This window comes from Cyrtonyx montezumae, unplaced genomic scaffold (genome assembly GCF_038088225.1).
Source record: "Cyrtonyx montezumae isolate F1298 unplaced genomic scaffold, pur_monq_1.0 scaffold_8, whole genome shotgun sequence".
NCBI lineage: Eukaryota > Metazoa > Chordata > Aves > Galliformes > Odontophoridae > Cyrtonyx > Cyrtonyx montezumae.
This window is the reverse complement of record NW_027072089.1, coordinates 55,372,911-55,661,268: the sequence shown is the minus strand read 5'-3', so window position 1 is coordinate 55,661,268 and position 288,358 is coordinate 55,372,911. Positions and strand designations below refer to the sequence as shown.

Sequence of the window (288,358 nt, the reverse complement as noted above, 5' to 3'; positions counted from 1 at the left end):
AATGTATCTGGCCTTAGGGAAAACCACCCACATCTATGGGAAGAGAAACAAATCATATATGAAAATGTTCAAAAGCAGAAGAGTGTCATATTTTCTATATTATGACCTCTGAGACTTTGCTGTGCTCACCTCCACTCAGGAACAGCCAAGCAACCTAGCATATCAGCTGCACATGCCAAGCCAAATGCATTGCTAGAGTAACTCCAGTGAAGTAATACACATATTTTACACTCTTTAAGCAATGTAAATCCATACAATACCACAGAACTTAGAGGTACTACTCCAAAACTAAAAAACTACAACTATGAACAGAATTATCTGACTGAATCAAGCTGTTTAGAAAGAATTCAAAGGCGTGCCAGAGAGAAAGTGACTTTTTTATATTTGTTCCGTGACAGATCTGACTACTCCATCTTTCACAGGCATTTTAGGTTTAAGCTAATGGCTTTTGGAAATACTTGCTTAGAGTCAAGTAACTTGTCCACATCATAGCTCATAGCAGCCAGTATATGTATTTTAACTGACTAGGGAATTGGTGTTGCATAGGTCATCATATACAGGGGCTTTCTGGCCTTGTGTTTGGTTGTTGGATGGCTTTTTTTTCAGACAGGATTTTCCCTAAGCTTTGGCTGCTATTATTTTTCAGTCTACTAGGCAAATGTAGTTACAATTTCCTAACTCCTGTTGCTCAAATTTACTTAAACTGCTTCATAAACAGAATTTAGACACGCTCCAGCTCGTGCTTGTGATAGATTAAACTTTTCCTCTACTATACTTCCAAAATCTCTGTTCCAGCTGAGGGCACTGACCTTACAAATAAATAAAACATGTTTTGTTTCCACGCTCTGTATCTATCGCAATGGTCTGTAATCTTTCAAACTTTCCTTCCCTCCCCCTCCTTCCCTTTGGGTCTGCTTCAGTTTCCCACTGACACCGATATGCAAGCTTCCTCATTGGGTAACACTTGGCAAGTCTCACTGTTGCTGTCCAGTAAAGGCAGATCTCTGTAATGACGTCGGCTGGGTTTTACAGCAGCAGAATGGGGAGCCTGAACTAGGCAGTCAACAGCTTGTGGGATTAAACAGGAAGAGGAAAAACAATAAAATAAAATTAAAAAAAAGCCCACCACCATCAACTGTTTCGGTCTTAATAAACTCTCATGATTTATGCCATCTTGAGTCACTGGGATATCAAGTCAGGTTGCTTTCTCCTAGTTCTAGTTTGCTACCTTTTAATATTTCAGTGTTCCATCCAGAGCTGATGTCACTGTGATTTTATCCTTAACTTTGAAGCATTTTTAAATGTTATGTGATATTTGTATGTTTCAGTTGGTGGGGGATACAGTGCGGGGGAATTTACGTGGTAACATAACTAATGGTGACTCCTTAGGGTCAAGCTGAGCTCACAGGCAGCGTGCTTGCTGCATACTCTCCCTGCCTAGAGTAAAATCCATTGACAATACAAACAATAAAACAGTGTCATTTTGACTTCACATCATTTGTTAATATACTTAGGACTACCTTTGTTTATTTCAATAACATCAATTAATACATTCTATTTTGGAATTACGTAGACTACCAGTAGTATGGGACCTGTGGTGATATTTGCATTAAAAAAAACCTTGTAAAGTATAACTGCACCCAAAAGTGCTTTGTATCCCAAGTGGCTGCTGGAGAACCTGAAGTCATCTATAGCCCGCTACGGGAGAAAAGAGATTAGCCAAATTTTAACTGAGTTTGCTTTCAGAAAGGGTGTTGTTTTCTTTGCCCAAGTGGCAATTGCAAATGGGAAGTTAAAGTGCACTAGATTAAGACAGGATGACATAAAATAGCCTTTCTCTAATCACCGTGTTACATTTGATATATCAACCACCCATATGAACACAGAATCTAAATTTTAAAGCCTTAGGATTCTGAATATAGACATTGTTAAGAGATGTAATTTCAGAGAGTGAAATAAACGTCCAGGTCAGAGACTGAATGTACTTAGCAATAACTTATCTTTAGAAATACACTCTCCCTCTGGTTTTGGCCATCCTCCAAAGTTCCACTTCTGAGAAATCCCAAACAATGGAGACATTATAACAAGAACCCACGGAGCAGTGTCCTGCGTTGTGCTGATGGTTTATAAAAGAGTGGTTTGTCTCAGCTAGCTATTCCACGTATATAAAATTAATGGTCTCAAAAGGCAAGTAAATGCTTACTGCACAGGGTGTTGCAGAAATCCACTTAGATGGTACTAAATTTCCATTAATTTTCTCTGCACCTTGCCAGAATAAGCAGGCAGACGGCAAGGTACTCCTGGATATGCCCAGATTTTGAAAGTGGTGATTCCTGCTGGCAGTTGCCTCACCCATATTTAAAGGGCTCACATGATAATGATCAGATTTTCAAAACTAGGGGGAATACACAGTTGCTGCTTCTATCAGGAAGATAGATTGACAAACTCATGGCAAGTTAGGTACCTAGCTGTGGTCTGCTGGCTGTAGGCCTAGTTACTCAGACATCTTGCTGTAGGGATGGATGTACAAGAGTTTGGACTGATTCAAGTATTTTGACTTGATTAATGATTTTTCCATATGATTGATGGAGGTGATGTATTTCTGAATTTTTTAGTTTTTGATTCATACTTCTTACTCTCTTGCACCCTGAAAATCTAAGAGGTGCTGGTGAGTGCCATATCATAGAATCATAGAATCAATTGAGTTGGAAGGGACCTTTAAGTGTCACCTAGTCCAACAACTCCCCTGCAATGAGCAGGGACACCTACAGTTGCATCAGGTTGCTCACAGCTCCATCTAGTCTGAGTGTCTCAGATACCTCCTTGACTGCAGTGGTGCCAAAGATATGTGAGTGTTCTGGGAGCTAAAAGGCCGATGTTTTTGCTGTGCTTAGTGCAAAAAACATGGGGAGTTGTGTGGTTGCCATCAGTGGATGAGGTTCTTTCCTGCCTCACCACTTTGGTGGGGGTGCTGTTATTTGCAGCTTGGGAAATGTTAGCACTCAATCAGCTAGACATGAACTGAAGACCACTGCCTGCACAGTTGATCCTCCTGAGGAAACGATTGCTCCTGTCTCCAACTGGCTTCCTCTTGCTTCTCCCCGGCCTTTATCTCTGCCTCCCTGTGCCTCTGAGGGCAGCGAAATGGCAGCCAGAAATATTTGCAGATTTGAGGAAATGGAAGATGGAGACAAACTACAAAGGGAAATTCCTACAAGGATGGGAATTTAGCAGCGAGGACTGGAGTATCCTGCCTTGGCTTCAGGGAATTAAGATGTGATCTCTGCTGAAGCTCTCACAGGTGCCCCTGTTGTCCTGGGTGCCTGGCACAGCTCTGCTCCTGTATCATTGGTGATTTCTCTCTTCTCATCAGTAGGTTCAATCTGAAAAGAAAGTTTCCTGAGCATTGCTTTCCATTAGCAGAGAATATGTACACAAGGATGTCTGTGCAATCCTAAATCAACCAGAAGACATTACATGACCGTGGCAGTAGGTCACCAAACGAAAGTGGCCTCTCAGAACTGTGGACATAAGTTTTATCAAACACAATCCACCACTGAAACTTGGTGTCTCAAGAAGCTGCTAGGATGACTAATTACATCTGTTTATAAGTCACACCCCATTAAATTTGATTGAAAGACTCTTTACTTACTTTCCAGTGCCATCGTATAAAATCAGTTAGCAGACGGCAATATCAGAACACATTTGGGTGAACAAGTTCTGGTTTCAGTTCTTATTTAAAGAACTTCTTGTTTAAAGAATTCCTCAGGTCTGTGGAAGAAATGGAAGGTGATAAAAAAGGAATTAAAATGATCAAACCTAATGTATACCAGATTAAGGTAAACTGAATGTGCACAGAATGTATCATCACTAATTGTTTGAAAGCAGATATTGTTCTACCTTTACAAAACCAAAATATTTTTAGAATTTGAGCAGGTATATTTAAAAGACATAACTCAGGAAAACACTTTGTCCACTAATCCACAGTTTCGGATATTATTTCAGGGACCTATCCATGTGAGATAACTACCTTCTTTTAAGGGACAGTCCAAAGACAAAGGATTCATCCACTTATACATCTATTAATTCAAAACACAAAAGCATGTTTACCTGTATCAACGTATTTTATTTCCTGTTGTGTCTTACTGACAAAGGAGAGCTTCACGATGTAATTGAAGCAAATGAAAAGCCCAGGTTTGATGAGAAGAGTCTGTGGTTTGACATGTGCAATTTGCAGCTTATGAGTTGAGAAAAGCAAATTTTATGCTAAATAATCATATGATGTTTTATGAAAAAAAATACAGTGTTTTTCTTCTGATTTGCACTTGTCCTGGGAGGACAAAATATGCATATAATAGCAATGCAGTGGGCTACCTTTGTGTTAAAAGATAGTGGCAGTGTGTGCCAAGTTCTGCCACTATTTTGTAATCGATTGCCATCGGGTACTGACAAACCTTGTCAAGCTATTTGTCATACACCCAAATTTGACAGCGCACAAAATTGATGGCATTTTCAAAGTGATTTGGCTTTTTCTGGTGTGAACGCTTCAAGAAGTTCAGAAATGGAGGGTAAACCTAGCTATGCCGACTTTATCCGGGTAGTTGTATAAATACCCTGTGAGAAGAAGAAAATATAACTTCCAGGGGCTTTCTATAAAGGGAGCTTGCAGTTTCTACAGTTCCCAGGAGATGGCACACATCTTTTGGAAAAAATGTCTGCTCGCTTCCTAAAAGAGCAGCGAGGCGTCAGAGGAAAGACTTCAATGCACCATTCAGTCCTACGATTTCCACTTGAAAATTGGAAGTCAGTTGGCAGTTGGGATTTAGGAGAGATGGAGTGGGGATTGCCATCTGCAGAAGAGAGTTTGTATGAATAGCTCACCAGGAGGAGGGTGAAGAATCCCCACCCAGCAACTGCAGTTTCTTTGTGGCATAATATATGTAGGGCTATAATACAATGCCCTCCTACTTTCATCTTTCTATATTGCCACTCATCAGCATTACAAAGAATGTAGCTATTAAAAGAACTGCCTCTTGGCACCCAAAAGCCATAGCACTGTATTTTCTACAACAAAAAACACAAGAATCTTTTATTTGTTTTGCTACATTTGCAGCAGTCTCCCCATTAAGCTTGCTTCTCACAGCTCCCTGATCTCATTCCCTGTTGGACCTAGATCAGACACACCGGAGGTCAGGCTGACTTTCAAACCTTCTTGTGGGCTGGCAGTGTAACAGTAATAAGGATTAAAAAGTTATCCGATGGGCCTACCAGTGTGGAAAACCCCTCCCTTCCCCAGCCTTGCCACCCATTGAAGCACTTGGCACAAACACCAGAGCCAGAGTTATCGAGGGAGTGCGTATTAATTCCTGGTTACTTGGGGCAATGGGGAACTATACTGGAGCTCCGATAAATACACCCTGAGGGACTTTGCTAAGGTTTTCAATGGACTTGCAGCTACTGCTAATGGGAGAGAGTTGCTACCAATTTCTTTTGGTGACCCCAAACCTTGGAAGTGTGATCTGAGGCCATGATGAGCCATCTGTTGTAGGTGTTGTTACTGGAACACCAGCATGGAGGTGTTTGTGGTAAATGTGAACTGCTCGTGAGCCACAATACTCTGACTGCGTACTCAGAGATATGTTAAGAAAATTGAGTTGAAAGAATCCTTGCTGAAAATGAAGCAGCATGTACCAGTAGCAATGGCTGCAGGAACCCAAACCCCATCTATTCGCAGTCACCTCCTACCAAGATTTAAGCTGCAGTGGAGGAAGCAGAGCATCACTGTGTTAGTCACTGATGAATTCTGAAGCCAGTACTAAAAAGCATAAATGCTAAAAAACTGTTGTGCCTCAGGGCTGCTATGACCAGCACCTTCACTGTACACTGCAGGCAAGGGATTCTCCTGACTACAGGAGGAGCCAGGCCTGATTTCATCATGGCTGCAGCATGAGGTTCTTCACCTGCATGTGCCTCACCAGAACAGCACACTGGGCTGGGCGCTGCTGGTACATCGGGCCCAGACTGTTATACTGCAGGCATGGCTCTGCAGCAATACTGTGAGGGGCACGAACCCTCAGTAGATGCTGCCAGGGTTGCACCTGCTCTTGAATATATGCCCAGTGATTGGGTAGGCCCGTGTGGCTGCGCCTCTCTATTCCTCCCAAGGCCCCAGAGCCATTCCCATGGTCACTTTATAAATGTCCTTTTATAAATGTCACTTATCTTGATTTTAGCTGATAGTTTTAAAAGAGCTACCTGGTTTTGCCACAGTTGGCTGTTTGCTTATTCTACCAGATAAGTATAATTCACTGCTCTACAAGAAATGAAAGGTTAAATTTGGATGCCATCCACAGGAAATGGGAGCGTAGGGGTGAGTATGCTTTTTGAAAATATGGATGTTACAATTCCCATTTCAGCTTGCAAAACAAACCCCAGGCCCGTCCCACATCACTTTAATGATTTATAAGCCCGTCTTTAAAAATCAGTTATTCTATTCCTTGCAACAACTCTCTGGTACAGATGAGGCTCGGCTGCCTGCTTGTTTCTCATGCTGCAAAGATTATTGCTTTTATCATGGCCAGACTATGGCTACCCAGGAGCAGGTGTGCGAGGTAGAGGAGGTTGGGAAGCATGAAGCCATCCTTTCCTTGGGCAGCCCTTCAACAAGCAGCAGTCGTGGTCGTGCTTGCTCAATATGACAGTAGTGATACCTACACAGGTCAAATAGGGTGAGTGCATTTCCTGCCAATGTTGCCCACTGGGTTGGGCTTTTGCTGCATCTTGAGGTGTGTTAGTGAGTAGCAGCTGCTCAAAGCATCAGGGCACACTCAGAAAAATCAGAATGCTCCTGGGAATTTCTGTCCCTCTTCCTTTATTCACAAGAAGAGAAATCCAAACTTTCTGTTCACATGAAACAGCTGAGTCTTTCTAAAATGTCCACAATAACTAGCCCATTGCTTAGGCCCCTGATGCCTGGATTTCAAATACCCAGCACTGCCCAGGGTATGGCTGGTTTCTGCTGCTTGGAAAATCCTATTTGTGAAGCATCAGAACAGTAGGCATTGGAAAATGCATCTGCAGGAGTTTTGCTGTCTTGGTTACTGAGAGCAGGAGCAGATTTAAATAAAGACATGCACATGCAGAAGCATGAGTGGAAGAAAAAGTGAAAATGAGATCAAGGACATACAGACATGGAATTATTGAAGTACCAATTAGTGATTTAAAATTTTCTCTGAAGAATACCAAGTGGAATGAACCAGAGGAAGGTGTTTCTCAGTTTTTTTAGGATTAAAATAGAGTATCATGATTTATTTGACCTATGTAAAATCTATACCACACTTAGTATCAGGCTTCAAAATAAACTTATCTGCCAGGATACTGTCTTCTTGTTTTTCCTGGCGAGATTCACTGTTCTTTAGAGCTGAAATATATGAAGGCGGATCTTTAGTTGGTTATGATAAATGGCTTATCTCTGACTTCACTGAAGCTACGATATATTGTTCCAGTTTTTGAATGTCTGACCTAAAGTGCTAGAAAAACCTTCAGGAGGCCAGCACTGAAATATGCTTCCATCTACAGATACTGCAGCAGTTTTTGAAGGATGAGGAAATATTCAAGGCTGTAAGACTGCAAAAGTGTGAGTACATTTGCAAAGACAGAATAGACTTCCTCCCCCCTCCAAAACCACTCCAACCTGAAACCTTTCTCATTGAAATGCATGTATAATTGCCATGACTTATCCCGATTCCTTTCTTTTAAGGAAGAAGTTGCTCAGTTTAGATGTCGAATGCTGGTCTTCCCCTTTAAATTCTGTGTGGAGTCATGTTACAGAGAATTAAAAACTTTCAGTGTCTTTGGAAAGGGCCTCAGTGCCTCTCAGGATTGAATTGACAATGATTAACATCATCATTTCAATGACTGCCACTTTACTCATCTCACAGATACCCTAAAGGTTTTGTTCCATCCTGTAACCACAGCTGAACACTAAAAATGCTTTCCACTGTAGAAGGAGCTATCTGAAGATCGTTTTCATTTCTCCTTTTCACGTGCAACTGTTCACGTCTTTCTCAGTGTCATGTTAAAAATGTTTGTAAAAGCAGAAATGAAAGAAGTTGCAAAAAAAAAGAAGGCCATTTCAATTTGGTTAAAATTGAGACTTTTAGAGTTGACTCTGGCTATGGTAAACAGCAACAGCCAATCTCAGGAGCAGAGAGGTGACTAAGAAGATGCACTTCTCTGTGTCACCAGGAGAGCAAGACTGGCTGCTTCTCCTAGGGGATGTCTGCCAAAGTGAGATGATCAGGGTAGAGGTGGCCTGACAGAATGCCAGTTCTATTAATCAATTGTTAAGGACCAAATGGGGAAGAGTTACTGTTTTGTTCTCGAACAATCCCTGTGCCATAGAATTTCCTTGAGAATTATTTTCTATTTCTTTAGCGGTGTAAATGTTTTGATTTCCAAGGCAGTGTTTTCCCATGAGGGGTATCTTAAAGAGATCTGGTGCCTGAACTGAGTGGGATGAGATGATAAAATATAAGAAACTGGAACATGAGAAGTTTGAAACTCAGCTGTGAAAATGTTTATTGGATAAATGTTTACTCTGCTACATACTCATATTTATTTTTCTTTTGAACCTTTGAGTCTCCTTACTGCTTCAATGAGACGATTAATTCTCTTTGGAAAACATGACATGGTTAATTAAACAGGTGAGAGAAACTAGTTTCTCAACTGTCTGGAGATTCAAAGATCCAATTGCAATTTACAGAGAATATATTACGGTTGTCAACATCATGTGAATCCCAGCTTGTCTGAGAATGATAAACACAAGGATATTGTAGAAGACACCATTTAGAAACTTGAGATCTTACTGAGGCCAGTCCTCTGCTGTGCTGAGTGGCTGCATCACACTCTTCACTTCCCATGAACTGATTATGCTTCATCCTAAAAACATGTAAAGAGCTTTCCCTTTTTCTGTCTGCTCTGAAACCACAATACACTCACGGACAAGAACCAGATTCTGAATGCTGTGATCATTTTGTAGGCATTTGTTCTTATGCCCAAATGACTTCAGTGACACCAATAGGGGCTTGGAGTTATGTTGAAGGAGAGGCAGCAAACCCAAGCAAGCTGTCACCAGAATGGCTTGAGAAAACAGAACTTTGGCAATGTTGGGACTGCATCATACAGAAGATACACTTAGAAAGAGTCACAGAAATTGCAGAATTAGGGCTGTAGAAATGAGTCCAACCTCTCTGAGGCACAGAATGCCACTTCCTCTGTATTCACCTTGCACCAACAGTTACATAGCCTTGACCAGCTGGCTTCGTGCTGCTCCTGTAATCTGAACATAGATTATTAATAGTTTTGAATAGCAGGGAGCAGTTAACTACAGAATGTGCTATCTGTTGTACTAAGAAAGTTAGTGCAGTTGGCTTTATTTATGGCATGAGAGACTTAAGCATGACGACAAGGCACTGATCTGAGTAGAGAGGAGCATGGGAATGCTCCGGCACTGACCTCTCTTTACTACATCAGGCGGTAAGATGTGCTCTCTTTTGCCTTTTATTAGTGTCTGCTCACTTTCTATCATGGCTTCGTACACACACAGATCAGGCAACTATGTGTACATTCTTTAAATTTGATCGTTGTTCTAATGCATGTTTTCTTTTACAGGTTTTAGAGTGGTATTTGTAAATAAGTGCTACTGTTTGGCCAACTATTACATTTTTTCTAAGGCTGCTTAAGTCTCAGTTATCTGTGGAATGCTCCTATATTCCTTTGGGCAGTCAGTGCATAACTTACAATTATCTAATTTTCTGGGAAAAACATTTCTCAGATCACTTTTACGCATCTATTACATAGCTGTTATGTATTATCAGACATAGATATTCACTTCAACCCCACCACATCTGCAATTATGGTTGAAAGTAAGAGGTTCTCTCTATACCAACCAGCGCATGTTCATTTTTTTTCCTTTTTTTTTTTTTTGCTTGTTGTTTTGAAATACCAAGAGCCAGATTTGTCTCTCAGATCAACAGTAGTTTTGTTTTTCTGATTGATTTTTTTCTTGAGAGTGGATAAAGACTTGCTATTTTTCCACTGCACGTGTTTCAAACCAATCTGATTTTAACAACTTTCTAAACAAATATTTGCCGATTCACCTCTTGATTAGAAATTATTACTGGATCTTCAGGAAGGAATAAGCTTCAAATGAATCTGGACAGAATTAATCACGATGAGATGTTTACTGCAGCAGTCTTTCTACGGAGTCTTTAGAACTAATTCCAAATGCTTACTCGACTCTTAATTGGATAATTCCTGCCTGTTGAATTTCTTCTGGCTTTATCCTGTAAGGCAATGTGTGTCAAGATTTCAGAGTCACTTGCGTATCTATGTATCCCTATTTTTCATCTATATGTGTAAACAGCTATTTGCCCATGCAAAAGGGATTCTTAGATGTGCAAATACCTGATGTTCTGCATATTTTTTCAAGGAGATCTGCTTACAAGAGTGACTACCTGAAGTACAGACATGTCTGAAATGAAATGAATTGAAATACAATTAAATACAGATTTGTATACATGAATGATTACATACAGAAAAAGAGAGCCTTTAACTCTGAAATCGGGGGTTTTGTTTTGTATCATCTCTTATGTTGATTGTATTTTTTAGTATTTGTAAAACTATCTCAATAATACAGTAGTTTTAGCAGTGAACATAGCAGATCTACCAACAAAGTGACCCCAGAAAATTTAAGCACAAACTTCAGTGCTTTTCTGAAATGGACTCACATTTAGATCCAGCAGTCTGTGCTTTTTCTGACTTCCCAATTCCAGCTCTGTAAGAGAAGCTTTAAGTGTTTTCAGGAAAGTTTTGTAGCCACATTTCTTTTGTAGTCCAAGCTAATCTGAGTAAGGACTGAGACATTCAAGCATGTACTGTGCACTGCAGATTACTGTTTCTGTAGTTAAGATGGTCATCCTGTTGATCTGCAAATTACTTTGCAGTTCTGCAAAAAATGAAGCCTGTGACATTTACTTCTCCAGGAAAATTTATAATTTGGGACTTTGAATGCTATTCAACAGCACAAATGCTTAAGTTTAATTTAACTTACCAACTTATTAACAGGAAATGACATTATTTGAGAATAATCAACTGCATCTATCCTCATTTCAGTCTGGGACAGATAGTTATGGTAGAGCAATACTGCACCCGATTAGTTATTGTTTTGTTAAAAGCCTTGTCAGCAAAGTTCTTGGGCCTAGCCCTGTGTGTAAGTCACGTCTCTCTGGTGTTGACGTGTCAGAAGGGGACTCACGCTCCTTGACAGATAGTCATTCCTGCAGGTTATTATTGCACAAAGCAACTGCTGGCTTCTAGAAGTCTTTTGGGAAATGTAGAATGTTGTACAGGGGGAGAGCTGCTGTCTATGCTTCCCATTTCCCATTCCTGCTGCTATCGGTATGAGATAATGCTTGGAAATCTGAGGCTTTGGGCCTGGAAACTGGAACTTATCAGGTGATGGCCCTACTGGACCAGGCAGGGCTGAGGATTCTGTTGTAAACTTGGAAGGAACCAAGAAACACCCAATGGGCTTGAAATTATGTAATGGTGACTTCATCAGCACTTGAAATTAGAAGTCAAGTCTCATAACACTTTTCCATGTGAAAACCAAAATGCTTCTGTTTAGAAATCTTTTAAATTTCCATTTACATGACAGTGTTGTGTCTATTTTTATACCACATTTTTCTCCATTTTGCTTCGCCCCATCTTTTTGCTGATTAATTGTGATAACTTCTTCATACTTTATTTGTACAGTGGGTACAGTTTTCATTTGCATGTTACAATACATACAGCAGGATCAGGCTTTAAAAGTATAACTTGTATAAGACTTCAGTTTTGGTCCATTTTGCACATATTTCTGCTTTGTTTAATTTTGACTTAGCAAAACATCTGTGCATTTGAGCCACTTTAAAAACAAGTGCAAAACTTTGTGTGATAAATGTTTTAATTCCTTGCATACTTTCAAAAACCTCCAGTACCCCTTAATGAAAATCAACCATGAAGATAAGCCCTGCTCAATGTGGACAGAGTCTTGAGATCAAGCAAGAAAGTGGATAAGAGATTGTACGACTGTGAACAGATGAAATCATGTGACGGGCTTTATTGCTGGTGAAATCTGTTTCCACTTGCTGCCACCCACTAATTTGACAATAGATTGCATCATGTGGTTGCAGCAACTGAGAAGGCTAGCAACCATCTTAAATTGCTTTCCTTAAAAGAAAAAAACACAGTAGAGAACAGAGAGACTTTTGGTGTTATGAACATATTTTAAATCTTAGATACATGCAGTAATTCCTACTGCATTATATTAAATTCAGTGTAAGCCAACTATGCAGTGAGTACCTAAGCATTAGCCAAAAATTGTTTATTGAGGGATTATTCTTAGTGGACAAAAACAACTAGGAGGTTTGTTAGAGTTAGCTCAGTGCAATTGCTACCTCAGTGTTGTATGGGAAATGCACAACATTTTCAAAGCAGAAAAATAAATAATAATGAACACTTAGCTTAAAAATGCAATTCTCTCCATGTTCTTCTCTTGTAAAGATAAATCTACATTTCAAAGGAATACTTTCTTACATATGGAAATGCTTATTTTCTAGCTACTGAAGATCTGCCAGGAAATATTAGAGAATATCATGTTCAGAGTTTTAGAAGGCAAATTGCTTCTGCATACTCCGTACCTAGCAGACGGCTTTATGGTGCTCTTTACCTGTCTGTCATAACATCACCAGTTTTTCCAAAGCACCTGAAGCCCTTGTGAGAATTATAGCAGTATACCTTTGCATGATGTATGTATTTAGCAATGCTAAGCTGATTAGCAAGCAAATACAAAATACAAATACAAATTTATGTGCATTAAACCCAATTATTAAAAGTTCTGTGATGGAGAAAAAAAACAACTTTGACATGAAATAGTTGTGTCAGCAAAGATGGATTTTAAAGAGCACTTATCAAAGCTCATATAACATGGCTATGCATCTTTAAAAATGAGCTGTACATTATTGTCTTAATTTATAACACAGGAAATCAGGGTAGGCCACTTCAGCTGTGGAAGGTTTGGCTTTTTAGATATAAACACTGATTTTCAAGCATCTCAGCAGTGTTTTCAAATTGTCATAGTGAGCATATATGTTGTTACCCAAATGGGAAATTTTGTATGTATTTCTTCAAACAGCTAGTCTTCCTTTTCAGGACAAGGAAACCAAAAACTAACGCTGAGATCTGGGGCAGAATTTTATGTTTGTTTGTTTTTATGTCAAATTCTATGTGCCCCAAAAGCCTTTTGCCTGTATCTATTTGTTTGGGGTTTTTTTAGAGAGAAATTAGTGCATTTGTGGCTACTTGTTCTTACTCTGGTCTAAACTCTTTTGGCGTTCTGACAGGAAAAAACAACAACAACAACAACAAAACCTTGAAACTTGCAGAATAATTTGCAAAGCTATTTTGGAGGTAAAAACTGAGTTCTCTTTATGTTTCCTACTGAGATGAATTTTAATAGATTGAGCAAGAGCTGTAGAAATGCCCCATGGTTTTATCTTTGAGGTAGTTCTCATCATGACTCTGCTTACTGCTTATTCTATGTCTACCCTTTATTTTAACAAGTAATAGAAAAAATGTATCTTTGTTTTTAGTTCCCAGTCAGATTCAACTTGAATCTGATTGACTCCAATTACAGTTTCAGGATCGACTTTATTTATTTGGTCAGCATAATGCAAATCAGTTGCTTCTGTTGTTTATTGCTAAATGCCTGCAAAGGGAAAAAAAAAACAAAAAAAACACCCTTCTTGACAGCGCTGTCTGTGAGCAAGGTGATTGCCAACCAGCAAGTGGTGCTAGGGAAACTCATTGCAGAGATACTGGAGAGAAGTGGAAAGGCAGAAAGGGATGAAGATTGTTTTTTAGAGGAGAAGAAAACTGTGTTCAAAAATTAAATGCATATATATATATATATGTTGAGTGCTGCAGTTGATACACTGGAGGGAAAGGATGCCATCCAGAGGGAACTTTATAGGCTTGAGGAGTGAGCCCATGTGAACTTCATGCAGTTCAATAAGACCAAGTGCAAGGTGCTGCACTTAACGTTTGTTCAGTCCACAATATCAGTATAAACTGAGTGATGAATTGATTGAGAGCAGCTCTGCAGAGAAATATGGGGGATACTGGTGGATGAAAAAGAAGACATGAGCCAGCAGTGTGCTCTTGCATCCCAGAAGGCCAACGGTATCCATGGTTGCATCAAAAAAGAGATGGCCAGCAGGGCAAGGGAGGTGATTGTCCCCCTCTGTGTGTTCCCACAGTGCTACCAGTTTTGACAGCAATGATTAGTACACCTGTAATTCAAAGTGTTACCAGCCAGCATTAACCATGCTCAGCTTGGTGTTCAGACAGTAGATTGAAATTGTAAATTTCAGTCTGATAAAAGGTGCGTGAAAAACTGGAGAACCAAATGATATACTTTCCTTGGCTAGAGCCTTCAAGTGACTATTTAAGAAACAAAGATTTTGCATATCCTATCGTGAGATCATTATATAGTGTGAGATCATTATATAGCAGGCTGAATGGTGCTGCTGATCAAGAGATAACTGTGACCTGGTTTTGTTACTGGTAGGCTAACCTCAAAAGAGTCAGAAGATCTTTTCAGTTCACAGAAGGATCAAAATACCTATGTGCTTATGCAATCTTTGGTCAATTCTGAAAGCCAAGAGAACTACTCATACTTTTGTAGAAGGATTTTTAGGATGAGGAACTAATGCTTTCCCCACTTCTTAAGCTGAAAATAATATGAATACTGTCCCAAGTTTGTGAAGTTCCTCCAGGATGGAGTGCTCTGGGGGCGTTGGAAAGAAGTTTGAAAGAAAGGTAATTATGTCTTCAAATCACTGTAAAGGTTCTTGAAAGAAAATTTTTAGAGATTCTTTTAAAGTGCAAAATTGGTTCCTTTTATTCCCTCACTTTTCTTCCATGATGAACACCGCCAAGTGCATCTGATGCCCGCTTCTTAGGTTTTCATCTTTTTTTTAGGCCTTTCTATTCAACAGTTCTTATGAGATACTGTGATTCAGCACTAATAATACAGTAGCTCAGTGATGTGGCTATAGCTTGAAAGTGTCAGTTTGAATTTCTTCTCTGACCTGTACTTTGCATATAGTCTTGCTGACTGTGTCTCTTTTGGAGGATTTTTTTCAGTTGCTAACAAAGCAGTTGTGTTTATTCGGGTTTGTACATTTTACTTTTTTGGGCACGTGAGTTATCAGACATGCCAGGTAGGTACTTCTCTCTCCCACCGACTGCATGGAGTGTCACAAGTCTATTGTGACACTAAGTCTCTGGAAGTGCTGCATGGCACTGCAAGGAGTCTTTGTTCCTAATGTTCCCCTAATCACTTAGGAGAATCTCTATAAATTTTTTCTTCCCCTTTCACCTTGTGAGCACATACACAGAAGTGGCACTGGTGAATCACCAGGGGGATTTTGCTACTACTTATGCTAATTAATCTGGGAAGCTGAATGACTGATGCTTCAATAATAGTTATTGGAAACCACAAAAAGTCATTTTATCCTAGTCAGTGTATATAGAGCTTAAGATGCTGTTGCAATGCTAACTGTGGTTTTAAGGACTTAGCCTACCTTTCCATTTCTCTGATTCATGTTTTGCATGAAAATGATTTAACTATTCTCTGTGCAGAACCTGTGTTGGTCAGACAAAAAAAAAAAAAGATGGTGGAAATGTCTTAATATTGGGTTAGATGTTAGTGGGCACAAAACCTTAACCTTGTGACTGCTGATTGTTGTTTATCTAAGTGGTTGAGAGTACTTATAAAGCAGAGAAATTCCATTAGGTGGAGGCAGAAGGGTATAAGAAATTTAAGCACAAAAGCACTTACCAAAATCTCCCCAAATCCCCTATGACTAATGGTGATGAGAAGAGCTTGCGTTAACTGTTTGCCCTGCTGGACAGAAGGCTGCACAGTGAATGTGCAGTATGGGACCAATAATAACTGTTATGAACTTTAAATAATCTTCACGAGGAGCTAAATATTCATGGAGGTGCTGGTTATTTGCTGCTTCTTGTTCGTTTTATCTCTTACTTATTCATTTAAGGAAAAAACATCTGGTGTGCATACCAAAATGAGTCTCTTCTGTTCAACAAAAAAGCAAAATAAAACAAATGACAAAACTCTAGTTGTTTTTCTTTGCATCAGAGATCATTGCAGAAGTACTATGGTATTCCTTATCATTCACTAGTGACATAAGAAAAGAACAGTGTTACAGCTTATTTTCAGTATAAAGGGAAAGATTCCAGAATGTAGAAGTTTCCTTTGGAAACCTGTTTTAATAGTATTCTGAAGAAATTCATCTTGGTATTGGACAAGCTGGGTGATATCTTAGTTCCCATACAGATGTTCAAATTCACTTTTTCTGCTTTTCTTCCCTTAAAAGCCCTCAGTATCCCACAAATTCTCTTGTAAACCCTGAATGCCATAGGCCTTGAACAGCAGCACTGAATGCATTTGCAGTAATAGTTCCACTCTCTTTTGCTTTCAAGTTTGCTTTCGCATTTTCCAATGTATTTTTTCTGAATGGACAAGTACCGGTTAGTGTAATTTTTATTTACTAGTTCAGGCAACTACTCAAGGTCAAGCTGTTTTGGACCATCACTCTGAAAGTTGAAAGGAAAGCATTTCTAACTTTCACTGGGGCTTTCAAAGGCAAAACTAATAATGGCTTTAGTCCCAAACCTCCACGCTGAGAAGTAGGTCTCGAGAAATTCTGCAAAAATAACTGTATAATTGTGGGATTGTTCAAGAAAAACTGCTTGTCAAGGGACAGATAATGTCTAGTGAGGAGTGCCTACACAAGTATGCTAGCAGCAGGCCTCTACTGTGCAGGCCTTGTGTTGCTGGAAGAACTGGTCTGACCTGACTGACAGAAGTTCAGGTTTTATCATCTGACTTCAAAATTAAGTGTGGTTGCATGCAGAGACTATAAAATCTTGTAGTATAAACACAAAAATTATATGTCTGTAAAGTCACGTACCTGTAAAATAGTTATATTTCCCTATTCTGAAGACTATCACACTGAAAGCCATGATTTGTTCAGAGAGCACTGTCGTGAGTCCAGAGAAGTACCATCCCTAAACAGAGGCTTACTTTTAAGAACACTTTTCTACTGAGAAGTAACAGCTTCTTAGTTTAGACTTTCCAGCAGCTCTCAACGGCTAGCATTGCTTCATTTATAGTAGGTAAGACTTCCTTCTCTTAAGATGCAAAGGACTCATCATATTACTCTGCAAAGAGGATGAACAGATTATTACTATAATTATTTTTAAGATTGTGGTTGGCAACTCTGCTCACAGCAGAGGGTTGGGACCACATGATCTTTAAGGTCCCTTCCAACTAAACCCATCCTGTGATTCTGTGGTTGTAGGAAGGGAGAGGTTAAACATTTTAAGATACTACAGATCTTACTCTTTATTTTCAAGGTTGCCTGCACAAAGCCTCATTCCAATCAATGGAAATGAAGGAATAAAATAACAGTAAATCTGGTCACATTTCGTACAGTGTTAAACAAAGCGTGTTAACAGCCTCGAGGATTAGGAAAACCATCAAGTCATCTTCCTGCTTGTGGTTCCTCAGCTGCTTTGAACCCATGCATGCCCTGCTTCAAGAATTAGAGTTGATAGAATTGGCCACCCACTTAGGAGGGATATGCAACCCATAACATAGGGGACATAGAGTACTGGAACCATTTGCTCTTCTGTCTCAGCGCGACCCTGTTCCTACCAATGCTGTGGGCTGTTACAACAGGAGCATCTACATTAGGCATAAAGCTGGCTGCAAAGCTGAGTATTTAAATACTTCTGTGGAAGAGATACATGCAAATGTTTCTTGTTTTTCCTCTCACTGAGAGAATTGTCCCAGCTGGGATCTTCCTCTTTACAGCTCCTGTGCCCTGTTTGGGCAGCACACAAGAGCCTTGTCCAGTCATATTATTTTGCCTATGAAATGTCATGGTTAGCTATAAATAACTGTAAAGACAATTGCATGTCTGTGTATCATGAATACTAATAACCAGCAAAAAGTGGGATTTCTTAATGTCAATAAACATCATCAGGAATCAAGTTGCGGATTTGTTATGTTTACTTGAACTTAATGTTTCAACTCAACAGTGGGTTCTTTTGATGAACAATAGATTAATCACCATGTTACAAAAAATAATGCTGTGAGAATCTCACAGAAAGCAACAATCTTTCCTTGCAGAATACTTTTCCTCTGACTCATTCTAGCATTTTTTCCTAATACATACCTGAAACCAAGCACTTCTCCATTACACACCTGAGAAGTGTCTATCTCCTATTGTCCCATTATTTAAAAATTAAGAATGTATTAATTGAAAGCAGTGTCTGAAACTAGAAATAACTTATGCACTGACAATTTACAAGAGGTTATCTCAACACCTATTTTTCTGTTACTAATAAAAAAAGTCTTGTTGTTACCATAGAAACTGTCATATCTCTACCTACACTTCTCAAAGAAGCACACCAATATTCTTGCTTGTTTTGTCTCTCCCCCCTCAACCCTTGCAACCCATCCTGTTCTTGAAGGTAATTCCAGATCCTGTTAACAAATGGTGGAAGAAATGAAGCATCCTTATGTGACAGTTTATTGTCATCAAGCCTGAAAATATGTAATCAAAATAACAAAGGGTTCTCAGTGGACAAAGTTGTTCTGAAGTTTATATAAAGGTCCCTATCCAGCCAGCTGCTTCATGGTTATCAAATTCCACTGCACCCATGAAGTTGCTTTAGATTGGGATCAGTTTATCCTTGCAATGAACATTTCAGTAAGATTTCTGGAAAGAAAAGAGGATTTTTTTTTTTCAGAAGTCTTGATTTGAAAGGAATTTATAGTTGCTATTAACATATGAGATCAATAATTCACAACACTGCTTTTAAATATGATGCTTAAATGTCACATTAGTCAATTTTTATTTATTTCCTTTCTGATATTGTTTCTACCTTCATTAGAGCAAAGTTCTCACATCACAACTGACAGAAACGAGGAACCTAAATCAGATTCCTGCTCTTTATTAATTCTTTAGTTTTTCTTGTCACTTAGATACCATGCTGAAGGAAGAAAAAATGCTTAGGTTTTTGCTATGTAAATGTAAAAGAAGACCCTTACAGGGGAACAATCAAGTAAATAAATAAAGTTGAAGCTTTAAACATGAGCTTTTTCCTTTTTTGGTTCTTACCTTTTAAGGTTCATGTAACCTCTCCCTCTTCTGGCTATCCATGAACTACTTTTTGTAATCCCTGGATTATGTCCTGTAATATGCTGGGTTGCTTATGCCAGTTTAAGTAGTTTTGGTGTGAGAAAAGGTACATAATTCTTATATATTTTTGAGGGCCCATTTCCCCGTATATTTAATCAGTGAGACATGATTAAAGCTAGAGTTTATAGTCAGGACTCAGTAAACTCCTAGGGAAGTTTACTGATCGGATAAGCTCTAACATTCAAGGCTAACTAAAAATGTTGTTACAGCTTAAAAACATTCACATCATACGTAGCTGAGCACTACAAATTGATTATTTTATTAATATATTAATATTAGCATATGAAGTTCATAAATATTTCTCCCCATTGACATACAAAAGGATTCCCTATACTGGTATGCAGTGAAGTGCAACCTTAAGCTAATAGAAACTAATAGAAACTTGATTGCCAGAGAAGAAAACATTATGGTATTTCTATAACAAAGTTTTGCATTTGGAGTTTTGAGGAGAACATTGGGGTGGAGATCTGAAAGGAGTCTTTCATCTCAACTCTCAATGACAGGGAAAAAAAGACCTCAGTGTATCTGTCCAGAAGTCTTCAGGGATCTAAAAGTACATATCATAGACCTTTGCAGCTTGAAAAAGGGGTTTATATGAGTTAACAAGGAAATTCAGTTGAGTTTGGTAGCTCCAATAACTTTTTGTTTCTTGCCAAGTCTTGGAGTCCTTGAGAACTGCAGGAAAGGGAAGGATGCAAGATGATGGAGCATACAGCTGCATGAGACTGATGAGCTCAGATGTCAGGATTTTGTTTTCCCTAGGGATTTGGTTGGCACAAGTAAATTATAGGCCAAATCCTTGATTCCTTATATAACCAGAACTCCAAATGAAGGCTCTGAAAGACTTGAAGCTTAAGTAAAGGCTGTGAGCAACCTGAGAATCAAGGCCCAAATTAACAGGCCCCAGTTATTACCGCAGTTAGCATTGCAGCACCTCACAGGGAGTACTGCCCTAGGATCTTTCTACAAATGGACTCCAGCTAGAGAGTGGAAAGGTTTTTATGCTGCAAAGTGCTCAATCCTTGCCTGTTTCTTGGATCTCAGACAGCTTGCAGACTGCAGTTTCATACTTCTGTATGAGCAGCTTTGAAAATCTCAAAGTCTCCAAGTTTCATGCACCTAAATTGGAGGACAAAGTGACAGGCTTTGGTACTAGGGATCATGGGCCAAAGGGAACAGATAAGTGGGTTTTAGGTCAGACAGTGCTTGAAGTCTCAACTCTCCCCACAATGAATGTTCCCTACCCATCTGGCTGCTGGCAATAACAAGACTGAGTTAGTTTCCATGTCACTATAGCTCAAGGAATGCAGGACTCCATGATCCAGAAGGAGTAGGCATGACTTCTGGAGTGTCCTGAGGAGAGAGGATCCTAACTCCTGGACCTAGCTGATGATAATTGGCAAGAAAATATATAAACAAACTGAGGTTGAGTGAATTGTTTTGCTTAATTTTAAATGGAAAAAGTGTGTTTGATTTCAATCCTCTCTGAAATAATATGACATTTTGAGCAAGAAAATTTAAAGTATTTCTTTAAGAAGCTTTTAAGACAAAATGCCTTTGACTTTTTCTTGCATTCCTTTTAGAATGTCCAATTATATATGAGTGGTATGAGTCTGTAAGCATTTTGATGTGACTGAGTTTGTAGCATTTGCAGAAAAGCATTAATTAGAACTTTTTTGCTAAGATCTCCCGCAAGTGTATGCTTCAGAATTTAACCACGTGGATGACATTTTGGGCTCTAAAACTCTCCCAAACTCAAACCTGCACCCAATGGAAACACTCAGGTTCCGCCTTATTTCATGCTTCAACCATGCAAAACCATTAAGTTTGCTATAGCATTTCAGCACAGAACCATAAATCACTCTGAGACTGCTTGAAGGGCTGCAGAATTAGTGACCCTATTCAAAGTTTTGAATTCACAACGAAGCAGCTAACCAAGTAGCTTTCATCCTATACATTTTGTGCTCTTTAGTGTTACCCAGGGTCTCCTGCTGTCTGCTTGCATCTTCCAATGTTTAAGGGAAAAAGCTTTCAGAAAACAAACGCCACAAATAGCATACGCTGTATGAAAGGGGCTGTTCATAATCTGTCAGAAGGCGATTAACTTAAAACTACTCTCACATAGTGATCTTGGGCTTGTACTGTAATTCATGACATCTTCATATGAGAAAAGAGAAAAAATCTGAAAGAGGAGCTTTAAAAACAAAACAACTATTTTCACTTTCAGAAAGTGTGTTGAATGATTTAATATGAGAGAAACACACGTTCTCTGGAAACACCAACTCTGCTCCATCGGTGGTGTCATAATGCAGTCAGGAGAGAGTCGCTCAGTCTGGTCTGGTGGGACATGTATTCCGAGCAGCTGAAGAGCTATTTCAGTATATTTGTCTCTGGGGATTGCATTTTTAGTACATTAAAATGCGTTACTCTGAGTGTACGTGCATTTCAAATATGAGTCACGTTTGTTTCAATACACGTATGGCATCTCCATGTAATGTGAGCATCGGCAGACGGGCAAAAAATTCATTTCTGAACGAACATGTGTTTGGACATTGTTTAGACACCTTCAGAAACAGAGTATCCAAGTCTCCAAAATATTCCGCTCTATCCTGCGAGGAACAGATTAGAACTGTTAGCTGAATCTGTTCACAGTGAAAACATACAGCGTGGATGCCCAGTTGTAAAGAGAGAAAGCCCGATTCATTCCTTTCAAACAGAGTTATGGAAGAAATCCACGTTGCCGTCCCTGTGTGGATAGCAACCATTCATATATCCCAGCCATCTTATGCTTTGACTGATGGGGAAAAAACATTTTAAGCATGCTGTAACTCCGTGTTGTTGCAGTGCAGACAGGCCTCTGAATTTCTTGCATGCAAATGTTCTGAGCTGCACACAGAAGACCCTGTTTGTGCAGCATCCTGATCAAACCAGGTGGAGAGAGATTCTTTCAGCCTAGCAGTATTTGCCTTAACAAGGAAAAATCACTTCTCTCTTGCTGTTTATTTTATTTTATTTGTCTAACCAAAGGCAAACTGTTGTTAACAGATGCTGGCTGGCTGTAGGAAGGCGGCTTGAAAACATGTTGGTAAATACTCTTGACAACAAACTTTTTAACATCGTCAAGAGAAGCCTTTAGCGCAGCCAAAATAGAATAGCTGTGGAATTCACTCTGTGTTCAGATGTGAGTTATCTTATGTTTCCTTAAAAGCAAAGGAACCACACAGTAAGAAAGCTAAGTAAACAGAACTGCAAGAATCTTCCACAGTGTGCCTTGGACTGAATAACACGCTTCTTTTGAAAAGGTTCAACAGCAGAAAACTCTTGCACAAGGTCTCATCATTGCTGTGTGTTTCATGCATTCAACTTAGTTGCACCAGATGAAACAAATGTATCAGTAATTCCTGTTAAAAAAACAGGTTCCTGGTTAACAAAAATATATGAACCAGGTATACGTTGGAAGGAACATACCCGCCTTTGTGCTGTACTGGTACAGCAGTTGCTTACATGTGGAATGATATTATTTGTGATCAGCGCTTAATCGGTGTCTGAACACTGCCCTACAGTCAGTGTCAGATACCATGACCTTGATCTGTGTCTGCACACACGCTTAATCTTGGGAGTAGTCCCCTAGAAACTGAGAAAAACAAGAGAAAAGATAGGCAAGTCCATACAGTCATCATGTAAATTGAATGAGATTTTGCAAAGTCTTTGAGAGGCTTCCCAAACCCTGTATTCCTACATTCTTCCAGGTTTAAGGGAAGAGACACTCCAAATTCACTACATTACCTGTTAAACTGCAGGCAAATTCAACACATCCAGCTTACCTACTCGACCCCAAGCACATGCTATGGAGGGTGCCTTCATCTTTTCCAAACGCGGTTGAGTAATCTCAAGTTTGTGATAAAGGAGAACTGCTGCATTGGGCTTCAAGAAAAAAATCTGCATTGTTAGTGCTTTTGAGACTGGGAAGCAGTGTCTGTAGCACTGTGCAAAGGCTCTCTGATTAGTGGGGGGTGCGTGACACTAAATGATTTCTCAAGAGGCTGATCCAAGGTAAAGGGAAGAAACAGCGCCGTGTGATGAGCCATTAACAAATGTTTGAGGAGAGGTGAACTGCACTCTGCCAGCGCTTTGCCACTGAGAGGGGTGCATCTTCATTTTGTGCTTATTCTGCAATGTTAGTGGAAAAAATATTTTCACTACAGGGGCAGTGAGCATATGTAATGCAAACATTTTGACAGTGAATGTAAACAGCTTTCCTGCATTTTAAACCATTAAATCAAGGACACGAATTTCCCTGGTTTGCAGATTGCAATCTCTGCTGACTATAGTGAAGATGGTGTTGCATCTGTTTTGTGTTTATAATCGCGTGTCATGTTGTGCCACTGTGACTGAATTTTAATAAACATGGTTTTTTTAATCATCATGGACAGTAGGGTCTCACATATAGCTACGATGCCAAGAACCAATACTATGTTCCATAGGAATGTTTTCAGAGAAATAAACAGTTGTTGGGATGACTTTAATATTGCTTTAGCTTGCTTGTGGGATGGCAAAGTCCAGCAGCCTGACTCCCCTTTGATTTGTGATTTTGTGCATTTCAATTTCAACCAATTGGCTTAAGCTGTATATTCTTGGCTCCGTTTCCGAGCAGGAGCCTCCAGGGAGCCCTCGCTGTAAGCCGGCCATAACGAGGTGCCTGCCGTGGACAGCACAGAGCTTCTCCTTCTCTCCTCCATTCCTCTGCCCTGTCCCCAAATAGTGCTGCATAGCAAATGAAAGCAAACATCGGGATGGCCCTGGGAGCACAGCAGTGGTGCCCCAGGGCAAGGAATCACCGCAGACCCCTGGGGCTCACTGTGGAGGAGGAGAAGCCAGAAAACAGTACCAGAGCCAATGATTTGTGAAAGAGGTAATGTGACTCTCTCGGCTTAGAGGAAAAGTTTTCTTTTCTAATAAATTATTTCTCCCCCTGGTTAGTAAATCATTTCCCCTTCCTAATGCATTTAATTTGCTATTCCCTTTAATTATTGCTTGTCCAGGTGGATCTTAAAGGCTATAACTTTGCAGGAGTCTTTCTTAAGCCTGGCAAAAAGCCACCCCAGCCACATCATTAACTGAAAGACAATCATGCTCTGCCTTGTGTTATAAAAGCACAGGTAGGGATCAAAATGCTGCAGTAGGTGTTTTTCTAAAGGTAAGATCTTGTACTAACAGGAAAGACTTCGGTGGGGTTTATATCAGGCCCATCAGATCCTTCTTGAATAAAATCACCACGTGTTAATTAAAGCTGGTGTCTCTTCCATAATGCAGTTTCCGGGAGATGCACGAGATGGTATTTGCTTTATCAAAGAATTATCTTTGCACTGTCATTGCCTGCTGGTCACTCTGACCTGTTACAATACAGTAGAGCATGCTTCCCAAGTTCCCGCAGAAAGGAATGAATTGGGAATAGTGGGCTGAGATGCAGTATCAAAGCTGAGACACCCTGAAGTCTCAGGATTGCCTGATCCTGGGTATTGGAGGCTGCAGAGCAGAACAAAAATTCTTTCAGCACAGAAAACAGCCATTTCGTGTTCTGGAATATGGTGGATCCATCCCTGAAGAGGCATTTCAGAGCCAGATCACTTCTGTGCCATGCCACTGGGTGAAATCAGTAGGGATGGAGCTCTCGTGCATACCTGATCATTGTAGGGCCAATCTTTCCATAAGTGCAGGCCTGCACTGCGTCTGCCCACCATGCCCAGCAAGCCCCTACGCTTTCTGAGTCTTCTGGCATTCTGGCATGGGAAGGATCTTGCTAGTCATTCACAGTGCAGGAGAATAGCTGTTTAAGCTTATGCTTTAGGTAGGAAAAGGAATACGTCATGTCTTTTCTTGCACTTTGGTGCACAGTTTTGAAAAGACAGCCTTTTGGTTAACTTATGTTAAAGACATAATTTTGTTCACTTGTCCTTGATAATTAGGATGTTCTTGAACTAGACAGTTAACAAGCCTCATATAGATTTCTTTAGTCACTAGATTTAGTGATGCCTTCTGCCCCTCTTCTTTATTATTTCAAATCACTCATGTGAATGAGATTGAAAATTGACTTAATGAATAATTTGACTCCCATGTTAAACAAAACTGCCTGAAAAATTAATAAGAGTAAATGCCATTTTGCAAAATGGAAATGAAAGAGAAAAGCAATTCCTAAGCATGGCTAAGTTCAGCAGCACTGGTACCTATATACATGAGTACACTTATCACAGAACATAGAATCATAGAATCATTTAAGTTGAAAGGGACTCTTAAAGGTCATCTCATCCAACTCCCCTGCAATAAACAGGGACTCCTGCAGCTACATCAGAGCCCTGTCCAGCCTGACCTTGAGTGTCTCCAGAGATGGGGCATCCACCACCTCTATGGGCAGCCTGTTCCGGTGCTTCACTACCCATACTGTAAAAACATTTTTTCTTACATCCAGTCTAAATCTCCCCTCTTTTAGTTTGTATCATTTCATCCACTTAGTGGTCCGACCTGAAGTGATAAGGCCAGGTAGCTGCATGTTCCAGCCATGCATATCCACAAAAGCAGATCTGGGAGGAGGACTGAGGCACCACCTCAGACCCAGGGAATGCACATAGTGTGGACGACGGACGGCCTACAGTTGCTTGCAGAAGCACAGAGTTTGGGCTAACGTTGTCAGTTGCAATTCCAGGGAATAAGAGGTAAAACAGAAGTAGTGAAAAACACCCTCTAGAGATTATTTCATTGGATGTAGCTAGGCTTTTTGGTGAATGGTTGGATCGGGTTGGATAACACTCAAAACAAAATGGACTTTATCACTGAAAAAATGCTCGCTGATAAAGAACTTGCTATCAAATGTTATGAATGTGGCAGGATGCTCCTGTCTGTGGAATTTGTTTGACTGTCTGCTGCATAAACGGTCCCTGTCACCACAATATAAGCAAGTCACAAGATTTAATGAATTTAAATACTGGTATGAAGTAAATCCCTCATTTTTGTGTGGGAAACTAATCTGTACCATAAGGGGATTACCCTGCTTGTGGCTCTCAAGGCAGGAATGCCTGGTCCACCCTCACAATGTGGCCTCTTAAGGTATCCCCACAGTCTGGTTGCACCCTCACATCTCCCGTTAATGCCATGGGCTCCCATCAGGACCATCCCAGCACCTGCTTACATGGGGCCTCTGTTTCCCATGCATCCCATTTTCCTCCAGAAGGAAATGCTGTGCCATTGTTCACAAGGCAGAAGAATAAAAGGGAAAGAGAAAGCGATTACACGGGTCAGGTTTGGGAGTATGCTCTCTCGGCCTCCTCTGTTGCTCCCTCCTTGGCTAATTGTTCTTCTATCTGGCAGCATTAACAGAGCAAGGCAGCAAGCATCTGGCATTACAACCTTGGCTGTCCTGAAAGCAGAAACCTTGGCAGTCCCTGTGAGTTCTTTTCATTTCCCTGGCAAATCATCTGGAGGCCTGGGTGCTCTGGACAAAGCCTACATGACCAGTGTGACCCAAAGCATCCAGATCCTGCCCTCAGGGTGATTAGACAGGGCTGTTCAGCCAGGATGAGATGCACAGCAATGAACAACATGATTTCAACCCCTGGGAGAACCACGCTGATTCAGTTCTCTACACCAAACTATCTCAGTTATCCACAAGGGCTGGGAAACAATCTGGGGACCCCATGGACCAATGGGCCTTCAATATTCCTGTGGAATATTCATGTGGAAGCCCTGAACGCTGGGCAGATAGGAAGGGAAGTGTCCCCTTGTCCATTATGCCGCACTAACATCAAACATCTCATTTTCCTACAGAAACAGTTGAAGAAACCTCTCCCCCAAAGCAGAGATAAGATCACAGTTCAGGTGAAATCAGGGAAGTGATCCTATCCCTCTACTCTGCACTGTTAAGGACTCACCTCCTGGATTACTGTGTCCAGACGTGGAGTACTCAGTGTGGGAGAGACATGGACCTGTTGGAGCACATCCAGAGGAGGGCCACAAACATGATCCAGGGGTTGGAGCACCTCCCCTACAAGTCAAGCTGAGAGAGCTGGGGCTGCTCAGCATGAAGAAGAGAAGGCTCTGGTGAGACCTGATGGTGGGCTTTCAGTATCTAAAGGGGGGCTGTAAGAAGGCAGGGGGCAGACTCTTTAGCAGGCTCTGTTGTGATAGGACGAGGGGAAATGGTTTCAAACTAAATGGGGAGATTTAGACTGGAAATAAGGAAAAAGTTTTTCACAATGAAGGTGGTAAGGCACAAGATGCCCAGAGAGGTGGTGGACGTCCCATTCTTGGAGACATTAAAGGTCAGGATGGATAGGGCTCTGAGCACTCTGATCTAGCTGTACATGTCCCCATTCACTGCAGGGGATTTGGACTTTTAAAAGTCTTTTCCAACTCAAAAAATTCCATGATTCTATGAAATACTTAGATAAATAAAAATTGAACAGAGAGATAGCAAGCTAAAATAATATGGAAAAATCTATGACCAAAACCATTAGGTGAATTCGAAGCATGGTTTGATGCTGTCTTTGCTGTGAGCAACCACCACAGCCACCTTGCTGAGGTCAAAAACCCAAATTTTCAGGCCTCCTTGAGGTCTGCCAACATCCAGCACTCAGCTGCTAGTATTATCCTTGCTTTGTATCTTTAAGGTACATTCTTACAAGAAAAAAGGGAGAAGTAAGAATGAAACTCAGCCTGGGGTTTTCCTGCTCTTAGGCTGCTGAGGATTTTTAAAGCTCACAGTTTCCTTGAGGGGAAAGAGGTTAATGTGTCAAAATATATCAGGCCTTCTGATTCTGGGCAGGACTTGCTGGGTTCACTTGATGGTTGTTTCAAGGTTTGTTTGCAAATTAAGCCTCTTCTAATGAGAAATATCACATTCATTAACTGGTAAACATCTGTTTAGAATATAGCGTCCTCCTTTGTTCCAAAAAGTGGCCTCACAAGAGAAGCTGTCTGTAATGCTGGTGATTGTTAGCTGCAGTAAAAGTCTCTATTCTTGCAGTACTTAAAAAGAATTAATGTTTGCATAACAAATTACAGAAATTCAGACTGTGAATGCACACATCTACAGTATGTCCTCGAGGCACTAACCTTACCCAAGAACACAAAGTCCTTGTTATGAAATGCAAACTAATGAATCAGCTGAAGGAAGCATTTATATTTTGACAGTGTTTTAACTTTCTCTGACTCAAATTAGCTGCAACTGGGGCAGTTGCTTGACAAGATTCTGTGAACTTTTGAGCTAAAATTAATCAGGATGTTATCACAGAAAAAGTAATTTTCTGGAAAAGGAATAACTGATCTGAAACTATCCCTTTCACATTGTGATATTCAGAGAAAACAAGCTGCAGATCACAACTATTATTTTCTTCCCTGTGACACTTTAAGACTATACTGGTTCAAGGACTTTTAAACATAAAATTAAACCAGGTTTAGTTAGCAGCACCGCCGGCTGTGTGTAGATAGGCTGCAATCTTGCACAGTGTGGATTTTATGTATTATCTCATGAACACTTAACAGAGCTCTCTGCCTAAAACCTTCCATATGTATCTTCTTTATTTACTTAACAGGATACAGTATTCATTGATACCGACCATCCTGTCAGAACAAACTCTTAAGAGCCCTGAAAGTCAATTTATCAACACTTTCAACTAACATTTATTAATCACTGTGTTTTATGTGGTGCTTCCTTAGCACTCTAAAATTCATCTTTACATTTCAATTTTTTTTCCTTTTGTAAAATTTTCTTTAAACTTGCAGCTTTAGAGGTCCTTCTTTCTTCTGCCTTGATGCCTGTCGCATTTATTTGGCTACAAGTGGCTTTTATTATTTATTTATTTATTTATTTATTTACTGACAGGATTATGTCTTTGTCATTGGTTTGGCATGCCTAAACTTTTTATTCTCTATCAGGTTTGATGAAAAAAAGTGTGAAGCAGTGGAGACTTTACTTCCACCTTTCATTACTTGAAAGGAGCTTACAAGCAGAAGGGGGACTGACTTTTTACACACGTAGACAGTGATAGGAAAAGGGGATATGAATTTAAACCGAAAGAGGGGAAATTCTGATTAGATATTAGGAGAAAATTCTTTACACAGAAGGCGGTGAGGCACAGCTGCCCAGAGAAGCCGTGGGTGCCCCATCCCTGGAGGCACTCAAGGACAGGTTGGATGGGGCCCTGGGCAGCTGAACTGGTGGGGGGCAGACCTGCTCATGGCACTGGGTTGGAAGTAGATGATCTTTGAGGTCCCTTCCAACTCAAGCCATTCTGTTTTTCTATGATTCTATGATAGTGATTGGAGAGCTGAGCAATGTGCTGCAGTGTTGCAGCCCACTGAAATGGAAGGTGCCTGTTTGCATCACAATATGAGCCCAAGGGGCTGGTATCCCTGTGTGGGAGGAGGACCATGCCCCACGTCCTTTGCATGTTTAATGCTCATGCAAAATTCTCCTCTAACTGTCCTGGAGATATTATTCACAAGAACAGTTTGTATTCTTCTGCAAAGATTACACAAGCACTGCTGACAAGGTCAGTGACAGGATGGATTAGCTGGCATGTAAAGGCCAACCATGTAAAAAAGAGTTCCCGAGGAGTGGCATTAACATGCCCAGTAATGCCTTTTTTTATTCATCAGCTTTTTTTCATCTCTTGATTTTATGAATCAGCCTTTTAATTTGTTTACACTGGTTGCTATTCCTTACTTTACTTTTCCTCTTGTTCCCTCTGCAGCATGCAGGCCAGTGCAGGTGGGAGGGATAGTTATTCTGCCTTGCTCAAATGTGCTTTCCTTCTACTCAATACTTGAGCGTGTTGTGAAAAAACCTAGAGAGACTGGGTGATGAGCGTGTTTACATGCATGCATGTGCGCACACATGCAGCCCTACAATTAAAAAAGTACCCCTACCCATAACACTATTTTTCTGTAATGTAGGAAGGCTGCTCCAAAAAGCAACACCTCCCATTTTATTATATTGGCTCACAATGTCAGAGGCAGTTGTTGGTGGTATGATAGTAATGTTGAACCTTCCCACTGATATCCTGTTACATGCTGCTGCCACGTGACAGATGGCAGCAGAGGGGCAGTCTGACACAATGGTGTATGACATAGAAGCGTGTATGGAGCAAAGGTGTGGAAGTGAATTTCTTCGTGTAGAAAATTTGCACTCACTGACATTCTCTGACACTTACTGAATGTTTATGGAGACCAAACAGTGGATGTGAGCACAGTGAGGCTGTGGGTGGTGCGTTTTAGTGACAGTGGGTCACCTCCACTCGTACAGATGTTTACAAGCATGGCATGCAGGCTCTTACTCATCACTTGTGAAAATGCTAATGCTGGTGACTACACTGAAAATCAGTATTTTGAAGCTGAGAATTTGTTCTATCAAATAATGTTATTGTGTTCTTTGTATTTGTTGTAGATTCCATCGAAATAAATAGGAGGCATTACTTTTGGAGTGACCTCTATTGCATGGCATTTCTGCTGGAAATCAGGATATGACTATGCTGTTAATCTCTTCACTGATCATTTCTTTGCTAAAATGGTTCAGCTCATAAAACCACAGCTCAAATCTCTGCAGTGGAAGCAAGCACAGTACATAAGTACATGCACATATGTAAAGTCACTTCTCGTCCATTAAAAAGGTCATTTTTTTCTGTGTTTTTCAAAGCTGATATTTCTTAACTTGGAGACTTTACAAACACTGCAGCTGGATGGCTCTGTTGTTGCAGGGCTGAGATAACAGCTCTCCTCTTCTTTCCCTCTGAGTGTTGCCTCACACCACTGTTTTGACTATGTAACCACCCATGTGAGCACCAACGCCACCTCTACTCCTCCATTTCTCACTTAGTCTAAGTCACCCCATGCACATAGGAGGCTCTCCTGGGCTGGCAGAGGCTGCCCTTACTCCCACCACTCCAACACTACTGCTGCTGCTGACATTGTTCATCCTCACTGGGGCTGGGGCAAGCTCCACTGCTGCTACACTCTCCTCTGTTGCTTTGATCTACGATGGTCTTCACAACCCAGAACTGTGTTTGCTCCTTACTTGCTTGTTTCTCCTTTTCTTTGTCTCTGAGTACCAGCCACACTGTGATAGGTGTACGAAACAGAAGATTTAAGTCCCAGACTCAGAGAACTTGTCATGCAACATTATTGTCATCTCCAGCTGTTTTGTTAACTCTAACTAGTTGCATTCATCACTGTCTTCCTCACCTCTATTTCACTGTGTAACATGCCCCCGTGGATTCTGTGACTGTATTTGAAAGAGATTATGTATGTCAAAAACAAAACGAATAACTCTCATACTAACAAAGTATGTATCAAAGGATGGTATAAAAACTCAGTTTTTCCTCATCTCACTGAGCTGTGCTGATTAAAACCAATATATTCACTTTAGTTGCCTTACATTCATTCTTGAAATGTATATTTTAGCATCAAAATAAATGGTGTGCCACAAAGGAAGCTCAATGTCTACACTTCTGTGGGTACTTGGAGCATCCTCAGATCCAATCTTAGTATGAGTTTTTTTGCAAGGTTTTGATGCCAAGCTAGGTGTTTCTGATCTAGTTGGTGGTAACCCTGCCTGCAGCAGGGGATTGGAACTACATGAACTTTGAAGTCCCTTCCAATCCAAGCCATTCTATGATTCTATGATTTCCAACCCCAGCTGTCCGAAATCTGTGGTTGGCCTAACAGTTTTGAGATTAAAAACAAATTGAAAATAGTCTGGCTCTGTGTTAAAATGCTGTGCTTGGTTTTCTAATGATGCAGACTTTGAAGTTTTATCTTCAATTTTTTTCATCACAAACAGGAGGGACAGCAAGTTGCCTTATTGTCAAATGAGCGCTTGTCCGTGTCACGTGGACTCGGGAGCTATGGCTTCTATTATTTTATCATGCTTGTTTGCAATAACTTCAAGCTCTTCCAAGAGTTAGTAACAAGGGAGTTAACTTCGAAAATTTTAGCATCTGCATCTGATTACATCTTTGTAGGACTTCTTCTTAAGGGGTCTGGTCTTTGAAATAGCTCTGTATTAACTAGAACCAGGATTCTTCTGAAACAGGGCTCTAGGTTTAATCCTTGCTATACAAGGCAAGTCTTGCATTTCACAAAAACAGCATCACAGAAATATGAGCTTGGAGGAGGCAGTCTTAGCCTACAAATTTGGTTCTTGGCTATAAGATTCCATCTTTATCTTGCTAGGTGAGACTTATTTGTTGTCAAGAAGGAGTACTTTCATTACTGTAGAATTTGGTTCTCTTCTGCTTTCTGGTGGGATTATCATTTTTTACTTTATTCTCTAGTATCTGAGACACTGTAGTTGTGGCACACAGTTTTAGCTGATAAATATGTGCAAATCAGCACAGTCTAAAAGTTTGTCTTCTTTAGCACATGAAACACCTTGGTGTGCAGTGTCATCTTCAAAGAAATGAATGGCTGCAACGTCTAAGCTGCTTTGCATTTGTTTTGCATTAAGACATTACCTCATTTCTGATCATGTAAATTCAGATGCTTCCTGAACAACTGAAGTAGTTTGGATGTTCATGTTTTGTAAAGGATATTTTCTTTAAACGTAAAACCCAAAGTGGTCTTTAAGGGATCTGCTTCCTCTCTTACAGCTATATCAGCTTCCCTCCTCTTATAATCCCTGTCCTTCCAGGACTTTATTGCAAAGGTTGCTAAATGCAAGAAGTCAACCAATATTTTAATATAATCAATATGAATTGTCGTCAATGGCTTTTATGAAGATGTATGTTTTACCAGTAATGCCAGCTTAGCCACTTCTGCATCCTCGTCTGTATTGCTTGCAATATCCCAGCAAAAAGAAAAACAAGAATGTTCAAGAGGGTACAGACTGTATAGAATCATAGAATCATTAAGGTTGGAAAAGACCACAAGATCATTTTGTCCATCTGTGCATCCATCACCTCCATGCCCACTGACCACATCCCTCAGGGCCACTTCCACACGTTTCCTGAACACCTCCAGGGACAGTGATTCCACCACCTGCCTGGGCAGCCTGTGCCAGCATCTCACCACTCTTTTTGACAATTTCTATTTTCCTAGTAACCAACTTGAATCTCTCCAGGTGCAACTTCAGGCCGTTCTCTTATTACAGTTTCCTGGGAGAAGAGGCCAACCCCCAGCTCGCTACCACCTCCTTTCAGGTTACTGTAGAGAGCAGTACGGTCTCCCCTATGCCTCCTCTTCTCCATACTGAACAATCTCAGCTTCCTCAGCCACTCCTCATAAGACTTGTGATTCAGACTCCTCACAGCTTCATTGCCCTTCTCTGGACACGCTCCAGGGTGTCTTTCTTGTAGTAAGAAGCCCAAAACTGAACCCATTATTCAAGGTGTGGCCATACCAGTGCCAAGTACAGAGGGAAAATGTATACTTATTCAGTGATATTTTGCTTACCTGTGATTTATTTTATAGCTTAGTTATCCATGTTTAAACACATATTTATTGTTTTTAAGCTGGGCCATCTTAAGTGACTCCAAAGCCTGACAAACTGAAGGGGAAGTGAGAAGCCATCATTAACATCTGGGCCCCCTGTAACGAGGTGCTGCTGGCAGAATGATGATGCACTCATAACTTCTGAGCATGCCTCCATGCACATTGTACTGCACTGGGAAGGTGACTATTGAAGTTACCTGTCTCGTTTTCCCCATTGGCTCCTGCTCCTCGGGTGCAATATGTCACTTTCTGATGTGCCAATAAAGCTGTGCTATAAAACAGTGAAGGAAATGAGAGAGCTTGAGGTTTTTGGAGGCTAATTTTAATGATGAGTTTACAGCACAGCTTCTCAGACCACTGCATCAACACAATGGTGTGGGGGATGCAGAGTGTGCAGGATATTATCCATGCACCTTCCTCAGAGTTGAAGAAAAGGTGTGCAGAACCACATCCATCTCCTGTTTCATTAGTGGTCGTCCTGTACCTTTAAAGTGTGAAATGCAGAAGTAATAAAAAAGCTCTTTTGCTTAAAGCAGTTATTTAAACTAGTCACATTTAGTCAGTTAGGTAGAATAGTTAATACTTTAAATTTCTGGTTGTGCATTCAAGGCACTGCTTTTGTAGGAGGTACAAAAAAATGCACTCAGGTAACACCAGCTGGTACTGCTAATTTTTTCAGAAGTGACGTAATTTAACATGCAGAAGTGCCATCATTTTCAATAGAGTTTAGACCTCCAAATCATGTAGGCTCTGTTGAAAATGTTTACCCATAATGATTTTCTTTGGGAAAGTTAAAAAGCCCACACTCCATGAGCAGTTGTATAAAGAGAATGCTTACTGTGCTGGATGCTTAGTCATAGGATTTAGCACTAGGGCTCTTCCTGTGTCTGCGTGTGTGTGGCTTTACCACACATAAATTATCCAGTTCTCCTTTTTCCTCTTACTTGTGGAAAAATGTACAGAAATTTCAAAGACGAGAGAATCATCTGAAAGGCAACCCCAATTCCTTTTACTCGTGTTTTTTATTCAGACTGGAAGATAGCCCCCGAACCAGCCCCAATAAAAGGGCTGCTTTATGCAAAGTCAAAGCGAAGCAAAGTAAAGCTATCGAGTTGTAAAAGCAGTGGAGCTGCACCTCCTTAGCATTCAAGCAACTATCTCTAGAAGGGAAGCAGATTATGCGGTATCATATTGCAAAAGGGCTGTTCAACCCTGTTGCACTTACTCAGAGCTCCATATTTACTTTTGTCACTGTATAGCAGCGATTGCATTATATCCTTCCTGCCAGGACACGGGAGAAACAGAAGGTTAAGTGTAAGAGGGGGAGGGGAAAAGAAGGAGGGAGAGGCAGCAGTAAAAAGGCTAAAAAGGGAGAAAAGAACAGCTGAAGAGAAAAGAAAAAGTTCCTCACCGAGGCAGGAAAAGCTCCTACAGAAACACAGCAAAGCAAGAGCCCAGGCACGGCGCATATGGGATTACTAACACAATTGTATTTCATCTCTGATACTGCTGAAAGCACGATGGTTTGGTCATAAGAAAATAGATGCATTTTATTAAGCGAACATAAAAGTGGGAGGCACAGAGTCTGGCACCAGCGTAGCCTGAAGGGATTTCCATGATTTGTGCCATGAATGCTGAATGGAAGACTTGTAAAAAGCACCTTTCTCTTAAGGATAGCCTGCTGGAATTTGTAAATATAGCAAAAAAAAAAAAAAAAAAAAAAAAAAACAACAAACTGAGCCTGAATCAAAATAGTACCAAGTGGTGGAAATACCAAAACCCTGTTCTCCAGATAGAGAAGCCTGCAAACAAGCACGTTTATCCCAGGGGCTCTCAGGCAGCCCAGAGGCCATGGGGGTCACTTGGAGCGATGGCTCTGAAAGTGATTAAAGTTTTGAGGGGGCACAGAGGTGGCCAGTTCCAAAAATGGCAGGGCCTGGGAGCAAAGAGTTCTGGTTTTACAACTTGGGGCTCCCCAAGCTCAAAGGTTCAAAGGTTCATTTCAGGGGGATTGGTGAGGGACGCAGCCCTGCTGGCAAGCCTCCTTGCCTCTCCCATCCTGTGAACTGCTGCCAGAGGTCTGGACAATGTGAAAACTTTCTTCCCTTTGCTGGAGAAAGAACTAGAAGGAATATTCAACCCATTAACAGAATGTCTTGGCTTGCGTAGAAGTGGCATTTTTCTCCAAGACGTGTTAGTTAACTCATTTAAACTACTATGTAATATATTCCGGTGCAGGCTGAGCAAGTGATGTTTTAATATGTGTTAGGTTGTGTACGTGAGCCCTAAGAGTGAGCCAACTAAATCATATTAAAGTACAATTTGTCCTGTCAGTAACAGGAGCTTAAAACCTGTTAGCTAACACACTTAAGGAAAGAGAAAGAAAACTCCTTTTATTCCTGTCTATCAGCATCCCTAGCACTGAGGGAGGCTTGTGAATCTCAAGATGGTCTCAACACGGGAAACAAGGAAAGGCAGCCAAGTGGATACACTGAGTTACAACTGTCTCTAAAAATATGGGTTTATAGCAGCACAGAAGCCTTTTGAGTCTGGCTCTTCCAAATGATCTGTATGAGAAGATCATGGATCTCTGCTAAATAGAGGGGACACAAAGAAAAGAAACTTTGCTCTTGCTTGCAAAGTGCGAGTTCATAGTTATTTGAAGAGTACTGACTTGTTGAGAAGGAGACAGACAGTGTGGCCTTGCCTTGGCACTGTGAAGATAGAAGTAACTTTGCTGAGTGCAGGCAGATTCAGTCTGGTGCAACAGAGAAGACCATCCCGGAGCTGCAGCATTATCATCAGATGGATAATCAGACTTTCCACTGTCTCTGCAAGATAAATATGAGCTGGAGAAAGAACTTCTGCCTGACTGTCCTGCTCTGACTTACTGTAGGGGTAATGTATTTGATGAGCATAGCAGGGGTGTGGACAGCCCTGTCTGAACCAGACCCTGCGAAGATGGGGTCACTGGCTGCAATCCTCTGAACCAGGGTCCTTCGAATTACTGCTTTCCATCACACAAAGACAGCACCCACTATTCACCAGTGTAGGCCTGGTCCATATGTTTATGAGCAAGCACAACATTTTATGACACACAAAGATCTCACAGCATAACCCAGACTGAACAAAGAAAAGAATCACAATAAACAAAGGGAGGAAAGAGAAAGAATGAAGGGAAGAATGAGAAACCACGATGAAATTATTCTACACACATCAACTTCTACTTCCTTTTATTATAAGCGCTTTATTTAAACAATGGTCAAATAGTGAATACTTATAGTTTTATGAGTAGTAACTTTGCCTGTAGAGTATCAGGAGGCTGAGGAATTGTCATAGGAATGGGTATGGAATAAAGCAGCAGAGCTTTCACTGAGAAAACCTCCTGACTCCCTTGCTTGTAATTTTCACCTGTGATAAATTCACCTTGTTCTCCTCTCCTATGCAGCAGACAAGCAGGGATTAAGTTCTTTGGCTTCATTCTTACTTGTTCTGAGTCTCAGGTGATTGTTTTCGAGTCCCACATGCACCACATTTGTATTGGAATAAAGTGATAGCAAAAGAGAGTGATTTCCAGTAAACAATGATTTAATGCAATAATACAGAAAGCAAATAATGGCTAAAGCTCAGCTAGGGAATGGAGAAGCTCAGCATGGCCAGGTGAGAGACAAGGTGCAGTGGATGCTGATGGCAGATCCTAAGTGGAAGGTGAACTAAGAAGTCAAGGAGGCAAGGAAAAGATGGACAAAGCATAGGATCAGAACCCATAGCTAAGGAGAGGCACAAAGGGAAGAGGTCATGGAAAAAAATTGCACTAGGAGGAGAGCGTTGGAAATTGTTTATAAGGTATAGACAAAGACCCTGTCTGGAGGTTCCCAGCCCCAAATCCTTTGCTTTCATGGCTGGCTGCCGTGACCAGACTGACAAAAAGTGGCCCTTTAAGAATGAATGGTGTTATCAAGACCTTACACGTAATCCTAGCGTTGCTAATGGGGGAGGGCGTGCAGGTCCTTCGATGCTGCTTCCTCCTCCTCCCTCCCTGGCTGATCACAATTAACATACTCTGCAGCTCATGTCAAAAGCTCATGAGAGACTGAAATGTGACATTTTTCTTGGAATTTATATGAAGTGGGAAACTGTTAAGAAACTCTTGCAGCAGGGAACTGCAATAAATCAGAGAACATGGAAGAGGTGGGTGACAGAGAGGAGAGCAGCAAGCAAGCTGTGCCTCAGCATTCCCAGTTATAGGAACAGACAGGGACTCAGTGCCATGAAGTCAGGATCTGGGCATGAGACCCCAGCTGGACCCCTGTGTACTCGTCCTGTCACTAGAGTAGGTGCTGGACAATGTAAATCAAAGTGTTTTGATTTGATTTTCTCTCCTCACTCAGGAACTTCTCACAAAGGAGCAAAACCTCTATGTCCCAATCCATTACATATTTGAATCACATCTGTATCTTAGGTAGAGGTCTGGCCACTAGGAATCATTGTGGTTATATGAAACACTTGGGCAGTACACTGAGAGAGGCTTCCTGTGCAGTCATCCCTGGACTTACTTTGCATTGTCCCATTGTTCAGTGGATGCAGCTTCACCTCCTGTGTAGTCAGTCATTGCACCCATGGGTCTTCCAAACATAACATTAGATCCAATAATTCCTCATTTCTACAGTGATTTTGATAAACATAGTGTCTTTGTCATTCTGTTCTGGAAAGCAGGGTTCCTGAGGAGGGTTTATCCTAAAGAAATAAAACCAAAGGTTGTTGTTGCCAGCACACTGATGACCATATACTATAATTATTATGGCAGGAACGTCCCAGGTGACTGTTGTACCAGCATCACCTCAGCAGACATCAATATCTGCTTTGGAAAGCTTCCACTTCCATGGCCCCATGCATTTATCTCCTCTCAGCTTTTCTGCCATCAGGTCTTGATCTCAGAGGAATCCAGAGGAATGTCAGACTCAGACTGGTTGCTGTCACTCACAACACACCCCATGTGCAGCATGTGCCCTGCAATTATAACGAGGCACTGGGCTGGCTCCAGATCAAGAGAGAGACTTAGCCTTGCTTCAGTGGGCAGCACTGGAGCCCTGGCAAACAGAATGACAGCAATGGCTCCTGAAGGTCACCTGTCCTCACTGCAGGTCACTACATACAGAGGTGGTTGGGAATCTGTGTATCTACCTAATATTGAAGAAGATTCAGACTCTGTCACAACAGAGTTTGTTCTCTCGATGTTCTGCTATTGTGAGCCAATAACTCATCAGAATGGCCAAGATAATTATCAACAGTCACAAAATTAGCTGCCACCAAGGTATCCTTAATGCAACTGAGAAGGGATGGAGCTTAAGTTGTCTTTTCATACCCTCTGCATTCTCAGGCTTTTTTCATCCTTGCATCATTTAAAGCAGCCTCAGAGCACTCACATTCTATCCCTGTGGATCAGGAGTAAAAAGAAAGTAGCTTGAAGCTCTTTAGGGGCAAAATTCCTTCCACTATCTGACTGAGAGGCCTCAAAACATCAGGAGATGTGGCTTGAAATACACTATGGCATATGCCATATCTCCTGCAACAGGAGACCTGTGCAGTGTGTTTTACTATACACTGTCTTGTCAAGCTAGTAGAAACACATTATGTAGAAGTATTGTGCAGTCATGCCATGACTCTTGTAGTCATCAGCCTAGACCGTTTTGGCCTGAGTCAGGCAAAATGGTGCAGAATCCCACCTGTGCCTCTGGGGCCTATTCCCTGGGCTCACCTCTGTTAGGTGAATTGGAGAATGAGGCTGGTTGCCTTCCTGTAGCTGACAAAGAGGAATTTGTAGTCGGGGCCCTCATTGCCAGAAGTCAGAGAAAATGGAAAGACCTACATGATGAGCTCAGAAGACTCAGTTGTATATCTCTCTCCTAGAGCCAGAAAAAGGGGCTGGGGTGAGAGTATGAGCGCAATGACATATGTGCTTCACAAACTGTTTCCTGCCAGCATCAAACTTATCCCTGGAAAATATACAGGTTGGGGCATAAGGATAAAACTACCAGGTGGGATCCTCTTTGACCTCGCTGTACTTCTGTTCTCAGGAGACTCCAAGTCTGCCTAATGTCACAATTGAAGTTCATCAAGTGTGTGGTCTGAACTCATCCTTCTCTCACATGGCAAACAGGTGACCTGGTACCACCATCTCAGTGTCAGCTACCTTTCATTTTGAGCCAGAAATTAGAAGGATCTGTATAGGTCTGATGTTGAGCTATGCATAAAAGATATCTTAAAAAAACTGGAGGGATTTTGGAAACTCTTGAGCACTGTTAGGAAAGTCCAAATCATTAACAGTCCGTCAGAGTCTAAGAGGGCTCCCGGGTCTCCTGGTGTTCCGTTCCGGTTGAGTTTTGCTTCTGCAGTTCTGCAGATTCTTTTCCAATTCTATGCATGAATTGTTGATGTCATATGATTGCTGCAAACATAGCAGCTGTGAAGAATTATGGGCAATATGGAAGTTTATGATGACATTTCACTATAACTGTCATTTTTTAGCTATAAATCTACATTATTTGAGCTGAAAGAATATATAACAGAAGGGCATTTTTCACTTCTTTTTGCTATTTTTTTTTCCACAAAGCTTGTCTGAAGAATAGGTGGTTGGACAGGCAATTAGCACCCTGAATGAATTAATTTAGGGTAATTTTTCTTCCATAATGCCATGTAAATAAGTTTTCTAGATGCCTCTTCTGCAAGAGGTATTATGAGTTTCTTGCAACATCCTTAAAGAGAAAGCATCATCCTCCAGGCCTCATTTAGAAAGATATGTAGGTTGGATGCATCTTAAGAAAAAGGATATGACAGAATCCCTCTGCTTCTAGCAAATTCTAGGGACAAAGTTCACTCCAAATTCTCTTTGGAAAAAAAAAGAATATTTGCAGCACTTCCTCTGCTCTTGGTTTGACAAAATGCCATATGCCTCCAGTCATCCCAAGGCTCATTAGAATGAGGACAAAAATACAACCCAGAACTTAGTTGATTAATCTGGCCTCTTATTTAGAAGTTTCTTTCACAATAAATCATTGTAAGATTTTTGTTTGTCTGTTTGTTTTAATAACACAGCAGTGCAATTACAATCTGCAGAAGTGCAAAGCCAAGTTAAAGAATTTTAGCACACAAATTTTAAAACATTGTTATTTTGCAGTTTTTTTAATATATTTTTATCTTCCATAATACTACTTAGACTCTTGTAGAAGGGACTAAGTTAAATCTGGGCCTTGAGTGGTTACAAAGTTGACCTATGACTCAACGTGAGGTTGTAATCATGTTTTATATCCCACTCAATCCAATTTATCACCTGTTACTGACAGAGATAAAGGATGGCTTACTGGTTAAGGTAGAAAAATGGATAAACTGAATTTAGTTCTCTGCTTGGTCCTTGTTTAGAGATTGCCACTGTGTCCAAAAGTCCTAGAGCGATGTCACTCCTCTTTTGGTACTCTAACCTTCACTGATTTCTAAACAGAAAGCTAGACATCTCAGTGGATTTGGATTTTGAGCTTTTAGCAGCAATTCATGTCCTTTGACAGAGAGGTTTGTAACTTCTTTATCTATCACAATGAGGACAAAGAATTCATCAGCCCCTGGAACACCTAAAGAGTGCAGTGATGGGCTCAGGGTAAACTGCTCTCTAGTTACAAAATTTGGTAGAAACTGTTACAAGTGAATAACCTGAGTACTATGTTGATCCTTTGTGGAAAAGTCTGGGAAATATAGATGAAATCTAAAAGTTCTACATGGACTGGAAAGACTGTATGGCAGATTTTTAGCCATAAGTAGTGCATTAGTATCTGTATAAAATTTTCTCACATCTGCATCAGCTTGTGTTCATTTTTGCATTTGTCATTGTGTTGCACTCAGGTACCCAGGAGGTAGCTACATTTCAGCAATGCTGAAGAGGCAACAGGATCAGACATCGCACACAGCTCATCAGCTAGTTTAAAGACAACTCTTCTAACCTGAACTATTCCCCAGTGTTCTGGGCTTCACACATAGGTACTTCAGCAGTACTAAAAACTGTACTATTTTCGAAAGAGCGTCATGGAAATACAGTAGGATTGATCTGCAGATACATATTTTCTAGTATTCTAATGATGCATGCCTTTCAAACAGACAGGGACAAGAACTCCCCCATTAAGAAGCCATTAAAGTTGTTTATTATATTTTCAGTGGTAACACATGTGTCTTCTCTGTGGTACTCTGATACAGAAAGTAGTCCTGAGCCCCGTGGGTTGCATTTTAAATATCTATTTCAAAAAGAAAAACTATTCAGACTTCCTTTGGTGACACATTGCATGAGTTAGATCTTGAGACTGCAATTATTCCTACATTTTCAATTTATAAGATAGACCCAGTGAAATGAGCTGCTTATGTGCAACTTCCTATGGGACATGAGTGCAGATAGGGAAACTCCTCCTGTTTCTAAAGGAAAAAAATAAAAGGGGGGGGTGCTTGTTACTGCTTTGCAGAGCAGCCATTAAGATAGGGACCTCACTCAGCACACAAGTGACAGGATATAGTACCTCTTCCTTCCAGACTACTGTATTGAATCAAGTTCAGGTTGTTGCCAAAAATCATGGTAGTACCATCCAACGTGTCTAAAAGTGGCCTTTAGGTGTTGTCACTCAGTTTCTTCTAAAACCAGAGCCATGCGAAGTGGCATCCTGGGGCTACGCCAGAAAAGACACCCACCTTTGGGTACACAGAATGAAATTCCCATCCAAAGTAACTAAATCCTTATCTTCAACCACAGCAGGCTGACACTGCTATAGGAAACATACTGCAGGAATGAAGAACACAATCTGGTCATTTTTATAGTTTATTTTAAGTAATACTGGGCTTGTAGCTGTTGAAATTCGTTATGCAATCCTTCTTCCAAGGTTAATAAATTCCCACATTCTGATGCCTTTCTTTTTTTGTCTTTTTGTGTGTTTGTTGTTGTTGTTGTTGTTTTGGTTTGGTTTGGTTTGGTTTGGTTTGGTTTGGTTTGGTTTGGTTTGGTTTGGTTTTTTTTCCAGGGCTTTCACACAAAGTTGGAGTCTCAGGTCCAGTGAGTGGCGAGTACCATGATCTCACCCCAAGGACCAGCACATTCACCATGTCAAAGAAGGCACTCAAAATAGCTGAGAAATAAATTACAATTACTCTCCTGCTTAACAAAGATATTCTTTTCATTTCCCAAGTTGCTCAATCTTTTGTGGTGACACATTATAATAGCGGAGCAAAGGTAAAACTTTTCAGAGTCTTCTTACTGATAAATCTGCCTGCCAAGATGCAGACTGACTGGAAAAGCTGCAAAAGCTAGTTTTTCCCCTCTTCATTTTTTTTTTCTTTTTTTTTCGCAGTGTCTTTTATAAGTTATCATTTTTATGGCTGAAGAAAAAATAGTTTCATGCCTCATTATCTCTCCTGTTTCCCTCTTATTCAAATCTATGAAACATCCTCTTAAGTAATCCAAAAATTCAGTGGTGATTTGAAATCTTACGATAGCCACAAATAATTAAAAATATCCATTCTGCCACTATTCAGGAATTTCATCTATTTTTTTTTTTTCAGTAAGGACTGTGTAGGCAGAAACTGAATAATACATAAAGTAAACAAAAGAGTCAAGGCTGATTAGGGAAGCAGGCATCAAGTTTCATTTCCCAAGGACATTACATCTGTAAAATTAGTATCTCACAAATATTTTGAAATGTCTTCAAACTGAGAAACTAATAAAATAAATTGTCTTTTTTTCATTATTTCTTTCCTAGAGTTAGTACTTCTGGATATGAATTATTCAACGTTTCTTTAATGCCTGAAAAGATAAAGAATATCCTTTTAGCTTTGCAGATATGGGACAGCAGAACATCTACTGCTATGAAAATAAAAACTTACCTGTTTTCTTTATGGTCTCAAAATTGGTGCAGTACTTGCACATATTTAGGATAAAAACCATTCAGATATCCATTTTGTTAATTCACATTGTAGGAGATACTATACCATTATGCAGAATATAATATTAAATACTAGACTTTATACAGCACTTTAAAACATCTGGGAAATATTATGGTGAAGTTAAATAGAATTTATTATCTAATTATTAAAACTCCATGGATAGGATTTAATTCTTCATTGATTTCTTTAATTTCTTACAGCAATTTTCTGTGGAGGATGTTTTCTGAGGGCTCATTTTTTATATTTCTACTATCTTTTATAATTTTGATGCCTAAGATAAAGTTGAGCTAAAATATGGTAGCTCAGTTTCTAATGATCGTTACTTCAGGCAGTGTAGTGAAGCAAATTTCATGCTAGTTCACTTTGGATTAAGTAGACAGACTTGGATCTCAGAGAACATGTGCAGCTGGTAACACAGAATTAAGGAGGCAACATAATCCAAAGGATGATGCAAGAAACACAGTCAGCAAAGGAACTAAATAGCGAGTGAGATTTTACTTCGCAAAGATTCATGCAAACAATGGCCATTGACTTTTACTTTGAATACCTGTTTTGGGTGTGTTTGAAGCTTTGCATGTTTCTCTAAAAATCAAAAAACAGAGCTTATGCTTTGCAGTTGGGGTATGGTCTTAGTTTCACTGTGAAAGGAGAATTATCAGGCATTATGCATCACTACAGAGTAAATAAGTATTGGCTGAGTGAACATTTTTGTACATGTAGTTATATATATATCTGTACTGAAAGAAACAAGCCAAGGTATATTGAAAAATTTGGACATCTCTAACCAAGGATCTCCTTGCCATTGGCAACAAATATACAAGTTGTAAATCTCTGTACATGTGCAGCAAATAGATAAACAAATGCAATGCTTTCTACTTCTTAGAAGCATGAACTTCGCTCTTCAAATGAAAGTCACTACAGGCATATTACAGAGTGAGTCAGTGAATGAAGTGCAGCAAACAGAAGTCTCTGGACTTCCGCTCCCAACACTGCCTCTGATTCCATTTCTGACCCCAAATCAGTCATTTTTGCACCCTCAAATATTTTTCTTGGCTGTTAAATGAGTGTTGCTAATACTCAGCTATGTGTTTCAGACCAAAAGATCTTGAGACAAAACACTGGGTTTTGCAGAAAGTGCAATTTATTAAATGATATATATCTTCTTGAACACTAAAGAAAACCTACAATCCACAGGGAAGAGCAATAAACATATTTTTACTATAGTAGAATCAAATGTTTGCTACAGATGTAAGTGTGCATTGAAAACGTATGGCTTCTGCAACATGCCAACTCACAAAAAATTTACTCTCCATATAAACTACAGTCTTGATGCATTTTGGCACAAAAGTCCTCTGAGATACAAGTGGTCCAGCATGTTCTCCACCCTTAACAAGTTAATTATAGTAACAGTAGTGAAAGCTTGCTTTCCAGTCTATGTGGGTTGTTGAGCTAAGTTTATGTGAAGTTCCCCATGTTGGTTTCAGAATTATGCTGAAAATATCATACAGTTAATTCACACTTGAGTTCAGGTAAAATGAGAGGGATGTCAAGGTTTGACATTCTGTATGAAGAAACTTACAAACTTAGTTTAGTTCATAAAAGATATGTATTTAGGACAGAGTTGTAACTCAAAAGGGTTTAAGGTTTTACTGGTTTCTCCAGAGTAGCTGTGGTTTCTGGAGAGCTGAGTGAGCTCTTGGTAGAACAGGGCAAGCGAGAAAGCCAGGAATGGGGACAGTGTGAACACTGAGCATATAGGATGGCTTAAGGGACAGTTTAGACTAAAACTGAAGTAGAGACAGAGGGGAAAAATGTAGAAGAGGCAGGAAAAGAACTGAGCTGAAAGGATGACGGAAGATACAAGTGTGAGGAGATGAGAAAAAGGAAAGGGGAAACGTCATTCTTGCAAAGGGTAATCAAATGCAGAATCGTGATACCCACACATTAGGTGATTATCATAGTCATTGTTGGAATTAAGGTAGTTCCTTAGGGTCAGCATCTATCTGAAAGAAACCTCAAGCACTGCCTCTTCTTGATGATGCTTTGCCATTACCTCCAGGAGATGACACACAGGTCAGATGACACACTAATGGTGATGGAAGTCCCGCTTAGAACAACAGAGAAAAGTTCACATTGGCATAAATTATTTCTGTGGATTGATGAAGATCTGAATTGTGACTGAAGAGAAGGAAAAAAAATTGGATTTCACATGGCTTCTTTGATAATCTTATGCATGCCTGCTGATGAGCATTATTTATACAGTTAGGCCCAGGTCCTTGTTTTAGGATACTGTTCCTGTCAATAAGATCAATGGCAACTAATTAGCATATAAAAATTCATGCAGATACCACAGAATTCTTGCCAGAGGGGAAAAAAATGTTATGCTTTGCTACAGTGTGAAACAAATGATTGCCTCCTAATCTATACAACTTATAGAGCTATCATTAAGATGGAGAAGTATACACAACTATGTAAACTGGCTATCAGGCGCAGAATAAACCATAATTTGTCCTCTAGTAATCACTTAAGCCTCAAACAGTCTGATTCTTGCTAACAAGCAAAAACGTCAAGTTCTTGACAAGGCAGTAAAAGCATCTGGCAGAGGACAGAGATTTTTATTATTTTTTCACTTAAAGATTAACTATCCTCACTAAAAACAATCCTCCCTTGAAACAATCGGGTGATCTTCGACACTCCAGATGGGTTACAATTTTCACTGAAAGCTAATACCAGCCTGCACTGTTCTGTCATGACTCTCTATTCAGTATGAATAGTGTGGCTGAAAAATGTGTCGTTTATTGGTTCATGTGTAAAATGTGTAAATAAGGGAGCAGAGAGGAATGTGTGTGTGTGTTTTTATAAAACTTCCTTTGTTCCACTCAGAAAGTTTCTGTTCTTGAACAGAACATGCATCCCTAGTGAAGTAAAATAATAAGAGAATAGAATCATAGAATCGACAAGGTTGGAAAAGATCTCCAAGACCATCCAGCCCAACCGTCCACCTATCACCAATATATACCACTAAACTATGTCCCTCAGTACATTTAAATGTTTCTTGATCGCCTCCAGGGATGGTGACTCCACCACCTCCCCTGGGCAGCATATTCCAGAGCCTCACCACTCTTCTGGAGAAAAAATTTTTCTAAATATACACCTTAATGGGAGTAAGCTAATATTCAATATTTCCAGAAATCTTGATTGTCGTTGCTCCTTGGGTTTTAACTACATATAAGTCAAGATTTGGTTTCATGTAGATAAGAGTGGCATAAGCAGGTCCTCAGTGATTTTTTTCTTAGTCTCTTATTTATTTCAACCTGTCTTTTGATTCTGTAGTCGAGCCTGTACACTTATGAACACCTAAGGTACACTTTTTTTGTCCTATCTATCTAGTCACTGCTTTTTTTCCATCACTTTGGACAGTTCTGAAATAAGTTCTTATCTCTACATTATTTTTACTGACAAATCATTAGAATGAAGGACATTAAGAAATAGGAACCAAGTATGTTTATAACTTAGCATATATATCAAGAACATTCCATACCTCAAGGAAATACTTTTCAGAGCACAGAGAGAATTCCTGAACCTAGTTTAGACACCAAAACATATATTTTAGCCTTGAATGCTGAACACCTGTATCTTCTGTTACTCGATTCAAGATAGTGAGCTCTACTGAGAGGTAGGATAATGTCATTCAAATGTCCAAAAGTTTGTTAAAGAGCCAAGCTTTCAGCATCCTGGGCCCAACCGCATTCGTAAGACCTACACAATAATTTATGAAGTGCTGTGCCTTCCCTTGGAGCTTTAGGGGAAAGGTGGTACACTGCACCCAGCAGCAGCCCATAGCATCAAGTAGACCTTGAAGGGCTGCATGTCAGCAGGAGAGACTGAACTTTATTGTGTCTAGGATAAAGATAATAAGCCTAGTGAAAATACAGGTTTTGGCTGGGTAAAAGGGATCATTTCTGCCTTAACAAGAGTGCTTCTTCATGATTATCAAGAGATGTTGTACAGCCTTGATCCAAAGGTAACTAATGTCTGTCCCTTGTGGATCAAGTTCTTAGGGGAGAGTAAATTCCTTATCTGCCTAAATATTTCACTCAAAGTCACGGGTGCTTAAGGGTATTTCTGTCCCTCCCAACTGCTCTCCTCTCTTCTTTCTCTGCATGCTCAGTTTAAGAACGTGAGTGCTTGCACCTTTTGGTTACAATAGTAGTTAGGCACTGACACACCTTTGTCTCCTGTGTGCTGTAATTTCCTGGGCACTGTTGAGGGCACTGCAAGTACCCTTCTCCGCAATGCCTGTGAAGGCAGGAGGGAGGTGTCAGCGTGGCTATGAGCCCAGAGCAGAGGAGCTGACGGGAGGCCTGCTGGCGGCTGCAGCTCTCCCAGGGAGCGGAGGGGCAGCGCTGAGCTGTGCTCTGTGTGACAGCGACAGGGCCCGAGGGAACGGCATGGAGCTGTGTCAGGGGAGGGGCGGCTGGGGGATAGGGACAGCTCTGCACCACAGGGCGGTGGGCGTGGAACAGGATGCCCAGGGCAGTGGGCACAGCCCCAAGAGCCTGAGTTCAAGGAGCATTTGGATGCTGCTCTCAGACATTGGGTTTGAATTTTGGGTGGTCCTGCGTGGAGCCAGGATACCCTTGTGGGTCTCTTTCATCTTGGAATCATCATAGAATACTATGATTCTATGATTCTATGAAACTATGACCTCCTAGGCTTCCCTTCCTAGCAAGGTGTAACATAACTTCAGTGACAGGTAGGCTTTTCCTCCACACAAAATTCTGAACATCCAGTCTCCTCTTAGCATGGAAGGACTACCGTACTTAGTTACTGAAGCACTGGAAAAGAAATATAATGAAGGGAAAGCAATCATAATGGCTCACTTGGATTTCAGATTTGAACTTTCCTAGGTTAGTTTGAAAATCCATACCAAAGACAATGGCAGAGAGTTAAAAACAGGCTTGTGTCTATAGCTGCTTGAAGAACGTGCCAGAACAACAGAAGCCTTCAATTTCCTATCTCTGTTTTTTAGTGACACTGACTACCACCTGTCTGTAGTTGCCAGGTCAAATCCCTAGGAATCCTACATGGAGTAAATCATAACTGACACAAGAGGGTGGAGGTGAAGAGAGACAGGAAATACAATAGTCAATGCCTAAGACCCCTGTCAGTGTAGAAGAAATCTCCACGTAAATCATGGCAAAAATCTAGGGAAACGTTTTCATTTGTTATCCCAAAGGGCTTGATATTTTGTTAAATAAATGGAAATTAAGTGCATCTATTTTTTTTAATATCCTAAGAATTCTGTATGTACTCTGCAATGACAATCACAGTGGGAATATTGGCAACTTCAACATGCTCCACCCACATTCAGGGCAATAGGAAGAGCAAGCCCTGGAACATCTGCTTTAGGATACCATAATAATGTTAGGAATTATGATGGGTTCCTGCCTGCTAAAGCCACACTAAAATCCACTTTATCCATGTTATGAGAAGGGGTCTACATAATGGACTGCATAATTTTTGCTATTTTTTGGTTCTATTATGGGCTAGTACATCTCTGGAAATTACCCTTGTTGCACATTATGCCAATCATAAATGTTGGCTGTATTGTATCATCAGCAAATATGAAATTAGAAGCCATACTCTCCTCACATTGAAGTTAGCAGTCAGTGTGTTAGCTCTTCGGGACAAGGATTCCCTCTATATTTAGTGTAAGTGTCTTCTACAAGGAGTTTAGAGATTGTAGCTGCAGGCTGTAGCTACTTCTATTTTAGAAATAACTGTAAATAATTATCCAGTGGCATTGCACTTGAGGAAGAACTGAAAATGAGTGCTTTACCATATAATATAATATAATATGATATGATATGATATAATATAATATAATTAATATAATTAATATAATATAATAAACATAATATAGTATAATATAAAATAACTAGTCAATTTTAAATAAATATAAAGATCTGGGTAATATTCTTGTCACTAGACAAGTGTATAAAAATATCTTCCTCTTTACTTTTCAGTTTTTCCTTTTTTATTATTATCAAATGAGAGACACTTTCCGAAACAGTTTTTTTACTTATTACAATAAAAACAAGCTGCATGGGGTCAGTGAATCTACTTCCTATTGCTACACCCATTTTCTTTAGATTCAGTCATATAGCAGAGGGAGTCCTTAGGAATGTACTTTGCTTGTGTGGATTTTTTCTCATAGTTGAGTTGATGGAACTAGTTAAAAAGCATGAAATTCTGCTGTATAAATTATCATTAACAATGTATTTCGTTTTTGTTTGGCAGCTGCAATTTTAATGAAATGTTCTGCTGAAATTCTGAGTTTCAGTCAAGTTTTAAGAAGCTATAGCTAGGAGATTGCATTATTTTTTATGTATTTGTTATTAAAATTTTTGATAAATGTTGCAAAGATTCTCCCTGTGAGCTGTTTTTCACTCTCTAGCTAATATTAAATAGTTGCCAACAGAGCTGCATTTTTTGATGGTGATTTGTCACATGGTATTATTTCTTCTCCTAGAGTGGATGAATGCAACCTTCATCAGGTTTCTTGTCTGAAGCCTCACAAGAAATACATTTCAAAATGAAAGTCTACAGTATGTATGTGCATAAAATTTTCCATAAATATGTGCTAGTACTATTTTCTTGCATGAATGTTTATGACACAGAATCATGAAGACTTCCAGTGTGGGAGAAAAGGATATGCATTTTAATACTGAGCAAAATTTAATAGAAAATATTGCGCTGTTCGCCCAACTGTGTATTATTTTAGTTTGCATTTATTCAGGAAAAGCTGTTTAGGAGTCCTACAAAAGCCTAGATTCCTGTGGCCAAGCCACCCAACCTAGGAAAGATGGAAACACTGTTTGAGTTGGAAGAGACCTTTAAAGGCTATCTAGTCCAACTGCCTTGTAATTAGTAGGCACATCTACAGCTACAGATCAGGTTGTTCAGAGCCCCAGCCAGGGTCAGGGCATCCACCACCTCTCTGGGCAATTTTGTTCCAGTGCCTCACCAGCCTTATTGTAAAAAATATATTTCTTGTATCTAATCTAAATCTCTCCTCTTTTAGTTTGAAACCATTTCCCCTTGTCCTGTCACCACAGACCCTGCTAAAGAATACGTCCCCTTCTTTCTCATAGCCTCCTTTAGATACTGACAGGCTGCTTACAGGTCTCACTGAAACCTTCTCTTTTCCAGGCTGAACAGCCCCAGCTCTCAGCCTGTGCTTGCAGTGGATGTCTTCCATCCCTTGGATCATGTTTGTGACCCTCCTCTGGACGTGCTCTAGCCTGTCTATGTCTCTCCTGTACTGAGAACTTCACGTCCATACACAGGTTTCCAGGTGAAGTCTCACCAGCACAACGCAGAGGGGCGGGATCACCTCCTTCAACATGCTGACCATGCTTCTACACACTGTACTTAACCCACAGTGGGACTCAGAAATATGAGGTAAGGTGTTTGGTAATAAAATCCATGGGAAGGGACAGCAAAGAACAGTAATGTTCCCAAGCAGCTCTTCCCCAATCACATAAATATTCACATAAAGATTAAGCATCCTGGGAGCCCAAGTGAAACATGCATGGTGCTCTTTGAGACTCCATCCACCCTCTCAGAACATAGTCTCAGTGAAAAATCAACACCTACCAGGATGCTTGTCCTAGGATGTGCCTGCAGTGTTGAAGAAGCAACTGCCCTGGAGTCATTTCTGCTGGCAGTTGCACCAGATACACCCAGAGGAGATTCCCAAGGCTGCCAGGGATCCTGAGCAACAGAAGACTGGGAAAAGACTGCAGCATCCCTTTGTATGAGGATCTGCAGATACTTTCTAACCCTTTTCTGTGAGCGGTATCAAAAGATGAGCGGAACTAAACTTTCATCTGTATGTTTTGTGTAGATGGCAGTCATCGGTTAAGAGGAAGAAAGCTAGATCTTTGGGGTTTTTTTGAGTTTGATTGAAGAGGGGGAGTGGGATCTTATTGAGGAGGGAGAGTGTGAATGTTATTTTAAAGCTTTTCTCCAGTAATGATGATAATGAATGACGTAAGACATTCCTTAAGATTGATGATTAATCCTAATGAATATGTTGCATACATATGTTTCACAGCTGTCGTTAGGCTCCCATTTTCACCACTCTTCCCCTATGCCCACTCCCACCTGTGCCTGCAATCTGCAACCTCTTATTTCCTGTAGGTATTTCCATAGAGAAACAGACAGGTAATACATGGTAATGATCCCAGTGTCAGACCGTAAGCCATGAAACTGTCAGTTCATATCGTGTCTGACAGTCATTGACAGCTTGCTTCTTCAATTTTACTAAGATTAATATTCCTCACATGTTTTATTAATATTTACTGATCTAGATACAGTGAATTTTTCAAGAGATATATTTGTGTAAAAAATTCCTGCTGAAAGTGAAGTCTACATTTTCTTTAAAATTTAGATTTACATTTCGTCAATATTGCTTGTTGAATTGTTACGCGTTGCTAATGTCCTGATCAGATGCAAAACACGTTATTCATACAGTGGTCAATACAGCTTATTCTCATAAACCCTCAGAATCATCATCTGGGGAACTCCTTCCTCCTTGGAAATATATCTACACGTGGTTAGCTGGACACAAGCAGTAGCTTCACAGAAGAGGACTACTCAGATGCATAAATTTATTCAACTGTGCAAGCATTTGAAAGATTCAATTTCTCCAAGAGTAATGCTGTCACTAGAGTTATACATTACTGTGTTTAAAGGTATTCACATGAGTAAATGATTGCAAGATTAGCCTTTGAACTCTCTGGTGGAACGCTTGTACTGTTCTGCCCATGTGAGCTGATATCTAGATGTTTGAGTTGAAATAGCACCACAGTGGGATGCTGGAATTGCAGATACTTGAGCTAAAAGGATTCAAAGGAAAAAGATAGATACATTGAGAAATCTGGGGACAACGTCAATTTTTTTGTACTATTTTATGTAAATAATATACAAATAGAAATTAGACTATTTAACTGTTTATATGAAAAGCATGCTCTTCAAAGTAAATATATATATGTAAATATATATACACGTAAATAAATTAAATACAAAGACAGATGCCATATCTTAACATCTCTACTGTGTCTGCTTAAAAACTGCTAGCTCAATTCTCTACCTCTTAGTCAAAAATTTTTATTGGACATCTTGTCTGAGTAAAGGCTGACTTATCTGACCCAATTTAGGATAATACAGATCCTCACGATGGGTACCTTTATATGCTTATGAATTGGAAATTTTCCACTTCAAGATTCCTTTTAACCTCTCTGATCCTTCAGATGGAATGTCTCTTAACTTCACAGATAAATTAGCCAATTCCGACCTCATCAAGCCTTGACATGACAGTGGTGTTCTATCTTTTTTCTTCCTTTCTTTCCAAATCTGCATCATCATGTTTTTTTCTCTATTGCCATGGCAATGCAGCTAAGTACATCGGGAAGTGCAACAAGCCAACTGCATGCTAAAAGTTTGAACAAAGGCAGAAATTGCAAACTAAACAGCTGGCATTGTTGATAGGGTTCCTGCCAGGATAGCAGGTTTTTTTCCCTTTTTATCTTCTGCTTTTACAGAACGACTACAGGTGAAAATGCAAACAGTGAGACGCAAGCTGACACATCAGCCTTTATAAAAACAGGTACAACTGGGAAATAAGCATCAAATAATATTACAGTAACGTGAAAATATGACATTTCCTTCAGATCATATGGAGCTTTGGCGGCTTCAAATTAAAACATGGGTGCTTTGTCACTTCTGAAATTAGCCCTGCCCTGGATGGACATCATCAAAGAGGCTTGCTGCTCATGAAGAATTGGTGACACAACCAACTGAGGGCACAGAACAAGCTGTGAATCAGTGTGGAGCTCAATCCATTCAGCCTCCGTATTACCATGTGTGAAATGAATAATAATTCGCCCCTCAGTGACACTTCAAGACAGTTTCTTAAAGGAGCGCTCTGTTTTGTTTTGTTTTGTTTTTCCTAATAATAATAAAGCTGTTAGACCACAGACCCCCATGATTGTTCCTAAAGAAATTACCCACTTTACCCATTGGTGTGGCAGATGAATGGGCAGTAGCTTTTTTACTTCTCTGGTTTAGTTTCATTTATATTTAATTCATTAATTATATTTTGGGAGAGAAAAGGTTTGTCTTGTTTTTGGCAAAAGAAATGCTGATGGTTCTCTTAGGGATATTATGAGAATGTCAGGGAAAGGCATACATATTTTATAAAGACAGATAATAGAGTTTTCTCTGCTAAGGAAAAGTCAATGATTTTTAAAAAGAGATACCTAATGATTTTCTGGCTAACAGCAGAAATGAGATGACAGTAATTTTGATATTAGTTAATAAATATCGACATTAGTATTTCAATGAGTGTAATCAGGCTTTGTTTGGATATTGGAAAATCCTGATTTGTTTAGCAGTATTATTAGAAAAGCTTGTCTATTTCCACTACGGCTATTATATAATCTCTGCAGAAAGCCTCAGTAACTCCTCAGGATAAATCCAGTAAGACTATGCAAGAATTACCACGTGACCTCTGCATCGTATTGTGATCTCATCTATTTTGCTATCTGACTTAAAAACAATACTGTGCAACAGGCTACGTATTTATGGCATTCTTATACAGAATCAGCCTTTATCGCAAGATGACTGCATCCAACATTAGGTATTAGGATGTCCTCAGCATGCTTTACCTTGTGGTAACCCATGGAAACTTACTGTTTGGAAAAAAATCATCCACTTGTCACCCAGATTCTTAAATGCCAGCTATTACTCATGCTGGTGGCTTATTGCAGAGGCTGTCAGAAGGCCATCATTGTGTGATGCATTTTAAGTTTTCAAATGCCTTTAGTCCCAAAGTTACTTCCCTCCCACCAAAGCCAAAACTGAAATTGGGCCACAGAACTGCTACGTTTCTGGTGAAGGACACGCTTGGGATACCTGATATTTGATGAACTAAAAATGACACTGTTCTTGTTGGAGAAGAAGATTAAAAATGACAACATTTGTGTTGTTTAGAGTTGATAATTACTGTCAGCTGAGCACACTAAGCACTGAATGATGGGTGAGGAACTGGAGTGAACCGAAACTAACCCTTTGGTTAGTTCATTTTTGCAACAAGCAGATTGGATTTAAGAATTGATTTTTTTTTCAGTACCAAACATTTTTATGAGAAAATACCTGACCAGGGATACTGCATCCTCACAAAGTAGTCTCTGTTCAAGCAATGCATTTTTTTTAGGGAGCCATGCACCCTTGTGTCTGAATACTTCTGCTCTTTGAAAGCCTCTGCTGTGCTGCCACAGCTGCCCACTGGGTAGGCAGCAAATCTGTCTGCACAGACTTCAGTTGGATCAGTTTCCCAGTCCAGATGAAATTATTGCAAATAAGTGGTGAGACTGGGAGAAACTGAAGGTGGCTGGTACAAGAAACACTGCCATCTTCACTTCATGGTACGTTTCCAGACTTTGACCTCTAGTTGGTCCCAGTTGTCTTCCCTATCTCTCATTTTTAAGTCTCAAACCAGCTGAAAAGCAAACCAGCAAAAAAATTCCAAATTGTTTAAATTGGCTCAGGAAGGAGTCAGATAAGCAGCAGTGTTAATGCACTCCTGTGCATCAGTAACATGTCCCAGGGAAGGGGTAGGACTGTAGCTTGCTCCATCACTTTTAACTGCCTGGAAACTGTCCCTGGCGTGTCATGATAGAAGCTATGTAATAGGAAGAGGAGTAGCTCCTGCAGCCCAATTTTTAGTCCTGGCTGATTTTAGAACCCAATGTAAAAGAGGCTTTATGTACCCAATGTAAAAGATCACAAAATACATTTGTGATCTTTTCTTTTATAAAAACATGTGCATACCCACACACTATAAATTCATATGGTAAATGTGTGGATGTATAAAGTAGGGAAGAGGAAAACTATGCTATCTCTTTTAGGTAATACCAATGTCAAGCCTGCTTTTCCTCTGCCTGGGGATGGGAAGGTTGGAGGTTTTTGACTGGGACATATTATGAGCTCTTTCTCAGTTTAAGTGAAAGGGATATTTGGATTTTAAGGCAGATTTTTTTTTATCCTACATGTGATTTTAAACACTGAAGTTTAACAGCTGTTACAAGGAAGAATAAAACATGCTTTTCCTACTACATCTTTTTATTCTGCCAGATGAACTGAGTTTCTTTAACGTTCTTTCTTAAAAAAAAAAAAAATCTGAAAAGCTAGTCAAATAAATTTATGTCAGATATAATTCTGCTGATTTAAAACTACATTAAAGCAGGTCAGATTTGGCCAAATCTTTTAGTTTTCATGACCCCATTGTTTTCTCTCTCCCTTTTTCTTCCCTCTCAACTATTTATCCCATTGTTACACCAGATTTAGTGTCTGTCAATGGAAAGGATTGCTTTTTTGCCCCTTTGCTCCTGTTTTAAAAATAACAAGGTGGAGGGACAAAAGGGAGAAGGAATCCCCAGGGGGGCTGTTTGTTTGTTTGTTTCCCAGTCTCCCTGCAGGTTATTGGTTTTATAGGGTGGTTTTTTTTTTCAGTAAGTGTGTAAATGAAAGCCCATCCATTCAGCTCCACAGAACTGCAGCACTTCCCAAAGCATCCAATTGCCCTGTCAGCTGTCCCATCTCACTTTATTAGATTTTCTTTTCTCTGTGCTGTTGGTTACAGTGGGTTTTCGTTATGGTAAATTCATCTACAATCTGATTTTCCACCCCAGGGGTACCCGTTCAGGGTTTATACTGCCAGAAGACAGAGCTGGCTGAATCTGAGTCTGATTTCATATTTATATCCAAAGAGCATATGAATGGGCAGGCAAACAGAAACAGCCCACTCTTGTGCACACACTGCTGTCCTGTGATCCTGGCCGGGCTGAAGCTGGGGCCTGGGCCACTTTAAAATCAAGTTGTATTGAAGTGACTCTATGAAATGTCAGCCTTTGCTGAACGTATTGGGGTTTGTGGCCCAAAGGGAAATTGTCCAAAAGATTTTGCATGGCCATAGAGGAGTTAGACAGGGTCAGAAAATACAAACAATACAAAGCAAAATCAAACAAGCAAACAAACAAAAAACCTAAGGAAAAGAATAGTGATACAAACAACAAAAAGAAGATCAAACAGAAGAGTAAATTAGGGGCTGCAGGACAAGGCAGCGGCCTAGTAGGCCTCACTTCAGCCATGCTGGTGCAGCCACTCAGTGTGGGGCAGCAGGAGTTGTCTGGGGCTGAGCAGGGGGTCCCACTCTCAACCCCAGGGGTTCAGACTCAAGTTTTCTGTGTGTTTCCAATCCTGACTTCATTTTAGGCTACTAGCTGAAATAAGGAGCACTGTAGTTCAAAAACAACCTCTGGGAAAAAGGAGGTGATGGGCCTTCAAACCAAAGGATGAATCCTCCTGTCACAGTCCCATCCCTATTTTTCTGCAAACATTAGCCACTAAAGCCAGGCTAAGCAAAACACCAAGCACAATCCAATTCATCCTCTTATGTGTTTATTTATTTATTTATTTATTTTAAATTTCAGTGCACTGAGAATAGCTGGGAGGGGCTTGCATTTCTAGGGTGCTTCAAATGGAAAAGCCTCCAGGGCTGCCTGCAGCTCCCCCTTTCTTACCTCCCAAAACACCCAAATTGGCCCTCTAGAATCAAGTGCACTCCCTGCTTTTCAGTGATGTTCCCCCTCCTTAGTTGATTTCTAAGCTCTGCTCAGCTCTGCTCCTGAGTTAGTGAGAACTTTTCAGTCTGGCTGTGAGTTGAGCCTCTGTAAATTCTGAGCAAGTGAATCGGAAACGAAATATTAAAGTTTACAGCAGAGAAATCAGATCAACTGCAAATAATTTAATGTTTTTATTGCAGAAACTAGATAAATGCAAAGTCTAAATTCTCCCTAAAATGTCCAGTTAAGTGTGCTCTAAGAAGGTTTGGAGAAAATCTAAAAAAAAAAAAAAGAAAAAAAAAATCTCTCTACCTAAAAATCTATCTCCAAAGAAAACTCTCTCAAAACACAAATAAACTCTCAAATAATTTAAAACCTGTGGGTTTAACTTTCATAGAGCACAACAACAACCATTTTGCAAGCTGAAGACCTTCAGCAACCATCCCAGACCATAAGCCCTGGGATGCTAAAAGCTAAAACTCGAGAACTGAGGAGTAAGTGACCTTACTGAGTGCATGCTGCAGCACAGGCAATACTTCATACTGGAAAAATGGCTCTACCCCAGGAATCTAGAACTGTGTGCTGGCAAAGGGGGCTAGAGCAGGAGCCGTAGCTTCCTTGCTGCCTCATGGAAGGCAGCTCCCTCAATCTGCCATATTCCCATTTCCTCTGGTTTGATTTGCTGAATAACTTCACAGCACTGCCGCCAGCAGCCTCCTCTCCTTCTTCCCTTGACAAAGTTTGTGTTGTCCTTGGCATTGTTTGCCCAACCAAACTGGGAGTGAGAACTGAACCCCTGGGAAAGCAATGATTTATTCTTATATTTCCTATTTACTTGTCTATTTTATCATTTCTGTCTTTCTTTCCCAGGGGATCAGAACCCTGCTCCATCTTACAGCACTGTGAGGACAGTACAGTGGGAGGGACCCAGCAGAGCAAGCTGCTGTCAGAGGCAGAAATCGCAGAGGACAGCTTGAGCAGTCTGTGGCCTATGGCATGTCAGATCACAATTTAGTCAATTTAGACACCCTCTGCCTGCAATGGCTATTAAGTATATATTAATTGGCATGTCTGCAACCACTGCTTCCTGGCTGAACTATCCCTAATTTACGCTGCTGTTTTGACTTTGCACAGCTGTGACTACAAGCTAAAGGCAGTGGAAAATGAGGCACAGAATAGCACAACATGTTATAAACAATGTTTGTGAGGTTGATTTAAATGTAGTTTATGTTTCTCAAGAGTTATTAACGATATTTTGCTTTGCTTTCTTAGAAATTAATAGTATCCAGTAGAGAACTTTTAGTAGCTGTTTGAACCAGTTTTTCCATATGCTGTAAGTGTATCCTTTCCTGTTTGTGTGTTGAAGCATGTACACAAAGATATAAGCAATCGTAACAGGACACATGAAGCCACACGTATGTGTCATGCTGCATGCTACTTGCTCCTCCTACTTGTCCAGGCACTCCAATGTGCCGGCTGTGCTTGCCTTCAAAGGAATCAGTGCAGACAACAGGCTTCATTCTGCTTTATTAGCAGTCTAAAGGACTCGAGTACTGCAGACATTAAGCCTCATGTTTTGAGGAGCACCTTTCTGTATCATGTGCTTGAGAAAAGCCGTTCTTATGCGAGATGTATGGACAGGTGTGTGACTGGTTTAAAGAAAATAAATGTTTTTTCAGAATGACTCAGTGTTCATTTTATTTTTGCATTGTTTGACTTGCATTTAACTCTCAGTGAAATCGGTTTTCTTCCAGATGCTCTAAGGAAGGTGCAAGGTTCACTAAACCTCCCTCTAATCCAATGTCCCCTTTCCATGCTCCAGTCTTCTGTTATAAGCACTGCCAGTCACTGCAGAGCATAGTGGACAAATGCTTCCTATTATACCATAGTTTAAGATGCATTTTCCAATTAGTATACAAAATTTTCAAAACAAATAGTGTAATTTTATGTAGATAGATAGCTTTTTATTAGGATGCCACAACTGAAAATTGCCATACAATTCTTAAGACGTAGTATCTCAAACACGTTATTAATTTCCTAATGAAAATGTATGAACTGCTCCATTCTTTTTTTACTTCTGTACTTTTTTTGCTTTTTACTAAGTGCGGGTAGTAGATTGTGTGGATCTATTGTGAACAATTAAATCAGAGCTTTTTACAGCTGCATTTAATAGAAAAGGACAGGCTCCTTCCTGCTGGTTAAACTGCTTGATGCAATGCATCGCTGTTATTTATTTTTGTGTGAAAGAGAGCCTTTGAAACCTTAAAAATAAATTGTGAGCTTGGCAGGGCAAAAAATACTTGGTTATAAGGCAGCCCAGTATTTACTCTGTGGTGTGTATCCGAATTTCTATTTTGATTCAGGAATTTACCCTGATAGATTAATCTGTGTTTAGTTAGAGAAGCAACTCAAGCTACCTGTTCCAACAGTGAATTTGCATTAACTAAGATGAGTAAAAGGGAAGCTGAATACCCCATTTGCACGTTAAAAGCTGATCATTAATCCTATATTTTAACTCTACAACTGTCAGGAGCTATTATTTCCCGGAGAGCCTGACAGTTCAAGGGATAAACCGGAGTGGGTCCCATTATAAGGGTCTATGAATAGACGTCAGAACAGTTTGTGCATCAAACCCCAAAGGCTATTAAATGTGATACTTTAAAAATCAATTTGTAGCTAAATTAGAGTGGAGGGATGTGAATTCTGGGATAGGTGTTAGTAAAGCAGAACATGTAACATACAGAGAGTTATCTCATATGCAGTAAGGCACATGTGAAGTCTTAAAACATATCTGTATTATTATCCATAAAAAATGCATTGATTTTCAGTCTAGTGCTTGGAAAATTGTTCCACAGTTCACCACGCAAACAGATCAAGCAAGGAGAGGTGCTGAAATGCTGCTTTCAAAATTACGTTTTCAAGTGACTCCAGTGCAGATCAATAAGAGAGCTGATAGTTACCAGCCTCTGAGACAAGTCAACAAATGCAATGAAAAAAAAAAAAAGAGGCCAAAGAGCTGTCTTTGCACAAAAAAAAAATTAGTTTCAAGCAGGACGTCCTGCTGAGTTTTATCTGAGTTCATTAGGCTTTAAGACTGAGCTCTGCTAATTCCACATGAAAACTTCCAGACATTTGCAAAACCAAATAAAATGTGAAGCCGTACTTAAGCTTGCTAAGAAATTTAAGTTAACGCTAAAGCCTGCTTAAATGGGCTATCGAGAAACTAGGCTGTACAAGTAGCACCACACTGCACCGTTCAGCATGTCAAGAGCAAATAACGTAAGCTCTGTGCCACTCCTGTGAGGCTTTTAAGCACCGAGTTACAGTGACCCTCCAAAAAATGAATCTTAGAGGAATAACATGTTTCTCTGTTACGTTACTTCTGTTTTTCCCCAAGAGGTCTCAAATGAAGTCAGGGAATCAGGCCCAGCATGCATAGTGACAAGTGCTGACAACCTCTCTGTGTCGAGAACAATTTTGTAGCTGTTATCCTCCATTTGTTTCTATAATTCCTTTCTCTTAAATGGTTTATATCCTGAAGTCCTTGAAACCTTGAAACAGGATGTGCTTTAAAAATTATATGCCTTTCTGTGTGCTCTGAGAGTTAATCGTTTATTATTCAAAGCAGGCTACTGAAATAAGACCTCATAAAACTGAAATCATGGCTCATTTCCATAGCTGAGAGTGAAACTCATCTCTTCCTACAGCTGGAAGAAGTGAGGGAAAAGAGGAGTTCACTGTAGAAAATCCTCTTTGGTTGTTCTGCTCGGAGCTAGCTGAGACGTAAGTGGAAACTCCTTAAAGCCCTGCTTGGCACTTCACCAATTATCCCAGATTGTAATATTCCGTGTGGGATAGCTGAAAGCTCCACACCAGGGGCTGACCACAACATCTAGTCAATGATTGTCTCCGATAACTTTAGATTAGTTATTCCTGACTCTTTCTTTATATTGTCAAATGCAATTAACTATTAACCACTGCACGGTCCATCGATATTTGATTATTCTGGACTGGAGGCAAACTGTCCATAGGCAATGTGTGCTTCCGCTTTTGTGTCCGTGCAAATGTACAAACTCACAGCACACATTAGAGCAGCCAAGTTTGTTACTGTGCTTTTTAACTCATGCAGATGTAATACTAGGGTAAGTGTCACTACTGAGGATGTCTGCTCACCCAGCCCCTCATAATGCATGCTTTATGGTATTGTCTTTACTTGCACAGACACATGCTAATTTTAAGTCAGTCGTTTAAGTTTCAGGAATCAGCAGTGATTGCATATTTTGCTGCCTGCAGATTTCAGTGTGAAATCCCCTGCCTTATTTGCTGTACACTAGTCAGACGTGACTCTCAAAAAAGAATAATTAAATTCCTTGTGAAATTTTCCATGGTGGCCAGTTCAGTGATATCAGAATGCTTCATGCATTGATGTGCCTCCTTCTCAGCAGTTGCTGTTGGAGCTCACCACAGCCTTTCTGCTGTGAGTTCTCACTTTAGTGAAATTTTGGCTTTGTCCCTGTAATCTATACTAGAATAATGTATTCTAGCATGCAACAGTGAGGACACTGTAACTGAGGACTCAGCATATGTGGTTCAGTCGGTGCTACCAGCTGTGTGAAACCTGAGCATCCTCAGCTACAGCAGAATCTTCTCAGAATTTAGCAACTAAAATTGAACAAGTAGTGATGGAGCATGTGCAAACTGTGATTTTTCACAGGCTTGTATACAGCCAAGTGCATAACGAGAATAGCAAAAGGCAAAGCCCTCGCACAGGGAGACTCTTTGGGTTTTTCAGGCTCTGGCTTCAAATGGTTGCAATGCTAAAACAACTCCATGATCCCAAATGTGTATAGATGGGCAAAACAACCTGGTTTTTGTTAACATCTCTCTCTCAGAAACAGCTAAATGCATTTGGCTGAAATTTTAACTAAAATTTTAGCCTGATTTGGACACTCTCCTTGCAAATTGCAGCAGAATGGCTAAACTCTGATAGAATGTAGCTGTCTGGCTTGGAAAGGCAGAGTGTCAGGCAATTTTGCCTTTTGGTATATACACAAATGCAAAAATCTCTTTACTCAGTGCACCATTTACCCATTTGCCCATTGTGGTAATGGATCTGTATGTGCCATGTGGTACAAAGGTGCCTGTGTAGATACAATTGAACATCAGAAGTGTTTCCGTGCTGAAGATGATTGCACATGGATAGTGTGTGTAACTGGGGATCAGCTGTGTGAGCACACCAGCTTCAGTAGGAATGGGGTGGTCGGGATAATTATCTTATTAGAGTAGAATAGATTCAGAAATCACATCCTACTTTTGTTAAATGCTGCACTGCTGGATAATTTGTGTGTTGGTTGCTTATGGTTGGAAAGGTTCTATGTGTATCTGGCTAGCAAAAATTGTTCGGTTCACTTGGGAAATTCTAAATATTCCCATTAATACATCATTCTTCGTTAGGTGGAGGTATATAAAACAAGGCTTGTGTTTATAACTCACAAACTTTGTTATCTCCTTTGCAAGAGATTCAGTCATGTGGGAGGAGACGACACAACCCAGCAGCAGTGCCTGCAGGAAAGCTGTGGTGTGCCCCAAGTGCAAGAATATCTGCGCTGGCTGCGTGTGCACAAAGGGCTGCATTTGCATAAAACCAGCGCCAAGCTGGAGTGAAAACAATGGGAGAGTGTGTAGGTAGGCACCTACCCAGCACCCGGGTCTGCCTGCTGGAGAGGGTTTGGTTTCACGGCAGGAGCACAAATAAAGCATGACGCTAAATAATTAAAGCTTGGCATTGTGGGCCGAGTATTGTTAATGGGAGGGTGTTTTTTCGTGCATAATGAGCAAAACCTAATTTGCAAAAATTGTAGATGTTTTCCTAAGAGAAAACACAATCTCTCCGAGCATTTGCAAAACTTACATTACCCCAGGAAAAAAAATACCAAACGACGCTGAGCCCATCGGCTTATCTGAAACCTAATACTATTATTGTAAGGTTTGGTATAGCTCACTTCCTGTCTTTATTCTTACACAACAGGATATTTAAATTACAAAGATGATGAAGAAACTCGGCAAAATACTCCTGATATTAAAAACATTCGAGTTGATTTAGCGCTCTAATTCCTGATGAAGCGATGTGCAGAACTAATTGGCACACACAGGGTCCCTCTGAGCAGCGCTGGCTGAGCACACTGCAGGTTTCTCAGGCAGCCAGCAGGCAGGTCCTCTCCTTGTCAGCCATCCCACAGTAGTGCAGAAGGCGTGCTGCTCACCCCAGCAGCGGCAGCCACTCACCCACTGCCGCTAGCAGCTTGTTCCTCTTTCCATTGCAAACTTGGTCAGCAGGGTTTAATGTCTCACCTGTCTCAAATTGCATCAGGGTGAAACTTGGCACACAAGCGTCTCTGGATGTTACTCTTTTTTCTTTTCTTTAACAACAAAATTGAATTGTATCAAACAGCGCTGAGGAATATGTATTTTTTCTTTACTGTTTATTCTGTCCATAGAATCACTGAGATTGGAAAGACCACGAAGTTCGTCTAGTTCAACCATCAACCCATGCCTGTCACCCCTCTAGACACTCGGTGCAACACTTATCCTTTTCTGGGACACCCCCAGGGATGGTGACTCCAGCTCCTCTCTGGGCACCCTGTTGATAATCTGAAGAGGAACAAAATGTATCTTTTCACTGTGTAAAACCCTAGATATACCATTTATTAAATCTTTTGTCTCCTCTTCAGTTTGTATTGATGGGGCTATTCCTATCTTAGAGCTCTTTACCTCAGTGAGCACTTCTCGGCTTGCACTTTGCCAGCTTGGAGTGGTAATGGAAACCAAACTAACTCACACCAGATCACCAGTAGGCCCTGACTTTCTCTGGTATGACATTAGGATCTTTTGTTCCATTCAAAGTATTTTTCTTTTCCTTTAGCTGTGTAGCTGTCTCTCTCTGACTGCACAGCCAACTCAAGGTGCAAAGATGTTTTGGTTGAGATTGCTGCATGGATATAAACCCTCCTATGCACCGTGACAGGTAAAATGCTAAAGCACTATCTCAAGCACAAGTGCAGTGCATGAAGCATGCCACTGTTTGCCTGGATCAAGAAAAGCCTCTGAGTATGCCTTTAAACAAATGCCAGTAGTGAGCGTAGCTCCCTAAAAGCCCTGACCCATTTTACAGCTGCAAAAAGTGAGGCACTTGGTGTATTCTGCCAAGTTTTATTCAGAAATTGAGCAGCTCCCAGTATGTATGGCTGCAGCCAGCATCAGGATCAGCACAGCACCTGGCTATCAAGGGCCAAGTTGAAGCTTCCCTTGAAGCCCCTTGCTAGGTCTCTGCGCTCTTCCCTCACCCTAGTCAGCGCTTCTCTCCCATCTCTTAACTATGGAGTATAGCAAGAGGGGTCAGCTGGGAGTGTTCTGAATCCAGATGAAATGTTCTGCATCCACAATGGCATGTACCCAGCAATTCTCCACCCATGCAGTAGAAACTAAGGCATGAAGGTGTGGCACAACCCAGACAATGCCTAGGGAAAGGAGAACCTCCAACACAGCATCCAATGGGCAGATGCAGTTGCCTTTTGTGGCCCATGTGTTCTTCCCTCTCTTCTTCTTCATCTGCTTTTCACTGGGTTCAGCTGGGCTTCTCCCTGTGCTGGACCTGAGCTGTGCAGACTGAAAAAAGAGAAAAGTCTTGCAAACACTTGGTAAAGGCTGAGCATCTGCTGCTGCACTGCTCGTGTGAAACTCAGCTCAGAGGAATAGTCAGTGTTCTAACCATGGTTTGCATTACCAGTAAAAAAATGGGCTAGTGTATGGATGAATGTAATTCATTCATGGGTTTATGGGCCCAAAGGTCAGGGAGTGAAGGACCCTGCAGTAGCTTTGATGGCTGCATTCTTCCATTCATATCTCTGAGTGTTGAAGCTGAAGTGTAAAACTCACAGAATTTCTTATTAACTACACATCTGAGAAAGCTGCTGAAGGCACTTTATGCGAGTCCAGATAAGCGGAAACTTTAGGTTCTATATGTCCACTTGTTTTTGATATAGCAGCAGAAGCACAGCAGGATTCTACGTGCATTTTGTGGCATTAGACAAACTAATGCCTTTTTTGGAGATTTTCCCACTTGGATCTTGAAAAACCACATTTTTCGAGAGCATGGTGGGAAACGATTAAATTAGAATGTTGCTTTCAGTCTCTTGCATGCAAATCTTACAGGATCTTTAAATCACAAGTGAACTTTGAAGAGAATCTTACCCTTTATATGGACTAAACACATTTGGTATTCAAGGAGAAAACGCTTGGCTAAAGACCAACAAATACTTCCTTTTAAAAAATGTTCTAGGGAGCAAGTGAAAAATGAGGTCATTCACGCAAATATCCCATTCACTGGCTTTTTTTTTTTTTATAACAAGATTATATCTACTACACCCGTCCTGCAGCAGAGCACTGTGGGCTCTGAGGAGAAAACTCTCAAGGGTGAAGCTCTGCTTCTAGTTGACCTCAGCTGGACCTCACAGCAGAGCCATCACAGTAGCTGGGGCCATTACAGTGGTTGAGGCTGCAAAGCAAGAGAGCATGGCCAGAGGGCTTCTCCCTTCATTCCACAGCTCCTTCATCCTTCTTTCCATCCCCATCTTCTCTTCTACAAAGGGCAAAATGTAAGGATTGGTTCAATTCTACCTCAAGGAGCCTTCCAGGAGCTAAACACCAAATAGTGTACCCACCTCACTTTAATTTTGTAAAATAAACAAGCAAAAGCTTGCTTCAGCTTTAGTGGCCACGCAGACAAACCAAATGGAGTTGCCAGTATGCTCTTCTATACGTCCTTCTCCTCGGCAGACACAAAACATTGGCTTAGACAGTACTAACAGCAGCATTCTGCAAACAATTTTGGCAGCCCTGTTACCTCGCTTATTTTGCAATGTATTATTTTTATTACACTAAATCACACTCAAGCAAATAGGATCTTGGATTCCTCCGTTGTTAGAGGGATTTGACGTGAAGTGTTCTGATGCGTTAGGGGGAAATGTCTGGGGTATCACATGGCAATATACTGTGGAGTAATAAAAGCATGGCTAGGGGTCCGGCTTGTGTTACAAGAGCACTGTTGTACTGGTGATGTGAAAAGCAGATCTGCCTACTTCATTGGACTTCATTAAGCATAACTCTTTTATGATATATACGAAGCTTCTAGGAGTGAAAAGGATGCTTGCACCATTAATGTTAATGGAGTCCTCTGCATTACAACCAGAACTCAGGAATCTTGTGCAGCAAAGGGAATCGAATGGATACTGGTGTACACAGTAACTGTTTTACGGGCATTGTGGCAGAGGAGCAAATGAAAGAGTAAAGAGAAGGAAAGGGCATTACTCCAGGAGAACAACATTCAGAATGAAGAAATATCTTCCAAATGCCTCATTCATCTCTATGGGAAGGGAGATAAGTAACCTGGAATCAAAGCGCTTCTTATTCCCAAACAAGAGCAGGGAACAGCTTTCAGAACAGGTTTGGTTCTTCTGCAAACAATTACGGTAGCAAAGGCACGGCAGTCAGCTTGCAAGGAGAGGATTGTGTGTGTGGGGGGGGGGAGGTTGTGCTGCACCAGGAGCCTTTTGTTGGCCCTCTCTGGCAGTGCTCCCTGCACACCGGTGTCCAGCAGGGTCCTGCCATGACATGGGAAAGCCAAACGGCGTTCACTATCCACTAAAACATTTGCTCTGATTCAAACAGAATTTCTGTACTCACTGGACAATTGTATATTGTAGTTTAACACTCAGCCTTTTCTGCGCTCGTTTGAAAACGTCGGGGAAAAGCAAAGGGGATTACGCTGTTGGAAACGGAGAAGCAAAAGTGCACGTTTGGATCCTGAGCATGCCACATATTACTAAAATATCTTCAAATCCTCGCCACAGAAGTTTCTAAAAACCGAGCAGCCTCTAAGTAAGGCCTTTGTTGACATGAGTGCCTCGCTTGTTACCAAATGCTCCGGGTTTATTAGCTTTGGAGTTTAACAGAGGAAAAAGGCAAATGCCTCCCAACGTCTGCAGCACGCTGGCTTCCATGGCTCACTGCTGCCTTTCTACCAAAGGGAAACGAGTTCAAACTCTTCTGCAATTTCTGTTAAATGCGAGGATAGTCCCGTGCTAATCATTATTTACTTATTTCTTTATTTATCGCTAATAATCTGGAGTGTTTGCTTCAGCCTCTTGCTCTCAGGGAAAAGAATTCGCCCGGTTCATTTGTGAAGCCAAATGTGGAAAAAGGAGTCGTGAGTTTCATGTGATTTATGGGTAAATTAGAAAAGTGGCCAATTTGGCATAAAATTGTACAGGCAAGAAAAATGGTCTATCAGCAATGAAAGAAATAGTGGAAAGGTTTTGGAAGAGTTCCCACTCTCAAAATAATTTTCCAAAGAATTGTATATCTTTATTGCAACTTATCCTGATGTAAACTACTGCATCTTCGGATGTAGGCATGGATCTTTTACTCCTTTTCAAGCTATGCTGTTTCAGAAATACAGGCTGCAACACACAGTTTAAAGAGCTCTGCAACGTCTGAACAACTCACTTTAATATCACACGATTTGACTTTAGGAGGTAGGCAATAGTACACCACAAACAGGTTAAAGCCACATGTTTCTGATCTGAAGGAGAACCAGAGCGTGGAAAAACAGTTTGGGAGCTTCTGAACCTGGAGTTTTTGTCTGCCTCGTTGAAACACTGAATGGCACCGGCAAACTTTTTCTCCAGCATATGAACAGACGTGTGTGGATGAACTTCTGTGCAGCGAGATAAAAAGCTGGGATTTAAACCAGAAAGGAACTCTATGTCTTTATTTACAGCTTTTTGTGTGATCGCAGCGAAGTAAACGTCTGATGGTGGTTATGTGTTACTGTTTCTTTTGCTGCTTGTCACTGCAGATCCACATCTTAGTGATTATGGCGTATTAAGTTACAGCCAACCAACTTACTTCCTCTTCAACATGTTACTTCTACTCTGTTGCTCACGATATTGATGGCTATTTTGACCTTTGCAGTTCTCTAATTACTGAAGCCTTAAAAGAGTGCATCAAGTAAAATATTCTCTTTCTGAAGTTGCTTTTTCCTTGTGCGCCTGAGGTGAAAAAACATATGAACTGGGATTATTCAAACACTTCGGGCACTGCACAGAATGGCTAGGGAAAATTTGTCAGCAAGAACAAGCAACGAGTTTGTCCCACTTTTACTACTGGGGGATGTTTTACCCAGCAGAGACAGTGCATCAACAAATTTGCCATGCTGCTCTACAAATTGTTTTGAGCATTTCCATTACTGAATGGTTGGGAAACTTTTTTTCTGTTTCTTTAATTCATGTTTGTGAAATCCCATCCGATAACGCTCTGCTTCATAGCTAGCAGCCAGTTTCTTTGGGTCTATTAAGCGGTTCGGTGTCCCAGAGGCCATGTATAGCTGCTGTGTCCCTTTGTCTGGTCCCGTCAGAGAAGCGCAGAGGCACGCCAGCGCTATCAGTTATGCTTGGAGGAGCATAAGAGGATCTGGGGGAGGGGATATGAGCTCCAAAACAGCCTGTTCCTGGGCTGGGAGGAGTGCAGCACGCTAACAGCCAGGTCCCGCCTGCCAGAAAATGGGGCACTACAGTTAGTGGATAGCATGAAAAAACCCAGGCCACCAAAATATGTGCTCCCAAAGATCCCTTAAAAATATCTGTGAAAGTGGCATCCTTGTTGAATTTGTCTTCCTCGAAATTAATTTGACGCCATGGCCTAGTTCTTTTTATTTCTGAACCTATTATGGGCCACATCTGTGGAATTCTGTATCAGCTATTTTGAAAGCAGCTGCTGCCGAGATTCTTTCAGTTAACTTGAAATTAGGAACAGGTTTGTGGGTTCCCTACCTGCTGTGAAGCCGTGATATAGTTTATGGAATTACATATGGGTGAGAAAATCTGACTGCCAGGGCTGAAAAAGTTGGTGCTATATGCAGCGTTCAGCAGGAACCCAAAATAACTGCACTCACCGGGGCTGTGCGCACTTCTGCTCTCCTCAGTGTCATTGTAACAGCAGTGTTGAATAACTTGATGTAAGGAAATGTGGTTTTGAGAGGATCAAAGCACAGAAATCAGAATCAGTCTATATCCTACCAACTGCGCTGATGGCAGGGGCAAATATGAAAGACATCAGAGTTTGAAATGTTGATTCTTCGAGAAGGTTCTCCAGATTGTTTCTGCCATTAGGAAAAGTTTGTTGTGAGCCATAAATAAGGCGATGGGGACAAACCCAGGCCATCTTTTATTGTTAAAGTAATTCCATTAACAGCAATGGGACAACTTGTACAATGAGTAAAAGAGGATGTGTCCTTGCACCCCATACCATTTGTCATCAGAAATGCCCAAGTCTTTTCTTGTGATGACGTGCTAATAACTCTTCAGATCCAGAAACAGGTGCAGTTCTTCCAATGGAAAACCGTTTTTCAGTCTGTTTGCTGAGTTAATGCGTGACTAAACCAGTGGGGCACAAGAGCTTGCCTTTATGGCATGCAGACACAGAGCACATCAGCGTGCATACCTGCGTTCCTGCAGGACCAACTTCACACCAGGGCATGGGGAAAACAGAGACACTTGGTTTTGACCAAGCAGACTTAGAAAGCAAAACCTCTGGTTTAGATTAGAAAATACATATATTGCTTTGTTGGTAGAACCAGGGAACTGTAGATGGGCTCAGCGTTCTTTTCCAGCCTTAGTGATTCAATGGTTCTGTGACAGCTGAAAGGTAAATATGAAAGGAGACACCAAGGACAGTGCTGGTCTGAGTCCTAAGGAGGTAGAACATAATCCTTAAGAGCCCCAAGAGCCCCAAGCCACCCTGGATTGGCATGACGTAGGTACATCCTCCACACTTCAGAGAGATCCGTGATAATAACAGCTATTCGTCAGCACAAAAAGCGAGCAATTGCAAGCAAGCACGCAGCAAAAGCTGAAGCTGAGGCTGGAGCTGACTCCTCCAGTTACACTTCACTGCAAGTAACTGTGCATGTGACACACACACACACACACACACACACACACACACACACACACACACACGTGTAAAATGTAATCTAAACTTGGTTTGTTTGCCTGCCTTGAAGTATTTATACATGCTTTCAATTTTGCTTTTAGAGACACGGCCTTTTTTCTTTTCCCCCTGCTCTTCTATCATGGTGTTTCCCAGGAACCTTCCTTATCTCAGCCTCCACCGCTCACTCCTCAGGCTAAGTTATGCAGACAAGTCATTGCACAGATTTTCATCAAAATGCCATTTTCTTTAACTTGAGCAAGCCCAAGTCCCAAACGACGAACAAATAATTTATTGGACTATTGCAAAAGTAAATAAATGCTTTCCTGCTCCACGTATTTCATTAGCCAGAATTATTATACATAGGAGTCTATAAATAGCAAAACACGGATTGAGCCATTAATATCGCTGACATTTTCCTGCAAAATACTGTAATTTAAGGGATTTCAAACAGGAGGACATCTCCTGGAAGATTTCTGGCAAAGATAAAGTGTGTAAACAGTGTCTGCAAAGAGATTCATCAGCTGAGGTGCGTGTGCTTTAGGAACGGGTTGGAAATGAGGAATCCACCACCTGAAATTTCAGACGGCACTGAGCACGCGGTGCAGAAATAACCCAAAGCTCAATGTTTTGCATATCTTTTAGGGATATGAATCCTGTTCCAGGCTCGGGATCGGCATGTGAGAAAATCTCCTACTTACAATTACACGGACGGAGGAACTCCGCTGGCGACTTTCATGACATTAATGTACCGCTGCATTGTTTGAAGGTTTCCGTGTCTTTTGCATTTTTAATTGCCTTGGAACTGAGGAAGAACACCCCCAGCGCTGGGCTTCAGCCCACAGCCTCAGCACCTCACTTCTGTGGGAACAAGGGGCACGATGCTGGGCCTATGGGGGCAGCATGGAAAATGCAAAGCGATGCAGGGACTTCGCTGAGCCATACTGCACTGTGCCGAGTGTATTTACTGCCTGAGGAGGAGAATCGACACGGAGAAAAGGGGAAGGTCACCGAAATCGCATTTTTATGTAGTTTGGAAGTCCCACGCACCTTTCATTGTTCGAACTTGTCAATGTTCGCCATATGGAAATTATTAACTTAATACTGGTGTTCTAAATACTGCCCAGGAATGCTTTCTTAGAATGGGATTTTTATTCCTTGTGTCGAGAAACGTCGAACTGATGCACAAACTTTGACTGTGGAACGTGGGGAACTGGGAGGAGCTCCTCACTGGTACACCCCAATGTGTCCGGAGTAACCCAGTGCAGGACGTGGCACTGACACCACATGTCGGGGAGATGCTGCTGTGTAGGGAACAGAAGGCAGATGTTCTGGATACCACTGGGGCATTGAGGCACAGTGTGTTTTCCCAAGCGTGCCCTCTCTGCCTGCACACCCCGGCGTTTTATCTCTGACTTAGAACGAAATTTGCCTGTCCCGAATCCATCCCACTCGGGCATTCATGCTGAAAGCAGCAACAATTGTCACTGACCTTTAACACGCCTGCTATTCAAATTAGTGCAGATCATTAATCACACATAGCTTACATTTTATGATTCGTGTATCCTTCATTACCAACTTTCCCCCTCGCTCGCTCCCGCCCCTTTCCTTTATCCCAAGGCTGCTGGCAGCCAGCCCGACCCCCCCGCGCCCCTCCGCCCTTGCGCTGCTCCTTGGCGAGCGGTGCCCGAGCGCTCCGTGGGACGGGGCCTTGGGGTGCGGGGGGGCACCCCGAGCTCCTGCCGAGCGCTCCGTGCCCCCGCGATTGCGAGACAAAGAAAGGGGAAAAAAAAGAAAAAAAGAGGAAAAAAAAAAGAACGGAAAATAAAATACAAAGGAGGGGGGAAAGGGAGGAAAAAAAGGAAAAGGGGGAGAAAAATGAGGAAAAACCCAAGGCTCCCACCCTCAGTGCCTAGGAGCGGGTTAAAGGAGGGCTGCCGGCCCCAGAGCGAGCCCGCATTTTGCTCGCCTGTGGCACACATCGGGGCGGCAGAGCCACGCGAGGCAGCGGAGGGTGGAACTTCTCGCGCGCAGCAGCAGCGAGTGGGCTCCGCGCGGTGGGTTTGTTGTGTTGTGCTTTTTTCCTTTCTTTCTTTTTTCTTTTTTTTTAAAGCCATGTGGCACATGGATTTGTCCGGAGGTCTTCCAACTTCCCCAGCGCGGCCGTTTGAGCGCCGTTCTCCCTTTGATCTCGACGGAGGACTCTTCATGTGGGTTCTCCTGCTCGTTTCAATAGGCGCGTACGGATTTTACCAGCGGAATTCGCGCACGAAAACAAGAACGATAAGAACGATAATAAAAGTTTCTAGCAGAAATGCGTCGGGGCCAAGCCCGCCTCGGGACGTGGGAACCGGGGCTTCCCCCCCCCCCCCAGCTACCACGGCCGCCCCCCCCGGTTGCCCACAGCCGCCGGTGCTCCGCGCCGCGCTCCGCCCGCACCACTGGGGACGCGAGGCGGCGGCGCGGGCGGGGCGCGGCGCGGGCGCGGCGCGGGGGCGGTGCGCGGGCGCGGGGCGCGGCGGGGCCGCCCCCGTGGAGCCGCTCGGCGGCTCATGTGCAGCTCGGCGCCGTGCGGAGCGGTGCCGCGGAGCGGGGGAGACTGCCGGGACAAACTTAGCGGTCGGAGGAGCGGCCTTCCCCCTCTCCCCCCACCCCCCTCCCGAACGGTAACTTTAGGGGATGGCGGAGGCGGTCGGGGGGGGTGAGGAGGAGGAGGAAGAGGAGGAGGTCTGCGGGAGGCTTTGTGCGGAGGGTGGGTGCGACGGTGGGTGCGGGAAGAGACAAAGAGCGGATCGCCCGAGTTTAAAGTGCGAGCATTGGGCTGAGGGAGGGGGTCCGCGGGTTCGGTCCCCGAGCTGCGGGGCGTAGGGTGCCCCTGCTTGGCGAGGGGGGGGAGGGGTTAAAGGGCACAAGGGGGGCAGCAAGGACGGCGCCGAGAGGGGTGGGGGGGCGGTTCGCTGTGTGCATGGCTATGTTAAAAACAAAAAACAACAACAAAAAAAAAAGGGGGGGTGGGGGGAGGAAAGAAAAAAGGGAAATAATGCGGCTCCAGGCATTTTGTGCTCTAAATCTGCCCTCCCCCCCCCCCCCCCCCCCCGCTATCTAATTAGCGTGGCGACGGCGGCGAAGGGTTCGGGCGAGTTGGAGGAAAAGTTTGCACGGGGGAAACTTTGCGCTCAGCGAGCGGGGAGGGGCGGGGTGTGTGTGTGTGTGTGTGTGTGTGTGTGTTGGGGGGGGGCACGGCTCGGGCACTACGTGTGCGGAGAGCTGTGCGGAATGACAGCCGGCGTCGGTCGGGTTGGCAGAGGGGCGAGCTCCGCGAGGAACCGCAACGCCGAGCGCTGCGGGAGCGGCCCCGGGCGCTGGGGGCGGCAGGGATGCGCGGTGCGGGCTGTGCCCCGCAGCCGCCTCATTCGATCCAGATGCGCGGCCCCCTCCCCCCGGACCGCCGCGCTGTGGGGTTTAGGCGTCCTGAAAAGGCGACCGGTGTAACCTGTGGAATTTGTAATGCAAATAAAAAGCCCGTGGGAGCTGGGGCAGAACAAATCGGCATTTATGGAGTGGGAAAGATTTAATGGCTTTGAAACCAGCGCAAGAGTTTTATTATTTAATTATTATTATTATTAACAATCGTGACGTCGCTTGGGAAAGGTTTGCTTATTATTATTATTATTTTTGTTTAATGTCTGAATCGCGGCGATGAGAAGCGCTTACAGGAAAAACAGATTACAAGATTAACATCTGTTAACACGATCGTTTATCTCCAGCCAAAAATAGGTCAGTCCTTTCTTAAGGAAACGCTCTCGCCGCCCGCACGATTCCATAACGAAATTAGGGCCGGGGAGCCCCGCAAAGAGACGCGGCCGAGCTCCGCTCTGCCTCGACCTGTGCCAAAAATCCGGAATTGGGGGAGCGCCGGGATGGGCGTAAGGTCACGGTCCCATTTTTGGGGACTCTCTGCTCCTCCTCCTCCTCCTCTTCGTCCCGCCCCCCGCTCGCCCTACTCCTGGCGGACTCTGGGGGCGAGCGGCGAAGTTTCCTCTACGGGGAGGGGCCCGCGGGCGGCCCGGCCGAGGCGGGGTTGGGGGGGGGGGGGACCGGGGTCCGGGTCTAGGGGTTGGGGGAATAGGGGCTGCACCGCTCGGCCCCGCCCGCATCCTACCCCGCCCCTCTGGGGCGGCCCCAGCGCCCGGTGCCCGCCCCCGGCCCCGCCCGGCCCCGCTACTCCTCGGGAGGGGGGGGCCGCGGTGAGGTGCGAGCCGGTGCCGGATGGAGGGGGGTGATTGGAAGAGAGAGGCATGCGGGCAGCAGCCCATTTAGGGTCCCCCCCCGCCCTCGCTGCCGTGCCGCCGGCTGTACGTCACGCTGCCTGCGCTGAACGAGTTAACAGCGAGAGGGTTTGTCATTAACTCGACGTGGCAACCGGTATTTGGTTGCTTAACCCCCCCCCCCCAAAAAAAAAAAAGAAAAAAGGCATAAATTTGTGCCGAGGCTGAATGGCAAAACGTGGGTTGCTTTTGAGGAGCGTGTTTTTCAAGCTGTGCTGTCGGATTTGTGCCCCCCTCCCCATGTAAGTGTGGGAGGGTTGATAGAAAGGAGTTTTATTTTGTGTGTGTCTCGATGCCTGACTGTCGTCCTGTGCTGGGGATGAGGCGCTGTGTACGTGGGGCAGGGGTGGGCATTGTGGGGGGGCAGGTTTGGGGGCTGCGCTGAGGCAGGGGCTGAGCCCCGTGGAGCAGTAGAGGGTGGGCTGCTCGGTGTGGAACGCTTTCAGATTGCATTGATGATTTGTGTTTGGGCATTGCTGGGAAACCTTCATCACCCAGTGATGGTGAAGAGATCCCCGTTGGTGATAAGGCATGAAGCCGGTGTGGATAAGGCGGCGTTACTCCCGTATGCTATGTAGGGATAATACAAATGGGAGGTGGGTAGGGGGAAGGCAGTGTTAAACATCATAAGAATAATGTTGTTTTAAAGCAAGGAATGATGTAACAGAAGGTTATTCACAACATGCCTGAAGAGGGGAGTGGTGTCTGCTAACTGCACTCCTACCTGACCTTCTGGGTTGCTGGACACAACCAAAACATTAGCATTTTTCCAGCGCTTTAGTGAGCTGGTGGATGCCCCATCCCTGGAGACACTCAAACTGGAGAGGGCTCTGAGCAACCTGATATAGCTGTAGGTGTCCCTGCTCCTTGCATGGGAGTCAGGTTAGGTGACCTTTAAAGTGCCCTTCCAACTCGAGCATTCTGTGAGATTCTGTGAAACCAGCCTGCACCAAGGGCTGCTCGCAGTCCCTCTGTGAATACGGGTGGCTGTTGCTCTACGTCACAGAAAGGAAAACAGTTTGCATCACCAACATGAAAGCTGCCTATTGTTATTTGCCGGTGACCTCAGGAGCAGTGTCGCTGGCTGAGATGGAGCAACAGTGGTGACATTTAACTTCTGTGGATTTAAAGTTTTCCTGTGTCAGTGACTAATGGCTCTGCTTTAAAAATGAGGTGCATCCCGTGTTTTCACAGATGGTCATAGTGTCGTGCTGTCACCAAGGTTTAATAGTGTCAGTTATCAGTGCTAAAGGCCTCATTGGAGAGGTGAAGAGGGTTATGCCATCGTCTTGAACCTCTGCCTGTTGGGGTGCCCTGCTTGATGTGGGTGCTTGCATAGTGATAGCGCAGGGAACAGCCTGCGAGGGGATAGTTGGGAGGGTGACGTAGTCACAAAGTGCTTTGAACCTTGAGCAGCTGGATTATTTTGTAAGGTCTTGGTGAGCTGATGACTTCTACAGTTACCTGTGGTTATCTGTGACACCGCCTGGTGAGTTACGTTGAGATCCCATTGAATGAAGGGGGTGGGAGGGGTGGGATCTGTATTTAGCGTGGCTTGAACCCATTAAAATTGGTAACATCTTTGGAAGCCCTCAGTTCTGTAAGTACTGAAATTCATGCTCTGCCAAGCGCTTCTTTGGGAATGCATACATGTCGTATGCAGAATGAGCAAATGGGTGAGCCTTGGTGAGATCAGTGAGTACTCAAACTGGAAAGCTGGGTTGGACTGTGCTATTTCTTAAAGTCATCAAAATAGAAAGCTGAAACTCAAAGTGATTGCGTTTTGCAGGAAGTGACTTGCCTCAGCTTGCTAATTTCACTGGGAAGATGTGCCTGCTTAAAGGTGTGAGACACACGTGGCTTTGTAGATGGACGCCTTTCCAGCCAGAGTGGGCATTAAATGTCTGCGCAGAAAGTTGAGGGAAGGGACAGCTGCTTTTCCTCAGTGTGCAGTGTTCCTCTGTTGGGTAGGGGCATGAACAGCCTTCCCAGGAATGGGCTTGTTGCTGGTTGCTGCCCCCAGTGAGCATGCTCGCCCTTCCCTGTGACTGCTGGGAGTTGTGTGAGGGCTCTCAGGGTGGAATGACAGTTCCTGTGTTTCAGTGACAGAGCCTGAAATCCTTCAGAATAGCGACAGCCAGCTACAACTTATTCCACAATTCTTTTAAAATTATTCTTCTTTTCTGTGGCCGTAAATGCCACCCAGATAACTAATCACTGCATTGCAAAAAATCAGCCAAAAGAAAAAAAATAGTCACGTTTATTTGGTTAGGTATCTGCAAGACAAATATTGGAACCTTGGAGCAACAGTGCTATTGGAAAGCAGACATCTTGCACGCTGCAAATGCTTATACATTTCAGAGTGAGGGTAAAGCTATTGCAACTCAGTCACTGAAGGCAGAATTCTGCTTTTCAGTTCCTCAGTGTAATTGTGGGCACGGTGCTTAGGAGTTGGGAGGACATAACAAGGAGTACCTCTCTTGTTTGTAACTCATATGTGAAAAGTAAGTGAGACTTCCTTTCCTCTTCCAGCAGAAGTGATTCTAGTAAATATTATGGTAGCAAGCCTGCATTAAAGCACGCTGCTGGCGTATGGTCCAGGTAGTTACATTACCTTAGCTTTCATTAGGGTGATGACTTCATTGCCTGTGTTTACTTTCATTACCCAACTGTTAGTCAGCGAATGTTCTGTCTCTTGATCTGCTGAACCTGCTTTGCTATTTGAAGCTGTTGAGCTTTGTTATTTTTTGATGCAATGGTTACTCAATGTTGCTTATTCACTTTTTGATGTTGTTTACGTCTTGGTTATCTATAGAGCCTCATCGGTGTAGTTAGATGCTTCATGTTCGCAGTTTCTCCTTGCATTCCAGAAACTGCATTACTGCAACTCTTCTTATGCAAACAGACTCAGGGAATTAAGGGTACATCCTGAGCTTGAATTAGTGTGTGGATGGTTGGTGCTTGTGGCTCTCAGGTTGCTGCTGAAGGGTGCATTGCCCAGTGGGTTAGCAGATATTGTACAACGGTAGCGTTTGGGTGCTGCGAGCTCATTCACTTGTTTGCTGCTCCTGTGGTGTGCATTAACGTTTTGAGTAGGAAACATGGCTGTTTGTGTGGTGCTGAGGGCAGTTGTTGGGGTTTGGTGATGAAGACGGTGCTTGGAGCTGCTGTGAGCCTGATGGAGGCACACAGCTTCTGCTGGGGAATCTCAATTGCTTAAGAACTGACGACTGCTTAAAAGCCCCTTCTGCTAACCGTTGGTTGAAACCATTGCTTATCGAAGAGAGTTCAGTTTGTAACAGCAGGATACTGTGTAGCTGAGTGCTGGTTGGACAAATCCCCACCCTGTTGTACGACCGGGGCAGAAGCCATAAGGCAGGCGTTGCAGTTGCCCAACCGCCATAGGTACCTTCCATAGAGCTCCTCTGCCTTTGCAGGGCTGCGTGTGAGGATGAATTTAGCACGCAGCACTTAGCTCCTAATTAAAGCTTATGGTATTACATCAGTAATCAGGGCACTCTCAGAATCTCTAAGAAATTACTTTTTTTTTTCTTTGTCTGCCCATCTCCATCTCGCTGTTGGGAGCTTGTCTCTCTGTGCCTCCGTGTTGCAGAGGAAATGTGTTCCAGCAGCCTACTCCAAATTGCAAAGCAGGGCGATTCTGTGGTTCCCCAAATCTTTAAGGACAGTTTTTAAAATGATCTGGCTTCTAATCTTCTTTCCAAAGCGAAATAGGAACTACAAAGCACGTGTAATTACAATTTGTGGTTATTTTTAGCATCCTGACATGTTCAGTTTATATTATGATGATAAAAAAAATAAAAAATAGGCAGACGGTTTTAAAACAGCAGCATTTGTGTTATTTCATATGTGATTGCTTTGGTTCTTTTTTTTTTTTTTTTGCTTGGGAGTCTAAAGAAAGCGTATGTTACAGTACATTATGGAGGGTTTGGAGTGTTTGCTGAAAATCAGATCAGGGAGTTTTAATGTATTCCAAACACACACATGCTTTTCTTTTCAGGCAGGTAAAAGAAAGGAAGAGCAGTGAGTGCCTTGCTGCTATTTTTATGCAGCACGGAAATGCTCGTGTTGCTTTGTTGCAGTGATAAAGCTGCCTTCGTAGTAATTTTTTCTTGGCTTTTTTAAGGAGCTTGTGAACAGCGAAGTGGCATTTGTTTTCAGGAAATAGAGGGAGATGGGTGGAAACAGAGGTGCTCACACGTGCTTTAGTCACAGTCATAGTCTGCTTTTACAATAACCATGTTTGCTTGTTAACAATAGATTTGGGGAAGAAATTACCCATGTTCTTTGTTTTTGAAAGGGCAGTGTGTGTTCATTGCCCATGTGGTAGCGTTTAACCCGTATTGTGTGAGCTGACACCGAGTCACATTTGTGTTCTGACTTGTTTTAGTGCTCAGGCTGTTCTTTTTCAGAGATCTAGGACAATAAGTGATGCATTTCATGTTGTGCAATGTATCTGTCTTGCGCTGTTCTAGCTCATTGTTATAATAATACCAGGTTCATGAGTAAGCAATTTCTTTTCCTCCTGAAATAATTTCCTTAAGAAACGGTTGAGCTCTGGATGTTGAAATGATTTGCGGGAAGATCTGCAAACAATAGCCTGTAACGGGACATGCTGTAAAGAACTGTGGGTGAGGTGTTACTGTCTTTGCTGTCTGAAATTAGAGTTGTCCTTCGATAGCTGAGGATATGCTTGGGAATACTTTTTCTTCTTCTTCTTCCCCCCTCCCCCTCTCTCCCCTCCCCTCCAGTCTTTGTACAGAGGTTGCTGAGTTGCCTGTTTTAATAGATGCCGTCTGGCTTCTCTTGGCTTTGAGGCATCCTCGCCAGGGTTGGCAGCCACAAGTATGATAAAGCCATGAATCAGGCAGCTGAAGGCTTGGCTTAAACCTTGCCATTATGGAAATGAGATGGTTTCTCTTCCCTTTGGGTTTGAAGCCCCTAGTGGCTCTGTTCTCAAGCTTGCTTTCTTTGTGGGGCTATGGGTAGGGCCATCTTGAAGGCTCCAGGAGGTGGGGCTGTCCTCGAGAGACATGCAGTTAGTCGAGTGCTCATGAGAACTCCCCAAGTCACCAGTGCTCCTTGGAGAGACACCAGTTGCTCGCTGTCTATCTCCTGCAGTCTTATATTTTAACCTCAGAATACAAAAATGTTTTCCTGAGATTATTCACTTTGATTGTGTGAAGTGTCTGTAGTAGTTCCCCAAAACTGTTACGTTTCCAGTTTCACTGTGGTGTTTGAATGCTAACTTACAGCAGTCAGAAATGTAATTTACTGAAGTTGAAAGGAGCGTTAAACGCTACCTTGGGTTGATTACCACAATACCTTCTTGATACTGTTTCTTACAACTCTAAGAATGCTTATTTTAAGACCATTTTAGAGAAGTGTTTCATCAGCGCTGAGCAGCGCTGCAAGAGATTTATGAATACATACTTTAATTGGGCTTACTCTGTTTGTCTTTTTCTTACTTTCCCCCCAGCTGAATTTTGCCACTGTAATGAATGCCGAGATCTTCAATGCATAATTTATGTTGACATTAATAATGATAGTTGGAGAATCTTTTAATGCCAGTTCGAGAAAACATTACAGTTTATGTTGTTAACCCCCATCCCATTAAGTTTGAGCTGATTTTAGTAGACAGAGCAATGACTGTCAACAATGGGAGGAAATAATTCTGTTCTTACTGTGGCAAGCGCGTTGGGAGTTGGTGCTGTGAGCAGTACATACAGGTGTCAGATGACACGCCAGACACAGGGCTTTGCTTCTGAATGGCTCCTTCCAATTAGAAAGTAATGACTTTAAGGGGATAAAGCAGGTAATCGGAGTCTTTCAGTTCCCCAGTGCCAGGAGGTGTGTATTTGCTGGTGTTATTTATTTATCTCCTTTTTCACCAGTTGCAAAATTGGCGATAACCTTGGGTAAATTTAGAGGGGGGAAAAAACCTTGTGTGGAAATTGCGGGATTAATGGTTTAGCAGTTGGGATTAAAAATAGTCTTAGCAAATTACCCTGTTGATACTGAAGCCAGAATCTGTTAATGAGGTTACAAGCAGATTGGTTTATCAGTCATTTATTTTCTAGGTTGATTAGGGATTATAGGTTGCCATGTATTTCTTTCACAAAAGCAAGCATTGTGAAGGGCTGGGGTTGCCAGTGTTTCCTTTCAAAGCTGGGCATCTGAGGCTCAAAAGTGTCTTCCAGACTGCCTCCCTCTAGTTCTTGTGTCCTGAAATGTAGTTTTCAAGGTGCCTGAAGACTCTAAAAGGGTGAGGGGGCTTTTTAAGGTCTGAAAAGCAGAGCTAAGGCAGTGAGGCAGTCAGCGACATTCATGCAGGACAATGAGTGCTGGATTTTGAACGCTGAATTGTTTGCCATTATATCTCTTACTGCTTCCCTGAAAAACTTAGTGCACTTTTGATGTCATGAGGATGTACATGATTTAGGAGGGAGAGGTGTGATAGATAAGCCATGGACACCTCGCAGTGTGACTGCTGCTCTTTCTTTTTCTGGCTTTTATTACTTAGGTGCCAGCTGGTAATGGGCCTGTGCCCCCTGCTCTGGGTGGCCCTGCTGGAGCTGGGTGGGACCTGGTGGGCCCTGCCTCCCTCAGCTGTGCTGGCATTGTACAGTGGACACTGATAGCACAGGAGCTGCGGTGCATTATAGATCGGTGACTTTTGCATGTCCTATTCTGAGCTCCAAACAAATTGCCTTCAGTTGTACCTCTGCGTAGCAAATCTTCTAACTGCCACCTGTATTTTGCAGGTCAACAAATCCATCCATGAGCTAGGCATAGAACTGCAAACCAGAGCGTCCCCTCAGAGCCTTCAGCAAGGCTGAGAGCTGTGCTGGAGTCCTTTAGATCTTATTCTTATCACTGCTATCTAGCTCAGAAGATGCTGTGGCTTTCATGCTCCTTTTGCTGCGTGTCCTGCTGTGCACCTTGAGATAACCTAGTGATGTTTGTTGGTTTTTCAATACTTGCCAAGGGAAATGCAGTCAAATGGCAGATGTAGACTTATAAACGATAAACATCCTATAGGTATAGGAGTATATGAGTGTGGAAAAAAATTATGAAAAGTAATTCTGTAGAGGAGCAGTAGAAGCACTCTTTACTTTCACCCCTGCTTTACTTCTGTGCTGTGAGTCTGGTGGGTTTTGTCTAGCATAACTCAGAGCTTTCTTGTGGAGAGTAAGAGCTGCTCTGGGAACTTTGCTGAAGAACAAATGCCCCACGTTACTTTTTGTGTAACTCCACCATGAGGTCACACCTTCCACATGGGATAGCTGAGCTGTGCAGACTTAGCTGGGTGAGTTGTGCACATCTCCGGGCCGTTCCCCAGCTGCCATCAGCTCTGTGCTTGCAGAGGCGCTGAGGAGCTGGCGTGGGCTGCAGCTGCTGTAAATGCTTGAGGAGAGGGAAACAGAAAATCAGGCTGTGAAGCTGAACACAGCTCTAAGGGGAAGGGGGAAGCAACAAGGCTGTACAGAAATATGGTGGGGGAAAGGGTTTTTTGGGAGGATCTGTGGGTGCCCAGGAAGACAGAAAGGATGGAAAGCCAGTTTCCCCATGCCTAGGAGCACTTGGTTCCTGTAGATGAGTGTCTTTATTTGTGTCATCAGGTGGGGAACACTGAGAGCTGTGCAGGAGCTGTCTGCTGTCTGTGCACTGCCTCACATGGGGCAGTCCGCTGTGTCACCAGGGGTCCTGGGAAAAGTTACAGTGTGAGAACTGCTGGGGGGGGGGGTGAGAAGAGGAGATTGGAAGGGGAGGAGGAGGAAACTGGCCAAGCACGTGTCTGCGTGTGCAAGAGTGGCTGGATTTTTCTTTTGTGAAGTTACTTTAAAGAACTGAGACTGGAGAGGGACAGTGTAGTGGTAACCAGCCCCTTCTTCTGCAGCTCTGTCCCCTTGCCTGCCTGGCTCCGTGTTCTCCATCTCCTGGCTGCTGTGCGCCTCTGAGCTGGTGTCAGCACTGACAGCCTGAGCGTGGGGAGCCTTGGGCTCAGTGGGTGGATGTGGCACGCAGAGCCTGTGGGGTTTTTGGAGGAGGAGTATGAAGAGGAGCAGGTTTGTGTTAGGGGTGAAGATGGGAGCAATGTGAGTGTTGCAAGGGGGCTGGGAGGAGAGTGGGGCTGTGCTTGGAAAGCAGGATGCTGGCAGCAGCGGGCAGAATGCTGATGGCACTCGGATCTGATCGCTACTCAAACTGCCTTGAGAAAGGAAACAAATTCCTGAGAACGGACGCAGTTTGTTAGAAGTAGCTAGGTTTGGGAAAGACGTGTGTCAGCAAAACCAGCCGTTAAAAAAACAGTAGTACGAACTGGGGGAGTCTGTTGTTCATGGCCCGTCTTTTCTGTGAATGCTCATGAATTTGATGAAAGTGCATTTTCTAGACGTGGCCTTTACCGCTCTGACCTCAACGCTGATGACTTTTACAAAGAATGCGCTGGGTATAACTTTTCTGCTCTTGTGGAGAAGAGTAATAACCTAATGTGCTAAGCATGTTAGGGGGGTTAAAATGAAGACACGCAGCAGTTTCTTCTTCCAAGCTTCTGTAGTTGTGATAGCTCTTTCTGCTAAGCCGTCATATAAATCAAACCACAACATGACGATCGGGTAAAGGTGTGTGGGAGCGCGCCAGGCATTTGTTTTCATCTGACACAAACTCAGTGGTTTAGGCTTACAAAAGATGATGATTTATCAGGGCAGCGCAGTTGTAACCATTGTCATAAGGTGGCACCCAGCAGCAATGATGATCTATTTCTGTTTTTCCCAGGATGTGTACAAACACATAGCAGGAATCAGTCCCTAGACTCGATTGTATCTTGTGTGTACATGTGGTTGTATGGATCCATTAATGGGTCATTAAAATTCCTCAAAGCGTATCTGCTGTCAAGTTAAATGCTCGTAAATGTCAGTTAATTATCATAACCCTCTTCACAATACTAAGTTATTAGAATTGAATTTACTGTGCATTTCGCTAGAGAAGGGGGAAGCCAACCTCAGTGTTTGATCCTCGGCTGGCATTTGAATGTCTGTCCACCACGCACAACAGTAATTTGCCAGCACTCTGTGGTAGGGAATGCTGCTGCCTGTCTGCTTGTGCTCTGGAAATACTTTCTTTATTTCTTCTCTCCTGTAAGTGCAGCTTGTGTCTGCATAGCTGTGGGCTCTGTCCAGTTCTTCAGGAGAATGGTGCCATGGGGCTCCTGCTCTGTGGGTACACAGGTATGTGGGTAATGACAGCGCACCAGGATTGTCCCATGAGTTAACGTGACAGCTGCCTCATCTGTATGTTGGCCCCCTTTGTATCTTGTACAGAGGGTGAGTAGCCAGAAAAGGTTCAGGCTGAGCAACAGGAAGAATTTCTTCTCATAATGAGTGGTGTGGCAGTGGCACAGGCTGCCCAGGTGGTGAGGGAGTCACCATCTCTGGAGTTCAGGAACTGTGTGAATGTGGCACTGAGGGACGTGGTCATTGGGGATGGTTGGATGATTCAACTACATGATCTTAGTGGTCTTTCCAGCCTTAATGATTTTATGGCTCATAGTACATGGGAGCAGCCAGGGAGGAATGAGTTCTGCATGGCGTATAGCATGGATATCTTCATCTGTAAAGTATTATTTCCCTCAGTGCGAAGATGCTCTGCTTTTCCAAAGAGCCCTGACATCATTCTGGTTTTGGTGATACAGCTTATTATTAAGAGCTCTATGGCATAGTGTATATGCACAGACACAAAGCTCACATTTATGTGTCATCTGAGCACTGCAGTGCAGCTGGAGAGAAGTAGTGCTGTATACCGTGAACGTATAAATGGCTTTGTAATTTTTTTTCAGTGCAATGGTTAGAAAATGATACAGATTCCCTTGCTTCAGGAGCTTGTGTCATTTTGATCCTGGGGACCAATACTTCGATTTTTGTTGGTGTTTATTCCCTAACTTGGGCCACATTAATAAACTTAGATCAGCATACGTGAGAGCAGAGGTTGATATTCTATGTGCTAAATATGCACTGTAGCATAGAAAGTGTAGCAGGATGGAAGGAATATCAGATAATAGAGGGAGATGCTGATGGCGTATCTCCCGTGTCCCTGCACTGTACATCAAGCACTGAAGTCCCCAAGACATGTGCTATCCTCTCACGGGTGGGCACAGCCTATGCTGGCTCCTCTGGTTCGTGTACTTGGCTCGTTTATCTCATCTTCTGACTGCTTTTTCCTGCAACCCAAATGGTTGTGTAGGTTCAAGATCAATTCATGGCTTTTATTTAGTCTCATTCACTCCTGTGTGTGCATGCACACGGTGACACGCGTGTGCTGCTGCAACATAAGATCTTCAGAGCCATTGTGGAATAACTTCCCCTGACATCAGTGAGCATTTACCACTCATCTGAGGAGTTTCTCTGACTTCAGAGATACTTTCTCATGAGTAAATATTCATCACATCAGCACTGGTTACCAGACTGGCCCCACTGACTAGTGTTATTACTCAGCCATCCTGAGTGTGGCATTTCTTGGAGATGGAGCCAAGTGTTGGCATTGCCAGGCCCTGGCTTGAAAAATGTGAAATTGTTGTTTGTACTTCTGTTCCTGATATTGGCAACCTATTTAAAACCAGGCAAAGACAGTGCCTATAGCCCGTAGGTAAAAATGCCTCTTCGGTAGTGCGGCTTCATGTAGAGCACTTCATCTGTGTGACAGCACTCTGTGGTGTGTTTTTGTCCCCTACTTCCCATTCATCCTGGTTCTCACTGTTCTGTGGTGGCTTGCTGTCGTTGCCCACCAAGGTGGGGATTTCAGGGATGCAGATCTGGCTAAGTTCCTCCTCTGCATATGTGGGACATATACATCTGAGTTTTGTGAGTGTCTGTTCAAACTACAGGTCCTCTGTTTAGAGAAGAGGGGTATGTGGCTTGCTAAGCAATGGGAAAATTAATGCAATATTGTTATGGCATCCACAGGTCAATACAAAGGTTCTGTTTTCTTTAGTTTCTCAAATATGGCAAAAGATGCCTAGCTAAGTATTGCTAAAAAAATAAACTTGCTTGCTAGAATGGCTGTGATGCAGTTAATGCCAAAGGCAAAAATGCAGTTTAACAGTGACTTAAGAGTCCTGTAGTTGTTCAGTATTCTCAGTATTCCTGCATTTCTTACCTTGGTAAAGAGCAAAACATTTCCTTATTCCATTCCATTTTATTTTTTAAATCATCTTCCTCTTCTAGTTTTTCAGAAGTAGGTTGTTCACAGTCCTCTATGCTTCTGAGGTTATATATTAGCAAGCACAGTCTTATTAACCCTTTCACATCAGAGTTCATGGTGTGTAACTTGGGCATGGTGTGTGCCTATGCATGGGGAAGAAAAAGTGGCAAGATTTATTTTAAAGCTGTAAAGGTGGATACGTGGTGCTGGCGAGAACCAGAGTGCCCCAAGGCATCCTTACATTGCCAATGAGGATTTGAGACTTTATTACAATAAATTTTATTGTCTAGGTTAAAAGCCAAATTCGTTGAACCAAATTAATCTCTGGTTCATTTCCAGCATTGGCAAAGCTTAACCAGGAGCAAATGTAGCCATTTAGCTAAGGATGTTATTTATTTCATATCTTTAAACTAATATCAGAGTGGGTTCAAAATGTAAATAGGTTTTGAAGCTTTTGTATGAGGTTGCCACTCTGCCGATATTAAAATGGATCTAACTTCTTGTTTAAAGTAAACATCCTTGCCTTGAGTACAAAGCCTGTCCTTGGACTGGCAAGCGGAGCTGTGCCAGCACATTCTGGTGGCCGCTTGGAAACTGACTGAACTGACAGCAAGGATTTGCTTGTGTGGGTCAGTCTGTACAGCTGGAGATTTCATTTCAGAGGTAATTAACCATGCACCGTTGCCTAATTTTAGAGTTCAAATGGTTTCTTAATTTATTTAAGAGAAGGAAGTTATCTCACTTTGAAATGTTCAGGACAAGGATGGAAACGCAGGTAATTCACCTTATGTGGCAGGAGAAGAGTTTTGCTTGATTACTGCTATGTTTATACATCAGTCTAACCCATCCCCTAGTTTATGGATTCAGACTCTTCGTGAAAATGTCAAAAGTCCACAGTGTCCTGAGTGCTTTGCTGAGCTCTGGGATATACTGAGCACTTGTATATAGCTTCCAGACCAAGCAGGTGTCTTGAGTTCTCGCAGCTTACCTCTGGCTGTGTTATTCCAAGACGCTTGGTGCTCCTCCCCAAGCCAGCTGTGATTTATTCTTCATTAGAAGGGTTGCAGGCAGCCCAAATGACAGTATGGAGATCGTCCTCAGAGGCACTTCAGCAGCTGCCCAATGCAAAAGCATGATACTGTACCTATGTACCTCTCTCCCCATTGCTCCGTGTGCCCTGTGTGACATCAGGGAAGCACCTCTCTGCTGGGCTGTGCTGGCTCCCCTCCCCAAGTAATCCTGCTGCAGACCCTATATGGATATCTTTTGGCCCCAAATTCCTCTCTGGCATCACTTTGGGAAGCGTGTTTTGACAGTGCTTTCTTACATATGCTTTTAGAGAGAGACACTGCAGGTGTCACTGCAGATAACTCTTCTCTGGTGTGCAGTTGGGAGATTCCAAGACAAAGGAATCAGGGGGAATTACTGGCTGCTTTTAAAAAATGCACTAAATCTTCTTGAAAACAGCATAAATGTTAGGAAATGATATATCGGTGTTGGGTTTACCTGGGAGAAGCTGTTTGTTTCAGTGTGACACATTTGTTTTAGACAGTTCCAAGTCAAGGAAGGAAAGCATATTAGCAACTACAAAAGGTTTAGGTTAATCCAAAATGGTGATTTAACATTTTCAAGGGAGTGTTCGCTGCAGTGTCAGGTATACTCATTTTACCCTAACTGCACTGCTTTTTCATTGATGAGGTGTTTTACATAGCTGTGTGGTCTCCCTGGGAGTGTAGACATACTAAACTCACAAGCAAGGCTGTTGTATTCAGTTGATCGTTTTTGCAATATCTAGAGACGTGGGGAAAAGGGAATATCTCCCTTTATGTGAAAGAAGAACTTCTGCGATGGAAAGAAGAGTTCAGACTCCAAGGGCATCTTCAGAGGATAACAGCTACAATCTCTTACCCGGACAAAAGTAGAAATGAGAACTGTTTGTTTGGCTTTTACTACCGTGATGCACCAGGACACAGAAATGACAGCTTACTGTGGCTGCTGACGGATAATCTCCACAGAGGTCCTGAGCTTGGGTTGGTACCACAGCATGTTCTACCTCTTCTTTGGGAAGAGGGTTGCTATAGGAAATGGCTGAATCAACAGGATGAGGTTTCTGTTTGTTGGTTTTTCTTAATTCATGCCCATTGTTTATTTTCTGGGTTTGACATCAATACCTGTGAAGACAGTGGAATCAAGTGTCCCATCATCAACTTTGTGGATGTTATTAAGCTGGGGCGCCTTTAACACACCCAAGGGACAGGATGACTCCTAGGGGGACCTAGTCAGGTTCTAGCAGTGGGCCCAGGAAAACTTCATGAAGCCAAGTGTGAGGTCTTGCACCTAGGTTGTGGCAACCCCTGCTATCAGTGCAAGCTGGGGGATGTAGGAATAGAGCACAGCCCTGCCAAAAAGGACTTTGGGGCACTGGTGGATGGACATAAGCAAGCGATGTGCCCTTGCAGCCCAGAAAGCCAACTGTATCCTGGGCTGCATCAGAAGAAGCGTGGCCTGCAGGATGAGGGAGGTGAGCCTGCTCCTCTGCTCTGTGCTGGTGAGGCCTCACCTGGACAACTGTGTCCAGATGTGGGGTCATTAGTACAGGAGAGACACGGACCTGTTGGAGTGTGTCCAGAAGAGGACCACAAAAATTATCCTGCCCCTACAAGGACAGACTGAGAGAGCTGGGGCTGCTCAGCCTGGAGAAGGCTCTGGTGGACCTGAGAGTGGCCATTCAAGGAGGGCTGTAAGAAGGAAGGGGACAGACTCTTTAGCAGGGTCTGTGGTGATTGAACTAGGGGAAATGGTTTCAAAGTTAAAGAGGGGAGATATAGATTGGATATATGAATTTTTTTTTTCAGTTGTTGTGTTTGGTTGTTTTTTTTCTCTAATGTGATAAGGGTAGTGAAGCACTGGAACAGATTGCCCAGAGAGGTGGTGGATGCCCCATCCCACTCAAGGTCAGGTTGCTCAGCCTGACGTAGCTGTAGGTGTCCCTGATCATTGCAGGGGGGTTGGATTGGATCACCTTTAAAGGTCTCTTCCAACTCAAACGATTCTGTGAAGACAGGAACTACTAATGCTAGCACACTAGATGTCTTATGTGATTTTGCAAGGGGGAGGAGGACAGGATTTGGCTGCGATGTAGCAATTTGGAAGTGTGTTCAAATGTGATAAGGCCAAGGTGGTGCAATTACTGGGGTGCAGTCAGCTTGGGATTGTCCCGTGCTTGCTGCTCTTCCTGTGGTTGCTAACACTGTGCCTGGTGGCAATTGATGGGTGAGGCATCCTGTAGTGGAGCAGGGTATCTGCATGCACGAGCTAGTTCATTACTGTACTGATGTAATAATTTGGAGAGGTATTACAGCAGAACAAAGAGTTTGCTTACTTCTTCAGATTAACGAGATCTCTCTCTTAAAGCAGGGGATTAAAAGGTAATTATTCTGTATTTATATAACAATCACTTGGAGTGGTGCATGCTAGATAGTTTATCTATCTTTTCCTTAGGATTGTTTCTTATTGCTTCATTTTTAAAAGCTGTTATGTTGCTGAGAAGTTTTTTTTTTTATTTAATTGAATATAAGATCAAGTTGTTTTGTACTCTGTATAGGAATTAACTATTATAGTTGAGCAAACACAAATGAAAGCCTTATTTGGTTTATTTTGACCCAGTAACCTGAAAGACATTTGAGGTAACTCAAAATCAGTATATTTTGGTTCAAGTCATCCTTAAATTGTGTCTGTCGCTTTTGTGCCTAGTGCTGTAATGATTTTGTACCCATCCTTGTAAGCCCAGCAGATCAGGCTTCTTTGGCAACCAAATCCCAAGTAAAAGAGCCACTGTCACATCTGTTGCCTTGTTTTGTCACAGCAACTCTCAGTGCAAGGCAGAGGTGGAGGTGTGGGGACCTTTTTGCTGTGGATTGTGGAAAGCAGAATAGGGCAGGGGTATGACATGGAAATGGTACTTACCTGGATGCTCTGAGATTTTTTTGTTTGAGTTGAGGAGGGCTTTGAAGTTTTCTGGTTGAACTACTTTCTCTTTACACACACACCCCCCATCATCTTCACTCTCAGGTGGGTGGATTTTTCTACCTACACTTAACCAGAAGCGTTGCTTTAGCTGCTGTCCTTTACGAGAAGAAGATGCTTCCTGTGAAAAGCTGTAGTTATATAAAGAAACCTGTGTTTGATTTCTCAATTCTGAGTCTCTGTTCCCTTTCAGGAAGAAAAATGTTTGATTTATTTTTTATGTTTTGTTGGGCTTTTTTTTTATTTTTATTTTTTTGTTCCACTATTTCTGTTTGAAAGAAAAAATATCCAAATAGTGCTATTCATGGCCCTATAAGACATTTTAACTACTTTTCTTGTTGAGCAGAGAGAATCTCAGGGAGTTGGGAAGTGGCAAAGGAAGAGGAAATAGAAGGGGACTTAACCTGTCCTCTTAGAAGTAACAGTGCAGTGAAGCTACAGACCTTTTGAGGTTCTTACAGCAAAACTTATTTTAGCTGTTGAAAGACAAAATGGTTGCTCCTGTTGTAACATTTGAATATCTGTGAGGAAACGCACGAGACTTGTGTTTGCTGACTTATGCAGTGACACACGTGTGTTCTCCTCTTCAGGCCCACACACCCTCAGCTGCCACTGCTTTCCTCCATCAGCAGGTAGTTATTTGTGTAAGATTATAAGGGAAGTGGTAACAGCTTTGTATTCCTTGGTGTTCTTGTTATGCCTGGTAGGAAGCTTCCAGGAAATGCACGGAGCTGTCAAGAATGTGAAAGATGCAGAGTCTTCTTGAAGAAGAGAGGCTCGGGTAGCAGCAGATATGGCAGCCTTTAGGTGCTGCGGAGAATGAACTGAAGTTGTTATGATATTATGGCAGGGATCTGCCAACCTGTCATCTTTTGATGGACATAGTAACTGGTGACAGGATGCTGCACGAACGCCAGCCAGTTTCTTGTTCTGTCAGCGCGGCATTGGCGCTGCCAGGGGATTGTTACTTAAACTATAGCACTCGGAGAGAGCTGCTGATCAATACTACAAACGGACTGTGTGTGTTTGGTACTATCAAACCTGTATTGGTCTTTCAGCTGCATGAGGAGAGGAATGGTTGAAGGGGCTGAAGTGTTGGTTGTGGGTAATTCTTTTAAATTAAAGCAGAAACATTCTCAGCACTTCACAACCTGCAAGATGTAAATAGCTTCCTGACAGCTTTCCAGCATCAGTTTCATTTGTGAGTTGGCTTGCTGATACCATGAAATAAAGGGGAAGAGAAACCAGAAGTACTGGGAAGTGTGGGTTTTTTTTTTATATATTTAGTGTGGCTTTATTTGTTTCTTTAACATAGCACTGAGTGAGCATCCCAAAGACATGATTTTACAGCCCTGCTGTGACTAAACACCTCCCAAGTGAGTCTGGAAGCAGGTTCGGGAAGTGGAGATGCAGCAAAAACAAAGGAAAGACTTGAAAGAAGGAACACCAACGTTATGCAAGATAGCAGATGAGAAATGATTCAATAATGGTTACAAGCGTTCATACAAAGGAAAAAAATAACACATTCCCTCTTAATCGTATTGATTGTGCATTGGAAAAATGAACCAGAGCTTATTGCATCCGAGTTGTAGAGAGTGCTATCTGCAGATGTGGGGAGGAGTGTGATGGAGAGCTTTTTGCCATGTGCTTAGGCAACAAGTAATGCAGGAAGGATTAAAGGACTTCTCAGGTGAGGTCATCCTCTGTTTAATGCCTGTTGAGAAAGCACAGGCATCTCGTAGCCTTTGTTGAATATATTTTGGAGGGTTAAGATGATTCCTGCCACTGTATCCACTGTGAGTGATTGTTTAAAAGGAAGATCAAAGCTCCGGTCTTCTGTTGGCAATTCTTTGAAAGGGAGCGTGCTTTTTATTTTACTGTGTCGTAATTCCTAGTTCTAAGTGTGTGATGGTTTACCATTGCTAGAACAATGCTCAAATTACTTATTCAGACAAAAAACTGTAAAGTCTGGGTGACCTAATTATAGATGTCTAAATTGGCAGTCCTGTGTCCTGGTATTAAGTATTCCCTTACTCAGAAGAGCTGAGTACTTAGAAATCCCATTGCAGTCAACGGGAATTGCAATAATAAGCACTTTGAAAGGCAGGCTCTCCTTGTTAAGCACTTAAACTTGATGGTTTATAGAGATACCTGAGACTTGAAAAGTGTTCACCTAAATTAGTAACCCAGTTAATATCTCCAGAGTTAATTAGCTGTTTGAAAAATATTTGCGGATCATTGTGAAGGCTTCACCTTTAATATTAAATATATTTTAAATACAATGTTTTTGCTTGGAGCAGATGACTAGAATTTGATCAAGTGTTTTAAGTACTGCCTTATGGAAAAAATCTTGAAGTCTCACATTGAAATCAGAGATTTCAGTTTTTGTTAAATCTACTGTGTCGTGATTCTGCTAACACTTAATATGTATGAGTAGCTTTGAAAATACGAGTGCTCCCACTGGACTTAATCAGATTATTTATGTGTGTGAAGTTACTCCGTTGCGTAAGTGTTTTCAGAATTGGGGCTTGTGTAAAGTTTCAGTTAATGACTTAGGTTTCTTTTTGTTCAGTTCTTAATAACTTCTTGAAAATTTCTGAAAAGCCACTATTTACAGCACAGCCCACTCTCTGCATTCCGTTTCAGAAGGGAGAACCATTTCAGGTCACATTCTGTTTCTGCAGAAGGGGGAAAAAAAAAAGTAAAGTAGAAAGGATTTTGGCTTTGTGTATTCTTTGTCGTTGGTACAATGGATTCATTCATAAAACCTTGCTAAGATGTGTTCTGGTATTTTTTTTTCCCCTCTTGTTGTAAAATGTAGGCACAAGTTTTCCTGGGGAGTAACAATACAAAAGCCTCAATTTAGAGCTGTAATTATGAAATGCTGACTGGACCGTTCAGAGCAGGTAATGGTTCTGTACGGAGTGAGGAGAGGGATGAAGCTTTTCACTAATGCAGGCCACTTCAGGACATTATGATGTGTGTGCATCAGGTATTTGTATTCAGGCAGTGTACAACAGAACATGTAAAAATGGTATGACAGCATCTTTTAGAAAAGCATATTCATAAAATAGTTTTAAATAGATTCCGTAATGCTGCCATACAGTATGAACAAACTGCATGGTTCAGAACATCCTTGCTTTCCTCAGACAGTATAAAATACTTCATTGCTATTAAATTTTAAACAGGATTCAGTGTGTGTCCTTTTAAATAGACATTCTAGGCAATACCTGGAAGTTTAATGGTTTCAGACACTTTTTGGCTCGCTCTGCAGACAAAATGGAGCATTTTCAAAGCAGCAATTGAAAATGTTACCAAACCCTTATGCACAAGAGATGGACAAAAAAACCACTTTGTTCAAAAACTTATTCTGTAACAGCCCTTTACTGTGTGTATATATTTTATATTTATATTGCATATATAATATATATACAATATATAGTGTATAGAGAATAATCTTGTAAATAGCGTATAATCTTGTGCTGAGAAGGAAAGAAAAAATATTATATATATATTATTATTTTTTCCTAGGTGTGTGTTTTTTGGTACATCATGCTAAATTATGTGATTACTCTTTAGATTAAAAAAAAAAAAAAAAAGCAAATGAGAAGACATTTAAAACACAGCTCAAGTTTCCAAGGGAACTTCAGAATTAGGTGCTTGATTCTCTTTGAGTGCTTGGAAAATTTCACATTGCTCTTCTCTGTGTAACTATTGTGCATGTGTGTAAGTGTATGAAATGTGCTGTATTATAAGCCTGGCAATATCTCTTTAACATCCAATGGGAAAAGAAAAGCAAGCTTTTATTACCAGAAAAGCTCAAGCTGTGGTCACATTCTATTTTACCAAATGTCTATGGTAATCTTGTATAACAGTCTGTGGAGTTGGAGTGATGCTTAAGTAAAAGGATGAGGTTGGCTCAGAAGCTGCGTGGAGGAGAGAGATGTCTTCATGTGGATGCAGGAATGAGCTGACCTCCCTGAGACATTTGATCTGGAGAACTCACTGTACCGAGATATTATCAAGCATTACAGACTAAGTAATTAAGAGGTTATGTCATGTGCCTTATGGTGTAAGAGAGCTACAAAGAACATTAAGTTAGAAAGACAACTTTTCAAACAAGGATGCTTCTGAATTACTTTGTGTCCTTCAATCTCGTGTGCCTGGCTGTTCTGATATTGAGCAGTGTGTTTCTCTGAAACTGCTCTAGATTACGTGACAATGAACTGGGTGACCTGGCAGTGCTACTGGCGTTTGGATACCTCTGCTCTTAGAACTGTTTCATTTATGAGACTCAGTTTGTATTAGAAACAAATATTATAGTATTGTGAAAGCAACTACTTTGCTGTCTTTGCTCTGCAATTTACATCTACTGTGCTTCATTGAAGAGTAGCTGTATTCAACCAGCAACTCAGCAATTCCTCGCAGACCTACTCCAGAGCTGAAATTTTGGTTGTTTATTTTTCTTTCCTCCCCCCCCCCAATGTTGAATCCAGCAGCAGCATGCAGATTTGCTGTATTTTGCATCTCCATTCACGAAAAAGCTGAATTCAGTGCTATCAAGCCAGTTTCCTGTTTAAATTGCTGTTCTTTGTTGCCCAGAACGGGAATTCAGATGAAGCAAGAACCAACTATTTCTTTCTGACCTTGACACTTGTTTGCTTTTCTTGGCCAGCTGAAAAAATGTTAGAACAAACTTGATGCTCAGACTCTAGCAGAATAATTAAAACTTTGTACACAGTTTCTTATCAGCTATTGGTTGCTTTCTCCAGATAAGTGATCCAGTAAAAAAGAATTATAACACTGTCAGGAAATCTGCCTGTGTGCGCTGGAATGGTTGGGTGAGGACCTCTACTCTGTGTGTGTGTGTGTGTGTGTGTGTGTGTGTGTGTGTGTGTGTTTGCATTTGATCGTTGTGGAGAATCTCTCTGGAAAGGTTTTATTGTGCTGAGTGAATGAGACCAACTTTTGGCTTCGGTCTTTGTTCTTCCATGTTTTGTGAGGTACTTTAAATGAGGAGTGCCTTCACTACCTGAACAGCTGCATTTCTTCCTTTAGGGCTTTCGCCAGTGGAGAACAATAACAGTAACGTGGAGATAACTTAATTATGAAATGCAGAGATGTTGTTTCACTGATTTGAACAATGGACTGGAGACATGGGAATATGAACCAGTGAAGCAATAAACATTCTTCTAATAAGGAAACATTTACTAATGAAGTAGCTTTTAATTTCTGTATTTCTGCACTGTGCTGAGTATGTGGTCTTGTGCCTTGGATTTCAGTATGTTTATGTCACAAAGGTCTATGGCAGTAGTTTAAATATTTTGGAGTTGCAAAGGCCTTATAAGGCAATGTAAGATGATACAAACTGTTCTTTCTCTCGCGCTTTCTGATTATTTAATGCGTACAGAAACATAGTTCACTTTGGGTTTGCGAAAGCCATTAATCTAGTAATGCCAAGAAGAAATGAGTCTTTTCTCGAAATCACCTGCTGTGCAGTTAAAAGTAAGCTGGAATATAAATGGATGTTTTTGCAATCCGGGGAGTTATAACGTAGTATCACATAGCCTAGCAACAGCTCAGTATCGGCATAACTCATTGCCGTAACGAGCTGTGAGCACATAGGTGTGGCAGGAAAGTGTATAAGCTATTGCAAGCAAATCCCCAAATTTGCATATGTTGTTTTCATTTACAATGCTAATATAGATGACAAACATTATGAACTTACGGCAATTAAAGTGCACGTCTAACTTTATGACATCTCTGCAGTTCGTTGTACTTTAGGTGGCAAGAAGCATGATGAGCTCCGAAAAAGCTGCGAAGAGGGGTTAATAGAAGCAGCTGAATGCAATTTGGGATTTAAATGTGGAAACCCTTAATAGCATTACTGTTACTCTTATTCGGAAATTTCCATATATTTCATGGTTTCTAAACTACTTTTTTGGGTATGTATGTATACGTAGCTTCATGGTGAGGACAAATGCTTGAAAATGAGCGTTCTGATGAATGTAGACAATAGATGGGTCTGACTCTTTTTAACGATTTTAAAGTTGTTGTTCTGTTGAATTAGACCTCGTGGCACTGATACACATCTGGTCATTACTTTCTTTTGGCAGGGTTTCCTTAGCAGTTTGCCTTCATTAACAGCTACCAAGTGACTCTTAGAAAATAATTAAAATTTCATTTGATCATATTTCTAATACGATGGCCGTATTGTTGCTGGTAAGTGAAATCAAATGCTTGTTAGCCACAAAATCTCTGCAGATGAGTTTTACTGTATCAAACAGAGAAAATGTTGGTCTAGCAGCGAAGGCTCTGGAGGCTGTTTATAAATACACTAATGGTGTCCTCCGTTTCTTCCTAGCTGTATACTGTTCACTACAGAAATTGAATGGTGTTGACTGTTGAAGCCCTTTAAAATTTACAGCATCTTTTTGAATTGCTTTGCTTAAGCAAGCAAAATCCCTGTGATCAATTGTGTATATATTTTTTTTCCTGGGGTTTCTTCTTCCCCTTCAGCTAGGAGGCACTTAGCTTGGTTTTGTCACTGGGATCTAACTGTCTGAGGCACAACTATTTGTGTAGTGTATTGGTGTCTGGCTTGAAGTGATGGGACACAGACGTGCACCAGGTTGCGGTGGGAGGAGATGTGTGTGCATTTTAGAGCAGGTTTTTTTTAACGTTCTAGGGAACCAGTGCCATTTGTCTTGCCAGCTTGGAAGTGATGGTGTCAGCTTTTCTTTAGACCGCTGACCTCTCATGTGTGTTCATAAAAAGGAGAGGATGGAGTCAGCCTCTCCTTGGGTAGGTGTGTTCCCACCAGAGATGCTCAGCGTACTGCAGCACTTGCTGTTTTGCAACTCACTGTAAAAGATAAGGCCTGGCCTGAAAATCTGCAGTCACATAAAAGCAACTTCCCCACCCTTAAACTGGAGGTGGCTGGGCTGTAAAAGCTGCTGTCCTTTTCCTGGACAGCAACTGCTGGCTTAATATTTGGTAGTAGTAGTCATGAGAACATCAGAGGGTCTGAACGGACTCAGAATGAAAGTTCGTGTTCTCCAGAATCCTTCCTTTGACTGTGCTTGATGTCATATACTGGTGGAATAAGCATGAGAAATGTGATGAGCCCGATTAGGATTAGGTGACTACCCCTCCTGGGACTTTCCCACTTTTGACCAGTTTTCAGCACTTTCTTACATTGCTGCATGCCTTGTTTTCCAGTTGATATACACATAGTGGGCTTCAGTCTGAGTTTGAAAAGAGGTCTTGCAATGTACTGGTGCAAAAGGAAGTAATTCCACTTGTGGGAGGAAGATAAGATGGCAGTCAGGTACTTAAAAATAAAGATGTCGCCCTTCTTGTGTGTGATGTCACACTTCACCTAAGTGTGTGGTGACTGCTGAAGTCTGTGTGGCAAGTCTGGATTGACATCCAGCTGACTCAGATTAGTTTTACTCATGGTTTGCAACAAAACCAACCGGCTTTGAGTGTGCCTGAACCTCCTGTGAGTCAGTGATCCCTCTGCTGGGCCTGGGATGGGAGGTCTTTGTGGAACAAAAGGGCTATGTAAACATCACCAGAAAGGGGTTACTGGAGAAGGCTTCCCTCGTGCATGGGTACCATGCTGCTCCAGGGCCACTGCTTGAATGTGCCCCTGTGTGAGGCCTTCTTTAGATGTGTTTGAATGAGAAGATGGCTGCAGCTGGGAAGCAGGCATGTATTGGGGTTAGATCTGCAGCAACTCGGTTGTTGCTAGCAGCTGCTGAAGGAGTAAGATAGTAAAATAGAAGATAAAGGCTCAGACTGGCATCCTAACACCAGTAGTGCATCTCAGCAAGTTGGCCTTCTGACTTGTCTTTTCACAGGATACCTAGTAATTCGGATCAAAGCAACCCAAAGACAAACTCACCGACTCTGTGGGGTTTGTCCATTCTCTGAGAGAAGTCCTGTCTTTTGATGGTTTTGTCACCATCCATTCTGCGTGAATTCTGAGTTGCAGTTTACAAGACAGATTCTGAGGAGAGGTATTTTTAGTACCATTCAGTTTTGCTGTGTTTGTGTCAAATTTGCACTGAAAGGCACCTGGCATATGTGTCAAAGGACTCATGTCCTGCAGGAGAAGTAATTGGGGCCAAGGAGAACATGGCACTGTGTGTCTGACATTGTGTACCTTGATTGTTGTTTTTTTTTTTAATTGGTTATACTTAACAAATTAAGATGCTTTTAACACAATACTGGAATATTCCTGATTTTGTTAAATCTAGTTAAAAGCATTGAGGAAAAATATTTATGAACTTAAAACTGAAATGCTCAATACCTAAATCAAGTACTTTTTTCCTCCTACCTTTAAAAAAGAATAGTTTTTCTCAGGCTTTTTCTTTTATGGCACATGAAGCCCATGAAATAAGTGGAGTCTGCTTATGCTTTGTATGTCTGACCTCCACTGAATGAGTATGTGGAAGGATTATTCTATCACCTGGCATTAGATGCTTATAGGTAAGCTGCCATAGTCTTCTGAGAAGTGTTTTAAGGGTGACTCAGAGGGAGGAAGGGATACCATATCTGTACAGTTCAATTGTGTTTCCTACTTAAGATTTTGGCAGTGGAGAAGATAAGCATCTTCTCTTAAAGCCTCCCTTTTTGTAGCTTGGATGTTAGCATCCAAAAACAGAAAGTAAATTCCTGTGCTTTGTGGTTGTTGGAAGAAGTTTGAGAATCAACTGAGTGTATTGTAAAGGCTCAAAAGGCAAATAAAAAGTCCTCAACTATGTTATGTTTAAAAACCTATCCTTTGGCTTTGGCTATCTTATGATATTGAGTGCTTGACCCATGAGATTTAGCGCTTTGAGTTGGCAGTACTATAATCGTAATTTTTTATTGTCTTATGTACGAGTTTTAAGTGTACTTGTTTCTTTTGGATAGTGTTTTCAAGTAACACCTTCTTGGCTTTATTTGTTAATTGAATTGATCACACGTGTTAAGTTTGGGAAGTACACAGAAACCTATCAGTGGAGAAGTGTAATGAAATGACAAATTAGCATTTAGTAATAAAGTTGTGATGTCATAAGGGATTGTCCTACTTGATTATGAGCCTGATAAATTATTTTTTTTTAATAAAATAAGCTTACTTATGATTGGAAAATATTTTATATTAGATAGGGTGCTGTACCTCTGACCGTATGCGTATAGTAGTATAGTATAGTAGCATATGCAATAGTAATAATGTTTTTTCATCAAAAATGTGTGAGGTTTTTTACCATTAGTTGAATTGAGAGTCTGTGACTTCTTTATGTAGCAAGTTTTTCTTGCAAGGAAATCTTCTCTTGAGATTAAAAGCAGTGACTTTGATCAAAGTACCCATTACCTAAGGAAGTAAACATGGGTGTGCTTTTCTAAACCTGCTGAAATCCAAAATCCTCTGAAGTATTGGCAAACATTGTAGCTGACTATTGTAAACTTGCCAAAACTAGATTACACCTGCCTAAAAATTTGGTTTTAGTCAGACATCTTCTGTTAGTTTTGATTGGTATTCTTACTGTAATATGACCCTCTTCATTTCAGTGGAAGTTGCTCCCTTTTTGTTTGTGCTGTGTGTTCAGCGCTGAAAATGAAGTAGGCATTGAGTACTAAAGATATTAGTTATAAATGGTTTGTTCTGGTATTAAGAAGTGCCAAGAAACTGTAGTGCAAGCAGACATTTATATACAGAGGAAATATAATACCATGCAGTTACATCATGATTATTTAGCACTCTCTAAGGTGTGTGAGTATATTGAAGAAGGAATAGCTGAGTAATAAATGGATGATGTGCAGGAAAGTGAAAGTGATAAAAAGATATGTAGCAGAAAATACGAGGCTGGTCTTCACCTACATGGATGAGACAAACTGCGTTTGTGTGTTAGGAATAATATCCCCAAACATCCCATAATTAGTCAGTCATGCAGTAATCCATACTTATTTGTTGTGTAACAGGTTTAAGGACTTAGCAGTGTGGCTCAAATTCTACTTTCAGAGTTAAAGAGTCACAGTTATGTCGTGCTTCTTGGGTGGAAAAATCTACTTGTCTAAGTGTTGCCCTAAGGAGCAAGGATGTTCTTGAATTTGCAGAATAGTAAAATGTGTTGATATCAAGCAGCAGGTACCTGCTGGAGTAAAGCTGGTTTGGAAAGCTTGTAGGTCATTCCCAGGAACAGAGGCTAACAGCTGCAAGAATACCTTGCTGATAGGAGACTCATCACTAGGTGCTTTAGGCATTAATTTGGTGTCCTGGAGAACTCACTTTTTTTTCCAAGTACTTGTGAATTGAAGAAGTGGGGAGAAACGCATTTCCTTTGGAGGTATGAAGCACTTGAAATGCATTTGGTGTGATGCTTCTTGCTTGTAATTGTTACTCTGTAAATGAGTGGAACTACCCGAATTTCAGAAGGGGAATGATGTGAGAGGTTTTAGCTCTGGAGAGAGCTGAGCAGTAGTGTTTTTCAGGAGCTTGTTTCACTGTGGCTTTTGCACATCAGCTGAGGTGCCTGAGGAAAGCCAAGAAGTTTGGCCAGGATGCCTCAGCAATCACAGAGAAGAGTTGAGCTCAGTGATGCTTCATTTATGCTTTGTTCATTTCGTCAGTACCTGGTGGTCAGTGGAGGCCTAATAAGAGGTGAGGTCTGGGCAGGCAACAGGGAGTATTAGTTTAGTTTGGGGGGTCACAGGGAAATAATGTTCTGTTTTTCTTATTTTAATTGTGCTTATTGATGAAAGAAGGACTATGGCTCTTTGAAAGGTGAAGATTCACTTTGTAGTGATAATTTGCTCTTAGAAATTATTTGGAGTCAGAACATTTGGCACTGTATAAAAGTGTATAAAAGATCTCAAGCCTCTGCCTTGAGGAGCACACACACCACTTAGAACATGTGTAATAAGTATTGTATGTATTAAGTATTTGAGTAAATAAACACAAGGTGATGGATTTCATTTTTTTTTAAATAATTATGAACCATTAATGGAAAATAGGGTTTTTTTTTAAGGATGAATAGCAACAATAATAAAAAAGATAAACTGGTTCTTAATGCAGTGTTAAATACAAGGTCACACATGGGAAATGGGATACACGAGATACTTTAGGGAGTGTGAATCATTGCCCACACAAAATAAAAGAGGATGGAACCGTGCAGGTCCCTGGAGGAGAAGAATGGCAGTTGAGCCTAACTCGCCAGGCATTTGACCTGGGTTTTAGCATCCTTTGATTTTTGGGAGACCAGGATGCTGTCAGTAGCAGTGCTGCTTGACTAGGCTGGAAGGGAGTAAGCTGTGAGCTAGGTGACTGGGGATGCTCAGTGAGTTTTTAAGTACTGAATCTGAAATAGCTGATGGGGCATGTGCTGAGGGGTGGCACCTACAGAGAGGGGTTTGTGAAAGGGGCAAAGAAAAGAGGCTGTGTGCCTCGAGGCCACAGCTGGTAAGCTGGTGCTGAAATGACCTTGTGAATGGGGAGCCAACAAGCCAGGGCCAAACTATGCAAAGGAGAGCCCACATGCAAGGATTAGTCAAAAAGGGCCCAAACAGGTTTGCAAGAGAGGGAGGAGGAGCAGAAGGCGCTCCTGGAAAAGCAGAGGCATTGAGGAGAATGGAGAAATGAAAGTCTGAAGGGTGAGCTGACAGACTGGGAGAGGTGGGGAAAAGTGGCCTTTAAACTGCCAGTGGGATGGGGAGGGCGTGGGAGAGGTGAGCAGCGTGGAGCTGCATGCTGGTGATCCAGGAGGGATGTGACATCCAGGGTGGGCAGCTGGGGCTGGGAGGCATGGCAGTGATGAAGGCAGGGAGGAGCCAGGGGGGAGCTGGGAATGGAGGAGGTCAGTGCCGTGCGGGTTGTGCGAGTGAGATGCTGTGGGCATATGCTGGAGCTGAAGCGTGTGTGTAGTGATAACGCTGGGCTCGACTTCTTCCTTATCACGAGAGGAGGGTGGCTGTGGGGCTGTGTTAGAGGCTTCGAAAGGATAAAGGCTAACTGTAATATCTAGTGATGCAAACAGATTTATGCTTTTTGTGTGTCTTGAGGTGTGTGTGGTTTGTGTTTGTTTTACACATTGATAGATCTGTCTTGGAAGTTGTAGTGTATGGAGAAATAAACAAACAGCAGCCTGTGCAGCCAGGCCTTGCTTCCCTGCAGACTTGTTTGCTTGCTGCGCTTCCAGAGGTTTATCTGTTTTCCATCTCCCTAATAGTTACTCAGTGATTGTGTGCCGGGGCTGTATGAGACTCTCTAAATTGGGTTCTGCTCCTTTCCTTCTTTCTGGTCTCATAGCAGCTTTCTGCCTTCCAGTTCCCATTGCTGTGGTGAAAGCTAGCCAGAGAAGGCCTGCAATGAGCTTAGGGTTGTTTTGGGCATAGGCTGCCCAGGGACAGGGTGGGTTCACCAGCCTTGGAGGTGTTCAGGGAGTGTGTGGATGTGGCACTGAGGACATGCTCAGTGGGCACGGTGGGGATGGGCTGGCGGTTGGATGAGATGGTCTTAGGGGTCTTTTCCAACCTGAATGATTCTGTGCTTCTGTGGTATTGTTTTACCACACCTGGGTGCGTGTCTGTGGATTTTGGGGGAAATTGTACACATGTTGTGTGTGATAGGCTGGCCCAACTGCTTAAAGTCTTTCATTTCAAAGTATTTGATTAAATGGCAAGATAAGGGGAGGGAGCATCTATACCTATTTATGTAAGGAAATTCAAATATCCCTGAACAGAGTTATCATGGAGTCATAGAATGGCCTGGGTTGAAATGGACCTCAAAGATGATCTAGTTTCAACCCACTGCCATGGGCAGGGCTGCCAGACACTAGCCCAGGCTGCCCAGAGCCACATCTAGCCTTGCCTTGAATGCCTCCAGGGGTGGGGCATCCACAACCTCTCTGGGCAACCTGTTCCAGTGCATCACCACCCTCTGAGTGAAAAACTTCCTCCTAACATCCAACCTAAATCTCCCCTGTCTGAGTTTAAAACCATTTCCCCTTGCCCTGTCACTGTCGACCCAGAAAAAGTCAGTGTGCTTTATACTCATTTGACATACAGGTATATCAAGTTTCTTTCCTTTGTGTTTTAAAGATATAATAATAAAAAGATAGGAAAAACAGTTATCCTAGTGTAGGGTAATTCATGCTTTATGGTAAGATGGATTTTGTTACACTGTCTATACCTGTTTTCTTTCCTGTGCTGACAGTGACAGGCCAGCACAAGACTCCATGTATTTCACATGTTGGCTTATCAGATCGATAATGGAATTATCTTTTAATAGTAAGAGCTACAGTAAGCTCTCAAATAAATTCTAGACAGATGAATCAACATCTAACATCTTCTGGTCAGTTTTAAACTGCTGATGAACTTTGAAACTCATGAGTGCTCCCTTTAACTACTAGCAGTCTTCTGGCTTATTACCAAGTACAAGGTAAGCTCATCATCACAAATTGTGCATTAAGTGATCTTCAGGGGCACTGTGGAAATAAGTGAAGAGAAAGTGAAAAGGAAACTATTTCCAAGGTGCTGGGTATCTGCAGATTGGCCTTCTGTGCTGTTCTTGTCTGTGTTGTGGCTGGTGTTGCTGAGCCAAAGCTGCCTGCGGTTTCAGTAATGTAGAGGGTCTCAGCTTTGCTGGTCTGGGATCTCTGATGTGCAGTGCCTGTGTGTTGGAGTGGGCACAGCATGTGTGCTTGACATTCAGAAATGTTGGGGAGAATGGAAAAGCTGTAATTGAATGTCTTAATTACCTACTTAAGTTCTTAAACAGTTAAGAAAGCTTCCTAAAATAGAGCTAGTCCATTCTGTTTAGTGCTTCGCAAGAGCTTACAGGAAAATACTACCTATAAAAAAAAGTAACCTAACAACTGAGAATGAGTTTTCAGTGCTGTGTTTTGTGAGCTCGGTGTTGCTTTACAGTGCTAAACCCTTCTACCTCAGAAAGTAATGTTTAACAGAATGCTTTTATGACTTACTGCATATAATGATCCCTCCTTGTATTTCAGGGCACAGTTCCTCTCTTTCCCCTGCACACCCCCTCCCTTCCTCTTTCACTCTTATTTTTGTGCATGTGTTTTGTTGTTCTTGGGTGTTTTTGTAGCTGTCTTGAAAAAGTGACTTTGAAAGGTGATAAGGAAGTAAGCTTGTTTCAGAGTTTTACAATTCTTTTATAATCAGGAGGAAAAAGTGAGCAAATAACTTGCTGGTGTTAGTTCAGAAATCTTTTTTATTACACTAAGGCTTTAGTAGTTAGTCAAACAACAGTGCTGCAATTCTGGATCTGTTAACAGGTTAACGCTTGGCAATGCTTGTATTTATAAGGTAATGATTTTACTGTAGCAATTGGAGCAGTAGGATATATTAGGTATAAGAAAAACCAATTTATTACCTTGAATTTCTTAATTCTCCACACAGCTTATTTCATAGCAATGTACCGTAGAAATAATCGTTACCTCCCATTGACCCGCTGAACACCTAGCTGTAGCTAGTAAATTTGCTCTATATTAAACACACAGCTTATTGCATACAGGGTCTGCTCTGCATAAGCTATTCCAATGCAGTGTGCATGTAGTACAGCACTCATGTTGGTCCCTCGCTGGCGTAATTGTGGGTTGTGGCAGCAGGAATCTGGGCACTTAGGACAGTGTTCTTCATGTAACTTTTGCTAGGGTAGGAAATCCATCGTTCAGAATGTTTGCTTTTAATCACATGCATGTTGTTCTTGTGTTCAAGACTTGATGCACGCAGCACAAAGGCGTTCCAAATTTAGCTAATGGTATGGCTTCCTGTTTGAGATTAATTGATCTCGTGGCAGCTGGGGACATGGTTTGTACGGATCCTGAACTGATGGGACAGATGTAAGAGAGAGAAAGAAGATGCGTGCGTGAGATGTGCTAGCGTGTTATGCCAGCTGATGAGCCAGTTCCCATTCTTCTGCAGAATATATAAAGACATTAAAAGTAAATAATTTCTTGTCATGATATGGAAAATAAAAGCAGGTAGATTTTTTTCTCCTCATTTTAAGATTAAAAACTGAGCAGAGCATAGTGAAGCACACTGGCAGGAAAATGCCCTGCCCACACAGTTTGCAGTCAGCCCCCATGCTGCAGATTTAAAATGGCCATGTTGCAGCTCCCTGCAAATTGGTTTGCAGTGGAAACCTTAACAAGATCATTAAATATAAAAGCCCTGTTGGATGCTGGGAAAATACTGTGCTGGACATACATGTGTACATCTCCATGGATGTGCATGAATGGGCAGCATCAATGCCATTGATTTGAATAAGGAGGTAATGTACAGTATTGAGGTGACTTTGCTTATATCTGGAAGTGACTTGTGTTTATGTGGCTGGAATGGTGAATGTTTCCTCAATTTTTAATTAGCATTTGAATGTTTTCAAGACACAAAAGTAGCTCATTTATGTAGGTGTGGCCAAATAAGAGTACATTATTGTTAAATTGAAGTAAAACAGAATCATTCATCGTGGGTTTTTTCCTTTTTTTTTTTTTTTTTATTTAAAGTGAGGCTTATACCCAGAATTAGTAATGTACAGCATGTCAAAGTAAGAGCTTTTGACTTCCCGGCATATATCATTAATGACCCTAGGAAAAAAAAAATCACATCTGCACTAGTTCAGTTCTTGGCTTTTCTAGGGCTGATCAATAATCACATTGTGTATTCATTCCCTCCAGCCCCCCACCCTGCAAGGTCAACTTTAACTACTAGTCTTTATATTTCAGAAGGACGTAGACTCTTTTTACGCATTAATAATATTGGTCTCAGTGTTTCGTTTGGATCTCATTTAATGTTACCCCATCAGAAATGAGTAACTTGTTTTCCTTTGTTTTTCTTTAACACTTTATCTTTTATTTTTTTTGTGAGAGCTTTTCACTTCTACCTTATGATGCAGTGTTGAGCGATCTAAGTATGAATTTGACTGAGGATGCTGAAGTTGGCTACGGTTTTGCTGTTTAAATGGATCCACTCTTTATTGTATTGTTGAATGTGAACATGACAATGGGAGAACAACAATTCCAGGGCTTCTTGTCTGGATGGCAACACAGCTGGTGCAATGAGGTCTGTCCAAATGTGACTGGTCAAGCATGGCAAGTTAGTTCTAATTAGAAGTTCTTGTTTGTGTTGCGTTAGAAAATAGTTTGAAGCAAACCGGTAGGCGTTTAAATGAAGTTGGTTCATTTTCTTCTTGCCTTATGAGATTAATGTTGTATTTTTGTTTTGTCCTGCAGCCAGAATAAGTAGTCTTGAAAGAATCTTGCCTTTAAAATAAGCTTTTTATTTTGGGCTATGATGTAGTAGCCTCCCGCAACTGCTTTAAAATAAAGGGTTATTGTGGGTGGTTGTGTCACTGTTACATATCACCACTAGATTAAGTCTTGTGATGGTGGCACTTTGTGATTTCTGCGTTGTCGTTTTCATTCCATGGGAGTACTAGTGATACTGGTTCCCTTTTATTCATTTCTTCATATTAGAGTGGAAATGTAGTTTGTTCATAATGGATTATTGATTGGACTGAGAACAGCAGAAGCCCCAAGGCCTTGTCATCAATGGTACTTACTTTCCCAATAGTGAATGCATCACTTCATGCAGCTATTCGCAACCCCGGTCTGTAGGATATAAGCCCGTAATTGTTAATCTTGTACAGCGCCGTTTTTAGGGAGAGGAACTCTTCATTGTCATTATAGGATTTTCCCCCTCAATTTGTTCAAAGAATGGTCTCTTTGTTTTGCTAGCAAGATAAAGCTTGTCTTGGATGTTAATGATATATTTTAATTCATTGCTCATAATACTACAGTGTAACCAATAGAGCGCACTGCTTTGTCTCCGGAAGACAAACACGCACAGTGCACTAAAACACAAAATATGTACTGAGTGGGTGACAGCTCCGTGTTTCTCGACAAACCCTGGAGCGTCGCAGAGCGAACTCCCCCCTCTGCGCTCCCACACCACTTCTTTAGGAACCACCAAAAACTGGGTTGCATTGTCCCCATTGTCCAGCTGGCTTGGTTTTGAGAGAGGTCACCTCGCTGCAGATGCCTACCTCGAGCTTTTTCAACCGTAGTGATTTTTATCTGGATTCCAGTGTCTTCTTCCCTCCCCTCCCCCCCTCAAACAACGTGGTTGCTTCAGAATAGACCTGACTCTGCTTTTGCAGCCCTGGCTGCTGGGCTGGAGCGTGCTGCAAAATGCTGTTAGCTCGTGGAGGGAGGAAGGTGCAAAACCTTCCCATGTAGTCATAGGAGCCCAAAATAGCGTTTCAGTGTTTGAAAGACAAACTTCCCAGATGGGAGCAGCTTCCTCAGCTGCAGGGGATGACTGGTTTAAAATGATTAAACAACAAGTATTGCAAAATGCTGCTTAAGGATTGTGTTTTCTACAGTGTAGCTGAAATAAACATAGGCTAATAGAAATGCCATGTTTTTCCAGGAGCTTTTTATGTTTTTCCTTTCCATTCATCGTGTCAATTTGGGCAGGCTTAAACAAACTTTTAAAACAGGCCTGTTGTTAAGAGTTGTTGGTAATGATTGAATACGTTTGAAAATTAGACAGTCTTCCATAACTGGCTCTGGATTCGCTGATAGCTTTTTACTGGATAAGTTTGGATTACTCTCAGAAAATCAATTCAGAACTATCTTGCCTTTACCTAATGGCAAATTTAGTCCCTAGGTTGGAGGATGTGAGGATTTCCTGTAAATTCAAGGGCGGACTTGACTGTTTAAAAGTACACTTGGTCCTACCCCGCCATAGAGTCTGATGTTAGGTCAGTCTGAGCCTTTGCAAACCTCTCTGGGCTGCCCTTCTTTGAAAGATACAACTTCCTTACATTCACCTATAGATGTTTGCCTGCAATGTCCTATTGATGCATCACATAGAAGAGTTTCCGTGAGATTTTTTTCACAAGATCACAACCCACAGTGTTGTGTGTTTTTTGTTTTTTTTTGCTGTTGCATTTGACAGAGGGGCATGATGGAGCGATTGCATTGCATATTCAAACCTCTTGGAGAGGAGAAGAACAATATTTCTACAGTGTATTTATCTTTTGGATGGGACTTGAAATACTGACACCCAAATGGAAAGCATTTGATTTTAAAATATACGTGTTGCTTTGTGAAAAGATTTGAGAGGCTTCCTAAAATGTATCTTCTTGTTTATTACCTGTTGAAGAGTCTTCTCATCCACTGCAGGAAAACAAGGAATTTATAGTTTTCTGTTATGTTGAAACACGGAAATTTTCTTTTTACTGTCTACACTGCTCAAGGTATTTGTATCTAAGTAAGTGACAGAAATGAATTTGCAATTTTTCGATGTGGTATCTCTCTTTACATTCTATTTTTTCCAACTTTCTTGACTTGTTTATTTTCTATTTCTGTCTGTCTTTCCCTTTTCAAGTAGCACAAAAAGGCCTTCAGAGGGCTATGTGGCCAGCTGCAGGGACTGTGTGTGTCTCGTCTTCTTTCAGAACATGCAGGTGGCATAAAAAGTAGAGTATCAGGTATTGCAGAGTGCTCCTGTTTTATTTAAAGCATTGTTCCTTGCCCTTTTACCCATGCCTCGCTTGTAAAGAAGCTGTGAGGACAGCGAAGCCATGTATATCTGCCGTGGTGCTGCCAGGACCCAGTGCTCTACTGGGGAATCATAGAATGGCTTGGGTTGGAAGTGACCTCAAAGATCAGCTGGTTCCAACCCCCTGCCACAGGCAAGGTTGCCGACTGCTAGATCAGGCTGCTCAGGGACCAATTCAGCCTGGCACTGGGAGCCTCCAGGGATGGTGTGCCCACAGCTTATCTGGGTAGCCTGTGCCAGGGCCTCACCACTCTCTCTGTGAAAAACTTCCCCTGACATCTAATCTATGTCTCCTTTCCCCTTTATCCTATCAAACCATTCTCCCTGTTCTATCAAAGCTATGGGTGATGCTGAAGCTCCGAGCTCCCTGGTGACTGCAGGTTGGCTTTGGCCAAATGCATTTTCCCTCAAGCCAAAAAATTATTCCAAACTCAGTTTTCATATTCGAGTCTGTTAGATGTTCTGGTGCCTAAATGTTTGAAATAGAGTCGACTTAACTTTTAATTCCCTCTGCTAGTAGGGCTCTTCCTGCCTTGAGCCTGGGAGGAATCTACAGGCTGGATGCAGTTCTGCTGTGAACTGTATGTGACAGCTGTGGAGGCTGAACTTTGACCGAAGAGATGAAAGGTTACTGGTTACCACCTGAATTACTTAGACTTCATACCTTGGAGTAGCTGGCCAGATACCATGCGTGCTCAAAGAGTACTGTTTCAGAATACTTTCAAATTTGTAATTTGGACAAAATGTTTTTATTGTTGCAGTCAGCCAGAAAAAAGAAAGCACACCTCTGTGACAGAATTTTACTTGCTGGAAAGGGGTAAATAGCGTGATTTGGCTTTCTACTTGACGTCTTCCATCTCTTGTGCTGTTTTTGATGCTGAAATTATTGTCTGATAATTAATGTGGAAGTTACTAAGCTAAAATTGGTAGAATTCTTGGTGTTACTTTCCTTGTTTTGTGTGTTTGGTTCTTGTGAATGGAAGCATTTTTCAAAGTTGTCGTTTTTATTTTGTATTTGCTGCTTCTTTCCTTTCTAATGAACACTAGCTCTGTTGTTCTGCAAAGAGCCCCTCGAAGAGAATTATGTATAAGAGGCACTTAGAGGATGCGAAGTGGGAGTTGAAAGCTGCTCCTCTATGTGTTTGCCAGTCCGTTTACTACAGCCTAGTGCAGACCTCCACGTACCGTGTAAAGAAGACTTAGTGAATGCCCATTCTCCCCTTGGAATTTCTGTTGGTGGGAGATCAGACCTGAAATTATGCAAGTTTTAAATGTGTGCTAATGCAAACAGTACAAAACCAAGAACACTTACTTCAACTTACACTATAAATTGCAGTGCACAGGCCAGGCTAAAGTAATAAAGCAGAACCAATTGTCTCACAATATTTTGATGATGATAATATACTTCCATTAATTATTTTAGATTAATAAAATCATTTTGCAATCTTTAAACTCTAGCTTGTTTTCCCCCCTCAGGTCTAATTGAATACAGGGCTTGGAGCATCTCCTCTGAGTGACTGTGTCTCTCTTATAAGTAATGCTTTCTTCATATCCTCATTTTTGTAACTAAGCTTCATTAATGAAAATGCTATAAATAATTAAAATGAAATATGTCATGGCTAAGCATAGGAAAGCTGTGGCCGAGTAAACAAAGGGACTCTGAAGCTTTGGATTTATATGTGCTTTAACTGCTGCTTGCAGCATTTGTGTCTGACTAATTTTGGCTCTTAAAACTCTTTTGAACTTTCAGACAAGAAACAATATAGGAAGTTGAATTAAAATTAAACCTACATTAAAAAGAAAAAAAAGGAAAGAAAAGGTTGCTTGTCTAAAAGCTTCTTATTAAGCAGTGTTCTTGCTGGTGTAAGGTGCAGAAAATGCGGAATGTAGAAGGCATCTAAAATACCCAGGACAGTCTGTCCCCAAGGCTTACTAGCTTCTTTTTTTTTCCTCCCTCTCTCCGCAGAGCGTTTCAGAAGCAGCTGCAGCTTATTCAAGTATACTGTAGTGTGAAAGGCGGAAAGTATTACCTTGCTGTTTCTTCTTCCCATTTAATGAATTTTAGGTCAAGTTTTTGGTTATGAGACAATACGGGTCGCTACTTGTCAGCCTTGTGTCAAGTAAATGAAAATACTACTCTGCATTGTTTCATCCCTCAGTATGCTGTGGAAACCATATTTTTATTTGTGATTTTGTATTTTTGTACCATCTGATACAGCAGTAACTCCCTGTGACTGCCATCCTTTATATACTCAGTTTGCTGTCAGGCTGCCCCCTGACTTGGTCTTAAACGACAAATTTCAGAGATTAATTCAGATATTCTTATTTGCACGCTTCCTGCCAGTATGGACTTCTGAATCTGTGATCTGATATGATTTCCACCCCCTGCCCCCCGGGGTAATATGTTACTTCCAAACTAGTCGTAATATAAAAATGCTTTGTTCAAAAAATGAAATTGCATTTGTGGTACATCTGTTTTAGATATTATTATCAGCTCTCTACAAAAAAAAGTGGCTTGAATGGATGCTGTTGATAGCTCATAACATGCTGTACAGATATGAGATGTAGAAAATCAAATCCAGAAACGAATGGTTTTGTAGCAAATAAGAGGGCTAAATTAACTTAAAACGTAATGAAGTTATTCTATACTGTGTAACTGAGATGAGCGTTGCATCAGCTTTACCTTGCTTTGTGTTAGGCTTGTGCTGGTGATGTGGTTCGACTGTATTTACTCATCAATGTACTGAAGAGGTTCAAAGGTGAATACAGTGAGAAACCTTTGTGACTTTAGATCTGCAGCTCTTTATTTTTTGAGTCACAGATCTCAAATGATGGATGCTTGAGTACGTAGTCTTGTTTTTGTTAGTTACGTTTTAAGATGCTGATGTTTTCTTAATAATAGTTTGGTGCTGTTCATTACAGAATGTTGTATCCTTTGATCTAGTCGTTTGGTGTTTGTAGTACTTAATGAGGACAGGAGGGGGAGAAGATCTTTGTTTTACAGTTGTAAGTGAAAAAGAAGCCATCTATTAAAATCTAACTATTGACTTTTTGCAATATGAAAGGAGGAGGGATGCTGGTGCATTGCATATTGTATTGCTGAGGCAGATAATGACCATCACGTTTAATTGTGGCAGAACACAAAAGCTTTCTGACTTTTATTAATCTGTTTTGTTAATCAAAGTTGCTTCTTCCTTTGTTTGTTTGTTTATGGTTAAGGCTCTTTGTCATTGAGATGGTTGCTCTTGTGGTTCCCAGTAGGTCTTGCTGACGTAAATCTCCCACTTTTAAGACAAGTTGATACCTAAGCACGTCATCCGTTCACTTTGTCAAACTGAAACTAAATATTACGTTTGGAGTTTTCTTCCTTATTGCCCATCAGGAAATAGCTATTAGTTATCTGGAATGCTTTGTCAGACTCTGCGTTGTCGTTTTCTCTTTAATCAAAGTACTGAACGTGCTCAGTTTCTGCGCCTGCTCCGTGCGTGCCACATCAAGCACAGCAGAACTGTCTGAGATGCAAAGTAATGCAGTTGCCAGCAGGAATATGATATTTGCTAAAGTCTCTAGGAAAGCCTTTTATCTTTGGCAAGTAAGTATTTTACATGAAATTACACGTGACGGTAAAGCCACGGATTTAAAGTGTAATGACCCCCTCAAGAAATGTTTTCCTTATTTAAGGTGCATTTTTTTAGCCATTTCTGCTTGGTTTCAAAACAAAAAATATTTTCTAAGTCTGCATTTCTATAAGGCAACGTGATGTAAGTTTTGGAGATATGATTCTTTTTTCATAGTTGCTTCTTTTTGGATTTTGTTTATTAATGATGCTTTGAATGTTTGCCATTGAAGTCCAGAGTATCAGAGAAGCTGCTGCTTTTTGGTGTAATAGATCGTAGCATAGTATGCTTTTGAGTGTGGCGCAAGTGTCAGAATCTGTTGAAATAAAAAATATTAACAGGTTGAAATATATTTAGGAGTCTACTTACATGATTTCTGTAAGTTCATGTGCTTTTCTTCTTGTTCCAGGTGATCTATGCCATCTGCGTACAGAATATGCAGAAATAAATCGGCGCTTTGAGCAGCTGCAAGGAGAAATGTTACTCCAAGAATGAAGCAATAAAACGTCTCTGCAGAACCGTATGATTGAGAACACAGTTCAGCCCTCCTCCGCTGCCGGACATGCTTTAATCCTCCTGCCCCGCTCACCTGCTGTTTCAGTAATACAGATGGATCGTAGCAGAGAGGCAGAAATGGCATTACGGAGATCCTCCAGCCCAGGCAAGCTGAGTAAGAATGACATGGATGCTGACAAGACCATGTGCCACAGCTGCTGTATCTGTGGTAAAAGTTTCCCTTTTCAGAGCTCCTTATCACAGCACATGAGGAAGCACACAGGTGAGAAGCCCTACAAATGCCCTTACTGTGATCACAGAGCTTCCCAGAAGGGCAACCTGAAGATCCACATCCGTAGCCACAGGACAGGCACTTTAAGTCAGGGACACGAGGTGGAGATGGGAGAGGCTCAGCTGGGCGAGATGGGAGTTTCAGAGGGCCTTGGTGGCTGCACCAGCCCCACCAAAAGCACGTCTGCCTGCAACAAGATCTTAAATGGTAGCGCTCAGTTAGACAGCAGCAAGATCTTGTTGAGAAGCAGCAAAAAGGACGTCACAGAGGTGACGCCTGCTGAGGAGGATGGCAAGCTGTCTGCTTATCCGTGCACCTTTTGCAAAAGCAAATTTGAAAGGAAGAAGGACCTGGAGCAGCACCTGCATCAGATCCACAAGCCGTTCAAGTGCAGGCTGTGTAGCTTCATGACCCTGAGAGAGGAGTCATTGTTAAGCCACGTGGAGAAGGACCACGTTACTGCTCAGGTCCCAAATGGGGAGGCCTATGCTGAGAACTGCAAGAGCGAGCTGAGTGCTGGTGAGTTTCCTTGTGAAGTCTGTGGCCAGGCCTTCAGCCAGACCTGGTTCCTGAAAGCTCACATGAAAAAGCATAGGGGTTCCTTTGATCACGGCTGCCACATTTGTGGCAGAAGATTCAAAGAGCCCTGGTTTCTCAAAAACCACATGAAGTCGCACGGCCCGAGATCTGGGAGCAAAAACAAACTGAAAAATGAGCTGGAACTCATAGCCACTATCAATGATGTGATACAGGAGGAGACGATTGTGACTGGCCTGTCCCTGTACGAAGTCTGCACCAAGTGTGGAAATCTGTTTACAAATATGGAAAGTCTAAAAGCGCATAATGCTGTGCACTATCGGGCTCAGCGTGGCAGCACTGGGGATAAAGCAGAGGGCTTAATCGATGGGAGCCTGAGCCCCTCTGTAACAAAGCAGTTTTTCTTGCAGTGTCTCAGTCTAAGGCCATCTGTGGGGCTGGATAGAGTTACAAGGGGACAGCCTGGAAAAAGAGTAGCTGAGCTGGATCCAGTCAGTAGCTACCAAGCTTGGCAGCTGGCCACCAAAGGAAAAGTAGCAGAGCCCTCTGAGTACGTGAAGTATTTGGGGTGGGACGAGGCCCTGGCGGACGCGGATGTGACCTACGACAAGGATAAGAGGGAGTACATCCTCGTCAACCAGGAGAAGCGCAAGCGGGAGCAGGATTCTCCCAGCTCCTCCAGCAACCCCAAGAAGAAGAGCTGTCCCAGTGGGCGCCTGGAGAAGGCTGGCAGTGTCCTGCCAGGGGAGAGCTGCCCGCCCACCCAGGGCAACGTGGACTACCGTCCCTCCTCACGGCAGGGCAGGCGGGCTGCCCAGAACAAGTCCACTGAGTGCTTCGAGTGCGGCAAGATCTTCCGCACTTACCACCAAATGGTGCTGCACTCACGGGTGCACCGCAAGGAGCGGAGGAGCTGCCGCGAAGGCGGGACGGCTGCCCAGCCAGACCGCTATGGCTCCAGCAGCGAAGAAGGGGACTTGGGTTCTGTCAGCGCGCCCAGCACGCCTGACTCCGTGTCTGCTTTGGAGGATTCAGCCACCTCCGGACTGGGGGAAGAGGGGGCCGAAGAGAGCTCGGAGGAGGGAGCAGCCGACCCCTCGCTAGGTAAGATGGCTGCTGGCTGGGCCATGTGGTGAGCAAACAGTATGGGCAGGAGGAGGTGCAAGCTGGATGGAGTCCTGCACCCAACAAACGTTGCTCTGTGTGGCAGTTATGTTGTTGCTGCGCTAAGTGATAGAAGTAAGGTCAGAGGAGGCCTTCAGAAGGTGCAAGTAAAGTTGTATTTCAGCGGGGGATACCTGAGAACTATGGTAATGACCTGCAGCAAGCTACCTCTACTGTTACGTTGTGCTACCCTCCCAGCACAAGAAACGTGTGGATGGGATACCTGGGGACATGGTTTAGTGGGCAGTATTGATGGTAGGTGGGTGGTTGGACTAGATATCTTAGAGATCTTTTCCAGCCTTTGTGATTTTGTGACATCCGAGGGGCTACTTTTCCCCAGTTTGTGGACACCCAGCTCCAGTCCTGCCTTCAGTGAGCTCGTTCGGAAAGGGTGCAGCTTGTGTTGCCCCTAAGCTTGTCAACTCATTAGTAGCCAGCATGAGAGGTGTTTCTCTCCTCTCCTTTCTGCTTTGCTTCTCAAACTTATGTTTATAACTCCAAGGGCTATAATTAATCTCTCTGGGTTAAAGCGGTCCTTTGAGCCCAACACTACTAAATGGAACAAATTATGCTCCAAATAACAGCAAAGTAAATATTTAAAAGAACACTATTAAACACTTTTGTAAAGTTTTTTTATTATTATTTTTTATTTTTTGTCTTCTGATTTTTTATTATTTACCTTGATTTGTTTTAGAATGCCCTCTTAGAAACATGAGATTAATCATTCTTTCCTTACTGGTCTTACTGAATGATTTTTTTCTGCTGGTTTTGTTTGTCAAACGTTAACATATCCCTCTTTTTTTTTTTTTTCTTGAAGAACAATGTTATCTGTAAATTAAACTCATTTTCAAGACCATCTCTGAAATAATCTGCACCATTGTGGAAGAAGGTCGATTTTTTTATTGGCTGTTCTTTTAGGATTTTATATAATGCAGCGCTTTCTCCAGTGGCGACAAGCCCCACAGTGAGCCCAGAGCAACAACTGCCAGAATTGTATATTAGTAACTGTGCATTTTTCCAAAAGTGGTAAGGCAGTCTGGCATATATTTTGTCTTTAAGCTTCTTTCATAAAATTCTGGGGGGTTTTAGGACAGCTAATGTTGTGGCCAGCACTGCTTGGCAATGTGGCTTTCAAAGTGTTCAGAGGGAAGAGGGGAACCAAAGGACCAAAACTGTTGGGCAGGAGGGTGGATGAAACCCCACCCATTTGTCTTTAATAATTACATGAAGTGTCCTAAACTTGATTTAACTACAGCTTGGGTCAAGACCCCTGTGTGCAAGTTGGGTGCTCAGTAGAACAGAAAAAATTGTTTATGGGACTGTAGTAGTTCTGTGTGAAAACCCACAGCTGCTGCTGCCTGAAGCACCTCTGTACAATTGACACAAAATCTGGTTCTAAAGCTGCAGCTTTGTCTGAAGTTAAATGAGGCTGCCATGTTTTACTGGTGTAATGTACAGTGCCCTTGTGGAAACTGCTGTGATGGAAAACCATCTCTCTGGAGACAGGCTGAAAACACTGGAACACTTTTCACATGATGTTCAAACAGTAAGGCTGTTCTGTGCTCTCCCTATTCAGCACTTTATTTTTAACAAGAGGAGCTGTCTCATCTCTTTCCCTGTCCCAGTTCTTACCTCAGTTCAAGCTCAGCCCTTGTCTCATGAGTGAAAGGTGAGAGTTTGAGTTGCACAGCAGTTTCTCTCACAGGAATTAAGGTGACTGGATTAACCACTGTCTAACCAACACCAGGAAACTCATTCCTTTTGGGTGCCAAATTGATTCTTATCTATTTTGCTGAATACTAAAGAAGAAGAAAACCGATAGGCCTGATGAAAGATACATCTTAGAAAAGGGATGCAGTTGCAACAATTATCTGTGAGGATAGCTGTTGCATTTTTGTATTTTAAAAGTTTACAAGTGACAAAGACTTTTTAATTAAAAAGGAAGGATTTTTTTTTTTCTCATTGTGGGTCAAATTTCAGGATTGAAGTTTCCTAGTTTTCTCTTTCTGGTATCAGATTTGCTGAGACCAGATTTCTGATTTCAGATTTGCTGAAACTTACATTGTTTGCTGGGGGACTGTGGTCCTTCTATCCAGCAAGCTGTGGGATTGGTTTTTACTCTTCTGCAAACGTCTGTTTTAACTGCAGAGGTTTTCTTTTCCTCCTCTACCAACATAGACATAAGGTCTACAGAATGAAGACCAAATTTCACTCTCATGCATGTCCTGTTAAAAATCAGATGATCTAGTGTGGCCTTCAGATGGGTTTTGTCCTAGAAGTGCTGTGGTTTGCTGTGCTCTGCTGTGGCTTGTTGTAGCCATTCTTGCTGGTGAACCTTTTCTGTCAAGGGCAGAGCTCCAGTGCCCCACACAGCAGCCACCACCAGCAGAGGCAGGCAAACCGTGCTCTGTGCTCTCAGTTCCTCTTCCTGATGTGCCTGCTACGGTAGTATTTTTACTCAGATTGTGGTCAGGAAAGTCTTGCATTAATCACAAGGTTATTTTAAATAATAAAAGTTTACTTTCATATATTTTCCCATTTGACGTGTTACCCTGTTATGCAGGGTCAGAAGAGGTTCTTGATACTGCCAGGTATTGAATGTTCTAGTTTTGATTCAGCTGAAGGTACCTCTGTGCATTTAACTCTTACTAATCTTAGTGGTCCTGTTGACACACAGGGTAGGAAGTAAGTGGTTTGTCCAGTATCTTGCAGCAGGGAAGCTGGTTATGTGCCTCCATGCTCTCACTTAGGGCCAACAGATGCTGGGCTGAGGGTGGTTGGAGCTGGGGAACAGTGATAGAGCTTATTGGGAGGAAAGCAAGAAATGCACTTTGCATGTGAAATGGGGTTGAGAGCCTCCAGGGTAGCCACTTCTTTGCTCTTAACACATCAGTAATTTGTCTCTGCTGTTTACGTAGAGTAACATAATGATTTCTCAGGCATGAGAGTGATGTGTGCAGACCCTGCTTATCAGCTGCCAGGGGGAAGCTGGCAGGTTACAAACTGCTTTCCCTCTTATTGGAAGGAGGGCAAAAATTAAACAATTCTCTTTTGTTACACGGACAGAATACCATGTGAAACCCGTCATACAAAGATGTTGGATGCATGATGTATGTGTGCTTTGTTGGAAAAAGCACCTGGAAAAAGGTGCACAAGAACACAGGCTGTTAAGAGCAGACTCAGATTGAGCTTTCCCTGCTCCAGATGAATCTTTGTTTTTGTTTGGCATTCAGGTCACTAGCAAAGTGTACCTGAATTTCCACTCATTTGAGTTTGATGTTGTTTGAGCCACTGGCAAGTGGTTGCTTAGCACTTAACAAAATCTGTCTTTAAGTTGGTTATTTTACCTTTGTAATTAAAAGAACCCCAGTGTTATGACTAAGTGAGTAGAAGGAAGTTGTACAGTGATAAAAGTGGAAGAAAAAATACTTTTTTTTTCCCCTTCAGTCTAACAGCTTCTCTTCTAAAATGTAGTGTCTAGTGTACAGAAGAAATTGTTCAGTCTGTGTGTATGTACATGTGTGCATTCAGTGGTTAGTATTTTTAAGGCTTAATACAGGCACTCATGTTGTCATGGTGTATTTAGTAATTGGGCTGTTGCATTTTGTTACAGTAGACACTATTTCAGTCCTGAAATGAAGAAGGAAGTATAATTTTAAAGATATGACTGCTTCTGACAGGTGGAAAGATGAAGAAAAGAAGTGAAAACAATTTAAATACCACTTGGTGCTCAGCAAACATGAAGTAAAAGAACAGGTCTTTGATATCCCAGTCTAGATCTTGGAAAAGGGAGAATGTCATAAAGTAGCTTTTTCTTTCTGCTAAATATGGTGTTTGAATGCAAAATACTAAAGTAAATCTGGAAGGGGGAGGAAACAGACACCAAACCCAGGATTGTTACTAGGAATAAAGGAGGTGAATGCTTCTTGTTCTAGCCTGACGTTATCAAGGAGGGAAGCAAGTGAAAGGGGAGAGTGCGTGTTGCATCTTAGAGGGGATGCTGCTTTCAGTGGGAATAATCTCCTCCATTTTGTTTTCTTTTTCTGCCTCTTACCTCTGTTTTCTTCACTTTTTTTTTTTTTTTCCTATGTCAGACTCCTCCAGATTTTCAAAGTGCTTTAAGGAGAAGCTGATTCATTCTTAGTCAATAGATGCTGGTTTTGTGATGCTGGCTAATGCAAGAAGGGACTGATTGCAAAGGAAAACTATTGTGCGACGCCCTGTACAAACACAGTGTGAGGCTTAAGGAGCTCCTAGTCTGACAAGATAAGATGGACACAAATGGCTGGAAAGTACAGAATACAATAAAAAAAAAAAAAGAAAAGAAAACCAAACGGCTGCATGTGGCTGTATTTTTGTTGCGTTGGAAAGTACCAGTGATTTGGTGGGACTTGCTTGATGAGCTCAATGGAAGGGCAAGAGGAGAGATGGCAATAAGGAAGAATGGAAGGAAATGTAGGACCGTACTGGGGTTTAAACCCTTTCAGGCAGAGCTAAGGTTCTGGGCATCTTGCACAGAAGCCAAAGGGCTTACAGCATATGGGCCTGAGGTGGGTGATGCCAGGAGGTTTTACTTGTTAACAAACAAGAGGTCAGGAACAGGGGCAGAGACAGGAGGGAGAGCTGCGGGAGCTCCTTGTGTTTGCACCTCCTAGAGCACCCACTGTCTTGTTATGGACCTGCTAAGTTGTATGAATTCACACCTCCTTCCTTGGTTTTAATTAAAAAAAAGTGTCTGGGTTCCTTTGCATTTGTTTAAAAACTCTTAGAATGCCAATGGATTTAGTGTCTTAGTGTCTTTGTTGATGAATTGAAGAGAGCTACCAATGAATTGTTACAGGTTATATTGTTACAGGGAGATGTAACAGATAGTATTTATCCCGGACACGTTATAAGAAAATCCTGTGTGTAAATTGCAATGCTAGCATAGAAAGATAATGATATTTGTAAGACTGGCAGAGGTTTACGAAGCATGGATTTGTATTTTGTTTTGTTCAGGTATCAACTCTAACAAATCCAAGAGCTGCTACCATAACAAAAAGTGGATAATCTTGTGGGGGTTTTGATTTAAAATAAATAAATAATTAAAAGGTAAGCATCTTCCAGAGTTGCTTTCATTTTCCAGTAGAATGGTGGGACTGACATCTGGAGAAGGAGAACAGTGGGCATAAATAAAGCGGTGTATCAAGTGAAAACAGAAAAATAAAAACGTAGTAACTCCAGAGTGAGATCAAAAAATAAATAAAGATGGTTCTGGTGAATATATTCTGTTGTGGAAAACTGAGTGTATGTGGTGTAGCTGCCAGCATCTAATGCCAGAACTTCCTTGTTTTGCTTATATGAAAATATGTTTCTCTGTATACAAGGGAAATCCTCTCCACTATTTATACATTTTTCTGTGTAGCTTAATCAAATAACTGTGCTTCAGGTACTTCTTATGCCAGACTCCCATTTAGTGCAAATCACTTCTGGTAGTTGGGCTCTATTCCCAGGTAGCTAGTGATAGAACAAGAGGTAATGGCTTTAAGTTGCATCAGGAATAAATTCATCTCATAAAGAGTGGTGAGACGGTGGCACAGGCTGCACAGGGAGTTGTGGGGTCACTGTCTCTGGGGGTGTTCAAGAACTGTGTGGATGTGGCACTGAGGGATGTGGTCAGTGGGCACAGTGGGGGTGGGCTGATATCTGGACTAGGTGGTCTTAGTGGTCTTTTCCAACCTCAGTGGTTCTGTAACTGTCACTTAAGGTGATGCTGTTCTGACATCATGCACCAAACGAGGATCTTGTTCTACACATGCTGAAGTTATTTAGCTTATTTATTTTGCAGAATAATAAGTGTATGACAAATTGGGGAATGTCTCCATGCTGGACAGCTGGTAACTGCTACCCCAGATTTCCTTGAAGTGGAGTTGTTTCAAGGCAGAACAGCATCAGTGGCTTCTGTTAGAACCCTACAATGAAAATAAAATTTTGCCAGGATTATGTGTTTCACACAGTCGTTAATTTTGGTATTGCCCAGGAGTGGTTTTTGGAATACAAAGCCTCCTCAACTTTATAACTCTGATTGTTTTTGTTGTTAATTCCGAGACTTTGAAATACAGCAGAGTGATGATTCAAGTAATCAGGGGAAACTGAGAGAGACAAGGACCCTGTGCTTGCAGAAGTGAAATCCGCTGGGCATCATTTGAACTTTGCCATGTTCAAATTGTTTCTCAAAACAAATTGAGCAGATGAGGACTGAATCAGCTACGTAGTTTTGATCAGTACCGGCCTGTGTACACCTCCACGGCAGTACTCCATTGCCTTTGCCCTCCCCTTTGGTCTCTAGTACAGTCCTCAGGGCCGCAGTAAAAATCTCTGGTGTGAGTATCTTCCTGTGGTGCTGTCATTCGCAGTAGCTTTTTGTTTTCATCTTCTTTAATGATGGGACAGTATGAATGGGAAGAACAACTGAGGGAACAAAATGAAATAGAAATCATGCTGACGATCTCAAGGAAATAGGTGACAAAAAGATTTCAGGAGGCCAGAATCTCTGAAGTGTGTACCAAGGAGAAAAAGAGATGCAGGACATACAGACGTATGGTTAAAAACCTTCTTTGGCACATGTACCTCATAAATGTGAAGTTGTTTAGCTCTTTATTTTAGGCTCCTGGAGGCTGTTCTCCAAGAAGCTCTCACAAAAATGATTGATTGGAACAGGGCAGCAATGCTGTGGGATAATGCAGTCTGTACCCTTTAATGCTATATATTACCCTGACATCATACTAACTAAGGAACATTTAATGATTGCCCTGTAGGCATCTTGGGTAATTTCCACTGTGTTCCTGATTACCAAGCTCCTTGTTACTAGGTCCTGTCTTATTCAGTCTGCTGTAGTGTGGGTGGCCAGCACAAGAGCTGAACGGGAGCTCCAGCTGCTCCTGCAGTGGGGCAGGGTGATGGGGAGCAGATAATGCACAGTCTGCTCAAGTCAGAACTAAGGCAGCAAATGCTGTCTGAGATGGAAATACCTCTGTGAATGCATGACTTCTGTCAGATACTGTCTTTGTTGTTGCTGGAGAGCGAACTTTCACAACATTTTGAAGTTATCGATGCAACTGTTGCACTCTACTCTGTGCCAGTGGTTCAGTGGGGGGTCCTGTTGTTTAAGGGCTACAGAATTCTGTACATCAAAGATACTTCCACTGTATTCAGTTTTAACTGTTAGTGTTTCTTCTGTGCGGGTTGGCATACGCAGTAACAAGTGACACAATTAGACCAGAGTATTGTTGAGGCAGTTTATTGTAGCTGTAGGTATGTGGTGTGAGCTCAGCTGGGAAGAAAACTTGTGCGGAGATACTGAGGGAGAGATAGGTTTCCTCAGTCTTTGTTTTATCTGTCAGGAAGCAAGGAGGAGAGTGTGGTTTCTGAAAGGGATGTGATAGCAAGATAAACTTTGCCCTGAAGCTTGAGTAAGATGCCCAAAGCAAGATTAAGTCTTCATACTTCTTCAGTGGATTTTGAAATTGTTGTCACACCGGGTTCTTTAAGGACTGTTTGTGTCGGTTTAATCCTTTCTGAAACACCAGTATCCATTTCATGTTTACAAATGCAACAAGCATGTAAAAAAAATACTATTTTTTGTCATGGATGTGGAAAATTATCAGCAGTGCTGGATTTACTTCATGCAGGAAGTAATGAAAAAATACCTCCTCTCATGTTTAATATATTTGCACAGTGGGTCCAGTTGGCTGACCCACTTACGTTGGAATTCAGCTTTCAGTAACTTTATCAGCTTCCTCAAAAACAGCGCTTGTTTATGCCTGCCTTAACCATACTCCCTTTTAAAAGCCACTATAGCAATTTACTGATGTTTCTGTTACATTAACATACAGCATGTGAAATATCACTCTGTGACATTTACAGGCATAAAATCACATTGTGTAATGCTTTTATTTTCTAGCAGTTTTTGATTAGTGAGCAGGGACCCCATCCCCCCAACTAGTAAAACAAGATTTGAGCAATGCAAATTGCAGTGCTAGTGGCTTTAATCTGATTTTCAAATATTTCTGTAGTACCATGGCTGTGTTGAGTGGGGATTCGGCTGATCTGTAAATGGCTGCTAACAGGGGATATGTGTGGGTGTCTTTGATGTTTGATCTTTTTGCTGTCCTTAACACTATGATTCACAGTTTGATTCCTCTTAAACTAAGAGTCAGGTTTGGCAGTGGATGCTCTCAGTGTGCCTCTGTGGGTGGGGTGGGCTGAGTTCTGCCTCAGTTGAAACCTGTTGGGATCCAGAGCTGCACAGGGTATAAAAGTAACACAGTTTGGATTGCTGTATGGGTAGCTGACTTGTTTTCTGCGGCTGCATTTTGCAAATGTGGGTTTCGCTAGGTCACCTGACTTCATTTTATTCTTGTATTTAATTACTTATTTCCTACACCAGTATTCTCATTCAGTCATTCAGCTTTAGCTTGAGTGGGCCTGGCTGTGGCACCAGTCAGGCTCCTAAAAGTCAAGAGCAGCTTAGCTGCAGTCAGGGGAACCCTTTACAGAAAGAGAGTGTCAACTTTTTTTTTCATCAAGTTTGCTCCTGATCACTTACAAGATTTATAATCAGTCAACATGGATTTTTGGGAGTCACTAAAAACGTATAGTGAATTTTATGAACTGGAGGAAAACTTCCTATGTTTCATCATATTATTATTTTCAGTGGCTTAGAACTAGTCTTTGAGACTTATTCTTTTTGTGCTTGCTCTGTGACTGCTGTTGTTCCACATTTGGTATCTATGAAATGGAATTGTAAAGGTGTAGTGAACTTATTTACATGGAGAATTTGTTTTTCATTGAATCATGGAATGGTTTGGATTGGAATGGACTTTTTAAGATCATGTAGTTCCAATCTCCTGCTATAGAAAGGGACACCTCCCTTTAACCATGTTATCAAAGCCCCCTTCAGCCTGGCCTTGAATGCCTTCAGGATGGGGGCACCCAAAACTTGCTGGGCAACCTGTTCTGTGTCTCACCACCCTCTCAGGAAAGAATTTCTTCCTGATATCTACTCTAAATCTACCCTCTTCCAGTTTCAGGCTGTTTCCCCTTATCCTGTCACTACATGCTCTTATAAAAAATACCTCCCGAGCCTTTCTTGTTTATAGACAGCGAGGGTTTGAACTGTTGTTGAATACTTTTGTGCCGATCCAGCAGAAGTTGTAACTGCTGGCTTGGTTTTCAGCTTCTGAGCAGTCAGGTTGGAGTCAACATTAATGGCTTTGTTGAACCACTTGCTACCTATTAGCTTGAGGTTAAAGGAAAAACAGAAATGTTTCTTTTCAATAATCAACTCCAGTGTAAATTACATATCTTGAAATCTACTGGGGCATTTTACTTCAGTCCTAAGAGATAAGACACTGTGAGGAGCAAGTCTCAAAATTCTCTTTTGTGGATATTCTGTTAATAGGTTCAATTAAGGTTTTAGTGATGCTAATACAAAAATCTAACACTTTATTCATTTAAGTGCAGATTCTCAACTAAGGTAGTGTTTAATGTGAGAAGTACAAGTACTTCTCAATTAATGGTTATTGTAACTTGAGTATGGGTGTTTACTTATCACAGATGTGGATACTCCTCTTTGTCAGGCTCAGATGTTCTTTACAGGAAATGCTTTTAGACACATTCTTACGTTCTTTTAGAACTTTATTTTCCAGATTGGCCATCTCAAACTTCAAATGTCACTTCCTTTTCTCTGTTACTTGAGGTAACAAAAGAATAAATAGCCGTTAAAATGATTTTGTTGTCACATCACAGTTGTAATTTTGGTTTTGTTTTGGCAGCCATAAGTTAAGGCTATTTACTCTAAGTGAGATCTCTTTTTTTTTCCCCTAAAGTGATAGGAAGAAAAACACTTTTTTTTTTCCTTTCAAATTTTAAGACTAAATTTGGATTTAGACTGTAATGCAAGACCCTCCCAAACCTTGTGTTTCTTTGAGATAACAAATTCATCAGGCAGTTGAAGGCATCAGCTACACCTAACGATACTTCAGAGGTGTGTGTTATCTCACAATAGCATATGTCTTGTGATGTCTTACTGCTTAAATAGCATTTGAGGCAAGCTGCTGTCAGCAAAAAAACTAAATTTTGGGGGGAAGAAACGCAGCCGCAAGGGAAATACATGGATTCTTTCAGAAATGCAAACCTCAGGTCTGAACAGCACTTTTGCCCTCCGTGAAACATTTTCTGCATGTTTTAATGGTAGTAATTGTGAGCAAGTGTCACGATGGTGAAAGACAGAGTGCAATGTGTTGTAAGAATAAGGGTTGTAGTGGGATGCAAAGGCTTCATCTCTTTCTGTATGCCAAGGTAGAGGAGCAGATGCTGCATTTGGACTTTGCCCATTGTGTGTTTTGGTAGCGTGGAACATCAGCGAGCCACATGACTGCTCAGATTTCTGTGATTAAGTATTTATTCAGTATGTAATGAAACTTCTTTTTTTACTAGATAATGAAGAGACCTTTCTCTTTCCATAAAAGAGCATTCAGGAAGTGGAGCTTATACTGCACATGGAACACATTAATCCTAAACTTCTTCTAATACTTTGCAGAAGTTTATTGTCCTTACACTTACTGTATCCACAAGCACACCAATCTCTCACAAATGTCTTGACCGTAAGTACTTCTGAAGCCTAGAGAAGCGTTAGGAAAAATCACTAAACACAGAACAGTGAGTAAAATTGTAACAGGAAAAAGTTATTGTTTACTTGGATTGCTCTGAGACAACAAATTGGTCTGCATGAGAATCACTTTGCTACTGTAGCACTGCATACCTTTGGCCAGGATGCCCAGTGCTGTTATTTGTGTGGGAAATGTGCAGTGTTGGGTTTTGTTTTTGTTAATTTATACACACAGGCATGACATTAGTTATAATTCAGAGATAATCACTTTATTTTACAAATAGAGTTGTTAGGTTTGTGTTGGTGGTGTTTTCTAAATCTCTGGAGTTGTCAGCATTTAAGTCCCTAATATTAACAGTCAGCAATTAGATTTTATTAATGCATAATGAAATTTTTTTTGCGGTAGTAAAATTTTCTGCTTCTGTGGTCATTTATACTAGAGCAAGAATTGAAATCTTTTAAACTTACTTAATATATCTTAAATATTTTATTCACCCACTGTGGAAAGTACTCTTCATAGAATATTCGCTCAAAGTCCAGCTTTGCAGGTTTCTTTTGAGATTTGCAGAAATCATAAGGAAAAAGAGATGGGAAATGATGTCTGCAATGGCTCCAGAACATTATATGAGTAAAAACTCCATCAGGCTGAAAAAGGTCTGAGAAAAGCTAGGCAGAATTTCAGAAAGTGTATTTGTGTATAAAAGAATATTTATGAACAGGTAAGGACTGATGTGTTGCTATTAGGGATGCATCCAAACAGTATAAATAACTTATTCCGGAAGCTTATTAATACTTCCAAACAGGCCTCTCATGCTGACAGTCCTCCAAGGATCTGGATGGTGGCAGATGACAGAGGGCATGCGAAGTACAAGCCAAAATGCAATCTTCTGCAATAATGGCCCTATTGAAGAATTTGCTTTCTAACATGAATCTATTTTGTCTAGTTTATGGTGGCAGAAGCATCACAAGTACCACACAACATACACATGGTGAGACAGTCAGTCTGTGTTTCTTCTGTCTTATGCTTCAAGTTGCCAACAAAAGTGCAGTTTCTCTCCATACCTCTGCAGCACCTCCTGTGCATGTTGGCTCCAAGATGGACTTTAGGGGCAAAGTCATGGTCATATTGTGACAAAGGAGGTGGGACCTGGCTGGGAACATTTTCCGTTATACAGAGGGATGTCTAGATCCAACTTGCTGTGATGATCATACAAAAAAGTCACAGAATTGGAGAAGTTGGAAAGGATCTCAAGACATCATTGAGTCCAATCCCCTGCTAAAGCAGACTCCCTAGACCAGGTTGCACAGGTAGGCATCCAGGTGGGTCAAGAATATCTCCACAGAAGGAGACTTCACTGTCACTTTGGGCAGCCTGTGCCAGTGCTCCATCACCCTTAACATAAAGAAGTAAGAGTGCTTTGGGGTTTCCCAGAAGAAGCAGTAGGAGAGTTTGTCTCAGACTTTGGTCTGGGTTTAGACTGAACAATGAATAGCTGAGGAATGCAGGAGACCTTGAGGGAATCACCTGGCTGATCCTACTGGGTTGAGGACACAGCTGAGCATTTATTTCCAAAAATCCCCTGTTAACCATTTCAGCTGCTCTTGTCGGCTACTAACCATAGGTGGTTTCTGTGGGAATTGTAGCAAATGTGAGCCTTAAATAGGGCCTTGAAAAAGGGGTGAATTAATGGCGTAAGGAAGTAAGCTGGAGGTAAGCGTTTTATGTTTGCGTAAGTGGTGTCATGGCATTAGCTTGCTGACAGGAGAAGAGCCACAAGGACTGCCCAGCCCTGGGCCAGCACGTGCTGGGAAGGCTGGCATGCTGTGAGGAATTAGGCTGTGAAGATGCAGTTGGCAGGGAAAAAAACAGCGTTGTTTGATGGAAGGAGATGAGTGAGTGTAGAGCATACACAGAGAAAGTGGAGTAGCGGGGAAGGAGAGGCCATAGCTGAGTGTAATCCTGTCTGCTCAGGGTGGGGGTTTGTCAGCACAGGAGATTTAGCAGAGCAGCTGCCACAGCCCTGCGGGAACAATCACACAGCTCAGGGCAGCGTAAGGAGGCAAAACAGGTGAAAGAAAAACAGATAGAAGTCTGTCTGAGATCCTTAGGGAAACTAAAAGAGAAAGGAAGTGTGTAAGGGAGGGAACACATTTCGATACACTCTATATCTTAGTGTTTTACACTGTGAATCATCAGGGTGACTCTTCCTTTGGGCCTTTGCATCGAAGTACTTCAGCATAGTGTGGTAGTCACTGGATTTGGGAAAACACTTTGGAAGATGACATCTGTGATGTCTATGCCTGTTTTTTCTTGGAGCGCGGGAAAGGACGATTAACTTTTTTAATTGGAAGTGTCATTGAGTGGGAAGATTCAGAATGATAAAGTCATGAACTTTTGGAACATGGCTGTTAAAAGTGGTGTGTCTGAACCTCTTGGCTTAAATGTAGCATGTCATTCCAAAGGCATGAAAGCCAGATACATAACTTGCCCCAGATGTTTAGATTCAGTCGAGCAATCCCACATGGGTCTTTGAACAGAATTGCCTTACCGTTAGTAGCGGATATTTTACAAAGAGCACTGTAAATCCAGGTACCATTCTTTACTTATATCTTAATGTGAGTAAGTTAGCGCCTATGGCAAGTGCCGTGTTTGTCAAATCTGCTTCAAAATCACAGTGTATCATCAGTGTTATTTTCTTGTTTCAGATACTTGAAAGTATTTGCTACGTTTCTTCAGTGAAATTGGCCGTTTATGGGAGAGCTAAGGTTGAGCACTGTGTTCATAACCAGTTTTGCTAATACAGAATATTTCATTCAATTCATTTTCTGGGGCATTTGTATAGCAACAGAATTTCCATTAACAACTGCTGTTCATACTTTACCCTTAAGCTATCGTCCTTTGTTGCAACATCACAGCATTGACCCTAGAACCAATTACTGTGTACAACAAGCAGAAGATGACGAGGCTTGTTCTGTAGCTATTGTTTTACAGTGGTCTCTATGTACATAAGTCTCTCTTAATACATACAGCAGCACAATAGATCTGTTCAAGAACTTTGTAATGCCACCTGGCCAAAAATAGCAGTGAAACCAATTTAATAGAAAATAGTCTGCTTTGTCAGCCTCCTGTTTCACTATCCTGAAAACACAGTGGGAAGGCTGCAGGATTCTTCCTGCATTTGGAGACTTGGGATGATCACCATTAGTTTTGAGTTCTGTCTCTTCACTGGAAGTGAGTACATGCACAAATGTCACACAGATGTTGTATGAAAGCTTAATGATGCTTGTCTGTACTTTCATGCTGTGCTGCTCTCCTGTTTTTCTTACTTCCCCACCCCTTACCTCCAAAATGCTTTTCCTAAGGGTAGAAGGGGAAACATTTTCCCACTGTTTACTTACTTTACGGTGTTTGAATTATGCACTGTGACTGTACCTCAGCGAAAACTGAGTGGAAAAGCAAGACTCTTTCAACAAAAGGCAGAGGATTTTAGAATAGCTTACATTTTGTCTTTTTTTTTTTCCTTTTTCCCCTAGGAATTAGAAGATCTTACAAATTTCTAACATAAGAATCCCCCCCAGAAAAGTTATATTTTGTCTTCTGAGACAGCTTAAATCTGTCTGCTGTTTCCTCACATTTGGTTGCTGGTCGTTGACAGCCAGCTCAGCTAAATTGTCACAGGTGCAACTGTAAGAGGCTAGTAGGAACTGAAAAAACACGGGTAATCCCATTTGGGAAATCCCCCAGTAGCTTGGCGTTCACTTGAACGAAGACCAGAATTACAGTTAGCAGCAGTTAGGAAAAAAAGAGGAAAAATATCTTAGCTCATGAATCAAAATGAAATGCTTGTTCTCTGCTCTGCTTTCCGGAGTTAGGTGTGTTGTCACAGCACTTCTGTGTATGCACTCCAGAATCCAACGAGAGAGAAATTACTTCATTGTGCCACTGAAACTGATGCTGTACTCTGGCTCTGTGTTGCCAGGTGTGCCTTCCGATTTGATAAATGCATTTATTTTTATTTTGCTTGATTTAATTCTATGTATGCTTTTGTGACCGTTTAATCTCCATGCTTTCAGAATCACCAGTATAAATTTTCTACCCTTTTATATTTAAGCATCCTCCTCCTGTACGACACGACAAACCAAGTCATTCTTTTTTCCAGTCACCAGAGTCGTTAAAGAATCAGATTGTCAAAATCAATTCTAAGCTAATATAGCTTGTAACTTTTATGCTTGTGAAAGAAGATGAATTGAGCACATCTGAGATGGTTTTATTTTTAAAAAATGCTTGTGGAGCTTCCTGACAGCTTTGGGGGTGGGGAGGGGGAGCTGTTCCTCAAGAAAATGAAGATTGAATTGCATTACTCCGCATGCTATTTAAAAGCAAAATGTAATAACCTCTCATTGTCCATTAGCTCTGTCAGTTAAAAATCTTACTTTTCTTTTTCCTTGATTTTTTTTAAGGAAACAGCTTACGTTTTCAAGGAATTGTCTCTGCTTTTCTTTTTTTTTTTCTGTTAGAAAGAAGCTGAGTGACAATGCCACAGAATTGTTTTTAAGTGGAATACTTGGTACAGCCCTCAAGAGAAAAGTAAAGACAAAGAATTTTGAGCAGTGATCAAAATAGAGACGTAAGGAGTAGATAATGGTATATCTGAGAACCACGAAAGTGTTTATGACAAAAATCTTCCAGCAGGATTTCCCACTGTGTTGCTATTTTCAAACATACAGCTGTGTCTAATTATCTAAAGCCGATGTACCATGCAATTAACTAATATTGTGTGCCTGAAGAGCTGGGTGATAGGGCATCTGACCACGTATGTGGACAAATAACCCCGTGTGGCTGCAGTGTGTGCAGATGAATATGTGAAGCGCAGACTTGGATGTTCATAAACCTTTGCCCACCAATCTCGTGGTCTGTTATCATCCACAGTGCTCGGTGTGCACAAAGGCACGTGGAGTTCTGGAGAAAGAGCTGTTAAATGGGGAACATAATGTATAAAGTTCAGTAGTATCTTAGTGAAAGCATATCTAAATTCAGTTTCAAGTCATAAGTAAAACAATCCTGCAAATGGTTACTGAAAAATTAGAGGCATGGTGACTTTGTAAAATTTCTCAACAGCTGATATCATGACCCTGTAATCTTTGTTATTTATGGAAACGTGTTACTTGCCAGATTGTGAAAATGGCTGCCTGCTTGTATATATATTAACTTTGAATTGCTTATAATTCAGCAGCTGCATTTTTACTGTCAGCTTAATAAAAACATAAAAGATGGAAAAGACAGCATCTCTTTATTAATACTTAGATATGAAAGTATTTAAATGCTATTAGGCATTCAAATCATTTGTGTGAAACAAGAAGGCTGGGAAAGCTTTCCCAAATAAATGACTGCCATCAAAGCTTCTTTCCATATAAGGCTCATATTTCAGTTCTAATCTTAACTAAAGAGAACAGAAGCATACAGTCTTTATGTATTAATAAATTACTGCCTTCTGATTGTGCAGTAATTTTACTAGGCTTTCTTTAAAGTGCAATTAGTTTTTTCTTACATGATGAAGTTCACTTGGGCTTTAGATCTAATGTTTTGCTCAGATGTAATCTTCCTAATTGATTTACTAAATGTTGCTGTTTGTATTTGCCTATCCACGTCAAATATTGTACTGGTCTTTTGACCTTATAGCTAGCTGAGGAATTATGTGGAAGCCACACAGTTACGTTAGTGATAAATTATATGTGTGCAATCAAATCTCTTTCCCTCTCTGTCTTCCCCATTGCCACTCTTCCACCTTACAAAGCACTTGGCCAATTCAGTGGTACATTTTCTGGTGAAAACTGCTCAGTCTCTTCAACTGTTGGCTCACCAAAATGGTGTCTCAACCCCTTGTTGTCCCCTTTCCTTGCTTTTTGTATCCCTAAGCCTCAGGAGTGGAATAAGTGAGGATTTGTCCCATCTAAAGTAACCACTGACTATACACGTGGAAGGTGTTGATGGTCACTGAGGAAGATGGAAGCAGAATTGGGTTTTGCTATTTACATGAAGCATAAGAGAAGAGATGCTGTTCTTTTCTTAAAGCAGGATGTTAATTAGTTTCTGGTCAAAAACATAACACTGCATTGTTGGTGGAAATGATGAGTGGGTGGTTGTAAGAAGTCAGATTTTGGAAGTCTGAAAGACCGAAGTGTGCAGCCTCCAAAACACAGTCAAAATATCTCCTGTTAGGAAGAAGTGAAGATCTGAGTGAAGCCTTCTTCAGGCCTGGGTTCCTAACAGGCTGAATTGGAGAGAGGATTTTCCTTTTGGCGTGGAAAATTTGAGTTTTTCAGAAAGATTGTAGCTTTTTTTTTTTTCCTGCTTCTGTTAGACTTTTACCTAGGAATTTTGTTGTCTACACAGTGTTTAATACTAATTTGCTAAAGCCCAAACAGTTTTTTTTTTGGACAATCTTACACTTCCAATGTAGTCTACCCTTCCACGTATGCAAAGAGAAGACCTTAAGGCTGGTGTCTAGACAGGGCCTTGTGTTTCAGCAAAGCAGGCTCTGATGTCCCTGAATTTGCAAAGGAATCTTTCTACTACCTGCTTTTCATATTTAGTGGGAAAATAAATAAATACATTTCTGCTGTGTTCTGGGAGGTATGAAGATAAGGAATTGTTTCAGGTGTTGCTTGTTGAAGGATGAACTACATCGTGGCTTGTTTGAACATTGCTGATCAGCTCCTGCTGTAAGTAAACAGAGCTGCTGTTTTTAGACAGTCCCATTCATCGTTTCAGGTTGTCATTGTAGTACAGGATTATTCTGACATTATAAACCATACAGAGGAGGCTCAGTGAGCTTGACTTTCTTAAATCTGAGATGAAATTATGATCTGCTTTGCACCCTGTAGCATGTACTTCAAATTCAAGATGGTGATTCTTCAGTTCAGTCATGGTGAGCTGTAGATTGTCCTATCTTACAGACTAATGGTTGTATTAGTGGTTAACAGATTCATGTTTGGTATATTTACCTTACTGTTCATTTTGAAGGTGTGATGTTGTTTGCCTGTGTTAGAATTAATGCCATCAGTGGAGTTATAGGTACTTGGATAACAGTTGTGTCAGAGTTAATACAGTGTAGGTCATTTTTACACATTTAAGTACCTCAGGCATCCAATGTAGTTCAGAAATATAGCTCTTAATTATTTATTTTAAAAGTATCATCAAAGCACTGCCCTGTTATGGTAAGCATAGAATATCCCAATTTGGAAGGGACCCACAAGGATTGTTCAGTCCAACTTCTGGCTCCACAAAGGACCACCCAAAATTCAAACCCTGTGTCTGAGAGTGGTATACAAGCACCCCCTGAACTCAGGCGCTTGGAGCTGTGCCCTCTGCTCTGGGCAGCCTGTTCCATGCCCTCTGGTGATGACCCTTTTCCCAGCTCCCAACCTGAGCCTTTCCTGACACAGCTCCATGCCATGACAGAGGAGGTTCAGATCAGATATTAAACTCTTTATTCTTTTATGGTGGGTCAAAGTCTCTTTTTCAGAAAGACACATACTGGTTGCCCAGTACAAAAACATGTAAGGGTATATGAGATATGAATGCACTTTTCACACTTTAACTCAGGCAGCCAAGCTTTTAAGAGATTTAGGTCTTGGAGCCACAAGTTCAGATTTCACTGGTATATTTTATCACGGAAAGTAAACTGTGCAAAATAGGTAGACATGAAGTGCTGCTTCACAGTATCACAAAGATTGGTGTCTCAGCTCTCAGAAAAATTCAGCTTTTGTTTTCAGATAACCTTCATTACCTCATCACTACTTGCATTGTTGAAAATAGTTCCCTACAGTACTCCTCTATCCTTCATACAAAGTGCTCTTTGCTGTTGGTGAACGGCAGGTTTAGAGTTTTGAATAATAGGCTGGGACTCAAATGGATAACCTCCATCAATTATTCACGATAGATCTCAGAGTAGCCAATGTGCAGCTCTGGCAACATTCGGACCTTTTTACTGTCGTATGAACTATAAACGATACAGTGATTGACAGGCTACAGGTGACCCTTGGTCATTTTTATTAATTCCTTTCACTGAGTTTTATAACCTGGTTTTCATTGCTTATGCCGTGGAGCCACTGGGTTTTTAAATACTCCAGCTGTTGTTTCATCAGTGACTGCAGCAAGGTCATGGCAGCTTTCTTGTTTAACGTATTTAGAATAATATTAGGTGAATAAAGTAAAATGTGGTTGGGGAATTCTGCACTGTGGCTAATGGTGAGTTAGTTATGGGGAGCTGTCTTCAAGAAAAGCAGAGAAAAGAAGGGGCACTTTCCTTTTGCTCGTGGCTTGTTTCTGTTTGTGTGGTAGATTAATGCAAAAAAAGCACTGAAACAATTGGAGGGTTGGGGTGCTTTGCTTTCTGCCTGTATGCTTTTAAAGAGCATTTAAATCTCTATACTTAGTGTCATACTGGAGAAGTATTTTCTGAAGTCCAGAATTAGAAAATGTTCAATTTTGCATTTGTTTTGCTTATGGTGCTTACAGGCATAGTACCTTGGGTATTAGCTAGTTTGTTTGAGTACTTGCAAGGTATAGGGAGACTTATGCATTTGACTATGCTGTTTACCAGGAGTTCACGCAAAGGACATGTGCAGAAGATGAGTAAAATTCAGATAGACTTGGGGGAAATTGACACTGGAGCCTGTACTGGGAGACAGAAGTGGTGGGGTAAGTTCCCAGCCCATGGCAACAGCCAGAAGTATCCCAGAGCAAGAGGATGAGCAGGAAACAACTCTCACAGGAGACTTAGTGGCAGCCTGCATGGCAGGCTCTACAAGCAGCATCATCTCTGTTATGTTTTATAGGGATGTCATCCCATGGCCAGTGTAGGTCTGGTGTAAAGGACCCCTAGTACAGAGACAGCTGTCAGTCAAGTGGCATTTTAGGTTGGCTTTATGCAAAAGAAGGAGCTAACAAGTGGTGGACTTGACAAGATATCTGCATCCCTACTAAGAGTCCTGTGGCTGTCTGATTTTTGGCTCCCAGCACACATGTGGCCTTGGGACTCTTGGCTTGAGGCACTGTGCAGTGAGCAATGGCTGTTCTCTCCATCTGATCCCCAACCAGCCAATGAGGCAGGGCTTCTCTGTGAGGGATGGATAATGGGAATGGTGATGGCTTGTGTTGTAGTAACAGCTATACTGCTGCTCTGTCGTGGGCGAGGGTGCTGTTGTGCTTGGCGTTTGAACAAACGGAACAAAAAGCATTTGGAAACCCTGCCTCGTGAACTTACAAGGTTGCTTTAGTCATAGGCATTAAACCAAGAAGTCTCTTCCCTCAGCTTCTGCTTTTATTCCAAGGAAAAATATGCAGCAGGGTTTTGCTGCACGCGCTGCAGATGCACAGGCTGCGAAGCCCACCATGCGGCCAAGCAGTTCAGCCAATACATCTTAGTCCTGCTCCAGCTACCTTCCCTGCTTGGGGAGCCCCATAGTGCAGTGAGCCTTAGTCCTCATGCTGCAGTCGTGATGAATCTTCAGAGTAAATTCAGGCCTGGTTGTTCTCCACTCACTGCTCCACCTTAACAGAGCCTTCCTGTCTAACATACTTTGTTGATCAGCGTGATTCCAGCTCTGCAGTAATATGTAGACTGACCAGATGGAGCTTTGTACCTCTTGCGATTGTAAAATTAACCAGAATCATTGATAGTTATGAGAGTGATGACGGAGACCCAGGCGCTGTCAGAACAATGTGCTTAAAATGTGATTAAATCTGTTAGTAAAATGTTTCGTGTTTGTGCATGCTCAGTGCACAATGCAAAAACATTGGGAAGTGCCTGTGTCTCTGCTGTAAAGGTGGATAGTGTACAAAGACTAATTGCTACTGCATTTGACTCAGCAAAGAAGGGCAGGTCTTGCCCCGTTCAAAGTCAAATTCAAGACATTTTAGTCACTGATCCAGGTGTCTGTATTTTGTTTGTTTACTTGCTCTGTCACTCATTTTGTTTCATTTTTAGTTAGTCAAAATAGGATTTTCTAGCCTTCTCAGTAAAACAGAACTTTTGAATAGAAACCTGGTGTGAGAACTTCCAGAGAATTGATGAGCAAAAAACAACTAGAAATAACAGTGGAGAAGGCAGTGCCATCTCTGCTCTATTCCCTCCACAAACCCACAGAGGTACTGTGGAACCCTGTTCATTTACATCAGTGACTAAAGGGCCTACTTAAATGAATGAACTTCATGAATTAATAAGCACAGGGAAAAAGAAAACTGCATTACAAAAGGTACTTTGTTCTTAGATGTTGAGACTAAGAGTCTGGTTTGATATTTCATAACGTAGTGCTGACTGCTGTTTGGTGTATTTCATAATATGCCCCTAGTAACATGAAATGGCATTACAGATGCCTGCTATTAAATGCTTATTCAGAAGTGTTGCACTACAAGCAGTTTTCTGCTTGTATGTGAATTATTAGGTGTTTGAATTAGCAAAGTGTGGATTAGCAAAGTTTTTGCTTTGCTAGTACAGCAGACACTTTAAACCATTTGGTCGTCAGCTACAGTCATTCTGTGCTTGACCTTATCAAAATAATGCCTGCGAGTGCCTCTGTAATTAAACATCTGCCAGGATTTTCAAAATGCCTTGCGGGTTTTCTTCTGGGGAGGGAACGGGGAGAACACCTCAGCTCTTAGGGGTAAAAGTGGTATGTGTAACAGCAAAATGCATTTTAGCCATTTTCGCAGGAAGGCAAACTTAGGGGATCAGCAGCTTTCTCCTCCATTTCGGCTGATGTAAATAAGCAGTAAATTTACTGAGACATCCGGCGCAGAACTGGTGTGAGAACAGAACTTTGGGCCTCCTGTGGCAGCTTGAGCAGATGGGTGCTTCTTACTATTTCTTAAAAACTGAAATGACAGGGAGATTAGGCTTTAAGAATCGCAGCTTCTGTTGCATGCATTAATTAAAGGGTTATAGTGTAATAATTTTCTCTTATTGTTCTAAAGCATACGGTCAACTACTTTCAATTTCTGAAAGTGCTCAGCCCTTCCCTGGGAGCTGTGGCTGTTTGTTCAGTTAAATTCCTCCTGATTAAAACTCCTTGAATAGTCGTTGGCATCATATTGCGAGTTCAAGTCTGCTTTCTCCATGCTGTGCTGATAACGGGGTCACCAGGAGATTTCTGAATTATAACTTCTAATCCAAGGTATAGTGCAGTGCTCCAGGGATGCTCCTCTGCTCGGCAGTCTGATGTGCCTCAAAGTACCACTGGTGCACTTGGGGCAGTGGCTCACACATTTCTCTCCCTGACTTATTTTGCTCACAGGGAGAAAAAAAAAAAACACAAAAACCCACAGTAATTTCAGTTGCTTCTTACCAGGTCCAAAGTATTATATTTTTTTAATACGAAAAGGGGTCAGAATACAGCCCCTGCAGTGGGTCTAGAGGCAATTTTCTTAAGAAATAAGGCAATAACAAATAAATAAATAAACAAAGGCCCATCGTTTATCACTTTTTCCCTGCAAAATATAATGTTACAAATCTGAAAATGAGGTGTATCAAGGGCTGTGATTTAGCAGCCCCTGACAGCAGAGGTGTGCCTTCTCAGGGGTCTTGTGTTAGTGGGCTGTAACAAGATGGTTTTAAGACAAAGGCCTTCTTTGTAACTGTCTTGCAAGTTGTATTTAAAAATGTCATTCCTATGGATACTGTGGATTTGGCACCATTTTGCCTCCTCTAACAGTACTTCAAGTTCCCTGGTAGAGCAGATGTTCCCCGGAATGAACTCCTTCTGAGGAATTAACTAATTAAGCAGGTCGAGCTTTTGCATTCTTCCAAACCATGTATCCTAAGGCTGTAGTCAGGGCTCTTCTTTGGCAGTGCTTGATAGGTACATAGGTTAAGGCTGGGTGAAGACAGTCTGCCAAGCAGGTGATCCAAAGCTGGAGTTCAGCAAGGGAAAGGGGAAGAGCTGTCAATCTAACAGCTTTTCTGTTTTTCCTTCAAACCGATGAAGAGATGTGGTGGAGCTGGCATTCATTTCTGGAAAATTGCTGGTGAGTCTGTTCAGGTACCAAGCTCAGCGACTGAGTAGGTAAAAAAGATATATCCTTTCCATTTCTGACAAGCATCAACTGCTAAACATGAGTTTTGCAGCCAGGCTATGCACATACTGTCATCAGCTCTGAGATTGGCTTAGCACCGAATAGTAAGATGATAACCACAAATTAGCTTCTTTTTTCTTTTTTCTTTTTTTGTCAGGCTAGGGAGTGCCACTCCCAGCAATTGGGAGCAGCACCTCACAGGAGTTGGGTTCTTGTTCTATTGTCTTATTAAAGTGCTGCAGCTCCCTGTAACAAGCTATTAAGTTGTTAGGGCTGGCTGATCTATCTTTAGACTGTATTGACCCATTATCACCCCCCAGCCTTCATGTCTTAGAGGGCAGACCACACCAAATAAGGGATTTCTTAGATCCTCTTAGATGCAGGAAGGAGCACAGTTTAGAGGCAGGTTGGTGCACCCACCCTCCACAGAACGCACTAATGAGCTGTTGATAGCCTGGGTCTGGGTTTGGGGGAATGGAAAACCTCCTTGGCTGATTCAAAGAGAGAAAGGGACTGCGGAAAACAAAACCAGCAAGGGTTGAGAAGACTGGCAGAAGAACAGAGACGCTCTTCACAACCCCTCTTGGATTATTAAACCTGTCAGCCTATAATTTAGAAGCAACTTTAAGTGAATTTATGCTGATACACGAGATTTCTCTTAATTTTCGAAATGATCAATTTCATGAAAAACAACTGAAAATTAGTCTTAAGAGTTAAAGATGTGTATTTTGAAATACTACTCATAGCAGTTTGATCCTATAGTGTTTAAACCACTACTTTCCACAGGAAAAAAATAATATAGATATATCTATGATATTGGTGATTCAGTAATGTTGTTGCACAAAGTATTGCTTTGTTTTTTTTCATGTTTTTTTTCCCCTTCAGCCTAGTAACAAGATGACTCAGATAGTAACCTGGATAATTACATTGCATAGAAATTACAATAGAAACAATTTCTATTAAAAAATAGGTATATATTAACACTGCAGCTTAAGTTTGCAACTAGTAGTGCATCAGACTGAAACAGAGTATGCACAAATAAATGAGTAATATTAGAAGTACTTTGTAGTCTTAAAGTTTTGTTTCTGCTGAGATTTCCAGGGTGCAACTTTACTTCTTGTTGAAGTTCAACACTTAAGCAGCAAGAAAATACTTAGCACAGTGCAAGTGCCAGTAAAATTCAGCTATGTAAAATTCCCGGTAGTTTAATTTAAATCTGAATTTTACATTTGGATAGAGTGGGGCTGAATTTTTTTAGGCAGGAATTATCGCCTGAAGAAAGTTTTCCTACGTTATGTAAGCACAAATATAAACCATTGAAAGTATAAAGAAGCTGAGGGAAAAAAAAAGTTGTTGAGAGGAGGAGAAAGGCGATAAGAATACAAAGTGCTGATTATTTATTTTGAATTTATGGCATATTTTTAATAATGACAGGGGCTCTTTCACGGTATGTATTTATCTAGAGCTTCACTGCAACTAGTTAACTTGTGTGAAAAGAAGGAGTAACCAGATTGGTCGGAATATCCAGTTGTAGTAAAGGAAGACTGGATTTGCTGAGTGTATGGCTGTTCTCACTGCATTCCATCGTTAAGAAATGGGCAGTGGACCAATTTCAGATTCTTGTTCTGACCAGGGTAGGAACGAGGCAAGGAACCACAAATGAAATTGATGGTAGAGACTTTTACATGGAGAGAGAGCTTAGTCAGGCAGAAGACAGATCTAAGTTAGCTAGAGCTAAGAGGTGCTCATACTTCTGAGTAATAGTACTCCTGTTCCAGAGGATAAATGACTTAAATCTCAGAGTGGTTGAAAAACTTTCGTGGTCAGTAATGGAACTGAAGTGTATGGTAAAGCTGAATATTGAAACTTGAAATGTCTTAGGATGCCTTTAACAGCAAGAATAACCATCCTCAGTGGTGCATTCGTTTTATTTTTTATTTTTTGTGGATCAGAGAATGGAACACAGCAAAATTTGCAGAGATTATAGATGTGTTACAAGAGGAATATATTCTCAAGTTGGTGGAAGGGTGTAGGAGAAAGAGCTCTGAAAGTCACCTTTATGGTTTTGACTAAGGCAAAACAAGCTGTAACAAGCTTTTCTGCTGGCTGGGTAATACCAAAAGATAGATAGGGAGATTGAAACAGGAAGGGAAAGGGAGAAAAGAATTAGAAGCAGCGTGTGGAAGTTGTGCTAAGGATTCTTTTCTCATGGGAAACTTGCTTGCAAACACCCAACAGGGTGGAAAGAGGTACCTCACAGTGTGGAGTTTCTTAATTGTGGACAAAAGAAAACTATAAAGGCTCTTAAAAAAGAGGGAGGAGACAGGAGAACTATAGACGGTGAGCTGGGAAAGCCAGTCTTTCAGTACTTCATGAACAAATATGAAAAATTAAGGCAGCCTTGGAAAGTCCCTGGTAAATTCTCTGCTCATTTATGCTCTTTATTTCTTTATTTTTTTATTTTTAGGAAGCCTTTATTCTGAAATAATGAAATAATCATTATATAAATTAAACCTACACCTTGAGAGTTTTATTTTTATTTTTTTATTATTTTATTTATTTATTCATTTATTTTTAAGAATTTAAAAATTGAAAGCACCAAGTACCTCCTGTTCTTAAATTTTCATCAAATGTCCTTAAAACCACGTGTTTTGGCTTTGCTACTGTTCTCAGTTCCTGAAGACTCAAGAGGAAGACTGTAGCATTAGGGAAGAGCCCTGAAATGGAAAATGGGTGCCAATCAAACACCAAATGCACTTGGGGGGCCTAGATAAAAATAGCATTTCCAAGTTTTCAGAATAAAATGAAGTGCCTGAAACCAATAACCTATTAATTATTTGATATATACTTTAGTGCTGCAACAATATTGATAAAAACATATGAGAACCCAAATCCTTAATTGCATTAACAAACCTAGGCCCTAAGTCCTTGGCCTGCCTGCCTCTCTATCTATCTGTCAATCTATCTATCTATCTAGATGGCTGCATTTGTCCTGTTCCTGGTCTGTGTTTTAGGCTTGAAGTATCATTTTTGTTTTCACCATTATATTTGTCAGAATCTGAAGGTGTTTCTTTTGTTTGCTTGTTTGCTTTCCCACGTGCCCTCTGCTCATTTTTTCAGTATAATAGTGTGTTACTGCGGCATCTTAGCTTGCCTTTCTCAGATCCTAAAACATCACTCCAGCATAGTTCAGAATTGACCTAGATGCGAGCGTTGGAGACCATCTTCAGTCACGTGACGCTGCACGTCAGCTACGTGGGAAAACCATTCCTGCCGTCCATTGATTACAGACATCGTTATGTGCCTGCGCGGGTCGGGCCGCGCTGAGGCGGCGGGGCTCATCCGCTGGGCGGCAGCGCCACCTGGCGGTAACGCGGGGAACAGCCGGGGCCGCCTCCGCCTCCTTCCTTTGCAGGCAGGAGCAACAGAGCCTTTAATAGCAAGGAAAACTCTGAATCATATTTATTTATTTGTGCGTTGTTTGGATATAAAAGCCTTATCTCGCCGTACTCTCTGGGGTGCGTGAGCTAGTGTATTATGATCGTAAGAGGTGAAGTATTGCAATAAATGCTTAGCACAGCGTTTTGACTTCACCACTGTGCTGTAGTGGCTTCATTGCATGTGTCTTAATTGCTTCAGGTCGGTGACTCCATTAACTGCATCACCTACCTCTCGTGATTACTTCAAGCCACTGTGGAAACTGTGGTTTTTTTATGGCTAAAGAAAAAATAATATATATATATATTCATATATATATGTGTTGACTGTGCCACATTTGTTGAATCCACTCCTCTTCAGGTGAGTTTTGGTTCTGTTGACTCAAGGCAGTTCCAAGGAGTGATGTGTTTGGGATGGGGAGTGCTTGGTCCATTCACGAAACCATAGAATCATTAAGGGTGGAAAAGACCATCTAGTTCAACCATCAGTCCATCACCATCATGCCCGCTCACCTGTTTCCCTCAAGTTGTAACAGGATATGGATAAATAGCAGGTAAGTGATGCAGGTAATCGAAAGAGTTTTTTTTTTTTGACAACTTAGACCTCTTTTTTTTTTTTTTTCCCTCTCTGTGTGTAACAGCAGAGCCCACAGCTGATGCACCCTCAATCAGTGGGGCTCGGAGGTGGTTTGGTGACCTTCGTTCCCCCCATCCCTCCCCCAGCACGCTGTTAAACCTTACTGAAGTTCTGTGAGCAGAGCCACCGTGTGTTGCTGGGAGAGCAGATGGTCTCCCTTAGGTTCCAAATATCATTTCCCTGCAAGAGCTGAGCACTGGGGAATAATTAACACTGAAGCTCCTGGGGAGGAGTAGTGTCAGTCCTGCTACTGCAAGGCTATGCCAGACCCCAGCCGTTGCCTAAGAAGTGACGCAGCTTTTTCCTTGTTCTCAGTGGGATGTTCCTGCATCCCACTAGTTTCTCAAGACTGAGGATAAGAGTTTTGCACTGAGATGGCAGGTGTCTTTCTGTTTAAAGACACCTAATTTCAGTCTCTCGATAATCCTCTGGCAGGTGCAGGGATTTTTCGTGTTGGTTTCTATGGGCTTGCTCTCCATATGGAGGCAAAAGGCAGCAGTGAGGTTATTGAGGCCTCTCGCCCAAAATGGTGTTTGCAGGCTGCTGCAAACGTGAATATAGAAGCTCTTCTCTATCAAACCGAGATTACAGGTGACCTTTAAACATGCTTTCCTGCTCTCTTGCAACGTATATGACAACAAGGACTGGGGAAAGGATGGAAATCAGAAGTACTTTCCAGCCCTTCTGCTTGTGTGTGTGTGTGTGTGTGTGTGTGTGCTTTAATCCTTCTGAAAAGGAGAAGTTCCAAGTGAAGCCAGCCTGTGGCAGTGTTTTTCAGCATTTCTTTTGCTTCTGCATTTAAGGCTGAAGCCATGGTACTAATTGGAAAAGTTGGGGAGCTTCCTATCTGCTATGTGCAATAGTTAATTTCACTTGTTAGTGTTTCAGCATTTTAACACAATCTTTTATTAAAATAAGTGTGTGTTATAAGTAGTCATGACTCACAGGTGCAGAATTACTAGTTCATTGTCTATGAAAATTATTTTAAATGTGATGTGCTGCTATTGCTTCTTTTTTTTTCCTAATGGATTTGATTTCTCTCCCTTTCTTCCTTTAGCTTAACAATGTTTCTATTATTTGAAAGATTCAATAAAACACATTTACAGGCGGTTCTCCTATTTTTTTCAATACATCTCTGAGACATCCCCCTGTCTCCTGACCTTTCTGATCTACATTATGCACCGTGGGATGATTCTCATCTGACTTCCTGTCCAAACAGACGGCTTCCTCTCTTTTTAAAAAGGGAAGCCTGCACAGTGCACGTGAATAAATGCTCAAATTTCTTAAAGCTTTTAAATTGCTCCTTAAAAAATTATGGTTTATTTGCTCATTTTGCAGCTTACAAAGGCTCTTAAAAGCAAGATTTTAAGTTGGGTTTTTGGTGCTCTCGTGAGCTCTAAAATATACCTCTCAGTATAAAAGAAAAAGCACCAGAATAAATAAATAAATAAAGCCCCCAAATCCCTTTAAGAGCAGAGTTTGGCCACAAACAGCTGCCTTTTCTGTTTCCTTGTTCCTGGCAGAGGGTTGCAGGATTCTTTGTGTCTGTTACCTCTTCAGGTGGATTGTGGAAGTTGCTGATGTCTTCACTGACCTCCACAAGGCTGTCAGAGAGTTGTTTCAAGCCTGGTCTGAAAGGCCGTTTACTTTGTTGGAAATGCCTCCCATAGTTTCCTCTGTTACTGCACAAAAGAGCAAGGGAGGATAGTGGATGAAAAGTGAATGGTACTTAGCTAGAAAGTAACTAACCTGTGAATGTTGCTGCCGTACAAGGTCAACTGGAGCAAATGCCACCATTGGAGTACTGGACACTCAGCAGAGGGACTAGCAGGAAGGGCATTCAGCCTTTTCTTGAGGCCTTTGGCTCAGCTCTGCAGGTTTGGCAGCACATCTACAACACGTTTGGTCATTTGAAGCCAGGTCCCAGTGAAGGCTGTTGCTGTCACTGCAGTAGGCACATCATTAGTGGCCTCAGTGTGGCCAAAGACTGCCTTTGTGGCCGTGTTCCCATCCTCTGTGGTAGCCCTGGTTCCCTTACAGTTCATCTTCAGTCCAGCCAGAACAGAGCTATTAAAATCAACTTCTAATCCATCAATAGCTTGGAGCCTTCGTGCCACCAAGCCTCACTTGAAGAAACTGCATCCCATGCTCATCTGTCACATCCTTTTCACAGTGGGGCAGAGATGTGAGATACCAGGTCTTGGAGAGCTGTTGTGTGTCAGGTCTAGGCTTCATGGCAGCTTGGTGCTTCCACCCCATATAATTGGGATAGTCGAGATGCTGCAGTCCTAGCCCCCACTGACTCCTTTTTTCCACCAATGATTGTACAGTCTGTCCAGCTGGCATCTTGGATTTTGACTTCCTTCTTATTCCAGTTCTATTTTCATCCATTCTCCTTCCTTTTTCCTCTGATAGTCTGAAAAAAAGAAGGTATCATAAGGAAAAAAAACTTCCTATCCAAATACTATACAACTAGAGCATCTTTGAATACCTGTAATACTTTCACAGTTGTAATCCAAGTTCACTTTTCAGTGATACGCCACTGCTTTTGACAAGACTAACATGCAGAGTAGAGATCTTTGACTGACTTTAAGGCTTTGAATATAGGAACCAGCCTTGGTGGCATGGCCTTTGGTAGGAGAAACAAGGTAAGTTAGATCATTCAGAGCTCTGTATTTCCATAGCTGTGCTGCCTGTGTTATCACACTGCGTTCATTGGCTGCAGCTGAGGTGTTTCAGCAGGAGGCTGGCCTACAGCACAGCTGTACCCTCTGTTTTCAGACTGAGCAGCTCTACTAAAGGGTGTTGTGATGTGTAGGAAAAAGCTGCCTGTGCTCAACAAATGCTAGGAGAAATGAAATATTGGCTGAGGAATGTTAAGCTGTGCGTTGTAGCTGGCAGCCCACGGTCCTGATCTGGAAAGCCTTTTTCTTTACTACACTTGAAGGAAGAAGAACAGGTGGTGGTCAAGAAGATGTTCTGGAGCAGACGTTGTGGCATGTCTGACTGTAGGAACGAAAGGGAAAATCTCTAAGATTTGCAGCTGTATCATTCTGTGTTTGGAGTGGCTATCCAGGCAAAGGCAGGCTGCCACTTGCTTCAAGAAAATATAATAATAATATACTTGACATAATTTTCCACCTTTTCTAGTAGTTTTGCATCAAAACCATTTGGATTTCTCTTTCTGTGCCTTAAATAATAGCAATGAAAAAGCACCACCCAAATCTAACCCTCTCAGATTTAATTGTGTGTCCTGCTGAGTTAATGGTATTTCCTTTCCCCCCTTTTACCTGTGCTGCAGCTAACAAGCAGGGCCACACACAGTGAAATGCCCAGCAGTGCACTGGAAGCACTGCGCTCAAGTTTTGGACTGGTTAATGCAGCGTTGCTGTTAAGTCTGGAATTATGGCAGAGCTGTTTTACAGTCAAATTGGTATCATCTGGCCTAATCACTTCCTAATTTTGCAAAGCATTCCAAGGGTTTTATACCCCATAATTTTCTTTAAATACTTTATGATCAGCAACATTAAGGCAATGCCAAATTATACAGTTTTCATTTTGGCAAGCCATGCCTGCAACCGTTTTGCACTGATCCTGTGCAGGTATTTGTCTCTCTTTCTCTGTATTCCCTGAAATGTGTAGATAAGCGCTTGCCATTCTCTCAGCATCCAGAAGGTGAAAGGACTGTGAAGGTACCTCTCAAACCCATATGGTGTTGACACTGCTTTGCTCAGGTTGCTTGATGAACTGGATGATCTTCGAGGTCCCCTCCAACCCAAGCCATTCTATGTTTTCCTGTGCTAAGCACAGGAATGTGTCTGGCTGGGCAGACCAGTCCCCAGCTCAGGGGCTTGGTGGCATCAGCAGCATGGTGCCAGCCTCCCCACTGTGCCCCTCACACTCATGGTGGCCAAGGGTGGTCACTGGCAGTTGGCACGTCTTGGGGGTCTCTGCAGGGGATGTGAGCAAGATGTGGCATTCCTTGTGAGGAATGCCGAGGCCAAAGGGTTGGTGAGTCAGCACTAGCTCTGCCCTTGTCCAAAATTCCTCTGTACCATGTGTCTAATGGCTTACCAAAGTCCCAGTGAGGAGGTGTTCAGTGACACAGTAGACACTGAAAATGTGGTGTCTGTTGGTGGCACGCTGCCAGCAGCAGCAGCCGTTTTGCCCACATGTGCACTTGCACTTTGTTCTGTGTTCTACTGCGGATGCTTCCCTCCCTCACTCTGAGGTTAAAAAAAACAACAGACAAGTCTTGTTGAATCTGCTTAGGCTGATAACCTGGGAGACAGGTCCCAGAAGAGTGCTTGAATTTGGGCATCACCCCTCTGAAGCTGAGGGTGATAGAAAGAGATGCAAAGGAAGAGTGGAGTCATTTGCTCATGGAGTAGCTCTTGCAATCAGTTGGCCTTTGAAAGGCTTGTAGCACTGGTACCCTAGACAACAAAGCCAAATATTCTTTGAGGAAAAAATACAAGCAGCTAGAAGGAAAAAAGTTCACTGTGAACTTTCATGCTTGTTTATTTTAATCAACACAAGGTTCAGCCAGGCTTTGCACGTGATACCCTTCCCCTCTTAATTCCTGTTACTTTGTTAGTGCGTATTCTCTGATAGTGCTTGGAATTCCAGTAAACCTGCAGGCGTTTGCAGCTGGAGCTGTGTGAGTGGAGGATGGTGTCAGGCCCCTTTAAAAAAAAAAAGCGATCCTTGAAATGTGACATAACTCTAAAGCATTTCTGCTGTGTAAAGGAATTTGTAATTTTACTGAGCTAGGGAATACCTCGTAGAAGAGGTCCTTTGTGTGCTTTACTGTAACTGTTCTCTGACTCAGGTTTCACTCGTATTAAAAGGTTAAGTTTCAAATTCAATCGACTAAAATTTTGGTATTTTTTTCTGATCAGTTCAGTGACCTTTCACATTCTTTCCCAAATGCAGAACTAAGGCAGTCAGTGTCTCTGATAATAATAATCCGAAATAATTAAAACAAAAAACAAAAAACCCAACAACAACCTGTAACATGTGCAGTCCAGCACTTGAACAAACTTTATTGAATTAGGCTGATGGTTGCCTATTCATGTTTTCCGCTGCCTGGATTGTAAGAGCTCAGTGGGTTTTGTTTCCACAAGCAGCAGGTGTCCTCCCAGACAATGCGGGAGAGATTAGTCAGATGGAGAACCGGGAGTGTTGGGATCACTGGTCTGGGCTGTCTTTTTTTTCCTCATTCATCTCGTGGGGTGTCTGCATTTCTGCTGTGAAGAAGTGTGCGATGTGATGGGATGGTTGGCTGTTTGCACACTGGGGATGTGATTCCTGAAGAATTAGGGCGGCATGAGAATGTAGGTGTTAAACAGCGAGGAGAAGCAGTAACTTGCGTGCAAAGTTAGGAGTTGCAGAGTGTAAAACTGATAAAATAAAACAAATGGAGATTTGATATAAGCCCATAAATTGTTTCAGGAGCAGAAAGGAAGAGGGAAGCCTGAAACAAATGTAGAAGAAAAAACAAAAAAAAATCAAGAATAACACTGTTACAATAAATGCTGAGGTGTAGGGCTCCAAGCATTAGTCATTTAATCACCATGGCATCCATGATAGCTCTGTTTGAGGAGAAAAGAGTAGAAAGAAATGAAATTTTGCTGCTGTGCGGTTCCTCAAATACTTAAAATTTGCCTTTTCCTTCCCTAGGCCCACTCCCCCAAAAAAGTGATACAAAGCCGCACTTCTTCCCTCTGTTCTTGTGAGACACTGCTTTTTGTGTGTTCCACATTCATTCTCAATAAATATTTGGTAGATATTTGACAGTGATCATCATGCATCCTTGTCTGGAAACTGAAAGACATGAGATTAAAAAAAACACCACAGTAATTGAGAATCATTTTAGGAACTCTTAAAGTTTATAAAAGGAGACTGGAGACCATGAACAGAGCTACACCAAAGGGCAGCTAGTGCGATCTGTGTACTAAAAATGGTGCATTGGTATCAAGAGAAGTCAAGCTCTCCCATGGCCTCTAGAGTTATTTGCTAAGGATGACAATATAGTGCTGTTACAAATACACAGCTCATAGCTTAGAAGGGAAAAGGTAAGTCCCCAGTATGTATTTGAGAAAAAAAAACAAACACTGCTGCTCATAACAGTAAGGAAAAGCAGTGTGATATAAAACAGAAACTTCTTGTTCGTGACCTGATGACTGGGAAAAGCAGGATGTCTTTGAGCATCTTGGACTTGTTTCTATGCACGCTGGCCTCTGGCTTTCCCTCCAGCATAGCTGCAATGAAGTCACTGTGGGGTGGGGAGAATTAGGAAACTGATAAATCTCCTGTGTTCGGCAGCATCTCAATCTCAAGAGGTATATTCGGTTTGCCTTGTTAAAAACCTCAAACTTCAGCCAAAAACACCCTTGTTCTAAAATTAGTTCACAAGGAAGCGGGGATATTAGTTGGTTGTGTACTTTCTATCCCTCAGTATTACCTACTCTCTTATCTGCTAGTGTCCCCTGTCACGCAGTATTGACTACTCCAGTCTAATCGTGTTCATCTGTTTTTGTGAATTATTGAGAAGCTGTTGCAGCTGCATCTAAAAATATCCAACAGCGTATAGAGGAAGGTGAGCTTTTCAGATGAGACGCTGGCTATAGCAAAACAAGGTAGCTTTTTTTCCTGGTACCTCACTGCAGCAAGCAGCTTTGTGCTATAAGGGAACCTAAGAGTGTGTGCTGGAGTTGTCTCTCACCTTTGCATACACTTTAGCACCATGTTGGGATTCTGTTGTGTAATGCAGCTGGAGCAGAAAACTGCTGGTTTAGGGGTTAAGAACCTTGGGACAGGACATTGTCACTGGGAGGCAAATCATCCTCAGCAGAGCAGGGAATGGGTCTCTTTGAACGGCATGAGCTGTGCCTGGAGGATCAGCACACTGCTAAGCAGGATCGAGGCTCATTGGTGAGTTCCCCAGGAGTCCTCTTGGCTAACTCTGTCGGGATAGAGTATGAAAAGGCTGTTTTTGGTGTGTGTGTACAACATAGCTCTACTGTGTAGATATTAGCTTAGGAGGGGATTTGGTTTGCTGTGTGAGTAGAGCAAAGGGAAGAGCTAAGTAGTGCTTTCTGTCTCCCTATGAAAATGATTGATTTCTATCCTATATAAGCAGTGTTTAATCTAAGTTTCACATTCCGTGTGGTGTTCCAACTCTTCCCTTGACATTTACTCTACAAATACACACAATTGGGAGGGTTTTTTTTTTCTGTTCATTGGAAGTTTTCCTGTTTGCAATTATATCTTATTGTTGTGATACACTCCAGTGCTCAGGATGACATAATTCTCGTTGGGAACCTGGTGATCCTCAGGAACCTGCAGGCACTGGCCTGTCACCTTGCTGCCTTCCACCAGTGAGGTTAGGGGCATCTAACTCTTCTTTATTTCATACTCTGTTACTTTTCTGTCTCAGTTCTTTGAAACTTCTCCAAACTTGTTAATATTTGTAGGTCTACACAGATATTCTGTGAGTATGGTATGTTTTTGATGGACCTTCCTTTCCCAGGGTAAAATGCCACGATTTTGTACTGCAGACTTGCTTTTTGCCTCTTCCCCATGCCATGTACTGTTCTCAATGCAAGCTCTCGTGTACTGCCCACGACTGCCGTGTATATATCATGTTTAATGCTTGTATAACAATGCAGCTGGTACTGCCATCATGTAAGTGTCCTTTTTAGGAGAGTAGTTTTAGTTTTATAGCATGCTTTTGTTTGTGAAAGTTTTGCTAAAGAACCTCACCTAGTACACTCACGTTTAACTTGTTGTCTGCTGTAACATCTGTTATTTTCAGTATTGCTCCATCCCAGATTTCGCCCTCCCACTGCATGGGGTTTTTGGATCGCTTCCCTTCACTTGTCTTGGCCTGTTTTCTTTCAGAATGAATCTCATTTGATTGTTTTCAGACCACATTTCTATTCTCTCCAAGTCCCTGTGAGTTACTTCCTTGTCCCCATTATTTCTGCAGTTCCTCCAAATGTGGTATTTCCTGGAAACTCAAGTTAGCATGCTGTCTAGGGTCTCTTCTGGATCATTAAGGAAAACATCAAGTGAAATAGGACCTAATACAGATCTTTGCAATATTGCATCTTTTTCCAGCGTTATCCTTTGCTTTTATCAGAATTTTATTTTCAGTTTCCATATCAAGTCATAGCATTCATATCAAAGTGCAAATCACAATCAAATGTTTACTGAAAATCAAACACATCACATCTGCTCCTTTCCCTCAACTCTGTTGTGTTGCTAGCCAGAAAAGGGGCCAATTTCTAGATGGTTCTGCTTTTCTGAATAGATTCTGAATCGAAATCACAGTTTCATTGTCCTCAGGCTTGTAGCCTGGTTTACTTTATAGGAAGCCTCATGAATTAAAACAGCTGTGCAGCCTGTTCTGAATTCTGGTTCTGAGGAGGTCAGAGTTGGGAAGGAGTAAGTGGAGTCTGTGCTTGTAAGAAGGAAGAAGAGAGGAAGGGGTTGTGTAGAGAGGAATTGGGTTCTCTTTGCCTGTGTAAGATACGTAACTAAGAAGTCAGATACGTGTTTCTGAAGAAGCAGTTGAATCCCCAAGTGTTCTTGTATTTCTGGACCTGTGCTTCCCATATAGTGTTTTAAGCAACTCTACTTTGTCCTGCTGTCGTCTGTTTTTATCTTAAGCTATGTCCAAAAAAATACTAAAAAGAAGCTTTAATATTTAATTTAAGAGCACCAATATCTGAAGCTGTGTCCAGACTGAAGGCATGAGATGGTATCAGCAGCCACCTCCTTCCCAAGCACTTGGCAAAATTCCTCTGCTCCAAGTGTTGGTCGAGTGTCTGCAACTCACAAAACCTGTAATGCTTTAGGGCTGTGGTAAAAGGACTTCTGTCACTCTCAAGCACAAGAGGGAAATTGCTGTATTGGGTAATAAGCAAAGGAATTAAGATGAAAACAAGAAGATGACAGACTGAATGGAAGAAAGTGAGAGAGTGCTTAGCCAAGAAATCCTTCAATGGGGAGCATGAGTTATAGTCCCTGGAGATTGTGCAAAAGGCATCCCATTCATGACTTTTTGCTTTGACCTGGCCATAATAAAATCTCAAAAGTTTCTGGTGACAGTAATGCCTGCACTACACTGGTTAGTGCAATATTTTATACCAGTGATTTAGAAGGATTGTTAGTACCCCTTTTCAGCTGGGGCAAGCGGCCAGGGGTGGGCAGAAATAAATTTCATCTATTTTTCTAAAAGTTGTGGTGCTATTACTGGGCCACATGCTGTCTCCCCTTCCTTCTGCCTGTAGCCCTCTTCCCCCAGCTCTTGCTGCCTGCTACTCTGACCCTACGCTTCCTGACACAGCGTGGGGATGGGGCAGCTCTGGCCCTGCTGCAGGTCTCAGGTCCCTGGGGCAGGTGGGAGAGCACCCAGAGATACTTAGGCTGTGTGTGAGTAGATGATGGTGGGCAGAGGTAGGAGTGTGTTTGTTTAGTGCTGATTTTACTTTTTTTCCTGTCATTTCATTGCTAGAAGCAATCATTGTCATGAGTTGCTCGAGTAATTAATACAAATACTGTTATTAAGGCTCCTCATCTGATCTTTAAAATTATTTCTGATATGTTTAGTGCTGCTTGTGTGAGCCGTTGGAGGAATTGAATGTACTGGGATGCTACTGCAAGGTGCTAGAAGATGTGTTGTATAATAACCTCACAAATTTCTGTGTTACCCTGGCAGTGTCTGACTTGAGCACTGTGGGAGTGCCCAGGTTTACCGTCACCGAGCATTTTCCTATTCTGTGCTACATTTTCCACCTGGAAAATCCTTTTTTCTTGTTAGCTGCACTAACCTGGGAGGGCCAAAAAGGGCCATAGCCCATCTCCCAGGCTTTTTACACAACTGTTAAGGCACCCAGGTCTGTGATCTGTCCATCTGTGTATCCTCCCTTCTCCTTAACCATAGACTTAAAGGTGTAGACCTTGCTACATCAGGCCGCCTCAGCCAGTTTGTCTGAAACAGCATGGTGTGTGGGTTTGGACAAAATCAGGAGGCACAAAGGAGCACCAGAGGCAGGCAGAACTCCCCACAGCTGCTGGCCTCTGTGATGGTGCTCCTTCACCACTGCCAAGTTGACCAAAAGGATGGGGTTACAGCCGTGAGGATCAAGGAATCATTGGTGCTCCTCAACCCTGGCAGCAGGTCTGGGGTGCTCTGCACCTCCCTGTGTCCCTGTGCTGGGCTCAGCTTAGCCTGGAAGCTGTTCAAGCCACTGCTGAATACTGCTGCGACTGAATGATTTGGTTTTGCTTTCCTTCATTATTTACTGCGCTGATCAAAGGACCCACTCCTTGTGATCGTAAAGGGAAGCCTTAAAATCTTATTTAAGAGCACAAATATTTTGGGCTTTGACAGATGTGCTTTGAAAGTAACGCAGATGTGCAGTGTCAGATTTCACTGCTGCATGCAGTGTCTTTGTTTCATACTGTAAACTTAGCCCATAGTGCCAGGCATGTGCTTTCCCAAAGCCCTGCCCCCTGCAACACAGGAAAAACAAGTTTGGGAGGTTATGGGTTTTTTTTCCTGACTTTATCCCCTTGGAGAGTTTGAAAGGAAAATGATCTTAGCAGAGCGAGCACTCAGCCCTGCAGGACTGGAAATCTTATGGGTTATTTTTAACCTAATTACCTTGAATTGAATGAAACCATAAGATTTTTAGTCTTTTTTCTCTTTTCTTTTCTTTTCTTTTCTTTTCTTTTCTTTTCTTTTCTTTTCTTTTCTTTTCTTTTCTTTTCTTTTCTTTTCTTTTCTTTTCTTTTCTTTTCTTTTCTTTTCTTTTCTTTTCTTTTCTTTTCTTTTCTTTTCTTTTCTTTTCTTTTCTTTTCTTTTCTTTTCTTCTTTTCTTTTTTCCCTTTTCCCCTTTTTCCCTTTTCCCTTTTCCCTTTTTTTTCCCTTTTCCCTTTTTTTCCCTTTTTTCCCTTTTTTTTCCCTTTTTTTCCCTTTTTTTTCCCTTTTTTTCCCTTTTCCCTTTTTTTCCCTTTTTTTTTCCTTTTTTCCCCTTTTTTTTCCCTTTTCCCTTTTTTTTTCCTTTTTTTTTTTGCTTGAATTGAAGATGAGGTTAAATAGACTTTATACGAAGTGAAACTCCAGCTGGAGACATGCCTCTTTCATTGTGCCATTTAGAATAATGCCAGTAGCACTGTGTCCTGCTAAGGAACAGCACTTAATTTTCTGAAGCGCTTTTATGAGTTGATGGGAGAGGATATGCTGCTACAGAGCAGTTCACTCCTTTCCCATTCCCATCACTCCTCTGGATACGATGATCTCTTTGGACTGGTGGCATTTTAGATAGAGCATAGTCTCCTTACACTTGCCTGGCAGTGGCTCATTAACTGCATGTTAATTGAAACTGAACGTTTGTCAGATGATTCAATTCAGTTACATGTTAAATGGATTCAGTGAAGTAAGCGTTACTGCTGTGATGAAAATCTCACTGGAATTGATTTGTGAACTGATTTGGAGGGATTCAACGACTTTATCAGCAGCTCTGAGAGATAAGTATTGTGAGAGCGGGTGGAGGTAGCTATGCTCCGAGCAAACAAATCACACTCTTCTGCTTCCCTCTAAACTGCTTTAATTACTGCCCAGTATGTTTCCTTTCCAGGACGTGTGTTAGATAAATTTGCACTGGAGAGCTGAGAAGCAAAGAAGAAACTGAGAAGAATTGAAAGCCTGGCTAGAATTCTATAATCTCAGTGGCTGACAATGAATGAATTCCATATCTTTCAGTAGATTGAGCTGTCCTAAAATTTACCTAAAGTTTGACTCAATACACAAACATATGTTAAAATAAAAAATGTGTCCGCTTTAAACTAACAGACAGAAAATCCAAAGTTTACGTTCTCAATGACTCATCTTTTATATTGGGCCACTGCTAAAGTCTCTCCTAAGTGAGCAGTTTATTCTGTACTCTGTATCTGCTTATATTCTTGGTTTCAGTGCGGAGCCAATTTTTATTGCTGAGTTATAAACCCTTTGAAAATAGGGGCTTGTAATGGAAATGCTGACAGACCTTTAACTAGGTCATTCTTATCTGACTCCATTATCTTTGCTTTTGTTAAAGCATTAAATGGCTGCATATTTGTTTATCTTTCTTAGAGAGTCCCAGAATTCTAACGTAGGTATATTATTGAATTGTTTTTTTCTTCCAAATGTCATGAACATCCAGCATTAGAGAGTTTATCCAGACTTCACAGTGATTGTTAAAAGGAAATTGAACAGTTGTGTCTTATTTCACAATTTTCTTGCTTACACAGTGCATTTAGTTTGCAGTATGTCATTACAATTCTAATTACAAAGTCGTTTTTTTATCCTTCTGTCTTACTTTGTTCTTGATTTTTTGCTTTGTCTGTCGTTTTTTGCTTTGTCTGTCTGTCTTTTTCCATCAAGTGACAGTTGTGTTTTTTGTTTGTCCCATTCAGATGAAAAGCCATACCACTGCAGTTTTTCTGAAGAGGAAACCCCTATGGTAACATCTCAGTTGGAGGAAATGACGAAGCTGGGAAGCCACAATGCCAGAGAAAACGAGGCCAGTGAATCTAAACCAGAGATTCCAGCGTTGGTGTCAGCAGCGGAGAGTGTCATCAAGGAGCCCTTTTCAAAATACCAGGATCTGAAAGGTTCTGCAGATACGAAGATGCCTGCATTTCAGCACAGCCAAGGGCTTCCTTGCTCCAGTCACTTTGCTGGCTTTGTTTCGAGGGTGGGCCAGACATCTTCAGACATGGTCATGGACTTGAAAACATCACTTGAAATGCAAGCTAGTCACTCTAGAGAAAATTTACTAGACTTACACAGGGAGCATCCTCTGACAGAAAAAGGTGCTGAAGCTCAAGAGGCAGCTCCACTTGACTTGAGTGAAAAATCAACAAGGGATAATTCATGCAATAAAAATTTGAATATATCCTTGCAGGCTGCTTTAATTATCTACCCATGTCCTTTCTGCAGTCACAAGACCTACTACCCTGAGGTTCTGTGGATGCACAAAAGAGTTTTGCACAAAATCAGCTGTAACTCAATGGTACCCCCGTGGGTTCAACAGAATGGATTCAAGAGTATTAAGAGCAACCTTGTTTTCCTGGCAAGGAGTGGGCGTACCGGCCCCCCTCCCGTTCTTGGTGGAAAGGAATGCCAGCCTTTGCCCGTTGCCAGATTTACACGTACTCAAGTGCCAAGTGTATTACCTGGGTCCAAAAGCAGTTCTCTTCCTGTTGGAATGACTGCTAAGTCTGGGAGTATGCATCAATCAAAGGACAGTCATGCATTTGGTCACTGTGGTCCTCGCTTATCAGGTCTGGATGGGTACAGACAGCCCAAAGTAAACCATTCACAGGAGCAATATAGCATAGCAGCACAACAGCCTCCGCTGAAAAGTAAATATGAAGCAAATTCCAAACTTATGCAAATGGGAGCCTATAGCGGAAGTGTAACGCCTACTCAGACAGTCATATCTAGGCCTAGCATGCAACCTACTAACAGTAAACAAGTGGAAAAGTACGTGGTTCCCCAGGGAAGTACTGGTTTTGTCCCTTCAGGTAAGCACTGTGCATCTGATTCCACGAAGGCCAAATACAACCCACCACCGCAGTATCATCCCCTTTGCAAAAGTGAGCAGTACACTAAACATGAAGAGCCATCGGTGCCTCAGAGGGAGTCTCACATAAAGGCTGGGAATGAGATGAGGACATTGGCAAACTGCACAGCTGTGGCACGAGCAAGTCCACTGATGCAGCCCCAGCCTGGTGCACCGGGAGTCTCCTCGGTTTTACACTCCAGCAAACAGGATCTGGGATCAGATGGGCATGAGAAACGTTTGGACATTTTAAATATCTTTAAAACATACATTCCAAAGGACCTTGCTTCGTTGTACCAAACCTGCGGTGCCAACAGCCCAGTCCTGGATCATGCAGGTAAGATTTCACAAGCCCTTCCAGAGCTGGGGACGTGGCTTGCTTTCTCCTTCTTTATTCTGAGCCACGACACGTTGTTTAACAGTTTCCTCCTCTCCTTTTAACTGCTGGGATTATAAATTCAGTGTTCTATCGTTTCTGGATAGGCTTGAATAGATTTGTTTACTGATCTCTAACATTGTAGCATCCCCCCTTGTGCACTGTGTGACATTTCTGTCACGGGTTAAATGTATTTGGTTCCACCTGGTGTGTTGCTGTTCCTTTGTCCCCTTGCTTCAAGCAGGCTGGAGTTACACAGATGTGCTGTCACACTACGATTCTAGTGATATGCTGGTGCTGGCAAACATCATAATCTTTTTGCTTCGGGCAAAATAAACATCCTCTGGGGCTTATCTGTGATGTTATTTTGGAGGTTTTGTTCAATTTTGTCTGCAAACAAGTCTTCCAACAACAGGAAGAGATAATCACTTGTCACTGTCCTTTGTCTTTCTTGACAAAAGTCTTAAGATCTTCCTTGTCTGTATCAAAGACTACTGTAGTATTTTTCAAACGATTCTTTTGATCTGTTTGTATGGTTATAATTAAAAAGGGGTGGAGCTGAATATGTGCCTTCTATCACATAAGCAGGAAAGACTGCTGTGCAAATAACCAGTTTAAAGTTCAGGGAGGAAAAAAGTAAGTACCACAGCTCTCCTTCTGTCTCTTGCCAGTCAACTGCCATGTAGAAAAAAAAAAAAAAAAGAAAGAAAAAAGATAATAAAAAAAGAAACCTGTGCATTTGCATTTGAAACCATACACTTGTGACTGTCTGCCAAAATTAGCTGGCCTCAGTGGAAACTTAAAATCACAGTGATTTATTACTCTAGGGATGGGCGCGTGGGGTTGGAGAATGGTAACTTGAGTCACAGCTTTTGCCATTTGTAAGTTGTCCAGGTTTCTTCGGCACTTCTGCTCTTAGTAGAGGCTGTGCAAGAACTGACTTCCACATACAAAAAGCACTTGTTTCACGCCTTTATTCCTACAACTGGAAGTGCCTAGTATCTTTGTGTGACATGATACTCTCTGTTTCATCAGAGGGGTGTGAGCTTGTGAGCTCATTTTACAGTGAGGGATGAAACATGGAACATTGAAAAGCTGGTGATCTAGGGCCAGTTGTGGCTTAGTTCCCAGAAGCTGTATGCAGGTTGACTGCTGTGGCAGCCATGAGGCAGGGAAAGACCCATGGTGTTCAGTCAGGTCTTTGTGAAAACCTTTTGGAGAAGACAGGGAGACCAAATAGTGTATGAGGTGTGCCTTTCAGCCACTCTGTTGTTGGTTTACTCAATCAGATAAAAAGCAATGCTGCGTAACAGCTGACTGTTATTTATTACTATCAAGTAAATCATTTAACAGGTGTTTAGAGGCCGTGTAATTATTGTAACTAACATCAAGGTGATAGTTTTTGTTAAGGAAAAGAGGAGAAGGATTTTACAGTGTTCCTGTGGAGATTTAGCTGAGTCCCCTTTTGGCATCACAGTGGCTGCAAATGTTACCCGAAGTTTCTTCCTGCTCTGAGTACCAGTTAATTGTTCCACCAGCACCTTGGGGTACCTTAGTGCAGGTCAACTTGCTGATGTTATTTAAAACTACATCCTGTCAACCTGCTCACAGAAATCTTATTGATCCAGAGAGCTTCCAGCCACGTTAAGAGAGGTGGAGAGAAATAATAAAAGACATGAACTGAAGCTGACTTGAGTGAATGCGGGCACCAGAAAACCCACAAGGGACAATTGGGGCACAGGAAAAATAGTGACGAGTTTTCCAAGGAGGTCTCCGTTTATCTGCTTTTAGAGAGAGGGATTTTATTATGTTTATTTTATGTTTCTGCTGGCATTGATTTCCAAAGACCCTTTAACTGGAAGTAATTTAGTGTGTATCTCTGCTTTGAAATTTCTTTTTTCTTTCCAAGTGTTTTACAGCTACAAAACATGATTTTTCAACATGGTTGCCACCATTAGCTATACATTTTCACTAGCAGTGAAGAAGAGCCCGTACACTGCACTTGTAAACATCTGCACCAGTGGAGGTGACCCACCGTTGCCATCACCACCGCTAAAACACACCACCCTCTGCCTCCCTGTGCTCATATCCACTGCTTGGTCTCCATAAATATTCAGCAGGCATCATGGAATGTCAATGGGTGCCATTTTTTCTGTATGGAATAATTCAATTCCACATCTTTGCTTTATATGCACTTCCATGTCAGATGCCATTGTGTCAGACCACCCCTCTGCTGCCATCTGTTGGACAGCAACAACATGTAACGGGGTGTTGGTGACAAGGGTCAGCCTCTACTGCCATACTATCAACGTTTGCCTATTACGTAGACCAACATAATAAAGTACAGGCATTGCTTTCAGAGCAGTCCTCATCAAAAATTGTTGCAGGCAAAAGGAACAAGAGCCTCCCAACTGCAAACAGAGGAGGCTAAATTAACCTTGTCTGAACTAACACATAGGACTAGGCTGAGCCTTTTGAGTCTCTGTCAGTATGCATCATACCCTTAAATCTTCATATGGCAGTGTGAATATGGCAATCATGACATAAGCAACAGTGAAAAATCTTACTTAGAAGTACTATTTGTCGCACTTTTTTTTTCCTGTTTAAATGTTCCTGATAGACTTTACTTGGGAGTTGGGCATTAATATGTCCTCATCTTTAAACATACTGGAATATTTTAGTGTGTGGTTGTGCAGGGTTTAACTTCCTCTGTGGAGCCTTGGTTTATTTCTGGGGTCCTTCCTTTTATGTTTGAGTTTATTCCAACATATCCTTGGAAAATTGTGTGTTCTGTAGTGATGCAGCTGTGGTCGCCAAGCTTCTGTGCTTGGAATAGGTTTGTTCCGTGCTGCCCAAACTTCCTGAATGCTCACAGAGAAATTCTTATTGTTACACGTAACAGCAGTTATTTATTTTGTTTGCAGTGTTTACATCAGTAGTGGTCCTTGGAAAGGAGGGGTTATGGCAGCAGGGACACTCTTTCCTTGGGGCTCCTTCGAGGACAGCTTTGAGAGCTGTTCTCGAGGGAGCTCCCATTCACACAGTCACCCTCGGCTTCATGAGTTCCCTGACACCTGCAGCCATCCAGCATCTTTTGTAGGGAGTGTGTCCTGTGTGGTGACTTGCAGGACTATTACTTGCAGCGGTGATGCCCAGAGCACAGAGCTCTGTAGTATCAAAAGACTTATGGTATCCTTAGGAAATACAGCAATGGCAAACATGCCTCAAAGCTATCTCCCTTTTTCCACCTGTGGTTTGAAGTAACTGCCATTAAGTAACTGCTAGGCAGGGGTTTGATAAAAGGGCTAAACCGTCCACCTCTGCATTTGGACTTAGCCTTCCCTCCTAAAAACATGAGATGGGAGCTGTGCTTCCATGAATACTGCTGGGACAACTCTTGGGCTGCTTCAGAGCCTGTTATTAACGCCTCATCTGCTCTGGGTCCTGGGTAGGGGAGCTGTGGTCACCAGCGTACATGCTATGTGTGCTGATGGAGGAGGAAATAAGCCTCACTGTTTCTGAACACAACTGGGTTATTGTGGTGGTTGCTCATATTTCTGGAAACAAGAAGATGGGACAGATTTTGCTGTACTTGATAGCAGAAAAAAACATTTTTCTGATTCAGAGTGTATGGCAATATAAAAAGAAGTTGGAGAAGAGCACATTTGTCTTTCAGTAGAACAGATTGCCCAGAGAGGTGGTGGAAGCTCCATCCCTGGAGATACTCAAGGTCAAGCTGGTTGGGGCTCTGAGCAACCTGATGGAGCTGTAGGTGTACCTGCTCATGGCAGGGGTGTTGGACCAGGTAACTTTTATGGGTCCCTTCCAACTCAAATGATTCTGTGATTCACAGAGGTCACAGGAAGCTGCCTGAGAAACCCAAGTCTCTTGGGCTTCAGTGAGCCATAGTGTTTGTGTGTGTGAGACAGAGGTCTGGATTTGTCCCTGAGTCATGAGCTGATTTTTGACAGCCGGGAACTTTTTGGAGATGTATCTGTTCAGTTACATTATATAGACTGTACTGCCATCTGCAGGAGGTGCTATTATAGAAGTAGAAAACAGCCATAGGATTTTTAGTTTGGATTGGCTGGTTTTGTTTTATTTTGTTTTGTTCTGTTTTGTTTTTTATTTTCCTTAGCCAGGACTGTTTCTGCATAATCTGTGTTATGGTAAAGCCATCATAGGATGCTTGGTGTTAAACAAGCACAGTAAGCAGCTGCCCATCTCCTTTTCCATTCACTCTGAGGTACAGCAGCCCATTTTGGATGGGCCCTCTGGCATCCTGAAGTTGATTTCAATATTTTGTTTGTTTGTTTGTTTTCTTCACCAGCACTGTTTATGTTCACAGTTTTACTCTCTTCAAATGCCGTAACAGGAGGGGAGTGAAAAAATAACAAACACAAAACAAAACAAACGAAAAGTTCGAACTGCATTTCCACTGACAACCCCCTGAGCATGTCTTTAAAAGCCAAAGTATTCCAGTGGCAAATGGAAACATCATCTCTTCCCTTCTGAGGAGGGTGCTTTACCAAAATAGAAAAGATGATGCTCAGCCATTTTTATTTTATTTTTTTTAAAAAAGCCCAATAAAAGTCAAATGTGTCTTTTTTGATCAGCAGCAAAAAGACAAAGACCAGCCCTTTAAGTCAGATACTGTAAACTGACCTTTGGAGAAAAAGGAGAGGTTTGAGCGGTTTTCCACAAATGCTAATGGCCTAGAAAACATGTTTACCGAGGGCCGGAGGAAGGCTGCTGTGCCCGACTAGCTCAAAATGTCCGGAATGACACTTTCATTCACAGATGTCTTTCGTCTGTGCCTCGGAGCTCTGGGGTCAAAGCAGCACCGGCAGGCAGGTAGGCAGGGGCTAAAGGTTTGATCAGTTTGTGATGGCTCCACTCACTCTGCATTTGTCTCTGAGGTATTGCCGCCCGGGGGGGACAGTCGGGCTCTGGTCCTACTCACTTCCTATTATCCATGTGACTTGTCTCCGCCACGCTGGAGTCACTTTGATTTGCCTGATGTACTGCTTGACAAAGCTGGGTGATAGCTGAAAAGTGGATCCAGCTGCTCTGAAAAGCACACACCTGACATGCCAGTCCTGGTGCGGGCACATCATGGGGAGCATTTTTTAATTCAATGTAATTTATGCATTCTTGCAGTCCTGTGTGTGCCTGGCCTGTCAGCCGGTGCCTAGATGAAGGCTGACAGTTGTCATCCAGGGCCTGAAGGTAGTCTCACATAATGACACATTAGACATACTAATGATGTTTTCTTCTGGCATAATGTTTTCTTCTCAACTTTCCTCTCTCCTCTCCCCCCGCCCCCTCTCTGTTTCCCTCCCTCCCTTCCTCCGTATCAACTACAGGGATGCTTAGGACACAAACACGCCAAGGAGACTGCGTCTGCAGGGAATGTGGAAAATGCTTTAACCAACCCAGTCACCTCAGAACTCATCAGAGGTCCCACACAGGTACATTTTCACGCTTGTTCTTGCTTTCTCCCTCTTCTCGCTTGCCTTCTTTCACATTCAGCTGACAGAATGCCAAGAATTACGTTTCACGTACCACGTTAACCTCGGTAATTCCGATAGCTAAATCTAATATACAGGGTTTTATTTTTACGACTACTGCTCTTGTTCTCTGGATATTGCTTACCTGATCCCCGCCCGAACTCCATAAAATTGCAATGCATTTAAGATAAGTCTGTTTGCAAATGTTTTATTTTAATTAGAGAGTAGGGTACTCAGAAATGAATATGCTAATGAATTCTGTTGCCACCAGCACAAATTGAAATCAAAGTACTCCTTTCAGCAGAACATAAGGCTTTGTTTTGCCTCATCATTGCTGTTGACAGGACCGTTTTTGTGGGAAATGAGATTTCCCTCAGATGGGTCAGTCCCAAAATCAGCAGCCCTCAGCAGTGGGTTTTAACCCGGCACAGCCTGCTGCTGAGCTGGGGGAGGCCAGAGCCAGCGGTGTCTTTGCCTCCTGAGCATCGCACAAGACAGTGAGAGTAGCGGGTTCTCTCTGAGAAGTGTGAATGATGCATACATAAGCCAGTCTGATGCAAAATGACAGAGGCCAAATGGTAAGTAATGCAAGAAGAGGGTCCCTTTACGCATACACCGATAATTAATGTTGTCAGTGATTGCTTTCTTCAGTGCTGAAGTCTGAATTAAAAAGGGCAGTGGCCCTAGGCTGCCATTAGCACACTCTCTTACAGTAAGTGTTACGGTAAATTGGTATTTTCCGGCCACAGGCTAGTAGCTGGTGTCTTTTTTTGAACGTGGTTAATCTGTAATGGTCTCAAATAATGTACACACACTAACGAAGCTTGAATGTTCATCTGTTAACAAGCCCCCTTGTTCCCACAGTGGTGTTTGAGTCTAATGGACTCCGAGGTACTGAAGTTCACACCACCTCCGCAGATGCCCCAAAACAAGTATGTTTTACAATTAATTGGATGTTTGGTTTTTAATGTGGTAGCTGGGAAAAAGTTGCACGGTGATACTCATCAGTAAAGCACTGACTGTTCTATAACATGTATAAATAATAATGGTGTTGCTTGATATTTAGCTCTTAAATTTTTTAAGCATTTTGTCAATGTCTGTTACATAGAGAGTCAGTTAATTGTAGATCAGGTAGTTAGTGTTTAAATAAACATATTACTGGCCTACTGGAGAGTGGGTGGGATAGCTAACTCTGTAATGTGCAGTGATATGAAATAGTGAGATGGTATTTAAATAATTCTGAGGAGTAATTTATTTTACAACTAATATGCTTTCTGCTGCAAGAATGCAGTTAACACTTAGCCTGTATTTTTCTGCAGAGTATTTGTACTATAACAACTAGTATCTAGACTCTCAAAGGCTCATCTCCCAATTTATGTGGACTTTATGAGGTGGTGTTGCTTTCCTGTTCTTTCCTGTTTTTAGAATACGCTTCCCGTCTTAACAAACACTTCTCAGCACACTGAATTATGCATAAGAAATCTATTACTTAGAAAATCATTAAACTGAATTTATTTCATAAATCCCATGTCTTTGAATAGCACTATTGTAATGTGAACCTTCCCACTCTGTCTTCAAGCTTGGCAGGTGGGTTTCAGGGCACACCTTCTCACGGGCAGTTTTCTTTCATTGTGGAGTTGCCTCCAACATCTCTCACTCCTTCAGTGTTTTTAATAAAATTTTACTACAGATGATTTTTTACGACTTTCCTCTAATCTCTTAGTAAGCAATTGCAGATTCATCGTGGCCATGCTTAGAGAATGGAGCTTGATACTAGCTCTACTTTCATGAAGATTAGAAGCTGTTTCAACCTATTCAATAAACATACTCACCAGACACCACCACGTTGCTTAGTTCACGTGCCTCACTCTTTGTGGAGATCTTTTATGTATTCCCTGTTATGTTTGTTTCTTCCTGCCCTGGGTGCTACTCTGGGAACTCAGCCTCTGCCACTGGAATACCTGACCTATCATAAGAGTGATCAGCAGCTCTCTTTATGAAGTTTTCAAGCAGTTGTTGTTTTGGGCAATGCTCATTTTGTTTATTTGGAGAGGACAGTAGCAGCTAAGTTCTGTTCTAATTGGAGAACTAGATGAAAATGCTGTCTTTACGGTGCAGCAAGCTGTGCAAGGACATCCCTCTTAGAAGAGAATATGCTGGGGGGGGGGAACACTGCAGTGCTGCAAACTAATTGAACCATTCTTTGGATCTCACCAGTTTAGTGAAGTAGATTTAGTAAACTTAAACATCTTGAAAATGCTCTTTTATCTTTTCATGCAGAAGGATCATCTCTTATATAGTTGAAATCAAATTCTGAATGCAGTGTCACAGTTTTTGGACATCTTGCTCTAAAAGACTATGTACGCTCACAGTTGGAAGTACATTTCCAATAACTTCTAAAATGGATGTATCTACCAAAAAGAAATGTGGCAGCTAAGTTGGACTCCTCTTAAAAATTATGTTGTGTTAATGCACAACAAATTTACTCACAACCTTGTCTTAGTAACTTCCTACACCAGAATTTATTGACTAACTTCTTCCATGGCAAATGTAGTTTGCTGTTGCAGACTCAGTCCATGTCAATCTGTCTTCAAAGCATTTGGTTAAATTCCAGCATCTTTTGATGCAGTAGAATACTAGGTAGAGGTTGGGCTCGTGAATCACTTTGTTTCTTCCCAGTCGGTATTTCTTCTACAGAAGCTGCAGTATGATCACTTTTCTGTGAAACGGTTTCCTTTCTTTTGTCTTGTTTGCTCTTCAGTATCAGCCTTTGTCTCAGATTGTCGGTGTCTTTGTCAGTTAGGATTATTCGGTTGTCTGCTGTTTTCCTTGTTCTCATTGCAAGCAGGCTTTGCACTACCCCAGACGCCTCCACCTGCACAGTCCCTGGGCTTCAGCAAGGGAATACACTTGTCTCTACCCGCAGCTGCAGGGACCTTTAGAAGCACGAGAAATAGTTTGCACCAGGAACAATGCCTGCAGCACTCTGGTAACATTACAATTTCCCACTTTAAAGATTGTCACTCCGTGTCTTCATTTCATTTCTTAATTGGGGACAGATCTATTCTTGAGAGTTTACAGTGTAAAGTCAGTTCAAGTTACAGACATGCCACGCACATGCTTCGAGCAAGAAACAATAGTTAGCACGTTCAGTAGCTTTAGAATGAGGGTGGGTTTTTTTTAATGTTAAGTGGAAATGATTCACTTTACATAATGTTTCCTCCTCACAGGTAAAATATCTTCCCTTGAGTAGTCAGCTAAGGAGAAAAAATATTAATATTAGTATTTCATAGCTTCCCATTGCCTTCAGTAGTCAGAGAAGATCATCTCTGAAGGTTTGCCTTATAAAAGAAAGTTAGGTAGGGCTGTTAAAATTCCCCGACACAGTAGATTACAACAATGCTGCATTATGTAGCAGTTTTCTCATGGAATAATTGTAATTCCATGTGTTAAAAATAGTCTACATTGAGACTTTCTCAAAAGTGAGCCGGCTAAATCTATATTTAGGTGTTTAAGTAGGAAACCTACTTTAGGGTAACGAACCACCCAGAGGAGATGCAGGTGTTCGGCAGCATTGAAAAGTAGGCCACCTATAGGGGTATGTGAAGACGACCATCCACACCTAACGTTGGTAATACCAGCATTAGTCTGCATTTCCCGTTTTAGCATTAGCACCAGTGAAATAAATACCCTATTTCCTATATTTTGTTCGTGTCTCGTAGCATTAGTTTGTGTTCTTTTTTTACCCAAATGCGTAACAAGAATTTCCACCAAATGAATTTATCTTGAAGTCTAGAATATTTCCTAGTCTTCTTTTTCTAAAGGACAAACATTGCTTATTATATACCTCAAGTCAATACAATCTGGGCAAAGTCTTGCAGATCCTCTTGAAATGCTGCCATACTAAACATACTGAATATTCTGAATATTTTTATAAATGCTAAATATCTCAATATATCCATAATTAAGCTTACTTATCCACTATGAATATGTATCTTAATTTGGAATACACTAAGCAACGTTGAAAGACCTGATTTAGTAAGCATGAATTCTGAGAGCACACTGTGTTTGCTTATACGTAGCATGACAAAAGCTGGCTCCATTTCGGAAGGGCCCCTGCAACAGCATGAATCTTAAAAACACTGCTGCTCTTGAAGCAAAGCCCTCCTAAAGTGTGGGATCATTGCAGAGGAGCAGCCCGATGCTGTGGCACTGCAGCCAGAAGCCCAGTGCCCAAATGCATTTTATAGCACAAGGATCAGTCTGTAGTCTGCTTTTGCAAAATGCTAAAATCAACAGTGGCAGTTTCTAATGCATGTGCCTCTTGTTTAACTTAATCAGTTTTAAAAACATATAAAAACAAGTCCCACTTTAGGGATATAGTTCATCACTGCTGTGTCAAACAATGTGCTCTAAAATTTTTTTAAAGGACAAGTAATTGTATTTTAAAAGGCACAGCTTGTTGGTTAGCAGCATTCTAATTGAGAATACACATGTGTGTGAGGCATACTTACAGTGCTGGAGCTCACTTCACAGATTTGCTTTTTGGTCAAGTGAAGTAAGCAGACTCCCCAGACTCTTAAGCTTTGCCCTCTCCAGAAAAGCATCCTTTTACTCAAAGAAGATGAAGGAAAAGCTACAGGCTAGGAAAGAAAGTTAACGGTTGGTACCATGGATGTCTATGGCTGAAGCTGTCCACGTGCCAGAAGGCAGTGACACTCCCTTTTCTGTAAAAGAACTGGAGATACAGCAGAGCCTCTGTGACAGGAGCATAACACCTTCATTAAGGAGCCCGTGAGCTTTATCTTTCTTCACTATGACTATTTAAAAACGTTGCTTGTAGTGCTCAATACCCACATAAGATAATGATGTGCAAATTGGAATTTGAGTGATAGACTGGAAGAAGCCATCATCAAGAAAAGAATATATGTGTTGCAACGAAACTTGGAGGAAGGGCTGGGGACCTCTGACAGGATTGTAGGCCAGTTACAGCACAGCCCTGTTTGTCCTTAAGCAACTGGAGGGAGATGGGGAAGAGCAAAATAAAATGAACTATTTTTAAAAAAAAGTTATTTAAATTGTCTGTTAGAAGTCCTATTTATTTCATTTGTTCATATGAAATGTCTTGCCCCAGTTCCTTGCCGAGTTTCTTCTAAAGATCATGATTAATAGTTCAGTCTTCATTATTGCAAATGTTATTTTTAAATAGTTATTCTGAGAACAAGAATTCCATTAATCAAAATAATAGATAATGAACAAATAAATGGCAACCTAATTTGTCTCGTTCATACATATGGAGATTATAATGCAAACAATCAAGGAATCATGGAGGCTGCTGTACTGGAATCTGAGTAATATGCGTGTGCCTGAAGTCTGCCAGGTTAGGAGCACTATAGACAGGATTAGCTGCTGTGGGTCTTTTCCCTTTGCCAACAAAATGAAAAGGTGTCCATGCTCCAAGCTGATTATTGTAACTTATGTTGATGTCATGCGATCACCTATCTCCAATACATTAAAATGTACACAGACTAATTCTTCCATTTCTGGTTAGCTGGTGTAATGCCCTAAAACTCAGTACAAAAACAGCTTTTGTCATGGTAGCTGAAGGTTTCATCTACCAAAAAGCTCTCATTTTTTCTTTTTCCCCTCTAAAATTCTGCAAGTGGAGTAAGTTTACTTTTTAAAATAGTTAATTTTTCACTTCAGGGAAAACTCAATCCAGCCACGCATCAGGCGGTTCAAAACTTGACTGCCTTGCTAACATATCGCAAACCCAAAGGCTTAGCAATAGCTTTCAACCTTCTGGAAAATTTGTCTTTGGTTCCACTTTGTATGGGTGAAATTGTGAGACGTCCCTCTTTTCCCATGAGTGGGCATGGATGCAAATGAGGATGCTTTTGCCCTCAGAAAGCTCAGCTACCTTTTTCTGGTGGAATGGAGGGCACAGCTGTGCCCCATGGTAGGCTCCTGCCCAGGGCCATCGTCTTTACCTCCACCAGCCTTCAGCCTCCTCTGCTATGGAGAAGTGATTTCTGGAAGGCTTTCTTTGCCCTCCTTTTGCTGGTATTCTCCAGGAGCTCCCGTTTGCTGGCGCGGTTTTCAGCTGAGCTCTGCAGCCTTCAGCTCTCTCACTAGTGCCGCTGCAGGAAAGCCTTCCTCCCCATTGAAAAGGAGGACTTCTCCAGTGCAGAGAAAGACAACGGAGAAACATCCCTGACCCTCTGTGCATCCCTGCTGGGTAGAAAAGTGATAAATCTTCCCTTCCGCCTGTCCTTGATGCTCTGTGGGTGGGTGCTGCCCACAGCGTGGCTGTCCCAGAGCAGCAGCTCCAGTCACCCTCTTTTCCAGCTCTTGCCCGGAGAAACCAGGACGAGGTGCCCGTCCCCTCTCCCTCCCCCTCCTGCAGCTGGGAGGAAGCCTGCCATGCTCCCCCGTGTCCGTGGGGCTGGTTCTGTGCGAGAGTTTTTAATGATGAATGCCTCCACTCGGAATTGTGGCTCTGTCTCTCAGGCATGATGTAGCCGTGCAAAAATGTAAAGCATCTTTCTTAGTTTACTGCAGGAAATTCAGCATCCAACTAAGGAAGTTTTATCACATCTCTCATTCAGTTACTGTTTCCTACATTTCAAATATACTGCGGTCTGTACAGCAGCTTTTTTTTTCTTTAATTTTGTTGCAAATCTTTCCGACTTAAACCAAACTTTGACTGGTAAATGTCATGAATCTCAGGCCAGGTTTAATTAGGAATTTTCTAAATCTATTAACAAAAGAGATGCACTTAATACATTATGTCAACCAGAGCTGGGCTTTCTTCAGCTATTTCTAGGGCTGCCATAGGCACAGCTTGAAATGCGCTTGGATTTTACATGGCTGCCGTATTTTATGTTGCATTAATTTAAAATGGTCTGTTTCACTTCATCAAGACTTTAGCTTAAGGATAGTGCATTTATGTAAGATTAATCTTGCCATGTTGTTTTAGGATCAGGGTTGTAAACCACATTGTTCCGACAGTGATGTTCTAAATGTCATTTTAAAGCCTTTCTCGGGAGCTGCAGGCTCCCACTTATTCATGATGTTATCTTTAATTTCACTTGATTTTCAGAATATCCCTTCTGTTTTTTCCACGTGGTAATTATTCATGAAAGTTGGCTCAAAAACCCAAAGGAAGATGACAAGGGGAAGGAAGGAGCCTTCTTAACCTTTGACAGACCCGCATGAGAATTCAGTTGTTCTTTGAGCTGCCACCGTGACCTCCAACTTCAGCCTCTGTGAAGCTCTCACTGGGCTGTGAACCCCCTCTTGCCTCTCTTCGGAGGAGCATTCCTCCACGTTCTTAACGTTTCCGAGCACCTCCATCACACGCTGTTCCTCGCTCTTCCAGTCTGTCCAAGACCTTATAGGGGCTGACAAATTCCTGATGCTAGTCAGAGGGAACGAGCACCACAAGGTCTCGCCCGGACGCTTGACACAGGTGCAAAAGGGAAGGCGAGGAGGCGAGAATGAGCTTTTCCCTCTTTCCTTCCCACAGGGCAGAGACCACACCAGCGCCGACGTTGCCCATACGCTTCCTCTCCGCAAGGGCACCTAGAGCCCCAGCCCAGGAGCCCCCCACAGCCCCCGCCCCGCCGGCGTCCCCGTGGAGCACGGAGCATCGCCTCGGCCGGCAGCGCTGCGCGGTGCTGGGAGCGGCACTGCGCTCTGCTAGCAGGGGGTGCCGCTGCGCCGCTCGTCATTGGGAAATAAATGAAGATGCTACCCGAGATATATATAAATTGACGTACTAATCAGTCCCATGGTTCCTTATTTCCTTTATAATAAACAGTGGAGTTGGCAAGCGCCGTGGCAGCACGAGGCATCTATATTAATCAAGAGAAGTTTGAGACACTGGAAAAATTAAACTTTATGTGATTTGGACAGCATGAAGAAGTTAAGCACTGTAACAAAAACCTCCCCGATGCTCATGATGACTATTTGATACATTTGAAAAACAGCAGTGGATTCGAGGGCTGGAGAAGTATTAATTAATGAAACTGCCACTGCTTGTCATGCTGAAAAGCAAATTAAAAAAAAGAGAGAGAGGAAGAAGGGGGGTGTGGGGAGAAGGTGGCATTTGGTGCTGAGAAAGCAAAGCTTGATGAAGGATTAAAGGGACTAAAGAGAAAGACCGTCACTCTGCAATGGTTTGTTTCATTACAGTTTGGGGACCACTCGCGTTTCTAGTGCTCTTGTTCTTGACTGCGCACCATTAATAGCATGTGAATATGGAAATGGAAACACTTCCGCAGAAAAGCTTCTATTCTGTTTGGGAAGAGAAAGGCTAGTTGAACACTAAGAAAAAACAGGCTTCTGTGTTTTACTCTCAGGACCTTTTTTGTAACAGGGCTACTTTCTTCGACCCGATCACAAAGGAAGTCTTCACGTTTAGAAATAAATCAATAAACAAATGTGCTCAGCTGTCTAACGCCACCAAGCCGGCGTCACGGAGTGCCTCAGCCCGAAGCTGTTCTGCTCCTCCCTGGGCCCAGCCTCTGTCCGAGAAGACGAGGTCCTCCCGTTGTGGTGGCAGGTTAATGTTCATAAGATGTGTCATGTCTTGTATGCGGTGATCACTGGTGGTGTTACGAGGGGGGGGAAAAACAAAAAACAAAAAGCTTTATATACCTCTTCTACAGTAACTCTTTTAACTGCAAGTTTTCAAGGTGGGGTCGTGGCACATAACAGGTTGTTAACCATGCAGTGTAAGCAATTAAAATGTATTCCACAGATATAAATATTTTCTTTCCTTATTGCTGTGACACTATGTGTGATGGTAATAGTTCTGAGAGTTTCAGATTTTGCACATATAATTTTATGCATTATCAAAAGTTACTGCTGCCTTGAAAGAAAACGTTCTGTGAAAATTTTTTGCAAAAGCTTTACTAGGTTTTTTTTTCTTTTTTTTTTTTTTTAATTGTAACATTTTGTAAAGGCAGGAAATGGAATTAAAAAAAAAAACTAGCATGCTGAATATATTTTTCAAAAAAGCAATAATTTTACATGTACAGAAATGATGCTAACCTTTACTACACGTGAGAGCGACAGTTTACTTAATACAATAATGGAATAGTGCTGTTTTTGTAGGGCTTCTGACACAAAGATTTGTTTAAAAAAAAACAACAAAAAACAAAAATACAGAAAAAAAATACCCTTTAAAGCGTGATCTTTCTGTTCTAACACTTCTTGTGGGTGGGGGGGTTGCTTTTTGTTTAAAAAAAGATCTGGTTGGTAATTGGTTCTGGATTCTTCTTATTACTTGTTTTAAATTACTTGACAGTTTTTGTTACATTGCAACACTTGCAACAGTGCAAATGAAGTCTGTTGTGTACTTTTCGATTAGTTTTTTCTTATACCATTACACCAGATGTATACCAGAATTCTCTGTAAGTCTTGGTGCAGTTAGGAATGTCTGTGCAAATGCTTAAAAGTGACTGTAATTAACTGTTCTGTGAAGTTGTTCTGAGGGAGGTCGCATAGACACATTCCATTGTACACCAAAAACAAACAACAAAAAAGAAATATTGTGCTGTGTTGCTTAATGATTATCATTTTGGGTTTGCACTAGCTTTTTCATTTGTTTATTATTATTATTATTATTATTATTATTAGTTTCTTTTTTGGTTTTGTTCTTTGTTTTGTTGCTTTTCTGAGTCATATTTTCCATGAATGGAAGTAATGGTGATGGTTCAGGAATGCACAGAAGCTAGTTGCTTAGCCTGTTTGTTTGTGTTTTAGTTATTAAAAACTCTTGTGTACCCAAAATGGCACAAAAGTGTAGCGTACATTTGTAATTTCTCTTTCTTCTTTTTGTTTTATTTTTTTATTTTTATTTTTATTTTTTGTTTTGTTTTGCAAGCTGAAAATCCTAGGTAGCATTTAGAGCCAAAAGCTTTTTTTGGGAGCTTTTCTTCTGAATATCTGACAGAGAAGCTAGTGCTGTCATCGCCATTACCAGGGTACTAATCAGCAAAGTTTACAATCATGATTTAGCCACATGAAGAACAACAGTAGGGGAAATCAGTTTAAATAATTATATGCTGTGTATAGCACAGAAATGAGATTCTCACTTAATTAAACCAGAAATAAGAGTGGGTGGGAGAAAGCCAACCCTAAAGACCATCTGTTTTCCAAAATGACTCCCATGATTTCTTTTTTCTTTATCATTGTATTGTATTGATTTGTTATTTTAGTTAGGCCGTAGTATTTAAAAATGAGTTGTGTTCCTTATTTATTTAGTCAGCGGGCTTTGATCAGCTCCTTTAAATGACATGATAAGTTCTTTGGCATGACACACTCCTGTAAAAGCCCTTTTATGACTGTTACAGGGACTTTCTACTACCTCTACCAATCTACTGTTTCTTCTTCTTAACAGGTTTTTATGGTGTTGCAAGTCTAATGTAACTTAGACAATAAAGGGTTTGATTATCTACACTGCAGGTTCTCAGTGTATCTGCCATCTCTCTCTCTCGCTCCTCTCTCTGTTGTGTGTTTCATTACAGCTGATGTGCAGGTGAAAGAAAGACCTCTCTTTGCCACAGTGGTTCTATGTCCTGAGCATCCTGCGCTGACTGAAAGTTGAACTTGGAGAAACGTTTTCCATAGTGATAGTCAGCTACAGAATTGTCATAATTCTGTTTGCATTCTTGAAATTATTTCTGTTAATATGTTTTCAGTAAATCAGTGCATAGTGAGAAGTGGAAAGCAGATTAGCCAAGATGTGTTTTATTTTAGTATTTGGAAACCACTTAAAGTCCTTAGTGAAAAGACTAAGGGTAAATTGTCACTCCTGTCCATCCTATAGAAGACTGCTTATGTGTCAGCTGGTTAAGAAAACCATCCTTTGGATGACAGCATCTTCCGTTTGTGCAAAGAAATATTCTGCTATTAACTGTCAGTTGAATATCTTTTACTTCAGTGATGCCCAAGCTTTGACATCATGCATGTTTTGTGATAAGCCCTAAATACGGTGCATTCCCCTGGTACTGAGTGGTGCCATGTCACGGAGTGCACACGTACATTTGTTACGCCTGACACTTCGGAGTATGTGTGCCATGTTGAGTCATTTAATGAAACAAGGTAGTGAGGTGCCCGCATGGTCCTGGTGCTCAGAAAGAAACTAAAATGAAACAGAATGTGCTGATATATATTAAAAATTCCTTCAATTTTAATTTTTCATTAATTGTAAATCATGATTGCTTCTGGAGAGTGTGAAGGCATAAAGCAGTTGAAGATCAATGAAAGCATAGGTGTATGCTAGCTGCTTTCTTTGGGGCTGGCAGTGTCCTGGCATCCCTGAGAAGCATTATAGCTACATGATGACAACCTTAGCTGTCCTGAAGTATGCTATAATTGTTAACATTTTATTCATACTGATTAGTTATATATATATATATATATAAAAAAAATATATATATATTATATATATTATATATATATATAATAGATTATATATATATATATATATATAAAATCTATTTTGAGCTTCATTCATACTATTTTTGGGGGGAAAAGAATGAAAAAACAATCCTTCAAAAAAAAAATTGCCTTTAGCCTTACAAGACTGTTGAACAAAGAGTAAAGTGTGAATGGAAAATGGTCTGTATTGTACTATAAGCAAGTATTGTTCCCAGCTGATCACCTGTTACTAGTCAACATGAAGGACACCTCTGCTACTGAGAGATATAGAAAAGGATATCGTGTTTTGAGTAGGAAGCAGGCAGAAAGTGAGAGAGTTTGGTTATAGCCTGGAGTAAGAGGTCAAGAGCGTGAACGTGACCCAGCTCTGTGGGTTTGTACACTGAGGTGGATATTGCCACAGGGGTATGGGAAAAAAAAGAGATGGAAAAACCACATTGAAGTAAGAGGCTAAGTTTTGACCCTCTGAACTTCATGTAAGTTGATGGAATGTATTATCTGAGAAAGGCTAAGACTGAGGATGGGGCTAAGGTAAAGTTAGCAACTCAACAGGAAGTTCATAGAGTATCACCAAGGCTTTCTGTGTGAAAAGCTTGCCAAAAAAGACTAAGTCCACAGCCTGAGGGATCAAAAGATTATGGATATGGAGCAGAAACTCCAGAACTTAACTAGAAGAGGTTTTGCCCATTGCAAGGTACACAAGCCACAGTTAGGACCATAATTATGAGTAGCCAAGGCTGGACTGAAGGGTCCAATACCCATGGGGTTTTGAAAAGCGTATTGCTCTTTTTAAGAAACAAGCAGACTATCTAGCCCCAAGCAGGAAAGAGAAAAAAGGCAAGAAGGCATAATGTTTTCAGCAGATACTGAACTGCAGCAATCCTTTAAGGATGCTTGAGGGTACATTCAAATAGCATTCTAACACAGAATATTTTAAGATGCTTCATAGTGTGTTAGATGGAAAGAGCTGGGAATGGTAGCTATTAAAAAAAGCAACAACAATATTGAGGTGGCTGCATACACTTGACTCTGTGAACTGCTTCCTATCACAAACCAGTTCTGGTGCATATATGGAATGGGTTTGCTTGTTTGTTCCTATGTCATCAGCGTTATCTTCAAAGGTAAGTTACTTCTCAAGTTTAGAAAATGCAAAATACCCATATTTCCTTTCTGTAAGTGAGGATATCTGTGTTATATTTCACTGTCGTCAACCTGAGTATTGCAGGGGTCCTAGAAGAGAGAAAACAACTTATTTATCTTCTATATATTCTTTGTTCTGGTGTGGTATAAAAGAAAAGGGGCACTAGTGTTCCATTTCATTTTACTCCCAAGATCCAGGTTACTGCACTGGGACACTGTTGTTGTGTGTGTGCCTGGTGCAATTAGTGAGCCACTGGTGGTTTCTGAGGAGTACAAGAGTGGTGCTCCAAAAACATGTTTCTGCTAGGGAGTTTCCTCAGTGATGGGAGGTCACAAATTCACCATTTCCTGCTCTTACCATTTGCTTATAGAGAGCAGTCCCATTTCTGCAGGGACACAGGGGCTGCTCTTGATGAGTTGTTGTATTCCCTGACAAAAAAAACCCAGCAGATATGTTGGGTGGCTGAGCTCCAAATAAGGCACAAAAACCTGCTGTAAAGATAGGAATTATTGTTTCTTTGCTCTTCCTTTTTTCTTTTCAAGTAGATGGCATACCTGGACTATGTTACTACAGAGCTAGTCTGAAGAAAGCCTGCTGCAGACGCTGTATTACACACATTGTATTTATGTATGTTGGAATGGTATGTCTACTGGCCGGCTCTGGAGCTCTTTGCAGTGTAAGATTTGTGGAAATTTACTAATTGGAAGGTGGGGTTATGTGGAAATTTGCTGAGTCGCTTGGTCTCTGGTTGCTCACCATCCCTGCCTTGACCGGAGTCAGCACCCTCAAGCTCCTGAGCTGGTTACCTGTGCCAGCAGTCCCTGTGGGACCCTATGTGTGGTGAGTAACTCTGGATGGTGATTCGTGGAGAGGCTCTTGGCAAGACTGACTTCATCCTGTGCATGTGTAAGGCTTCCCAGTGTTTGGCCAGAGGTCATGCATGGGCATGGGGGACATGTAGGAAGCCTGTGGGAACTTCCTGAGCTAGGCTGACCAGAGCACTGGGTTTAAATCCAGTCAGACCTAAGGGAAATTCCAGCAAATTCACCGTTTCTTATTCCTGAAGATAATCCGATGGCTGATTTTATAGATCAGTTTCTTTGCTCAGCATTGTACATGGTGTTTGACAAAGCAATATGACAGTCACAGTGTTTGAGGTAGCAGGAAGGACAGGCAGCAAGTGTCAGAAATGACTCAGGCTTTTCACTTGCTTTTTACTTTGCTTTACCTTCTAGCGCACTATTTATGGGCTACTTCATTTCCTACAATTTTCCTGGAATTTTTAGTGTGTTCAGGAAACATTCCTTTAAAACATTTAAGGAATTCCCTTCAAAATTACTTAAATCATTTCTATTTTTTCTCCTCTGCGAGCAAAAGACATGAGAAATTACATGGCTTTTAGGTTGAGACAAGTAAAAGGGGAATAGTTCAAGCAGCAGCAACATTGCTTTCCTAAACTGCTGTTTTTTTCTGAGCGTGACACTAAATTGTTTGGTAACTGAGTACTTTCTTCTTTGCATTGGTTCTGTTAAATAAGTGGTGTCTTTAAAATGAGACACAGCTGGAGACACCATTAAACCCACTTGAATTTTGCTTCTTGAATTTTATTTTCCAAGTATTTTGTAGAAAATGAGTCTTTATTAAGACTTCGTGAGCTTTTAGAAGACAAGCTTATAAGTTCAGAGAAATTATTCTGTTAGTAGCCAGAGCTGCAGTGCTTCAGGAATTTGAACTTGCAAGAAGGAGGTGGGTGCTTAGGTGGCATGGGAAGAAGCATCGTGGCTGTAAACCTGGCTAAATGTTGACTTGGCCACTGTGTGGTTTGCTAAATGAGACTCTAGGGAATACCACGTGTCTTGGAGGGATTGCTCTGATCATTTTTCTTACTAATTTTGACAGAACAACTTCCTTTGTAAGATTGCTATTTCTACAAAGGGCTTTTCAGGTAGATGCCTGTCTGTGCTAGGTATTGTATAGCCAGCTACCTGTAGGTTGCCATGCAGAAGTGACTGTGAGCTGTACTTGAGGGCAAATTAACCCTCTGCCCACCTTTCTTATGTGCTTGAATGCCTTCCAGCTGCCTGTAAGGCAAACTACTTGCTGCTTTGAGATGCAAAGAGTGGTGCCAGTGCGGGGAGCACTCATGGGGTCCTCTGAAGGCATTGCCTACCCTGTGGATGTGCCCTGGCACACCTGGTTTCAGTCAGTCTGCCCTTACCTGCAACCAGGATACCAATCAAATAATGTTATCTGGATCGTTTACATTGCTTGTCACAAGGGTAGGTGGGATCTGCAGCCAGTTTGTCTTCAGTCTGGGCCCAGGCTGCCCACAAGTTTTGATGTAAGAGCAGGATTTCACAGCTCAAGGAAATGCGTGGCCACGTAGCAAAGCTGTGAATGAGCCTTACCCTCCACATGTCCTTGTGTGGTACATCGAGCTGCAAACAGCAGAGTGATGGCAATCACTCCACTGCGCCAGTCCAAAGGGAGAACAGCAGCCCACTGCCCTGTAACAATCTGCAAAGAAAGGCGTGGTGTCCTATCTGTGTGTCCAAAAGGTGCTCCAACAAGGGGGACATTGAGCTGAGGGTATGTGGAGTAACAAGAACTTACCAGTTTTAACCTGCTCAGTTTGATACTTCCTTCTTTCTGGAGTTTCTTTAATTATTGTTTCTAATTATTCCGCTTATCCACTACTCTGTGTCACTTTTGTACTGTTAGAAGAATGTAAGGTAAAGATTAAAAGCTTTTGGAGTTCTCACCATGCTTTGCCAACGTGGGAAGAGTTCAGACTCTCTTCTTCCCGCCTGTGGGCATTTGAAGCAATGGTATTAACATGGTAGGATTTTTACATATTGCATAGCTGTATATGAGGGCAGATTTGACCTCTGGTCAGCAATGCACAGAAACTCTTAAGTGTGTCTATTTTCATAGTTATTTTGTGAAGGGAAGGAATTCAAGGCAGGAATGCAGATGATTGCAAAACGTTCCTGCTGCCTACACACATCTGAGGAAGGAGTGACACCAGTTCTGAAGCCAAGCTCTGGTTAAACCAAGAGATTAGCGTGCAGCTGATGTCATACATTAGCTCATCGTCTTTGTTCTTTTAGCAAGAAACCCATCTCAAAAAGAAAAAACAGCCTTTCCATAAAGTGTTCCCAGATGATGGAGGTAAACAGGTGTAGCTGTCCCAGTGAATCAATTGCAAAGAAGCCAGGAAAATGATACTTAATATACTTAAAGGGATTTGGCTTTAGTATGGAAATGATGCCAGTTGAAGTGAAAGCAATGCTTTCTATGTGGGAAAATGCCATTGAAATATTCTTTCTTTCTGCCACTTTTTGTCAATAAGAGCAGCTTGAATTATGCATTAGCAAGCTATAGAGTAATGGAAGATAATACAGCAGGGTTATGAACTCAGAACAAAAGAAGGGGAAACTCTAGGTTCAGCTTGGTAATGTATCACTTGGAGCATATATAAATGGTTATTATGCTTTGCACATTACAGAGACAATAGTCACGTGCTTAAATGACAACAGAACCATTGCTTCAAGATTATCTTCAAATATTAATTTGGACATTATAATTAGCTCTTCTTGAGAAGCCCTGCAATGCTTAACATGCTTAGCATTTTGCAGAATATTCCAGAAATTACTCTTAAGTAGACATATTGTAGGGTTTTACATAACTATCCACTTATATTCACATAGATGATATTTTGAATTGCTGTCTGTGACTAGCTGTCTCTTGAGGTGACTGGGAGAGGTCTTTGGATAGAGGTGCCCAAAGCAATACTAATTTTAAATACCAAATATTTGGAAAAGAAATCATAAGCAAAAAATGATTCAAAGCATTTATATATATATATATATATATATATATATATAATATTTATACATATATAAATATACACAATTAGTTTCTTTAATCATGTGCTTTGCCCTCTAGCACTGACCAATGATTTGCCAACTGCTGATATTTACAAATTGGTCCATTTCTGCATCTCTGTATGACGTTCAGTTGCTGATACCCACCGGGTGTTGGTGCTTCTCTGCACCTTGGCTTCAGTCGTGGTCCGTGAGGGTCCAATACAGCAGCCAACTTGCAGCAGTGAGGAAAACAAGAGAAGCCCACACTTTGGACACCAGCAGTCCCTGGCAGCCCCAGGTTTATTCATTATGTTGCTTTATGGATATATATATATTAGGTGCACCATTTCCAGGCTAGTTTTGTTTGGAGCTAGAGAACTTTCTAATTTTTGAAGATAGAACAATGCAGAGCATTAGGATGTACAAGGGTACAGCCAGTCTGGGGTATACTGAGTTTCCTGGTGATTAATGAGGAGATTCACATGGTCTCTGGACTGGATCTCTTGCTGCATGCATGGCACAGCCCCAAGAGTATCCATGGACCTCCTGGCCCAGCTCCTCCCTTGGCTGGCACCTGGGCTTGAGTATATGTTGGAAGTGGGACATTCAAGTCCCTCTTTTTGCACTCTGGAACAGATTTGCTTCACCATCAGTATGGAGTGAGAAGGCTGCCATAAGCCTGCTGAGATAGAGCCTTTCCCTGCCTTGCTCACCTTCACAGCAAGTGGGAGCCTGGCCACTGTGGTGCTCAGTGCTGGGCTCTGGCCACCACGAGTCTTTGCTGTAGCCACTACTCCTAAGGGCTTTCCTGCTTTGGAGATTGTCTTTCTTCTTCTGCAGCATAGTTAGTATACTTCTGTTGTTCTTGCTAAAAATGTAGATTTTTTAAATAGGATTTTGGACAGACATGAAGTTAACCACAGCAGGTGTGTTTTTGTTGTTGTTTTGGTTTGGTTGGGTTTTGATTGGTTGTTTTTTTATGGGAATTATGGACTTTCAAAACAAGGTTGTCTGACAGCTGAAGCTGTTTACTAAATCAATGAGAGGCATCTCATGTGCATTTGTGGTTCCCTGAGCTGTATCATTAAACAAGCGTAAGTTAACCAACCTTCAGTCCACTGTTGTTTTTGATTACAGCTGAGGAACAACTTAGGAAAACTCTTGGGAAAAGCAAACCATTTCTTGAAGAGAGGAACAGGGAGTCCAAGGTAAGCATTTACCAGTTGCCAAGAATCTTTAGATCCATTTAGTGTCTCATTATTTGGTGAATAAACCACCTGGCATTGCTTAGAAAAACATCACTATAATTCCTTTCCAAGACAGACCTAATTATATAGCACTGTGTGGCCATTATTTTCTTCCACACCCAATCTGAAACCGGGAGCACATGCCATATATTTTCATTCTCTTTTCTTTTTAAAAACAATGTTGTTGAAAATGAGTAATTGTGGGGAAATGGTGCTATGCTTGGCTATTCACGTTAACTCTGTTGCTAAAGAAAAGTGCCCTTACAAAAGAAAGAAAACTGCACACACTCACCTCTGCACTATTGTGCTCCACAGTGAGTGGTTATGATGAGGAAAGCAGAGGAGATGTTGGTTTTGTCTTTTGTGTGGGTACTTTCTGAGCTCACAGATGTGGGCTCTGTAGACTTGAGTAAGCCGTGAAGATGTCTCTCCTTTCCTTCCTCTTTGTTGCACAAACCCAGACTCCCACAGTCACAAAGAATGTGGCTCTTGGTTATGGGAGAAGAGGTAGCTGCTGCCATTCCATCATTCTCAATAGCTGTATATTTCTGAAATCAATTCTGACAGCTCCAGCAGAAGTTTTCTGCACTGTTGCAGTGACGCATGTTCAGTTCCTTATTGTTGTTTAGTTGAGGGGCTGCTGCATGATGCAGTAGGAATGGAGGCTTAAATTTGGGGTTCACTCACGAACATGTGGAGCACTGCTGATAATTCAGCCCAACAGTCATGGAGACACAATTGAGTGAGCCACATTTAGGGCTGTCTAGAGATTTGTGCATCCTTACCCTTATTCCACAGTGACTACCAGGGCTGAGTGCTCAGCCACTGGTGTCTGCAGATCATACATTGAGCCAACTGTTTGCTTCTGCTTGTGCATAAGCTGCCTGTAGACAAGCTGTAGCTCCCACCAGTTGCTTTCAGTGAGTTTCTGTTTTCAGGAAGTCTGATGTTTTTTTTTCCTGACTGTTGCTAGCCATAGTGGTACGTAATGCCCTTGGGAGCCTGAAGTATATATGGGAAAAGAAAGCACGAGAAGATACAGCCTGTGCAATCTGAGGGTTACACTGCCTTTTGGGCATGCGTTTATCCATGGGGCTGTACCTGACATGCTTGCTGCACAGCCCAAATGATGCCAGAAATGTTGTGTGGTTTTTAGAACGTTCTAACTCTTTGAATGAATAATTGCAAATATCACAGGAGTAATGTCAAAACAGTGAAGACTGGACAGCTTTTGGGTAGAGAGTAATTCATAAGTGGGGTGGTTTGAGACCGGTTTTGGGTCTCGTGGAAGCTGGGGAATAAAACTGCTGCTGCTTTCCATAAAAGCAGGAGCCCGTCCTTGCTCTTCATTTTCCAGCACTTATTATTTTTACCACATTCATATTTTAATATCTTGCTTTTGGAAGACACAGGGACAGAAAGATGCTCCCTTTCCCCTGATCTCTCTGCGATTATCTGGCATAAATCTCCCTTTATAATCCTATCACTGGGCAATTCGGTTATTTTAAATGTGAGCCTTCTTGGCCACTAATCAGTTCATCTTCAGGTTTCTAAAAGTGCTATTTCATAATTCTGCACATTCCAATTGCTTCTGACTGTCCAGCCAAGTTCCGCCTTCACTTATTCCCTTCTCTTTCCTTTTAGACAAGGCAGCCTGTTTCTCTCGCTCGTGGTCTTTGCATTCCTTCCAAGTTGATGCACATAGTCATTTGTAATCAAGGCTGTAAATTGTATTTAAAGCTGTACTCCATGCTATCTGTGGATATTTGAATCATAAATGAGAGGATTGTCCTGCCTGTACTCTCCCTTATTCTTTCAGCCGTAATAGATCCTTTCATTTGTGCTCAATTAGCTTTCCCACTCTTGCATTCAGACCCTGAAAGTTTCCACTCTTCCCTTCGGGTCTTGAATGCTGATGGTGTGGCTGATTTTGCCTCTACCCCATAATTTGTTTAGCTCTTTTGTGCAGTAGATTTCACCTAGCAGCGTTTGTTTGTTTTGACAAGCCCAAACACCATGACTGTATTGTGCCACAACTGTCTCATAGGATAAAAATGTTCCCTGAAATGATTGCTAGGATGTTAGAGCTTTGGGACAGCCTCTTGGCCACTTGGGCTTTTTCATTAAATATTTCTGAAACACAATCAGACATTTTTAGAACTCTAACTCATCTATTAAGTGGACTTCAATTTTGATTTTTATAATTTTTATAGAGACAGGTGCCAAGACCCAGCAGTGCTGTGTCAGGAAGAGTCACTTTTAGCCCAGCACCCCGCAATGTGCAGGCACACAGAGTCCTCTCCTCTCACTGCAGGGACCTTATGCCGAGTGGTGCCCCCCAACCCCAATCTCCCCCCATTGCTGCTCTGTGGAGTGGCTCTGCAGCATCAGCAAAACAAATCCCAGCCTTGCCACTGAGAAATGCTCCATGCAGGTGTGCATCTCTGCCAGTATGACCCTGGCACGAAACATGCAGCTCCAAATTGCCACAACCAATTTCTCCATTGCCGCTGTGTCTCTTTATGTTTGCTGACATATCCCAGGGTGGAATTAAGGAGAGCACAGCCCCCAGTACCTCCTTTTCCTATCATGTTTCTACCTAAGTTTTTCCTTTTTGTTTCCATTTCCGTTTCCCTTTCTGAAACCCTTTGGTTTTCTGAGAAGGTGAAAAAACAACAATACTCAGAGAAAGATCGCCAGCATCATTCCTTGCTGTGTGTTACCAAAGTGCACATATTCCTCCAGTATGATCAGATAGGATTCATTTCTCATTCCATAAATGCTGATTTCTTACTTCATTTTATTTTAATTGGGGGAATTGCTGTTCATTTCTGTTTTGAAAGTGTTCTTAAGGGATTTTTCTTCCAGCATGAGCAAAACTGGTGTCTTTCTTTAAATAATTATTTTCTATTCTGTTCTGAGCCCCTGGATAGTGGTGGAGGCAGAAAAATGGATTTCTTTTTTACGCTATTGTCTCAGGAATTATTTTGTTGTAGAATATGGGAGACCGTTGTGACCTTTCTTCCCAGAACCCTTCTTGGATGGAGGGAGAATCTGTTTAGCTTCCTCAGAGCTCCAGCAGTTCGTTATGAAGCCTGTTGTCCTTCATATCTTCTATTGTTCCTAGTAGGTTTAAACTGAATTCAACAGATGAACTAATCTCCACTTTATTTCCCTCCCTATAGAAAGGCATCTCCGAGTTTCCCAAAATTTTACTCCAATGTTTTCTGCACTGTGATTCTCCAAAATAAACAATACAGTAAAAAATTTGTCTCCCTGACAGACCAAAATGAAAAGCGTTTCCATTTCTGTAAGAGCACAAAAACCAGGGAGTAGAAGATAGATGGTAGAGGTGTAGGGTATTCATCACCAATGGGAATCTGATAGCGAGCTGGGAAAACACCCACCTAGGAGGAACTTTGTCAACCTGTGTTTGGTGGAAGAGGATTAGGGAAAGAGCTCTGTCCCTGGGTCTCACCAGTAGGAAATGACATGTTTAAGCAACAGATTATCTTGCTAGGAGCTCTACATCACTGCTCCAGAGCTTGTGGGGCAGAACTGTAACACTTTCTAGAGCAGTCAACTCTAAAATTAAGCCTTTTGTGAGCATTAACTGTAGATAGGTTGTATTATCTTTTCTTATTTAGGGATTTTTTTTATTTCATTTCATTTTATTTTATTAGAATAGTTTGAAAATTACTCCAGGCCTCACTATTTGACATGCTGAATTTTTGTGATTCCACAATCTTTAGAGAGAAACCTGTGTAGTCAGAAATCTGTGGCACTGCTAGTCATTGCTACTCTCTCCATGTATATATAAAATTCTGGTGCCATTCTTTTCAATAGACATTTTTCTCATTATGAGACCCTACACATCCATATGGGAAAGCTAATTTGAAATCCTATCATTTTCTCCCTAAAGGAGGGTCAGTGTGTGCCCCTACTGGTATAGATTTTTCCACATAAACTGACCTTGTGCAGCACTGCTACTTAGTGAATTAAAATCAGAAGAGACAGCCAGCTTGTACAGGTCTCAGTGGCCTCATTTTATAATATGCACTTTAAGAATAGACTGTTAAGGAGGAATATTGCTTCTATGATGGCTCACAGTGATTCAGACAGACAAAGCACTATGGAATGGCTCACATCCTGATCTGCAGACTTCCATGGCTGCAAATCCTGTGCTGTCTGCCTTCTTGGTATGTCCATACCCTGCACATATAATCATATTATCGTGGAATCATTAATATTGGAAAAAAACACTAAGATCATCAAGTGCAACCATCAGCCCATCATCACCATGCTCACCAATCATATCCTTCATAAGGCAATATGTATATATTATATATATACATACCAATTGTATCTTGCATACTGCAGTTATTTATATACAACATCTGACATCGCCATTGATGAACTATTATTCCTTTGTGTTTATATTGGGTTTGGAAATCATCTGAGTTTTAGTCTCCTGACTTCAGAGAATAATTCCTTCTTCTCAAGCCAGGGAGGCCAGAAGTCCACCAACCTCTACCACGACAGATCCATACCGATGTTACGATTCATGTGATTTCCTACTGCACTGCAGTGAGGCCACTCACTCTAATACGGATTTGGATATCTAGGGTTTTTCTTTTTTCTTTCTTTTTTACATTTCAAGATCTCCAGAGTTTAAAGGAGGGCTGAGAGGAAGGTAGAGGTGATCAAGGAAGGAGGACACCAGAAGAAAATATGATAACAAATCAACAAGCATCAGTAGCAGCAGCATGCCAGAAATGCATTAGAGGAACTTGGATATAGGGAAAGGTGATATGAAAGAAAGGATGCCTCTTATGGGAAATGGTCAAATACATAAAGAAAAAACAAAAAGACCCATTCCTGGCTGTCCTTGTGTTGTTTGAAAGCGTGCTTGTGCCTGTTTCCTGTGGTGTGCGTCCTTTGGGTATATATCAAGCTGGAATTGCCTGGAAGCTAAGCAGAATTTGTCAGGATATAAAAATGGCCCTACTTTGCATTTTCAAATTAAAACAGCCAGGATGTCATAAATGCTAACTGTCCATTACTGCCGTGTGCTGCAGTATGGTGCCACAAGCTGCACTCTGCAGTTCTTGCTGACCAGAGACCTCTAGGAGATCTTTAAGCAGAGATGAGGCATAAGGATGGATTATCTCACTTCTCTAAGAAGTCAGTCTCTTACTATTATTTTATCATAGTGTTTTGGTATTTAATATACAAGGATTTGACAAAGTACTACTGCATAATCCTCTAACAATATCCATTTTGCCCCATAAAATTATTATATCCAGTCTTAAAATGTTAAATACGTCACTATTAGGGTAGAGTAGCATAAAATTCAGTTTATAATATTAAAACTCAGAAATGACACAATGTGATCAATCACGTTCCTTGGTAATATCCAACTTTCTTCACTTTTCTTTAATTTTGCATTTTAGTATAACAAATTGAGATGAAAGCAGCAGCCTCCGGTTCAAGGTCTCTTGGCGGTGAATGGCAGTAAAGTTACAAGTAAAGTGATAAGAAAACAAATCACACTGAAATCTAATATCTAATAACATTTCAGACAGATTACAGAGATTTAAGACCCTGTGCTGCAATCAGCAGTGGATCAGGGCAGATATTCCAGTAATTGCAGAGGGAAATGCTCTCATCTCTTAGAAATAAATGCAGATTGTCAGTAGAAACAAGTCTTGAAACATACCAAGCAGCTACTATAAAACTGAGATGTCTTTTTGGTAGCGTTTTTCAAATTCCTCTTCTGCTCCTAGAACCTCCTCGTGAACTCTGTGTTGCGTTGTTTTCTTTTAGCTGAGGATACCATCTGTTCCTCATTCCTGTCCATTCCCCATCACCTTTCCAGTAGGTGCTGATATTGAGCATCTTTCATCTGGACTTTCAGATTTCTGGAACCAGCTCAGAGAAAACTTCCTAAAAATGGGGAGATCCCCCATCAGGTCTTTCATGTTCTTCTATTATTTTCTATTTTTTGAAACTTTTTTTTTTTTTTTTTTTTTTTGAATACCAGAAGATAACAAAATGGTATTTTTATTCAGCCAATAAAGGGCTGAATCTCCTTTTGGAAACTTGTTCAACTGACAGTGAACTGATGGCCGAGTTACACAATAATGCAAAAAAAAAAAGTTACACTTGAGTTAGCGGAGCTCTCTTTTGCACATAATGTTCATATCAATTACTTAGTGATGCATTCTATGGTATTATCTAATTCAACACGTCAAACTTTTCAACCCAATTTATAAATCCAGCTGCATCAGCCTCTGCATCATTTACACCAAATGATTTTTAGCTTCTCTAGAAATCAACTCCTACAGAAAAATGGGGTGGATTTATTATATGTGTTATACTCTGGGACCCAGTTTGCTCAGTGAGCAAAATGAATGCAGTGAGTTTCACACAGTAGAACTAGATATTGTGTATTGTATTTTGTATGCTGAGCCTTTTTCTTTCTTCTCTCTCCTTTTCCTTTTTTTCTCCAATAGAGCTATCCAGACTTGAATATGTCAGTGTGCCTTGAATGTGCAGTCACATTCTGAAGTATGTCTTTGAACTCTTCAATGGTGCTTTGCATTTCTTTGAGACCTTTTATGGGAAGGAAACAGAGAAATGTGGACTAAAATGCTGTGCGGTTGTCTCATTATTTCTCTTCCATTAAAAAAAAAATAAAAAGAGTTAGTTTTTGTTAGCAGGGATACCACTCTTACATAGTATATTCAGCATCTACTGTGCATGGCTCCATACTGATACTTGTAGGCAGCATGAGGTATGGCATACCAATTCAGAAGGCCAAGATAATAGCCCTGTGTCTGCTCCGAACAAAGAAATTATCATCCTCAGCTAGCAATTACTTCGACACAAGGCTAAATTGATTTTCAATGTATTGGTCATTTCTGGACATAATTTTTTTTTTAATTTTGTTTATGGAAATAGCAAAAAAACCCAACAACTAACAACAACAACAAAAGACCCATATAACAAAGATCCCATCTAACAAAAATCCACCAAACCAAACCAACCAAAGAAACAAAGGAAAGACAAAGAAAGATGAAGAGCAATGACTAAAAATCAAGAGATGTGACCAGAAAAATTAGAAGGTCCCCTCCAGTTTTAATGAATCCAGCAGGAAACATCTGGTGAAGGGTGGTGGAATGGGACCTATAAATACATGTCCCTCTTTAGGAGTAGTTTCTGTCACCCCTCCCAAGTCAAAGTCACATTTTAGTACCTAAGTGGTTTCGAGCATTAGGCAGCTGAGCATGGGGTTGCAGTATGGCATCAAGTGAGTTTTAGATGGGAAAGTTCGTGCAGCAACACTTGATACATGATGCTTAGGCTAAAATCAACTGCTTCAATACTGCAGGGATGCATAGTATGAGTGCCACCATCATAGGGGCATGAATTAAAGGTATTTAAGGAGAAATCTCACAAATGATTATTTTGGCATATAAAAAGGGAAGCCAATAAATGTTCTGTATAGTGGAGGTTGTACTAATATATTTAACGAGGTTTCTTTTAATTAGATTTACAGTTTCAGAGATTTTATTTCTACACGTGTTAGGCACAAAGAGGAAAGAGAGCAGTCTGATGTAGATTTTCTAGAACTGAGGTGAATTTTTGCCTCATCGTTGTGAATATAGCCCTTTCTCAGCAATTGTGTTTATCTTCCTAGTGGTGGGGAATATGGGTTTACTATCTCAGTTAATTCTTTGCTCTAACACCCATAAAGTGTAAAGCATTAAACATGTTTAATTTTTAAAATCTCTTTTGCGTATGCCCTTCTGACAGAGACACTCCATAAGCAGATATCTTTTTGTACTACTTCAGGCATGGTGTCTGACAGAGATTACTGTATAACCTGAAGTAAATGTAGGGGTGTAAAATATAAGACTGTATATATGGGATTTCATCCAGTGCACTCAGCCAAAAGAAATACTGAACCACTGCTAAATCATCCTAATGAGTTAAGTATTGTGTGTGGTTTTGTTTTTTTAAGCAAATGCGCTCATATTTGTTTCTGGAACTATAAGGTATCAGTCAAGCAAATGTTTCCATGGAAGGAAAAAAAAATATGTTCATATAACTTACACTGCCTTACTTTCTTGGTGGCAAAGTATTTAAAATAATTGTTCAATGAGAGACTAAACATTTTCTTGGAAAACTCATTTAACTCAAGAATCAGCCATATAGGCTGTCCACTTCACTATATGAAATAATAAACTTCACTCTTTCTTTTTCTATTTTGCCTTTAGTACACAGGCACCTTTATAAAGTCCATATGTTACATATAACTAGGCATTTTCAATTGAAAAAAACCCAACCCCAAACCCTACTGAGCTACAAAGAATTAGTCTTGCAGGCCTAAGAAAAACATCTTGCTGGTTTCCAGTTTAAATTTGTGGTGAGAGAGTGGAGAGAGGGGCAAGGTAAAAAGGAATTGGTTTGGTTGCCAAAACTGGGGGTTTCAATAGGAACAAACAGAAAGTCCTCAGTCTTCACCATCTTCTCCAGGTTTCTGTGAATATAGGGGTTAAGTGACTACTGCTGTTCATACATAAATGTTTTCCATTCCAGATGTGAAACATCTTCCAGACTGCTTGGCCAAGAGCTTTTGAAACATATGCTGCTCCCTCTTCTCTCATGCTCAGCTTCCAGTCACCCAGACTGTGATGGGTGTAATAATGGGTGAGCTAAAAGGAGCAATTCCTGGGCCTGGATTTTTTTCTCAGTTTGGTTTGTTTGCTTTTGAGAATACACGTGAAACGTGGAAGTGTAAACACAACTCAGCCTCTGGATGTTTGCTCAAGTATAGCGGGTATGTGAATTGCCATTAGGTAGAAAAGAAGGTCTGGTGGGTAACAGATCTTTCACAGCTTCCAGCCGAGGAGCACTTAGCATGAAGCCTGGGGTAAAGGGGGGCACAGCTGAAACGACCTAATTGCATCTTTTGAGGTCTCCTAAATCTTGTATCACCAATAGACAGCTCACTACTGGTATAATTTAGGACAGTCATGTGTGTAACCCTGTAACAGCCCAGCACCAGGGCATTCTCCTATCAATCATGTTTTACCAGAGTCCATCAAGATGGGACCATAATGTCTCCTAGTTTGGAAATTACATTTGCTGTCTTGGCTTGCTGTTGATAGAGGATTGTCCTTCTGGAAAAGCCTTCAGCTGGCCATTTATGGCAAAATGTTTCACTAGAGTCTTTTCCTTAGTCTTCACCAGGCAGTCTCAGTCCCCACAGCACTGATTTGCTCATACGCACTATGTAAACAGATTGTTCTGGCTGGATTTGCTGGGCTTCCTCCCTACTAAAATTTCAGAAGATGTTTTGTTGACCCATATCTACAGCTAAAAAATCTATAGGAATTTTCACTCTTAGACACAGAAAGAACAAACCCAGTATAGAATAGGCTTTTTGCTTTTCCTTATAAATCAAGTACTTCTTTAGTATTTAAAAATTATTAAAAGGAACCATTATGTTTATGGGAATTTTTGTAATAATCCTTCTCACCTCTTTAAAATAAAATAAGTTTCAGCTAACTGTCTTATTGGTGTATTTTTTTTCCAGCTGTAGGCAAAAAAAAATGCCCTGCTTTAGCATACTGTCACCGCTTGGAAAGAGCAGAGACACATAAACATGGAGAGTATGGTTTCAGCTTTATCGTTACAAGCTGAAGAACAGTGCATCCATTACCAACAGCTAGAAAAGGAGACAATGACTAAAAATGGCATTATTGTGCTTCTCGTGGATGTTTTACTGGGAAACTTCAGAGAGCTGGGGAGTCTTGTGACAGAGCAAGCTCATCAGGGATTTTTTACTTTATGTCACATGAGAGCTTTTTACAAATTTTGGCTAACATATGTCAGAGATGAATTCATCAGCTTCACCCAAGTGCAAAAATTAGCACGCATGAGTTGTTTAGACCCCTACTGTACTCTACTACACATGGAAGGTGGAAAAGATTTGTTAAGCCTGAAAACTATCATGGAAGACGTACCCTGCCTCTGCTCCAGCTTCCACATGCCTTCTGTAGTGTTATTGTTTTAAGTGAAATCTAACCTTGATTATGTGGCAGGGACCTATTACATTAATTGATGACAGAATGCTGAATATATTTGCAGAACCATATTTGATTGTAAAATGTTAACAGCACTTGAGGTATTGCCATAATAGCTACAGATCTCAGCTTCTAACAAGGCCTTACTGTGTCATTCACTTTAGAAATGTGGAATAAAAGACAGTCCTTGTCTCTGAGACTGTGAGGTTTAAAGAGAGACGTGTCTGTGCACTGAAGAGAAACCCAGTAACATGCCTGGAGTCTTAACACCCAGTCAGCAAGAGAGTCAGGCGTGAAAAGCATGTTTCCTGAGCCCTGGTCATGCTGTGCTCACTTGATCACTTCATTTTTAAATAAATCTGGTGTTTAAAGTGCTGTTTATAATTATCGTGCTGAGGGAAGCTGATAAGGTCAGTGCACAACCACTTAAGACAGAGTTGTATTTGAAGGCACTGTAGAGCATAGGTAGTGCAAACATAGATGGGGTGGTGAGTTTTGAAGAACGGTGGTGTAATAAACTGAACTAACCTGTGAAGAGGGAAAAAATCAGACCTTAGTGTCTTAGCAATTGTCAGGATATGGGGGAGGACCAAAGCAGAAGAGGGAAAAGCACAGGGGAGAACATATGGATTCGTCTTCTGCTTTTGCATTCAGTCTCCCATGCAGGGGAAGGTCACCGCAATCTTAAAGAGAGTGAAAATGCTGCAGCTGTAAGGCAGGGAATCAGAGTAATTCAACAAAATCTGCACACATATGTGGATATATAAGTGTATATAAACACAACACTTTCACTTATGGTAGAAAGTTGACTTAAATTGTATTTAATTCTATTCGTTTCTATTTATTTAGTTGAGAATATTTGATTCACCTTAAAGTTCCATAAGAAGTTAAACTATCTCATCCCAATAATTCATTGTCTGTCTGGTACATCACAACTCCTAGGACTTAAAAATGCCTCCTCGGTAGTGCAGCATCATGTAGAGCACTTTATCTGTGTGACCTGCTTTGGTAGGGGGATTGGACTCAATGATCTCTTGAGGTCCCTTCCAATCCCTGTGATTCTATGATTCCATGACATGGTATGGATCTGGTGGCAACTCTTCTCAGCACTAAACTCCATAGTTGCACCCATGTTCACTAGTAGGGACCAATTAGTGCTTGCATTTATCAATTTCAGATTAAACTAGAAAACTATACGAAGTTATTTCCTGAAAATAGGAGTTTAATATAACTAGGTTTTAAGGAAAATAGTTAAAGGATAGAAGATCTATTTGAGGAAGAGACCACAAGTACTGTGTTCACCTAATAACAGTATTTCTACATTAACATCCTATCTGTTATACAATTTGTGCAAACTGTGCAACATTGCATTAAGTCTTTGCTGATGACAAAACATTCCCTGAATTTTGCATGAACAAATGGTTTTCTTGAGTCTCATTTCAGCAAGATAATGTTGATTCGACTTATCTGAAGGTGGTCTGGAGACATGTCAGTGCCCAATGGTATGAAGTTAGTGCAAAAGCTTTGAGGGATAAGGATCTGCTGCTGAACAAACACATGAAAGCAAGTTCCCTTAAAAATTGTTGGAGCTAGCCATCATTTTCACCATTAACTCCTGTGGGACAGACTTTGTAGTGTTTTCCAGTCCTCTTTCTTCATATCACCAAAAAAATCTGTTTTGGAGTGCTGCTCTCTTTGTCCACGTGAACTTTGAATAAAAGCACATGTCACAGGCAGCAAGAAATCATCAGGCTCAGAAGTATCTGTAGGCTGACCTTCTTACTTATGTTGACAAACAGCTATGTAAGTCAAGGAGTGTCTGTATGCCATCTGTTCTTTCCACCCAGCCATGTGAGAAAGAGTTTGCTTTCAAAGTGGTTTCACTGCTTTAATCCCATGCTTCCATGTCTTTTATTGCTTCTTACTTTCTATTCTCAATTCATTATTTCCTATTATTAATTCTTCTCTATCCTTGAAATGTCCCCCAGGGCTCTTATAATGTGGGTGGTAAGCACTGCCCCATGCGTGAAGCTTCTTTTTTCATAGGGGGTTGACTATTTTTTTTTCCAAAATCCCGTGAAAGGACAGAGAACCAGCTCTCATCTGTGCTCCTGCAGAACAGCCTTAACAACTTCTGATGCATTTTTTAATGTGCTGTTTACTCTGGGAATTCAAGTGTGTTGGGGCAGTGCCACATCTGGATGAGAGTGGAAAGATTGTGTGTTTGAAGATCTTCCTGTGTAAGGCATACCAGATACCATGTTCACCAGGCAGCGTCCTGCCTTCTATGAATTCTGAATACATTCTAGGAGAACCTGAAGCATTATGGACTTTCAAAACATGAATATGAGATATGGCTACAACCCAGATGCTATTTTCAGTCCGGAAATGCCCTGTACGTGACCATTCTCCACCTCAGTTTCCCTTAGGAAATATGTTCACCTTTCACCCTGATTGCATGTGTTTGTTGGTTTTACCATACTTTTACCTGATCCTGCTGAATAAAAAAAATTGGTATCTGCCTTTCCTTGGGTTCTGCTGTTCGGCAGAGCTTACCAAAAAGTAAAATATGATGGGGGCACATGTGCTTCCACTCAGCTAAGTTTGATAACTGAGAACTTAGGAAACAACAGCAAGGAAGATACCCATGTTAGACATATGTTGTAGGAAAACAACATTTCCAACATTTTTCCAGTCACAGATTGGAATCCTGAAGTCTCTTATGTATGAGACTTATTGTTCCTCTGGTAAGAAAGACAGAGGCAAAGAGAGGCTGTTGGTTCTCCTCCTCAAGCTCCCAAAGCCACTTGGATATGGGCCTGGACACCCTGCTCTGAGGGGCCCTGCTGGAGCAGGGATAGAACTAGATGGACCCAGAGGGCCCTTTCAATCTCAGCCATTCTGTGACTGTGATTCTGTAAAAAGTCAAGTTTTCTTACTGAAGTATGTCTCCATCTGTGCCCTCAGCTCCTCTCTGGTGCCTTGAAATACTTTATAGAGGTGAAAAAATCAAGTTCACTGCCACCTCAGACACATTTAATGTGTTGACAGTGTCTCCCCATCATGCCAATTTAACGGTAAGATGTGACTGGCTCTGCAGGAAGGTGAGCTGATTCCAAGTCATTGCAGCCAATCACTCAAATGGGTAGTCTTTCTGCCCTTTGCAACTGAGTATAATTTAAACCAGGAGAGATATTTAAATATTTGACCTCCCTTCTCCGGGACTTCAGCCTTCACGTGAAACAATGTACAACCTTGACATCAAAAGTCAACTGTTATGCTTAGAAAACCTGTTAAGGTATTATCAATTTATTGCCAGAAGATCAAAGAGTACCTACAGAATGGAACAACTGTCAGTATGCTATGACATCATTTACCTGTGGAGATGAAGTCCTCTGTTGACCACAGATCAGTCTGAAAAAGCTCAGCCCATGCAGAGAGCATCATCCCAAACTCTGTCTCTCATTGATATTTCAGGACATTGAGGAGTTCAACTTGCACCTAAAACTATGAAAAACTGAGTTACCTGGAAATAATGCTGAATTTAACAGGAAGTTGGCTGAGATTGCTGTTTGAACACAGAACTTTGAGACTGATTCTAGGTGCAAAGTCATGCTTTGACCCTTTAAACCCTGGCTTGTTATGTGCTGGGATTGCCTCTCTCTTGGTTTCTTATCTTCTTTCACCTTTTGCTTCTTAGTTCAGCATATCACCTTTTAATTAGATTTTGCATTAAGATAAACTGATCGCCAAAGTTCTTCACTAGTCTATGAGCATGTTCATGCACTCACTTAGTGTAAGATGTAGACCCTAAATGTATATTTTTGATCATTTAGGGCATAAATATCTCAAGTTTCAGCTAGGGGGGACATGTTAGGACCAAACATCTAAATGTTATGTGTGGAAAATACTTCTGTCAGGTATTGTGGATGCTCTGTATTAGCAATCACTGTTATCAGAATTAACCAGCCAACCAGGAAGACCACAGGTTAAATGGTCTTCTGGGTGTCATTTAATTTGACTCAAAGGCCTGGTGAAGCTTTGTGATGGTGTAGAGGAGCCCCCCCACTGCAGCAGACTACCTCTATCAGCATTCACATACAGGTGAAAGAGTCATAACACTACCTAAAGAAAACATCAATGATTTCTCATCATGTATGACTTAGAGAACTTGAGTTCAGTTATGGTACTCTCAAATGACCGATTCTAGTCATGCGCTGCGAATGTTATTCCCCTTGAAAAATGTTTTCCTTGAAATATGTGAAAATGCAGAACACCTCAAGTACTTGAATATCTGGGAAACCAACTTAGCATTGCTTGACAAATCCTCACTGCTGAACTAAATCAACCAGTTAGTCAAGCTAATGCTTGTTAATGATAATTCTGTTAGATCAGTGTAATTTGGCTTTATTTCCAAATTCCAGGAAAAAAAAAAGGTGCATTGATCCTGCAAATGAATGACGTTTCTGTGCTACTGAAACCCAAAAAGTTAATGATTGGTTACACCTTACTACCATCATTTGAGGCAACAACTCAGTAGTATTCTCCCACCTTCCAGTAAAATTTCATTATATGAATCCCAGCAGAGACCATTAAATCAAACTTGGTACTGACATGGTTACTTCTTCGAGAAAAAGATAGCAGGCCTAAAGAATTGCTAGTGGTCGCTCGTGTAGCTTGAATCTATTAATTGTGCCAGTGACCACCTCCTCTCTGTGCTCAATTTTGAGTCCATTTTGAAAGGGCAGTTCGTCTTTAATGGGTTAACTGATGCCATGCTAACAGAGGAGCCATAACACGCCAAACAAATATAGTTTAATGCACCCTACTTTGAATGCAGAGTTCATATGTATTCCAGACAAAAGGCCAAACAAATTTACAACACTTCATGCATTTCTATAGCGGAGCATTTTTTACTGAAGGATATGTAAATCCTGCACTAATCAGAGGTTCTGGAATTCCAAATGCCACTAAAGGTTATGACCTGAAGCCCTGCTAATAGATGACTGAGGGCGTAGACTAAGTAGTTCTGAATGACAGCAACCACAGGGTGTTTTGCATGAAAAGTAACCTCTAATAAATGACCTCTGCTTTTTTCCTTTCAAAGCTATGACAGTAATGAATATGAAAGGGGGAACTTTGTACACACCAAGTGTTATTTACACCTAAACACTGCAAGAGTGTAGATTGTATGTGAGGGCTTCAGTTCAGCTGAAAAAAAAAATAGAAAAAGAGGGAAGGGTGTTCTCACTGCCTTAACAAACATCGCTTCACTTCTGCTGACTTCATTAATAGCCCCTTTCCTAAACAGCGGTATCACACAACGAGGTCACTTTGTTAAGGGAGGCATTTTCCCCTCCATTATATACACATGTGTATACTTACCTGTACGTAAGTATGTATATGTGTTCTGGGCGTGCTACTGGCTTTGTATGAAATCTCTGGGATTGCTGAGGGAGGCATTCAAATTTCTGCTTTTGTGACCTTTAGCTAGACAAAACACGGTGTCTTTGGTGATCGGAACAAAACAAGGACGTTTCTAATGACAGAGTGTCTCGTCCTAGTGGATGATATTTACCCTTGCACTTTTTGCAGAAAAAGAGGTCTGAGATTTTTTCTTAAATGCAAGTGGGAACAGAGTTCTGAGAAAATGGGTTTCCTCTGAGTGATGGCAATCAGTCTGCGAAACATCTCACAACATGGAAGGAGAGTAGGGCAATTATGAGACACCATCTTGTTTGTGCTCCTGCCTCTGAGGATTGTTCTTGGCCATGTACAACACCTTACCACTCTTCACATCAGTCATTCACAAGGGCTCACGGATTGCTTTGTGGGGCTGCCTTCTCTTCCTGGTGCCAGTGTGTAAGGGCACATTGGGATGGGGCAGGCAGGCAGGCAGCAGTGAGACCCCACACACACAGCCAGGTCAGGTGATCCTCCACCTCGACGTAGCACTTCAGCTTCCAGTTCAGGAAGCTTGCTTGCTACAAATCCATCTCAGGCTCTCTTGACAGTCCTACCCAATAGGCATATCAGGGGCCCAGCACCTTCAGGATGCTTAGGTGCCATTCTTGTTGCTGAAAAGCTCAACCCTGCACGGTGTCACCCCTGCGTGCTGGTGCACACGGGCTGCCTCCAGACATGTCATGCGTTGTGGGAGGGCAGCTGTGACACTCCTCTGCCTCCCCATCCCCCTGGCTTCCCCATGCAAAGCCTGTTTGTTTGGGATCGAAGCATGTGAGTGAGCATGCACCATTTGGCCTGACTCTTCCTAGTCTACTGCACTTCATACCCCAGGATTTTTTTGTCCGACTCTCAGCACAAGTCTCTTTATTCCCTTAATATTATCCAAATATTTTTTCATTAGTTAATTTTTAATACGGACGCTTTATTTGCAGGTGGTAGTTATGTTTGTTCAGGTATGACTGCCATTTTCTCAGGTGGCAATTTTACCTGAGTAAGGAGGCCAAAGCAGGGCTTTAAAATGCACTCCTCATAAAAAATTAAAGAGCTCTTCTTTATTTACATGTTTACGCTACACTCAATCCATCGTGTAAAGCTTTCTCTGCCTTAAAACCAAATCTCCAGGGTGCACTCCGTGCCTGGGGAAACTGGATGGCTCAGGGAAATGATAAAGAGATATCTGTCCATCCACCTATCTGTCATTTTTTATACCATACTCATTACCATGGTCTCAGAGCTCCTATTACATGTATGGAGCCATTCCCATTTTGGTAGTGAGCTGGTCAGCAGAGACAGTGAAGCCATCATTATTTCTGGAAAAGCAGTAGGCTGTGGAAAGGACCGGTCAGTCAGTTTGCAGCGGGCACTTGTACAGAAGATGAATCCCCTTTATTAGGGGGGAAGTACAGTTTGGCTTCCAGAAGATGCAGTTCAAATGGACTGTGTGCAGAGAGTTAGCCTTAGGTATCAACACTGCTGCTCCCACATTCACTTCACGTCACCTCACAAGGGGCTGCCTCCTCCCGCCTCCGTGACAGCTGTGTACCAGGAGGGGGACGTGAACTCTGAAAAGCCATCAAAAGACCTGGCAACTTTTAACTTGGAGAGACTGTTCAGGGGACTCTTCAAATTAACAGAAATAGCCGTGTTTCTCATCCTCTTGCATGTAACTGTTTGGCCACTTCCAGGCCATGTCATCACACATTTGTCTCATTCTTACCCTGGGGTCCACCTGTTCCACTGCAGAATTCACTTATTATCTTCTGACTGGTGCTTCAATTTCAGGCTCTCGAGGATGGCGGCTTTTTATTACGTTGTATTCAGGGTCAGACATGGCAAGACCTGATCCTTGACAAGGACCTGTGGGCACTCAGCAGGCAAATGCTAGTTAACACTGATCATTACTAAGAATAAAGTAACAACAGCACTTTGCAGCCTGCTCCGAGGCTGACTATTACAGCTGCTATTGCTGGTGCTATTAGCCGTCTTGTTGCCCATTTGTTTTAATCTGTTTTTCTCTTGTCTTAGGAGGAGATGTTTCACATCCATCTCGGGTTGCCTGCCAGCTCTGTCAACTGTACAGCTGCAGCCTGGGAACCCTGTGCTCCCAGGAGGGCTCTCACCAGGATGTACTGGTGTGGGCCCTTGGATCTGCAGGGTGGATGGTTGCTCCAAGTGAATGCCTTCTTCCCTTTCCCTGGTTCCTGTGTTCTGCAGTGACACGGAGGGGGATGACTTGTTCCCCTTCTGTTGTTAAAGAGTGGCCTGCCCCAAATGGAAAGGGGCCTAAATCTCAGAAGTGTCATTTTCCTGCTGCAAGCGCTTCTCCTATCCCTCTTGCCCCAGCCTGGCTTGGATACGCCACAGTTTACTCTCAGCTTTAATTTAAAAATAGATGCAGGCATCAGCAGGAGTGGCAGCCGGCATTCAGTTCATGAAATGTATCCAAGACTCCAAAGAGGAGGATTGTGGTTTTGAAATAAATGTAAGGGAAAAAAAATTATCAATGACAAATGAAGAGCTGGAACCCCACTCCAGACATATTCTGACACAGCTTCTTGGATCCTCTGCATCCAGAACTGGAAGGGTTTGGTTCAGGCTTTCCTGTTGCTCACTTACAGAAATCTGGCACCGCCACCACCAGCTGAGGGGAGCCAGGACAAAACGGAGAAAGGGGAAATTAGTTAAACCTGAAATGCTTCATGGAAATGTTTCGGGCTTGACAGGTTTGTGGTGGAAGCCTGCCCTGTTTTCCTGGTCAGCTGTTGGGACCCTGGGCTTCTGGCCACAGTTTTGGAATTCCTTTAAAGCCCATTGCAGCCATGGAGGATCTTATTTTAGGACTGATGATGGATTGATGCTCCAAGAGGAGACCGTGCAAACTACTTCAGTACTCTGAACTAAATCTAATATTTTGCTCCTTTTTATTTTCTCTTTCCTTCCCATAGCCGTTTTATGGAGGCAACAAAAATTAATTTTCTGGTAACGTACAATAGAAATGCATTTTCTTTCAAAGATTACAGACCGGATTTTCTGCTCTTTCCAACTAGCCTAACTCAATCGATACTTTTGATTTATGCCAGCCTAAGGAAGAAATTGGACAATTTACATTTTAACTTCCTCTCCTAGGAATCATCCTTTTGTTCCTGAAATCTGCAGATGAAGAATGAAAGTCTAAAAAATTTGCTCAGCCCAGCCATGGCTTGACTGCAGGACCCTAACAGCAGCAGCTTTGCACGGGGTGGTAAAGAGGCGATTAAGAGTTTTACTATCTGTTTTATCATCTCGGTTTTTACAATAAAGAGAGCTGTCATTGGTTTAGGATTATTTTACCTATGTCTATTCATTTCATTTCATTGTCTTTGCAAGTCTCACTCCCATTTCGTGCTGCTTGGGTTCTGCCCTTTTCAACTCCTCACGGATGAGTGGGGAAGAGAGAGCAGACTGGCCAACAAATTATGCAGAAAGAGTGAAAAACCTGAGCTTCTAGGCCAATCTCCTCTTTCACCTAGGAGAAATGAAAACACCCCTATTTTTTTCTTATACCTCTATTGTGCTTTTGATCATATGGATATGCTAGACCAAATGCATGTGTCTCTTCCTTGCTGCCTTCATGCTGAAATCAGCACAAGGAACTGCTGTAAACACCACTGTGAGTTATCAACTTGCTGAGATACAGGTGGGGTGAGCAGAATTGCAGTATGCTTTTCTTTGGCATTTGGAGGGAAGTTAGGAGAGAAAGACTGGAAATGGAAGTAATGGGACAAGAGGAGACACAAGATGTGAAGGCAGAGTGTAATATTGGGATGGTTTAAGGAAAGGAGGGTGTGGGAACATGGGGAAGGCATGCAACTGTTATGGAGAGAAGCAGGTAAAGAACTTTGGGGAAGTATGAGGAGGAAAGTGGTTAAGACAGAAAAATAAATCATCTGATCTAACAAGTAAAAGGAGTAGAGAAGGCAGAATGGAGACTGAACTAGTGAGTATATTGGTATCAAAATACTAGCCTTGTCAGGACACCACAGCTGTGTCCCTTGTGCTACTCTTTCCCTTCTGACACTGTGTTGTTCTCTCTTTTGGCTCCTGCAATAGCCTGCCTATGTAGCTGTAGCCATGAATATATTCAGTATTAGAAACTCAACCAGAGCCGAATGAAGTAAAATCCCATCCCACAAGAGCATGTCTAGGACTAGGGATTGGTGGTTTTGGTGTTTCTACTGCTCTTCTCTTCCTATGGCATGCATGCAGCCTGGGAAAAGTGACTGATAGGTTTTGAAAATCTTTCCTATGCTATTAGAGATGCAAGTAGATAATAACATTTTGGAAGGCAGCTCTGAGGGTATTCTAACCTTCTTTTACAGTTTCAGAAATCCCAGTAAATAAACAGTTGTGCCATCAGTTGCCTAAACTATTTCAAAGCTCTGCATATTGTAACTTAAAAAAATATGCTTAAAAATAAGAATAGCCATGCTTGAACATATAGGCTTTTCTTCAGTTCAGAAAAGAAAACTTGAAATATTCAGTTTGGGAAGAGAGAGAAGATGGTATATTTTCCATGTGTCACGCAAGTTCAGAAGTCTTGCAATTGAAAAACATGGCTAAATACTGAAAATCTGTTCTGGGAATATTCATTCCAATTTATTAAAGAATTAAGGTCCAGCTGTGCTTACTTTCCTCAATCGTTTGCTTCTGGGACATTTTTCATTTGCTTTTCCAGCAGTTTCTGTATCAGAAACATTGTTTTAAATGTCACAGTTGTCAAATCAATGAACTAAAACAGTATCACATGGCTTAATTTGAACAAGTAATGCACTTGGAATTTCAGATTTGGAATAACAGGCTTCCTGATCTGTTCACTGTCCCTCAGCAGTTGAAAACAGAGAAACTAGAGTAATGTTAGGCTATGCCCTGCCCCATGGGGTTGCACGGAATGAGGGGAGGAGGACATTTTCTTATGTGCTTAAACTGGAAGTATCCATCTATACTGAAAGTTCAAATCCCAGTAAAAATAAAGTTGCTTTTATGTCTCTTTTTCTCTCTTTATTTCTGAAGGATTTACTCAAGGTCCATCTAAGTTTCAGTTAATGCGGATTAGAGTTTAATGAGGTCTTTATTGCTGCCTACTGCAAAACAAAGCAATACAAAACAAAACAGGAAAAATTCTCATTGATGTCAACAGGAGTAAAGTGCTTTTGCTCTAAGCTGGTGATACAATATCACCAGAAAAAGGCCTATTGCCTGACGTGGTTTACTTATTTGGAAAATACCTCAAGGTGTACATCTACAAGCTGCAAACAATGCCTCCGTTTGAAATCTAGGTAACCAGAGTGAAGCGAGATGTTGAGGGTATAGGAGCACTCCTTCTTTATCCAGGTTATACCCCTCAATCCAGTTCTCTTACTTCTTCATCCTTTTCCTCATTTCTTCACAATCCTCCTGACTCTTTGGACTAAGTATAGTTCAGAAGAACATCACAGAAGTTCACATAGCACCAAAAATCTATGCTGCTTTCTTCTTCTTGATAAGCATGGCATGTCAGAGATGAACCTGCCAGGGACAGCTCGATTAACAAGGAAGTACAGGATGGTGTGATTGATGAGATGCTTTCAGAATGGGATTTTGCTTCAGGTTTTACTTTTGTTTTATGAAACATTAATTAAAGATATATCACTTGCACTAATCTCTGGAAATTCAAACCACAAGATTTTTTTGTTAGTTTTTTAAACCAGAGTATATTGACCCCTGTAGTTTAACCTTCACTACATAAGGAATGCCAACCAAGAATTTGGCTGGTGTCATCAGAAGTATCTACTTTATCATCTGCTTTTATTTTTTTTCTCAGTGAGCGTCAGACTTGTTCTAAAGAAGAATAGTAAGTGATGTGTTATGTAAGTGTGTGTTTAGAGAAGAATAGTTTTAAAAGAATGATTTAGATTAAGGTGATAAGGAGGATGGTGTTCAAAAGATTACAGAAATGTTTTAAAGTTTGAAAAGGTTTGAGTTAATTTTGCTTGTGTGCTGGCATATTAGAAAATTATCTGCAAAATTGACATGACTGTGAAACATCATAGCAGATTTTTCCAAGTGGAGGTTTAAGGCAAAGGGCTAATACAGTATGAGTATTGATTAATAACAAGATGCTGGTGGATGAGATTTTTTTGACTAAAGGATGTTGGGAGAACATGTTTTGTTAATTTATTTGTAAAGAGCAGTTAGTATTCTGCTGTAGTGACACAGTTTCTCTGACTCGCACTAGTCACAGCTCAGGCTCACCCATTGAAGTATGAAGTATGTATTCTATGAAACAACATAAATGAATATAGCCATTCATTGTTAAACTGCCACATTACTACTCTACCAAATTTCCCAACTCATCTCCTGCGTTCCCCTCTACAGTTACATATTTATCATCATTAATCCTCTAGCAGGAGCAAGGTACTTTCAGGCTGGTACAGGCTTACTACAGAAATGGTGTGGTGCAGTGACTTGTATCATGACCTTGTGCCAATGAGGATGTACTGAACAGGCATGAGAGTTGCTTGAGAGTTCATCCAACCCACAGGAAACCCAATCAAATTGCTAAAAACTAAAGTAATGGTGATAAGGCAGATTTCTGATTTTAAGGTAACAAAATTCTGAAGTGTGACCATAAATGGGCTGAAAATATTCTTTCTTTGAGTCACGTTTATATTCTGACTTAAGTGCATTAACTCCAAATCATGCCTAAGTGACAGTCTAGTCAGATCTGACTGTTCCAGTTTTTCTTTGTGCCCACAGTTTGAAAATCCCTTTGATTTACAAAAGCACTTCTGCAAACCCTTCTTTTTTGAGCAAGCAGTGCAATTAAGGTTTGAAAAGTGGCTAACACTCAATTAACCTTATTATATTTATTTGCAGGCTTTGGAGAGTGGATCGCCTTACCAAAATGTGAACTGTTATGATTTTGTGTTTGTGAGTTGTACATTAGTTTGTCTCAAAGTAAAAGCCCTGAAAGGATTTAAGAGTTCTGAAACAGGCTCTTGCTGATTAGATCACAATGAATCTGAAAGGATCATGATTCGCCTATTATAAATCATTTAGTTTCAGAGGAATTATTATAGTTAGCAGGTAAATATGCACCATTCCCTTAGGGAGGAAATGAAATTAAACTATGAAAAGTGTATAACCTTGAAGGTCTGTGTAAAATTCAAAATACCATGGAAAGGAGTCTGAAAATTTGGTCTGACACAATCTTTATGTTGCCTTATGCTTCCTTTACATGCCAAAGTGTCCAAAGTGTGTGTGATTTAACCTGGTGCAGTGTAAGTGCTGCCTGTAGTTTGGGGTTATGATAGCATGTGTTAAAGACAAAATGTCAGCCAGATTGGATTTTCAGCTATGTACTCACTTGATGTTATGGTTTAAGTCAGGGCTTAACTGTCACTCTGACAAAGACCTCTTTTTTTTCACTGTTGCAGTGTTTAATTACATGAAACCAAGTGCTGAAATCAGTGAGAAGAACTGGTAAAACTTTTCTTCCTCAGCAATAAAACTACAATTGCCTTTATATCCTGTTAAATATGGAGGGGTATTTACTGTATAATGGCTGTTGTCAGTAACAGTGGTTTCAGTTCTTCCTGGCAAGACATTGTATATGGCTTTTCCTTCCCAAGATGGCACAATTGCTTGTGTTTTTGACACTTGTGGAATATGTGGTATTTGAGTTTGCTAAGAAAGCTCAAGTCAGTGCAGAATGTGAGAGACATTAACTACTTGTTGGTAGTTCTATGGTCTGAGATGGCATTAAGGAAGTCTTCAGTTAGATTCAGTACATGGACATTCATTGACACAGTTCTCGGTAGCTGAGGGAGTTCCTCGTCTGGAATATTTCCTTACATAAAGACATCCATGGTATACATTCAGAATTGAAGGTGAAAGTGCCACAGCTGAGGTTCCTTCTGTGGGAAGGGGAGACAACTCCAGCATTGCCAGGATCCTGGAAGGCTCCTTGCTCTGTAACATTTTCTCCACATTCTGACTTCACTAGCCTCCTAAAACATTTTTCCCCCACTTAGTGTTCAGCCTTCATCATGACTTCATAGAATCATAGAATCACCAAGATTGGGAAATACCTACAAAAGATCATCCAGTCCAACCATCCACCTATCACCAGCAGTTCCCAATAAACCATGTCTCTCAACACAACATCTAAACGTTCCTTGAACACTTCCAGGGTCGGTGACTCCTTTGATATCTTTTTTGAATGTATTTTTTTTAAGTTGAGATATAGGCATCCCTATCCTCTGATGAGTAATGAAAGAAGTTTCTTGTTGATGGGATTGTAAGACCAGTGTAAACCAGCAAATGATATAGCTACACTGGGTTAACTTCAGACACTACCAACTGGCTGCTTGAAGGCAAAGATAGAGCACATATCTCATCAAGGATTTTCTTCACTACAAATCCATATATAGCAAGCTGATTTCATCATTCAATCTAGAAGCTCATATGCACAGCAAGATTGTTTCAAGCCCAGAATGCAAATCTATTGTTCCAAGTCCAGAATGCAAACCTAGGCAGACTATGAGTGAGGAGGGAGCAGTTACTGACAAGAAAGAGCTGCTCTAGCACTCTGAAGGTACTACCTCTAGGTGCTATTCCTCAGAAACTTTCTCAGTTTCCTTTTTATTACAGTAAAGTATTCAGTGGTCCTTCCTCCCACACTGCCACTGAAATAGTGAATAACACAAGGGTGTTGAGGCATCAGTATCACAGTAGCAATGTGATCCTTTGTGTGTTATCAAAGCAACTAGGTGCTGATACTACATCAGTATTTGTAGTACTGGCCTTCACCATTCCCCTTCCAAAGAGCTGGGTAAATCCTAGCTCTGCAAACCCTCTTGGCAGAGAGGAGAAAAAGCAGCTGTAGCAAGAGGCAGTGAGCACCAGTTCTCAGACAGTAGTGATAAATGTACATTGAACTCATGCACAACATGGTTGGTTGTTCTAACAGTTCCTCCCAAGTAAGCTGTGTTTAGCACAAAGGCATCATTGGTCATTCCAGCTGTCTTTATGTCATGGCTGGCATCTTTGATATGCTAAAGACAGGCTGCTAACTATGGTGTTACCATTTTAAATTAAAATTTTTATGTGTAGGTTAGATATATATAATCATTAATTTTTAAGACACATGAAGTATTGCAACTACCAGAAAAAAAAAGTGTTATTTGTGAGGGAGATTTGAGAAACCTCTTAACCCATTTATGTCACAGGAGGATTGAACAGAACCTCGGGTGAAACTGAGCTAGCTTAGAAAGAAAGAAGCCTCCTTCCCCTGGGTGTCAGAAATAAAGCCATAGTTGCATTATTCCCTGCATCAGATAGTAGTTACATTAAACAGAACCGCAAGAAGGAGAAGAAAGGTGCAGTGGCTACTAGTAGGCTTAAGAATGATCTATTTTCTGTATATCTGTTGATTTAAATTATCATTCAAAACATTTCTTTAGATTGAGGGATGAGCCAGGAAGAAAGGCATGTTTCTTAAGAAGATACTTTAATAGTTCCTCTACACTGAACTGAAGAAAAGATAGCTTTCCTATTATGTACCTAGTCATTGCACCTTACATGAAGAGCTCTGCTCTGAAAGGCCATATGTATAGTCTTTATTATTTTTCTGTTTTGTGACCTCATTCATGATTTTGTGATCAGTCATCTGAACATTTATTTTGCAGAGTGAAACTGATCTCCTCCTTGTCCTTACTCTTGTAAGTTATAACAACAGAGAGCGGATAGGGCACTATGGATGTCTAATGGACACTGGATATTTTGTAATGTTCACTGCTTGAGATGACTTTGGATGCCCAAGAGCTGGGTATGCTCCCTCCACCAAACTGATATGAACCTGGAGAAAAGAGTTTCCCTTTGCAGACAAAACGTGTTAATGTCTTTGAGCATGAACACAAAGGTGCAGCAGCCACTGCTGCAGTGACTGATTTAGTTTGCAATTACCTTAACGGAAATAGTTTTTGTGGTGCTCTGCCTTTACAGCTGTGTACTGAAGATGTGTAAAAGATCCCATTCTTCTCATTTAATATTCATTTCAGTGCTGATACCTAGTAAGGATACAAATAAACAAACAAAAACGATTGATATACGAGTGGGACAAAGTGGCCAAAATATTCTTTCTAGTGACGTTTTAGATGTTTGTGACTACTCCACCTGGCAAAAAAGATCCTCATCTGTCAATCTCAGTTTGGTGCCTGACAAAATTATGGAGAAGATAGATAATTCTGGAAGTTATTGAAAAATATTTGAAAGGCAATACAGACATTGGCCACAGTCAACATGGAACGGCATGGAGCTGTGTCAGGGGATGGGCAGCTGGGGGTTAGGGACAGCTCTGCACCACAGGGCGGTGGGCGTGGAACAGGCTACCTGTTCCAGTGGGCACAGCCACCAGTGCCGGAGTTCAAGGAGTGTTTGGACACTGCTGTCAGACGTAGGGTTTGAATTTTGGGTGGTGCAGTGTTGTAGTTGGTCTTGTTGGTGATTGTAGGCTCCTTCCAACTTGGGATATTCTATGATTCTGTGACTCAGCCAAGATCTTCGTCTTCCGCAGCTCATCTCATATCTCTGAGGTCATGCAGATAGCACAGGAATCCTACAAAAGCTGAAATAGTGCTAGAAACCCAAGTTCAGAAACCTGAGACATTCCCATGGTGTTTAGCAGGGGGAAGGAGTAACCTGAGACTCACCACGAGTCAGAAAATGTTTATATACTTCCAATTTAACATATCCTGAAGAGAAGGAAGCCTTTACCCTCCTACTTTACCTGTGGGAACAGCTATGCTACAAAGCTTCCTAATATTTTGTTCCTGTTTATCTAACGTCTCAGGGGAGAGCAGGTGGCGGTACTGAACTTCAGAAGCGGGAGATCCATTGGTGGAGGTCACAACTCCACAACTCACCCTTTCTGCTGGCAGATCTGAGTTTATGGGCATTTTAGGGGGCAAGGAGAAGGACTGTTTTTTGTCTTTGCTGCCTCTGCTCACAGGGACCAGCTGAAAGCTCATTTCTGACAGCAATTACAGCTGCTTTAGCCTTTTTGGCACATGGTTGTGCTGTCAGAGCAGGCCTGGGTTTTGGATGCTCATGCCTGTTCCTGAAAGAACAAAAACATGAGCGAAGACACTATATCTGAAAGACTTGGGGAAGCACCAAAATAAACAATAATAATTGAGGACAGACTCGTAGAGACCCAAACCGCATGCATTGTAATTCTGTTGGCCCAACGAATGATATCTCATCATCACCTACTCTGTCTAAATAAAGCCATCTCCCCACAAGCACATCTGACCCAGAAACTGCTCAGACGCAGTGCAGAGTCGTGGTCCTCCAGCTTTATTAAGCATCTTGTTTCAAAAATGAAGAACCAGGGAGCGAAGAGGGCAAACTCCTTCCCTGCTTCTCAACTCACAGACGTTTCCAGCTTCCCCCCTCTACCCCTCCTGCTCCCCAAAACGAAGCGAAAAGGCAAACGTCTCCCTTGGCTACGCCAGAAGTTATTTTAAGTCGCGTCCAGCCTCCTCTGACGCTAACTTAACCAGCACCTCCGCGTTCCAAAGGCAACGAGCTGCCTCCCATTCCCCTGCCCGTGCCTCTGATGGTGCCAAGGGAGGCGGGAGGAAGCGCACACGCGGTCCACCAGCAGCCAGCTCCGCGGGCACGGCGCGCCGTGGGGCTGAGCGGGGCGATCCCGGCGAGGGCCACAAGGTGTCGCCCAAGCTGCTCGGCTGCGCGCCGCCACCGCGCCCCGCCGCCTCGGCCGCCTTCAGGGCGCTCCGGGGTCGTGTTGGCGGGCAAGGGGTGCGGGGGAAAATCCCCTCTGTTGTCTTCTGTTCTGTTCTGTTCTGTTCCTTTTTTGTTGTTGTTGCAGCATTCTAGTCTATTTCATTCCATTTTTAATTTTACTTATTAATATTTCATTTTTAATTGTTATTTTATTTGACTTTGCTTTAATTTTTTCCCTCATTCTCTCTTTCTTTCCCTTTATTTTATTTTTTATTTTATTTTATTTTATTTTATTTTATTTTATTTTATTTTATTTTATTTTATTTTATTTTATTTTATTTTATTTTATTTTATTTTATTTTATTTTACTTTACTTTATTTTATTTTATTTTATTTTACTTTACTTTATTTTACTTTATTTTACTTTATTTTAATTATTTTTATTACACCATGTTCTATTTCACCTCGCTATATTTTGTTCTATTTAACACCATACTTCTACCCCCTATTTTTTCAGCTCGGTCCCCCTGTATTTCAGACACTACTGGAGCTTTGGGGGCTGGCTGCGTGCCCCAGGCAAGGTAAAGCAAAGGATAAACCTTGTGGTTTGGTGCTTGTGGGGCAGTCGCAAGGGAGAGAAGACACCGGTTCCCTCTGGTTAATAAAGTTTATTCATAACCTTAATTCCAGTTTATTAACCTTAGGTATAACAAGTTGTGCGGTAATTGTAGTTGTTCAGGGAGCACCGGGCAGTTTTTTCCTAGAGGGTATCAAATTCTGTGTTATTATTATATATGCAGTAAATCTCCATTAAAAGGCTTTCTGTAAATGTTTCAAGGCTATGCCGGATAGAAGGGTACTCCATCTCTGTTTCCAGGCGGGGTATTATCTATTTTAAACGTCCTGCAATAACAGTTGCCTTATTTGTCTCTCACAAAAAAATACGGTGCCTCGCGAGCGGCTTGTTTTTTTGGAAGAAGAAAGACAGAAGCTGAACTTTGGTGACTGCTGCGTCAGTCTTCTGTGAGCCCAAGTTAAAACGTGCACTCTTCACAGAGCCTGGCTGCGGTCTTTCACAGCCTGGCAAAACAAGGAAACGACGGGATGGAAACTCACCGAGCCTAACTATTCTGCTTCCTTTTATTTTTCTCCCTTTCAAATAAATCACACCCTTTTGAAGCAGCTGCTTTTCTTTCGCGGGCACAAACCCCTCATCTTTTAAAGTCTGCCTTTCAAGCTAATTGTTTCAACAGGACAAGAAACTTGTAAAAGGCAGCTCCAGCTTATCTCCAGATTGTCTTCCCAGGAATGTTTGTGAGAGAAATATTACGCTCATACAATAGGCACAACTGTTCAAAGGCTGGACAGTGAGGAATATTTTTAACAAGATTTCTTAGCGGGACTGTTCAGCACCTCAAGAAAGCCCTAAGTGCTTGCAGGGCAGAATTTCTGCAGCAGGGTCCAGAGCCCGCAGCAGGAATTGAACGAGTTCCCGGGGATTTCAGTGGTCTCTGCGTGAAGGACTCGGCGACAGATAGAAGAAGTTGAGGAGTGCAGGCAGCAGCACGGAGAAATAAAATGGAGAGCGGCAGGACAGATGTGCTAAGCCCAGCGATGTGTGAGCCTCGGGAGGCACTGCTCGTGTTTGTCATGGACATCCCCGCTATTACATTTCAATCTAACACATTTGTTAGAGAAATACGTTTTCAGGAAAGTTCAGTGGTGCCCGGATCTTTGAGGATAGTGAAGCATCATGCAAACCTCAGGATCGTGGGGAGAGCTGGTAAATCTGAAATTAGACAATAATAATAATAAAAAAGAGGGGTGTTAGGCAACATTTTTGGGTGTTTTTGCAAAAGCAGTGGAGCGAATGATGCTGTTCCTGTGGAATTTTTGACCTATCTGAAACCAAATCTACCTTTGTGTTATGTGTGCTTTTCAACCTAGTTTTTGGATCATGGAAATTCACAGTCCTTTTCAAAAAAGGAGCTCGTATTTTTATTTTTAATAGTAACTCATCACTAGATGTTTTAGGATCTGATCCTGTTACTCCTCTGGCAGAATTTTTTACTCCTGCCTCTGAGGCCAACGCTCTGCTCGTGCTTATGAAGCCAATAGGATTACTCACTCAAGTAGGGCCTAGATATGTGAATCAGTATTGTAAAATGTGGTCCAGAGTCTGGAAATGGAAAACATTAGATCCAATAGGCAGGCTCTGTGTCTGGTTTAGCTCTCAACTCCATTAATATGTCCATTACTTAAATGAGTGAGATAACAGGCCTGCCCTAGAGTAACAACTTCCCTGCTATACCATTACACCAGGCCACAGTATCTTGTTATTTCATCCTCGCTCAGCAGCCTGCACGATGTGGGATAAGGCTGCTGGTGACACAGACACAACTTATTTCCAAGGAGTAGGATTTTCTAAATGTGTCCACTAGATAGCACAATAAACTTCCTTCTTTTCTTGTTGAAAAACTTTCTCTCCCACCCAGAGAGCCATTAGCCCTTCGGTCTCAGAGTAATGGTGTTTCAGGACCAGATCAAAGTTTCTCAGATAAGTGTTCCTCTACACAATGTTACTGACACTCCACTTTGTAAACAGCCTTCTTTTTATGGTTAAAAGGGACATATAAACACGCCAAGTGAGATGGATCGACTGTCAGATTTTCTTTTTCTTCTCCTTTTTGTATGTGTGTGTGTTAACTGCTCAATGAGTATCATGGTTGGGCTGTGCTGATATCATTGAACGTGGTCTGCCTTTTGTGTAAACAGGAGAAGAAAAGAGAACTGCAAGAAGTAATCCCCAGGGCAGATTTCTTACTGAAGTCTCTGCGGCTTCAGCCCCTTTGATAGAAAATGGTGACATCCTTCTGCAGGAAGATGGAGATGTCAGTGCTCAGGGCCCCATGTGCCGCAGTGAGACAACGTGTTCCTCCCTACACCCATCCTCCTCCTTTCGCTCGGTCATTACATTGAAGGCCTTGCTCAGGACTGACGACATTGTCCTGGTAAATAGTATGACCAAGAGATACAACACCGAGTGTCCAGCAATGTGTAAAACTCCATGGCCAGGATCTATGATAAGATCACAGGGATGGGAACTTGGTGCTACAGAGATGATAAACTGTGTCGTAGCCATTCAGAGTTAGCAGCTTTTCAATGTTCTGTCCCACCAATCAGAACAAAGACAAGTGTGATTAGAGTCGAGTCACTCAAGCTCCACCTGAAAGTAAGAAACTAGTATAAAAATGGCTTAAGAGAGAAGGAATTTTGGAGAAGATACCATTGCAGGCAAGTCAGGAGGACACATCACTGGCTTTCTGGAACCAGCTGATGAGCTGAGCCTCTCTCTCTTCCAATAGGGACATCTGTTGAGTGAGATTCACACAGTTATGCCAAGTGCTTCCCGCAGGAAACTTAGAAATTTCTATGGAGTTATTCCATAATTCAACGCGTTTGCAGTCAGCTGTATTATTCACATTATTGATATTCACATGTGCTCTGCAGATAGTATGTTGACCACTTGTAATTCAAATCTGTTGCTCCAATAAGGAGCACTATTCTACAAACTAGTTGTAAGAGTTCTCATCGGACATGGACAAACTCTTTAAGGATGGGTGTACTAGTCCGTATGAACATGGTTAGATGAAGGTGCTCCACACTACAAGTGAATCTGTAATCATAACAGTTCTTTGGGCACAGGCAAATTCTCTAAGGCTGGTCATGTGAGTTCATTTGAATTCAACTTGACCTGCAGCACCAAAGTAGGTATTAACCCCTTAACACAACACAAAGGAAGCCTTCATACCCATCTGCAAGGGCACATCAGAAGCATCTTTTTGGGGGGTGGGTTGACCTAAGCTGGACTTTGCAAAACCTGAAAAAGAAGCTGTTGCCTCCCACAAGGTTTCTAGTCTGCCTCAGTTACCTTTGTCTTGAAACTAAGATGTGAGTGAGGCCTCTCCAGAGGCCTCTGGGGAAGGCTTATGTCCTCCATTTGAAACCTTGTAAAGGATATGGAGGCATAGGGCATGTTAGCATGACTTGATACCAAGGGCCAGCTAGAAACAGCTGACTGGAAACCTGAGAGGTGGAGGGAAGTGCTACAGCTTAAGCTTTGGGAATATCTCCTGTGAAAGGTAATGTGCAAGAAGTCTTTTATTCAGCTCGAAAACCTGCATTTTGAGTCTGTTTAAAATTAAGTGAAATCAGCAACTGAGATGCTCCCATTCTTGCTCCATGGGGAGATGTGGTCTTGCAAATGTAGATTTGACTGTTTCAGCTGGAGAAAAAAATGTGCTGTGGTCTCAGCTTGTATCTTGTCACCTAGGGAACTAGTCAGCACCTTCTCCTGTAACCTGGTTAGCTGTTCTGATTTGAGTGGCTTTGCATTCTCTCATGTATTACCACTCTATATAAGGTAAGAAAAGAGGAAACTAAGAAAAATTCTACCCAAATTTTGAGTTCCTCAGGGCAAGAACCAGGGCAGTGTGACAACCCCAAGCACTGCCCATGCACTGTGACAGCCCAGGACACACAAGGAAGGTGCAAAGTGCCTGCTTGCATCTCCCCTTTCAAACTTGAGGACTGAGATTTCTGGGTCCTAGACTTAAAAAAGTGATGTCAAGGCCCATATCATCTTTCACATTTCAGAGCTAACTGTAGAAGAGAAATACACATCTTTAAAAACAGGTGACACAAGGGATTTTCACGACAGCCTTTCAAACTAAAGTGAAGTACTTCTGTTCTCAAGCTGAAAACACTCTTCACCATGATGCACAACTCCCTCTGACACGAATGTACTACAGCTGCACTAATTAGATATCCCTGAGGATGGAGGTACCTAGAAACCATGGCCATGGATTTGGACCTCGTTCTTCTCACTGTTTTAGAAATACAGGCAAAACCATACTGAAACAGAAAAAAAAAAAAAAAAAGAGGATGAAATGGTGAAAGCAGAGTTTGGAAAGTCCAAAGTAAAGGGGAGATGGCAGTAGTCAGTGGGATTATTTGCTGGCCTGGTCCTGGGAGCAAAGACAACATCACAACAAAGACCCTTTCGGAGAGGTTTGATCTGCAGGTGAAACTGCAGGGAATTCCATCCTTCTCTCAGTTCTTTAGAGAAAATGACTCAGATATTTCCCATATTCCCCATACTGAATATTTAAAAACTGAAGGAACAATGGTATCACCAACCTAGCTAAAAGCCTCCTACAAAACTCTCTTCTCCTTCTCTTTTTCCTGCCCTTTTGTATCCACAGGCACGACTATCTCAGATCTCATCTTTTAAGTGCTACAACTGATCCATTAAATAGCTTCTCATAGACATTTTTTTCAGCTCCAAGGAGTAGAGTTGCTGAGTGAGAAAGGCATGAGCCAGGCTCTCACTGCTGGGACTTCCTCCAGACCAGCTTGCAGCCCTAAGAAAAATGAGTTGGATGGTCCCAGCTCTGTCCCCAATGAGCAGCAGCAGTAGATCACTTTGCAGAAATGAGCCACGCGTAATTTGGCACCATTGACAGAAGAGTTGCTAGCAGCAGCTCAGGGCCTTGCAGGCTTGAGATAATGTGCTGCTAAAATCACCTCTTGACCCTAACCCAGGAGGTTCCTCCAGGTCACAGGGGAAGAGGGGGTAGCAGGCCACAGTGAGATAGATACCTTGATAAATGCATAAGCTCCTGTAAGCCAGCCTGGCATTCTGCACTGCAGTGACTGCTCCGTTTATCACAGCAAGGATACGCTCCCTGAGTTTTGTTGGAGGGTTTTGGACCTTTCATTCCCACTGCCTCCACTGTTTTCCCCTCCAGTGCAGCCAGCCCACCACCGTGAACCGGTGGCCCTAACAGTGCACGAAAGCAAGCAGCATGCGTCTCCTTGTGATGGAGCTGGCAGAGAAAATCGGACACTGGGACAAACAACCATAAATCAGGACTGTCCTGATTAAATCAGGCATGGCTGGCAAGTAAGTTATTAGCCGCCTGTGAAACTAATTGTGATACTGATACACTCAATTTTGCTGTGTCTTTCAAACACAGGTTGTGATGGGAAACAGCTGTTAGAACCCAAAAAAAAAAAAAAAGAGAGAGAGAGAAAAAAGAGAGTACGCTTACAATTCAGAATCATAATAAAGTCTGTCTTCTCTATTCCCTTTCACAAAAGCTCTTAGATTCTTCTATTCTCCTCTAGACAATTACTCCCAGCAGGCAGGGTCACTCAGGATGAGCACACTATTGCATTTAAAGTTCATCTACTGAAGGGGGGGGGAAAGGCAGAGAATGGAGAAAAAAAAAAACCCTCCCATTAATGTGTGAAGAAATGGCAGGTTTAAAATAGGTTAGAAATTCAAGTTAAGGCAGAAAAAAGAAAAAAAGTTTGTCACACGACATCAGTAGGAGAAAGGATCTTGTTCGGCGGCATTGTTTGACTGAACACTTCCTTCACAATAACACCAGTGCCGGCATATAAAAGACGGTGTTTATTTGAAGCCTGGACCAGGAAAAAAAAAAAAAAGGGTGTTTTGAAATATGTCCAAAGGAGAAAGGGCCTGATCCACCTTGGTGAGACTTCGACGGCTCCCACATTGACTCCCACTCCCTTCTCAGGGCAGTGGGGCTGAGCAAGGGGACTACGCTCCACCCAGCTCAAGGCCTGGTAGTTGGTTGTGCTGTGGTGGCCCCAAAGGGAGAAGGGTAGGAGCCCAGCTAGGCTGATAGAGATCTGGGCTCAAAAAACAGACAAGATTTTCAGTGTACGAGCTCATCTTCAGGTCTGGAAAGGAGTAACTATACCTGATATGTACCTGAGCAACCCTCTCCTGCATGGTGCTCAACACCACTTATACATGTGATGCATGGAATTCAAAGATGCAGCCCCAAGGCAAAATTTATTCTTGGTGGTTTCGTATCTTCTGCTGTCATGTGGTGGACCACTGTTGGAGGCTGGACTCTGCTCCCTGTAGCCCTAAACAATCCATGTCCCCTATTTAATCTTTTTTTTTTCCTTCTTCTTTTAATCACACATTTATCTACTCTCTCCCTTTTTTTTCTATTGCACTTTTTTTTTTTAATAGTTATATTTTAGCTATGAGAGTGGAGAGGAAATGCATTAGCTAATAAAAATATGACTGCACCACAAGTTTGGGAGAGGTAGAGGGAAAAACAAATCACTGACATTTCAAGAATCTAACCCCATCCTCTCAGCTTCCACAATAATATTTCTGGCTTCCTGTTTGCAAACCAGAAATGTTTATTTACAATGTCTTTCAAGACAGCTTTTCAATGTATAATGCCCATGTCATTACATAATGGGTCATAAATAATGTTGGTTGTCATAGAAAAACAAAAAGTCATCAAATGTTTTCTTTCTTGTTTCCTTTTTGGTTGTTTTTTTTGTTTTTGTTTTTTGTTTTGTTTTTATTTGCCTTTTGTGATGGGACTCAAAGTCGTTGCAATTGGGAAATCTGAAGGTAAATAATGACCCTTCCAGTAATTCCAGCTCCAGTGTCTTCAGTCTGTCAGGAGTTTATGAGTGAGAGGATCCTAGTGCTAAAAATTTTGGTTGCATTTTTTCACTGTGGCCCTGCTCTTTCTTGCAGCCCATCAGCTTTGTGGCACCAGAACGACAGGAAATGACTTGCTCTTATTCAACTAAGTACAGAACAAAAATCCTGAAGCATTTATCATCTGCTTAGTAAAAATATCCACTGTTAGACTACATGCCGAAACAGAAATGTGTCAGGTCCTGGGAATTTCTACTACATCTCTGCAAAACTGTGATGATGGTTGGTGTGGACTTTTGGGGAAATTCCTGATCTGAATTACAGCAGCAGGAGCACAGGGAAGCGTGCAGTGCTGAGATGCCCAGCTGACTGGGCTAGCTCCCTTTCCTATAGCTAAAATGGGGACCAGTAAAGTGTAGGCAATATTCCCACAAGGCGCAGTCTTTATTCCTGACTTAAACTGAGATCTGTCTGCCTCTGCTGCTCTGAGCCCTCATCCCCTCCTTGCAGGGGTTCATTTGGCAGCACTGCCAGTTGTCTCTTGTCTCAGAAATCTGGGAAGAGGAATAGAGCACCTGTTAAACCAAGATACGGGGTCGAAATTTTGCCTACACTTACGCCAATGTGTGCTGCGTATAACTCCCCTGAAGCTGGTGGAAGAGTGACTGTTCTTACATTTGAGCAAATCAATTCCTAGCTCTGAAAATAAGTGGATTAGGAAAGAGGTGGAGATACAATTTATAAAGTAAATGTGTTTATTTGGTAAACATTGTGTCCTGTGTATGAACTTCACTGATATCAAATCTACCTAAATTCTTCTTAATCGTATTAGGGGAAAGGCAAAAGGATTTTGCATACTTTTACTAAATCAAGGGAGCATTTTATTCTCTTGTCCAGACAAAAGGCAAAGAAGCCACCATCAGGAGTAGTGAGAAAAGGTAAAACATGTTAGTACAAAGGATACACATAAACTACACTTTCCTAATTTGTGATTACTTTAAAGCAACTTTTCCAGGGCCTAACTGTACAGTATACATGAGATAGATCTCTGAGGCATCATCAGGGTAGGGAGAGGCAATTCTGGGCCACTTGAAATAGACAAACCTCCTGGATTTTTCATATGATTCTGTTAAATCCAGGGAACCTATATCTCTCATACACCCCATCTAGGGACCTAATGGGTAACAGTGTGAGAAGAATTGGAACTCCTGCTCAATTCTTGTGAGCACCAGAAATTCTGTTGTGATTCCCCATTGCTAACATGCAGCAGGATGTCAGGGAGTATCTGATAAAGTTTACCCCTACACACTAGGAAATGCTGAACTAATAAAGTGCTTCTTTAGTGAGCTGTGTAGACCAAATGCTATGTCTTCCCTCCAAGGAAATATACAGCTCTCACAAGTCATATGGCTGAAAAAGTGCAGGTTCTATGGAAGATCATGTTACCTGCATCTTTCATTAGCTAGGTGGGTGATGAAAAGTTGTTGAGATCTAGAAAAAGTAAGGCCCCAGTTCAGCAAGGTAGCTGAGAAAGGAGATGACTTTTCTGGAACGTTCTGTGTACACTGAACCACATATGGTCATTAGTAGGGTGCTGAATTGAAAACTAGATTTCAAGAAGTGTTTCTGAATGCTGCCTTGGCAGCTCGATACTCAGAACTGGAAATCATAAGTTGTGTCAGTATTATGCACAAGAGGTGCGTGTTTGTGAAAAAAAGAGTTGCAGAGGAAGAGTGGGAGCAAATGCTATCCATTTCACATGTGTACTTCATATGAGAACTGCTCTGAAAGTAATGCCCACATGGCTCATGACATCAGAAGCGGATGTTGGTGGTATGGCAGTAGAGGCTGAACCAATATTCCACTACATGTTGTTTCTGTTCAACAGATGGCAGCAGACAGGTAGTTTGACAGAATGGCATCTGACATGGAAGTGTATATGAAGCAAAGGTGTGTCATTGAAGTTCTCCATGCAGAAAAAATGGCACTCATTGACATTCACTGATGTTTGCCAAGCATTTATGGAGACCAAATAGTGGATGTGAGCACAGTGAGGCAGAGGGTGGTGCATTTCATCTGTGGTGACAGCAGCAGTGAATCATCTCTATTTTGCAAGCATAGCACACAGGCTCTTCTTCATCACTGGTGAAAACACAAAGCTAATGGTAGTTGTAGGGGAACTGTTAGGTCAGGGCTTGAACTTGTGATTGAGCACCTGGTGAAGGGGTGCGGCTGGTGTAAGGGAGCACAGGCAAATTGTTTGCACCTGTGCTCCCCACATGAGAAGAAGGGGGTGGACCCCCAGGCTCACATAAGGGCCAGCCAATGAAGAAAAAGCATTTATGGGGTCCAGGCTGCTTCCTTAAGTTAGAGGTCCCCTTCACCAGCTGGGTGAGTTCAATTATTTTTATTTTATTTATTTTTTATTTGACTGTTGGTCTACCTGCAAATACTTTGCCTGGTACACCAAGAATCAGTAAGAAGCAGTTTTGCTTCTTTGTGAGCAGAACATTGGTGTTGAAAAAGTAAGTTTTGTAGCTGAGAGCTTGCTTTATCAAACAGTGTTATTGTGCTTATTGTGTCTGTCATTATTTCCATGGAAATAAATAGGTAGTATTACTTTTGGAGCAACCTAAGTATTTATAAGCTCTCAAAAGATGACTGCAAAGATGTGCGTTGTATGAAACTGATATCCATTCCTTATGCTGAATCTTTATTACGTAACTCTATTTTACAGATCTCTCAGCAAAACAAAATAATAAGAAATGCATAAGTATCAGCCCTGCTACAAGTTCCAAACACAGTTCTCATTTCAGGATCCTGGCATGCACTTGTAAAACATTTAAATACTTATTGGTGGATAAGAAAATCAATTTACTTGTGAGGTGACTAAGTAACAAAACATATTAGAATTGATGTTACAATTAGGAAAAAAAAAGAAATAAATTGTTTTTCTGCTCATTAATATTTGGATAAATATTTATGAATGTGTAAGACAAGGAACCAGTGCCAACACTAGATCTTTATTATGCCAGGCATAGGAATAATTCAAGCGTTTAGGCAGTTCCAACTTGAACTTAGCCCCGCTAGCTGTGCAGTTCAATTTGATCTAGCCTCAGGAAGACTTTCCTTCTGTGGCAGCTCAGATTATGCAGTTTCTTTGTATGTTTTGTTTGGAAAACCTTTAAGAGAAGAAGCAAGACCAGCTGTATGTAGTGGGCTCCTGACCAGGTGCTTACCTTGTGGGACGGTGCCTACAGAGGAGAAAGAGCTGAAGGCTGGGTGGGATTCGGTGTTGGAGGATGGAGGGGAGGTGTGTGGGGAGAGTGCAAATACCTGGTGCCAGGGACTTCTGCACAAGGACACCTGGCCAAAGGGTTGCCTGCTTCTCTGCTGATAGAGAGCCAGATGGGAAGGTTTTGCAGTATTTGGCTTAGCCAAAGGGGCCCTTTCAACATGAAAATAGAGGCAGGCTCCTCAGGGAAAAAGCTTTCCACTGGGAAAGCTTTGGTTCTGCGAAGTGCCTTTGATCCACTTAATGTTACTGAATTGTGCTATGTAGTCAGGCATGTGCCACAGGGAGAGGAGGTGGCAGACAGCTGGCTACAGAAGGTAAAGGATGGAATTGGTCAGTTCAAGAGTGGACTAGGACACAATCCTCCCTCAGTGTCTTGGGAATAACCCCAAGGGTTGAACACCATCAGAGGTGGTGCAAGGCCTGGTGGTCATGCTCATGGCGTATTTGATGCTCTTTCTCAGGAGCCTTGACCTTACTAGAGCAACATTCTCATTTGGTAGGCAGTGGTCTGACTAAATACTGCCACTTTTGTGTCCTTCCTGCTTAAGCCAAATTGGACGTTCATTCTTTATAGAAAAACTAAAAAGGACGGTTTTGTTATTTCAAAGTGATTTTTGTAGTCCTGATCTTTAGCTCAGAACATGAACTAGAACAATAGGTGTTTTTGAACCTGAGGGGAAAAAAATAACTCACTAATGTGGCTCAAAATGTAATTTCTTGAGGGCCAGCATCAATAACGTAGCTACCATTCCATATGGATGTTACACAGGCAGCCTTAATACACTTGCATGGCATCTGGATTGACAAGACAGACCATGATGGCTCCAAAGGGTCAATAAAACATGCACCATGAAGGATTTACACAATAGACAGTAATGGCTTCCTTGGAGCTGTTATGGTCTATTGGGTCAATAATAATCCACTTCTTAAAGAGTGCCAAAATATGAATTTACACAACAGACCATAACGGCTTCTGATCTATCAGACAAATGATATGAATTATCAGCATTAATGCCCACACTACAATGCATGTTTACCTACTAGAGTGGATAGAATAAATATTAGGTGCGTTAAAATATGTGTTTGTATTCAAAAGGCTGGCTTCTAAAAATATCAAGGGGAAGAATAGAAAAACCCAAACTCCTGTCGTTAAACCTGTGAGATAAATAAATGAAGAAGTGAATAAATCTGAGACTGTCTCTAAGGTTACTGGTAGTTTTCACTTTAAATAGTGTAAAAGTCCATCCCATACATTTTTAAACTTCTGGTCATTTTTCTAGCAAATTCAGGCCTATCAGCTACGGGAGTCTGTGAGCACTTCTGCACACTGATGACCTTCTCCATGCAGTTTCATCTCTTCTCCTTTATTAACAACTAGTTGCCTGAGTAATGGCATGCAGGATCTGGATTGCATGTTATACAAACAGGCTTGGTCTGAATATATGCATTCATGACCAAAAATCAGTTTAAGTAACACGTGTTCTGTTTGTGGCCACCTATCCGTCTCTGTCAAGGAAGATAGAAGTCCTTGTCTGTGCTGTTTCATCCGTGCTGTCAAGATAGAAACCCTAGACTGAAATTTGCCAGCAGGTGGTGACATACAGCAACAAGCTCCAATGGCAGCAACAATTTCCAGCTAATCTGGAGAAAATCCAGGCTTCAGGGTCGTGAAATATGCCTTCAGTTTGGGGAGAAATAATGATGAATGTCCATCAGCAGCACACACAGTGATTTAGGCTTGCTACATGGCAAGAAAAAGTATGTTCTGTCCACAGTAGGTCAAAAGTTTTTCTTGCTGTTTCTCTGTGTTTCCTTGTTATTATAAAGCATTTTGCTTGGCTGTGAAATATACTTTTAATTAAAAGATAGGAAAATCATAGTAAGACAGCAGCAGCACAGTGGTGCTAGAAAGCCTGCTGTCTTACCTCTCATAATAAACATAACACGAAGGGGAGGTGCGCATGCAAACTGAAGTGTTGTGGTGAGAATATGTATAAAACAACCTATACAAGTCCTTTCAGAGAGAAGTGTGAAAGTGCTTTCTGCTTGTCTGTGATTTCCTCATGCTTCTTCAGATTTCATGCTTTCTGTTTCACTTGTCTCACCACCAGGTACAGTTGGAAGGACCTGCTGTTTGTTAAAAGCAGTGCTGCTGTTTGCAATGGGTTGGTGAGCAAATAATTCTTCTGTAACATGTAAGGAAAAGAACAAAGAGTCCTAGTTGGTTCACACTGGAGTTGCCAGGAACCAGGAATTCCCTGGATTTTGTGTACATGTTTAGTGTATACATGCTCAGTATGCAGGGTACTCCTGCCTTAGACAATGTGCCCTTTAATTGGGTGTCTGCAGCACCTGAAGTGCAATAACTTCATGCAGGAAAATACAGCCTCTGTCTTGCTTAGCAGGGAGCTGAGAGCAGAAGGGAAATGTAAAAATACTGAGGATTTTTTCCCCCCTCTGCGGTGTCTGTTTCCTGCAAGTATCTTCTATCTGCAGTATTGACTGGTTTATCAGGCAGCAGGTATCTCTATCAGTCTATCTCAAATAGTCATCCAACAGGAGATTAAACGCTGCCTGCCTCCTCCTTGTGATTTTCAGTCTTCACATCACAAAGTTTTCAATCAAATGGCAGCTGCGTACATTTAGCTTAGGGAACTTGGTGGACTTATCTTACAAAAGCAGGTGATTCAGGCCTTGTTTACCTCGCACAGCTCCCAGATATGTCTCAGAAAACCTGTCTGCATTTTAGGCCTTGAAATGGGTCCTGAGTTGTTCTTCCTTTCTCCTTCTGTCCTTCCTCTTCCTCTCCTCAACCAGGCTGCTGGATATACATCACCATTGGTAGCATGGGACTCGAGAGAAGATGAGTGTCACTCTTTGGAAGAACTAAATCAAAGCAACAGCCTTCTGCTCCTCAGTTTTTAACTGAAGGCACTGCAGACATGTGCAGCATCGTCCTTTCTCATTAGCAGACCTTGTGATACGTTATCATAGTGGTGGCTTCAGCCTGTGAATCAGCTTGAGCAGGGAAGGATGGCAGCTGCACACAGTGCTGGGCTTGCACTGGGTACCTGAGGAAGTTGTGGCCATTAGGTATCCTGAAAAATAAACTGCAGCTCCATTTGTGAGGAATCCAGCTTGAGAGACCTGATGGGAGAACCAATCAGTGTATTTTCCGTTTAGGATTTTGATAAACAGGCTAGCAAAAAATTTGAATAAGTATACACTTAAGACAAAAATATGCTGGAGAGGTGATTCAAAATGATCCAACCAGGCTGGAATTCCACGGTGCATTCTCCATGCAAAATAGTTAGGATATGATGTAACCAAAAGCAATTCTTTGAACATAAACAAAGGGAGGAGTTGGGAGTTACAACTGGGGAGTCTTAATTAATCTTTCACCAACAGATTCTTTGAAGATTATTTGTAGAACCTGGAGTACAGTCAGCAGAGCAAGATTCAGGAGCAAGGTTTGTGCTCCTGTCCTCGCATCTGCTGGAGAAGGAGGCTGTAGAAGGCAGAGTAGTTCCAGATCATCCACAGTCATGACTAACAGTAATCCAGGGTGTAAACACCAGATGGGCGGAGGCCGTCTATGGAGGACCTATTTCTTGGTGGGAAGGGGTGGGTCTTCACAGTTTCTGCATTGGTATTTGGGATGGGTGAATCCATCTGAGCTCTGCACTCCACAAGGCACACGGCTGCCTCGTGCTTGGGGTGGGATGGGTGAAAGTGGTTCTGTGTACCATTGTAATGGGCTGGATGGGTGTTAGTTTAATCCCAAACTCCTACTTGTTCCCAGAGACCTGAAAGTCTGTTGCTGTAATTTGGTGCCAGCTGGGAAGAGGCAAATGCCTCCCAAGTCAGCGCTTTGGCCAACAGCCTGATGATGACAGAGGGTTCCAGTCAGGCAAGGGAAATCTTCCAGAGGGTGATACCCACCAGAGTTCATCTGCTCTGTGCTGTCAGGGCAGTGCAGAGGAGAGAGAAGTGATGGGTGAGTTGGCCCAGCTGCTTGCTCATGAATATCTGAGATTCTTGCACAGTGTAAATGGAAACTGTGCAAACATCAAAGAGGAAAAAGCACTGAAAATTGTGAGGCTGTACCTAGATGCTTTTGAAGTGGTGAACTGGGCTTAATGGAATTCAGTTCCTACAAATGCAAAGTGAAGAGTAGATTGAAGAAACAAATTAGAGGCCTTTATTTTGCCCCCTCTGTGCCTTTTCCATCACTTTTTGTGAGCAAAAGTGCCTAGGGCCAGTGCAGACAGAAGGTTATGGCACTCTCCCATTCAGGTATCAGAGCTGCTGAACCCTGGCCAGGGGTATCCTGTAGGCAGAAGTTCAAGTCAGGGTTAAGTAAACAGGTAGCTCAGCCTGTCCCTGCAGGGCTCCTTTCTACCACAGTGAAGCCTTGCAGGCAGCCCCTGTAATCACAGGGTTTGGAAAGTGGTGTAGATGTTTGGGCTCAAATAAGCTTACTACGTGTGACTGCCACTTTACTGCTTGGTGCCCTCACTTAACAGGATCACAGGAGCTATTACCCGCCTGAGCCCAGGGGCAGCAGCAGAACACTTCCTGATCAGATGGGATGTCCAGATTGTCCTTGTTCCTGAAAGAGACCTCTGAAGCTCAGGTAGAAGCTCAACAAGGTCCAGATCACAGGCTGTGAAACCTATTACCCTAGAAATGCCTGCAGGTTGGGGACACGGAAGAAAAAGCTTCACTGAGCTACAGGATCTAGTTGCAGCTGGAGAGTGCTTGTGACGGTACTAGTTTAAAGTGCATAGCTTTGATAGTGCTTAGCTCTGGTCTTAGACATGTGAATGCATGCGTGTCAAACACATCCTCAGCGTTTAAGCCCAGATAGACTAATGCATGCATTCAAATCAAATGATGCTTTCCAACCTGAGCCTTAGGTTATGCTTGTCCTTTTATATATTTTTTCCCCCATATTCAAGAGCTGCTCCAAAATTAACACCTGTTATTTTATAATGTTGGCCTATGATGTGAAAGGTGGATGTTGGCAGTAGAGGTTGAACCCTTCCACTGATATTTTGTTAAATCTGGCAATGGAGGGGCAGCCTGACACGATGGTGTCTGATGTGGAAGTGCAAGTGGAACAAAGGTGTGGAACTGAATTCCTCCATGCCGAGAAAATGGCACCCACTAACAGTCATTGAAACTCACAGAGCATTTGTGGAGATCAAACAGTGGATATGAGCACAGTGAGGCAGTGGGTGATGCATTTCAGCTCTAGTTACAATGATCACCTCTGCTGGTACAGACTTTTTTCTTTTTTTACAAGTATGGTATGCAGATTCTTGTAAACTGCAGGTGAAATTGTGGAGCTAATGGTGGTGACTGTGTTGAAAGATAGTGTTTTGTAGCTGAGAATTTGCTCTATCGAATAGCATTACTGTTCTCTTTGTATCTGTTACAGTTTCTGTGGAAAAAAATAGGAGGCATTACTTTTGGAGTAACCTATCTATTTTTAGTGCCCTGAAGTCCTCCTGGTAAGACTTGTAGAGTTCATGATCCCACTACCAATGGTGGTAATCCTCTAAGCACTACGGGAGGCATGTCTATGGACATGTACTCAGTTGCTGCACTGAGGCATGAGGTGTAAGGCTCATGTCATCATGAGACTGTTATAAAGCTATGCTGGGTAGTATGGTTCCTGAATAATATAATTTAATATAATATAATATGGCTCCTGTTAATATAATTTGATTTTAGTTGCTAAGCTTTCACATCCAGGAAACATTTTAAAACAGTTTTTCTGCTTCAGATTTTATTTTGGGAAAAGAAAGAATAATAATTTAAAAAAAGTTCAGGTTTAGCTGGGATGGAAGAGTAATACTCTTAGAGTTTAAAACCCATGTGGAAGTCTGCCCATGATTCATTGAGCTGTAATCCTCTATAAAAATCTTGCTCTTACACATGTTCAGCAGAGGAGCATTGAAATTTGGCAGCAGTGTGTGGCCTATCCCTAGTGCAGCAGGACCTTCTTTACATTGCCCATGGCTATCATGGGTATAGGGACATATACCAAGCCATGGTTACTGTACAACCATGGGACAGAATAAGAAGGTTTCTTCCCTATTCATTCTGTGCAGCTGAGCAGGGAGTGTATGGGAAAGACATGGGAGGGATATGCATTGCAGGGGGGCAGGGAGGAGGTGGTAGCTTCTCTATCTTTCACACATCTCCCAGATGGGGATGGTGTGGTAGATGGGCACAAAGGGAAAAGCACCTGGAGTCAGGAATGGAGGGACAGTGTGTGGGATGTGTGGGAGGGTTGTGTGCTTTTGGATGGGGCTATGCAATCTGGATTGGTTTTAACATGTATATGGATGGGGAAATGGAAGTTAGTAAGTAGGCTGATGTTCTAGCATTGAAAGCATCACTGCCACAAGTGAATATTGCATATGTGACTCTTTTAATGTGCTTAGGCACAGGAGCACGTTTGCTGTTCTGCCTGGGTCTGAGATGCAAGCTTTTCAGGAACCAGTGATCTGGCCTACTGTTGGTGTTCTTTTTTTCCTGCCGTCATGTCCTGTGCTAAAGTAAACAGGACGTTTCTTCTATAAACAGAGACTTTTGTGGTTTCAAATTTAGCTCTTGCAGTAGCACTTTTAACGAAGCTCTCAGGCTCAAACCCTGGAAGTCCCAAGATGGTTCAATTTTAGTGCCATCTAAATGATGAGAGCAGCACCCTCCCACTGGCTGGGATGTGCAGGTAGGGCACATTCCTGGGATGGCAACGCTCAGCACAGAACTGTGCACTGAGAGGAGGGAGGGAAAGAGCTCTGCTGCAAGCAGCATTCATTTCCATGAGGCTTCCTAAATCTCAGATCGGAGCATGTTAGATAGGGTTCATTCTGTTAGCGTTGATTCCTGCGCTTAGCTCTTCTGATCCTTCAGAAAATGTGTTACAATGCAGCTGAGGCGTTTCAGTGTGACAAATAAACTCGGCCATGGCCACTTTCTCAGTATGTTTTGTGTCACTGTGCTAATTTCCCATTCACTTGATTGGGATGCAATGATTTCACAACAGTGTCAGCGCGGGTCTATGGAAAAGACATTATAGTGTCAAAATGAAATGAAACAATGTTAATTTGTCTATGGAAACAGTGTTCCACTGCCAAATTGAAACATAACCCTCCGCTCAGCCACCTTGAGGCTTGGCGCTGCAGGAGGACCCCACTGCACCGGGTGATTTTATGGCAGCGCACCGGGAAACTACAAATCTGGATTAAATATTAGGGGAGGTGAGGCCATTTGTTTTGTCCTGGCAAATCAGAACTGTATAGCATTTCCCAGTGTTATAGGGACCTTTCACATGAGCTGCAATGCCTGAAGCCCAAGGAGAGGGTGGGAATTGAGGACAGAAAAAGCATTTTGGCAACATTTACTCAGATTTCTGTTGGCTCCCATTGGCTCTCAGCACGTCTCATTCTTAGCGTTATATTAATGGATTTTCTTAGGTGAGAGGTGTTATTAGATTTTTGCAATGTTCACAGCACCTAACCAACATCTGGGATGCTGGAACCCAAATTAGGCACTTTCCTAAATCCAATTTGGATTTTAATTCCACCAGGATTTGCATTTCCAGTGAAACGAGAACCTGACCATAAACCAGAAGGCAAAGTATAGGGAATGTAATAATGAAAGAGATTGCTAAGCAAGCTGAAATCCAGAGACAAGTGCTCAGGGAAGGAAGAAGCAACGCACAAAGGCCTGTACAGGAATACAAACAAGTATTTTCTCTGTTGTTAGGGGGTCTGTGGAGTGATAGGTTCTGCTTATCAATCGCAGTTTGTCTTTTATTATGTTTTATGCTCCTGGACATTATGACCACCTTTGAAAAAGAGTGATCTTTGATCTCCTGCCCTGGGGTGGCCATCAGCAGATGTTCTTTTGTTCTTCTCTCCATATTCAGTGTCCCTCACCTCCCAGAGCTGGAGCACATTCCCCCAAACTGACAGGTGTTTCTCCATTTGATTGCAAAAAGATGGATTTTAGGCTAAATGTGACCCGAAACCTTTAAAGCGGAGGGGCCTCCCAGCATGCTTACAGACTGCTGGGAGGGAGGGCTGCTGTCACATCTGCCCTTCTGGGAATATTAGCAAATCACATACAGATGTCAAAGGGAAAGAGGCTCGTCTGGTCTGTGAGGAGGGACTTTGACACCCTTCTGTATTCTGGGTGAGTTTCCCAAGTGATCCTGGATGCTCGGTTTCTCAGTGTTTTTCGGTTTGTTTCTGCTTATTTGTGAAAAGAGTGAAATGATCCTGGCTGGGGCCAGGGGTTGGACTCAGTGATCCTTCTGGGTCCCTTCTAACTTCAAAAAAGATCTGATTCTGTGTTTCTATGGCATTTCACTGCCTCTTGTAGACATCAGGAGAGAGAGATAAATTACATGTTTTGTGGTACCTGGGCAGTGCTGTAAGGATGGTCATATAGCGTCATGAGCTGGAGTGGGTGGAAAGGCTAATCACGAGTACTATATCTTAAGAAGGCCAATCCTTTTTCAACTGTTGTTAGAATCTGGGGCGGGTTAATAAAAACAATAAAGCCATCACTTTTACTGATGGCTATGTAAATTACTTGGACCAGAGTATCTCTAAGTTCTCCTCTTGTATACCCATGGGCTGTGCACAGTGTTTCTAAAAGTCCACTGAAATCTCAGAGCTGGATGTTCCTCCTGAGATTTCAATTGCTGCATCACTCTTACGCTGTTCTCTTTCCTTGAGCAGGAATGATTGTTGAGCCTGGTGGCTGTAGTCAGGCTTCTTATTTCCTGCTGGTTAAGTGCTGTCCTAGGCACTGTCAGGCAGGAGGATCATGGCATCAGATTTTGGAGTGTCTAACCCCAAACTGTCTTGTTTAGACTTTCATTAACCTGAGTCTGACCTAACTGCTGCCTCAGGAGGGAAAGGCACCAGGACTTTCCCCAGACATGTTCAATGGAGCCCCTGCTCTCTCCAGGTGACACCGTAAGCTTACAGAGACAGCTCTGTAGTGCTGTCGTGAAGCATACTGCTTCAGCCACTGCTCTTCACAGAGAGCCCCAGGCTATCTGAATGCCTAGGAGGAATCATTTTCAGGCACTGTTTAAGTATTTTGAGGTAGCTCGTGCTGCACTAGTTATACTTATTAAGATGTACAACCTATAGCTGAAATGTGCAATCCAATTTTGAATTTACAAGAAAGATCCACAGTGTGAGCTATTACAGACCTCCCAGTTTGTTACAAACAGTTAGGACAAGTCATTGGACTGAAATCTTGATGAAATACCCTACAACAAGGCCAAAGATTAAATCTTAGATTGTGCTGGATGAAGGAAGACAAATTCAATGGATTCTAAGTGAGCTCTAGTTGAGTAAGAGTGTCATCATTACATTTTATTGTTAGAAGACAGAAATAAAACTTCCCTTCCAAAATTTTTTTTCCACACATGCACATACATACATGCTCATACACATATGCCTTTTCCTAAGCACAGGGGACATCTGGCTGCCAGGCTCAGTCTTCTCCCCTACAGGCATAGAACAACATCATTGTTTGAATATGTTCTTTAGAGGTTGATGTTTGGTGAATTTATCTGCTCTCTTCCAATAAGTGAGAACATTCCAGCAATTCTATGCTATGTGTAAATCACAGATTAATTGCACGAATTGTATGAATTGTCCTAAAACTTTTGGGTAATGTTTGCCATGTCAACACTGTAATTGAGCTGGCTAGGCATGTGGAAAGTCTGCATGTGACAAGCGCCAGCCCATGATGCAGATGGAGAGGCAATTTGTATCTATGTCTTAGAATAAGTACTGCAAGAGCTGCAGTCTGCAGGCAGAACGATGTGAGCATTTCATCAAAAAGAGAAAATTTTTGCTATAGTTCTATACATTACTGCCTAGCATCCCTCTCAGGTGCCAGGAGAACAACCAGTGTGTGTGGCTGTGGTGGGAACGGAAGGAAAACTAAAACCTTGGTAGTTTCAGCAATTAAGGTCTTCCTTTCCCCTACTCTGGCTGTTTTCACAGGAAAAAAGAAAAAAGCCTTTTACTGATTTGTGTCCACATCAGCTGAACTCTGTTCTCTGAGATTTGGATAAGTGGTGACTCCTCACAGGAGGAATCCCACAAGTCATGTCAAATTTGCTGTTTCAGTAGATGTGTTAGTGTAATATCTGGATTTGTGATAGAACAGAATGGAGCAATGACCCTTTCAGTCAACAAGCACAGGCAAAATATCTGTAGCATAACATGTGGAGCAACCTCCTAATGGTTATGTTTAAAGTGCGAGGACTCCAAATATTTGGGATTCACAGGCAATTGCATCCCGCCTCTGTAGATTGGAATGGAAGCCTGAGAATTGAGTGGTGAGGTTTCCTCTGAGGGAGGAGGGTCTCAAGCTGTCATCTATTTTATGTGCCAAGGAACTTTAGCTCTCACCTCATGTATGCACTCTGTGGCATTATATTAGAAATTCTTGTTTGCTTTGAAACAACGACAAATCCATTCACCAAAGCTGACTTAACCATTTGCCTTTTACTAAAATCATAGAATCACAGAATGGTTTGGGCTGGGAGGGACCTCAAAGCCCATTCAGCCCTACCCCTTACTGCAGGCAGCATTTCCCCACAGCAGCTCAGCTGCCCAGGGCCCCATCCAACCTGGTCTTGAGCACCTGCAGGGATGGGGCACCCACAGCTTCTCTGGGCAGCTGTGTCAGTGCTTCATTGCCCTTTGAGGAAAGAGTTACTTCCTGGCATCTAACCTATTTCTCCCCTCTTTTAGTATAAAACCATTTCCTCTTGTCCTATCACTATCAGATGATGTAAAAAGAAAGCTCCTTTTAAGTATTAGAAAGCTGCCATGAGGTTCCCCCAGAGTCTTCTTTTCTCCAGGCTGAACTGGCCCAGCTCCCTCAGCCTGTCTTTATAGGAGAGGTGCTCCAGCCCTCTGAACATCTTTGTGGCTCTCCTCTGGACCAACTCCATCAACTCTGCATCCTTCCTGTGCTTTGGAGTCTCAGGTTTGGATGCAGTTGTTCTGATTATTTTGTACACTTTATTTCAGAAAGTCCTTAGATGATCTGCTGTTTCCACCAAAGTCTTAAAACTGGACACAATGATTGCCCCTGGGGTGGCCCCTTTGAAAATTTCATCCAGATTTTCCCGAGTCTGTATAAGTGCTCTCAGAGTCAGTGAAATGGTTCCTGCCTACCACTGATAAAGCTGTGTCATTAGTTATTCAGTGCAACTTATATAAATGAGGCTTTTTGTGAATGAGTGCAGTCTGGTGAGATACCTGAGTGGCTCTGGAAGACACGGAACAGTGTAGGGTAGGAAAGATATAAGATTTCTTCTTCAGAAACAAATCTTACTGTGCCTTTGCATGTTTTTAAGATGAAGGGCACGTGAAGACTCGATATTGTTTCAGTGAAAGGGAAAATTTCCATTGAGTTCAGCAGGGCTGGGATTTCATCCAAGATCTCCACATCACCCTAGGACACTCACATAACCCACATTTCATCGTTTACAAAGAGTATTCAGTTTCCAGAAGTTATCAGTTCTCTAATTTTCTGACTTCATCATCTGTGAATCCCCAGTCATGACTTCTTTTATACAACACATTTTTGTTCTTTTTCTTTCCACTTCTTCCAGTCTTGCATGTATCATTATGCCCCTGAAGATCAAAGAAGCAGAGCAGAAGGTAAAAATATTTCATTGTGAAAAATAAAGGCATCACCTTTTATGAACTTTATTTTTTACTTTATTAAGTAATAAAGTAAAATACTTGGATGAAATCTGGCAGTTGAAGAAATGCAAGATATGGTCCTGATTTGACTGGGGACAGGGTTTCCCCCTGCATTTTTACAAGGAATATTTAGCATGCAGGCATTCTAGCCCCCTGTATCCCTCCCACCACCAGCTTATATTTCAAGGCAAGAACAGAAGGCAACGCAAAAGTAGCTGCCACTATCCACAAGATAATTCTTTCAAACATCTCTCAGCATTCTAGATCATAATCTAAACTTATGTCCACATAACAAATAACAGCCCTTTGAAATGAACTGAGAAACTGTAAAGACATTAAGAAAATGTGCCATTAAGGAAAGGATTTTAGCATTTCCTATGAAAAAGGTTCACAATGTATATATTGCCACATGTTCAGAGAAATGATTAAAGTGTTTATAGCTTTTGTAATTGGTCTTTTTCAATTTAAAAAAATATAGGCTTTTTTTAAAGTTAACATTTCTCAGCCACTCTTTGTCTAGAGTAACATTAATGAAGTCCCATTTTTTCAGTTGCTGAAGGTAGAAAATAGGGAAGTGATGTGTTTAAGAGAACATGTTCTTGAAGGGTGCCATCTGCCTGCCTGTATCCCACAAACAGCCTTGTACTCAGGTCCATTAGGTGCAGTGCTTCTGCAGGGTTGTGGTCCTGCAGCAATTTGTGTGATGGTGCTGGGGATATGGCAGCAGGGAAGGAGGTTCATCAACCCTTTTAGGTCATCGTCTTTCCATGTGCTACTGACCATGCTGCCATAGAGAATGTGAAGGAAGACAGGTAGCGTTTTTTTCCACTGCATTTCCACCCACTTTGAGTTCAGTCAAGCTTGGTCAACAAAATGAAGAAGTTATAGCATCATGGAGTTATAAAATCACGGAGTGGTTTGGGTTGAAAGTGCCCTCATATTCCACTGAGTCCTACCCCATGATGTGGGCAGGGCTGCCCCCAGCAGCTCAGCTGCCCAGGGCCCCATCCAACCTGGCCTTGAGTGCCTGCAGGGATGGGGCACCATAGCTTCTCTGGGCAGCTGTGCCAATGCCTCACTGCCCTCTCAGTGAAAATTTTCCTTGTGACATCCAATCTAACTCTTCTCTTCCTCAGTTTAAAACCATTTCCCCTTGTCCTATCACTATCAACCAGATGAGGTTTAACAAGAGCAAGTGTAGAGTCTTGCACCTTGAGAGAAATAACTGCATGCACTGGTACATGTTAGGGTGTGACCTGCTGGAGAGGAGCTCTATGGAGAGGAACCTGGGTGTCCTGGTGGATGACAGGTTGGCCATGAGCCAGCAGTGTCCCCTGGTGGCCAAGAAGGCCAATGGGATCCCAGGGTGCATTAAAAAGAACATGGCCAGCAGGTCGAGGGAGACGATCCTCTGCATCTACTCTTCCCTGGTGAGGATTCACCTAGAGTATTGTGTCCAGTTCTGGGCTCCCTGGTACAAAAAATCCAGGGATCTCCTTGAAAAAGTCCAGCAGAGGGTTACAAAGATGATAAAGGGTGTGGAACACCTCTCTTATGAGGAAAGGCTGAGAGACCTGGGTCTGTTCAGTCTTGAAAAAAGGAGACTCATAGGGGATCTGATCCATGTCTATAAGTATCTAAGGAGTGGGAGGCAAGGGGACGAGGCTGGAGTCTTCTCTGCAGTGTGTGGCAATAGGACAAGGGGAAATGGCCACAAACTGAAGCACAGGAAGTTCTACACAAATGTGCATGAGAACTTCTTCACAGTGCAGTGACAGAGCACTGGCACAGCTGCACAGAGAGGTGGTGGAGTCTCCTTCTCAGGAGACATTCAAGACCCACCTGGGCTAGGGAGCTGCTTTGGTAGGAGGGTTGGACTAGATGATCTCTACAGGTCCCTTCTAACCACTACAGTTCTGTGATTCTGTGACTGTGATTGATTTCCCTATTGCTTATAAGGCAAATTACATCAAATACCCAAAAGGGAGGAGTGGAGGAAGAAATCTATTAGAATCTCCCTTTAGAGGCACACTCAATCCCTTTCCAGTAGAGCTCACACTCTGCCCAATTCAGTGCTGTAAACACATGACCTCCACTGAAAAAAAAACCGCATAGCTTTGCTTTCTCTGAACCAGTGAACAGCAGCATGTTGTTTCTAAGGGCTAAGGCCGCTTTTATCACCTGCAGATCACTGTCTTTGGGTTGATTTGTGGCACATCCAGGTCAGCTGAGAGAAGGATGATTTTCACCCAGTTTCCAGATGAATACATTTGTTTAACAGATAAGAATATATACATAGATGTATAACTTTTTTTTTGTTTGCAACTGTCAATCAGGTCACACGTTATTTTTTTTCATTCTATTATTTTCTTTTATAATGTTAAACTAAAGGTTTAGGTTTTGTTCTAATTGTAAAAGCATATATCAAATGTTTCGTTATTTCTTTTCATAATATCCCAGGAGAAGGTGTTTTACCTTTCCTATTGTAAATTAGCTTAAGTAGAAATTGTCAATCTGAAATTGACAGGTATTTGTTACAGTCAACAACGCTTTGTTCACAGTTTGCTTCATCCACCAACACAGGTGCTGCTGTCAGGTGTCACAACAATGTAGAAACTTATTAAGTTATAAAGAGTAATAATACCATAATATAAAGGCAGGAGGGTGAAAATCTGAAAGTGTTTTTGCTGGCTTGTGCTGGGAAATTCTGTCCTTGGTGTAGCTTATCTGACAGCTCTCTGCCTATTCCCTCCCTGCTGCTTCTTCCAGGACTGCCCTAAAACACAAGGACTGCCCTAAAAACATGGGCAGCCCTTCACCCCCCTCCAAAAGCTATCAAGTGACAGTGAGACAGAGGCATAACTTGATCCATGTACTTTCCCTTCACCTGTTGAACTGCTGAAGGAGACAGGGCATGGATTTGGGGGGAGCTGGGATTACTTTGGTCTAATTACAGAAGGGCTGAGCCAGTTGCTGGATTGTGTTGCAGAGTGTACTGCCATGATACAAATGCTCACATACTTTTCTCTCCAAATCTGCCCTAGATACAGGGAATTTTCTAAATTACTCTATAGTTCCTGGATTGTGGGTTTAACAAAGGAGGTAACAGTGGTCTTTCCTGTGCTGGTGGTGTTACAGCCCCTAACTGTTAACTGGAGATGTATTCCAGAAATGGGCCTGAATCTGAGGCAGATTCAACTCACATCACCCTAATTTGTGGTTGAATGTGAGCAGTTCAGAGCATTGCCATCCACAGGCAGGGAGTAAATCCAGTTGGTTCTTCAGGCTTTTTTTCCTTTCACCACAAAGAATGACAGCAGGAACAGAAGCCTAGAGAGGAGAGAAAGCAGTGACATCATCTGCAGAAAGGTTATGCCTTTTTCTGCCTAAAAGGCCTCTTGATTTCCAGCTGAATCTCAGGTACATAAGAAACTGACTTTGAATCAGATGCACCAAATGCATCTAAGTGGAAATACAATTGGCAGGGGAAGGGACAAGTTATGCTTTTTTATGTCAATTTGGGCCTTTGTAGAGACCAAACATCTGGCCTAGCTTCAACTAGCTGAGATGTTAGTCAAATAATTTTGGAATTCTCAGTCTCAGTGGGGTATGACAGTGGCTGGGGTTAAAAACTAAGCTGTTCTTCCTCTACTCTCACATCTCCCTGCTCATTCCCGTCCCTGAAACCCCATTTTCTTCTTCTGTGGTATGGGAGAGCTGATGATTTGGAGCCAGCTATGTATGCTTTATGTTTTCTGAAGATTAAAACCAGTGTGTAATATTCCATAACCTGTCAGCAGCCAGCCTGGGAACAAGACCAAAGACTTGAGAGCCAAAACCAGGCTGTTAAAGTGATCAAGGCCAAGATGTGCTTCTTACTCAGAAAAGCTACAAGAAAACTGACCAGGCAAGAAGTTTGTCCTTTGCAGTGCTGGAAGTCTGCTGACCCATGTCCTGTGTCTGATTCCCCCTGAGCCAGACTACAGACAAGTAGATCTGCAAGAGAAGATACTGCATGGATGTTTAAAACACCTCTTCCATCAGACAGAGAGAAGACTGCTGTCTACAGTAAATATCAAGATTTTGGACAAGTAGTCAATGATTTGTGTTCTCCTCACCATTATTATTATTATTATTATTATTATTATTATTATTGACTGGGATACTATTAAACTATTGAGTGAAACTAGCCACTTACATAGAAGAGTTGAACAAAGTGGTATGTGTTCCCAAACACTAAAACCAAGTTGTCAAGGCACATCCTCAGAGACAGAGGTCTTTTTGTTGTTGCCCAAGAATGTCTTATTTAAAATGCAATTCCTTGTAAAGATGCAAATGCTACTTTTTAAAATGCACCGGTACTGAGAACAAAGAAAACAAGCATTAGAGGAAATTAAAGCAGTGATGAGGGAGGGAGTTCTGGCGAGTTGGCTTTCAACCAAATGACCTCTGGATAGATCAGCTGGGAGCCAGGAATGCATGAGATTACCAAGAACTGGATAGATTTATAGTTCTTTGTTTGGTCCCTTGCTAAGTGTCCGCATGTAGTCAGCTTCATGATTGGCAATGGCAAGGAGAAATGGTGGGAAAAAAACACACAAATTCAAAACTCCAAATATTTATTACAATTCCATAAACAAGCATAACCAGAAGGAGTTATTTAAAGATTCAGAGCATCTGCTTATTTCACTTCAACAATAAACACCCTAAGATGACATTTTGCATAGCCCCCAAAATCTAATTATCTTGGAAGAAGCTATTTGAACCCTGCAAATATATCTTCAGTTGAATTCTGCATGTGAAACTAACACAAGAACCTCTCAGTCATGACACTGGGTGTTTGGGCTATTGTGTTCTCTACACAATCTTCCCCTGAGCTGCCCACAGAACATTCCTACATGGGTTGCACTAACTAAGTACATCCATAGGTTGTCCCAAAGAACTCCAGGATATTTTAACTCTTGTAATTTATCCCCCAAACTTTGAAAAAGTATTTCTATTTTCACATCCTCCAAGGGATGAGGGACATCTGAGCATTTGTGGTTTACATTATCCAGATCAAATGCTAATATTATGCTGTATTATATGCTGTACACATTAAAATGGAAAAGCAAATGTATTACAAAACCTTAATTTATGTCATCATGGTCTGACTGTTATGTCTGAGGGTATCTTGAAAGCATGATGAGTATGGTGAATTTAGAAAAAAACAGTGCTCCTGGAGTCCTTAGGAAACGTAAACCTTGGTAAGTAGCAAAGCAATTTTCTATTGGGTTGCAAAAAATAACAAGACTCTAATGTTCTGAAACAGGAAAATAAGTACAAGGCAGATGTTCTGATAACACTTCAGTTTAAAAATGAAACATGTCCATTTGCATCTTTTCCATATCCATCATATACATTTGATGGACATATGGTACATTGACTGACACTACCACTGCTACTTTGCACATCATTGTTATGTGTTAAATAGTGGAGGAAGGCCTAACTCTGTATGAGGTAAAAATAAATAAATAATCTGGCAATCCAGGACAATACCACCTGTAAGAACATAATGATGATGTTTGCAATGTATAATTTACTATTGTCTTTACATACTATCTTATTCTCCCTTTACGTTAAACCAATGAATTATATTCTCCTATTAATTTATTCACTTGTCAAAATGGAATGTTAAGGAGCCCTAAGGTTTGCTTTAAACCTATAACAGAACTTAAAGGGCGAGTATTCAAAATTCACCTACAATATTTGGACAACCTTACATGTGCTGAGTGCTATTGTTTTGTCAGTCTCATTCTAACCTGATCTACATTCATCACATTTCTCTCTTCAGCAGGTTTGTTTGTGCATTTAAGCTATGAGTTTCTGTATGCAACTGTTGCTTTGAAGGTACTTGGCATGTTCAAAATAAACACATTTGCTGAATTTTCAGAAGGGATTTGCAAACAGCAGTGTCATCATCCATGGCTCAGGGAAAAGTTATCCAAAAGCTGCCACTAATTTCTAACAGCATAGATTGTCAAGTGTCTTTTTTTGTGGCTTGGAGACACTGCCTTTTTAGAAGATGCTAAGAGTTCAAAAGGACATTGTGCTTTGAAAACACCACTATGTGGGTACTGGATGGCCTGTTGATTTGGGCAACGTGAGATGCTCTCTTCACACGTTCCTGAAGAATTCTGCCTGATGTGAAGGGAACCACTCATTTCTAAGGAATTTGGAAAAAAATAAATGAAAAAGTGAGAGGATAGCAAAGGGCTTCCTACAGGAGCATGCAGCCATAAATCTTTTTCATGAATATAAAGATCATCTTAGAACTCATTAAATAATTCAGAGCCATGGAGAAAATTAACTTCTGTATTTTTAGTCTGATAAGCAGTGCACAACAGCATGCTATATTTTTATCTAGCAAGAAAGAGTCCGTCAAATACAAATGTAACATGTACGGCGATCCTTCATTCCAGCTCCACACAGATGGTTATCCCTATAACAAATAAATAGGCAGGCTCAGAATCAAGAAAGGATAAGAAAAATGATAAGCAAAAGAAAAAAAGAAAAAAGGCCCAGCGCAGATGATCTTGTGAGACACTACTTGATCCAGCTCTCCTTAAGACCTCATATCTCAAAATCACAGTGGGATAGCAGAGCCTGAGAGCACTTACTGGGGAATACAAATACGGATAAGCGCAACTCAAACTACCTGTTAAACACACAGTCATATAGAATTCTGTCAGGCAGGCTCATGGCAGCTTGGTGCTGTTAGCTCTGCAATACGCTCTGTTTCCTCTGGAGCCTTCCAGCTCTGTCTTTTTCCTTGCAAACTCGGGCACTCTTGAGCACTTTTTGCCAAGCTAAGTAAAAACTGAAATAAAGAAATCTTTACTTATTATGGTAATGGCTGTGCTCAGGAGTAAAACTAACTGAAGAAGAATGGCTCTCCCAGTTCCATAAAACTGGAGGTCTGAATCTTTATCTTCATTGCCCATGAAACATGTCTGTGAAGTAGCTTCATGCTCTGCTCTGTTCAAGTCTGCCGGTATTGGCACATCTGGATTGATGATATAGCACAAAGGACTCCAAGATTAAAGCCTACATCCTGTACATATATGCACCTCCATTTTTCCCCTGTACTTTTACATACCACTACATTTTTCCTCTGTCATCATGTGAGTTCTTAAGGTGCTTATCAACACAGTCTTCAGTGTTTTTCTTAATACTAGTGCGTGAGTGCTGTAAGGGAGGAAAAATGAGATGAAGATGTTAACATCTTTTGAGATTGTGTTGAGGGAATCAGACAAATGCAAAGGAGTGCCACATGAGATCCCTGTTCTTGCACCTCAGGTCCATAAGCTCACAGATGACATCAATTCTTTCCTTGTGTAAAGGATGTCTACTCAGATGGATGGCAGCAGAGGGAGGGAGGGGATTGTACCCCCTCTACTCTGCCCTCATGAGGCCCTGACTAAAGTACTGGTCCCTCAGCACAGGGAGGATCTGGAGCTGCTGGAATGAGTTGAAAGGAGGGCTGGGACTCAACTCCTCTGAAGATGGGCTGAGGGAGCTGTGCTTGTTCAGCTTGGAGAAGGCACTGTGAAGACCTAATATTTTAAGGGAGCTTTCAAATAAGAGGTCCAATTTTTTATGTGGTCTGATAAAGGGAATGGTTTAAACTAAAAGGGGGAGATTTAGGTTAGATATTAGCAAGAAAATTTTTACTCAAAGGGCAGTGAGGCCCTGGTATAGGCTGCCCAGAGAAGCTGTGTTGCTCCATCCCTGGAGGGTCTGAAGGCCAGGTTGGATGGGGCCCTGGGCAGCTGAGCTGCTGGGGGCAGCCCTGCCCACGGCAGGGAATTAGAGCTGAGTGGACTTCTAGGCTCCCTCCAACCTAAGCCATTTTATGGTGTTATGATTCTTTGTTTCTGTACTTGAGGCTTACATTGAAATCTTGTCATCCCCCATAGTTGATCACTGTACGGTGTAAGGGAGAAGTATGGTTAAAGCATTCCCCAGGATTCTGGAAAAGCAAGTCCTGTCCTCTGTTGCTAACTTGTGGGGTGCCCTTACTTAAGTTATTTAAAAGATAGTTTCTAAGGTGTGCCTGGAAATGTGCTAAGTGCCAGAGAAAGGTATTCATCCGGGAATGCTTAGAATAAGTCAACTGGAGTCAGGATTATTAAATTCTGCTGTCAGTGGCTTGCAATGCATAACTTGCACTTATTTGAGTAAGGTGCTTTGTTGTGGCCTCTGTTTATATTCTGGTAGTCAGAACCTGTAAGACCTTTATTAGGCAAGTTTCATAGCATTTAAAAAGTAAATTAGTGATAAATATATCAACACTTAGTAACACTGAGGTAATATCTTCACCCAGCTGCAAAGAATGTGTGGAGAATTCAATCTATGGATTTACAAATAATTTATTCAGTTATTATTTTAACTAGTTTTGGTGTATGAGTGAATTAAACAGCTGGCAGCTTGCCGCTGTGTTCATTGCTCCGCTCCTTTCTCTCTGTTACTGATGCATTGCTGTTTGCTCTTGCCCTGGCTGCAAGTATGGCATCCTTTTTTTTTCCTCATGAGCCTCTTCTCCCAGCCCAATAGGGAAGGGATGCTGGAGAGCGAGGTGATCTTTCAGGGCAACTCAAAGACGTGTTTTCTTCTATGATTTACTAAGTGTTCTCAGAAATATTGTTTCATTCCATAACATCTCCAGGTTTTTTGGCAATCTTCTTTCCTCATACAGTGGAGCAGGTTTCTGAATGAGGCTGATGAGATTTGTAATATACCCTGAGTTAATTTAGACAGCAGGTTAGTCCCCTCAACAAAACTGTGGCCCATATACAAGTCAAATCTGCTTTTTTCCCTGGGCAATGATTTATTTCCCTCTTAAATTGGCTGGACCAGTTAGTTTTTTATTTTTATTAAGTCACACTATTCTTAAATGAAACTATTGATTTAAAGTCAGCTTAGTGAGGATTTAATTTGTTTTCAGGGGATTAGAGCAGGTAACATGGGATAATTTTACAATAAAGTAGAATAGAAGCATTCCTTCACATTACCCTCACCTTTTTTTCTTGCCAGGCTGTACAGACATTACAAATTTTCAAGTGAATTGTGGAAATACATTCATAAATCAGGCCTAATTCCTCTGCCTGCTTAAGGGCTATTCTAAAGAATATTTTCCTTTGACCTTGTCCATGTTTGTCCTTCCATGGGCAGATGCATCCAGTAATTCCACGGGAACTCAGACTTGTACAAAGTATTTCTGTGTCCACGATAGGAATTGTAAACGGGGGTATTTGTTGAGAAATACAAGATCAGGCATGTCTTTTAATACAGGGAGTACAGAATGCTTTTCAGAGGGTTTTAAAATAGTACTGTATTGCTCACAAACACAGGGACAGCTTAAGTTATTTTTGGCATGCCTCTATAGCATATATAGTGGTCATGGTTTTTTTTTTTTAATATAGTATGTTGTTTTTAATCTGTGCTCCATGTAGCTCCAGAAAACCTCTTCCCCCCTTTGTCATTCTATCTTTCAACCAAATCTAACACAACTGCAACCATTTCAGGGCTTTCACTTGATCATCTGAAGCCTGCTTTTGAAGTTATTGCACACAGTGACTTGAGTAGAGGCAGTCTCCTCAGGCCCAGCTACAGTTACCCCCAAATCAGGCATCCTCCCTCGGATTTCCTTTCTGGTTGGTTTACTTTTTCATTTTCTATCCTGTACTTTTGTCACCACATCTTTGCTAGAAAATGCTAGAAAGCAGTCTTGCAGGATGTGAGGTGTATTCTTCTTTAGTACTACCACGTGGAGTAGGTAAAATGGCTCAGATTCTCAGATTTTGTCCTTTTATCCTTACTGAGCAGAAACATTCCTACTGTAACTTGGCTCCTTGGAAGAAATCTTGTTTTGGTTCCCTCAGACTCCTTATAGACGTGGAGAGATGTAGATGGACTTATCTCAAATGTCTATTTGAGCAAAAAAACGGGAAGAACGAGTGAAGGAACCAGACGAGATAGGGCAGGAGTATTCCCTTCTCCAGGATAGGAGACACCTGCCCTACTCATTCCACTCTGTGTTCTCTAGGTCTCACAGAGCTTGTTTTAGAATGGGAGATCTCTTCATCTTCCCCATACTTTTCGACATGACACCATGTCCTCCTGCAAGTGAAGGCTGCTTTTGCTCTGTTCCCTATTTCTGCAACTGTCCTTATGACTGCCTGCCTTTTGAGGATATTTTTTCTGTCTCTGTTACTTAACAGTTGGCTTTTGATTAGACTTGCTATTGTAGGTGTTGCTGATAAAATTTCAGCAGGCACACATGGGCCAAGTTCTACATATATTTTAAACCAGATGCAACTCACTGGCTTTTTTTTTTTTTTTTCATTTGTGCTATATAAATGTGAGATCTTAAGTAGTAGAGAAAGAAGAAGGAGCTGTTTCTTGGAAGACAGAGAAAAACCCAGCACATATTCTCCAATGCCCTGCTTATAAGGACTGTGTTTTATTATTATTATTTATTTAATGGGCAAGAAAAAAAAAATAAAGCTTTGCACACACCACACTCCACAATTTTATGAGATCCACATCTGGAATCCAGAGCATCTCAGGAATCAATCTATCAGTCCCTAGTCAAATGTAATAGTGCACCTGGGGTGAAATTCTGGCTCCATTAAAGTCAGCTGGAATGCTGCCATTGCAATGCAAAGAGTGATGGCTGATGTAGGCTACTCCGTATTAACTCTTGGGCAGAGTGAGATGGCCCATAAGTTGCAAGTATTTCCAGTTTTGGCTTAAAAGTCAGGGGAAAAACCTCAGTTGCATGTCTCTATACACAGTGAGAAAAAGTAAGAGTTATAATGAGGTCATAGTGATTGTGCTGTTCCTGGAGTAAATGGTCCAAGTGCATATGAACATTTTTCTTTGGTAGAGACCTTTAGGATTAAACAGAAATATTAGTTTTTTTACCTCAGGATCACCATGTATATCTGTGTGTGTGCATGTCTATTTATGTGAGCCATTCAAAATCCTGATATTTCCCCGTGCTTTTTCAAAATCTTCCAGTAGAAATGCATTTCCCACTCTAAATAGTATATTCACATTACCTACCCATCAGTCAAATTAACTCATTTCTGAAATTCAATTAAAAGGGTCTCATTGCCATAAATCGAAAAGGATATTTTATTGTTACTTTGTAAATTGGAAGAATGAAAATTAAAATAGGGGCTCTGATGGAAAGAAATGGGTACTAAATCATAATGATATTTTGCAGTTTATCTGTTCATTGCCATTTTATTCCAGCTAGTTTAGAATGGAAAGACAAAGAAGTGACTTGTGCACTCTATGTTAGTTTTATTTATTTTTTGGCTACTCCAAGTACTTCTCTAAATCTTTTTTTATGATTGTTTATTGAAGTTTCTCCCAAATGTTTCATCAAACGCTATTCCTGTTCTTTTGTTCCATATGTTAACTGCTTCCTGTGTGTAAAAGACAGTTTGCTTAAATTCCTTTGGCTCTTGACCTGTTCTTACCCTTGGCTGCGATGCTCTGTAATTTTGGGATTTTTTTTGCTGAGCATCAATTGAATCGTCCTAGTGTCAGATAAAATGAATAGAAAGGCCACATATGTGTCATTTAACTTGTGAACTTGGCTAAAGATACAATAGATTTCATGAAATGGGTGTGAGGTGGGGAACAACCAGAGGGTGACATTAAAGTTTCCATGCTCTGACTACTGATGAAAATTGAAAGGAATAAGCATGCTAAAAGGCATTTATTATCATTCACAGTGACTTGTACTAAATAATAGAAATACCCATGCTCTGAGGAAGATACAAAACCCAATCTATTAACACATCTTTCAGATTTAGCAGGAGTTTTACTAAGGGAAAAAAAAAAAAAAAAAAGGAAAAGAAAAGAAAAGGAAGAACCATTTCAGTTATATGTGTTGATTCAGTATAGAGATTACGAAGGGCCAAATCATTACTGGTTTCAAACCCCACTGAAACACTATAATGTTGCAAGTTTTATTTCAGCTGAACTGCTATTGTATTCTCCCTAGAAAAAAACTGAGGAAAGAGAATAAAGATTCCGCAAAAAAAAACACAGTAAAAAGGAAGTTATATGTTGGCAGAGTGAAAAATCACATATAGCAAGAAAACACTGAGCAAGGAGAAGAGATGAAGGTAAGGCATCTCTAATAAATAATTTTATATATTGTATATGTCATATACAGTATATGTAGAAGAAAGACTTTGGCCTGCTCAGTAGATGTTAGCCAAAATGCTATCTATGATTAAGATTTCATTTGTGTTGAATGCAAACATTTGCAAGCCTGCACAGAAGCATAGCATCTCTACACAGTGAGAACATGGTTTAAAATTAAACCTGGGAGAAAGATCCATGCAGTCTGGATTCTTTGGTAAAATCTAGTGCAGATCCACATAGTAACCCCTCCCATAATATGTGGTTATCTCTAGTTACCATGCACCTTGCAAGCAAAAGTGCTGGGAGGTCAGACCTCTTTTCTCGGCTCTGTGTATAGCACGAATTGCTGTTGACTTCAGTGGAAACTGTGCCTAATTAAAGGCTCCTGAGGAGCACGGCATGGCTTGGGTTGCGCCAAGTGCTGGGCACTGCAGCTGGGATCCTCATTTCCCTTCCCTTCAGAGGTCCCCCCACCAGGGGAGGATTATTCCTTCCTTTGCTCTGAGGACTAAGCACAACAAAAGGTGTTTTCTGTACAGCGAGGTACACAGCACAGTTTTGCCTTCTCTCTAGCTGATGTACTAATGTGTAACTGTAGGGTTTAATTTTGCTTTACATTAATCAAAGAACAATAAAGGCCATAAAAACCCCACTAAGAAGCATTTCAAGTTAAGATCCAAAGCTAAATGCCAGGGGATTTTGCCTATTGTCTTGTTTAGTCCCCGTGTAAAGAGAGCGAGATAGCACGAGAAAGAAAGAAAAATTGAGCCCATGTTTTTTTTGCATAGAGATGGAGAAAACATGTAATAAATTAGGGGGAGGAAGGAGTGAAATAAAGGCCAGAGGTAAACGACGTTTAATTGTGTGAGCTGCTCTTCCTCTTGTGGTTCCTGCCAGCTGCTGCTGCTATTGCTACCTTCCTGTTTTAAGATGAAAGCAATGATGGTAGACACGTGCAGACACACAAAAGAACCTATTTGGACTGGTGTGTCAGCTCATCTTTATCAAATGTTGCACAGGTATATTTTGTTGCCATGCTTCATTACCCCAGAATGGCGTGCCTGAAATGTTTGTCTCTTCTATAAACCCAATAGCTTTCCCAGCGAGTCACATTTGACAGAGCAATAGACAGGTATTAGCTTGCTGGCATCCGTTTGTAAAGCCCGGGCAATTATATATATATATCTATTATCCTTCCATCCATCCATCCATCCACATATATATACACATATAGTAGAATAAATGCATATATATGTACATATATATACGTACATATATATATATACACACACACACAAAGAACATAAGAGCTAGATGTATTATTCATGTTTAGAGAGAGACTAGATATGTATATATACAATACAGAAGGAACACACAGAACAAAAACATACACATACCCAGGAAGAGAGTAAACTAAGAACTTGTTTAAAATTAACCATGAGAAAATGCTTTTTTGTATCACTGTCTTAATTAAATAAATAAAGAAACTTCAGTTGGGTGTGCTATATTGAAAATGATAGACAGATATTCTCTTACGAATATTTTATTTATAGGGTATTTCACAGGGGAAAAAAATAAAATACAAGACACATCACTTCAGTCAGGAACTGATGTTAACAGTAGCCATGTACAAGAGAAGAGGGAATGAGAGTCAAAGGAAGTATAATAAATATACCTTTATTTTTTGCTGGGGAAAAAGGTGTTACTTGGAAGAAGAAGCTGTGAGGGGAGGAATCAACCTCAGAACGATGTGCTTCAGGGGCCTTCTGTACATACAGGTAGCCAGGAAGGATTTACAAGCAAGTTTGCAGAGGGAGGGGAAGTTTCTATAACAGCTCAGCCACCTTGGTTATTCTGAAACTAGCACATGTGCAAGTGCTTGGTATATTGATTAAATACACCAGGTTGTTCACCTGTAACATGCTGATCATATTTCCACCCTTCAGTGGAGGATGAAGCTTAGGTCCTACTTGGCTTCTCTGGTTCCAGCTGCACTGAAGATGTGCACAGTGCAGGATGCTCATGTCACTAGGGCAAACTACACTAAAAACACTCTTTCAGGTAGCAAGCAAGCTGCAGATGCTGGCATCGAGAGGCTGGTCTTGCTTCCCTGCCATCCAGAGAGAGGGCTAATGGCAGGGTGTGGAGGAGCCCAGGTGCCTCAGAGCTGTAACCAGCGTGGTAACAGCGCTGAAATGACTTGATGGATACTATTTTCATTATTATTGCTTTAATGCACCACTGTAGACACACCGTTCTGTACTGTAAAAAGTAACACAAGCAAAACATAGGTCTTATATATGCAATTACATCCACTGCAGCTCAAAAAGAAGACAATTAGTGGAGTGCATTCCCCAGAAAGCCATTCACTGAGGTCAGAGTTCAGGAGTAACATTTCCTTTCCCCTCTCTCCTCCTAGAGAACCAGGCATTAGCAACATCAAATCATCTGCAGAGCACTCTAACTAAAAGGAGAACATTATGGGTAAGTAATAGGCAATGTAATTGCCTAAACAGAGTTTAGACAGAGAAACTGTGGTCCTGGTGTTTCAAAAATGTGTCTGTCGTTAGCTATTTTTTGTTGTTGCAGATATTTCAGTAAGTTCCATTGTTGTTGTTGTTTTGCTGGTGTCTAATGCTAAGAAAAATGTAATACATTAAATGCTGCCTTGGTTTGTTGCCAAAATTAAAATACAAATGTGTATTTTTTTTAGTACAGTTATAATGAGTGCTTGCTAACAAGAAAGTGAGAATCAAAAATGATCTGAAGCCCTAGATTTGAAATGAATCTTCCCCTCTCTTCCCCATTTTTTTGAGCATTGAAAGCATTTGTGAAGCGCACGTCTTGCCTACTTCAGTATGCCCTAGTAATGCTCAGCTTGAACTGGAAGCAGCTTAGACAGACTGTGAGCTGCTGTCCTTGCTGTAGGAGTGGAAAAGAGGCCAGAAATACTAGCACTTTTATAACACTGCTACATTTCCAATCCATTTGAGCAGACAGACGTGGTTTAGCTGGGGTTTGGCTCAGCATTTTCCAAGCAGTTGGAATCCGTGATTCCTTCCTATTCTCCAAGTGCTGTGCCTCAGTTGTCCTCCAGAAGCACTGTGGATGAGGCAGTACCTAATGACTGCTGAACAGCTGCTGCCTCTCTGTTCTTCACCTGTTCACCTGGAGCTTGCTTGCATGAGGAGGGAGCCCCATCCTTAGCCAGGGTTGTTACAGGAAACCTAACAGCTGGCTGTAGATTTCCCCTTTGGGAGAACATCCAGAGAAAGGACATGGTAGCTCTCGTGCAGTGTTGGCAGCAAACCCATCGCTTGCTGTGCTTGGAAGTCCACATCCTCATTTGTATCTCTTGTCCATTTTCATTGCAAGCTTTCCAGGATACATAGCCAATTGAAGCTAGCTTTTCCACAGCACCAAGGCTTCAGATCTGAGACATTACCACCCTTTACATGATCAGTAATAGTCTCATATTGCTGAGAAACTTGATCCCTCCTCACATGGGGAAATGTCACATCAGGAACCACTTCTCACCAGCCCTAGAGGTGTTGCAGTTTCCACTGCAGATCATCTGCAGCCCATTAAGACTCATGCAGTGTGTCAATTCATCTCTGAATAATCTACATGCAATCAGAAGTAGGAGGGTTATGGGAACAGTAGAGTGGAGATTATGGGTTGAGGGGTGGAGGAAGCTGCTGAGAAGAGAAAGGAGTGAGGCCATGAAGAGCTAGTTATATGGTGGGTAGAACCTTTGAGTTCTGTTGTAGAATCCACTGTGCTTATAGCCAATATCAAGGGGAATTTCTTCTATGAAAGTCCTCAAGATATATAAGTTATCAGTTCTTTTACTGAAGTTTTTGAAAGTGAATGGTAATTCAAGCACTGGAGCACTGGAATCAAAGACAAATGAGAAAGAAATCTGCAATGCCCAGTGTATAATCCAGAATAAAACTGGTGGGATGAGTTTTATTTTACATTACCTAAATATTTCTTTCCCTATAATAATCTCTTGTGGTCAGATTTTCAGGAAGGCTGACAGAAATTGCTTCAAGTCCCTTCCTAAGCACAGATAGTGGTAAATGCAGGGCTGTGTTGGGTTATTCTTCAGCCCTGAGTCTGGCCTCCATTCATGTGTGTATGTTGATAAGTAGTGTTTTATGAAAGAATTATTTGCTTAAGATATTATTTTGGCTTGGACATCTGCACCTGGATTGAAAACTGGCAGAGCAAAAGAAAGTAATTCTAAAATGTATATGACCATATAAAGCTGGTGTGAGGGAACCTGTTGGGACAGTCGTGGTGAAATCAAATTGGAAAAATAAGAGTTGACCTGCTAGTTGGAAGAAAGAGGCCTATTGATAACATAACTGTGGAATGTTACTGTGTTAAAAACAGGTATTTTTAACTCAGTCTATTTATTTTAATTTGAAGGCTTGAAAGTCCTTAGAATTATTTAAAAGTCCTTTCAGACTCTCTAGATTTTCTTGGTCATTTTTGCTTGTGTAATTCCTTCCTTCCTTCCTTCCTCCCTCCCTTCCTCTCTTTCCCTCTTTCTTTCTCTCTTTCCCTCTTCCTTTCCCTCTTACTTTTTCTCTTTCTTCCTTTCTTTTTGTAATGCGATGTGAGTGAGCTCCAAGAAGATGAAGTACCAGAGAGAGGGCAGAAAATAGTGTCTGTTATTTCATGTAGCCTAAGAAAGAAGCAACACCTTGGAGGTGAATGATAGATATTATTATAAAAGAGTTGTAGCTCAGGGCAGGTGAGTGGTGTGTTAATGAGGAGCCACCTCCCGCTTTCTGACAGATGACTGTCATTGTTCAACTGCTGCCATTAGATTGATTAATAACTGGGTCGTCCTGCCCTGCAGTTGGATTAGACTGTCTTCATTCTTCCGCTGATTTCTCTAATCTGCTGACCTGAAGATGACCCAATAGAGGTGGAGCTGAGATTAGCATTTCATTTCTTGTGGAACAACAAGAAAAAATTCAGAGAGAAAAGGGAAAAAAAAAAAATCTAACTAAAAATTCCAAGTCTGCTTCTGTCCCCTTTGCAACCCCCAAACCTATTCAGAATATGTGAGAGTAAAAGTCCTGGTCTTATGAATAGGCAGTTTTTGTATTTGAGACATTTATATTTTTAATAAAGATTTAAATCGGTCATGTTCATTCCTGCAGTGTCAGCTTAACCTATATGGAAAGATGTATAGGATCTCTTCAGAACACACAAAGGAATGCAAAGACCTGTATACTGAGGGGCAGGGGAATGAGCTGTTATAACATAAAAATGCTTGCTTTGCCTTAATGTCTCTTAATGTTCACTAAATTCACTATTAAAAGACCAAATAGTAAACAGCATGCTTTGACAAGTGAAATACAGGCATATTATCCCAAATGACTGTTATTATGTGGAAAGAATGGCAATTCTCCTTCAAGATTTGTGTAATTTTCTCTCTCTCTTTTTTTTTGATTTAAACTCTTCTGAAAGCAATGGCATGGTGAGTTTACCTTTCTCCTTGTCATATGTTGGCAAGGTGTGATGGTTCTCATCTGCTTTGGGAGCACGGAGCACAATATAATAGTCAACCTGAGCCAGAGGGATCCTCGTAACTAATTAGGATTCAATTTTCAGACTTTTTGGAACATTGCTTTGGCCAAAAGTTACATGAAAATATCCTTCAAATAGCTTGTGAAATTGGCTCATTTCTGGCACTCTTTTAAAATTACTGATCTGTCTATTACATGGACCAGCTCCACAACTTAGGCCTTTTTTTTTCTTTTCTTTTTTATTATTTAAATGCAACATTTATAACATTTTACAAGAGTACACTTTATTCCCTCCATCTTTTTGGAGGACAAAGTTCCCCTTACTTTCTCATTACTTATAAAAGCAACCAAATCTTTCTGTGCTGGAAATCCACAGTAGAACAGAAAGCCCTTGTGGGATTTAGCTTATCGGGTGCATAGACCTAAAAGGGTTCCCATTTGATCATGTGTACTCCATTCATGTCTATGTAATTTTTGGAGTACTTTTAGCTGAGTTAAAGCATTAGACCACTTCCAAATTAGTTTGATTGTTTCTACAGAGTACATTCCTTTTTAAACTGTGGCTTATGTTTTCAGATATAAGCAATGAGAAGCCAAAGCCAATAATAATCAACTTCAAGATCAGCTTCAAATCTCCACACTACAGTTCTGAATCATGATTGGTGTTTTAAACACACTCAGCCTTGAAGCATGCAAGATTGCTTTATGCTCACAAAATGCATAAATAGGTGTTAGCACAAAACAAAAGCCAGGAGAAAAGGAAATAAGAGTTTTATTGAAAGAAAAAAGTAGCCAGCTGCTCTTTTTAAATACTTTTTTTAATACTTAATATCTCTTCTACTGTAGTTTAAGTCATTTATTTGTCACAGAGTCATTTTTGAACAGTTATCTCTGTCTGCAGAATGTTACTCAAAACAGGAAAGGAAACTTTGATATAGGTCAGTCTATAATAATTAAGGTTTTTTGAACACCAAAGATTCCTAATAGAAATAAAAAGTCAGTTTACCTGAAACTCTATTATATGTCTGTAAAGTATTCATTGTGTCCTATGCAATGTTTATAAAGTGGCGTATTATTCAATGCTGTCAATCACCCTATATGCAGACTTGGTAAAATGACATTACTTTTCAAAGAATTTCAACTTGAAAATGTTAGAACTGTTCATTAAATGCCAAATGGATGAAGAATTATGAATTATAGAATAATTAGGGTTGAAAAGACTACTGAGATCATCTAGTCCAACCATCAAACCATGCTTGTGGCTACTCTAGATCATGTCACTCAGTGTCACATCTACATGTTTCTTGAATACCTCCAGGGATGGTGATCCCACCACTTCCTTGGGGAGCCTGTGCCACTTCCTCACCACTCTTTCACATTAGAAGTTTTTCCTACTTTGCAACCTAAACCTTCCCTGGCACAAGTTGAGGCCATTCCCTCTTGCCCTATCACTGTTATGTGGGAGAAGAGGCCAACCCCCACCTCACTACAACCAAAGCTCAGGTAGATGTTGGTGTCTTCTTGTGCAAAACAACGTGCCGTGATTTACTTTCGGTTTGAGTAGAAGAGTAATCAGTAGGCTGTTATGTTGTTGTGAGAATAATATTTTGCAAAGGCCTGCTATGGAAGTGGCTGCCTCTGGACTCCAGGCATTAGCACATTATCAGAAGGAACATTTGAAAGGGTGCCTTGGAGTTCCATGAGTTATGGTGAGCTAAGACCCTTGAAGTAACTGCTATGGAGATTCTCCATTTAGCTAAAGTGTACTGTTAAATCAATTCAGCTACATAGAGCTAAGTTTGAGTAACATTAAAGGTTTTCTTTAAAGCCATAAGAGCCAGGAAATTCAGGGCTAAGGCTGACAATCCTGGCTGCAGCTCTGGTCTCAGCACATGGCCTTATGCCAAAATAATAACAATAATGCAAAAAAAATTGCATGAAGGCTGCAAAAGTACACTAGATTTCAGACTCCACTGTGGCCTTGTTTCTTTACTGCACTCTTCTCTCACTTTTCTTTACTTTCTTTCATTACAGCATACTCTGTACTCATACTCAAATACTCTGCTTTAGATACCTGAGGTAATGGATATCTGTTTGTATGTAGAGGAATTGATATCACAGTAATGTAATCACTGTGAAATGGCAAATGTTGTCTTTTCAGCAGTGCCTACTAACAGATCCTTAAGATTCCTATCTCAGGACTTGTACTGACAAAGTGGTTTGCTGCTGTACCTGAAAACCACTTTTTATGTTATCTCACTGAACTCCTAGTACATAAGCTATAGGTCAGAAAGGAGGTGATCATAGAAGGGTTACAGAAGTTAAGAGAGGGAAGTTTCCAGGAATAAAGCGGTGTTGCATGTGCAGGAATAAGACAGTGATGAAGGAGCAGAAAGTTGGTACGAGGTGATCAGCTATCCCATTGGCTGCATAGAATTCATGAAGAGGACTTGGAAAATTCCTGGATCCCACTCAAATGAAAGGCAGAATCATGTGGATCAGGTTTTCAGCTGCAGACTCCCAAGTTCATAGGCAAGATGGTCAGCGAGGCTTTTTTGCACAGGCAATCTTGTAGTCCCTCTCCATTTATTTTAGTCCCACTTGATGTAAAGATTTTTTTTTCCCCCTGAAAAATACAGAAAAGAAACTTAACACTTGATTTAACCTTTTCTGTCTTCCAACACGACTTCTTTAACTTGACTCTTTTTTTATATTGGCAATGCAAGCACTAGCTAATATGATGGAGAGGGGGATAGTGTGTTGAACCTGAACTGAGCATTGGAGTCTCTTGCAGTAACTAGCTAATTATTTGTTGCAGGTTTCATGAGGAAATTGATTTGGCATATTTAACGTTTTTTTCTTTATTTTATAGGTAATGGACAATTCCCATAGCTCTGTTATAAAATAGTACATGTATATATATATCTATCTTGCAGATTTACAACTCTGCTGTTTCACTAGGGATATACTTAATGTGGTATAAGTCTCTGGATATGACAATTAAATTCACGTGACCCACATAGTACCTCACAAGCCAAAATTGCCCTTTACGTATTACTAGAGAATAGTGATTACCCACAAATCGCTTATTAAATCCGCTTTTTCAATGAAATTTTGTCTTTCCAGTGCCTAAAAAATGGAATGAAAAATCTGGCATTTGTAAAACAGTAATTTCTCTGTGCCCATTATCTGCATTTCAGCTAGGTGTACAGTAAAGGCCTGTCACATTTCTTCCCCATCACGAACTTCTCTTTTCTTCATAAGATGCAATAAACATCTAAGAAATCCTGGAAATTGATCTTTGATATTGCATTGAACTAGCATTTAATTATTTTGTTTGTTATGTGCACTGATATCTTGTGCCAGGAAAATATGAGTCTTGGTCTCAAAGATGACAAAAGTGATTTTCCTTTTTTTTTTTTTTTTTTTAGCTAGTAATAGAGCGTGAGTGAGCAAATGTATAGTCTGTAGTAGAAGCAATCTAAGCTCTCAATCTGCCATCGCCTGGTGGTTATGGAGAGCTCAACTACTGAAGAATCTCAAAGTCTCACCTTGTCTCCAATTTGTTACATTTCCTATTGTTTCCATAAGCAGGAAATGCTTTCTGCATTACACTTGAGATGCCCAGAGCCTTCAGAATGAGAGACTGAGGCTTGGCTGAGTCAACTCAACATTTCATTTTTCTAAAGCAGATACATACACTTTCATCTAGTTTATTATGAGAAAGTCTTCAAAAGAGAGGTCCCATGACACTTTTGGTGGTAGCAGATTTCTGCACCTGGTTTTTAGCCAGGGTTACTATGTACTACCTGTCCCATTAATTGCCATTCTTCATCCCAGAACTGGCTGAATTTCAGTGATGGGTGAAGTGATTCTGCTTTGACTCAGGATATCTCGGGAAACAAAGCCTAAAATAAATGTAAGATACATTATTAAAATTAATTACAATTAAACACATACTGCAGATTTTATATGTGGGAGAAGGGGTAGAAAACTAGTTTGCTTCAACCTAACTTAAGGAGGAAGTACGTTAAGCCATATTTTGTTTCTTCCTTTATGAATGGAACTATTTTTCAAATGAAAAAGAATATTTTTCTGAGACAGACTGAGCAGTCTCTGCTCCTGTCTTAAAATTAGCAGGAAGATCTCTGTATCTCCTAGAATGCAAATACAATTGTTCTGATGTCCTCCTTATCTCAGGGATAACTCTGATATGCCTCTGCTTCCTAGAACATGCAATCTGTGACTAGAAGGCATCACCCATGCTTCAGAGGCCAGACTGGCACCTGCTAACACGCTCTGTTAGATAAAACATTAAATTCCACCAAACACCAGACTTTGATCTCATCTTTTACCTGCAGCTGAGATCAGTGTTTTTGGGTGTGTGTGTGCAGGCCTCCACTTCCTCCACGAACGGCAATGGGCAAGGCACTTTAGTATGAAAAATAAAAGACAAAAAAAAAAAAAAAAAGCCAGTTCTAGACAGTTGAAAATACTGTCTTCTGTGAGTTTGTCTGGGGATTGAGCCAAATATGAATTTTTACCCTTCTAGTAGCTACTGGGGAGAAGTGGTCTGGTGAATGAGCCCAGCACTCAGGAGAGCTCTCAGCCCTTCCAGGAGCTACCTACCTATGTTATGCTGGGTAAATCCCCCACGATGTATGTCTCAGCTACTGCTTAGAGGGAAGGGATGGAAAAGCATTTCCTTCATTTGCAGCAGTGAGTAAAACCATGCAAAGTATGCTGTGCCTCTGGGATCTCATGAGGAGGGACAAACAAAACTGTATATAGAAGTTTTAATGGTAATGCGACTTAGATTAACCTCAGATTTTTTAACCTCGGTTTGTAATTGAGATCAACTGCAGCTGGAACACCTGGGGCAGTTTCACTGAAATTAGGGATAAGACTGCTTTGGCTTGGGACCCCGCTCTTATGTGGAAACTTTTTCACTAGGCTTACTAGGGTCTCCCAAACCCCAGCATCATGCTGACTTCGTGCCGTAGAAGATAGGCTGATGCTGCAGAGCTGGGCAGTGCCAGCAGGTCACTAAAGAAATGCAAATTCCCATAACCAAGTCATACTCATGGCATATTGGGAACTCAGAGTACCCAATTTTACAAAGCTGTGCTAAAATGAGTATTTCACAGTGGTTAAAGGGAAGGATAGTCAATATACTCTTGCTCTAGTTTTCCTTAAACTGGAATTTAACCTTTTTACCTCCATGTGTCCATTCTCTGCCAATATTTATGAGGACCTATTTAACATGGACATTTTCCTTATCTGATTTCTCTTCTCCCATGAAGAAGAAAAGAACTCTCTTTAGTGAAGAAGAACACTTTTTTTTTTTCCCCTAGCCACATCCCTTAACCTATTTGTTTTCTAGTATAAAATGATGTTGAGTTGCCAGTTGATTAACAGACTGGTTTTGATCTGAAGTAATACAGAGCTGGGGGACTGAAGACACAGCTGAGCCTGAAGCCCCTATAACAAACCGCTGTTTTTGGGAGCCAGTAGGCTGATACCACACGGGCAAGTGGTAGCATGGGCTGGTATCACACTGCCAGTCTGCGGATCGACAAAGGAAAGAGGCTGGAAGGGCCGATGCCTTGCATACTTCGGAATCCCTACCCACCATTTGGAAATCCATAAAATGTTCCCCAGCCTTTTGAAATGTATAGCATACAGATGGCTACCTTCTTCAGGCCATCAGAGCTCCTTGGGACAGTACCTCTCTGGCATCAGGAAATGCTCTGTTCATCCTCTGCACCAAGGCAGGAAGAGAGCAGGGCCAGGAGTTGCATTGCAGGGCTGTAGGCCTACAGTGATGTCACCACTAAGCAGGTTGATCCCTGCCTGGCTCTTCTCTGATGGGTTGCAGCACATGGACAGGGAGCCCTGTTCTTTGGCACCTGTGGCAGCCATTGACAGCAAACATCAGCAGCAGGATCTGTGCCTTGTGTGGCACCCAAATATGGCAGAGGTTTGTTGTGCAAGGATTAAGCACGGATATTTCAGTACTGGCATCAGCTACCAGCAGGCTTTCAGTAAAGAGATTTTTCCCACCTGCACATTATAAAACCATAGCAAATGGAAACTGTAATCTCTCAACATTAAACAAATGAGGAAGCTGCATTCTGAAACTCATAAGTCACCACCAGCCCTTACCAAATAATAACAATTGCATTGCTGATGGCCCTGTCTCTTGCTGTTAGCATGCTGAATGACAGCGAGCAGTGTGTGCTAGCTAGAGCACCTCATTTTCTCCAAGTACTCTGAGCATTCCTGTAAATCCACAGAGGCTCTTGGTAATCTTTTGCAGGTGGTCAGACTTTAAATATTAGAAAAAAAGTGAAGTAACATTAAAACAGGAAGATAAGCATTTCCTGTTTGTTTTCTATTCATTTACTGAAGAAATGTATCTTATTAGTGTCACCTATTAGCTGGTTTTGTGAAATCCTGATAGACTGATGAATTTTTTTTTAAGTTCTGATTTGCTGCTCCACAAAACCCTATCTCTAGCACAGAGAATAGACTGGAGAAGTAAGATAACTATTTTCCCAACAAGGACTGATAGCTTTTAGAAACAATGATAGTAAGATATAATCTGAATAAGTAGCAAGATTTTAAAATGTTGAATAGAGGTTATACAGATAAATACTATTTTTCCCAGCAGGCATTCACAAAGGAAAAGGCTGCCTATTGATAATTACCAGAAGATTGCAATCCAGTTAATGTGGCTTGTGGACCTCTACCTGATTCACATACAAAAGAAACACACAGGCACTGCATGTTCAGGAGGCTGTATTCAAATCTCACTTTAATGGCTGTGACTTGGGTACAAAGAAATCTCTTCATCTCTGGCTTAACTCTGCAGAAAACACTCTGCTTAACAAATTTACTCAGCCCAGATGATCTGATACAAAAAATACGAGTGGAAAATGTGCATGGCAGTGACTGAATTTTTCCCTTCCAAATGCTGAAAATACGACCCTTAAAAACATACTCCTCACTTGAAATACTTCCACTGGAGTGAATCTTCGCTCTTTCTGTTTAGTTTGCACTTCCTTGCAATCAGCAATCAACCATCATGGCAAATGCCTTCTCTAAATATTAGTGAGCACAGTCTTCCCCATAACCAGTATTGTGTTTGTGGGGAAGAAATGACTGAGGGTGGATTTTGCGCTACCACCTTGCCGTACTTTTAACCTTGATCAGATGTAGCTTATATACTAATCTCCTTCACCCAGCAATACCCTCAACAGAACTAGCCTAAGTTTATGGCAAGAGTTGTCTAGAAATAGTTTCTGGGGTTATCAGACTAGAAAAGGGAAGCAGACAATGTGGAAACTGATAGCAAACAAAGAAAACAAGCAAAACCAATAAACTGGGGCTAGTTTTATACTGAATTATAACTTGGAGCATACTTAAAATGGCTAGTTTCCCCCCCCCCCTTTAATTCATGATTTTTCATATAAAGTATGTATTTTTTTCTTGCAGTCTCATTATTAAAGAAAGGATAGAAATATTTATTGCTTGCTTTACTGATTTTTCCAGATATTACAATGATATTTTGGAGACATGAGACAGGTTATCTCCTCTGAGATTTACCTGGGTCTTTCCATGCTGATGCCAATCCGGTATGTTAAATTGTTGATTTCTAACAGAGTCTGGCAACCTTCATATGAAAAATCATTTCCTGAAAACCATCAAGCACTGGGGGCTTGTTAAGATCGTTCTTGTTTCTTTCTATTATCGTGTGTCATCATTTGGTATTAGATAGGATGCTCTGAGAAGGCAAACCCAGGGCTCAAGGTCAGGCCCTCACTAGTGAAGCAAAATTGTAACTGCCGCTTAGGTGTACACAGGAAATCAATATGGTTGCTAAAGTGCTTTTGCTTAAGCATGTCACTTAAGTAGCTATCCGGCCCCCCCATGGCAAGTAACCCTCAATTAATTAATCTACTAAGCCATGAATATGACTCTCTGTCACTATGATTAAGCTATATATTTCACAGTGTGTGCTGTTAAAATCCATGTTTCGTGGTATTCCTGGTCACTCCAGATAAGGTGAACCTGATCTGGAAACCCCTGCTGTTGAATTGAGTAAGGAAAGTAGGAAGGCATGTTCATTCTTCTTATTGTTTCTAATTGTGTATATAGAATTGAATTATTCAAATTAGATCTTTCTTCGCCCTTTGATATTAGTCCTATCATTTATTTGTTGGCAAATACGGATAATAAGGTTTTATCTTAAAGGCATGAGGTTGAGCCTTATATGATGTAAGTTTATTTCTTTGTCTTCCCATAGCCAAGTCCTTTTATCATTCTTTGTCTTTCTTCTCTCTGTCACATGAAGATACTGTCTTTCTCCCAGTTTTAGTCTGTACTGCCTCCCTGGAAGTGTAATCCCTCTGGGGTATGAGTTGGTTTCCACCAGCAAAAAGAGGAGTCTGTTTTAGGATACAATTTGTGAAGCACTGTTCATCTGAAGAAGTCTTAAATGGAAAGAATGGAGTATGATTTTTCCAAATTCATTACTTGGTCTAGGAGAGGCACAAGTCCTCTTGCAAAGCAGGAATTGAAAAATCTCTGAAAAGGTTGTCTGTCCAACAAAGTTATTACCTGAAACACAGATCAGAAAAGCTAGCGAGACTGTTAATACCTCTAGAGGATGCATCTGCTTGTGTTGGGGGAGGAATGAGTGGGGAAGATCACTTAATACTTTGATCATTTTAAATATATACAGATATGTTGAATGTATTTAATACATGCATCTGCTTTTCAGTAGACAGTGAAAATTTTGTGGTCAAGAAGGAGTAGCCACTTCCTGTTGTGATTAGTGTATTAGACATGGTAAGGAAGCAAATGCAGATGGAAATGATGAGATGAATAATAAGGCAGCTCTGCTGTTCCTGTGTCTTTCAAACCTGGGCCCTCAGCTGGAAGGAGACTTCCTAATTCTCCAGAATGAAGGAGATAACTTTGTTTTGAACATTTTATTTTGTCTCCCATCCTGGTCTCTTACTGCTGTGGTATGAGCTTTATTGAGGCCAGGTTTTAAAATGTGTTTTTAAAACAATTCTTTTTATGATATCTCATAATTAAAGTTCAGTGAAGAAGTTGAGTGATAACAGGGGAGTTCTGGTCTGTTTTATGAGGCAATACTCTAGTTCCTGAACGGATGAACCGGGGGACCTTTCTCTTTTATATGAGAATTGGGTAATTGCTGGAAAAAACAGTGTCATGCTCCTCTTGTTAGTGTACCATAAGCTTTTTAAAATAAAGTAGCTCGGCTCTTTCTTAACAGCGACTTTCATGGAAATGCTGGTTCCCTAAGTTGTGACCTCTGGGCCTCTGGAGTCACAACCTGGGTCCAGCTCCAGCCTCCACAGCTGGTTTATCTGGCTGTGTCTGCCCAGACCTCTGGATCCAAATGCTCAGGAGGTTAGAGGGATTAGAGATCCTTTGCAACTCAGATGCACTTCTAATTAGAAATGACATACCAAAAAATAGTTTCTAGGGAAGGAAATGGAAGCCTAAAAGCAAAATGAAATTAAAGGTCAATCTTCGACTTAGCAGGCTGATGTGGAACATGGATTTAATAATAAAAAAATCCACTCTGAGGAGAAAAGAAAAAAAAATCAAAATTGCTAGATGGGTAAAAGACAGAATGGCTTAATATGTAACAGCATCCTCTGAAATAGAAGGTGGGGGAGAGAGTGTGAGTTCAATAACTAAAAAAACAAATAAATAGAGTTAATAGTTGAGAGGCATTGGAAGAGAGACTAGCTATACTTAGCGGCATCTACTGTGAGGTAAAACAGCAGTGGAAAATAAAGTACTATAGAGAATCAAATTTTGACAATACAGAGTTTTTTAAGAGAACAAAGAAAGAAACCTGCTTTACAGAATTTAATTTGAATCATTCTTGCTTCCTTGTAGCTTTTAAGCAAACCCAGTACAATTTCACATTCTCAATTCAAGCTTAATCAGATGATTTATATATTTTTTTTATATTTCTTGTTTCTTTTCGACATTTCAATAATACTGTTTTCCATACCTTTACTGCTGTTAGTTTTGAGAACTTTTAGATATCGAACATTTAAACAGGCTTTAAGAAAGGCTGAAGTGATCAGAACATCTCTGTTTACCTTCACTTTGCTTTAAGCACAATTCAGTCTTCCTTTAATAGTTGGTATAGAAGCATTAATACATTCTGAATTCTCTGCATTCATGACAAAGCTATTGTTATTGGCCCGATATTTTGGATATTTTGTTGAGGGGAAACTCCTAGCTCTTGTGCTAAGCCACAGGCTGGAGTCTCATGAAAGTTCTGCTTCCCTCCCTGTATGCAGGCAGAGCAGATAGCCAGTGAGAAGTGATGAGTGCTTCTCATGGTAAGAAACAATACATGAAGATTTTTCCAAATTAATTTAACATTTACCAGGAACGTAGTTGGCCACATCAATTTAAGAAATTCTGGCAAGCAGGAAATTATACTGCATATTGATGATGTTACTACCCCTTCCCCTCCCTGCTCTTGGCAGCCTCCCCTCCACAAGACCCCTATGGTGAGATGGAGGCAGAGGTTTTTTTTTCTTTTCACAGTATCTAGTTGTGGCATGTGGCCAGGGAGGGCCCACAGAAAACCAGCCACACAAGGCTCTGTGGCAGGCCACAAGCCATCTCCTGGGAAAATGCTGGCCCCAGTGTCACCCTCTGGCCTGCAATTTCATCTTGAGATGAGAGACCATGGGGAAAGAGGCTATGGGAAAAGAGATGGGAACTGGGATGGCCAGGAAATGTTGCTCCCTAATATGGTTCCATGTGGACGGAGGCATTCGTTCTTGTCCTCTGATCAAGGTAAACTCACTAAAAACTTTATAGCTTAGGGAGTTTCATCATTTTTCTCTCCCTGAAATATCCTTCAGGCTTTTTTAGTCAAATACACATCTTGCACTGCTGCACGGTGTTATGGTTTGCCACAGTTTGAGAGATTTGTGCTTCTGAGCAAAGTGAACTTCCACTGAGAAGCAGCCATGGAGGTGGCTACCCACTGTCAAACAAAGTGGCTAGTGTACCTTTGGTGGCCAGACCTACGAGTGGAGGTGGCACGACTACGTTCAAGAGTGAAATTGTCAGCTGGTGCTGTTCAAGATGGAAACAGGAGAGGTCCAGAGAAAAGGAGAGGCAAGGGATGTACACAGAAGGTCCAAAGTGTGGGAATTGCAGAGATAAAGCAGGAAATACCCTGAGATTTCTGGGGGCAGTTCTCTAATGGATTTTATCTCTGAACTGTAGGGGAGCAATCCCACACTATTGCATTAGGGGTGACATAGAAACCTCAGCAAATTGCATCAAATGCATTTAAGACATTTTGAGGAAATACAGTGTAGAAATAATCAGGAAAATGGATAATAATCAGAAATTCATTTACTGTTTATATGTAGTACCTAACTTGCTGGTATGCTTTGTCACATAGAAAATACAGCCCTCTAGATACCTGTGCTGCTCCCAATCACCCAGACCCTGAAAATATCAACAAATACATAATCAGTCAGAAAAAAACCAATTTCCAGACCTTAGCCCTTAATCTTATTTCCCCCCTTCTTCTCACTATCACTGCAATTCTTTTTCTGGTGATATTGTGACTGCAGAGCTTTAACTTAAGTCTGTACTATCTCAAGAGCTTTCCATTTAGCTCTCGGCATACTTTGGCCCATGAAAGTTTCTTAACTTGGCAGTAGGAGCATTTCGGTAGTAAAAAGAGAAAACCTAAAGGCTTCAAATTTAATATAAATGTGCAGTCCTGTGCAAGCACTTGCACATCTAGTTAGATTAGCCTTCGGTTAAACCACAGGACATAACTTTTGCTCTTACTGTGGTGACTTGTAATTGTTAAGATTAGTGAAAAAAATCTAGTGAAAAATGAAATGCTTCAGCGTCAAGAATTTCAGTCTCTCTGAGTGACTGCAGTTTAGGGCTCAGAGCTGCAATTGAGTTACTGCAGTTTAACAGGCTACCATGCATCAGCTAAGCTGCAGAAACACTCCGTGTGTGTCCTCTTCGCCTTTGACAAATGTAAGGTGATTTGACTTAGCTTAATCTATTTTCATTGCAGGCTAAATTGAATTACCTCATATTTATGATGGGCTATAAGGGCACTCAAAGAGAGTTATCTAGGTTCAACTGATCTCTGGTAACTTGCTTAGCCATGGTCGCTTGGCTGTGGGTATAAACCCTGAGCCACCTTGTGCTCACAGGAGAAAGCTGACGTGAACTTCAGCAGACACAGATTTATAACTCCCGATGAAGTAGTTTGGGATGTGGTCAGCCATTGACGGAATGGCTGGAATTGGCTTTTAAAGGAATAGAGTTGTTGGCAGGACACCTTCTTAATGCGTTTTTGATCCTGGACCTTAGTTCTCTTCCCTGGTCATCAGAACACGTATTAGTTTGAACTGCAGAGGCACAGAAGCTCGTCTGCCTTTCCTTTCTTCCTCAGGTTCTTCAGGCAGACATTTGGGATAGAGCTAGGCTGATGGCTTTAACTCCCTGTGGATTTTCTGTGAGGCTGCTTTGGTAGAGTCAATTAGTTTTAAATTCGGTTGTTCTGCCATAACCTAAGTATTCTTAACTGAATTGTAAATTTAAATGTTAAGTGTTGCACTGAATGTTTAAATAATTCTAAAAGCACTTGGAGCATGGGATGAGTGCTGTAAAAATCTAAATAAATGAGTAAATTAGTTAACAGCATGTGTGATAATGCAAACTACTACATGTGTGCAAAGAGGCAAAGCTGTGCTTGAAATGGTTGCCAGAGCTTAGATTTCCTTGCTACACGTGAAACCTTTTCACATTAGCAGGGTGCTTTGTTTATTTATTTTTGAGCATTTACCTACTGTATAACTGGAGAAGAAGATGAAGTTGGCAGTTTAGACTGTCAAACCGAGGTTTCAGCTCAGCAGCGAGGTTCAAAGAGATTAATCTGAACTCAGCTGTTTACGTTACTGATCTCGTACCAGCTGGGTTTGTGGCATTAAGACGTCAATAGTACAACAAAATTTAACTAACAGTTTCATCACTGACATCATCTTTGAAGGTACAGATGATTGCCTCCTTATGTACTGGGACATATTTCTTCAAGACAGGACTCTGTATGCTTTCATGTGGGAGAGAGAAGGAGAGAGAATAGGTGAGGGAGCCTTGAAGTGAAGCTAATTAGAAAATGTCCTAATACATTTGTGGCTTATTTAAACTGGCTACAGTGAAAAGGTGCCCATTTCCGCACGGCAAAAATAGATTTATTTTTTCTTTTCCTCCAAGTCTTTTTCCATTCTTTCAGCTGGCATCAAAACAGAATAAGGTAATAATAAGCTGCCCTATGTGCAGTAGCAGCATTTTTTTTTAATTGTTCAACCTTGAATGGAGTAGAGAAGCCTCTTGGCAGGGCAGAAATTGATAATGGAGTTGATAATACTTAAAACCACTCCCTCTTCCCCAACACTATACAGTAATTATTAGTGAAAAGTGCGTGGACTGTCTTTCGATGAGGCTCTTTTGGTAATTCCCTTGGTCCAATGTAGGCTCTATGTGATATCTGGAGTTGGTGAAGATGTCATTGACCTGGCAGGCTGATGACCAGTAGTCTTCTAGCAAGAAAAGAAAGGGTGAGAGTACTGAAAAGAAACAAAAGTTCCTCCGGTTTAAGGATTTGAGAGACCATCTAAGTGAGGGGAATATTTTGTTGATAAAGCAGAATTTGAGTTTTGTCCTACATACAGAATCAGCTTCTTGTTGAACAGGCCTTGCTACCATGCCCTGATGCTGGTGGGATGTTGGAGTATGCAGATAGAGGTGTGAGAGACAGACTTCCAGGGAAAATAAGGAAACCAAATGTAAAATGGTTTTCATTACAGAATAACGATACAGCAAATTTTGACTAAAGTATCCTCTGAAAGTCTTTTCACCCTCTGCTGTAGTGGCTGCTGTACCCCCGTGGAACACTGTGCCGTTGAAGGAATTCACAGCATAATCCTTTGCTTCAGTGTGCATTGTCCCTTAATGACAAGCATTACATTTGCACACAGTACCATAAATCAAAGCTGTTTTAAATAGGCTGCAGATGCATTTGGACACTGGCTCCCTAAGTGGCACTTTGCTGGAGGAAAGAGGGGGTGACCCTCCCACTACTGCCTCTCCAGGTAGAGTGGAGCCAGCAGACGGGGTTCCTGTTTCTACAGCATTTTCACCTCACTTGGGATTTAGCTCTACATGAAGACCTGTTTAGCAGAAGGAAATGCTTTCCAACTACGACCTCTGAACAGTTTAATTGGGATTTAACTGTTCCAATTTTTTCCACTCCATGTGGGAGTCTGGAGCTCTGTTTACAAGGTGTGTCATATCCTCTCAAACCCCCGAGTCCTTCTCCCCCCTCCTTTCTTTTTATGTTGTGGACAAATAGGCAGAAAGATACTTTAAAAGTGAATGCACATAGAAAAATCCACAATTACTGTCCCCGATTTTGCTGTGAAAACTTTACAACAGTCGTACTGAAAAATCTTCCCCTACCCCTCCTACTCCTTCTAAGAGAACGAAAAAATCCATCAAATTAACACATCAATGAGTTGATTGTAATCTCCAGGGTTCAGTGTAGCACTTTCTAGCCTCTCAGACAGGAGGCCAGCATGATTTATCAATGCAAACCTAATAGCATCAATATGAATCTAACTAAAAATCAATATTTCATTACCAAATTGTTAGTGAGAATGAAGAAAAATTGCCAGAGTCAGAGCATTCTCTAGGGTAGGAGCATCTGGAGTTCAATGTGACAAGATGAGTGATGCATGACTCGGGGCCTGGGGAAGGACACTGGGAGGACAGGCCACTACGTAAGGCCGAAGACTCATGAAGAAAGCACTTACTTTTTTTTTTTACTTTTTTTTTAAAGCTTTCTCTAAGAAGAAAGGAAATGTCTGAGAAGGAAAAATGGAAGGCACACTGCTGTTTCCTAAAACTGATGCAAAGTAGTTCAAACAACTGAAACAAGCAGACCAATCTCTGCTATGGACACCTACCCAGAACTGGTTTTCACGGGAAACAAACGAGGAAAATATATTCTATGGTCCAGATCTTGGTTTCAGCTACAAATGGCAGAAATTTATCATAGATTACTTTGTTTTCCTGTCCCATGGTGCTGAAACTGGATTTGGTGACCTTATTCTGGGTTCTATGAAATTTCAGATTTGTGGTGATTTCTGTAGATTGCAATGTAGAAAATGTGCAAATCTGCTTAACCTAAGCTATGTTTGCTTAAGAGCGTATCTGATCAATTAATGTACTTTTTATTTAAGGAAACAGAGCAAGAACTGCATGGAACTGTGCCAAAATCAGATTCAAAGCATAACTTATATTGCATTATGTCATAGGTCTATTCTGGCAGCATGGGAAGAGCTTGCATACATAACTGTGGAAAATGAATGAGAAAAACACTGAAATGTAACTTTGAATTGAGTCTCTTTGACCATTTTGCTTTACTCAGCTTCAAGATGCATTCGCATGTTGATAACAGATTGAAGCTTTTGCGTCTTGGTACTCTTTGTTCACTTGGGACATCTGAAAGTTATCTGAATATATAGCAGCTTCTGTACTATTTAGCATTTGTCTTTTTAGATTGGGAATGTTCATGTCCTAGGACTTGTGGAACTCTCAGTATTTGTGTTTTTGTACAACTTGTAGTTTTCTGAGGGAGAAAAGTAGGAGGCTTTCCCTGAACTTTAAATCCATAGGTCTGGAATCAAGCTATGGGTGATCTCAGATATTAGCTTTCAAAGAAAAAAAAATGAATTGGAAAGCAGTGGTCAAAAAAATGCATTCTGAATGCTTGATAACCAGAAAGAAAACATCATTTTCTCTCCCAAACTACTTTGAAAAGGAAAAAGGTAGCAGTTACTCTTTTATTTATCTATTTACTTATTTATTCGATTTAATGGAAACTTCAGTTAACTGTTCTGAGATCTCTGTGGATCTTCTGTGTCCTCAATCACCTATGTCTGCTCCATATGCTTCAGGTGAACTAATTCTTGATTTCTTTTATTTTCCTTTTTTTTTTTTCCTCTCATTTTTTGGGAAAATTGGAAGTGAGGAGAGAATTTCCAGGCTCGCCGAACTTATTGCTCAGAAGAAAATTTGCTCTAGTCCCCATGTTTGTAATTCTGGCAGCCTGTGATACATCAGTAATCTCTAATTCCCTTACTCCCTAGGAACTGTCATTATTTTATGTATTGACTAATACAGTTGTCTCAGGGTAAATTTCTCCTGAAATCGAAGTTTACTTCTATCATTAGAAGTGAAGCCTACTCCCTCTTATAACTGACAGCTTCCTTTTATAACTTTGCATTTATGGGCGGCAGTCAAACTAGAAATATATGGGATTTTTGTTTGTTTCGTTCTATGGTTTTGTTTTTAACAGGGTATTAACTGTACTTCAAACTGAGCAAATAGTAAGGTCAAATTCCTATTTGTTGATTTCAAGATTTTTCTGGAAGATGAGCCCTGAAGGTATTAGTAAGTAGAAAAGTCAGAGACTTTGTAAACAGGAATGCCTTGAGAGCACTGATGCCAACCAAAGCTACTGCTTTGCTGCCATAAAGCTTTTATGTAGGCCCAACCACTGAATTCACAGAGTGCTTTGAGTTTTAAGATATTCTAATGAACATTGTAAGACACATACAAAAAAAGCTAATAAAAGCATACATGTATTATTGGTGGAAAAATTGAGACAGTAACTTGGATTCAGATAGCAAATGGAGACAAATGTAAGATAGAAGTCAATCAAGAGGTTTGTTTTAATATAGTAAGAATTTTCATTGTTATTAATTTATGTGACCCACTTTTTTTTTTAGGTTCTGTTCTTCTTAGGCATGTTAAAATTTTACTTGAAGAGAGTCTGAAACTGAGTGACATCTTTGCCGACAGTGAACAGGTTGAAAATAGGAGACAAGATCCAATCAGACAGACTAATTAGGGTACCTAGTCAGGATAGAGTCTTGAATATTCACTGCACATTTTTTGGAAACACAGTACTGTGCAAATCCTTGCAGACTGATTGATACCATCTGCCAGCCAGTCATCCTTAGTGATTGGTTAAAATAACTAAAACAATTAGAAATCTAACATCTATAACGGTTACAGGAACTACTTAATTAAAAAACAAGCAAACAAAAAAAAAACAACCAAAAAACAAAAAACCCAACTCTTATAAATGATCTTGCAGCCACAAACATGCAATGTCTTGTTTGGAGAAGTGAACTTCATGGCAATATTTTACATAATCATTTGTTTCAGTATTGCAAGGGGAAAATGCCTTTGGAGCTCAGATCACAGAGGCTGAGCAGTAATGGGAAATGGTAGAGGACAGTCATGAGAAGAAAGAAAAATACTTCTGCTGGAATGAAATCTCTTCTGGGTGTTTTAGTAATTTAAAAAACGTAAAGTAACACCAATTTCCTAGGTGCACTGCCAACTCGGAGGCCCTGTTGGTGTGCTGCAGCCAGACAGCAGGTTTTTGGGGCAAACCCTTTTAACTGTACCTCTTTGTTGCTTGACTTCTTCATTTCCAGTATCTAGGAAAACAGAAGAGCATGTACTATTTCTGAATTCAAGTGCTGGTATCAGCAACATGTGGTGACATGGCAACCCACAAAACAGACGGCACCATATTTCACATTACATCAGAAATTTATCTTCTGTCTACTTTCAGCTTTTTTTGACACCATTTAGGCCAAGCACGTAAGATGATCTCCCACCCTTTCATTGTTTTCAACAGTCCAGCTATGACTGTGGTCACTCTCCCCAGAGGCAGATGAACACCTGATACTTTTATTTGAGTGGATGTGCATGGAAACTAAATACTGGGCCAGCAAGCTGGATTGATTAGAAACATATATCAGTTTTTCAGTTACAAATGCTTGAAATATGGGGAGACAGATGGTGTTAGTTGAGATTTTGCCTTCTGACTAAGCAAACAAGTCTAATATCAGAAAATGTAGGGGAGTACCCACCAATAAACAAAGGCTAAACACAAACGTTGATTAGAGACATGCGGTGTAAGGGACAACTTGAAGTCTTACTCATTCAGCACTTGTTATCTGCTGTCATACTATCTAAAAACAAAAGCTGGGTTCAGGTCAATCATTTTGTTAACATTCTTTGCCTTCATTCCTCAATACTTTGTAGAAAGTAAATGGACCTTCTGGTTTCTAACTGGTTTCTAACAATTCAGTGAACACTTGAACTACATGATCTTAGAGGTCTTTTCCAACCTTGGTGATTCCAAGGTTCTATGATTCTACATGCTTTCAGTTCCTTGAAATCAGTTTTTGCCTTGTTCACTCTTGCTTTTTGAATCTTTTTCTCATCTCTTCTTATATTCCACATTCCTTCCAACATTTCAAGTTTAGATTTTTGATTTATACTTTCAGCTCACGTATAGTTTTGACTTTCTTGTTGATTTCTTAGTATTTTATCTTGATTCCTGGATTATAGCCAGTAATAACTACGGTTTTCTAACTGGACTTCTCAGTGTTGCCTTGGAAGCAGCTAAGCAATAGGCCAGCTGAGAAGCATTAATGAATATACTAAATTGGTATACTTGATAGAGAGTCCTTGATAGAACACTTACAGTAGGAGTAGCTATGTAGTAACTAGAACACTGTTCTGTGCAGAGTAAATAATTTGACTCACTGCCAAGTTTCAGTTTGATTATAAAGAAATTAGAAAGAGATATCCACCCAGATCTGATGAGGCAATTGTTCATTTCTTCAGGTAAAAAAAAAAAGGCAAAAAAGAAAGTTATTAGAATAACTGATACTTTATACATTTTATGTGTTTATTTGCATATCTGCAAGGCTTGTGTGTAAATAGACACCTGCTAAATGTATGGTGTGACTGGTGGTAGAAGTGGATTCTTTTCACAGGTTTCTTTACAATCAAGCAGACTTGAGAATTTTGCCATTTACATAACATAGTATAAATTGTTTCACAGTAAATCTGCTTAACAACTTTATTTGTGGAAGAATGACATGCATTTTCTATGACACCTAATACTTTGGGTTTTCATTTTGACAAAACTGTGGTTTTACTCCCTTCTCCCTCAATTATTTATATTTAAGATTCATTTAGCAGTTGTCTTAGAGTTAAGTTCCAATACACTTGTGTTATAGTATATATTATAGTATAGAATTTTGTGCTTTAAGTATTAATGTGTGGTATTTCCGTGCAATGTTTTTTATTTATTCTTTTCCTTTGCACTTTCAGGTGCAAAGTAACATGATAGTTGAAAGTATTTAATTGCTGGTATAGTGAATTTGTCATGAAAAATCAGGACACTTCTATAGTTTTGGCTCCAGACACTTTTTTTTTCCCTCGTTTAGACATGCAATCATGATTCCAGATCCCCTTGCCATTGGTGCATAATAGGTTTATTGTTTGTATTATAGAAAGACTCAAAGTTAATATTTAGGGTCTAGTTGAGCTAAGCATGGAGAAAAAAATGAGAAAAAAAAAACATTATTTCCTGATCTCTCTTGTTCCTGACCTGGGGAAATAAATTCCCTTTTTTTTTTTTTCATAAAAGTCTTACTTTTACGCTTAAGTTACTGCTGAACAAGGTTGTGCTTGAAATATTGCCTTGTGCAAACCCAGTGTGGAAGAACAAACTAACTCTAGTGACAGCTTTTCCAGCACTCTAAAGCTTATCTTCTGCCTCTTCACGTGTAACTGGCTGATGAGTACATACACATCTGTGTGAATAGCAGCACATGTTCTCCCCAGCTTGATGTAGCCCAGACATGTCTTCTTTCTTGTTGGATGTTTACGTAGTCTTTTCTTTCCCTCTCTGTGCTTTTTGGCAAGTTTCTCTTTGTATCTGGGGTTAGTCACTGAAGAAGTGAGCAGTGGGGCTATGGTGGTTATGAGCTCATGTTCTTGAGTGTTCTGTTGAACTTGGCTGGGTTATTTGCTCTTTTGACATGAGATGGCCTTTCCAAGGCCTTATGAAGGTTTCTAGTCAGTTGCCAGCTCATTACTGTTACTTTGTGTACTTATCCGCAGGGATGCCTTATCTTCTGGAGCACTGAAAGAATTGAGTTCTGTCTAAAAAATTATTCAGAAAGATTTTCCAAGTTGCTTGGAGCTCCAGGTGGAGGTTGTGGTAGGAACACTGTGCTGAGAAAATCTTCTACCCACTCTGGCAAGGAATTCTTTGATTCTTCCTCATTTAAGTCTTGTAGTTTTTTTTGTCTTGTTTTCCTGTGTTTTGATTTATTTAAAATATTTACTGAGGTAGACCCAAGTCTCACCCACAGAATCTTTTATAAATAAATAACAAAACAAAAAATAAAGCAGAGATTTTGTCAGAGGCTTTTTTTTAATTGTTATTGACAGGGTTAATTAGCCAGTGCTAAGCTCAGTACTACATTACTATACACAGCCAGATGATAAATTTAAAAGCCAAACTGGTCCTTCTCACCCACCGCCAGCTGTAGGACTGCTTGATTTAGGTAGGTGTGACTGCACAGATGCAAGTAATTGAAGGCCTTGCTGTTTTGATGCACTTTCTAGCTTTATATTGTGTAACTTCTGTGTTGCTGTGTGTATTTTAGTAAGGAACAAGTTCCACTCTGCCATCTTTGGGTGAAGTCTCTGCTATTGATGAATGTGTAAAGATGGATCCTCTATAGAGAATTCTCATTTCTGACTTACATGGTTTGGGTTAATGGTTTATCCAATGTCAGTACTTAGTGGACTCAAGGGGTAAGCTCATGATTTCTGAACTAGAACAACAATGTTTAATATTCTAGTCTTCATGTTCTAGTAATATAGACTGTAAGCGTACAGGGTAAGGAGAAATGGATTTTGCTGTTTCTACTTTCTGTTCTACAGATGAGAAATATTTTAAAGTCAAGGTATCTTTAAAGGATCCAGTAACTGGCTGAGGACTGGAAGATTTGTTGCTCTGCAAATAAGGTCTTAGTCTAAATTTCAGAAGGATTCAGTATAAGTTACAATTCTAGTCCTTGTTGTCTTTGTTAAGTTAGTCACGTCGCTTTAACCATACTGTGAACTGCCTTGAAGACTCCTTTTTCTGTTACAGCCTTGCATAGCTTGGAGCTGCTTCTTTATCACAATTAGTATTTGCTCCCCTTGTAGGAAGCAGTTCATAGGAAAGATAAATATCTTTCCTTTTCTCCTAATTTACTGGCTCATACAAAACCCTGACTGGGAATCCAGTGATACAGGAGCAGGAAGATATGTGCAATATTAGTAACACATCTTCTGTAGAGACAGAACACAACTTGCACAGAATATGAAAAAAGACCATGAATACCATACTGGCAAGACTGTGCTGCAGGAGGTAATTCTGTGGTGTAAGCATCACATCTGAAGTATTTACTGTTCTTATAGATGCAAGTTAAAATTTAGGCAGAATTGGCTTAGACCTCAGCTCCTGAGGTGCAGTAAATGGCACACATGTTCTTTGCAGACTTTAAATATGAAGCATTTTTGAAAATGGCATGGTTCTTGTGTTTGAAAGGGAAAACCTGCAATGGATTGGCCAAGATGTGTCAGACTTTCCATCTCCTCTGCTTCTCCTGTCAAGTAGCGTTGTCCCTGCCACATTCATGCATGTCATCTACTGCAGTAACTCATGTGCACCTCCTCACTTTTCTACTTTTCTGGACACAGAGTGAAGAGTGATTTGAAGTGAAAGCCACTAATTAAATAGAGAAATCTGTAAGCATTGCTTGTGTGAAGAACGTTTGGGATGAGGGGGGGGGAGAGTCAGAACCCTCTTCCTGTTCTCTGACATCTATCTACTTTACTCCAAATTCAAAATGAGGGAGAGACAAAGACCTTCCAATGCATCTTAATAAGATGACCATAAATTGGCAAGGCTCTATTTTTATTACTCTGTCTACTCCAGCATCCTCAGATAGGAGTCAAATTGCTGGCACAGAAGCATTCACTTTTCTTGGTCTTGTTCCACTCTGTTTTCAGTATTAGCTTGAGGATTCTGTATGGGATCAATCTAAAGAGGAAAAAAAAAGCATTAAGCAAAGCAATAAAAATAATTAATCTAAATTTGAAAGAGCTGCTTTCCCTTTCATCTGCCATTCCTTTGCTACAACCATGCAAACATTTTTCCCTACAGCGGGAGGCTTAGAGGTGTTGTTTGCTTTACTGGAATATAGCTTTCCCCTACACACATAATCTTCTCCCCACTGTATTTGCCACAGTCTTAAGGGCTGTCATCAAGGACTGCCTTATATGTTACTGGAGTTCACTGTTGTTTCAGGCTAATCTGGGATATCGGCTAAAGACATCAAATCAACCATAAGCAGCTGTGCAGTACGTCTGGGAGGATTCCATTCCATACTGAGTTCTTCAGCCTTTTTAATTTTTACCTTTCGGTCTTGTTTTGTTTGTGACATATTTATGACCATCAGGGTTGAGATGAAAAGTCTTTATGTACATGCATGCAAATATCAGCAGTGTACTTTTTTTTTTCTTTTAATATTTCATTCAAACAAGCTTTCTATCTAGCCAGGACTCCGCTTAATTAGATATTTAAATGATTGGAGCAATGCTATTTCTTTAACTTCTAACTGCGACAAACACATATGAAACATACTGTTGGCGGCATTTAATCAACAGCAGTCAATTTATCATTTTCACAGTTTTAGTGAGTGGTTATGAATCACTAAAATCACAGGTATTGTAGATGCAGCGTTGTGGCACTATCATTAACAAATATACAGTGCGCAGAGGGATGACTTGGTAATTGAGTGGGACTAATAAGAATACATCATTTAGCTGTGTGTGACAAACTGTGCCTCAAAACACAAGCATGGAAAATTCACGTTTTGCTTAATAAATAAATTACACAGCCAATGTATTATACATAATTTGTGTCCTCATGGGTTTGAATGATATATAATGCATGGTCCAAGTCATTTATTTATTAAGACTAACTATATATATTGTAGGTGGGGAATTTTAAACTCTAGAGTAAGACCTGCATAGGTAGCTGTTACAATGGCTGAGTTTGATTGGGCAGCAAATGAGGCTGTGCATTTGGGGAGCTGCAAACACAGGCAAGTTTCTAACATTACAAGCTCCAGCGTGTTTATAAACGTCACTTTTCTCCATTAATTTGAGAGAGGGAAGGAGGAGTAAGGTTGGAGTTTTTACTAGAGCGGTTGGTTGTGTGTTGTTTATTCAGTGAAGAAAAACATTATTTCCTCAATAAAAAGAAAATGCTGATCGCTTCAATGCAGTAATAATCAGTGATTCTCTTTAATGTTTTGGAAGAAGTGGTTTTACACTTGTGAATTTCTAGGCCTGCTGACCAATTCAAAAAAGACATCAAATAAAATAACTTCCCTCTCTTGAGCAACATAGAGAAACAGTGGAGAAATATTTGACCTACAGGTGCTTTCAGTGGTTTCAAGATCATTTTTAGAAGGTGCCCTATTGCTTGTCAGCTAATATGCTCTGCAGCTTGTCTACAGGATTTTGTTTCAAGGCAGTCAGATTTCTCTGAATTTTTCAGGTTTCTATTAACTGATCTCATTTCAGGACTTGCATTCTTCTACTTGGCTGACTGAAGTACAATATCTTATAATAACTTTTTCCAATTTAAACATGTTCTAAAAATTAATGCTTAAAATTTATTATTATTATATTTAACATAATTTCTGCTTTGAGTCTCCAGTTAAAAGGGAAAATAAGCAACAAATAAATAGCTGTTGCTAACTTGCCCTGAACAGCATTGAACAATCATTTCAGGTTCACATTTGAATGTATTTATAGAGTCAACAATTTCTGCCAAGAGTTTCCTCTCAAACATTACCAATAGAATGAATAAATCTATATGCAAACAGGTTTTTACACGGAGATGAAAATGCTCCTTTTTCTGATACTAGTGGAAAAGCTTGCCATGTTAAAAAGAACAAGCTGCATGAAACCAGTGAGAGTAACCTAGGCTAATTTGTGAGGGGGAAAAGCACAAGTTTCGGATATACTGTCAAGACGGATTTCTCAGTGGTTAATTAAAAAAAAAACAACAAAATATTTTTCTTCTCCTACCGCACACTAAATCAGTGTTTTTGTTGCTTTTATGAATATTTGTAACCAATTTTAAACTTTGCCATGACTTAGAGCAGCAGAAGCTTTAATTTCAGATTTTCCTTTGTATTGCAGAGGTGTCTGAGGTACTTCCTCTTTCGTGAAACAAATAAACAGTCAAGCAGATAGATTTAACTCTTTATTTTCATCCAGTTTGGACATAAATTTAATCCTTTCCAGAGGAAACCTGTAGATTTTCTTTGAGTGTGCAGAGACTGAGATTCACTCTACAGAAAAACTTGAGCTATTGCAAATTTGCAGGCAGCAAATATGCAAAAGTTGATTTTTTCTGGCAAATTCTCTATCTCTATGACTTTTAAATGCTAATGATGAAAAAATAAAAATTAGGTAGAAGAAAAACAAAACTTTACAGAACCAACCTGCCATATTGCTCACAGTTTTCCTCTCATCTTTAATATAATGGGTGTCTGCATTTGTGTTATGACTGGTAGACAAACTTCTGCAGAGTGCTTAACATTGTCTTGGATGTTTCTTGGTCAGCTGTTACTGAGAGACAAAACTGGTTGCGCAGTGCCTCATACAAAGAGTCCTGGTAGCTATCAGTTCTACATCACTCCTTTCATCCTTGAATATTATCCTTGGAAGATGTTCAGTGCAGGTTGTTTCTCCTTTCTGAAAAAAATTATTTTTGGTCAGTAAACTGTAATTACTTTAGCTAAAGCTTTTCACAGCTGAGGGGATCACAGAGAGATGATAACATCCTACTGGTTGCTCAAAGAGCACCACACAAGGGGAAATACCTTAATATCTATCAGAATTTCAGCCTCACATCAAAAATGAAACCAATGAAAAGCTTAAGTATATTGATCCATCATCAAGTGTGACTAAATGGATAACATGAATTTCCTAACTTCCCAGAAAATAAGAGCACAAAGCCTTTGGGAATTTCACAGCCTGGTTATGTATCGTATCAACCTACAGGTGTCATTGATTTGTTTCCTTGAAGAGGGCTGTTCCTTATTTTAAATCCAGCTTTTTGTTTTTCCTATTTGTGTGGTCAAGGTGATCTTACAGTTCGTTCTATAGATGATTTAACTCAAACTCAAATCGAAGCACGACTATATTTGTCAATAATTTAGTACAGTCTTTAACCACGTACTCTTCTTTGATTTGTCATTACTTTACTGTTACTCTTTTAGCTGTTACAAATCTTTCTTTCTTTCTTTGCACAAAAGCCACTAAAGCTGAAACTTAGAAAGAAATGCTACCAAATAGCAATTATCTTTCAATATTTCACTTCAGATGGAAGAGCCAAAGTGTTAAATTTTTGTAGTTCCAAATCATATCAGCAGAAACACGCTGATCCCTTACTGAAATGAGTCTGGTGGGGCTGGATTCTGGGTCATGAAAGCTCTGCATGCCTTGGCACAGAATATGGGCTGTGGGCAAATGACTGCAGTGATCCCAATTGTCTGTGAAAGTACTGAGTGACAGTGTAGCATGGCAGTAAACTTACTTCATCTTCTTTCCTGGTAATTTTTGGACAGCTTTCAATAGTGGGGTAGGCTGCATCTGTCTGCTGCCTCCCAACTCTACTCAAAGAAAATAGTGAGACTCAGGGTAAGACACAAAATTAATTGCAATGCATCGTCCCCTCTTTTAATGCTTGTAACAAGCCAATGAGCACTGAAAGGACCCTTGGTATAATAATGTGTAAAAAAAAAATACTGATTAAGGCTGCTGGGTAATAAAATGTCCTTGGTATAATTTGAGTCATTTCTCTTTGTGGTTCTATTGTTAACCCTACAAAAGCTGGTGCCTGCCTTTCAGTACACTGCCTTGTGAGTCTAGCCTTTCTGATTCACCCAAATTAAACCTATGTTAACAGGACTGCAAGATAAAAATGCAGGCTGGTTAGGCCCCTGTGGTCACTGAGATAAATTAAATAATTTAAATTGACCTAGGGGCCTGTGTGTAGAATAATCCTCCACTTAGATGACCCAGTGATTCTTAACACATTTCTAAGTCTGTATCCAGTCAATGTGAAAGTGTTAATGTTCCTGTATCACAGTACACTGATTACACTTATCTTTTTCATACCCAATAACCAGAGACAATGATTATATTATTCATAAGATATTTTTACCTGAAGTAATAAAGCATGCAGCTTTAGTTATTATTTCCTAATCTTTTTTTTTTTTTTTTAACTGTACCTTTTTCTTCAGCTCCAGGGATAACCCTACAATTTATATTAAAAAATATTCTTCCCTTGCACACCTTTTTTTTTTTTTTATCTCTTTCTGTGTTAAGATGGTATAATTGTATCAGCATTGCCATGTTTATGTGAATTTTCTTATACCTTTTCGGGAATACTACCCCTGCAGGTCTGGCTGCAACATCTTTTTAAGCTGAAAAATAAAATTGGAGAGGGTTAATGTGAGAGAAAGAGCTTATATCAGCATGTCTTCCCTTACCTTAATCAGGTAATACACAAGACAAAAATAGTCTGACATGTCCACAAACAGTTACTGTGCTGCCCTACCATATGCTGCCCTAGTGTTCCAGATGGACCGAGAATCTGTGAAAGTCATGTTTCATGAGCATTCCCTTCAGGCTCCCGGGAACCTCCAGGACACAGCTGGAGATGTGTATGCACACACCAGTGCTGCAGTGTGGGGGTGCGTGTGTGTCTGTGTATGTGAGACAGAAAGAGCATAGATACTTTGGTAAACAACCAGACCAATTCTAAATAACTCTTGATACAACCTGAGGGAGGAGGGAAATCTTATTTTTGACTTCATGTGGCAAACAAGCAAACAAACAAAAAAGCTAAGTGCAATTTCTAGAACTGATTTTCTCTCAGATTCCTGGGAGCCTTTGTTTCATTTGTAGGGATGATTTCACATAGTATGCCATGGAAAGATGGAACAAATGTACAGGCAAGTCATGCATGGGTGTAAACACTGCATTCCTGTCCCAGATCTGCAGCACGGCTAAGGAAGTAAAACTCCAGTCTCCTTCTAGATGGTCCTGCATGTGAGGAGTGCTCAGTTGCTGCTGTACATAATGGTGTTTTTAAATATAGGTCTGAAGTTATAGGCAGGGAGTTGTCTGCAGGAGGCTATAAGCATTTTAGAATGATGCTCAATTCTTTCTTCCTGGAAAAGAGAAGGCTTCATGGTGACTTTCCAAGGGAGATTATAAACAAGAGGGAAATCAACAATTTACACTGGTAGATAGTGATAGGATGAGGGGAAATAGTTTTAGACTACAGGAGTGTAGATTTAAATTTGATGTCAGGGGAAGCTTTTCACTTGGTAGGTGGCGAGGTGCTGGAACATTCTGCCCAGAGAGTTTGTGGATGCCCCATCCCTGTGAGGTGTTCAAGGCCAGATAGGATGGGGCCTTGAACAATCTGACCAAGTACTTGATTTATTGGCTGGTAACCCTGCCTGTAACAGGGAGGTTGGAACTTGGTGATCCTTGAGGTCCCTTCCAATACAACCCATTCTGTGTTTCTATGGTTCCTTCAGTATAGTTAAATTTATGGTTATTTCCTATGATGTGTTCTTGTGCAACGAAATTTTTGGGAAAATTGTGAACCTTATTGATGACCATGAAATTAAGTTAAGCTTGAGCTAACTGAAATTTCATGGCTAGGAATAAGCCTTTTGTTGAAAATTTACCAGCCAACTATGTTCTTAATTAGTACTGTTACATAGAAAATAAATGCAGTTGTTGAGTGACTTGGTGCTAGCATTTACCGTTCTGTGTATAGTCTGATCCTTTCAAACAACATTATTTTAACAGCTGATGTTAACCCAAAGGCAAAACGCAACAACATGCATTCTCTGTATTATGCAGATAATCAGTGATGTTTGCAAGGTTACATTCAACATGGGTGGCCTAATAGACCATTTCAAGTTTCTTTACAGCATGCAGAACAAAACTGTGTAACTCAGTCCTGGAAGATAGCCTTCTGAAAGCAATGTAGTGCTTTTCTGAAGTAGAAGATAAGTCTGTTAAAACACGCCTCTTGTAACAGCCACGTGCAGTTCTTGTTGCGCAGAAGTGCTCACAAAGCTCTTTTTCATGAAGGAAGATGACTCCTAGCAAAGCTACAACAGGGCTGGACTCCAGCACCCCACAACCCTGCCCTGCCTGGCCATGGTCCCTGTCCAACCATGACCACCCATGGGCCCACATCTACACCTGGCCATGGCCCATTCCTGTCCCAAGGGAGGAGCTGGTGCATAGGGCTGGGGCTGCCAGGCCCTTTCCCTACTGGACTCCACAGAGACCCTCCCTCTGCCACCATCCTCAGTGTTGCCCTGACGCCTGTGGACCAACCCTGGATTAATTGGTCTATAATTCTGTATGAAGTCAACATGCACTTTCACGCAGATATTACCGCATATAGGGGGCTGAAAGGTAACATCCTGTCCATTTGTTCCTGTAACTTGATCATCTAAACAGGGGTATTATTATTTTACAACTAAATAAATAAATAAAGAATCCTTAAAAAAAAATCAATGCAATTTTCCATTTGTCCTCATTAGAGAGGAAAAGGCCTTGCTCTTATGTACAGCAAGCTTCACCCCCAGTAAGGCACTGTAGACTTCGCCTTCCTCCTCTCCTTCCAGGGGTATAAATTAATATCTCATCATTGACCATAATATGCCCTGTAACTGTGTTTATTATTACTGCATATTTTAGACAGGTGGTAAGTATTGGCACTTTTTATTATGCTGATAAACAATGTTGGACTGCCAGGTAAAATGTGTTGTCAGGAGTGATTTCTCACCTCCCCGTTGCCGCCTGTGGATTTCTCCCTGGGCTCACATAGTCAAAGCCAGGCAGGCAGAGGCCCCTTGCCAGGCTCCTCCTGCACCTCCCTCTTCACAACAGACTCTGTGTCAGCTGGGGGGACAAAGGGGCCTCCTTCATCCTTTTTGCATCATGCTTTTAACCAAAGTAAAGCAATGTGTAACAGGTACAGCAGCAAACACAAATACACTTGTCTTTCCTGCCTCCAGTCCTTGTTATCCACACGGACTCTGCTACTCTGTAACACCCTATTCATTTGTTCTGCTCTCAGAAAGGCTTTTGGTGTTGTTAAGAGCTAGAAAGCAGCAACTCCTAGTTGTGTTAAGGGGGAAAGTGTTCTGGTTATTTAACCCCTCAAATGCGAAAGTGTTTCAATAAAAGGTGATTCAGCTGTTTCTGAACCTGTGCCTTTAGCAGACCTACAGTGGAAGCCTGGGATGGAGCACCCAGGATACATGGGTGCATCTGGCTATTTAAAGTAAATCCTTAGGCACACACATCACTCCTTACATAATGCATCCTGACATGCATCAAGTTCACACATAAAGCTCACACGTAAGTGGTATTGCCTCACATGTATCGAATCTTTTCTCAAGTGTCTTCTAATCCTTCTTGCAGTATTGCATCTATTTACCAGCTTTTCTCTTCGGACAATTTGTAGCATGCCACAAAAAGTGTGTGAGGCTGTAGAGTGTGTCTGTGGTGAGTGCTACAGGGAGGTTCCTGAGCAATAGGAAGCAAATTCACCTTCATGGTGGTGGTGGCAGTAACACAATTGTATTGCTTCCAGTACCTAAATTAGCTTGACTATGTTTTCAAAGCATGCATCATATATAAAAGTGTACAGTGTCTTGTCTGGCAAGAGCAGCAGCCATTTTTCCACTACAAACTACACATCAAACTAAAAGATGAATGTAAATAATTGTATGCAGCTTATAGTCCTTGTTTTATCACACTTGAAAATGCTCAGCACTAAGGGACAAAGTGATATTAAAAGAATATTGGTTTACTACTTTGCGGAAACACTCAGAGATTGGTAAATGCCAGAACTTGAGTTCTTTCTACATCTTCTTTCATTTCACTGCTTAGTGATGGATCAACTACGGTCACTATTCAGGTGGGTAAAGAAGTACATACAGGAATGTCAGCAGGACTTAGAAAGACACGAATTCTCAGAGTTCCTTTCTTTTTCCTGTGGATGCTGCAGTGAAGCTTGGAGAGTGTCACTGAACCAGCCCCTCTTTACTTTACACTGCTGTATGGAACTCTTTATTCCCCAGTTGTCCTGAAGATTTTCTGTAGAAGACTTGTTGTGTGCTCATTCTTATCAGCCACTCTTCTTCAGCTACTACTGTTGTGGTAGCTATGAAGCTTATGAGAGCTCATACTTTGGGAAATGAGTTAACAGTTTATGAAGTATAATACTGGGCAAGGGACAGAGCAACAAAGTGGCTCCTGTGGTACCCCGTCCTAGGTGCATCTCTTTTGACAGTACTGTACAAGTCACACTGAGTGAAATGAAGACAGAAAAAATACATAGCAACAGATTTGGGGTAGGTGATTTATGTATGCGTGTATTATATACATAAACAATTCAGTGGAGATTTCCTGTCTCTTCAAGTCTCTATTCCAGAAGTGAAAATATTTACTATTGTTCTGGGACAACAGAGTACCATAAGAATAACTCTCAACTGATCACAAAAAATGGTGAGACCCATATGTCATGCATATCTAGATGAAAAATCTAAAAATCAAATCCTGTCCAAACTCTTAGATGTTTTCATTACAATTTTTTTTCACTGTGAACAGTCTGGACATACCTCCTGCTCTGGGGAAAAAGAGGACGGCTCTGTGCTGTCATTATGTCACCTCTAGCACATGTCCATTGATATTATGGAGCCTTTCTGGTGAGGGTTACAGTCCCTTGAATGTGAAATTCTCTGATAAGTGAGTGGCTAAAAGCTAGATCTGGATTTTGATGCCAGTGGCCATCTTTATTTAAAATGCAAGATAAATTACTCTCTCTCCCCAACACTATCAGAATCCTGCAGATGGTGTTATTATAAATAAGTTCTGTTTATCTGGAAGTATTAGCATTTAACTGCAGGAGGAATGGTTGTTGTCATGTGTGGTTCAGATCTTTGTAGATGCTAGGGTGTTCCTTTTTGCCTTCAGCAAGATGAATATACAAAAAAAAAAACAAAAAAACAACAACAACAACAAAAAAAAACCCAACAACCAACCAAATAAACAAAAAGCCCACCAACCCTGTTTTATTGATATTTAGAATCTCTTCTAGTCCCTTAGTTAATAACATTTAGCTGAGCAACTGAATTTATTGAAGAAAGAAATGTTTTTCATGAGTGTACAAATAAAGTGTCTTTTAGACTAAAGCTACTATGCTCATTACCATAGTTTTATAATTAAACTGGAAGTAGAGTATGAGCTAGTTGCAGATGAACAGAAGGGCTAAGAAATCATTTTAAGGATGAAGAGTTGGGGTAGATGGTTTGAGGAAAGATGGTGTTGGTAATGAAAAAACCTGCTGAAAGAAACCAAGCTCCAATCAATTTCTAGACATTTCTGTAAAGAAAATGAGGTAATCCAATCAAGGAATGCAAACAGAGCCATTTGGTTAGATGACCAATTACACTGGGGCAACAGTGACTCATTAATATTTGTGCCATATGTTTATGAAGAGTCCAAGGGCTACATTAAGCAAACTTGAAGCAACTGCAACTTAACAGGTAACTCATGGAGAGAAAAAAAAGGCCTAGAGAGATGATTAACTTTACTCATTGGAAATGGTATGCTTCTCTTTCTGAGCAAAGTCATATTCAATGCCCTTGCTGTTATATTAATGATGGGCTTTGTCACAATGTCTACATTTTGATCTGAATCATTTTGGATAACTCAAGTTGATGAGCTTTCTGTTTTCCCTTGAAATGTAGTGTGTGTTCCCGAAATGAAAGGAAATGTAAAGCTCTTTACGTTTATACGGTCATTAATTAACCTGCAACAACCTAGTTGCACCAAGGGTCTGAGTGTGTTAAAAATAGACGTAGAAGTCAATGACAACTTTGACTAACTTTTCTGGGTTTTGTCACTAAAGCACTTAACTGTATTTAATTGAACTGGCTACCTGAAGTCATAATGATGTAGTATAATATATTAAGACTGTCAAGGTTTTCGTTGATCATATGCTTGTTGCTTTCATAGTCCACTTCATATTTAATGCCCTGTAATGCACTTTCATTCCAGGTCTCAACCGAATTCTGAGAAGCAATGTGTTTTAGAAAAGTCCTGTGCTGAGCAGTGAATGAGGGATGGGAAAAATAGTTCCATTGTTTCTGGTAGTTTGCTTTCCCTTTGAGACAGAAACTACTAAACTGGAAAACCAGAAATTCAAAACATCCTCACTATTGCAGTGTTTGGCATGATCAGAGAGCTTGGTTCAGAGGGACAGAAGGTCACAGATGGCTTATGGGTGTTGAGAACTTCTTAACAATAGAAGTTTCCCTATGATAAATAATCCAAAGCCAAACATAGAATTTGAAAGTACCAGACAGGAATGTGGTACTGTTTGAGGGATTTATGCTTTTGTTGCTTACATTTGTAATGCAGGGAGGGGTAGAAGCAGTATGACTGAATGTCTCTTTATTTAGATATTTGTGTCTGCCTTGTTTATCCTTAGAGCTCTTGTTCGGTGCTAGAGACACCCCCAGATTTCTCGTGTAGATTCTTAGCTATATTTGTTATTGAATGTATCCAAAATCAGCTGTTTTGATTATCTGAAGTTACTTATGGCTCTTCCTGTGCTTAAGCATAATAGGACTAATGCACGCTGTATCTGTAACTAGGATTGAATATGGTAGTCGTACCCTGGAAACATTAAACTGTGCAGAAAATATAATATGGAGTTATTCAATTATTCCTAACAGTTATATATTAATTTGTATATGTTTTATTTGCAGATATAAGAGAGTCAAACTCTACCCTTGCAAAGGGGCGGTTTTAGCTTGGATTTCCTATTTGTTTTTTGGACATCTATGCTCCAGGGAAAGTTATGTGGGTGCAGATCCCAAGGGGGATCTGTTGGAAGAGTAGGTCTTGTACTACTTCTTTTGCTTATGAACAAAATTCCCTTGAGCTCTCTTAGGTTTTTGGCTGATCATGCTTCTTTGAATTCCATCTGTAGGCAGCTGCTGGCACCTGACCTGTAATTGGCACTTCCATTAGGTGCCAAGATGTCTGAATGCTAAAGTTTATAGCACTGAGTCTAACCCTTTTTGTGAATCCAGCTCAGTTTGCTTTTTGCCCAGAATTAATAAATGCCACAGAAGTCTTCAGTGGGCTTCGTGTTTCTTTGGACTACTTCTCTCTCTCTCTCTCTCTCTTTTTTCTTTTTCTGTTTTTTTTTTTTTTTTTTTACTACAGACTCTCTCTGTTCTAAAACTATTTCACAGTATAATGGACTTTACTCCTAGGAAAACTTTTCAGAGAATCAGTCTACATTTTCATTTCTTCTTGAAGTGAAATAATACATTGCCATACCTAGAGTTTTGTGTCCTCATCCCAGCCTCATTACTGTAATTTTTTTTTCCTACTCCAAAGTATAATGCCTTAGTGTTGACACACTTCAATCCACCAGATGTCAGCTGTTAAGACCTGCGACGTGAGATCACGCTCTTCCAGGCCTGCTGTGTGAGTCATCTGAAAGGACTCCGCTGTGCTGGTGGGAGGGGAGGGACTTATTTTCATTCTGCGACAAAGTTGCTTTCTTCCTAATTAAGACAGTGGAAAATTTTACTTTGTATTCATTATTGCAAAGTAGAGAGCACAAAAAGAGCCAGTTGTTTAGATCCTTCTGTGTGCAGAGTTTTTGCCCTGAGTAATCTGCCAAATAAGAAGCAAAAGGTAAATTTTGTCTCTTAAATGCATCCTAATTTCCTTCATATTCCTGCAAGACAGTGGAAGCTGAAGTGAAAAGATGAGCCACTAACAAAAAACGTGATTTTATCATTGTTCATAAGGAACAATAACTGATTGATAATTTTGGATGAAGATGAAGTCAGTTGGCTGAAACTTCAGGCACAACAGCAATCATAAAATGCAGAGACTTTAACAGTTCAGCATCTGAAAAAGTACTCCAGCAGAAAGTTTCACACTGCTTCAGTCTGCCTCCATAGCCTCCTTAGGAAAAGCCAAGAACAACAGCTAGGTTTTGCAGTATGACTTGAAGGTCAATAAATCTTGGCTCTGCTACACCAAGGAGGGAAATAAAAAGACTGGAATCGGGAACCCCTCACTTAGTGTCCTGTGGCCATGCTTCCTCCAAGGTAATTCAAGGTCTATCATTTAAGGCAGTTCCACGGAACAGATCCCTAGGAACAGGTGGCTGCTAAAGCTGCCCAGATTCAAATCTTTTTAGGATTTCAAAGCCCAAAGTCAATATTTAGAACAAATAATTGAAAGGTGACACAAAAAGACAAGCAGGAGGTTGACACAAAAATGAGACAGAGAGGTAACAGTGACCACAGAGACACACATGTTGTGTACTGGCAGCACTGAGTCTTGGTAGAGCTCTGCTGAGTTAGAGGTTGGTTGCAATCAGCAGAGCAGATCAGGTCAGCAACTGTTTGGGTCTCAAAGGGTTTTTGAACAGCAGAGTGGTCTCTACTGTTCAAAGGCCCTCCCTGAGGCCACCAAACAGGCTAAAAGTAGCTCTATAAAATTCAAGTGCTCTGCTGCAGTCAGGTAGGACACGTGCTCTCTGTATCACTTATATGCACAGCCTATATCATCCTTCTTATACAGCATTCTCTTTTACACAGCATGTAGGCATGGAGATGGCAAAAATCTTTTTTAGGACAGGACAATATGAGATGTCTCCAGGTAGGAGAACAGTCCTCAGTTGCTAATGATTTACTGGCACTTCTGGAGGAGAGGCAGGCAAAACTGCTTGAACATTTCTATCCACTTCTCCAGCGGCCCTGAGAGTCTACTTCAGAGTTCCAGGTTGGTGGCAAAGTCTGTTCTGCCGTGTTTACAATAAGCTCTTTTTTGCACACACAGTATTCTCCTCACCCCCAAACCAACATATTAACTCAGATGGGATCAGATTTTGTCTGAACTTCTGGGGAAGAGTGCACATTTAGAACAGCTGCAAATGAACTAAATGTTAGCTGGAAATGGTCAGGCAGCAGTCCAAGCTAACATTAGAACAACAGAGAGGGTGAAGCAAAGTGCTTATTTTTTCTGCTGAATCAATAGCTCTGTCCAGGTTAACTTCAAGGTGTTGCTTACTCCATTGCTGTGCATCACATAATTAATTTTTTCTGCATTTGGAAATCCAATTTGTGCAGCAAGGCTTCCCACTGAGGCTTCACCTAGGTTTTAGTTTAATTTAGCTAGAGACTTGGTGTTTTTTGTGTGTGTTTGCTTCCCCTCCCTGTGCTTCTTAATCTACCTCCTCATCGACAAAACAAGGAAGCATTGCGGTTAAAAGCCTAATGGAGAAGCTGGCTCTGATATGCAGCATTCTCACCCCCCGAGAAATCTTGGAAATGGGGCATGTCTATGGTAACTAATGTAGCCTCTGCAATGATAAATTTTTTCCTTCAATTGCGAGCAAAATTGATGCACATTTCTGAACCTTGATGACCTCTGTTTTTTTATTTCTTTTTTTTTCCTCTTTTTTTCCTTTTTTTTTTTTTTTTTTCTGACAGTTTTCGCCCTGTTGCATAACACTGTGCGACTTTGGAAAGAGCTTAGGGCTTTTCAGGAGTAAAGGATTCAAGCAGTCACATCTTCAGCTTTTATGTACTTAGAGCACTATTTGACTCAAACAAATAAGAAAAAGACTATTATATGCTGCTGTGTATGGGAATGATTTGATATGCTCAGCAGTCTTGCTTCAAGTTCTTTCCTTAAAAAGGTAAGTAACTACTGCTCCACTCAGACTTAGCTTTCCAGTACAAAGGCTGGATGAAAAAGCCAAGTCACAGGAAAATAAGACAGATAGATGTGGGCAATACATTAAGCTGGAAAAACTTTGCTAGCTATCACACCCTACACTGTTGTATTTTATTATTAGTTGCAAAATAGCATAGCTTGAATGTTGTTACTGCACATTAAAGAACATTTCACTTAGTTATGAAATAAAAAGAAGTGCTTACAACTTACCTACCAAATGTTCACTTTGTACACTCAAGGACTTCTTTTTTAAGCCTTCATTAAAAAAAAAAACCCTGCAAACATGCTACTTTGTTTTTCAGCTTTCTGATACCTTTTAATTTCAAGGTGCTAGTGAAGAACGAAAAAAATACATCTTAAAGTCTACTTTTAATTAAAATGCCTCATGCTATTGTGAGTAAGAATACTGAAACTGAGCGAAGGGTCAAAATGTTTTTCAGCTTAATTAGAGAGTTGGTGATTGAGGAACTGAAAAGAGCTCTGTCATTTTTAAGAGCACTTAGGACACTTCTGAAGGAGTATGGAGAGGGAGTTCCTTGCATCAGCAGAACTACTCTCATTCTGTTGTAGACAATTGCATCAGTAATATATTCAACCAGTCTCACGTGAATGTGTGTCTTGATTTTGCCCATACTACTCCTATTAGAAGATTTTTTGAGATCATATCCATCCTCCTTAACAGCAAGAGAGCAATTAATGGCAGATTCTGCAAATTGAATGACTTCCATCTTTGGCACTGAGATGCTGCATAACGTGCGTGAGTTATTAATGGTAGTATGTGGCTGTTACCTAAGACATCTTTGCTAGTAGATTTTCAAGATCTTTAAAAATGAAGTAACTGTCAGGATCTCCATTTTGTATACAGGGAGTAAGAGCTTTGAGGAGTGAGGTGATGTACTCAAGGTCAGCTCAGCAACCTCACAGCAGAGCCGGGAACCGAGACAAGTCTGAGCAGTTCCAGACCACTGCAGTACTCAGTACGTGACACTGGCTTCCCCTAAGGGTAGAAAGGGATCCCTCAGCTGGCAATAAAGCAGAGATAACTGCTGAGGTCAGGGCTTTTGAAGGAACTTAGAGGCTTAAAATGCATGTCACTGAGACACAGCAATGCAAGGGTGTCATGAGCTCGCTTAGAAAATCTCTAAATATTCTATTGTGTTTAATTTTTTTTCTGAAAGCTGCAAACTAGAACAGCTCTGTCTCCCAGTTGCATTTTTATAAAACAGATATACATAGATGATGATGCTCTGTCCCCTTTGTGAGGTCATTCAGTTAAGCTCATAATTAGAGACTTGCTGGTGCAGCAGAGAAACAGAAAGTTGCAATACCTCCTCAGCTGGGCCCCACTGAACTAAGAGTAACAAGGACGCAATCAGACATGATTTCTTCTGGAAACTGTGTACTGGCTGAACAGAGGAGTCCAATGGTGGCAGGGAGGCACAAAAAAATGATACAACTTGTGTCATCTGTAATGGACTTGGAACAGACCTGACCAGATTTTGATCCATGACTTGTCTGCGAGGCTTCCTGAAAGAGGATGTTTTTTTCTGTTGTGGTTTTATACTTGCATTTTTAGAAGAATTTAAAGTCCAATATTTAAGATCTCTTTTGTGCTCGCAGTTTTAAGATAAAAGCAATCCAGATTTGATTTTGCTTCCTCAGATCTCTGTAGGTATAGATCAGGGCATTTGGATCTTTAAAAAAGCCTTCAGATTGGATGGTTGGATGCCAAAACTACTCAGGAAACAACTTTACAGCAGGGCAGAGCTCTTGTTCATGGTGGAGCTGCTCATTGTTGGACAGGACTGGTGGTGCCTCAGGGCCGTGGTAACCTCCAAGTTGAGAGGAATGGGATCTGGATGGCAACTGCATTGGGAAAGTGAGAGCTGCCCAGCTGCTGCTGTGGTCCAGGTCTTGCCCAGTGCCTGAGCCCCTTGGGGCCTCCAGTTACAGTCACACCTGAATGAGTCCCTCCCTGATCGTATGAGATCAGTTAACTCCTACCATGACAATACTAATTACCAGTCAGAAAGCAATCAGAAACAGAACCACATGCTCAGCTGAAAGCCAAACTCCCTTCCCAAAATCTCCTCTGAGTTCAATACGGCTTTGCTTTTACTTTTTTGTCACTAAGAGAACATCCATACTTTAGCAGGTTGTAGGGTGGGCAACCCAGACAAAATAACCATTTAACCGCATATTTTTGTCTGACTTTTGCCTCATTTGTTTGCTTACTTTTTTGTTATTTTTTTATTCACGTTTTTTAACTGTGATGCTAAACATTCCAATGGAGATGGAAAGACTAGTTTAATGGCAGCCGCATTGCATATCTTGAAACTGACAGGGGGTCAAAGTTCCAAAATAGCAGTTTCATTGTCCTCAGTATTGTGGCTTCTAGTAACAATGGCTTCCAGTAGTAGGAAGTTAATTCTTTTTTTTTTTTTTTTTGATCTGTCATGTGTCATCATGATATCACAGCCCGTGTTCTTTGGATATCACATGAAAATGGAAACAAAGGCACACTTGTATACACAGATGCACACAGATGTGCATAGGCACACACATGTATTCCTTAGAACTTCAAAGCCCTGAAATTTTTCTGTTTGAAATAAACAGAAGTCATTTGTCTTTGGCTTTGAAACTCCTATATAAGCAGGTGTAACAGCACCTAGCTTGTTTCTTTTTTAATGTCAAAGCACAAAAGGAAAAATGCTGTAAAAATACTGTTCTGCACTGGAGTTTAAAAAGAGCAATTGACTTGAGAAAATAAATATTCTAGAAAAATTTCCAGATCTTTCTGCTCTAGGAAGCTACCTATCGTTAATAGAGAGTTAAATTGTTTTTACATTTAAATCTGAACCTTATTTTTAATATGTTTGCATCCAAAGATTCCCTCTCAGTGCCTAGACTAGCGGTTCAAAATATTGAGACTGGACTGAAATATTCCATTTTGCAATTAAAATATTGTCCTACACACGATGATGTACTTATAATTTTAGTTTGTATACAAATTTAAATTGCCTCTCAGATTACCAAATCTATGTCTTTCTATATACCTCAATGTATAACGTTCAATAATTGATAAGATATGGTTAGAATTATGAAGAAATTTATGAATTACAGTTAAGCCATTTTTCTGCTCAAAAAGTATCCATGACCAGACAGTGATGTGCTCAAATCTATTGATTATTTCAGGGAACTTTAGCACCGTGTGTGTAGTGCTTTGAAGTTTGGTGTCCATTACCATTTTTACCAGTAACATTCACCCAGTTGTGCAGAGAGCTAAAAGGAAAGGACAACTGAAAGGACTGGAGCCAAACATCTTCAAAGGCAAATCATATTTTTAGTTTTTTTCAGTATTCAACTAGTCATAGGTTTTACAAATACATTCATCAATAAGCTACTGAGTGACAGAGCTGCTGTAATTAATATGTGATATCTAAAATTAAAAATAAATTTGGCTTATCTACGTGACAGTGAATTACTCCTAATGTCATTTTCCAAGAAATATGTTAAAGGAGAATTTATAGTATAAAATCCACCCTGTTTTGTAAGGAAAACAGATGTTCATTAATAAACAGGCTGACCACGGAGCACTGGAACTACCATCTGGATGAGATGCTGTACAGGTTTTTTTTCCCCCTCTTAACATTTTAGTCAGGAAAGTTCTGGTAGGGATCAGGTGATTTTTAATTTTTTTTTTTTTAATGGCGTGGTTGGATATCTTTTAATCCTCTTTTCTTTCCTTCACATAATTCCTTTCTCTTCATCACTTTAAACAACTTAATAGAAAGAGAGAGCCATGAAGCATTCCAGAAAGTTCTAAAAAAAAAAAAGTCAGCTGTAGTGGTGTCTCTTGTTTCTCACTGCAAAGGTGGTGTTGGTGGTCTATATTCTTATGCCTCTGCCATCATACATGAGAACTTTGCGTGTGTGCTTCTGCTATTTTTGTTTGGGCTGTAGCAACACCTAGAAATGCCAGGCAAAATCAGCCCCCTCCTGTCTTCTGTTCTGCATCTATATTTAAGGAAAAATTATCAGCACCCTTGAAGAATCTGTCACCTGAAACTGCTCATGTGTAGATGTTGATGTTCACAGTTTACAGTCCAACTGAGATACCAATGACATTTGAGTGCCTTTTAGATGGATGTTGTTAATCGTTGTTGCGTAGGATCTTTGTGCATATGATGAGTCATACTACAGTCCCTATTTTCCTTATTTTACTTATGGAAAAAGAAGGCTCCAGATAAAGCAAAGAAAAAAAACCCAACAAAAACAAAACAGATGCCTTTATTCCTGTATGAGAGCACTGGTGCAAGATGATTCTTCTCAATTTTTCACTTCAGTGTATAGATGTAAGATCTTTTGGAGGTTTCTACTTCTTCTCTTTCACTTCTTAAATTGGTATAGAAAGATATATTCCAGAATTCTGGGGTTCTGTCTTGCTGTAGGGCTTTTTGAGATTCTGGGTGAAAGAGTAGAATATTTTATTTCACAGTACCTGTGTTTCCACAATGTTTCTTGCAATGAATGCAAGGGAGTAAAGCTACACATGTTACATCAAGTAAGGAACTCTAGATGTCAGATAATGACCAGTGTTTACTAAACAATTAATGCTCTTGGACTTCACTTAATATTTGTATGCCTTCCCAGGTCTGTTTTTCTGCATACTATCAAGTCTCCTAAATACATTCTTAAAAAGCAAAACAAAAAATGACTTGATATTAAGTGTGTTACCTGTTCTGTAGTCACTACTGGCTGCCAACAATTCATCAGTACACTGCTTATTAATTTTCTGCAATGTACTGTTTATTGATATTGCTTTTATTGTGGTACCTCACCTCAGCCATGAAGGGAGGACATGCACCTTCATCTCGAGCTAATGGCATTGCTGCCAATGCTGCAGGGAGGCTGAAGAGCAATGTGACTAATAAAACATGACTAATAAAAATATGAAGGAAAAAATGCCCCTACTAGTATGAAATGCATATTCCAAGTGCTTGCAGAGTGCCTGGAGCTGTTAATCATCACTCCATGGGCACCCCTAAACAACTCTAAACAACGGTTAGGAAAGGATCAGATGGCTGTTTAGGGGACTCAGCAGAGTGGTATTTGTTTGACTGGCAGGTAGCCGTGCTTGTAAGGTGCTCTGTGAATAACAACAGTTGCTGGTATATGGAGAGGAAGGTTTTTACTCATGCGTTGACTGCAGGACTCTGTTCTTCTTTGTGAGGGGAGATGAAGGAGAAGCTGGGTTTAGAGGATGCTGACTCATTGCAGGCTGCAGAGGGGCCTGCTGGGCAGCCCTCTGAAAGGGCAAACAGCTCCAAGTTGTCTACCTAGATCAGCTTTCCCAGAGGGAAAAAGAAATACCTGCATGTACCACTGATTAATAGTTCTCTCCTCCCTGTTTCTTGGCTGTATTTGTCATAGAGGAAGCTACTGAACATCCTTTCCAAGTGCGTATGTAAACTTTCCTCTCGTTTACCCATTAATCATAAACACTTTTGTTACATGTGTTCCTTCTCCTCCCCTATCCCTTTGAATCAGTCCTACTGAATCTGTTCTCCTGCTATTCCTTTCCCTTGACTGTTCCTGCCAAGGGACCGTGGCACCAGGAGCTGCTGTGCACAAGGTTCCCTGCAGGTGCTCGGACAGCTCCTCTCTGTGGCTGGACGTGTCACCATTCTCCTGATGAGGAGGCTGAGGTCTGCTGGCCGGCAGACTCCTCATCCTGGCTCCATGGTGCTCTGGCACTGTGGGTCCGACTTGGCCAGCATCTATCATTTAGCAGTAAGTAAAAAAGAGCATGTAATCATCATCAGTCATTCATTATCAGCCCCTCTCAGCCTACTCCTGGGCAAAGCCTTCTCCTCTGCTTGCTGCTCTTATTCTGTTTGCTTCCC

The 288,358-nt window shown here is 41.3% G+C and overlaps 1 protein-coding gene across 4 annotated transcripts; it reads left to right on the top strand.

Annotated features, from left to right (window-relative positions):
* Nucleotides 1-73,119: 73,119 nt before the first annotated feature.
* ZNF516 (zinc finger protein 516) lies at nt 73,120-171,613 on the top strand. 4 transcript variants are annotated; one of them, XM_065753100.1, is made up of 6 exons: nt 73,120-73,251; nt 112,762-114,780; nt 154,110-155,597; nt 161,003-161,107; nt 162,011-162,078; nt 168,675-168,824. In XM_065753100.1, exons 2-6 carry the CDS (start codon nt 112,875-112,877, stop codon nt 168,732-168,734), a joined length of 3,627 nt encoding a protein of 1,208 aa, XP_065609172.1. In that variant the 5' UTR covers nt 73,120-73,251; nt 112,762-112,874; the 3' UTR covers nt 168,735-168,824. The 4 variants fall into 4 exon arrangements, with proteins under 4 accessions (XP_065609172.1, XP_065609174.1, XP_065609171.1 ...); XM_065753102.1 differs by lacking the exon at nt 168,675-168,824 and adding an exon at nt 168,249-168,666; XM_065753099.1 differs by lacking the exon at nt 162,011-162,078 and having other exon boundaries at nt 168,675-171,613.
* The last annotated feature ends 116,745 nt before the right edge of the window (nt 171,614-288,358 follow it).

Excerpts from the sequence above, each read along its gene's own strand:
- ZNF516 (XM_065753099.1), top strand. The coding sequence starts at position 112,875 with ATGATTGAGAACACAGTTCAGCCCTCCTCCGCTGCCGGACATGCTTTA. Across the intron at positions 114,781-154,109 it reads AGCAGCCGACCCCTCGCTAG|ATGAAAAGCCATACCACTGC; the intron begins GTAAGATGGCTG and ends TGTCCCATTCAG. Across the intron at positions 161,108-168,674 it reads TCATCAGAGGTCCCACACAG|GGCAGAGACCACACCAGCGC; the intron begins GTACATTTTCAC and ends TCCTTCCCACAG.